The sequence below is a fragment of the Dendrobates tinctorius genome, unplaced genomic scaffold (assembly GCF_039654945.1).
Source record: "Dendrobates tinctorius isolate UK_male_01 unplaced genomic scaffold, ASM3965494v1 ptg000074l, whole genome shotgun sequence".
Classification (NCBI taxonomy): Eukaryota; Metazoa; Chordata; class Amphibia; order Anura; family Dendrobatidae; genus Dendrobates; species Dendrobates tinctorius.
Genome location: NW_027361742.1, coordinates 185,247 through 407,496, shown reverse-complemented (window position 1 = coordinate 407,496; position 222,250 = coordinate 185,247). Strand labels below are relative to the sequence as shown.

Below are 222,250 nucleotides of genomic sequence, written 5' to 3'. Positions count from 1 at the left end.
CTTAGCAGAAAAAACGCAGCATGTTCATTAATTTTGCGGAAATGCGTGCGTTTCCGCATACATACAATTGTATTGCAAAAACGCATAGGAAAACGCTTCACAAAAGCGTCAAACGCTTACAAAAGCGCTTCAAAAAACGCATGCATTTTCCCGGGAAAAGGGTGTGCATTTCCACTCAGGAATATTCTACTTCAAAAACGCAACGTGGGCACATAGCCTTAATGTTGGCAGACACTACTCATGATAACATTCACTCATCATGAACTGACTTTGTAGGAAATACAGGGATGGGACTGCAGAGGACTGGGGGGTAGGGGTTATTTTCTCTAATACTGGAAGCCAAAATTGTACATGGTATATTAACCCTTTCACTACCTTCGGATTTTTTGTTTTTTGCTCCCCTTCTTCCCAGAGTAATAACTTTTTATTTCTTAGTCAATATGACAGTGTGAGGGCTTGTTTTTTGTGGGAAGAGTTGTAGTTTTGAATGACACCATTGGTTTTACCATATATTTTACTGGTAAATGTAAAAAATAGAAATTAGCCTTACCAGTAACTATTTCCAGGAGTCCATCATGACAGGAGGTAGTCCTATTTATCCTCTAGGGACAGGAAGCACACAAGAGGTTAAAAGCCCCCCTCCTTCCACCTCACCCCCAGTGTCTCTTACCAATCACTACACCAGGATGTATGCAATTCTATTTTATTGAATCCTTACATACAAATGTTAATGTTACATCAGTTTCAGAATTCAGGGAGGGAATGTAATGGTGCTGTCATGATGGACTCCTGGAAATACAATTACTTGTAGGTCTAATTTCTATTTTCCCCAGGATGTCCCTCATGACAGCACGACAGGAGAAATACCAAATAAATGGCATTCTAGGGTTGGACCACTGCCTGAAGGACCTTTCGTCCGTAAGCCAATTGCTGATCTGATATCACATCTAGCTTGTAGTGTTTACAAAAGGCCATTAAATTAAACCAAGATGCAGCCCACAAATCAGGTCTATGGAAGCCCCTGCTTTCTTTATCGCTTCATTGAGGGACATAGGTTACCATGGGTGTATGCTGCTGTCGCTAGGAGGCTGACACTAGGCAGAAAAAGGAAATAGCTCCTCCCCAGCAGTGTACACCCACTGACAGGAATCAAGTACCTCAGTTTAAGCTAAGGGTACTGTCACACTTAGCAATGTACCAGCGATCCCGACCAGCGATATGACGCGGTCAGGATCGCTGGCACATCGCTAAGTGGTTGCTAGTGAGCTGCCACACAGGCAGATCTCACCAGCGACATCGCAGGGGTCGGGGGTCGCTACTTACCTGTCAGACGAGGCGATCCTGACGTCCTCCCGCCCGCGTCCACGCGGCGCTCGTCACAGCAGGAAGCTGACGACGAGAAACGGTCCAGGACGTTCTCGCGCGATCAGTGATAACCAGCGGGGGAGCGGTTGGAGGCTAGTATCAGACACAGCGATATCGCTATAACGTCACAAAAGCCAGTGACGTTATAGCGATATTGCTAGCGATATCACTTAGTGTGACAGGCCCTTTAGTGTCTGTAGGAGGCAGACCTGGATTTCACCCCAGATGCGCAGTTTTTTCCTTTTCAGGTCTTGTTGTGTTTTATTAATCTTTTTCCTTTTCAGATTCTTCGTCTTCAGGGTAACAGTGTGTAAGTTCTCACCCTGTTTTTCCACACTTATGCGGCTGAGAGAGCAGTGTGGTGTCACCCATATCGCCCACTCTCAGACCCGCAGGCAGGACCTTTTTCCCTGTCACTTTCTGGGTGTTTCAGGGTGATTTCCGGTGGCCGGTCCTTTGCCTACTCTCCACCTCACCCCTCTCCTCGGAGAGGGCTGAGAGGAAGATAGTGGTCACCATCATTTTTTTCTTTTTTTTTCCATAAGGGGTTGATGCCGTCTTCTGCACCGTCTGGAGACTGTACGGGAAGGAGGATTCCTGTTCCCAGCGACCCTCTCCCACCAGAGGGCTCCTGATGCGATCCTCATCAGTGAAGCTGAACGTGGACACACCGGCAGGTCAGTATATCCCCCCCCCAGAGGCGCGTGGCACCTTCCCTTAGCAAGGTCTGGCTTGTTCCGCGTAAAGCCCCAATCACGGGTTTCCCCGGCCGATAAGACTCACCGGTCTCTCCGCCGCACGTTTCAATTTCTAGCCTTTTTCCCCTGCTCTGCGGTGTATTCGGCGGCCATAGCATCCTATAGTTCTGTATAGCGGCGGCAATTTTTCTCTCCCCATGTATTCCCCGCCACGCCTCCCCCCGGCTTCCTCTGGCCGCTCATTGCTGCGATTTGAATCGTGGTCCTTTTCTTCAGCCAATAGAAAGGCTTCCCTTGCCTGCAGACCAATGGCCACACCCCCAGCTTCAGGACTCGTCTTCCCGACACGCTTTTGCTCCAATCATGGAGCTTCCTCTCCCGGCCGGTACACGCCCCAGCAATGCGGCCAATCAGGGGTACTTTTGCTTCTCTAACCGGCTGGCTTTTTTAGACACGCCCACCGCAGCGTCGCTCTTTCCTGGGCTCAGCACAGCCGATGCTCCGTTACAGCATGTGCTTCTGCGGACAAAATCGCCTTGGTGCTCCCTGCCAGTGCACGCCCCCGATACCTGCTGGCTTTTCAGGCATGCCCTCCGCAGTGCACCGTGCTTGCTGCGGCTCAGCACAGCCGATGCTCCACTTTTTAGCTTGTGCCCCGGCAGATAGTTTTTTTTTTTTTTTTTCCTCGGCACTACTCATCAGAACCTCTCCATGCCTGCCACAGAGGGACAGATGCAGCCGCACCGTCACCGCTGGCCATCTGTATATGGGTAGAATATATTGTCTTACTTCTGTTGCCCTTCCCAACAGACCTATGCCCATGCCCCTCTAAGCCGACAATGATCCAGTACGCCTGTGCCCTCTGCAAAAGAAAGTGGTCTTCAAGTCTGCTTTTCCCTTCCTGCGGAGTCCTGCACCACGTCTGCTCCACTGGAGCACTCTTAACGCCCGGGATGAGAGCACACCCCTCCCTCCGGAGTGGGCTGTTGCCATGTCACAGTCGGTCTCTGACCTGACAGAGTGTATCACAGTCCCTGGTCCTGGATCGTCTTTTACATCTGTCTACCGACACCAGTGCCCCGAACGCCTCTCACGGTGATTCGTATGCACCCAACCACTACCTTACGCCTGGGATGAGAGCACACCCCTCCTTCCGGAGTGGGATGTGGCCATGTCACAGTCGGTCCCTGACCTGACAAAATATATCACAGTCCCTGGTCCTGGAACGTCTTTCACATCTGTCTGCTGCAACCAGTGCTCCGAACGCCTCTTACAGTGATTCGTATGCACCTGACCACGGCCTTCACGGGGACAGATCTGGCACAAAGCACAGGAAGCGGGCTCTTTCCAGTTCCCCTTTAGGATGCCCTCCTCTCCCCAGGCCCCCTCCTCAGAGGCAGCCTTTGGGTCAGATGCGGAATCCCAGTCCGAGTCTAATTTGGACCAGATCTCAAAGACACGGTATGGTCAATAGCCTTATCTTGGCAGTTATCAGAACCCTGAATCTCAAGGAGAACGAGCCACCTGCTCAGGAGCACTCCTTTTCCCTCAAGCGGATAAAATGTCCCTCCCGAACTTTCTCCTATGACAGGGAATTTTAAACTATCGTGGCTAAACTCTGGTAACATCCTGAAAAGCGCTTCCCGGGAAAGAAGCAGCTAAACATTCTTTATTCCTTTAGCCCTGATCTTGTTGGTAAATGGGCAGAGTCCCCTAAGGTGGACCCGCCGGTTTCTTGCCTGTCTTTCAAGACAGTCTTGTCTCTGTCAGACGGTATGTCTCTTAGGAACACTATGGATAGGCAGATTGAGTCTTCGTCCCATCTTTGCCTCCGACTGGTGACAAAGTTCATGTCTGCCAGGGCAAGAATGTTTCGCCAGGGCATCCTAGCGGCAGCTTCTCTGGATGAGATGGCGGATTTAGCAGACCAGATTGCCCATGCCGGCAAATATCTTTTGACCGCCTCTTTGGATGCGGCCTGTTGCTCCACTGGGGAGAACAGCAACATTGCTGTGTGACGCATCCTCTGGTTGAAGGTGTGGATTACAGATTTATCCTCCAAAAAAAAAATAAAAATCAAGAATCAACTTTTTTCTTCCCTCCCAGAAAGACGTTTCTTTCGGTCTCATTCGCCAAGACATCCGTCGCAGGCGCCAGAGGTTTTTCAGGCCGTCTCTTCCCTGCTACACTCATGGGTAATCGTACCATTTTTCCGGAACAATCGCTTTTCAGGATTCTACTCTACTCTAATCTTTTTGTAGTCCTGGAGAAAGTCTGATCTCTCCGTCTGATTTTAGATTTCAAACGATCGAATCCTCAGGTTCGGAGCCGTCATTTCAAGATGGAGTCCCGCCAAGGCTGCGACCAGAGTCTTCAGTTCGCCTTAGACACTCCGGCCCGTCTCGGCTAGATCATCAACGGAGAGTAGTTCTCCCTCACCCCAGCCCAGCATCTGATGTTTCTGGGAATGCAGTTTGACACGGCACAAGCCTTGTCTTCTTTCCAAAGGTTAAGTTCTTATCCCTCTGCTGAGGGATCCGCACTCTAAGCGACCAGCCTCTCTCTCCCTACAATACAGTATGAGAGTTCTGGGGAAGATAATTACTGCCATGGAGACATCTCCCTTTGCAAAGTTTCAGACCCGTTCTCTTCAGTTGGCCCCCATGCCGGCTTGGGACAAGAGGACCGCTTCCCTGAACCGGCCCATTCTACCGCCTCTTAAAGGGAGGCAGTCCCTGACCTGGCGGACGTTATTAGCATCAGTCCTTCGAGGGAGGTCCTTCCACCCTCTCTGGTGGCAGGTTGTCTCTATTGACGCCAGTCTCCTCAGTTGGGGAGCAATTTTTTTCTTCATCATTCAGCACAGGGTCGCTGGAATTCCTAAGTAGCCGCTCTCCCCTTCAATCTCCTGGAGATCAGGGCAATTTTTTCTTCTTGCCCTTCGCTGCTGACAGTCCTTCCTAGCAGGCCAGCAGGTCCGTATAGAATCGGACAACGTCACTGCCGTGGCTTAAAACGTGAAGGGACTCTCAACAAACAGGTGTTGGCAGAGGTAACAAGGATTCTGCGATGGGCGGAGCGTCTCGTTCCCGTCATATCAGCTGTACACGCTCCTGAGGTGGAAACTTGGGCAGCCTATTTTCTGAGTATTCAGGGTCTCGCACCGGGCGAGTGGCCTTTCATTTCCACCATTTTCAATCAAATATGCCAGAGATGGGGCTCACCGGACGTCATCCTCCTGGTGTCTCGGATGAACCACAAGGTTCCTTCGTTCGTAGCCAGGTCCCGGGATCCACTTGTCATAGGATTTGATGCACTGGTGACCTCGTGATCACGTTTTCAGTTGACTTATCTTTTTCCGCCTCTCCCCTTTATTTCGAGAGTCGTGAAAAGGATATAGGCAGAAGGAATCCTGGTAGTTCCACACAGCCCAAGAAGGGCCTGGTATGCGGAGCTGGTGAACATGCTCATCGATGCCCTGTGGAGGCTTCCAGACCGTCCAGATTTTCTTTCACAGGGCCCCCTCTTCCTCCAGAGTTCTCAGTCTCTGATTTCAACAGCATGACCGTTGAGGCCACAGTCCTGAGGGTGACCGAACTTTCCCGTCAGGTTATTCAGACCATAATTAGGGCAAGAAAACCAGAATCCTCTCTTATATATCACAGATACTGGAAGGTCTTCTTTCAATGGAGTGTGGACAAAATTTGGTCATTACCCTTTAGGGTCAGGTTTCCACTATTCAATACTTTCTCAACGAGATTTGGCATCTCGTTCCCAGGTAAAGATCCTTCTTCCAGGAGTCGTCTACCTGGCACCTCCCTTATAATCTTGTCCTTAGGTGCACTCCAGCGCACTCCCTTTGAGCCCATTCAAGTTTTTCTGTCATCCTGTCATAAAAGCGGCCTTCTTAGTTGCCATTACGTCCATCAGGAGAGTTTCTGAGTTAGCGGCTTTGTCCTCCCGTTCCTGATTCTCCATCATGACATGGTAGGTCTCGGGCCTGTTCCTTCCTTCTTATTACATAGGGTGATCTCTTCACTTCACATTAATTAAGAAATTGTCCTTCCTTCTCTATGTCCCACTCTGGTTCATGCCCTGGAGAAGTCCCTCACACATGATAGATCTGGTCAGAGCTATCAGAGTATATCTCTCAAGGACTGCTCCTTTTCGCCTCTCTGATGCCCTATTTGACATCTCTGAAGGTTGTCGTAAGGGACTCCCAGCCTCCAAGTCCACTATTGCCTGTTTTGTTTCGTTCGGCAATATTGGAGGCATACATCGTTCAGGACTAACAACTTCCTCTGAGGGTAAAGACTCACTCCACCCGGGCAGTGGGAACTGCCTGGGAAGTTTGTCACCAACCTTCGGCTTAACAGATTGTTAGCTGCGATCTGGTCTTCACTGTACACTTTCGTGATGTTTTATAAGTTTCATACAAATGTCTTGTCTGATGCAGACCTGGGAAGGAAGGTGTTTCAGGTGGCGGTTATGCACCGGCTGAACTAGTTGTTTGTTTTTTTTTTCTTTGCATTGTTTTCTGTTTCCCACCCTTAGGGACTGCTTCGGGATGTCCCATGGTAACCTGTCTCCCCCAATGAAGCGATAAAGAAAGGATTTTTGGTACTCACTGTAAAATCTTTCTAGGAGCCTTCATTGGGAGACACAGCACCCTCCCAAACTGTTTGTACCGTTTTTTGGGCCTACGTGCCTTTTGTTGCTGAGTTGGTACATATGTTGAGTTATTGGTTGCTTCTACTGCTTTAACACTAACTGGGGTACTTGGTTCCTGTCAGTGGGTATATACTACTGGGGAGGAGCTATTTCCTTTTTTTTCCTAGTGTCAGCCTCCTAGCGACAGCTGCATACACCCATGGTAACCTGTGTGCCCCCAATGAAGGCTCCAAGAAAGAGATTTTACGGTGTGTACCAAAAATCCTTCTTTTTCGGCCCAGGATACAGAAATTGCTCTTGTGGAATGGGCTTTAATTTTAAGCGGGGAATCTTTTTCCGCCGACTCATATGCTAGTGCTATGGTTGACTTAATCCACCTAGACAATGTTAATTTTGAGCCCTTTTTACCCTTATTGTTTCCTGCATATTGTATGAATAGATTGGAGTCTTGCCTCCAAGTAGCTGTGACCTCTACATAGCGAAACACTGCCTTTCTCATGTCTAGTGTGTGAAACAGCCTCTCTTTCTCCTTTTTTGGGAGATGACAAAAAGATGGAAGAATGATCTCTTGGCTCAGATTTGTCTCTGACACTATCTTCGGCAAAAAGGACGGGTCATGCCTCAATATTAACTGATCCTCTAGGATCTGCAAATAGGGATCCCTAACTAACAGTGCCTGTAATTCACCCAAATGTTTCGCTGAGGTGACTGCCACCAGGAATGCAGTCTTCATAGAGACAAAGTTGATGCTGGATTCATCCTGGGGCTCAAAGGAAGCTCTGCCCAACGTACCTAACACAAGGTTTAGGTCCCATGGTGGAACGGTCTCTCTGACTGTGGGTCTTAACCTAGTAATGGCTCGAGAGAACCTTGCCACCCAAGAGTGGTCCGCTAAAGGGAAGTCCATAAAGGTGCAAAGGGCAGAGACCTGTACTTATAGTGTACTAGGCCTCATGCCCATCTCAAATCCTCTCTGGAGGAAGTCCAATATTCTAGGAATGTCTGGGCAGGCTGCGTTCGAAGTAGATTCCCCCACGTAAGAACAGAATCTTCCATATCTTGGAATAGATCGCAGCCGTCACTGGTTTCCTACTCGCCTGCATGGTAGTTATCACCTTGTCTGATAACCCTTTGGTGCTTAGGATTTTCTTCTCAGGATCCAGGCCATCAGGTGCAGAAAATCAGGGTCTTGGTGCCAGAAAGGACCCCAGGACAGCAGGTTGCGCCTGCCTGGAAGGGGAACCTGATCTTCCAAAGCCATGTGGTGTATCACTGGAAACCAACTCCTCTTGGGCCAGAAGAGGGCTACCAATATCACTGTGGCTTGTTCTTTGATTTTCCTCAGGACCCTCGTTATAAGGGGGAACAGGAGAAAATGCAAACAGAAGACCTTCCCACCTCTGAGATAGGGCATCTGTGCCTTCTGGGTTGCCTCTTGGATTCATGGAGAACAATCTTGCCACCTTTGCGTTCTTCTGGGTCGCAAACAGGTCTATATGCGGTGTTCCCCATCTCTGGGTCAACTGGTGGAATCTGACGCTCTCTCCTCCATCACTGCTTTTAACTGTATTGGCGTATATGATGCCGATAAGTTGAATGAGCGATGGGGGCGGCAGCGGGCCACATAGCGGCCGCGTGCAGTGCCACTTTTAGAATTAAGGGCCCGCGGCCAAAAAATGGGCAAAGTGGCTGCAGGCCGCACCAGATGACATCGCGGGCCATATACGGCCCGCAGGCCGGACCTTCCCCCGCACCTAATTTATTACATAATTGTACATTTTATCTACATTAAATCTCGATTGCCATTTCTACCCTCCAGCTTCCTCAGGTGTTCCTTAATCACATGGACTGTCCAATACGATAAGGTTGCTGTTCGAGGCAAGTAGCAGCTGAATAATACAGCCAGCAACAACCAACAACCCTATGAAGATGTGTAGGGGAAAGATTTATGAATGTACGTCGCAATGCAGGACATAGACTGAAGAACATAGTTTAAAGGGAACCGGTTATGTTCAATAACACCATTATCCTGCAGAAATGGGGTAAATCTGTAGGTTAATAGTGTTTATAAAGTTGCGGGGTCGCAGGCGTGGCATCTGGGAGAAATAAAATTAATTTTCTCCCGGGTGCCACACTTTAAGTACTCTGGCCGGGCAACTATATAACACTGTTAACCTGCAGATTTACCCCAATTCTGTAGGTTAATGGCCTTATTGGACACGACAGGTTCTCTTTAACCCCTTTACCCCCAAGAGTGGTTTGCACGTTAATGACTGGGCCAATTTTTATAATTCTGACCACTGTCCCTTTATGAGGTAATATCTCTGGAAGGCTTCCATGGATTCCGGTGATTCTGACATTGTTTTCTCATGACATATTGTACTTCATGATAACGGTAAAATTTCTTTGATATGACTTGCGTTTATTAGTGAAAAAAATGGAAATTTGGCAAAAATTTGGAAAATGTCGCAATTTTCCAACTTTGAATTTTCATGCCCTTAAATCACAGAGATATGTCATATAAAATACTTAATAAGTAACATTTCCCACATGTTTACTTTACATCAGCACAATTTTGGAACCAAAATTTTTTTTTTGTAAGGAAGTTATAAGGTTAAAAGTTAAACAGCGATTTCTAATTTTTACAAAGCCATTTTTTTTAGGGACCACATCACATTTGAAGTCACTTTGAGGGGTCTATATGATAGAAAATACCCAAAAGTGACACCATTCTAAAAACTGCACGTCAAAGATGCTCAAAACCACATTCAAGAAATTTATTAACCCTTCAGGTGCTTCACAGGAATTTAAAAAAAAAAAAAAATGAACAGTTAACTTTTTTTCACAAAAAATTTACTGCAGATCCAATTTTTTTTATTTTACCAAGGGTAACAGGGGAAATTGGACCCCCATTTCTCCTGAGTACGCTGATACCCCATATATGCAGGTAAACCACTGTTTGGGCACATGGCAGAGCTCGGAAGGAGCGCCGTTTGACTTTTCAATGCAAAATTGACTGGAATTAAGATCGGACGCCATGTCGCGTTTGGAAAGCCCCTGATGTGCCTAAACAGTGGAAACCCCCCCACAAGTGACAGCATTTTGGAAACTAGACCCCCTAAGGAAATTAACTAGATGTGTGGTGAGCACTTTGAACCCCAAAGTGCTTCACAGAAGTTTATAACGTAGAGCCGTAAAAATAAATCATTTTTTCCACAAAAATTATCTTTTCGCCCCTAATTTTTTATTTTCCCAAGGGTAGCAGAAGAAATTGGACCCCAAGCGATATTGTGCAATTTGTCCTGAGTACGCAGAGATCAGAAGGGAAGGAGCACCAGATTTTACTGTTACGGTTTGCAGGTGCCATGACCCACTGGGAGAGCCCATGAGGTGCCAAAACAGCAGAGCCCCCCCATAAGTGACCTCATTTTACAAACTAAACTCTCAATGAATTCATCTAGGGGTGCAGTGATCATATTGACACCATGGGTGTGTCACAGAATTTTATACCATTGGGTAGCCATGCGGAGAGACTCGGTAGGAACGGAGCGCTATTTGCCTATTCAAGTGAATGGGTCTGTGCACATGTCAGTGTGCTTGCATGGACCGTGTGTCCGTGGGCAAAACATGTCCGTTTTTTAATGTCAGCATGGGCCACAAAACATCTAGCACACGTGCATACGCATAACACACATGGATGTCATCCATGTGACACGCATCGGTGCTGGGGAAGAAGCATTACAGTAATCGCTGAACACGGCTCTCATCATTCTCCCCTGCTTGTGCTGATCGCCGGCAGAGCAGGGGAGAATGATGAGAGCCGTGTTCAGCACCAGGTGACAGGGAACAGCACTTACTGTAACGCTTCTTCCCTGGAGCCCGTCCATGTGGTACTGATGCGGCACACGCATGCCACACGTGTGCCACAAGTATTACAGATACACGAACACTGACATCTCTGGTGCCGGAAATATCAGAACGTGTGAAAGAGGCCTATTAGCTGGTTTTTCTGTTTGGCTGCTGTCACACACTAAAAGACGCATTTTATTGCAAAAAAAATAGTTTTTGCATCACCATATTTTGAGAGCTATACTTTTTCCATATTTTGGCCCACAGTCATGTGAGTTCTTGTTTTTGCGGGACGGTTGACGTTTTTATTGGTACCAATTTTAAGCACATGACATTTTTTGATCACTTTTTATTCCGATTTTTGTGAGGCAGAATGAACAAAAAACAGCAATTCATGAATGTATTTTGGAGGGGGGGGGTGCGTTTATACCATTCCATGTTTGGCAAAATTGATGAGGCAGTTTTATTCTTCGGGTCAGTACGATTACAGCGATACCTCATATCTTTTTTATGTTTTGGCGCTTTTATACAATAAAAACTATTTTATATAAAAACATTTTTATTTTTGCATCACTTTATTCTGAGAGCTATAACTTTTTTATTTTTCCGGTGTTGGAGCTGTCTGGCTGCTTTATTTTTGTGGGACAAGATGACATTTTCAGCGGTACCATGTTTATTTATATCCGTCTTTTTGATTGCGTGTTATTCCACTTTTTGTTCAGCGGTGTGATGATAAAGCATTGTTTTTTGCCTTATTTTTTTATGGTGTTAACTAAAGGGGTTAACTATTGGGACGGTTTTATAGATCGGGTCATTACGGACGCGACGATACCAAATATGTGTACTTTTATTGTTTAGATTTTTTTTCATTCAAATATTTATTTAGTAAAAGAATATACAGCTCTGGCAAAAATTAAGAGACCACTGCAAAATATTCAGTTTGTCTGATTTTTCTCTTTATAGGTATATTTTTGAGTAAAATGTAAATTGCTCTTTTATTCTATAAACTGACAACATGTCTTCAAATTTCCAAGCACTAAATTTTGTATTTATTTTCAGAAAATGAGAAATGGCCAAAATAACAAACAAATGCAGTGCTTGCAGACCTCAAATAATGCTTAGAAAACAAGTTCATAATCATTTAGAAACAACAATACTAATGTTTTACCTCAGGAAGAGTTCAGAAATCAATATTTTGTGGAATAACCTTGATTTTTAATCACAGCTTTCATGCGTCTTGGCATGGTTTCCACCAGTCTTTCACACTGCTTTTAGGAGACCTTATGCCACTCCTGGTACAAAAATTTAAGCAGTTCTTCGTTTGATGGCTTGTGACTATCCATCTTCCTCTTGATTACATTTCAGAGGTCTTCAATAGGGTTCAGATCTGGAGATTGTGCTGGCCATGACATGGATTTTATGTGGTGGTCCTTCATCCACACATTGATTGACCTAGCTGTGTGGCATGGCGCATTGTCCTACTGGAAAAACCAGTCCTCAGAGTTGGGGAACATTGCCTGAGCAGAAGGAATCAACTGTTTTTTCCAGGATAACCTTGTATGCGGCTTGATTCATACGTCCTTTGAAAAAATTAACCTGCCCAATTCCAGCCTTGCTGAAACATCCCCAGATCATCACCGATCCTCCACCAAATTTCACAGTGGGTGCAAGAAACTGTGGCTTGTACGCCTCTACAGGTCTCCGTCTAACCATTAGACGACCAGTTGTTGGGTAAAGCTGAAAATTAGACTCATCAGAGAAGATTACCTTACTCCAGTCCTCTATCGTCCAATCCTTATGGTCTTTGGCAAACTTCAGCCTGGCTCTCCTTTGCTTCTTATTGATGAAAAGTTTTTTTTCTACCTTTACATGACTTGAGCCCTTTACATGACTTGATGCCACTGCCATCCAGATAGAAACTTTATAGGCATTATAGACCGTAGGTTTAGGTATATTAGGCTGATTTTTTGGCTCCTTTTTTTTTGAGCGGTGTGTTATACCGCAAACAAAGGATGATATTGCCATTTAGATAGTAACCATATATGCCTTTGAACAGTAATTTAATGTGCTTCGTCAGAGTTCAGACAACTGGCGGTTTTAGCATGTCACAGTAATGACATCTTTGAGAGTTATTATCTTACCATCTCCTTTTTGGATAGTTATTATAATACATTTTATAAATTCATTTACATTCATGTGGGTGTCTTTATAGGACATGTTGTATTCGGCATCAATTACTATTTTTTGATAATGGTTAATTATTTTGGTGGTTGATGGGTGTGAGAAACCTATGGGTTTATGACATCCCTTTATTGATATGTACATCTCTCTTGTCATATACATTTTATATTTTTGATAAATAAAAATACATTGTTTTAATACCAATTGGTCTGTAGCCCTGGTCCTTCTTATTTTTCCTGGGTGGACATTGTGATTTATGACTTGAGCCCTGCCTCTAGGAGCCTGTTGCGAACTGTTCTTGCCGTGCACTTCACCCCAGCTGCCATTTGCCATTCCTTTTGTAGGTCAATTGATGTCATCCTGCGGTTGCTGAGTGACATTCGAATAAGATGACGGTCATCCCGGTCAGTGGAGAGTCGTTTTCACCCTCTGCCAGTCTGTAGCTTTGTTGTCCCCAATGTCTGTTGCTTGACCTCGTTGTAATGGACTGCAGTCTTAGCAATTTTAAGGATGGAGGCAACATGACGCTCACTGTATCCCTCTGCTAGTAAAGCCAGAATTGAGCCCTTCTTTTCCTCACTCAAGACTTTTCAACTCCTTTGGCATGGTTAAAAGTTATTTTTTCATTCCTATTTCTTTTGGGAAATTACTAGCACTTGTTTTGCCATCCAGCTTGTCCTATTGGAAGAGGATTGTGAACACCACAGCAGGGTTTTTTATATTTTCCTTCGTTAAATAAGATTTGGTTCAGGTGATCACCTAAACAGAAGCACATTAAGTAGAATGAGGTGTACTCTGGTTGGAATTCAACTGACTCTGGAATGGAATGGCTGACAGACATGTAGAGAAGCTGATTTTTATAAAACTGTGCAGTGGTCTCTTAATTTTTGCCAGAGTTTTATATTGATATTTTTTTTTTTTTCAATATTTTTACAATTATTTAATTTTTTTTTTAACTTTATCCTATCTTTTACACTTTGTCCCACTATGGGACAATCATTTTTGCAGGCAGTTCGCTTCTATAGCATGCAGATGAAGCATCTGCATGCTATAGAAGCTGTCAGCGCTGCACTTACTGCACTGACCGGAGAGACTTCCTGACATGTACTGCGCATGACCAGGAAGTTTCTCAGCTCTGTTAACCCGGATGTCGTCATGACAACATCAGGTTGACACATGGCAGCGATCGGGACCCTATGTCACGCCGCCGGGTTTCCGATCCAAAGGCAGAGGGACTGTCAGCCCTTTGCCTGCTTCCGGAATGCTGCGATCGTGTTCGATCGCAGTATTCCGGGGGTTAAAGTTGAGGGAGCGGTCTGTGACCGCTCCTGGCACCTAGTGCCGGGTGTCAACTGTGAGAATCAGCTGACACCTGGCCGCAATCGGCCGCACCCCACCCGTGGACTCGGCCGATCGCTGAGACGTACTATTCCGTCCATGGTCAAATTGGCCCAGGGTACATGGATGAAATAGTCCGTCTGATGTCAGAAAGGGGTTAAAGAATGAGGGTCACTGCTCCTCAAAATGTAGCTATTTATGTGAAACATATTAAACACACCATATAATGTATGAAACCTTAGACCACATGATAGGTCAAGATGCATAACTAATCTTTATTGAAGATCATAAAGTTTTTAACAAACATCATGAAAAACAGTGAAAATACAAAGTATTGGAATGGTTAATAAAAATATTATGCAAACATTGACTATACAACAAAACTAAAACTGATATTTTCACTTTACCTGGACTGTGATGAGTGAACGGAAAAAAAAGTTGCTAGTCAAACAGAGACCTAGGAACTGGTGATGAGAGAGTATTAAAATGCTCGGGTGCACAACTAGAGCAAGAAGTATAATTGAAGTCAATGGGAAACTCGACAGACCCTCCCAGGAAGTCTGGGGGGACAGTAAAATAGCTGAAATGGATGGCAAAAGGGCTCAAATGGAAAGGGAATAGTATGGGGAAGATGCCTGGAAGCATTTGACTCCCAGGTTGCTGCTGGGAACAATGGTGTCAGAGTATTACGCCAGAATATAACATTTCTCAACAAAAGACCACTAATATGAGGCAGACAGGTAGGACTAGTCTAACATTTTAGTACTTTATTAATATGTTATATACGTCTCGGGGGTGATAGATTCCCTTTAAAGGGAACCTGTCAGCAGGATTGTGCTCAGTAACCTACAGGAAATGTCAGGTCGGTGCCGTTATACTGATTAAAATGATACCTTGGGTGATGAAATCCATCTTGTGGTTGTTGTTTAATCTTTATTTTCAGTTTTGAGTTAATGATACTGTATGCTTGTGCCCCAGGGCAGCCTGTGATTATGCAGCTGTCTGCAGAAGGTTTTTTTTTTCCTTCAATATGTGCATATATTATGTAAACTAGGGGGTAGGTCATTGAGGGTTCGGTGACCAGTCAGCAGGCTGCATTATAAATACCTAAGCAGAGCCCCACATGAAGACCCACCCCCACAGATCGCCCCAGAGCATGAACATATCATTAACTCAAAAATGAAAATAAAGATTACATAATAACCACAAGATGGATTTCATGACCAGGTATCATTGTAATCAGTATAACGGCGCTGACCTGACACTGTAGGTTACTGTGCACAATCCTGCTGACAGGTTCACTTTAAATCAGTACATCCTTCCTTCTTTTGTGAATTTCTGTTTCCAGATGACCATAAACAATGACTGCATGGAAAGAAGCTATCATGTTGTGGACTGTGGAAGAGATGCATGTAACCAGAATGAACAACCATTTCCATCAGATGATAGTCATATGAGACGAGATACAGAATAATATGGCAAAAACCAAGAACCTGACTTGAATGAAACTAAAGCTGTTGAAGTGGCCAGTGAAGAATATGCGGCTAGTAAAGATCTTACCACCATTGCTGTATTAAAAATTGAAGAACCAACGATGGGATGCAGAAAGCTGCATTCACTGTAACTAGTGAAGAGCAGAGGGTCAGAGCAGTTAAGTTAAAGGGAACCTGTCACCCCCCAGGGCGTTTTTCAGTTAAAGAGCCACCTTCAGCAGCACTAAGGCTGCACTCTGTGAAGGTGGCTCTTCTGTTTCTGACCCCTAGTAACGCTGAAATACCGACTTTTATAAATACAGTAGGTCCTCATACCTGTAATGTGTCCCATAGGTATTGTGTGTCCCACTGTATCAGCCGCCTACCATCCGTCCATCATGCCTGTCCTGTGTCTGGGTACCGCCCACCATCCGTCAATCATGATGCCCCTGTGCGTCACTGCATCCTCCTGCTTTGAATGCCGGCGCCTGCGCTGTGACAAAAGTCCTTGGGCATGCGCAGTGCGTGCTGCCCGAGAGCCGACATCAGGCTATTGCGCCTGCGTTTTGTGGAGGCCCCAGCCCCACAGTGTGAATACATCATAGCACACTGCGGGGCGGGATCTGGGGCCTCCACAAAACGCAGGCGTAATAGCCTGATGTCAGTTCTCGGGCAGCGTGCACTGCGCATGCCCGAGAACTCTTGTCACAGCGCGGGCATTCAAAACAGGAGGATGCAGCAACGCACAGGGGCATCATGATGGACGGATGGTGGGCGGTAACCAGACACAGGACAGGCATGATGGACGGATGGTAGGCGGCTGATACAGTGGGACACACCATACCTATGGGACACATCAGAGGTATGAGGAGCTATTTATAAAAGTCGATATTTCAGCGTTACTAGGGGTCAGAAATAGAAGAGCCACCTTCACAGAATGCAGCCTTAGTGCTGCTGAAGGTGGCTCTTTAACTGAAAAACGCCCTGGGGGTTGACAGGCTCCCTTTAAAGAGAGTGGCAGCTTGTCAGCGGACCTACATGGTGCATGGTGAGACACTATCCATGTCCGTTTTCTGAGATGCATGTCCAGAGAGAATTTTCAAACCAGTAGAACCCCTACACTGCTAAAGCTTATGCACCTAATGCAAGACCTAGCAAAAATTTAAAGGAGAGTTGCAGTACACTTACAGGAAAGAGACTTAGAGGAGGGCCTCAGAGTTTTTTTTTTACCATTTGGAAGGAGTGAGTCTCCTAGACTGATAAAGTGTATGCACTATGTGCAAGGGCTTCCAAAAATTAGAAGGAGGCTCTGCGATACACCCTGGAAGAGACGTAAAGGAGGGAATTAGAAAACCTTTAATTGTATGGAAGGAATGGAACTCCTAAACCCGTAAAGCCGATGCACTAAGTACAAGGACTGAAAAACATTTACCCGTGGGGGGTATACATATATAAGAGAATTTTAGTGGTAGGCCTCTAAAAATTATATAGTAGTATATGATGCAAACACTTGAAAAATAAGGAGCGAGGGTCAGATAATGACCCTGTAGAAATGTTGGAGGAGGAGGACACTAAAAATTAGAAAACAAGAACTGCAAAGCACTGTTTGGGTGGGAAGGCGTATGGGGTACATGTGAATACACCAGAAAAAAAAGTAACATTTTATTTGACTCTATGTTCTGCTGCTGTTATCTGGTGGGGTTGAGTTGTGTGGGCCAATCCAGTCCTTGTTCATTTTGACAAAGCCATGGTCACAAGCTCAGTATTTGGTCAGTATTTTACATCAGTATTTATAAGACAAAATCAGGATTGGAACAATCAGTGGGAATGTATAACAGAAACACATGAACCACTTAGGTATTTTTACTGGAAAGCTTCAGAACTCCAATATAAAAAGTTCAAATTTATCGCAATAACTAGAAAAGTAGAACAGCAGCATAATAGTCACAGCCCGTACTGGGGAAGATGATAGGCAGACGCCTTTTAGACCTTCTTGTCTTTAACCATTGCTATCTATAGTGACCAATAGGTGGGTGTTATAAAGTGGTTCCCGTCAGGAACACCTGATATATCTATGCCAATCAGAGAAGAAATAACATATTCCAATAAAAACTCAACATGTGAATTAAAAAACTCAGGTGCGTATGAGTTCACCAAGGGGTATATTCTTTAACCCCTTCACCCCCAAGGGTGGCTTGCATGTTCATGACCGGGCCAATTTTTACAATTCTGACCACTGTCCCTTTATGAGGTAATAACTCTGAAACGTTTCCATGGATCCCGGTGATTCTGACATTGTTTTCTCGTGACATATTGTACTTCATGTTAGTGGTAAAATTTCATTCATATAACTTGTGTTTATTTGTGAAAAAAACGGAAATTTGGCGACAATTTTGAAAATTTCGCAATTTTCCGACTTTGAATTTTTATGCCCTAAAATCACAGAGATATGGCACACAAAAAACTTAATAAGTAACATTTCCCACATGTTTACTTTACATCAGCACAATTTTGGAACCAAAATTTTTTTTTCTTAGGAAGTTAAGGGTTAAAAGTTGACCTGCGATTTCTCATTTTTGCAACACCATTTTATTTTTACGGACCACATCACATTTGAAGCCACTTTGAGGGGTCTATATGATAGAAAATCCCCAAAAGTGACACCATTCTAAAAACTGCACACCTTAAGGTGCTCAAAACCACATTCAAGAAGTTTATTAACCCTTCAGGTGCGTCACAGGAATTTTTTGAATATTTAAAAAAAAAAAATGAACATTTAACTTTTTTTCACAAAAAAACACTTCAGGTTCAATTTTTTTTATTTTACCAAGCGTAACAGGAGAAATTGGACCGCAAAAGTTATTGTGCAATTTGTCCTGAGTACGCTGATACCTGATATGTGGGGGGAACCACTGTTTGGACGCCCGGCAGAGCTCAGAAGGGAAGGAGCGCCGTTTGACTTTTTCAATGCAAAATTGGCTGGAATTCAGATCGGACGCCATGACACGTTTGGAGAGTCCCTGATGTACCTAAACAGTGGAAACCCCCCACCAGTGACCCCATTTTGGAAACTAGACCCCACAAGGAACTTATCTAGTCATGTGTTGAGCACTTTGAACCCCCAAGGGCTTCACAGAAGTTTATAACGTACAGCCGTACAATTAAAAAATCATATTTTTTCCACAAAAATGATCTTTTCACCCTCAATTCTTATTTTTCCAAGGGTAACAGGACCCTAAAAGTTATTGTGCAATTTGTCCTGAGTACGCTGACATGTGGGGGTAAACCACTATTTGGACGCATGGCAGAGCTCGGAAGGGAGCAGCGCCATTTGACGTTTTTGGTTGGAATTGAGATCGGACACCATGTCGCGTTTGGAAAGCCCCTGATGTACCAAAACAGTGAAACCCCCCCCACATATGACACCATTTTGGAAAGTAGACCCCCCAAGGAACTTATCTAGGTGTGTGGTTAGTGCTTCACAGAAGTTTATAACACCCGGGCGTGAAAATAAAAAAATCGTATTTTTTCAACAAACATGATCTTTTAGTCCCCATTTTTTTTATTTTCCCAAGGGTAACAGGAGAAATTGGACCACAAAAGTTGTTGTCCAATTTGTCCTGAGTATGCTGATACCCCATATGTGAGAGAAAACTACTGTATCGGCACACGTCGGGGCTCGGAAGGGAAGTAGTGACGCTTTGGAATGCAGACTTTGGTGGAATGTTCTGCGGGTTTCATGTTGCCTTTGGAGAGCCCCTAATGTACCTAAACAGTGGAACCCCCCCACAAATGACACCATTTTGGAAACTAGACCCCCTAAGGAACTTATCTAGATGTGTGGTGAGCACTTTGAACCCCCAAGGGCTTCACAGAAGTTTATAATGCCTGGGCATGAAAATAAAAAAATCGTATTTTTTCCACAACCATGATCATTTAGTCCCCAATTTTTTTTATTTTCCCAAGGGTATCAGGAGAAAATGGACCCCAAAAGTTGTTGTCCAAATTGTCCTGCATACGCTGATACCTCATACGTGGGAGAAAACTACTGTATGGGCACACGTCGGGGCTCGGAAGGGAAGTAGTGACATTTTGGAATGCAGACTTTGATGGAATGTTCTGCGGGTGTCATGTGCATTTGGAGAGCCCCTGATGTACCTAAACAGTGGAAACCCCCCACAAGTGACCCAATTTTGGAAACTAGACCCCCCAAGGAACTTATCTAAATGTGTGGTGAGCACTTTGAACCCCCAAGTGCTTCACAGAAGTTTATAACGCCCGGGCGTAAAAATAAAAAAATCATATTTTTTTTCCACAAAAATGATATTTTTGCCCCCAATTTTTTATTTTCCTACGGGTAACAAGAGAAATTGGACCCCAAAAGTTGTTTTGCAAATTGTCCTGAGTAGGCTGATACCCCATATGTGGGGACACTGTTTTGGTGCATGGCAGAGCTTGGAAGGGAAGGAGCACCATTTGAGTTTTTCAACGCAGAATTGGCTGGAATTGAGATCAGATGCCATGTTGCATTTGGAGAGCACCTGATGTGCCCAAACAGTGGAAACCCCCCAATTATAACTCCAACCCTAACCCCAACACACCCCTAACCCTAATCTCAGCCCTAACTCTAGCCCTAACCCTAGCCCTAATGGGAAAATGGAAATAAATACATTTTCTTTTAATTGTATTATTTTTCCCTTACTAAGGGGGTGATAACGGGGGGTTTGATTTACTATTTATGGCGGGTTTTTATGTTTGGCAGCTGTCACATGCTAAAAGACGCTTTTTATTGTAAAAATAGTTTTTGCATCACCACATATTGAGAGCTATAATTTTTCCATATTTTGACCCACCGAGTCATGTGAGGTCTTATTTTTTGCAGGACGAGTTGACGTTTTTATTGGTATCATTTTCGGGCACGTGACATCTTTGATCGCTTTTTATTCCGATTTTTGGGACGCAGAATGAACAAAAACCAGCGTTTCATGAATTTCTTTTGGGGGGTGCGTTTACACCGTTCCGCGTGCGGTGAAATTGATAAGATGGTTTTATTCTTCGGGTCAGTACGGTTACAGCGATACCTCATTTAGGTCTTTTTTTATGTTTTGGCGCTTTTATGCAATGATAACAATTTTATATAAAAAATAATTTTTGCATCGCTTTATTCTGCGAGCTATAACTTTTTTAATTTTTTGCTGATGATGCTGTATGGCGGCTCGTTTTTTTGCGGGACGAGATGACGTTTTCAGCGGTACCATGTATATTTCTATGCGTCTTTTTGATCGCGCGTTATTGCACTTTTTGTTTGACGGTATGATAATAAATCATTTTTTGCTTCGTTTTTTATTTTTATTTTTTAAGGGGTTCACTAAAGGGGTTAACTAATGGGACAGTTTTATAGGGCGGGTCGTCACGGACAAATATGTGTACTTTTATTGTTTTTTTGTTTTTTTTTATTTCCAAAAAATGAATTTATTAGGGAATTTTTTTTTTTTTTAATTCATTTAGCGATTTTTTAAAAATTATTTTTACACTTTTTTTTAACTTTATTACATTGTCCCAGGGGGGGACATAACTGTCATGTGACAGATCGCTGATTTGTCACATCACAGATCACTGTGACAGATCAGCGATCTGTCACAGGCACTGCACTTGGCTTCCTCATGCCTGCGCTTTGCAGGCACGGAGGAAGCCAGCTCCTTGCAGGCCCCCGTCGCCATCTTGGATTCGGGGACCTGCAGGGATGGAGCCCCCCGCAGCAGCGCTGCACATTGCGCTGCTGTGGGGGGCTCAAGGAAGCAAGAAGGGAGCCGCTGATCGCGCTAGACGTACTATCCCGTCCATGGGCATAGGGGCCCGGGTTCCATGGACGGGATAGTACGTCTGATGTCAGAAAGAGGTTAATGTCTGGTGGCAGTGCTTTTTCTGTATGGAATGATGTGTACTTCACTAAGAGAAAAAATTTGAGAAATATCTATAAAAATCTATTTGAGTTTTTTATACCATATCAGGTGGTATGGTCGTTACATCGATGACCTCCTCCTGATATGGGAGGGAACTGAATAGGCAACTAAAAAACTAGTGCAACATTTTAATAACAATGACATGAATTTGCAAGTCACATCTAACATACAAAAAACTCAAATAGATTTTCTAGATATTGCTCTAATTTTTATCCTAGTGGAGAAATCATTTCAAACTAAAAAGAACTGCCACCAGCTAGACATTATACGCCACTTCCTGCCACCCTAACCAGACAATAAAGAATATACCCCTTGGTGAACTCATACGCACCAAGAGGAACCCACTTACTCCAATTCTAACAGGAAAGCAATTACATTTGTATCACAATACAGTCCTCAATTTTCAGAAATCAAAAGAATCATAAACAAGTACATTCATGTTACATCAACATAAATTTTCTCACACATGCTGTTTTATGTCCACAAGAGCTCCTACTCTTGGTAACTTAATATCACCAAGTTTATCACCAATCTAAATAATTATCACATACAAAAACATACTTGGTTACATACTATTGAGTTCTTTCAATGCGGGAAAGATGTGGGCTCGCCGCCGAAGCCCACATCAAAGGGAGGGAGTCCGACATGAGCGTACATTTACGCCTAATGTCAGAAAAGGGTTAACCTCTTTACTCCTGCAGGTGGTTTGCACATTAATGACCGGGCCAATTTTTACAAATCTGACCACTGTCCCTTTAGGGAATGTGCACACGTTGCAGATTGCTGTGCGGAATTTGCATATTTTGGCAGAATCCGCAGGTCAAAATCCGCAAGTTTTTTTATGCGGATTTCCTGCAGATTTGGCATGCGTTTTTACACCTGCGGATTCCTATAATGTAATGGGTGTAAAAACGCTGCTGAATCCGCACAAAGAACTGACATGCTGCGGGAAAAAAAACGCAGCGTTTCCGCAGCACGTGCACAGCGTTTTTTTCCCCATAGAATAACACTGTACTGTAAATCACTTGCGGATCTGCAGCGGATCCGCAGAGGCAAATCCGCAACGTGTGCACATTCCCTTATAACTCTGGAACGCTTCAACGGATCCCGGTGATTTTCAGACTGTTTTTTCATGACATATTGTACGTCACCACAGCGGTAAAATTTATTCTGTATAACTTGCATTTATTTGTGAAAACGAAACGGAAATTTGGCGAAAATTTGGAAAATCTTAAATCACAGAGATATGTCACAAAAAATAGCTAATAAATAACCTTTCCCACATGTCTACACTGTGTTCCAAATTATTATGCAAAAAATATTTCCTCATATTTTCCCTAAATAAGGCTAATTTCACACTTGCTTTTTTTTCCAGCGCGTTTTTAGCGCAAAAAAACGCATAGAAAAAACGCATACAAACGCTGCGTTTTTTTCAAGCATTTTTATGCGCATGCAGGAAAAAAACGCAGCGTTTTTGTGCGTTTGTATGCGTTTTTTGTGCGTTTGCGTTTTTTTACAGATTTTGGAAAAACCCCCCAAAAAAGAAAAACAAACCATTCAACAACACACAAGACCAATGGGACTTCATTGTGGGTGTGGTATGTTAATATATAGACCCTGTCTACAGTATTCTTCACATTTGCTTGATTCTTCTCGTGACCATGGATCTGCGCTGGAAGAGTTTTCACTTCAACTTGGATTTGGACATCGCGATGGCTCAGGCGTATGCAGTTGCTTGCCATGAACAAAGGGAGAGAGGCAGCGAAGACGGCAGCGGCGGCGTATGTGGATACATCCGATTGTTGAACTCCGGGAGAGCCGTGGGGCATACCACACCCTCTACAGCGAGCTCCAGGCAAACCCGGAGAAATTTACAGATTATATCCGGATGTCCCAAGAAAGTTTCAGGGATTTGCTTGCTCGTGTCCAACAATCCATCCGGAGACAGGACACACAGCTCCGTCGTGCGATTCCTCCTGAGGAACGGCTACTGGTGACATTACGGTACGTAATATTTAAAAACCAAGGGGTGCGGTCTGATTGCTTTTTTTTTTAAATTTAATATTCAAAACCTTGGGTAATTAGTTTTCGTGAATGTACTAATATTTTATTTTATAGTGTTTTAAAATAATATACATAAATATTAATTTAACTTCTTTCTCTGTTCACAGATTCCTGGCGACTGGAGAAACCCTATCTTCACTACACTTCCAGTTCCGTATTGGAATCTCTACCTTGTCTGGAATTGTTGCGGAGACCTGCCGGGCTCTCTGGAATGTTCTTTGTCCAGAATTTATGCCCCTGCCCACCGCTGAAAAGTGGATGGAAATTGCTGACAAATTCTGGACAGTATGTAATTTCCCCAACTGTTTGGGAGCTGTTGATGGTAAACACATACGGATCATCAAACCCAAAAGAATGGGATCTGAGTACTATAATTACAAAAAGTACTTTTCAATAGAACTCATGGCCATTGCGGATGCCGGATGTATGTTTGTAGCAGTGGACATTGGAGCATTTGGCCGTGGTAATGACTCACAGGCTTTTAAAAACTCAGACATGGGCCTGAGGTTGTATGGCAACCAATTTAATTTCCCTATGCCACGGCCTCTTCCTCACACCGAAGCTCCGCCACTGCCCTTTGTAATGGTTGGCGATGAGGCTTTTCAAATGTGCGGAAACTTACTGAAACCCTACTCCAGCCGGGACTTGGACCACACCAAAAAAATATTTAATTACAGGCTGACCAGGGCCAGAAGAACTGTCGAGTGTGCTTTTGGGATTCTTGTCTCCAGATGGCGAATTCTGGGCACGGCCATTAATCTTAAACTTGAAACAGTCGATGAGGTGGTGAAGGCCTGTGTGGTTCTACATAACTTTGTGATGGCTAAAGAGCACCCGACCTTTGAACTGGACGATGATGCTCCTAACCCATTGCCTGAATTCACTCAGCACCCTCTCAGGTCACCCGTTGAAGTTGACCAAATGAGGGACCAATTTGCGGCCTACTTTATTTCTGATGTAGGACGGGTGCACTGGCAAGATGAAATGGTGTAAGAATGTTTTTGTTTGTTTATGGTAATAAAAAACCTTATTTGATACCATTACTGAGTGCACTATATTTTTTAAACTCCAATTAAATAAAAAAACTTCCCATGTATAACTGAAGTTTATGATGTTCACACACCTGGGCAGGTAAATACACATATGAGTTAAAATGCAGCATTGCTAGTCTGCGTGAAATATATTGGAACGAGCAAAGCTGCAGGCCACGAATCAGGAAACCAATTTTTTTCAAGAGAAAATTGTCCAACTAGTTGAAAAAAAAGTATGTGATTTTTTCAAAACCCAACCCCAATGAAAGTCAATGGGGAATACAAGTCAGCATTGAGTGGATGAATGTAATCAGCTCAATTCCAACTTTTATTTAAAATTGTGGTAGTGTAGAAATAGACAAGTTTCAACAGTTTGTTTTTCATGAAACCAGATTCTAGTTGGTAAAACTAGAGTTATTACACTAGGCCTTGGTATGACTATACTAGTCCGTGTTATTTCACATATGACTATACTAGGCCTTGGGTTGGTTTTTAACATGTATTTACCCATCAGTGTGTGTGAGCGGCGCAAACAACATTAATGAAACTTTGTAATGGTGAACCACATATGTAAATTTATTTTTAATCACAAAAATAAACAAAAAAATTATTTTTTCCGGCGTTTGGGGGCAGATGGTTTCAATTTGGGGGTGTGCAGGGAATATGCAACACTTGCAGTTGAAGACGGTGTTTGAGGGGAAGGGGCAACAAAACTTGTGGGGGAAGGTAGTCCAGTTAAGGGAATTAAACTAGGAACACTTGGAGGAGAGGAAATCTGTTCAGGTACATTTGTTGTAATGGCATGTCGCCGTAGGCTTGTGTGCCTGGACCGACTTTGGCCCAATGCCCGCCTTGATTGATTTCGCCTTGAACTTGGGGCAAATATTGAGTGTAGGTCCCCCGTCTGCTGGGGTGGCTGCTGCTGCTGCTGAGGTGGCTGCTGCTGCTGAGGCGGCGGCTGCTGCTGCTGAGGTGGCGGCTGCTGAGGTGGCAGCTGCTGATGCTGAGGTGGCGGCTGCTGCTGCTGAGGTGGCTGCTGCTGCTGCTGAGGTGGCTGCTGCTGCTGAGGTGGCTGCTGCTGAGGTGGCTGCTGCTGAGGTGGCTGCTGCTGAGGTGGCTGCTGCTGCTGCTCTTGGTTGGCAGTGCTCGTCCTTGCAGGAGGACTGGTGGCGGCAGTGATGGTCCAGGTTTGCGGAGTGGTGGTGGCAGGGCTACTACATGTTGTTGTAGCGGCAGGGCTGTTCCATGTTTGCCTAGTGGTGGCTGAGCTCCACGCATGCATGGGAGTGGCGGTGGTGCTCCAGACAGGAGCAGCGCTTGCCATGGTGGTGTCGGTGAAGTGACCAGCTGCACTCAGACTTGTGGTGGTGTAACGGTGGGTGTCCTGGCTTTGAATAGAGGTGTCCGTGCAGTGGTATGCAGCACAAGTCGGTAGTGAGGTGAAGCGAGTCAATGGTGGCACAGGTGGAAATGACACCACTGACTGCTGACCGTACCGATTATGCTGCATAGCCTGCAAGAAAGCATTGTTGCAGGCCTGCAGCACATTCAGCTGTTGCTCAGGACTAAGGTGTTCCGCCATGCCCTTTTCAATCTTACTAAAAAAATGGTGTGCTGGTCTGTTGAGGTCAGCCTCCAGACGGTCAAGGCGCTGTTCTACAGAATTGAAGCGGTGTTCAAAGTGGTTAAAACCACGTTCCATGAGTGCAAAACCGCTTTCAACTCTGTCGGACAGCGACTTTAGGCTGGAATTAAAGGCCTCGCTCAAATGCATAAACTCGGGCAAGACATTCCTGTCCAAGGCCCTCTGCCGCTGGCGGGTAGTGCCCGCATAACCAGTGGCAGAGACCTGGGACAGGGGAACACCTGATGGCCCAGCTTCCTGGTCACCAGCTGTGTGTGTGGCTGACCTGCAAGGTGCTTCCTGGCTGTCGGATGGCTGGGACGGGTCAGAGGACGTCCGAGGAAGGACCGCTCCAGGGCCAGGTTGCAGGGTGCTGCTTCAGGTGCTGTGGAAGAAAGGAAAATCATTACTACCATGCCTTTACAAGAAGCATCAGCTGTGGATTAGAAAAACACAGATAAAAATAAAAACCCAAAATTTATAATACTTACGATCTCGTGGCAAGGACCGGTCCTAGGAACTGCAATGCGTGATAGTGACGGTATCTAGTTCTGGTCCTTGACGCAGATCCACTGCGAACCTGGCCCTCAGCACGAACATCACTGTTGAAGCGGTCCTTGATCGAACGCCAACGTGTTCGGACTTTGTCCACTGTTGGGAAAAAAAAACAGTGCCGTCAAGGACAACAGTCACTGCGAAACAATATAGCAATACAATACTCAAAGCAGTCACTGTAGAGCCCGATGACACTGTTGGGTTTCCTGCTAGAATATACCTAGCACGAAACCCAACAGTGCCGTCAAGGACAACAGTCACTGCGGCACAATATAGCAATACAATACTCAAAGCAGTCACTGTAGAGCCCGATGACACTGTTGGGTTTCCTGCTAGAATATACCTAGCACGAAACCCAACAGTGCCGTCAAGGACAACAGTCACTGCGGCACAATATAGCAATACAATACTCAAAGCAGTCACTGTAGAGCCCGATGACACTGTTGGGTTTCCTGCTAGAATATACCTAGCACGAAACCCAACAGTGCCGTCAAGGACAACAGTCACTGCGGCACAATACAGAGCAGCGAAATACTCACTAAACGCCTTTTTGGAGGATGCTGTGGCGCTGTCCCAGCCATCCATCAACGCTGCGGCCACCTCATTCCATAGCCGCCGGGTCACCACATTGTCCTTGTACAGCCGGTCACGGCTGTCCCACAACGGCGCACGCTCCTGGACCAGGCTGATGAGCTGCTCATTATCCAGGTAGACGTCTTCATCCCGTTGTGGAACCTAGACAAAACACATTCATTAGAATAATCAAATTTAAATTGAATAAAAAGTTACAAAAAAAAGAAAAATAAAAAAGAGTAAAAATAGAAGATAAAAAATAAAGAACATTACAAATCATTTGATACATACATTCCGTATCACCACCGGGACTTGGCTTCGCTGCTCCTGCTCTTCGCCCTCAGTAGTCCCGTCCGCAGAAGATGATGATGATGATGTCTTAAAAAAGTTGAAAAAACGTAAGAGATTTGGAGTAGCAGCAGATATACTTACCAGATGCACGAAAATAATCACCTCACGGTCTGCTTGCGCCAATTCCTGCCGCGATGGGGAATATTCGGATTCTGAAGACATACTGCATGTAAAAATAATAAAAATCATTAGTACATACATAATTTAAAAGGACAGGCATATAATGTAATATACTCACATTCTTGACAGGAAGATGGGTTCCTTGGTGACTGTCTGCTCTCCAATCTGTCAGTGTAGCAGTGGCAGAGTTTTGGCAGGCACCTCCTTTATATAGACTTTTTTTTTTTACTTTAGAAGTTTATAACTAGTACAACAAGTGGACACCACCAAAAGTGCCAAAAAAACGCAGCGCTAAAAAACCGCATACATAAGCATGCCAATGCGCACATATGCGCACCCATAGACTTATAATGGGTGTCTTGCTGTAAAAAAACGCATTGCGTGCGCATGCGTTTTTTTGAGGCAAGTCGGACGCTCAAAAAATGCAACAGGATGCATTTTGTGCGCCCGAGCGCATACCGCAAAAAAACGCATGCGCGGAAAAACGCATACAAACGCATGTGTATGCGCACATAAGCGCATCCCATGCAAAGTATAGGAAAAAAAATCGCATGCGTTTTTTAGCGCTAAAATCCCGCAAAAAAAAAACCGCAAGTGTGAAACCAGCCTTACCTATATGAATTGCAGTCATTGTTATTTTCCAGTCATCTACTATTCTAGTGTAATTGCAATGTTTTTCAACAAACTGCCTATGAAAACAGTATATTTTTTTTAAATAATAAACACTCAAAATGCATGTTCCAAATTATTATGCACAGCAGAGTTTTCAACCTTTTTATTTTGAACAAAAAAATGGTCAATTGTGAAATTATAAGCATTATCAGCTTATTACAAAATTAAATCAAACAGTTTTCAAGTCAAAACTTTATTCTAGGTGATGTTACATTTGCACATAGGACCCCTTGTTGGAAAGAAGCTTCTGAACTCTCTCGTCCATTGAATATGTCAGTTTTTGGATGGTTTGTGCTTCAATTGTTTTGCATGTGGACAGAATACCCTCCCAGAGCTGTTGCTTAGATGTGAACTGCCTCCCGCCATCATAGACACTCCTTTTGATGATGCTCCAGAGGTTCTCAATGGGGTTGAGGTCAGGGGAAGATGGTGGCCACACCATAAGTTTGTCCTCTTTTATGCCCATAGCAGCCAGAAATGCAGATGTGTTATTTGCAGCATGAGACGGTGCATTATCATGCATGAAAATGATCTTGCTGCGGAAAGCACGGTTCTTCATCTTGAACCATGGCAGGAAGTGCTGTTTTAGAAACTCCACATAGATTATGGAGTTCATCTTTACCCCTTCAGGGATCCTAAAGGGGCCGACAATCTCTCTCCCCATGATTCCAGCCCAAAACATTACTCCACCTCCTCCTTGTTGGCGCCTTAGCCGTTTTCATGGAGTGTCCATCAACCAGCCATCCTCCACTCCATCCATCTGGACCATCGAGCGTTGCACGGCACTCATCGGTGAACAAAACAGTTTGGAAGTCAGTCTTCATGTATCGTTTGGCCCACTGGAGCCGTTTCTGCTTGTGTGCAGTGGATAGAGGTGGTCGACAGGATGGCTTACGCACAGCTGCAAACCTCTGAAGGACCCTGCATCTTGTTGTTTGGGGGACATTGGAGGCACCAGCAGCTTCAAAAACTTGTCTGCTGCTATGACAAGGCATTTTTGTAGCTGCTCTTTTAACCTGACGCAATTGCCTGTTGGAAAGAGTCCTCAATTTTTCCTTTTCAGCACGCACACGTGTGTGCTGGGAATCAGCTACATACTTCTTGATTGTGCCATGATCACGATGAAGAGTCTTGGCAATGTTGATTGTAGTCATGCCTTGACCTAAATACTCCACAATTTGTTGCTTCTCAGCAGCCGACACATCCTTTTTCTTTCCCATTTTGGCAAAAAATGTAGGCTGCTTAATAATGTGGAACAGTTTTCTTAAGTAGTCTTGCCTTTATTTGGACACACCTGCCAAACTAATTTACACAGGTATCTGCAATTGCTTTCAGTGATATAAAGAGCCCTGACACACATCACCATCAATGAGTTTAAATGACAAACAAAAAAATTCTAACCTTATCACTCCTAAACTCTTTTTGCATAATAATTTGGAACACAGTTTACTTTACATCAGCACAATGTTGGAGCTGAATTTTCTTTTTGCTAGGAAGTAATAAGGGTTAAAAGTAGTGATGATCGAATAGTTTTGGATAAGTGCTTAACCAAATAGCTGCATCAGTAACCTGGATACCTGGAGCACTCACGATAATCAGCTGTTTGGCGCCGCAGCTGCATGTGTCGCGGCTCTTTCACAGTCACAACACATGCATGGATAGCGCAACAATCACTTATCAGAAGCTATTCAATCATTCCGTGTTAAAAATTGACCAGAGATTTTTCATTTACAAAACCTTTTTTTTTTTTTAGGGACCACCTCCACATTTTGAAGTGCCTTCAGGTGCTTCACAGGAATTTTTTGAAGAAAAAAAACAATATTTAACCCTTTTTTTCACAAAAAAAAACTTCAGATACACTTGTCAAAATAAAACAATTGGAACAGGAAAAAATGGACTCCAAAATTTGTTGTGTAATTTCTCCTGAGCATGCTGATACCCTATATGAGGGAGAAAACTACTGTTTGGGTGCACGGCAGGGCTCGGAAGGGAAGGAGCGTCATTTGACTTTTCGAACGTAAAATTTCCTGGAATCATGAGCGGAAATCATGTCCCATTGGAAGAGTCCCTGATGTGTTTAAACAGTGGAAATCCTTCACAAGTGACCCCATTTTGGAAATTAATTTAATGTATGGCAAGCACCTTGAGGTGCTTCACAGTTTAGAACGTTGAGCTGTAAAAATATTAAAATCACATTTTCTTCCCAAAAATGTTGTTTTAGCCCCATGTTTTTAATTTTTCTAAGGACTAATAGGAACTTTTTTTTTTTACAACATACTGAGGTCCATTTTTCCTGAGTGTGCCAATGGGAATTTATCTGCAGGTGTAGTGCTGATTTTGACTCCATGGATGTTTGCCAGAAACAAGCAGCAATGAACGTTGCCGAGTGAAACTGCCATTGTAGTGACCAGTACGTTGCAGTCAACAGTACGTTAAGCCCAGCCCGTGCTTCTGAGGCATGTACCCGTAAGTTAGGCGAGTTTTTATCGCTTCAGAAATGCCTAACATGTGGACGCTATATGTGGTTTAGATACACTGTGGAGCTCAGAAGGTAGGGGGTATTTGGATTTGGGAGCCCAGAATTTGCTGAATTTGTTTTGGAGGGTTGTGGAGCCATTTTGCTTTTCCAGAGCCTTTGTACTAACAGTAACGTGGAAGCCCCTCTATTTGCGTTAACAGGTGATGGACCTGAGTGAGGGATTGCTTTTTTTTTTTTTAGTGGATTGAGTTGAAGCTTTTATTGAGAACATTTTGGATAACGTTTGGGAACACATTTATCTGGCGTTCTACGCTGACCACTTACTATGGGGTTTACATCTAAATCTCTAAGTGGCGTGATTCAGATGACACCCACGAGGGATCGATTTACAATAATGAGGCAGCAGAATTAATCTGGACCCCGTCTGGCCTCTGTTCAATGGTGTCCTTCTTTTTAGAAGTACACAAAACTGTGGTCCGACAGCACTTTTATGCAATCCTAAAAAGACAGACACAGCCGGATCACAAGTCAGACTGCGTCCACAGTGCCTTTATCTGCCTCATTATAGGGAATCTTCCGCCATAAGTTACATCTGAATCACTTATTTCAGAGATTTACACGGAGACCCTGGTGTAAGCGCTCAACGTAGAGCGCAGGATAAATGTGCACTAACCCTTACTGAGAGCTTTGGGAGGCAGAATGACAAAAATGAACAGTAGGTGAAGAATTAGCTTTATTTATTTTCTACGACATTCCTAGTTCAGTATAAGTGATTAGGCGACTTTATACGTCGGGTCGGTGCGATTACAGCGATATCAAATTTTTATCAGGTATTTATGTTTGGCTGCTCTCACACACTAAAAGGCACTTTTTATTGCAAAAACAAGTTTGTGCATCACAATATTTTGAGAGCTAGAAATTTTCCATATTTTAGCCCACAGAGTCATGAGAGGGTTTGTTGTTTGCGGGACGAGTTGACGTTTTGAACTGGTACCATTTTAGGGCCCATAAAATTTTTTGTTCGCTTTCTATTGTGATTTTTGGGAGGCAAAATGAACAAAAAACAGCAATTCAGGACTTTTTTTTTGGGAGGGGGGGGTTAAGCCGTTCTGTGTGTGGTAAAATAGATAAGGCAGTTTTATTCTTCGGATCAGTAAGATTACAGCATACCTCATTCATATTATTTTTTGTATATTTTGGAGCTTTTGCATAATGAAAATTATTTTATAGAAAAAATAATTATCTTTGCATTGCTTTATTCTGAGAGCTGTAACTTTTATTTTTCCATTGATGAAGCTGTATTGGTGGCTTGTTTTTTTTTTTTTTTTTTTGCGAGACAAGATGATGTTTTTTTATGGTGCTCACTAAAGGGGTTAACTAGTGAGTTTTATAGAGTGGGCCATTGCAGACACGGTTATACCACATATGTGTACTTTTTTAGTTTTTTTTTTTTTCTACTTCTGTATTTTTCACCCACTCCTGCTTTTGGCTTACGAATACTGATGTAAAATACTGACCAAATACTGAATGAGTAAATGTGACCTTTCATCCCCCAGCGGCTCTAAAAACCCACTCTGACCAAATGCAAGTAGCAGGTCAGGCCATCACCTCCAGGACGTAGAGGAACAGTTCATACCACATGTCCAGATTGGACACCCAATAGTTGTACGACAAAGAGAAATCATAGAGGATGCTGGTATGGTAAGCTAGCCACTCCTTCACCATTTTCATAAACTTTTACCTCATTGTTAGAGTAAACTGAAAATCAGGGCCTGGCCACTGGGAGGGTCTAATGAAACTGTCAAAGACCTTTGATAGTGTTCTCTTTCCTCTGTTGGACCTGGTGTATCTCTCACTCTTCTGTTATCCAAAGGACTCTGACCTCTGCTGCCAGTGTTATCAGATTGGAATTTTTTTAACAATTCTTGAACTATGACCTTTTGGTATTGCAACATTCTAGTAGCCCTCTCTGCCACAGGAAGGAGAGATGGAAAGTTCTCCTTGTAGCGTTGATCTAGAAAGGTGAACAACCAGTAATCGTTGGTGGCCAAAATGTGTATAATGCGATGGTCATGTGAAAGGCAGCAGAACATGGAGTCTGACATGTGTAAAGCTCCTAACAGGCAATACTTCCCTGTTCCCACCAGGTGGAGGACTCTATCTCCTCCTACTGCTCTTCAGGCCATTTCAGAAACCGCTGAACCACTAAGTTGACCATGTGTGCCAGGCATGGTACGTGTGCATGCTTGTCAAGCTTCAGAGCCACCACCAGGATGCAGCCATTATCACACACCGGGGCGAGAGCCACAGATCTGTTTGGTCTATAAGGCCTTTCAACAACTCTGCGGCGGTGTGCTGTTTGTCACCTAAAGATATCAGTTTTAAGAGAGCCTCTTGCTGCTTCACCAAGGCAGTGCTTCCAGCTTGCAACAGATATGAACATTAATTCTGAGATGGAGGGTGAGAGGGTGCAGGAACTAGGGTTGTAAGAGGGGGAAACCCTGATAGAACTTTGGCCTGCAATTCTACGTAATGGTAGCACATGTGCCAACCCAGGGCCCAACTTGGTCCTGGCCTCCATCAAGTTTATCCAATGCACCATCAAGAAAATGTAGTGTCCGGCGTGTAAGGTGGGAACAGTACGCTGGGAAAAATAGTGGCGGATGATGCCAGAGTACTAAGGGACAGCTGCTCTGGGGAACAGATGACCGCATTTTCCCTCTGCCTCTCCCTGCCTGTTGCGGTGCTGTGGATCCCTCCCCCTCTACGCTGCTGTGCTTGCTCTGAATGCCATCTTGGGTCACTGACTTCATCATCCACCACCGCACCTTCCACTTTCTCACTCTGGTCCTCCTCCCGACTTGTTGACTTAACATGACTTGTTGGCAACTGTCTCTCATCATTCACCTCTTGACAGTAATTGCCGTTCTCCACCGTTGGCTTCTCCTGAACGTGGCTGCTCAAATATGTGGGCATCACTGCACATTATCTCCTTATGTCACTCTTGAAATGAAGAAACCATAAATGGAAATGTAAAGAGCTCCTCGTAGTGTCTAAGTGTGGGGTCACTTGGCTCCTGGGACTCGTCATGATGGGAGGAAGGATGATCAGGGTATTACAGTGCTGTGCGAATTAATTGGGACAAAGCATTTTTTTAAGTTAAATCGTAAGATGGTTACCAGTCAGTGAGTCAAACCAGTTTTAACTGCTTTGAACAGGTGTGAGTGCCTGTTCAAAGCAGTTAAAACTGGTTTGAATCACTGACTGGTAACCAACTTACAATTTAACTTACAAAAATGCTTTGCCCCAATTAATTTGCACAGCACTGTATGTGGTCCAGACTCTTGGCTAGTGAGACCGGAATGTGTGGAAGACCGGTGGTGCTGGCAAACAGACTGGAAGCATTATCTTCCATTCAACCCACAACCTGCTTGAACTGTTCTGGTTTCAACAGTGGTGTCCCACGCTCCCTGCAAAGTTGGCCAGGAAGCTAGGTCTCATGGATGAGTGTGTCTGTTGTGTTTCCCACATCATTCAGTTTTACCTAGACCACGGCCTCTGCGTGCACCATCAGCAGTACCTCCTCTTCCCATCCCTTACCGCACTCCTTGTGTATTTTAAATTATGTATTAATTTAAGTAATATTAGAGATTAGAATCTAGTTAAATTGGCCCTGAAAGGACTTTTGGTTGTATGTGGTGTTACGTGTTACAGAACCACTCAGCACCCAGAATATGTTGTGCAGTTAGATGGATGTATAATAGGTTCTATGAGAGATGCATGTCCCTAATGTATCAGCATTCCCCTTTTGTCCGCCCTCCCCCCCACCTTTGTAATTTCCACAGTAAACATGGCAGGCTCTGGCCACCTGCGGCTTTTGTAATGCATGTCTGGCCTGCCCTCTGTATCTGTGTGATATATTCTGTGTCCTGTGAGTAAAGTGTTGTCAGACTGGAAATACATGGAGAAGCAGTGATCTTTTATATGCGTCCATGTAACCCAGGGATTCCAGCCAGCGTCATTCATTCAGACTCCAGCCAACGCAGAGCGGACCTCCGAAAACACGGGGTGGTACTGAAAGAGGTACCCCAGCTTGGTAGACCCCGTTACACTGGTGGCAGACAGCGGGATTTGATACCCCTTCTACAGGAGGAAAGGAATGAATGGAAAATAACTACAAGAAGTTAAAGAGGACTACATTAAAAGATCTGGTGGAAGCCTGAGGGTTGATCGCTAGCAACAAAACAAAAACGGATTTGATAGCAGCCATCATGAAACACGCCAGTGCAGCGCCCCCCAATGTGAACGTGGAGGAAACCGAATTCCAGAGGGAGGTAAAGAATAGATTGGCGTTCTATGACCCAAACCCTGCGGTAGACATCATACAAGAGGTGATGGCTGATGTGCGTACTGATTTGAAGGAAAAGATGGCCGAGCGGACCAGGATAGAGCTGGCCAAGATGGAGATGGCAGAGCGGACCAAAGTGGAGCTGGCCAAGATGGAGATGGCAGAGCGGAGAGAGGAGAGCCAGCGAGCAGAGGGAGCTCTGGCCTTCGACCAGGTACCTTCAACAGTAAGCCACAAAAAGATCCAGTATAATGCCTTCCGACAGTTGGGGGAGGCAGAGGAAGACATTGATGGCTTTCTGCAGGACTTTGAGCGGCAGTGTGCCCTTCATAAAGTGAAGCCGGAGGAACGGGTTCAGATTCTGGCCAGCAAGCTGACAGGCCGAGCAGCGGACGCCTATCGCACCGTACCTGATGAGGACTGTATGGACTATGAGCGGATCAAAGAAGTGATCTTGGCCCGGTATGCGCTGACACCAGAGGCCTATCGCCAAAAGTTCCACGGACTTATAAAACGCGTAACAGATACCCACGCTGAATGGGCCTGTAAATTACGGCGGTCACTGCTACAGTGGGTACAAGGGAGCCAAGCAACCACTAGGAAGGACGTCCTCCAGCTCTTCCTGCTAGAACGATTCTTTAATGGACTAAACCCCGAGACACAGGAATGGCTTCGGGACAGGCGGCCAACGACTCTTGAGGAAGCCGCTCGTCTGGCCGATGAACATCATGATGCCAGGAGGCCGCAGTTCTCCGGATCAAAGGTGGTCACTAGGGGCCCGCCCATGGACCTGGAGGGCCCCAAACCACCGAAGATTGTAGGGGAATCAGCTAGAAACCTGGCCTACCACAGTCCCCCTGGGGCGCGATGCCACACCTGCCGTCAGCTGGGCCACCTGCAAAGACAATGCCCCAACTGGACTCAGCATACCTAGTGGTCAAAGGCGGGAACAGCTACCTTCAGCCGGGCTGCTGTACACTGCTACCAAGGCGAAGCTGACCCGGCATTGGGGGCTACGACTAACCAAGGGGTGGAAGAGATGGAGGAAGTGCTGCAGCCCGGGCAGATAATCGACAACAGCATCGACAGGTCGTGTGGGTTAATGGGAAACGTATGCAGGGACTAAGATATTCCGGAGCAACTTTGACCCTTGTGAAGCCTCATCTCGTCCGGGACCAAGAGAAGACGGACCGGACAGTGGCAGTCCGTGTAGCAAGGGGAGCTATACATCGACTACCCACTGCCAGGATTTACCTGAACTGGGGAGTCGGGGATGGTCTTGTTGAGGTCGGCTTGATGGAGGATTTGCCTGCAGACGTCTTGCTGGGAAATAATTTGGGGCCCATTTTGTCTGCATTCTCGGTGGCCCCTCAGGCTGAGACCTATCCTATGACCACCCGGAGACAAGCTCGAGCTGCGGAGGCGGAATCACACTCAGAGGAGGCCCAGGTAAGACATACCAGCCCTGTACGTATTCCCATAGCCAGACACATTTCTTGGGCCACCCCAGATGAATTTAAGAGGGAGTTACTTGAGGATCCTTCATTAGAGGGATATCGTGGGAAGGCACAGGAGGGGAGAGGAGTACTGGAAGGAGAACAGTTTGTATGGAAGCAGGGACTCCTCTACCGGATCACAGAGGAGCACCACACAGGGATGAGCCCCACTATAAAACAACAGCTGGTAGTTCCCAAGAAGTATAGGCAGGAGCTACTGCGAATCTCTCATGATATACCCTTGGCCGGGCACTTCGGCGTCAGTCGCACCAGGCATCGTCTGACACAAAACTTCTTTTGGCCGGGGGTAACCTATGATGTTCATCAGTACTGCCAGACCTGTGACTGTTGTCAGCGCATTGGCAAGAGGGGGGATCGATGCAAGGCCAAATTACGCCCCATCCCCATTGTGGAGGAACCATTTAGCCGAGTAGCGGTCGATCTGATAGGGCCGTTGGCCAAACCCAGTCCGTCCGGGAAAAAGTATATATTGACCGCAGTAGATTATGCCACACGGTATCCAGAGGCGGTTGCGTTACCTAACATACTGGCAGAGACAGTGGCGGCCGCCCTGCTCCAGGTTTTCTCACGGGTTGGATTTCCCCGGGAGATTATCTCGGACCAGGGTACCCAGTTTACAGCAGAGGTGACCAACCAACTGTGGAAGCTGTGCGGCGTAAAGTCCATTAGAAGCGCCCCGTACCACCCGCAAACCAATGGGTTGTGTGAACACTTTAATGGGACATTAAAACAGCTCATTTGGACTTTTACCAGGACCTACAGGGACTGGGAGAAATTCTTGCCACACCTCCTGTTTGCCTAACGGGAGGTGCCCCAAGAATCCACGGGGTTCTCCCCGTTCGAGCTGGTATACGGGAGACGGGTAAGGGGACCCCTAGACTTAGTGCTGGACCACTGGGAAGGGGAGGGCCTCATAGACAGGGTACCTATTGTACCCTATGTGCTGGAATTCCGAGACCACCTACAGGAGCTGACTCAGGCTGTACGTGAGAACATGCAGGCGACCCAGCGGCGCCAGCGCATATGGTACGATCGGAGGGCCAGAGAGCGCACTTTGGAAATAGGACAGAAGGTCCTGGTGTTAGAGCCCACTAAGCAGAATAAGTTTCAAGCTGCATGGCAGGGGCCCTACCAGGTAGTGGGGAAAATAGCTGACACAACCTATAATGTCGCCTATTGTGACGACCCCAGGGTTATCCGCATGTTCCACGTGAATATGCTGAAGTCCTACCGGGAGCGCCCTGAAGAGGTAGTGGCCATCTGTGCACCTGAAGCAGATGATTTAGCCGGACTTCCCTTGCCGGATGTCTTAGGGGAAAGGACTCAGCCTAAAACATGGGACCAGGTACACTTGGGTGAAGACCTAGGCCCCCGGGAGAGACAGCAGGCGGAGGCATTGTTTTTTTTTATCATAAAGGTTTTTATTGAGTTTTCAGAAAAAATACAAACTTCTCATACAAAAACATCAAGAACAGGAGCAATGAGTAGCAAGAGGTGGAATAACCTCGAGCCATTATTAGAATATCAAACTGGGACATTAAATACCCCTTCCAACAACAACTTGAACATAGAAGCGTGGAGAGGGGGGGAGGGGGAAGGGGAAGGGGAAGCAGCTCTACATGCATGGCATTCTTAGGCACAATCAATTTATTTATGGTGTAGGTGTCTGTATCTGGGGGAGGGCCGTTGCATAAAGGGAAGTGGCCCACGGATGCCATTGTTTAAGTCTCACCGTTCTCTTCTCTAGATTGGGGGTCAAGTTGGTTTCGTATAGCCAGTGTAGGTTGGTCCTCTCAATTAGTTCTGTTTTTGTAGGGGGGCTCACTGACCTCCACTTGTATGCCACACAGTACCTGCCGGCTATGAGAATGTGAGAAATGATATTTTTTAAAAGATCCGGGATCCCATCTAGGCCAATGTGTAGCACCGCTAAGGTTGGGTTTGGGGAAAGATGGAGACTAGTAACCTCATGGATTAGATTGAACACCTCCTGCCAGAAGTTAGATAACTTAGGGCAAAACCACCACATATGACACAAGGTGCCCCTGTGGTTGCATCCCCTCCAGCACAAAGGTGACATATGTGGGGAAAAAGAAGCCAGTTTAGTAGGGGAGTTGTACCACCGCAGATGAACCTTTTTTAATTGCTCTATGTGATTGAGACATGAAGAGGATTTGTGGATCCATTTTGAGGCCGCGAACCATTCTTGCGACGGAAGCTGAGAGGCTAGATCTTTTTCCCATTTGAGCATATACGGCAATTGTTTGTCCGGTTCCGGGGAGTTTAGCAGGTTATGGATGTATGAAAGGCCTTTGATTTTGCTATTTTGAAAGAATTTTTTAATTGCGGCGTGGTCGGCTGTTGTGGGAACCGGTAGGTGAGGAGCGGACTGAAGGAAGTGACGTATTTGAAAAAACTGGAATAAACTGTGTCGGGGGAGGTTAAATTTAACACACATTTCTGAGTACGGGAGTAGGACGCCTTCTCTATAGAGATCTGCTAGGGTAATTGGACCTCCACGTGTCCAGGCGGCAAGATTCAAATTCGGAATGAAGGCTTCCAGCGATCTAAGGGGAAGGCTGGGACCTAGAGCCTGTGACACTGGCTTGCTCCATAAGGACCAAGCTTTCTTTAGAGCTGCTGTGGTGGGTAGAAGATCGCCGGGGGGCGAAGGGGTTAGGAGCAGGGAGTCTATGAATTGTTTAGGGGAGTGGGCCTGTGCCCAGGTGTACTCAATCTGTAACCATCTCAAGTCTGAATCATTCTTCCACCAATCTCGAGCCGGTTCCAGGATAGCAGCTCTGTGATATGTTAGAATATTAGGAATACCCATTCCTCCACCACTGAACGGGGCATGCATACATCTCAGGGCTATTCTAGGTTTTTTCCCAGCCCATATAAATTTACTCATTAGCGAATGAATTTTGGTGAGATACCGTTGCGGAATTGTTAGGGGCAGGCACCGAAGTAAGTAGATAATTTTTGGGAGACAGATCATTTTAAAAGTCTGCATTCTCGCCACCCAAGAGAGCGGGAGAAGAGAAAGGCGAGTAAGTTCTTTATCCAATGAGGTGTGCAGGGTCAGCAGATTTTTCCAGATCACGGAGTGTAGCGGGGCCATTATAATACCCAGGTAGGGGATTCCCTCGTCTTCCCATTTGAAAGGGTAAAGATGAGAAAGAGTGGCTCTGGTAGAGGCTGGCAAGAAGAGCGCAAAAAAATTAAGGACTTGGTAATATTAAGCTTGTAATACGAGACTTGAGCGAAGGAGGACAGGATCTCCATTACGTGTTGTAGGGACACCTCTACATTAGTGCAAGATAAAATCACGTCATCTGCATATAGACTGACCACATGATTTATACTCCCCACTCGAATCCCCGAGATCCGAGGGCATTCACGGATAGTCTGCGCCAGAGGCTCTATAGCAAGGGCATAGATGATAGGGGAGAGCGGACACCCCTGGCGTGTCCCATTGGTTAATTCAAAACTCCGAGATATAAATCCGGATGCCAGAACTTTGGCGTTAGGGTTAGAGTACAGAGCCATTATGACATTAAGTATGGGGCCTTTGAAACCAAACTTGGCCAGAACAGATTTCAGATATCCCCAGTGCACCCTGTCGAACGCCTTCTCTGCGTCCAGGGACAGGAATACACTGGGGATTTTCCTCCCCTCAGCCACCGCAATCAGATCCAGCATACGTCTCGTCCCATCTTTCGCCTGCCTCCCCGCCACAAACCCCACTTGATCCGGGGAATTCAGTGATGGAAGAACTTTATGTATTCTAGCTGAGATTATTTTGGCGTACAATTTTAAGTCGCAGTTTAGGAGGGACATTGGCCTGAAGTTTCCTGGTGAAATAGGGGGTTTTCCTGGTTTTGGCAGGGTAGTTATAATGGCCTCTAGATTATTTGGTGAAATATCTGCTGTGGCTCGCCAAGAGGAGAAAAGTCTCAGGAGGAAAGGAGACAGGGTTTCAGTGAATTGCCTATAATAGGAGTTAGTGAGGCCGTCTGGGCCTGGAGCTGAATTTCTTTTGGCTGTGGTCACCGCCTGGCGAACCTCTTCCAGAGAAAAAGGGGAATTTAGTTGCTCCAGCTGTACTGCAGATAACCAAGGAAGATTAATATTGTTTAAGGAATTAATTGCCGTTTGGGTAGGCTTTGGGGCAGTGGGGTCATTTTTAAGGTTGTAGAGAGACTGGTAAAAGTCAGCGAATGCGTTGGCTATTTCCGTTGGGTTGCGTATTGTGGCATTAGAACCCGTCACGAGGTATTCAATTTTATTTTGCATTTCTCGTTTTTTAACCCTCCTGGCTAGTAAGGCACCCACCCTGTCACCCATCACATAGTACCGCTGTTTGAGGAATCTTAAGTTTTTCTCATAGTCTGCCATCAACACCTGGCGGAGCTGTGTTCTTAGTTTCCTGAGTTCATCAGATGTCGACAAGTTTGGGGCAGATTTATTGTGGGCTTCCAAAAGTACTATGTGGGACAGTAGAGCTTTGTAAGTTGCCTGACGCCTCCTCTTCTCCCTAGTGGCAATTTTGATGAATGACCCCCTAATATAGGCCTTGTGTGCAGACCAAAGCGTTTCCTCTGTCACCTCCTTGTTATCATTAAAGTTAAAAAACTCTGCGAGGTCGGCCTGCAACTCCTCAGAGATTTGTCTACAGGCTAGGAGGGAGTCATTCATGCGCCACCGGGCAAAAACAGGCGCGCGGTTTTGCTCCTGAACTGTCAGGTATATGGGGGCGTGGTCCGACCAAGCTATAAGTCCAATTTTTGAATCTGAGCAATCCATAATAAGTGAGCTATCAACCAAAAAGTAGTCCAATCTGCTGTAAGAGGTGAACCGAGGCGAGAAGAATGTGTAGTCCCTCTCATTTGCATGTTGGTATCTCCATATATCATGGAGATGCCTTTCTGAAATTATTGTGCTCATCTCCTTCCTCTTTACAGCAGTATTGGAGCAATCCAGAGTGCTGGACATTACCATGTTAAAATCCCCGCAGATTATTTGCTTACCCTCTTTAACGGATGAAAGCTTGGAAAGAAACCTCCGCAAAAAGCTGATCTGACCAGAGTTGGGGGCGTAAACGGTTGCAATAGTATACTTAGATCCATTTATGGAGCAATTAATAATGGCGTATCTACCGTCAGGGTCTAAATGTTGTGAATGTAGTGTGAACGCAACAGTATTTTTTACACAAATGAATACTCCAGCCTTTTTTTTTTTTCCACAAGCCAGCAGTATGAAAGGAAATTTAGCATTATTTAACCTGTGCGAGTCCCCTTGGAGGAGAGGAGACTCCTGACCACATATTACATCACATTTGGATTTAACCACTTCCCGCCAAAACATGGATCTCTTGGCTGGCGAGTTCAGACCCCTAACATTTATAGACATACAGTTCAGTACCATTGTACATGAAAAAAAAGTCTCTTGCCTAGAGCTGCAGGGGGAAAAGGAAGGTTAGGCAGGAAAGAGATAACACTAACAATATTGACATCACTAACATTACTGATGTAGGGAGCATCAGTCCACAAAGAAAAAAGCCCAAAAAAGGGGCCTGCGGTATGGTGGAAATTTACCGCCATGGGGGTTCAGGGTCCTGGTTGAACAGAACCAGCGGACCTTAAAAGTAGCAACTAAGTCTCAGCCGCGACAAACATATCACATAACTCACACGACGGACCAATCTTCATTCACTTTATCCTGTTGGGATGATCCTGTAGCTCTTGGAGATCTGGCCGGGAGATTTGCCAAGTTCCATGAGGATAGGAGCTTTGCCAACTGCTGTGGGGAATGGCAGGCGTGGGTATTTCCTGCTCGGAAAAGCAGGATCTTTACAGGGAAACCCCATCTATAGGATATAGCTTCATCCCTGAGAACTTTGGTATAAGGAGCAAATTCCCTCCTTTTTGCCAGGGTTCCTGCAGACAGATCTGGAAAAATGGACAGGTGCCGGAATTGCTCAGACAGAGGGGGTCTCTTTCTCAGGGCTTGCAGCAAGGCTTCTTTGGTCTTGTAAAAGTGCAGGCGAGCTAAAGTGTCCCAAGGGACATCAGCACTGAGGGATTAAGGATTAGGGACTCTGTGTATTCTGTCCACCAGGAAATCAGTTGCAGTCAGGTCTGGGAGCAGCTCCTGCAGCAAGGAGCCCAGAAAACTCTGCAGCCCCTTGTCTGGTATGGCCTCTGGAATTCCTCTGATTCTTATATTATTTCGGCGGGACCTGTCCTCTAAATCCAAGACCTTGGTATGGAGCTTTTGCACTTGTTCCTCCAGTGCTGCATTGGCATCAATGAGGCTATTGTGTGACTTTGTCAGCTCCCCCATTTTAGATTCAATATGTGCTGTACGGCTGCCTATGGCAGTGATATCTCCCCTCAGCTCAGCCACCATATCTTTCCAATCCTGCTGCAGTGATGAGCGGAGGGCACTGAGCAGTTTCTGCATTGTACCTTTGGTAAGCGGTATATCTGCAGCGTCTGTGTCCAAGTCTGGGCCTGCTGTGGATCCCCTCCTGGATGAGCGTGAGGAAGCTGTGGAGGATGCTGCCGCCATTTTCCCTCGCCCCGTGCTGGAGAAGAAGTCTGTAACTTTCGCCGGGGACGGCTTCTTCTGGGATTTTCCCCTTGGCATGCTACGATCCTGGATACCTCCGCAGCACTCCCCCCGTGTGCAGAGAGATTGGTGCCGCTGGCGAGCCGCAATGAGCCGATTAGGAGTCGAAGTGGCTGGAGCTCAGCAGCTAAGTGACCGGTGCCATTAGCAAGCAGGCCACGCCCCCAGGCGGAGGCATTGTTGAGGCTGCGACAGAGGATGTTTTCAAAGACCGGGGTACACTCGCCTGGCACAACACAAGGTTGAGACCCAGGATTAGACCCCCCTGCGACAAAACCCCTTCCGCGTCCCTGAGTCTGTACGAGAGGGGATGCGACAAGAGATACAAGAGATGTTGCGTTTAGGGGGTCATTGAAGAGTCAGATAGCCCTGGGCATCCATCGTAGTGTTAGTGCCCAAGAAGGATGGGACTACACGGTTTTGTGTAGACTATCGTAAGCTCAATGAGAAAACAGTGACGGATGCATATACCATGCCGCGTGTGGATGAGTTGTTAGACCGGCTGGCGGGGGCAAAGTATTTGATCACCATCGCTCTATGCAAAGGCTAATGGCAGATTCCCCTTAGTCCTGACGCTATTCCCAAGTCGGTATTTGTCACCCCGTTCGGCTTATTCCAGTTTCGAGTTATGCCATTCGGGATGAAGAATGCCTCGGCAACCTTCCAAAGGCTGGCTGACCGGCTTCTGGATGGTCTCCAGGACTATGCTTGTGCCTACCTGGACGACATCGCCATCTACAGTGCGACATGGGAAGAGCATCTAAATCACCTAGAGACAGTATTGGACAGGATCCACGAGGCCGGAATCACCCTGAACCCAAACAAGTGTCACGTGGGCAAAGCAGAGGTTCAGTATTTAGGGCACTGGGTGGGAAGTGGGAAACAGCGACCAGAACCAGCCAAGATTGAGGCCATAGCCAAATGGCCCATCCCACGCACTAAAACCCAGGTCATGGCGTTTCTAGGGACAGCGGGGTATAAGGCTAGTTTCACATTTGCGCTTTATAGCGCAGCGACGGCCTGCGCACGGCCACCGCTAAGCCCCGCCCCCTCCTGGCTCTCTGCCCGCCCCATCCGGTCATCGCCTCCTACTAGCGCACATGGCCGCTTGCGATCTGCGCACCCTATCTTTAGCATAGGGTGCGCAGATCGTGCGGTGGCCGTGCGCTAGCAGGATTTTGCCGTGCGCTGCTCCCTTTTGAAGGTGTGCCGTGCGGGTTGAAATGCAACATGCTGCATTCGGCGCACACGGGCGCACCTTCAAAAGTGCGCAGCACACACCAAAATCCTGCTAGCGCACGGCCAGCGCACGATCTGCGCACCCTATGCTAAAGATAGGGTGCGCAAATCGCAAGCGCCCATGTGCGCTAGTAGGAGGCGATGACCGGATGGGGCGGGCAGGGAGCCGGGAGGGGGCGGGGCTTATCGGCGGCCGTGCGCAGGCCGTCGCTGCGCTGTAAAGCGCAAATGTGAAACTAACCTTACAGGAAATTCATTCCCAATTACAGCAGCGTAGCCAAGCCCCTCACTGATTTGACCCGTAAGAACCAACCCTGCCAGGTAACCTGGACCTCAGAGTGTGAGGAAGCCTTCCGCCAACTAAAGGATGCCCTCACCAATACCCCTGTATTGGCCGCACCCGATCCAACTAAACGTTTCCTTGTTCATACGGACGCTTCTATGTTTGGATTGGGGGCAGTACTGAGCCAAGTCGGGCCGGATGGCCAAGAACACCCGGTAGCTTACCTGAGTCGGAAACTACTGCCCCGTGAAGTAAGCTATGCGGCCATCGAGAAGGAGTGCCTGGCGGTAGTATGGGCGCTCAAGAAGTTGCAACCATATGTGTATGGACGACAGTTTTCCCTTCTAACGGACCATAATCCCCTAGTCTGGCTTAATCGGGTCTCCGGAGACGTCAGATTGCTGCGGTGGAGTTTAGCCCTACAACCTCTGGACTTCACCATCCACTACAGACCCGGCAAACAAAACGGTAACGCCGATGGACTAAGTCGACAAACGGAACTTGTACCAACCCCATAAACTTCGGTCATCCCCAAACCGATCCGTTGAGGATCAGACAGTGTATGCCGATCGCGTCGCTGAAAAGGGGGAGCCGTGTTACGTGTTACAGAACCACTCAGCACCCAGAATATGTTGTGCAGTTATATGGATGTATAATAGGTTCTATGAGAGATGCATGTCCCTAATGTATCAGCATTCCCCTTTTGTCCGCCCCCCCCCACCTTTGTAATTTCCACAGTAAACATGGCAGGCTCCGGCCACCTGCGGCTTTTGTAATGCATGTCTGGCCTGCCCTCTGTATCTGTGTGATATATTCTGTGTCCTGTGAGTAAAGTGTTGTCAGACTGGAAATACATGGAGAAGCAGTGATCCTTTATATGCGTCCATGTAACCCAGGGATTCCAGCCAGTGTCATTCATTCAGACTCCAGCCAACGCAGAGCGGACCTCCGAAAACACGGGGTGGTACTGAAAGAGGTACCCCAGCTTGGTAGACCCCGCTACATGTGGAAGCACCAAGGACTGTAAGGCAATAATCCCTGGCTACTGTATATGCCTTTAATACGCTATCTCTACTCCAACAGCTAACCCTACATCCCTACATGAATTGCAGATAAGGGAGGTATTATTATAGACTAGAATCTATTTACATTAGCACTGAAAAGGACTGTTGGTTTAACATAGCAACACCAAGAACTGTAATGCAATGAACCCTACCTTATGGCTTCTAATACACTATCCCTACTCCAGCAGCTATCACTACACAAACTTCATCTAAGAGCAGTATTATTATAGAAAATGATCTATTTGAATAAGCCCTGAAAAGGACTGTTGGTTTAATGTTGCACCAGCAGATACTATAACGTTATAACACACTGTCCCTTCTCCAGAAGAAACTCTCCTTACACCATTTCCGGGTACAATGTGCTGAGCATGGAGTCACAAGGTCTTATATAGACCCGATGACGCTATGTGGCCAGTCAATCACAGTAAAGCCAGTAGCTAACACGGCTACAGCACTCCTGTGATTGGCAGGCAATACTTGTATGTTTAGTGGCTGAAAATTAGCCATGAAACTTGCGGGGCGGGGAATTAGAGCATGGCACCTAAGTAACCGGATACTCGATCAAGTACTGAGCGTCTCTGACACCAGGATGCTCGATCGAGTACAGAGCATGTTCGCCTATCAATACTAGGGTCAAGTGAGATCAGGCCATAAAAGGTAGAAGACACTGCTACGGATTGTAGAAACACATCTTCACCTCTTTGGTGTAGTGGTAGATGCCAAATGAGGTAGGGTCTGCTAATGTGGGGGTGGTGTTATATTTTTCCACAAGAGATTGTAATACTGCAGATTTTCAGATATCAAAGAAACAATTTTCGGATTTAAACGTGCGCTGCTAGACAAAACGACTCCTTTCCAGATTGTGTACTTGTATACTTTTATTTTCCCAACGCGTTTCGAAGTCTCAAACTTCTTCCTCAGGGGATGACATGTACAAACAGACAGAGTGGCTCCCAGTTTTATACATACAAATTTCAAATATTGGCGCCAAAGGTCACATGTTACAGGGAAAGAATGTCAAAGGTCATCAGTAACAAAAAAAAAAATGTACAAAAAATGTTTAAAACTGTATTGTTTCCACTGTAATAAATTCTCTTAAAATATTTATTTGCAGGTCATAAAAAGAAGAATGAGAAAATTTGAAATGAATATATAAAAGGATAGACCTGTGCTAGAACTATAAAAAAGGGGGGAAGGGAGCAGTAAATCACAGCTCAAACCATCATCCCAAATAGGCAGACGAAAGAGAAAAAGGAAAAGAAGAAAAGAAGAAAATAATGGATAATGAATTTACATATATATATATATTAAAACGATTCTTTTATTCAATATAATAAAAATGTTTTATGTAAAAATGTTGTCATAATAAAAATTATTCGAGATAAAAAAATTTTTTGAATAAAAAAAGTGAAGAATTGATAAAAAACAGTAATATGAGGTGCAAGTAAAAGAAATAGAACATGTTTAAAAGTACTAGATGATAGGGATTTATAAAGAAAGATTTGCCAAGACATCTGTGAAAACTCAATGGCTCACAGAAAAGGAGGACAGTTCACGAGGGAGGGAAGCACCCAGAGAAGACGGATCGCACCCAGGAGGGGGAGAGACCGGAGGAAAACCTGTCCAGACCGCAAGACGGTATAAATTCATCAGAGAAGAAAAGTTTCTTTTAGAACAATAGGGCTGAAAAAAACATTCAAATTATAACCTTCAGCAGGAAATCACACTGACAAAAAGATAGATTAGTCAAATAACATCGGCAGAGGATCGCGCTAACAGAAATAAATCAGTCAGATGGATTTAACAGAAAGTCGCACTGACAAAAACGCAAGCATGATACAAAGTGAATAGAAACAGACATAAATAAAATGTAGATAAACCCCAAATAATCATTCAGAATAAAAAATAACAGTTTGAAAAGTCTTTACAGAAAAACCTGTTATTTCGTTTAACCCATTTGGTCTTAAAGTGTTCAGCCTATAGATCCAAAAAATCTCCTTTCTATTCAGTAATCCTATCCTGTCGGGCACATTGTCCGGGATATGTTCGATAGGGCTAATTTTTAGCACATTAGGATTTTTATTATGTACAATCGTACAATGTTTAGAAAGACCATGTTTTAGAAAACCCCTCTTAATATTATGTCTGTGAGAGTTTATTCTTAGATGTAATGGTTGGACTGTTCTACCCACATACTGCTTGCCGCACTCACATTCAATTAAATATATTACAAAATCAGTGGCGCAATTAAGGAAATCTTTGATAGGAAAAACCTCATTAGTGCTGGTAGATTTAAAACATTTATCTCTATGTGTAATACAAGAACAACACAGACAGTTTTTCTTGCCGCATTTATAAATGCCTTTGAAGGGAGATTTGGATATACAAAGAGGTCCATTATTAATATTTTTAGAAACATTTTTTAACCGACTCGGGGCCACTATACTTTTAATAGTGGGTGCCCTTCTAAACGTGACACCAGGGTTATCTGGAAGAAATTTCTGTAAAATAGGGTCATTTAGTAAAATATGCCAGTTGCTCCTTAAAATCCTCCTAATTTCAATATGGTCAGAACAAAATTGAGTAATAAAATTAGTCATAAATTTATTGTTTTCAGGTTTAACTGTCTTGATTCCATTAATGAGGGTTTCTTGGGATAAATTAATACATTTATTAAAAGCATTTTTAAGTAAATTATCCGGATATTTTTTCTCAGAAAACCTACTATGTAATATTTCTGCTTGATCCTTGAATACTTTTATATCAGTACAATTTTTCCTTATTCTTCTGTATTGATTTTGGGGAATATTCCTTAACCAATTTTTAAAATGACCACTACTGAACGGGATGTAACTATTTGTATCAACATTTTTAAAAAACGTTTTGGTTAAAATACTATTATTCTCAATATAAATACTTATGTCTAAAAAATTAATAGAGTTCTCATCATAGACAGTGGAAAAAGTGAGACCCCAAATATTGTTATTAATATCACAAATAAAATCACCAATGTTATTCTCAGTGTTATCCCATATAAAAAACAAATCGTCTATAAATCTCTTATATAAAATGCAATTATTATGCCATTTGGATTTAAAAATATAAAAGTCTTCAAACACCCCCATAAAAATATTAGCGTAAGTTGGTGCTACTTTTGAGCCCATTGCAGTCCCAAGGCACTGGTGGTACAGAATTCCATTAAAGGTGAAGTAATTATTATTTAATATAAAATCCATGCCTTTTAACAGAAACTTCTTTTGTTCCTTACTTAATCTATTATCTTGCAGTAAAATCTTGTTAAAACAGGCCAGACCTAAATTGTGTGGGATATTTGAGTATAAAGCAGATACATCCATAGTTACAAATATATAGTGGGGTTTCCATTCAATTTGTTGTAGGTACTGGATTAATTGTGTGGAATCTTTAATAAAACTTTTTAATAAAGGGACATTTGAGACCATTATTCTGTCAATGAAGTGTGATAAATTACTGGTTAGTGAATTAATACCGGAAATAATAGGTCTTCCTGGGGGGTTGACTAGACTTTTATGTATCTTCGGTAAATGGTAGAAAAACGGAATTCGTGGGTTCATAATATTCAGAAATTTAAATTCATTTTTATCAAGAATATTGTTATCCTTGCCCTCCAAAATTAATTTATCATAGATTACTTTAGATTTTGTTAAGGTATCAAAAGAAACTCTTCTATAATATTTTTCATCAGACAATATATTACATGCTTCTTTGCAATAATCTTCTCTGTTCTGGATGACAATCCCACCCCCTTTGTCAGCTGAACGGATCACAATATCAGTATTCGTTTTGAGAGATTTTAAAGCAGTTTTTTCATCCTTAGTTAAATTGTTAGTTAAATTGTGTTTTTGACCGCAAGAGATTTTAGTAATCTCTTTGAATTTCTTTTGGACAACATCGCTAAAAACTTTTAGATACTGACCCCTATCTTCAACTGGATAAAATTTAGATTTAATTGGAACATCCAAATGAAATTCAGATTTATCACTGGTTCCTTCGTTTGTTTGTGTACAATAATTTATGTTTTTATTCATTTCTCTTATTAAAAAATGCCTTTTTAATGTAAGTTTCCTGATGAATAGCTGAAGATCTAAAAAGAGGTCAAAATCGTTTGTTTTATAGGTAGGGCAGAAATTTAATCCTTTTGAAAGGATTTTGGTTTCATCAGTAGTGAGAACATATGAAGATAAATTGAAAATATTACTCCCAGTAATAAAGGAATTATTTTTGTTTTTGTCCATTAATTTGGATGTCTTTTCCCTTTCTTTTTTTCTGCCCCCTCGGCATCCTCTATAAAGCCTTTTCTTTTTCCAGTTCTTGGTGGAAAATAATTTTCTATCTGTGAATTTTTCAATATTTGTGGTAAAAAAGGGACCGTAGCAGTGTTATTTGTGTTGGAATTATCAATTAAAACCGTGTTATCACTAAGTGTAATAGGAATACTATCCTCAGGGACCACATTCTCCTTGGATAAACTAGTGTCTTCACATATAGAAAGGTCAAGAAGTGAATTAGGAGTGCAATCAGGGAATTCAATAAGTGCAGGTGAAGAAACTTCCACCGGGGTGGGTGTGATGATTTTATCTTGATTGACAATCGGATTAATAGTGTCAATTAAATTTTTTTCATTAAAGTGTTTCATTTGTTTTTTAATACTTTCCAAGTGTTTTAGGGCTTCGATTAATGGTGCAGTAGTTTTAGTGCTTATAAGTACTGGAGGTTTTGAAAAAATATTATCTTTATTTTCAGTTATTTGGCCTTTAAAATTCGGCAAAGAGGGTTTTTTTAATAATAATTCAGGGGGTACAGAGATTTGTTCCAAATTATCATTAGTTCTCTCAGATATTTTCCCAGCAGCTGTCTTATTCAGATTTTCAGTAGTCGTGATGTTATTGTTATTTGTACTAGATATATTTTCAGTTTTTTTATTCTTATTTCTATAGTCCTCTCTATCTCTCTGTAACTTTTTTGATTTTTTTAAAATGGTTTCGTGTTCAACTTGCATGACATGCGTTATGACATTAGAATTAATCTTCTTATATTCAGGATGTTTCTGAAAAGGAACAAGGTCTTTTGAAAGGTTCATTACTTTAATTGCTGCTAGCTCTGCTAGTTTTGACCTTTTCTTGTATAGTAATAAAATCATTTTATGCATGCAATTGTTTAAATTCTTATCCCAGTCCTGTGTAAAATCCAGATCATTCATAAAGGGTGAGTCAAAAACTAACCTCAGTCCACGAGGACAAATGTTCTCTTCCAGATAAATAGATAAAAAACGAGCATCCAAGCTGTAATGGAGTTCCTCCTTGATAGCTTCTTTAAAACCATAAAAAGTTTTTCGGAATGTCTTTGTTTCATCCTCACTGAAAGGGTTACTGATTTCTTCATCACATGCAGGGAAACCAATGTTTCCGATGATTTGAAGTATAAGACGTTCCCTTGACGAGAGTCTGTTGAGAAAGTATTCCATCCTTGTACAGAGTAACGGACCCTCTGCTGCTCAAATATTCTCAAACACCGACGATGTTTTCCAGGCACCGTCAGAGGATTGTAAGTGGTTAAAACTAAAAGAGAAAGAGCGCAATAGGGTCTTACCCAGGTAAAAGAGATACAGTTCAAGCTATTATACTCACCAATAGCAGGAGAGTTAGAGGCATAAAGGAATAGAGGTCAAAGCTGCTGCACATCCAAATGGCCCCGCCGTGACCATAGATCATCAGATATCAAAGAAACAATTTTCGGATTTAAACGTGCGCTGCTAGACAAAACGACTCCTTTCCAGATTGTGTACTTGTATACTTTTATTTTCCCAACGCGTTTCGAAGTCTCAAACTTCTTCCTCAGGGGATGACATGTACAAACAGACAGAGTGGCTCCCAGTTTTATACATACAAATTTCAAATATTGGCGCCAAAGGTCACATGTTACAGGGAAAGAATGTCAAAGGTCATCAGTAACAAAAAAAAAAAATGTACAAAAAATGTTTAAAACTGTATTGTTTCCACTGTAATAAATTCTCTTAAAATATTTATTTGCAGGTCATAAAAAGAAGAATGAGAAAATTTGAAATGAATATATAAAAGGATAGACCTGTGCTAGAACTATAAAAAAGGGGGGAAGGGAGCAGTAAATCACAGCTCAAACCATCATCCCAAATAGGCAGACGAAAGAGAAAAAGGAAAAGAAGAAAAGAAGAAAATAATGGATAATGAATTTACATATATATATATATTAAAACGATTCTTTTATTCAATATAATAAAAATGTTTTATGTAAAAATGTTGTCATAATAAAAATTATTCGAGATAAAAAATTTTTTTGAATAAAAAAAGTGAAGAATTGATAAAAAACAGTAATATGAGGTGCAAGTAAAAGAAATAGAACATGTTTAAAAGTACTAGATGATAGGGATTTATAAAGAAAGATTTGCCAAGACATCTGTGAAAACTCAATGGCTCACAGAAAAGGAGGACAGTTCACGAGGGAGGGAAGCACCCAGAGAAGACGGATCGCACCCAGGAGGGGGAGAGACCGGAGGAAAACCTGTCCAGACCGCAAGACGGTATAAATTCATCAGAGAAGAAAAGTTTCTTTTAGAACAATAGGGCTGAAAAAAACATTCAAATTATAACCTTCAGCAGGAAATCACACTGACAAAAAGATAGATTAGTCAAATAACATCGGCAGAGGATCGCGCTAACAGAAATAAATCAGTCAGATGGATTTAACAGAAAGTCGCACTGACAAAAACGCAAGCATGATACAAAGTGAATAGAAACAGACATAAATAAAATGTAGATAAACCCCAAATAATCATTCAGAATAAAAAATAACAGTTTGAAAAGTCTTTACAGAAAAACCTCAGTTATTTCGTTTAACCCATTTGGTCTTAAAGTGTTCAGCCTATAGATCCAAAAAATCTTCTTTCTATTCAGTAATCCTATCCTGTCGGGCACATTGTCCGGGATATGTTCGATAGGGCTAATTTTTAGCACATTAGGATTTTTATTATGTACAATCGTACAATGTTTAGAAAGACCATGTTTTAGAAAACCCCTCTTAATATTATGTCTAACATATTTGACTAATCTATCTTTTTGTCAGTGTGATTTCCTGCTGAAGGTTATAATTTGAATGTTTTTTTCAGCCCTATTGTTCTAAAAGAAACTTTTCTTCTCTGATGAATTTATACCGTCTTGCGGTCTGGACAGGTTTTCCTCCGGTCTCTCCCCCTCCTGGGTGCGATCCGTCTTCTCTGGGTGCTTCCCTCCCTCGTGAACTGTCCTCCTTTTCTGTGAGCCATTGAGTTTTCACAGATGTCTTGGCAAATCTTTCTTTATAAATCCCTATCATCTAGTACTTTTAAACATGTTCTATTTCTTTTACTTGCACCTCATATTACTGTTTTTTATCAATTCTTCACTTTTTTTATTCAAAAAATTTTTTTATCTCGAATAATTTTTATTATGACAACATTTTTACATAAAACATTTTTATTATATTGAATAAAAGAATCGTTTTAATATATATATATATGTAAATTCATTATCCATTATTTTCTTCTTTTCTTCTTTTCCTTTTTCTCTTTCGTCTGCCTATTTGGGATGATGGTTTGAGCTGTGATTTACTGCTCCCTTCCCCCCTTTTTTATAGTTCTAGCACAGGTCTATCCTTTTATATATTCTTTTTATGACCTGCAAATAAATATTTTAAGAGAATTTATTACAGTGGAAACAATACAGTTTTAAACATTTTTTGTACATTTTTTTTTTTGTTACTGATGACCTTTGACATTCTTTCCCTGTAACATGTGACCTTTGGCGCCAATATTTGAAATTTGTATGTATAAAACTGGGAGCCACTCTGTCTGTTTGTACATGTCATCCCCTGAGGAAGAAGTTTGAGACTTCGAAACGCGTTGGGAAAATAAAAGTATACAAGTACACAATCTGGAAAGGAGTCGTTTTGTCTAGCAGCGCACGTTTAAATCCGAAAATTGTTTCTTTGATATCTGATGATCTATGGTCACGGCGGGGCCATTTGGATGTGCAGCAGCTTTGACCTCTATTCCTTTATGCCTCTAACTCTCCTGCTATTGGTGAGTATAATAGCTTGAACTGTATCTCTTTTACCTGGGTAAGACCCTATTGCGCTCTTTCTCTTTTAGTTTTAACCAAATACTGCAGATTTGACATTTTTCATGGTCGCCAGTTGGAACCAATAATTCCCATCTATAGCCGTGGTCTCTACTGACTCTGTAACCCCTCTAATGTGAAAATGTTTTTTCAAGTATCTTATCTGTGTGAAAGGAAGACTTGGCTTCTGTGCCCTTCATCCTGAGTGGCTATAGCATTTACTAGTCAACTTCATGATGTTGTGCGAGGCCTAGCACATGCCCTTACGGGCCAGAGGTGCCCAAGATACATATTTTTGGCTTCTTTCTTGCCTTTAGAAGTGAGTCCTGCAGCAGTAAAAGGAGATTTTTGTGTACTCAACCGTAAAATCTCTTTCTCTTAGCCTCTAATTGGGGGACACAGGACCATGGGTGTTATGCTGCTGTCCACTAGGAGGCGACACTATGCATGATCTGAAAAAGATTAACTATGGCTCCTCCTCTGCAGTATACACCGCTGGACGGCGTTAGCCTTCTCCAGTTTTGTGCAAAAGCATTAGGAGGAACATAACAGAAATAACATAACCATGCCTTTAAGAAGGCCACTATGTACGAGCTCAAAGAACAATGAGAACTCAACCGTAACAACGGCCCGTAAGGGCAACAGGGTGTGAGCTGTGTCCCCCAATCAGAGGCTAAGAGAAAGAGATTTTACGGTGAGTACACAAAAATCTCCTTTACTCTGTCGCCTCATTGGGGGACACAGAACCGTGGAACGTCCCAAAGCAGTCCCTGGGTGGGAAGCAATGGACGAATATTGTGCAGACAGGTCCCTAAACTTGGGGCACCGCCGCCTGCAGAACCCGTCTACCCAGGCTCGCGTCCGCTGAGGACAGGGTATGAACTCTGTAGTGTTTAGTAAATGTGTGTAGGCTAGTCCAAGTGGCCACCTTACACACTTGTTGTGCCGAAGCCTGGTGCCGAATGGCCCAGGAGGCCCCTACCGCCCGTGTAGAGTGTGCCGTAATACCGGCCGGAAGAGGAGAATTTTTAAGGCGGTAAGCCTCTTGTATGATGGATTTGATCCACCTGGCAAGGGTAGCTTTGGAAGCCGGCAGACCCTGGCGGACGCCTTCCGGAAGGAAAAGGGAATCAGACTTCCTGAAGGGCGCAGTCCTAGACACTTATATACGCAATGCCCTGACAAGGTCAAGCGTATGCAGAGCCTTCTCCACTCTATGAACCGGAACCGGGCAAAGGGATGGCAGTGAAATTTGCTCATTGAGGTGGAAGTTGGACACAACCTTCGGAAGGAAGGATGGGACCGTACGGAGAACTACCTTGTCCTGGTGAAAAGCCAGGAAGGGCCGTCTGCAGGTCAGTGCTGACAGTTCAGACACCCTGCGTAGTGAGGCGATTGCCAGTAGAAATACCACCTTCTGGGATAGAAGGCGGAGTGGGACTTCCCTAAGGGGTTCGAAAGGTGGTCCCTGCAATGCTGTCAGGACCAGGTTGAGGTCCCACGTTTCTAGTGGACGTCTGTAGGGGGGAACCACTCAGGAAACCCCCTGAAGAAAAGTCCTTACTTGTGGCTTGTTAGCAATGCGTCTCTGAAAAATCACTGAGAGCGCTGACACCTGGCTCTTAAGCGAGCCCAGGGACAGCCTGGCCTCTAGACCCGATTGGATAAAACCAAGTACTTTGGGGAGGGAATAAGGGAGTAGGATCTGGCCGCGAGATTCGCACCAGGTAAAGAAGGCTCGCCAGGTACGGTAATAAATCTTGGCGAAGGCTGGCTTCCGTTTCCTGATCATGGTTCCAATGACGTCCGGTGAGAGCCCTGCCTGGGTTAGAACCCAGGTCTCAAGGGCCACACCGTCAAATTGAGAGCCCCTGAGTTCTGGTGGTAGAACGGGCCTTGTGACAGAAGATCGGGACGGTCGGGCAGACGCCAGGGGGCATCTGCTGTAAGTTGTACGATGTCGGCGTACCATGTATGTCTGGGCCAGTCCGGCGCGATTAGGATGGTTGGAACTCCCTCTTGTTTGATCTCCCTCACCACTCTGGATATCAGGGGGAGAGGTGGAAAAATGTACAGAAGCTGGAACTGGGTCCAGTCCTCCTGAACCAGGGCATCTGCTCCGAGTGACCGCGGATCGTGTGTTCTGGCCATGAAGTTGGAGACCTTGGCATTGAAATGGAATGCCATTAGGTCCACGTCCGGGGTCCCCCCAGCGATGGCAGATCTGGCGAAAAATTTCGGGATGGAGAGACCACTCTCCCGAGTCCATTCTTTGTCTGCTGATGAAGTCGGCTTCCCAGTTGTCCACACCCGGGATGTGAACCGCAGAGAGTACCGACCCCGTGTCTTCCGCCCAGTGGAGGATGTGTCACTTCTCTCATCGCCTGGGTACTGCGTGTCCCGCCTTGGTGGTTCACATATGCCACAGCCGTGGCATTGTCCGACTGTACTCTGATATGAGAGGCTGCCAGTAAGTGACGAAAGGCTCTCAACGCCAGGATGGCACGAATTTCCAGGATGTTGATGGGCATGTTTGTTTCCACTGGTGACCACTTTCCCTGTGCCCTGTGATGTAGGTGCACCGCACCCCAACCCGTCAAGCTCGCTTCGCTGGTCAGGACCTTCCATTGACCTGTGAGAAAGGATTTTCCCATTGCGAGCGAGGTTGGCTTGAGCCACCAGTGCAGGGACCTCCTGGTTGACGATGTTAGCTGGAACTCCCTGTTGAGGGAAAAGGGATTCCTGTCCCAGGACTAAAGCACCTAAAACCCCATTTTTGTTTATAGTGCAACATAGATACAAGACCTATTGTAGTAGTCGGTTAGACTCCATTCGCATATAACCTCTAGAGCTCTTAAAACACCATTTTTATTTCTGGTGCAACATAGATATAAAACCCATTATAGTAATTGGTTAGACTCCATTCACATATAAGCGCTAAAGCATTTAAAACCCCATTTTTATTTGTGGTGCAACATAGATATAAGGCCTATTGTATTAGTCGGTTAGACTCCATTCACATATAACCTCTAAAGCACTTAAAACACCATTTTTGTTTCTGGTGCAACATAGATATAAGACCCATTATAGTAATTGGTTAGACTCCATTCACATATAAGCGCTGAAGCATTTAAAACCCCATTTTTATTTGTGGTGCAACATAGATATAAGGCCTATTGTATGAGTCGGTTAGAATCCATTCACATATAACCTCTAAAGTGCTTAAAACACCATTTCTGTTTTATATCTAAGTGGTACCATAAATATAAATAGTGTTTTAAGAACTTCAGCACTTATTTGTGCATAGAGTATCTATTAGACCATGTGATCTGTGTTCTGCCGCAGGCTGGGTTTGTTAAATCTTGATCTGATGCTATAGGCAATGATTATCTTGTGTATGCACTATAAGCTCTTAAACTTTGATTTTCATAACTTTATTGTTGTGTTTAACCATCATCACATTAGACCATCTACTTCCAGGATGTATACGCCGGCATCTGCGCTCTGGGCAGAATTCAGCCCGGGCAGGTGCTTTGCAAAGCAGTCACTAGCCGCACGTTATTCATGCTGCCTCTTTGGTAAGTGTTAGCACAGCTGTGCTGCATTATTGAACTAACTAAATATATAAAAGACACAATTAACTAACAGTCAGGACCCCTGACGAAGCCACAATCGGTGGCGACACACGTCGGGTCTCAGGACGCTCAGGCTCCACTGCACTTCTGATTGGAAACTAGTGCATAACTAAACTAAGGTCGAGCATTGCTTTCCCTTTATGCGGCTATTTTTTTAGCCAATATCATTTTATTTCAATGCGCTTGGTCAAACATGATAATCTGAGCGGTTGTTAGGGAAATATATGCACTTCTAAGGGATTTGATCAATAACATTGCATCAGCATGTTATATAGGCCAGATATTGTTTGTGGGCTTTTTGTGCAATTTCTCACAGGTAAATTAGATCATATATATTATAATTAGCTGATATATGGTTTATACCATCTCTTCCTGTGTATATAGCATATGTGGCTTTAATATTGTTTTATTTTTCTGCTATCAATTGTCAATATTTTTATTTTTGGTATGTGCATTTATTCATGAATGTGAGCCAGTTTACATGCAAAACCTTTTATACTGTGGTATGCTATCTACATACATATATGGTCTGTTATTGAGGTGTTTTTATGTGGAGGTGTAGTTATGAGGGTTTGGTTCTATTGTGAACCTAGATGTTTAAGTCACATGTATGACTAATTTTAAATGTTTTTAACAATTGGGTGTTTAGTTGTTTGTGTCCAAATAAAGATTGTTACAAATTTTTGCTAACTCTTATGTTGGGTGATCCCCATCGTGTGGCCTATTCCTTTCCTCTCTCTCTTTAATCAGCATCAATTTTGTATAGGTCTGGTTGGATCCCCATTAATGTCAGTGGTGCCCCCGTGTGTTTAATTTTAAATCGGAGAGATCGGGGGGAGGCTGCGGAGAAGGATGCGAACTCCTTGACGGAGAGCCAGTGCCTTGTCCTTGGGAAGGAGCACCAGACCCCTGGAGTTGTCGAATAGCATTCCCAGAAAGGTCAGAGACTGACTCGGGGTAGTCGATGACTTTTGTAGGTTGACTAACCAACCCAGGCGACTCAGAGTGTCGACTGTGATTGAGACGCTGAGTTCGCAGTCCTTGAAGGTGGAAGCTTTGATGAGGAGATCGTCCAGGTATGGAACGACTACTATGCCTCTGGAGTGTAGAATGTCCATGGTGGCTGCCATGATCTTGGTAAACGTTCTGGGAGCCGTGGCGAGTCCGAACGGGAGAGCCACGAACTGGTAGTGGTCTTGGTCGATTGCGAACCTGAGAAATCTCTGATGGGCGGGAGCAATCGGTATATGCAGGTATGCGTCTTTTATGTCTATGGAGGAGAGATATTCTCCCTTCTCCATGGACGCAATGATGGACCGAAGGGACTCCATGTGGAAGTGACGAACCCGTACATATTTGTTGAGTTGTTTCAGGTCCAGTATGGGCCGTACGCTGCCTCCTTTTTTGGGGACTACGAATAGATTGGAGTAGAACCCTCAGAAGCGCTCGGCCGCGGGAAGGAAACCGCTTGGTGGAAGGCACGAGCCTTGGCTGGCGGTTTTGGGGGGACAGAGAGGAAGAATCGGTTCGGTGGGTTGGAAGTGAACTCTATCTTGTATCCGGAAGACACTAGTTCCCTGACCCACCTGTCTTCTGTAATAGGCAGCCAGACTTGCTGAAAGAGCAAAAGTCGTCCGCCTAGGGGTTGGGTGTCTTCCGGAGTTCGTGAGCCATGATGAGGAGAAAGTCTGAGGTTTTCCTCCTTTGGGCTTTGACTGGCCTGCTTTTGATTGCCAGGTCTTGTCCGGCCTTTGCGTCGACCGTGAGTTGTCCCTGCGTGGGGAAAGGTTACGATTTTGTGCTGAACGCGAGACAGACCAGCCCGAAGAATTCCGAAAGGATCGGAATCGTGTTTGGTTACGCTTTTTGTAAGTGCGTTTAGGTTTCAGTTGAGGGAGAGAGGTACTCTTACCCCCGGTGGCGTTGGATATCATTGTGTCCAACTTTTCACTGAAAAGCCGCCCACTGAGGTACGGGAGGTGCGTGAGGGACTTGAGGCCGCGTCCGCTTTCCATTCCCGCAGCCAGAGGATTCGCCGAATCGTGATGGCGTTTGATTCTATCCCCGCTACACCCGTTGCTGAATCCAGAGCTGCATGAAGCATGTAATCTGCTACAACTGCTATTTGAACCGCTTGGTCCGACAGCTCAGGAGTTGGTGCTTGGAGGCCAGCTTGTAATTTTTTGGCCCAAGCCAGAATGGCCTTCGCAGCCCAAACTGAAGCGAACGCGGGAGCCAGGGAGGCCCCTGCAGTCTCGAAAATTGAACGAGCCATGCGTTCTACCTGCCGGTCTGCTGCGTCCCTGAGGGTTGAGCTATCTGGCAGTGAGAGAAGCGTCTGTGCTGCTAGTCTAGAGACTGGGGGCTCCACTTCGGGTGGATCTGTCCATTCTTTGGTGTCCTTCTGCGGGAAGGGGTACCTTGCTTCCAAATATTTGCGATTGGTGAATTTCTTCTCAGGCTGTGAGAACGGCTTGTTAAGGATCGCCTTAAATTTCAGAACACCTTCAAAGGAAATCTTGTGTTTTGGGGCCTCCGGGGGGCGGATCAGAAATATCCAGCACCCGATGGATGGAAGAGATTACGTTCTCAACTAGTGCTGTATTGCTAGGGGGAATTGGGATCAGGGACCCCTCCGTTTCGTTGTCTGAGTCGGAGTCACAGATGCCTTCAGAATCCTGTGTATCGCTGAGGCGTCCCCTGGTGGATGAACTGGGGCGGAGGTCTTCTGTGGTCGGGGATCGCTGTGGAGATCTGCGTTGTCTGTCCCTGGTAGGGGACAGTCTAGGTGACCTGGAACTACGGAGTCTCTCCCTAGAGGGGGATGACCGTGTGCTATGGGATGACGCAGATGAACGCGACCTGTGGGTCCGCTTACGTCTGGATGTGCCCGGAACGACATGTATCTGAGTCGAGCTCTCCCTTTGCTGGGTAATGTTCACAGCCGAGGCATGACCCTGCAGAGTCTGAAGCAATATGGAGGTTAGGTTATCTATAGACTGCGTCATAGATTGCGACATCTGAGTAGCCCATTCCGGCGTGGTATCAGACACCGCAGCATTGGTAGGGGCTTCTGGGGGTTCTGACCCAGTAGTCTGGATACAGTCCCGGGGGTGCGGGTACGTGCTGCCACTGGGGAGAGTGGTTCTGCAGGCTGTGCAGAATGCATAAAAGCAGTCCTGCCTGGTTCTCTTGGGCCTTGAGCCCGGCATAGTGCACGAGAGGGGTGGCTATGCAGAGGGGCCTTACAGGGATGGCTATGCAGAGGAACCTTTAGGGGGCCTTATAGGAATATGGAATCACAGCCGAGTAAGAACCCCAGCTGTGATCTTACCCCACCAGTGTGCCCCTAGGTCCAGCGCCGAAGATCCACAGTCCTGTGCCCCCCGGAGACTGGCTGGCCTGTAGAGTGTCATATTTGTCATCCGGGGGACGGAAACAAGGTGGCGGCCTCTGCTAGGCCTAAAGTAGATGTCTGATGCCCAAGAGGGCTCCAGGTCGGCGCGGAAGTCCGGGAGGGGATCGGATCTGAAACGGGCCCTCCCGGATTGAAGGCAGGATGGCGGTGGGGCTATAGGAGGTAGGGGGGGTGGGCTGAAGGATCCCCCCTGCTGCTGCCAGAGGAACAGGGCGCAGAGAGCCCTGTGTCTGAGATGTGCCATGCCTGCCTGCACTCCCCCCGGTCCCGACAGGAGTCCACAGCTGGGCTGGGGTCCCTGGATGCAGGCACAGTGTGCTGGCCCATGCTGCTGGGAGCTGAAGAGTGCTGCCTGTGCAGGCCCTACCTGAGGCGTCTCAACCTAATGCCCCCAGAGGGGGACTAGGGAGGGTGCTGCTGTCACCTTCAGGGGGCTTTATCCTCGCCTCGACCTCAACCCAGAAACCAAAGGGAATTGGGGAAGGAGGGGGGGTCTCGACTTCGAACCAGCACCCGAGGGACTGGGGAAGGAGCGACATGGGGAATAGCCATCTCGACTTCAACCAGGCACCCTATAAAAGGGGCCGAGGAAGGAGCCATGTCGGGAGTCTCGCAGGAGACCCACTTTTCTTCATCTGTAATCCTTAGGTGTGCCTCCTATGCGACACTAAGCAAAAACTGGAGAAGGCTAACGCCGTCCAGGGGTGTATACTGCAGAGGAGGAGCCATAGTTAATCTTTTTCAGATTATGCATAGTGTCGCCTCCGAGTGGACAGCAGCATAACACCCATGGCTCTGTGTCCCCCATGAGGTGACAGAGTAATTGGTATTATTTGAGCCCATGTAATAACAAACTGGCACACTTTACATTACTTACACGTTCAGCTTTTTAGCTACAGCTTCTTTGTGGTGTCAGGCTGTATAGTTTGGTAAGGTATTTATTTGGTTGGGGCTCAACTCCTATTAACTGTAAGATCACATCACAATTTGGTTGTGCCCCAAGAAGATGAAAATAGAAACACAGAAGTCCTACGGAGACCACAATGATCTGTCCTCTACTGAATACTTTGGTTATTGAAGTATTACAATTTTGAGCACCTACCCTGAATTCCAGATGGTAAACAGATTTCTACTTGTATAGATTGCTTTATACACAATGTGCCTTTAATAGAAATACTCTCCATTGTTACAAAAGAGAACAAAACCTTACTATTGGGACTCATTCACGCATCAATATTTTTTTACTTATGGAAAAATTGGTTCAAGTTTCATCAGTGTTTTTGACCAGTAGGTCAGCAGAGTTTGGTTGGTAAAACATCAGTGTTTGATCATTTTTTCTCGATTGGAAAAAAAAAATACAAAACAAATGTGCAATTAATGTGGTGACAGACCAACTATCTGACATGGAATGGTGGTGAGGGACAAGCATCCAAACTCTAAACATTCAGATGACACATGGAAAGAACAAGGCTCTAACATTTCACCTCTATGAAAGAGAAATTTTGCAGTAGTGCTGGACGAGAGTATTCAATGTTATTTGTCACGGAGGAGTTACGTGTGGACTGTCAGATGTCTCGCTCATCGACAGCGTTGTCATGGCCATTTTATCCTGAGGATACTCCAGGTTCACCAATATAAACTTATTCCTTTGAATCTAGAGGGGTTGGAAATAGAATAATAAAATGACCAAGTACAGAAGGCTGTCAGCAGTCCGATTCCCCTCAGCATCTTGTCCGTACAGGTCAGTATTTGGTGAGGCCTTTGCACAAAGTACCAAGGAATGAGGCAGCCTTATATACTCAGAGACAAGACTAGGACGGCTCTGTGAAGAGACGACTGGTTGGCGGTTCACAGCCCACAGCCACTTCCTGCAAGAATAAGAAAAGAGAAGGGTAAGAGTAGTTCCCATACCCACGATATGCATTGAGAACTGCCAGAAGAAACAACAGCATAGACAACATGTAGATAAAACTTTTTGAAATAATTTTATATGCAATAAAGGCATAGAGCAGAAGTCCCCAATCTGTGGTTCGCGGGCCCATGATCTATGGCTTGTGACTGTCTGCCAGCTAGACCGGGACTAGCAAACAGCTAAGAAGAGCAGCTCTCTAGACAGTGACATTTGTGAGTAGCCGTGCTCAGAAGAGCAGGTCAGGAGGTGCATATACTGGCCGTATGGGATGACAAAAGAGGATGGCACTATCAGTCAGAGAATTTCCATCTTGAACTGTCCTCCCACCTCTCTTCTTGCTCCCTCCTTGACCGAATACAATCTGGCTTCCGGGCCAAACCACTCCACTGAAACTGCCCTAAGGTCACCAATGACCTACTAGCCGCCAAGGCCAAGCGACACTACTCTGTCCTCCTCCTCCTGGACCTGTCCTCTGCCTTTAACACAGTGAACCATTCCCTATTACTACAGACCCTCTCATCTCTTGGTATCACAGACTTGGCCCTATCTTGGATTGTGTCATACCTAACAGACCGGACATTCAGCGTCTCCCACTCGCACACAACCTCCTCACCCCCCCCCCTATCCGTCGGAGTCCCGCAAGGTTCCGTCCTAGGGCCCCTGCTCTTCTCCATTTACACCTTCGGCCTCGGACAGCTCATAGAATCTCATGGCTTTCAGTATCACCTCTATGCTGATAACACACAGATCAACATCTCTGGACCAGATATCACCTCCCTACTAAACAGAATCCCTCAATGTCTGTCTGCTATTTCATCCTTCTTCTCCGCTAGATTTCTAAAACTTAATATGGATAAAACAGAATTAATCATCTTTCCCCTATCGCACGTGACTCCCCCCAACGGACCTATCCATTAAAGAAAACGGCTGCCCAGTTTCTCCAGTCCCACAAGCTCGCTGTCTCGGGGTTATCCTTGACACTGATGTCGCTTTCACACATACAAGCCCTTTCCACTTCCTGCCAACTTCAACTCAAAAATATTTCACGGATCCGTACATTCCTCAACCAAGAATCTGCAAAAACCCTAGTCCATGCCCTCATCATCTCCCGACTTGACTACTGCAACCTCCTGCTCTATGGCCTCCCCTCTAACACTCTCGCACCCCTCCAATCTATTCTAAACTCTGCTGCCCGACTAATCCACCTGTCCCCCTGCTATTCCCCGGCCTCTCCCCTCTGACAATCCCTGCAATGGCTCCCCATTTCCCAAAGACTCCAGTTCAAAACCCTAACCATGACATACAAAGCCATCCACAACCTGAGTCCTCCATACATCTGTGACCTCGTCTCCCGGTACTTACCTGCACGAAACTTCCGATCCTCACAAGATCTCCTTCTTTACTCCCCTCTTATCTCCTCTTCCCACAATCGCATACAAGACTTCTCCCGCGCATCCCCCCTACTCTGGAACTCTCTATCACAACATATCAGACTCTCGCCTACCATGGAAACCTTCAAAAAGAACCTGAAGACCTACCTCTTCCAACAAGCCTACAACCTGCAGTAACCATCGATCCACCAAACCGCTGCACGACCAGCTCTACCCTTGCCTACTGTATCCTACCCATCCCTTGTAGATTGTGAGCCCTAGCGGGCAGGGTCCTCTCATCCTGTACCAGTCGTGACTTGTATTGTTTAAGATTACTGTACTTGTATGTATTATGTATACCCCTCCTCACATGTAAAGCGCCATGGAATAAATGGCGCTATAATAATAAATAATAATGTGCTAGGAGTTGGATGCAGTAGTGCGGTGTGAGAACCTGATCCGTGAAAACAGACTGGTGGGATGGTGGGCAGTCCTGGATGTAAGTACACTGCCTCTGTTTCTGGGGTGGAACTTTGGCTGTCATTAGACAGGGAATAGGGGCTCTGGCCTTTGGGTGTTCCAATTGGTGGTTGGGAGCTGGATGTCATTACCCAAGGTGGGGGGGAGAGAGAAAGAGCTGGATGTTACTACTCGGAGAGCACTGGATGTGGTTCATGACCATCTATCATAGCGGAATGCAGCTCTTAAAAGAAAGAAATGGTGGGGACCACTGGTGTAAAGACATAGAGACACAATCATTTCAATTTACATCCATTGCAGGAAATAGTTTGCACTGTTGACAAATGAGTATTAGACTGATTGAATATTACTCACTTCTTCATCAGAGTTTTGTTCTGAAGCATCCCCTTTCAAGGTACCTTAAAAATGTCAAGAAGCAGATTAATCTTTTAGGGTCCTTAAGCAAGCCGCACTCCCTGACACTATGGTGGTCTCTCGGTCATAACCGAGATGAAGCTTTTACGTCCTTCTTAAATAAGAAGTACTGCATCAGCTAATGAATAAGGAATAAAGTAATGGAGCCATATAAATTAGATAGAGGTAGGTTTCTGGATGGATGGTCATGTTACAGTCATTAAGACTGGCCATATATGTCCTATGATATCAAAGAATCTTTATGGTAACATTCTTGCAGGAGTGATCGTTTCTAGACTATCTTTGTTTTCCAGACAATGAATGAGTCATCAGTCTGTTAGAATTATTGTTCATTGTTAAGCGGAGAGCGATCATTTTAGGTCCAATTGTTTGCTTTGATCAATTTTAGATGATTGTGTATGGTCACCTTAAAATTCTGGGAAAACTAATAAAAAGTGACAGTAAATGAAATTAAAATGACTTTTCTCAAATGCATAACGTGAGCAGCTGAGATGATTTCCCCCGGTATTACAGACAAGCAGGCTTTACATTCATTTAGCAGAATGAACTGAAAACCTGGTGACAATCGCCATCTCTGGGATGAACCAGTGTGAGAAGGGATCTGTTTCTACATGGTACCTGAGACTTGGGGTCCAATCTGGGCACGATTCAGTATGGACTCATTATTTCACTTGTTTTATTGCGGTTCCAAAAAATATAATGAGCAAATTAATTTACTAATTTTTCTCACAAATTAGCAAACAAGCAAATCTCAAATGTTGCGATGCATTTCAGGATTATTTCTCTAGGATAATATATACGGTAAACAAAATCATCTACTGTCAGGAGGCTGAACGTCACTACATACAGAATATTGTTAATTAGCAGACATGTAATGAATGCGTCCTTATGCAGTCCATAGGGGGTTAATCTTCTCAAAGAACTGCTTATAAAGGGATAATCTGAGTTTCTCAACACAACAGAGCCAGCAGCAGCCATTCTGCACTATATGTGCATATTCATTAGTTTAATGATCGGTACCATGTAACCGCTGAACACTGGAAGGAGCTGTGGCGCCAGAGACCATCAGAGAGGCAGGAACTGCAGAGACCACGGCAGGAGGGAGTATGACGGGGAAAGCAGTGCGATATTCACGTGTCTCACCGCCGTGCGCCTGAACAGTCACTTGCAGAGACCCAGAAGATAGAGCGGCATGCGGCGGTGGAACGGGGACAGGTGAATATCGCAGGTGCCGGGGCCCTGACCCATCGGCGACACCAGCACCTGGCCCTCATAGCGCGCCTGTCTCCCCGCCTGCTCAGGACATCGGCACCTGGCCCCCAGCGACGAGAGGTATGTCATTTTTTATTTTTTTTTTAATCACAGCAGCATATGGGGCATATATATTTATGGAGTATCTTATGGGGCCATAACCTTTATATGGGGCTTATTATTCTATGGAGCATCTTATGGGGCCATCAACCTTTATGGAGAAGCATATGGGGAATATTATTATATGGAGCATCTTATGGGGCCATTATTAACTTTTGTGCAGCATTATATATGGGGCATATTTTTTGTATGGAGCAACTTATGGGGCCATTGTTGTGAATTCTCTCTCTGGCTTCCCTCTGGTGATTACTGAAGATAGTGGAGCTGGTCAGGTTGAGAGTTCTCTTTCTGGGCTCCCTCTGGTGGTTACTGGAGGTGGTGGAGCTGATCTCACTGACAAAGGCTTGCCACCTGATAATGAGGAAGACGATTGGAGATCTGGGGTTTCTGATTGGGATTTAAGACAGCTGACTCCCTCTATCCCTGCCGGTGATTTTCTTCCTGTGCCCCCTGAGGTCTGATGTCTCCTGCTCATTCCCTGCATGTTCAGCTAAGTGGTTAATTTGCTATTCTGTTTGCATTTGATCTGGTTTTGTTTATCTGCTTTGTGCGGGTCAGCTAGCTCCGGCTGTGGCTGTGCTGAATCACCGCCCATATGTTACTGCATGTGCCAGTTTGTTTTGTCCCCTTTTATATTGGTCTCTTTTTGCTTTGCTTTCAGAATATACCAGAGTGCTGATATAGTGGGGGCGAAGTCGTGTGACTTCAGTGTTTTTGTGCATCAGACGTGTTGGACTTTTTGCAGGGTGTTTTGCGTGATTGCAGAGTGTCTTTCCTTTCCTGTCCTGTCTAGTCAGTGTGGGCCCCATCGTTTGCTCAGTCTATTTTTCTGTCTGCGTTTGTGTTTTCATCTTGTCTCACTGACAATATATGTTTGGGGGCTATCTATTCCTTTGGGGTCTGTTCCGGGCAGTTTAGATTTCAATAATGAAAAAAGTTTCCAGCTTCCAAATATGCAAAAATTTATTTAAGGCAGAACAAGGATAAACGGACATGCCCCATCATAGCGGAAAGAAACAGCAACGCGTATCGAACAATATGTTCTTTTTCAAGCTGCAGCTCATCCAATGTAAAGAACATGGTATCACAACAAACCTGTCAAGAGAGGGCCGTCCACCAAAACTCCCAGCCTGGGCAAGGAGGACATTAATCAGAGAGGCAGCACAGAGACCAAAGGTAACCATAAAGGAGCGGCACAGTTCCCAAGCAGAGACTGGAGTATCTGTCCATATGACCACAATAAGCCGTACACTCCATATGAGGTGGTTTTTATGGAACAGTGGGCAGAAAAAAAGCCTTTACTTACGCACAAAAATTGTAAGGCTTGTTTTAAGCTTGCCAAAAGACAAGTGGGAGACTCCCCAAATGTAAAGAGGAAGCTGCTGCGGTCAGCTGAGACAAAAAATTTGACTTTTTGGCCACCAAGGTAAACGCTAAGTCTTGGGTCAAACCAAAACAGTTCATCACCCAAAGAACACCATCCCCACAGTGAAACATGGTGGTGGCAGCATCATGCTGTTGAGAAGTTTTTCAGCAGCAAGGACAGGGAAAATGGCCTTAATCGAGGGGAAGATAGATGGTGGAAATATATTGATATGGATATTCTTGAGTAAAAACAGTTTCAGTCTGTCAGTGATTAGAGACTAGGTCGGAGGTTCACCTTCCAGCAAGACAATGACCCAAAGTATAATGCTAAAGCAACACTCGAGTGATTTAAGAGGAAACGTGGAAATGTTTTGGAGTGGCCTAGTCAAATCCAATTGAAAATCTGTGGTCAGACTTGAAGATTGCCATTTAACCAGAAGAAATCATCTAACTTGAAGGAGCTGGAGCAGTTTTGCCTTAAGGAATGGGCAAAAATCCCAGTGGCAAGATGTGTTAAACACAGACTTTTCCAAAGCAACTTGCAGCAGTATTTGCCACAAAAGGCGGCTTTACAGTGTACTGACTTTAGGGGTGGGGGTGAGATGAATAGTTATGCACACTGAAGTTTTCAGTTATTTGTTGTTTGCTCTACAATAAAAAGAAAACCAATTGTTCACAGTTGTAGGCATGTTCGTTACATGAACTAATGCAAACCCTGAAAACAAAACAGTAAAATTCCAGGTTGTGAGGCAGCAAAACATGGGAAAAAAATGCTAAGGGAGTGAATAGCTTCGCAAGCCACTGTATATCCTAATGTATGACAATTATCTTTTGGCTAATTCCATGCTATAATGTCTACATTACTGTCTCTGATGTATAATCTTACATACGTTAATGCAGTCGTGATTGATTTCTTTTTCTGTAATGTTTACTACTTCAATAAACAATTTTACAAAAAAAAACAGATGGAAAACAGGCAAAAATACAAAAAAATAGGCAAAAACAGGCACAAATTCAATGATTGAGGAGTTTAGCTTCCCCGCCACAGTGTTACCTCGCGGCCCAGGGGAAGGAAGTCTCAGAAATTTGTAGTGTGACTTTACTGCTGGCTGTGGAGAGACTTCAGCTTCCCCCAGCCTCCCTCTCTTATAGGGCTAAAGTATTTATCTCTTAGAGATAATAGTCTTTAAAAAAATAAGGAAAAAAATGACATAACTTAATGTTTATGTTAGTTATAGGAAGTGGCAAGTCTTAAATAAGTTTCGCTCCATACAGTTATATTGAGAAAGGCTGCGCCTCGTCTAGTGAAGCAGCCATCCAGTGGCCGCGGCCTCGCGCCATACAAGTGTATGGAGTGAGGTGACATCCACTGGCTGGGACCATGTATAATGCATACATACCCTCTGGTCCCGGGTCTGACCCTGGTGTATCCCCACCAGTGCGCGTCTGATGGTCACACAGAGTGACATACACCGTTTTGTGGTATACTGTTGTGCCACTGTGAAGGCTCCCGCTCATCCCGGACGTGAAGGGGAATAGGGAGCTGGTCAGTGATCAGAGGATCCCTACCCTGAGACCTGACACTGCGCACAGTCACTGGCCAGGCATGTCCGTCACTTATGAGGCCATGGACATCGATACACACTTTGAACACCAGGTGGCGCCATATTATGTACGTAAATTTCAGAAATCTTTACCATAATTTTTTTAAATTATCCTAACAGGTAAATGACGGCAATTTTTAATATTTACTGGATGGAGAACTCGTTTACGTTCGAAGAGAATTATTTTCTATTTTTGCCTCCTCACATTTCATCAGAGATAATTCTTATTTATAAATGGTCAGTTCAGGCAAAAATTAAAAATCTGGTCTTTAGTCAAAGTCTTGGAGTTATTCATGCTCCCAAAGTTTCACTCACTTCAATATTGCCATTACAGAGACCCCCATCTGTCCCCCCATCAGACCGCAGCTGAAGCCTGTGATAACAGGGCAGAGCCGTCATTAGATCATGTAGGATTATAACAATGGCCGTCCCCGGCAGGATCATAACAGCGACGATGAGGCTTGGATGAGACGTGGAATTACCTCAGTCCTAGGTCAGGCTCCATGACGTAGTGCTGCTAACGGCCAGTTTTACGCTTCCGCCACTGTGGAGTGGGGTCTGCAGTGTCCACCCACCACTGACATCTACATAGAGAGAGCCGAGTTACAGAGATGGCAGCCACTTCATGCTTCAGGGTGGAGGACATGTAGTAACAGGAATAAAAAGGGGCACAAAACACGAACAATGTGTGGGTAGGAAAGGCCGGTCACAACTGACCGGAGTGTCCCTTTAAGGTTATGTAAATGTCTTAGGCTTAATTATGGGGTCACTTTCTGCATTTTAGGCTTTATTTTGAGGTAAATATGTGGTAGCATTCGATTTATAGGGTTTGTTTTTAGAATGTATTAGTTAATTTGGTTGACATCATACGTTTTTATCAACTGTAGCCCCACTACTTCCTTTATATGACTATAATATTTTGTGGTGTTCATATTTTCTTATAATCCAAAACTGGGATTACAGTAACCAATATATTACAGCCTCCAGCCCAACAATAGCTGGTAATGAGGGACGCTAGGTATGTAGGATCCCGAACACTTTTACAGCAGTCGTAATGCGAGCGTGCAGCACACTAGGTTTTCATTTCAAATTTCAGCATCCGCTCCCCTTTGTTTAAAAGTAGAAAACATCAAACCTTTTTACCTTATTTTTCATATTTTCTATCATTAAAAACGTTTTTATACTGTAAAAAAATAAATAAAAACACTTTTACAACAGTTGAAAAACATTTTTTTAAGGCACATTCCATTTACAGCCCCTATTCTGTATACTGCAGCGACAGATGTACATCTACTGGAAGAGGATGGGCCACAAGCAACACTGGGGAGAGGAAAAGTGGAACTGTTAATGACAACCAATCCCATTTCAGCTCTTATTTTTCAAAGCAATGACCTGACTCCACTTTTCCTCTGCACCAGCTTAGCTACCTATCCCGTAATATGCTTTCTGAACAATCTTCACATCAGGCTGTTGGTGCAACAGCGAAACTTATGGTGGAGACAGCAGCCGCCGCTGTGTGAACTGTTGAAGTTTGCTAATGTGAAAAGTCATCTACACTGTACTGTGTGACCTATTTGGTTTGTGCCTCTTATTTCTCCTCTAATCCTCCTTGATGGTGACAATGCAAGATAATGGTTGCTAAATGAGAACAGTTAAAAGGGATTGTCCACTACTTGGATAACCCCTTCTGAATACTGTAATCTTCTGAGTAAAATAAATTAAACATTATGTTCACCTCCCATACCGGCGCTGTTCCAGCAATGTCAGTGCCTCTCTCAAACCGGCGCTGTTCCAGCAATGTCAGCGCCTCCCACACCGGACCTGTTCCAGCAATGTCAGCACCTCTCTCAAACCGGCGCTGTTCCAGCAATGTCAGTGCCTCTCTCAAACCGGCGCTGTTCCAGCAATGTCAGCGCCTCCCACATCGACGCTGTTCTGGCAATGTCAGCGCCTCCCACACCGGCGCTGTTCCAGCAATGTCAGCGCCTCCCACACTGGCGCTGTTCCAGCAATGTCAGCGCCTCCCACACTGGCGCTGTTCCAGCAATGTCAGCGCCTCCCACACCGGACCTGTTCCAGCAATGTCAGCACCTCTCTCAAACCGGCGCTGTTCCAGCAATGTCAGTGCCTCTCTCAAACCGGCGCTGTTCCAGCAATGTCAGCGCCTCCCACATCGACGCTGTTCTGGCAATGTCAGCGCCTCCCACACCGGCGCTGTTCCAGCAATGTCAGCGCCTCCCGCACCGGCGCTGTTCCAGCAATGTCAGCGCCTCCCACACCGGCGCTGTTCCGGCAATGTCAGCGCCTCCCACACCGGCGCTGTTCTGGCAATGTCAGAGCCAGGTCTGACAGCAGCCAGTTTTATCTAAGGGAATTGTGAATAAAGCAGTCCATCAGCAGCCAGTGACTGGCTGCAGAGCTCATGTGGCATAACGATGTCACACGAACTCCAGGTGACTTGGCACTGACATTGCTGAAACGGCGCCAGTGCAGAAAAGGAGTATAGGGTGCTTTTTATTTTACTTGAGGGGTTATATCATTTAAGGAGTTGTCAAGTAATGGACAATCCCTTCAATTCTCCCACAAAGAGTGCTGAATGATTCTGCTGAATACTGAAATCTGCAACACAGGTGAAGGAGAAAGGACATCTTAGGTAAGGCATCCGAGTCTCACTTGTTTGACGTCCACTGTCAATTCATAATTCATGGATCACCTTTAGGGTATGTGCACACGCTGCGGATTCTTTTTGCGGAATCCGCAGCGGGTTCCTATCTCCACCATTGTGGAGACGGTGAATCCGCAGGACCAAACCGCAGGTCTTTTGACCTGCGGTTTATCTGCGGTTTTTGCAAAATCCGTGCGGATTAATCCGCAGCGGATTCCGCAGCGTCTGCACACACCCTTATTGTACAACATGGAAACTGCTCTATGGGGTCATTCGTTGTTCTGTTAATGCAAATTTAGCCAGGAATCTTCCTGGAGGGTTTCATATGTGACGTTGTGCTGGGATTGCTATATCTGAGCACAGTTCTGACACCGTATTGCAGAAGAATAAAGCTAAATAATCACAAGTCCAAGTTTAAATTATCCTGACACCTTTTGGGACATTTTTCAATTAAATGCAATAAAGATTTTTAGGCCAAAATACATGAATTTCAGTTTTATTGAAAATGTTGTGCAATTTGGCTTTTAAAGGCTCTTTATTTCCCTGCAGAATGAGCTAAGAATCCGTTAGTGAGCTCCTTCTTAGGCTTGTTTCACATTTCCGTTTTTTGGCATCCGCCAAAGTGTGAAAAAACTGATCCGTTTCCGTTTTGCAACAAACGGACGCTACCGGATCCGTTTTTTTTTTTTACGGATCCGCTAAAATTCGCTGGGAAAAAAACAGATCCACCAAAAAAAATGACGGATCCGTTTTTTTTGCAAAACGGCGGATTTTGACGGACGTCAAAAAACGGAAGTGTGATCCACCTCTTACTGGTAGGTTGTAACTCGTATCAGTCCTTTTCTGACCACCTCTGTATGTCACGAACAGAGACCACATGAAAGTTAAATTCAATGTGGTCAGAAATTAGCTGAGAGGAGCTCAACACAGATAAACGTGTTAGGCTGGAGTCACACTAACCTGCGCAAAATACGGTCAGTATTTTACATGCGTAATACGGATGACAGACCCCTAAACAGTGCTCCGTATTTCATCCGTAATCAAGGTGTGGTCGCGTATTTTGCGCATGTCAGCATCCGTATGTAATCCGTATGGTGAGATTTTCTCGCAGGCTTGCAAAATGGACATATAATGGAGCCCTATGACAGTTTTAATAAAGAAATGAAAGAATAGATATAGACACACAGAATGTATATATATATATATATATATATATATATATATATATATTCTCTATGTGTCTATATCTATTCTTTCTATCTTTATTAAACCTGTCAGTGTGAGTTTACTGTATAGCGCACTGAATTGTCGGCTTTGCTCAAAGACACCGGTGCGTATTTCTCGCAAGTCACATGTGTGCTCCGTGTGTAATCCGTATTTTTTGCGCACCCATAGACTTGCATTGGCGTATTACGGGCGTAGTACGCTGACAATCGCAGCATGCTGCGAGTGGCACGGAGTGTAGAATACGGATGAGAAATATACGGCTGGTGCGAGGGACCCCATAGAGAATCATTGGTCCGTGTCTAATGCGCGCTTTTTGCGCCTCTCTCTCCCGTATTCCTCGCCAGTGTGACCCCAGCCTTACAAAGTGTTACGAATGGGGCGCGGCCTAGGGCAGTGATGGCGTGAGTCGCACTTGTCTGGTGCTCTGAGGTAATTTCCTCTAAAATCTACAAAAACTGGGCCAATAATCACAATTCCTCACAAAAAATGTCAAGGAACATCTGTTAAACGTCTTACCCACTTTTTGGAAGAAAATTTTCACATTTAAGATATTTTTCCTGTGAGGATATACCATCAGCTGTTACTGTGCTGTGACACTGAGGCCTAATGGCCTCGCAGTTGACAGACTTCTTATGACTGACTTTTTTAATTTATTCATCATAAAATTCATGATAAGTTTGCAATTTTGCTCTCTTTTATGTGATGGATTAATTCTTCATCAAAATTTTTGTAATTAATTGACATCAAATCACTTGGAGACTGTTTCTTCTGAGGTAAAATACAGACACCTCAGTGGTGACATCTATTCAACCTATAGAGGAATTGTCATTCAGTTTTTACATTAGCCTCCCTCGGATAGAGACAGAGGCTACAGAGGATTACAACAGGTTGTTATTCATTGGAATTTTCATCAATTTTACTAAGAAACCCGGTTCCCAGTGGTGGCTGATAACACCGAGCTGCTGTGGGCAATAGCGGTGGTCAGAATTACTTTTACAGTTCATACAGTGGAATTGTTGTTCAGTTTTTTACATTAGCCTCCCTCAGATAATAACAGAGGCTGGAGTGGATTACAATAGGTCGTTATTCATCGTCATTTTCCTCAGTGCAATCTGCTGATTGACAATTCTGACTCACTGCAGGTGAATGGACATTACTAATACAGCCAACTGAACAGGCAATTTAGTTTAAACAAGTGTGTTCTCGTTTGAGTTTCATACTATGAATAATTTTAACATTATTTTCTTTCTGTGATACCTCATCTAAGGTATTTACTGTTATTGTTACCACACATGAATGACTTTATGAGAATTCCTATTTATTAGCATATACCTACTATTTTGGCTATCTGGTGCAGTTTGCTGTTGGGGTTTTATTGTTCTTTATATATTATTCTCTTGGAGTATTAAGAATTGTTATTGCAGAGTTATAGGAAACTTAAAGCTTATATTTAACCCCTAAAGTACACAATTGAACAGATCAGTTCCGGACTAATACAGTAATTCTTATTAGCTGATCTATTATAACAGTCTATTTTATCTCACATTTATAAGAGTTACAAATACCAGGAAAATGTCTAACAATAAAAGCTCATCCTCATCAAAATCACAAAACAATAACAGAAGCAATCGACTTAGTCATATTGCGTTAAAAACATCCCCTTCTGTGGGAGCCCAAGAAAATCAAGATCTCCAATTAAAAAAGACAGACAACAACCTTTGATGGAGACTCATAGCTCTAAATTGGAGGTCCACAACAAATTTTCTGTGCTTCAGACCGCCGATCCTGAAGACATGGATTCAGCATCTTCATCAAAAAGGAAAGGCTTGAAAGAGTGGGGTAATGATCGTTCCTCTGCAACTAATTCATCAGACGAATTTTCTAATACCTACTCTCCAAATCCTAGCCCCAAAAAATCTCGCTTAAGTTTGATGGGATCAAGTGCGGTATTTCCTGAATCTTTTGACAGTCACTCTATGGAGGCATTTATGACCAGTCTTGCCAATAAAATTAGCGCTAGACTTAAATTAGATCTTGACAAACAAACCAAAATTTTCCAGGAAACCTTGGATGTATTCAGTAACATATTGGAAAACCAGGAAAAAAGACTATTGGATATGGAAAAAAAATATGAAATTACTTCAAAGGAGAAACAAGATACAGAGGTAGAGCTTCAGAAACTAAAGCTTAAATTGGCTGACATAGAAGATAGGTCAAGACGAAATAACATCAAAATTAGGGGTATTTCGGAGGATGTTACCCCTAATAGGCTTCCTGATTATATTAAATCTGTCTTCAAACATATGCTGCCAAATTTATCTGATTCTGATTTAATTGTGGACCATATCCATAGGCTGCCAAAACCATCTAATATCCCAAGAGAATTACCAAGAGACACTATAATGCGGATTCACTTTTACCATATCAAGGAAAGGATCCAGAACTATGTCAAAGTAAAAAAGGGCTTCCCAGAACCTTATGGTTGGTCATCTTAAGTTATTCTCTGACCTCTCCAAAGAGACCATTGATGGAAGAAAGCTTTTTAGACCCATTACATCAGTCTTAAGAGACAAAGAAATCCCGTATAAGTGGGGTTTCCCTCTGAAACTGTTGATCAATTTTAAAGGAAAGACATCTGTCGTATTCTCACCGAAAGATGGGTATGAATTCCTGAAGATGAATGGCTTTGTGCTTCATTCGGGCAAAAATGGTTCTCCAGGCTCCAGACATGTTACTTGAGATCTAAAATGTATATTCTGATCTAAAATTTTATGCTGCCTGAATTGGTTATTGTTTAATATTTCATGATGCTTTAAGTGTTTTACTTTTCAGTGGTGCGCTAACTTTAGATTGGGCCATTTTATTCTTACATTAGAGGCTGTTTCCTCGGATAGTGCACCACACGGACTTTTCCCCCCACACCAGAAGGAGAATCCGTGGTGTAGGATTCCTTCTAGAGATTTGTATTTTGTGTTTATTTGTTTCATAGTTTGTAGTTTATTTTTATACAAAAGCCCTTAGTTTTCTTTGTAATTAACCAACGGTCTATTGTTTAGTAATATGACTATTATAATGTAAGGGGACTTAATAGTCCTAATAAACGCTTTACCATCCAGAGAGAAATTTTCAAATCTTTAGCAGACATAGTTTGTTTACAAGAGTCAAAGTTTAAGCTAAATAATCACCCAGAATTTTCTGTACGAAATTACCCTATTAGTTTTGCGTCGTCAAGTTCCTCAAAGAAGGCGGGAGTCATCACTATGATAAGGAATTCTTTATCTTTTGAATTGTTAGAAGAGGTTTCTGATATTAATGGACGCTACCATATCTTGGTTTGTAATCTAAACTCTCAAATGTACACATAGTTACCGTATTTTCCGCTTTGTAAGACGCACTTTTTTTCCCCCAAATTTGGGGGGAAAACGGGGGTGCGTCTTACAAAGTGGACATGCCTTACCTAGGCTGTGATCGGGGGCGTCCGGCGGTTGCTGGCCAGTGCTGCGGGTGTCTCCGGTGCCGTGTTGTGTGCCCGTCGATGCCCGGGGCTCTGCCAATATTGTGCGACAGGCTAGAGCCCCGGCATTTTCTCGGTTCCCTGTGTGCCGGTAAAAAAATGGCCGCCGGCGCGTGCGCAGATGGGATCTCGGGTCCCAGTTCTCGATAGATGAGATTTGAAATCTCATCTCTTGAGAGCTGGGTCCCGAGATCCCATCTGCGCACGCGCCGGCGGCCATTTTCCCTGTGTGCGCGCGCGGTGGTGCCGGTAAAAAAATGGCTGCCGCGCGTGCGCAGATGGAATCTCGGGACCCAGCTCTCAAGAGATGAGATTTCAGATCTCATCTCTCGAGAACTGGGTCCCGAGATCCCATCTGCGCACGCGCCGGCGGCCATTTTTTTACCGGGACCACAGCGCGCGCATACAGGGAACAGAGGAAATGCTGGGGCTCTGGCCTGTCGAACAATGTCGGCAGAGCCCCGGGCATCGACGGGCACACAACGCCGCACCGCTGGGCACCGGAGACACCCGCAGCACCGGCCAGCAACCGCCGGACAAGCGGAGAAACCTGGCAGCAGCACAAGACCCTGCAGCAGCAACGGCACACATCAGAGCCCCCCCTCATCCCTGAATGCGGCCTGCAGCATCACTCCACGCCTGCCTCCTCCATCAGCGAGCCTGGGACCCCGCTACACCGCAGCCACCAACCCCGGTAAGCAATAAGATGCAAGGATTATAAGAGGCACCACTAATTTATTAAAAAATATTTTTTTCTTATTTTTCTCCTCAAAATTTAAAATTAAGAAATTAATTGAAAGCCACTATATTTTTTTTTTTTTTACGACTCAGCAGTCAAAAACTACAGGTCTTTAAACAAACCATCTAAATTTATGTTCAATACAATCAAAAAGCAAAGAATTCGAAACAGGATTGATAAGATTACTACCCCCAAAGGAATTATACTTCTACACCCACAAAAAATTGTTAATTTGTAGAGTTCTATAAAAAATTATATAATTCAAATGAGAATCCCTCCCATCCCATCCTAAGATTTTTTATCCTCAATAAATCTTGCTAAGATTACTATGGATGATTTGGAGTTTCTATCCTCTCCTCTTAATGACGAAGAAACATGTAATATTATAAAACAACTTCACTCCCATAAAGCGCCTTGTCCTGATGGATATAGTAATAACTATTATAAATCTTTCAGCAAGATTCTGGTACCCCATTTAACGCAGATTTTTAATGCTGCTGCATCTACAGGTGCATTCCCGAAAGACAATCTTGAAGCTAATATAATTCTTATTCCTAAACCAAACTTAAACCAGACCAAATCATAAATTATAGGCCGATTTCCCTCATTAATACGGATTTAAAAATTTAATCTACAATCATTGCTAATAGACTAAATTGTATTCTGCCCAGTTTAATTTCAAACGATCAAATTGGTTTTATAAAACACAGACAGTCTGTTGAAGGTACCGGACAATTAATAAACATAATTAAATTAATAAATTCCCAAAAACTTTGTTCTGCTGTGATTTCCTTAGATGCTGAAAAGGCATTTGGATCCCTTGAATTGGAATTATTTAAATCGTACTCTACAAAAATTTGGTTTTAATATCCCCTGTATTACAACAATTATGGCCCTTTATTCCAATCCACAAGCAAGAATTTATGCTAATAATCATCTTTGTACCCCTTTTAAAATTACTAATGGAACTAGACAGGGATGCCCACTTTCTCCTTTATTATTTGCTTTAGCAGTAGAGCCCCTTGCTCAATTAATTAGGGATGACCAAGATATTAAAGGAATTACTACTAACTCCAGAGACTATAAGATTAGTTTATACGCTGATATTTTATTAACCCTGACAGAACCATCTAAATCCATCAATAAAATTCAAAATTTACTCAATGAATTCTCTTTTATCTCATATTTTAAAATAAATGTCACCAAATCTAAAATTCTACATTTTAATTTAAACTCTTCTCAAATTCAAGAAGTTAAAAACACATCACCATGGAGCTGGGCAGAAAAAGACTTTGTATATCTAGGTTTAAAGTTTTCTAGGGATATTAACTCTTTGATCTCTACTAATCTCAGTGATCTTATTAATTATCTTATTAAGGATTTTAATTTTTACAATGATACAGGACTTTAATGGTGGGGGAAAAATTTAATTGTCAAATCCATTATTTTACCCAAAATATTATATGTTTTTCGATCTCTCCCGTTATCTGTTTCGACCTCATTTTTAACCAGCCTACAATCTCATATTAATTTTTTTGTGTGGGGTAATAAAGGGCTAGGATTGCTACTAATCAATTATTTAAAAGCAAACCACAAAATGGAATGGGTCTGCCCAACATTACAGCATATTATTATGCTAATCTCATAAAGCAGTCTATTTGGTGGTGGCCTAGCCTATATAAACCATCTTGGATTGACTTGGAATTATTTTTCAATAAAGATACCCCACTGAACAGAATTATTTTCAATCTGCTTATCAAAAAAGGGACTTTCCCTATTAATCATCCTATTTTCTTAGCGATTTCGGAAGCTTGGATGAAATTATTCAGACTTAGAAGGCAAATTCCTAAATCAGAAATTATTAATGTACTCCCTCTTTCTTTGGTTGAGGTTATTGCAGAGTTTAATCTAGATCCACTCTGGGCTACTTGTGGTGTTACCAAAATTCAAGACATTTACGATGGTAAATTTTTCTACCCATTTACACAAATCAAGGCCACATTTGGGATTCCCTCTTCTGACTTTTTACAATTCTTAATCTTGAAGAACCAAATGGAGCTTTTTCTGCAGACCAAACCATATCTCTCTGAACCTTCTGTCCTTATGTTAAAAAATGTAGGTCATAATATTTTTTGGAGCATTCAATATAACCTTATAAATGGTTTAACTTGGATCAAACCTTTTGTAAATCACCTTAGATGATTAAATGGGAAGAGGACCTCCACCTTTCAGTACAGATAGACGATTGGGAAAAGGCGATTATAACAACGTACTCTTCCACTATTTCAATGACTCTCCAAGAGTCATTTTATAAACTATTATCACGATGGTACTATACTCCCTCTAGATTAGCCAAGATCAACTCAGACAACTCCCCAAATTGTTGGAGAGTATATGGACAGATTGGTTCTCTATTTCACATATACTGGTCATGTCCAAAGATTAGACCATTATGGATGGAGGTTGAGTCCTTGGTTGGTCAAATTTTAAATATTAATGATTTTATTTTAACCCCTCAGTTGGCCTTACTCTCTATGGGCATTGATCAGTTCAATCCATCCTTAAGACAACTTATTCTTCACTTTTTTTTAGTTACCAAAAATAATATTGCTTTTTTTGGAAGTCCCCTAATAGTCCCTCATTACAAGATTTAATTACTAAAAGTCTTTACAGAAATCTTATGAAAATAAAATTGCTATTTCAAATAACTGCTTTAACAAATTTGCTTGTAAATGGAATCGTTGGATAGAACTATTTCCATAACGGCATTGTTTTTTATTTCTAGTTTATATTTGTGTAAAATATTTTGACTATGTTTTTGATCTGACAAATATCTATCTGTTCTATGTATTTTATGGATTGACTGCATGACAACGCATTATTTCCCTTTCCCCCTACCCTATTCCCGATTATTATAAATTTTAATAAAATTTATTGGAAAAACAAAGTGTTACAAATGACAGCATCTGCGCAAGATCTCAGCAAGGGAGCAGGTCACAAAGTAGAGTGAACGGTCAATTACTGACAGGAGGCTGGTGGTAGGAGGCCAAAGAGGGAGAGAGGACAGAGAGCTGGAAGTGCCATGCCAGCAAACCTGTACTTGCGAGCTCATTTGCATAAACATTTTCGGACCGATTTCTAGGAAATGGAAAACTGGACATATATAATACGGGTGTGCATACCTTACATAGAGTGGGTGAAATAAGTATTGAACACGTCACAAATTTTCTAAGCAAATCTATTTCTAAAGGTGCTATTGACATGAAATTCTCACCAGATGTTGGTAACCACCCATCCAAGTGACAAATATAAATAAATGCAACCATAGATTGCCATAAATTAAGTTATGTGTAATAATGCGAAAAAGTATCGAACATATGTAAAAAGAAAAGGTGTCTCATTATCAAGGTGCCTCTCAAGAAGCATTTTATGATGGGTAAAACTAGTGAGCCTTCTCAACACCTTTGCAACCTTATTGTTGCAACATATACTGATCGGATTGGTTACAGAAGAATTTCTAAACTACTGAAAGTGTCAATGAGCACTGTTGGGGCCATAATCAGGAAGTGGTAAGAACATTACTTCACCATAAACCAACCACTACTCAGTTTAGTTTAGGGTCTAAAAACCTGCTGACAGGTTCCCTTTATGTGGTAGTATATTCTAGCAGTAAGTCAACAATTACTGAGATGATAATACTCTTTAAAAAAAGGGCTTTCATTACTGGAATGCCTCAATTTGTTCATTTTTTTACCTTTCAGCTCCAAAGATTTGTCATGTGGAGGTACTTCCTTCCATGACGTTTCTCTATGAGAGCTCTCCTCCACGGAGTCCTCCCTCCTTTGTGGTTGATCAGAAGATGGATCGGGCTCGGTTTCTTCTCTCCTTTCATGTTCACCATAAGAATTGTGCTTTACAGTCTCCACTTCTGTGTGTTCCAGGACATCAGATCTTTCATGTGGAGCCTCAGTTTTACTCTGCGCTGTAGTTTTTTTGAGTTCAGGTTTCTTTTGATCAGTCACAGATTTCTGCTCCATCAGTTCTTCATTTCTTTGTAGCTGCCCAGTGAAACTTTCCAGTACTGGCTTCTTCTCCCTTAACCGTGGACTAGAAGATCTCTCCTTTGGCTTCTCTTCTTTTCGTTGACGCTCTCCTGGAGAGCTCTGTTCTTCTCCTGCAGTTTCTTCCCTGGTCAGCTCTGTGACCTCTCCCTTTCTCTGTTCTTGTCCACCGTACTGATCTCTTAATGGAAAGTCCACGTCTGTAAACTACAAAACAAAATAATGTTTTAAAAGCTACAGACACCTATAAAGCGTGTAAAGTATATGACCACGCCTCATCTTACACTGGTACACACACTGGCACAGGGCCTTTATGGCTCCCTTATTGTGGACAGTTTCTAGGGGACAACGCCAACATAGGTACAGATTAGGCTGGTTTCACATTAACGTTTTTTTGCGCAGTACATCGTGCGTGTCCATGCGCATGTGTCATGCACACCTATGTTTAACATGGGGGGCGCATGGTCTAGCATTTGCATGCGTTCATATGCGCTTTCGTGTGCATGCGTTTTTTTTTTTTTTAAGGTGTGCGCCCAGGCGCGCCAGACGCAACCTGTTGAATTTTTGGGTCAACGGCGCCAAAAAAACGCATGCACACAATTGCGCACTGAATGCGACAAAATAACGCATTAGTCTATGGGAACGCAGGCGTGCGCATGGAAACGCATGGAAAATGCATGATGCTTTTTTTGCATGCGTTTCTATTGCGCACGAAGCGCTGCACTAAAAAACGCTAATGTGAAAGTAGCCTTACAGACATTATTTTTCGGTTTTTAGAGCAGATTGCAGGGCTTATAGGAAGAGTTGATCAGGCTCCCCTATGTGGTTTAACCCCTTCGTGACCAGGCCAATTTTTTAAAGTCTGACCAATGTCACTTTATGTGGTCATAACTCTGGAATGCTTCAACAAATCCCAGTGATTTTGAGACTTTTTTTGTGGCACATTACAATTTATGATAGTGGTAAATTAAGATTGATATATTTTGTGTTTACTTATAAAAAATATCAGAAACTTGACAAAAATGTAAAAAAAAATTGCAATTTTCAAACTTTGAATGATTATCCCTTTAATCCAGGTAGTCATATCACAGAAAAACATTAATAAATAACATTTCCCACATGTCTGCTTTACATCAGAACCATTTTTAAAACGTTAATTTATTTTATTAGCCTTTTAGGAGGTTTAAAAATGGAGCAATAATTTTTCATTTTTTCAAGGAAATTTACAAAATTTATTTTTTTGAGGGACCTATCCAAGTTTGAAGTGACTTTAGAGGTGCTATATATTGGAAAACCCCAAACATGATACCATTTTAAAAACTGCACCCCCTGACATATTGAAAACTGCTGCCAAGTAGTTTATTAACCCTTCAGGTAATTTTCAGGAATTAATGCAAAATGGTATAGCCGGAATGAAAAAGTGTTTGTTTACCACCTAAATGTCACTAACTTCTGAACTGGCCGCTGTAGCCGGCAGACTCTAAGGGCCCCGTCACACATAGCGACTCACCAGCGATCCCGACGATATCAACTTGTCAGGATCGCTGGTGTGTCGCTACATGATCGCTGTTGAGCTGTCAAACAGGCAGCTTCACCAGCGATCAGCACCAGCGACGCCGAGGGGGCGCGTCGCTGTGTACGTTAGTTACCAGCGCGCTGATGCAGGGAGCTGGTAACTAAGGTACACATCGGGTTTCGAAGCACCACGCGCTGCTTAGAAACCCGACGTTTACCTTGGTTAACAGCGCGCTGATCGCTGGTCGTTGCTCTCCCGCCTGTCACACGAAGCGATGCGTGCTGGCCAGCGGGAGACCAATGACCCAAAAAAAGTCCTGACCTTTCAGGAACGATCAGCGATACCAGGCAGGGGGCCCAGTCGCTGATAGCTGTCACAGTAGCGATCTCGCTGGTGAGATCGCTGTTGCGTCACAAAACTTGTGACTCAGCAGCGATCTCGCTAGCGAGATCGCTATGTGTGACGGGGGCTTAAGGCCGCCTTTTGTCCATGAACTGCTATGGCAAACATCAGGACCACACAATCATGATCTCGGTGTGTCAATTAGATTAAAGTGCAAGCCCCCACAATCTATTAACCATTTATTTGATGTAGTCACTTTTGACAGCAGCAACTAAAGTGTTAAACAGATATGGATGGTGCCAACACCGATCATTTGTGATACAGCAAGTTGTCAGATATAGTGGACAGCCGACAGCTGCTGGATTGTCACCGGTATGGGGATGATATTCCCTTATATCTCAGGTCAGTAAAAATACGTATTGGCGGTCATGAAGGGGTTAATAGTTAAAGATGGCCACTCTATCAGTTTCACATGTTTCCATCGGGATCCAGTTTTTCAACTAAACAAATGAAGAAAGATGCATTTTTCTGTGCAGGCGAACAACTGGGACCTGACTATGTTTTTTAACATATGCATTTATACACAATGTATGCTGTAATATACGGACAGTCCTCTGTGGGGTTACCATAGGGCACAAGAGTAACATGTCTTCTCCATATTTACGATGTAAGTCAGGAAGCAGTAAGTCGCTGAGCAGCCACATTTCGGTGGAGTAATTACCTGCAGCGTTCACACCATTAACTCATTGGATGCTGATCCCCAGAGAACAGTGAGGACACAGTGCTGAGTATGAAGGAGCAGATTTATTGTATTTTAGCCAGATCCATGAAGACACACTGCAAGCATCTCCTTGTGAGCGCAATGTTTGGATCACAGACCCTTCTGCAGGCAGGAGCGAGTGGCGGGATACATCAGAAGATCATGGTGCTTTCAGTCAGTCGGCAACGGATGATTTCACTCAGATCAAGTAAGATTATAGCCAGAAAATAGGAGGAGATGTGCCCCCGGGACTTGTATTTATAAGAAATGTATTTATATAGTACCAACAAATTCTGCAGCACTTTTTTCATACATCCAAATTTTTTTACGTTCCTGGGTCCAATAACATACGTGTTGTCCAGTAGTGGACAATCCCATTAAGAGTATGGCATGCAACAGCGTAGTTATAAAAAAGGTCTACCATTAAAAAAAAAAAAAAAGAATTTAAATAAAAAATATGGTTTAGCCATGCTAATCATCTCATTAAAGGGATTGTCCCACAGTGAAGTATTACATTACATAAAACAATCTTGTAATTAAATGACTCTACTGTTTCTAGATAATGCTGAACGTCCACTTCATGATAACATCTGAGGTGGACATTCTGAGCGGGACTTCAAAGAATACCATAAAAAATATATAGCAGCAATCTCCTGACACTGAAGAATTTTTTTTATAAAGGATTCTAAACTTAAAATTGTTATGTTATGTGTTATGTATTTTTTCCATGTTCACTAAATGCTTAAACTGACCTGCCATTATGATTCTCCAAGTCATTACGAGTTTGCGGAAACCAAACATGTATAGGTTATTTTTTATTTAAAGAGAACCTGTCAGCAGTTTTGGCCGATATAAGATACGGCCACTGCCTTTCAGGGCTTATCTACAGCATTCTAGAATGCTGTAGATAAGCCCCCGGTCCGACCTGCAAGATAAGAAAAATAAGCTTTATTATACTCACCGGGGGGGGAAGGGGGGGTTTGGTGCCTCCCATCCTCTTGTGATGCCGCCCTCCTGCTTGCTTCATCGCTCACCGGCACTGCGCTCCTGTGCAGGCGCACTTCACTGCCCTGTTGAGAGCAGACCAAAGTACTGCAGTGTGCAGGCGCCGGGAAAGGTCAGAGAGGCCCAGCGCCGCGCACTGCAGTACTTTACTCTGCCCTCAACAGGGCAGATCAGTATGCCTGCGAGATGAAGCAACAGAAGGGCGGCATCACAAGAAGATGGGAAGTGCAGGACCCAGACCTGCGACACCCATCAGACCAGGCCCCCCCACAGGGTGAGTATAATAAAAGATATTTTTCTTCCCTTGGAGGTCGGATCGGGGGCTTATCTACAGCATTATAGAATGCTGTATAATCAGCCCTGAAAGGCAGTGGCCGTATCTTATGTCGGCCAAAACTGCTGACAGGTTCGCTTTAATTGGTGAATAAAAATCCAAAGTTTGTAAAAATAACTAAATAAAATAAAAAATAAAAAATGAAGCCATTTTCTAAGACCCATAGCGTCTCCATTTTTCGGGGTCTGGGGCTGGATGAAAATCAGATGCTTGGTGTGAAAAATCAGAAAGTACTAGCATGACACTCGCATTACACTCGTGTGACACTCGGACTGCTTTTTTATACGTTTAGTGTGACTCCGGCCTTACAAGAATCAGACCACTGCTGTGTGTGTGTGCTGTCTCCACCGCCCCAATGCATGTTTTGATGTAATCTTTGCCTCCTGACGAATATTACATTGAAGCGTGCATTAGGGCAGTGGAGACAGCACACACACAGCAGTGGTCTGATTCATGATAGTCTAATTCACTTATGCATGTACCATACATTTACTCTGTAAGAGGCATTAATGGAAGAATCAAAAGGCCATTAATTTAGAATTAAGTTCTCAAACCAACAATATCCTTATGAATTGTTACCAAAAAAGTGTATAAGTGTTTTATGTCTCTGCCTAGGACAGCAGCCTCTGCTTTAATGATTATTCATCCAAGTGACTTTTGATCAATGTTCTCTTTTAATATATAACTAAAATGTGTTTTATGCACTAAATATACTCTGAGTTTTTGCCTAATACGTTACTGCTACTGTTGAATGGGTTTTTCCATTTGAGTTATCATTGTCTTAGTGTAATGTGTATGGATGCTTTAATTGAGGCTAACCATATTAACTGGATTATAGGAAAAGTGATCAGATTAATGGCACAAATTTACATCTGGACAGAACAGAAAAGAAAGATTTTTTTGCGGTCAGTGTTCTAAAAATGTATTAGGCTGAGTGCAGACGGACTTTTTAGCCCTGCGGATTTTTCCGCGCAGAATGGAAGAAATCCACAGGTCAAATGACCTGCATTTTTCCTGCAGATTTCTTCCATTTTTCCTGCGGTTTTATTGCGGTTTTTGTGCGGTTTTCCACTGTGGTTTTCCCCCTGCGGATTTGGTGACAGGGGAGATGGAAAACTGCACAAAAGAAGTAACATGCTGTGGATTTTGTACCGCAGGAAAACCCCGCGGAAAAATCCGCAGCGTCTGCACAGCGGGTTTTTTTTCCATTGATTTTAAGGCTACTGTACATCACAATGTGGATATGCAACGTTTCTGCGCGGTAAAATCTGCTGCGGATCCGCTGTGCACATGCTGCGGATTTTTCCGCGCGGTTTTTGTTCGAAAAAAAAAAAAAGCAGCATGTCACTTCTTTTGTGCGGTTTTGCTGCAGTTTTCCACCTGCTCCATTCTACAAATCCGCAGGTGGAAAACCGCAGTTGAAAACTGCACAAAAACGGCAGTAAAACCGCAAAAAAAAAAAAAAGGAAGAAATCCGCAGGAAAAATGCAGGTCATTTGACCTGCGGATTTAGTAAAATCCGCGCTGAAAAATCTGCGGGAGGATCCGCACCGTGTGCACATAGCCTTAAGATGCATGGGTCTTTTAGATAATTTGGCATAAATATCACCAACCAGCCTCTCTTCCTTGACTGTCATAGCATACTCTAATAACATGCACACACTCTTTGTATGTGATAAAACACTATCTCACACAATAAAGGAGAGTCGGGGTTACTACTCTAAATAGCATAGTGCCAATAAAAACTGTAAAAACTTACATTCTGCCTGCCATGTGAAATATCCATTGCTTGCAGGTTCTCTGGCCTCTGATTTCGTGAATAAGCTACATTTTGTAGATAAACTGGTGGATATTGTGGTCCTATATAGGGGGGCGGCTGAGGCTGAAATTCAATATTATTTCCATAAGGATGTCTCCGTGGTTCTGCAGGTGGCAGTCTCTCCTGTTGTGCTTCTCGATTATTCCTGAGCATAAGGACCGGACCAATTGTTGTAGAGAATCCATAACATGCAGCCTGTAAAAAGACAAATGTCAGGAAAAATGAGTGCTCCTTTATTCTGTTTTCAACATTAGACCTAAACAGTAGGAAACATATCCAATCTGCACAAGCGGGGTCTGTAAAAGATGACACACCTGTTATGCCTTTGATGGTTTTAAATTATGAAGTGGAATAACATGTGTCATCTGCATAAGAGGCTTCCCTCACACGGATTTCCATACTTGGACCCGCTGAAGCGTCACTAAGACGCAAAAAGGCTGCTGTCCTGCAGGAATCCCGATCCCCCCGGCTTGATGTTTTAACGGTGTATTTTTTGAATAAAGAGAGTAAAAAGAATTCTCTGTGTGTAAGAGCCACTTTCACCGCCTCCACCACTACATTCAGAATAGCCTTCCTTCTGGTTGAGCACCTGTCTGCCACGGATTTGGCCACCGGCAAGCAAGATTAGTCTGACAACAGCAAAGGTATGCCATTTGTATAGTGCTGGCCTTTTTCCCTATGGTAGTGCTTATGAGAATTTTTAAAACCTCATCCACATTTAGTATATTGTTAATTCATATATATTTGGGGTGCAAGGATTCAACACAAGTCAACATGGCAGATCTGAGGCAGAAATTTCTACGACTGTCCTATTCATCTGTACAAAGTTTGCAGAAATCTCTTCACAATTTACAGAAACAACCGATTCAGACAATGAAAAACACAACACTGAGAGGGAAACAAAACACCACAATACGAGTATAATCCAAAAAATATCAAACTTTATGTAGACATGTGCTAAAATGTTAAAAGTCTGCTAGAATCCAGAAATACAGAGGCCAAGGTTACCGTGCAATGCAAAAATAACTTAAATCATGCGATTGACAAGCAATCAATCGATAATAGCCGTACCACAATACAAATGGGCAAATACAGTCCTCCTGAAGAACACTAACGAAACGTGCATTGGTGCGACAGGGACGCCAAGGCTACCTGCACATCACAGCAGTAAGTGCATTCTCCACTATGTATGGGATTTGTTGCGGTTAGGTACTTCATTGCATCACCGCTTTAGCCTACTCAGCATTTCAATATTATGTCAACCCTGAGTATACATATCTAACTAACTATGCCAGCCGTACAATGGGATACTTCCCTTAGTAATCACTGAGCTTTATACTTTAACTAAACTGTTCTGAGCTAATCAGGATATATCGTTAATATTTTTCATATTTAATCTGAATTGTTTTGCACTTGGCACTTTGTATTTATAATGTGATTAGTATTCAGTTATTGTCTGAGCAATTATTATGCCGCATTCATGTGGACTAACACTGTATTTGCCCATTTGTATTGTGGTACAGCTATTATAGATTGACTGCTTGTCAATCGCTTGATTTAAGTTATTTTTGCATTTCACGTAACCTTGGCCCCTGTATTTCTGGATTCTAGCAGACTTAACATTTTAGCATATGTCTAAAAAAAGTTTGATATTTTTTGGATTATACTCGTATTGTGGGGGTTTAATTGTTTCCCCCACAGTGTTGTGATATTCATGTATTGGAGTTCTCCTGTCCCGCACTGAATTCCAATCTGGGTGTTTCTTTGCTATATAAATACTATTTAGACAATGGCCAGAATTTTCAGTTGTATAAATTTTTGCCACAAATATGGTACATAAAGTATAAATTCACCATGAAGGACTGATTCTTTTCTTTTTTTTTTAACCTACTTAAAGGGAAGGTGCCGCAATTTTATATAATTTGCAAAAAAAAGAGGAAGTAACAAAACATGTTGTTTCAGCAAATGTTGTACTAAGTAGGATTTATGGTTTGTTTGTAATAATGTTTTAATGTAGCCACAGGACGCTGCCATCTTGATTTGCAGATCTGTGGAGGACTCATACAGTCTGCAAATATGGCCGTTGGACATAGGAGACTGCGGGCGGCTCCCGACCCCACCATGCAGCCTCATTAGCAGAGAACTGGGCACGCCCCTGTGGGCTGCACCATTCACTGCTGTAGGTGTGGCTGGGCGCCATTTTACTGTAGCCCAGTGCTGTCTGCTGAGCTCCACTTTCTGCACTCTGCTTCCTGCTCCAGCTCCACTGTCCTCCTGCTCTGTCTCCGCCTCCCCACTCACAGCCCCAGTGATCTCCGGTAATCTGACACCTTCCCTTTTATGACAGCTTTTATGGCTGTCTGAGGAGGACAGTGACATATACAGCCCATAGTCTAGTGTATAATTGGGGGGGGGGGCTGGAAGTTTCACCAGTGTGGGCATATCTGTAATACTGTCTCGTGTGATACTGACTGCTGAGCCGTGTATCTAATCCTCCCCTGTGTGATACTGTCTTGTGAGCTGTGTATCTAATCCTCTCCTGTGATACTGTCTGCTGAGCTGTGTATCTAATCCTATCCTGTGATACTGTCTACTGAGCTGTGTATCTAATCCTCCCCTGTGTGATACTGTCTGCTGAGCCGTGTATCTAATCCTCTCCTGTGTGATACTGTCTGCTGAGCCGTGTATCTAATCCTCTCCTGTGATACTGTCTGCTGAGCCGTGTATCTAATCCTCTCCTGTGATACTGTCTGCTGAGCCGTGTATCTAATCCTCTCCTGTGATACTGTCTGCTGAGCCATGTATTTAATCCTCTCCTGTGTGATTCTGACTGCTGAGCTGTGTATCTAATCCTCTCTTGTGTGATACTGTCTGCTGAGCCGTGTATCAAATCCTATCCTGTGTGATACAGTCTGCTGAGCCGTGTATCTAATCCTATCCCGTGTGATACTGTCTACTGAGCCGTGTATCTAATCCTATCCCGCGTGATACTGTCTGCTGAGCTGTGTATCTAATCCTCTCTTGTGTGATACTGTCTGCTGAGCCGTGTATCTAATCCTCTCTTGTGTGATACTGTCTGCTAAGCCGTGTATCTAATCCTATCCCGTGTGATACTGTCTGCTGAGCTGTGTATCTAATCCTTTCTTGTGTGATACTGACTGATGAGCTGTGTATCTAATCCTATCCCGTGTCATACTGTCTGCTGAGCCGTGTATCTAATCCTATCCCATGTGATACTGTCTGCAGAGCTGTGTATCTAATCCTCTCTTGTGTGATACTGTCTGCTGAGCCGTGTATCTAATCCTATCCCGTGTGATACTGCTCTCCTGAAATACTCTGTGCTGCTGTCACCCTGCTGGTTTTATGTGTGATCTACATGGTGGTATTGTGTATGATCTATATGGCGGCATTATGTGTGAAGTATATGGCGGTATTATGTGAGAACACTATGGCAGTATTATCTGCTAAAAGGAGACCCATTCTAGGGTGGTTCTGGCTGAGCACCTGCACACGGGTCAGGGGTAATAGGTGCAGTCAGGGGAGGGCTGGTGAGGCAGCTGAAGAGAGGGGTCTCATTTTTATCGTTACTGTATGGCTACATTTCCCCCAGCCTGCTTCCCAGCGTCACCCCGGACTGCGCCTGTCGCTTCGCTTTCACACATCGCCAGGACAGGATCTGAGGAGAGGAATGGATGCAAAGTCTGGATCAGAACAGGCCATCAATCAGCAGAAATGTTTCCTGGATTTCTGTGCTGCTGTCACCCTGCTCCTCCCCCATATATCTCCCTCTGTGCCCCCCACAGACCAGCGCACTGCTCTCCTGAAATACTCTGTGCTGCTGTCACACTGTTCCTCCCCCATATATCTCCCTCTGTGCCCCCCATAGACCAGCACACTGCTCTCCTGAAATACTTTGTGCTGCTGCCACCCTGCTCCTCCACCATATATCTCCCTTTGCCCCCATAGACCAGCACACTGCTCTCCTTAAATACTCTCCTGCTACTGTCACCCTGCTCCTCCCCCATATATCTCCCTCTGTGCCCCCCATAGACCAGCACACTGCTCTCCTGAAATACTCTGTGCTGCTGTCACCCTGCTCCCAGAATCCTTCCTGCCTGCCATCCTCAGTGACCGAAGATCCCATTCCTCTCCTCAGATCCTGTCCTGGCGATGTGTGAAAGCGAGGCGACAGGGGCCTGATATATGGTGGAAGGAGCAGAGTGATAGCAGCACAGAGTATTTCAGAAGAGCAGTGTGCTGGTCTATGGGGGGGCACCCTGTTCGGTGCCAGGGATTGTATATCGAGTGCTGTCTTTTATACACATGGATGGAGCGTCTGCTTGTCTGCTCCACAGAAATCCAGGAAACATTTCTGCTGATTGATGACCTGTTCTGATCCAGACTTTACATGCAAAGACAGTCAGTAACTTTGCAGGCCCCATCAAAATGGCTGCTCACTGTGTTCCTAAATGTCATCCTCTCTTTTCCCTTAGCAAACACCCAGAAGGGGAGGAGAGGAGTGACATCACACCCATGTCAGCAGATTCCGCCCATAATTACTGCAGGACAGGAACGTGAGCTAACTGTACACTAGGTTTTTGTGCCAAATTTCAGTAGCTGCTCCCCCTAGTGTTAACAAGTGGAAATGCCAAACTTTTTAAAATTATTTTTCATATTTTGCAAAATTAAAAACAAATGATAATATTTTTTAAGAAAATGTAAACATTAATTCTTTACATTTTTTCAATTGCTGAAAAAAAATTTTTTGGATGGCACCTTCCCTTTAATGCCATCAAAATTTAGGTCAATAAACGAGGGTTTGAGCATAGCTTCATGGACATTATGGTAAGTGGAGATTTCCTTTTAAAAATCAAAGACAAAAAACACTAAACACTCACCAAACAAATAGCTGCTATAAGAATAAGTACAAACAACTGATAGAAAACAGGAATCTCTGCCAGTAAGCCATTTAAAAACTCTCCAATCGCTTTCCCAATATGCTTTAAGGGTTCTGTGATGAAGTCTGTAAAAGTAAGAGCCAACGCCTGTGTAGGGAAGATAAAGCGGGAAACATGTCAAACATGCAGTGTGAAAAATAGCGGCAAAAAAATTCAAACTCGTTGCTCTCTTTAACCGCCTTTGCAATTTCTCAAGTTTTTTTCGTTTTATTTTAATTTTTTCTTTAAAGGGAATCTGTCACCACTTTTTCCGAATATGAGCTGTCGGCACCACCATCAGGGGCTTATCTACAGCATTCTGTAATGCTGTAGATAAGCCCCCGATGTAATCTGAAAGATAAGAGAAAAGAGTTAGATTATACTCACCGGGGGGGGCGGTCCGGTCCAATGGGTGTCGCAGTCCGGCACCGGACCTCTCCCGACGCCTGCGCACTGCAGGACTCTGCTCTGCCCTCTGCTCTGCGCAGACAGTGCGCCGAAGCCACGACAGGAAGGAAAGAAGAGGACGGCATCGTATGAAGGTGGGAGGTGCCGGACCGGACCACAACACCGATTGGACTGGACCGCCTTTCCCCCCGGTGAGTATAATCTAAAGTGTTTTTCTTATCTTTCAGGTTACATCGGGGGCTTATCTACAGTATTACAGAATGCTGTAGATAAGTCCCTGATGTCGGTGCCGCCAGCTCATATTAAAAAAAAAGGGGTGACAGATTCCCTTTAATACATGTTCTGGATGTTACATTTTATACTATACACATGCAGCTCTGTCTCGAGCACCATTCTCTTTGCTTGCATTTCCTTGCTGTGCGCAGCATGATGATGCACGGAGAGGTACTCGGTGGTCTCATTCATTAACAAGCATCAAACCTTCTGCTCATGAGTAGACACATAAAATTGACAGAGCTAAAATCAGCGAATCCACGTGACAATTGGATGCCAGAATTAGTTGCAAGCCTAACCTGTCGAAAAAACTCAAATCAATTTGTGACCACATAATGAAGACTAAGGCTACATTCACGTTTATATTTTGCTACTTTATTTCTGCAGCCAAAACCTGATCTCTTGACAACAAAAAACCTGCAGCCAAATCACAGGTTTTGCTGCTTTTTTGCTGTGTTTTTTCAGGAAATCAAAGTTCAGTTTTGCTTTCACCCTACAAGCATGAACAATACAAGGTATTAGGCCACCAATGCAAGACTTGTGTAACACCATAAAACATTTTTATGAAAAACAGCAAGGGGAGTTGAATAGGTAGAGCATAGTTTACTTACTGTGTTAGGGCACTGAGTTGGTCAGGCACTGCTAACATTCACACATTGGTCAGGCATTATCTATTTTCACACATATAACTAATGTAATTTACCTTTACTAATCCTAACTACCATGCTCAAGTGAGGACACCAAGACATTATGGTTTAAACTTGGGAAAAAATCACTAGGTTTCACATCCTGACCTGCATTTTGTTTTCCACCAAACAACTGCAAAAACCTGATCGCAGTATTTTTGCTGCTATTTTTCACTTACTCATTTCTTTTTATGGGTCAAAAAACGCTGCAGAAACGCTGAAAATTGACATGCTGCAGTTTTCAAAAAAGCAGTTTTCCAATTCAAATCAGGAAAAAAGCAAGTGATTGCATGAGATTTCTGAAAAAAGCTTTTCTTTATCGCCTTATTGGGGGACACAGATTACCATGGGTGTATGCTGCTGCTGCTAGGAGGCTGACACTATGCAAAAAACAAGAAAATTGACTCCTCCCCGGCAGTATACACCCACCGACAGATACCAAGTACCTCAGTTTGTGCTTAGTGTCTGTAGGAGGCGGACCGGGATCTCCCCAGATCCGCATCTAACCATTTTCTTTTAGGTTTTGTGTGTGTGTATTAATCTTTTCCCATTTATTTTCCAGATTCTACATCGGGAAACAGGGGGTAAATGTTCACCCTGCTTTCCCATATCATGCGGCTGAGCGAGCAGTGTGGTGTCGTCCACATCGCAACTCTCAGTACCGCAGGCAGGACTTTTTCCATATCACCATTCGGTGCTATGGGCGGACGACAGGTGGCCGGTCCTTGCCAAAACAACTCCTCATCCCTATCCCAGGACAGGGCTGAGAGGAAGACGGTAGTCGCCATTGCTCCCAACAAAAGGACGCCGTCTTCTACGTGACATGGGTAAGAGGACCTCTCCCAGCGGCCTGTCTGCTATGCATGCCCCTGCGGTCATCCTCTTCAGGGACGTCAGGTAAGATCCGAACGATCCCTTTAGCCCCGTATGTTTTCACAAGCAGTGGTTTCAAACTTTGAATTTCCCGCCTCTACTCCCCCACTGCAGCCGCGCGCCTCACATCGCAGCCACGCTCCGGTTATACTAGGATCAGGGAAAGAGGCACACAAGGTCTACTAGGACACAGGGGGGTCCTTGTAAGCAGCGGTTCAACGCAGGCTCACCTTTTATTATCGGCGCCGCGGGCATCAGTATAAGAGCTCGGCGGGAGGGAGACATGGTTTCACTTTCACTTTCAGCGCGCTCCCTCCTCCCTGTTCTGAGCGCGCTCCCTTTTCTCTGGGCGTGAATTTCCACTCTGGGCGCGCTTTTTTCTCGCGCCCATTTCACACCAATCACAGCGCTACTTTCTTTTTAAGGATGTCAATCTCCATTTTTACCGCGCCCCTCCTCTGCCATTGCCTAGTCGCCACGACGCCACGTACCGCCCACCGAGATCACAGCCAGCTTCCTTCTGCAATTTCACTGGCTTCCTGCGCTGCTTGGGGGACACGTCAGGGTCCAGCTCGTCAGAACTTCGGTAGGCTCGGCGCTTAATGGAAAAATTGTCTCTCCTCTGCAGCCCTACTATTTAGTGCAGCCATTGTGCTCAACATACCTATGTTTAACCCTTCAACGGCGCTATCTTTCAAGCCCACCGTTATCCACTACGCTTGTGCACGCTGTAAAAGGAAGTGGGCGTCAGGTCAGTCGTCTCCCCTCTGCCTGTCCTGCAGCCCTTCAGCTATGTCGGCCTCTCAGGAGCACACCGATTCCCGGGATGAGGGCACTTCCCCTCTCCCAGAGTGGGCCGTTGCAATGTCCCAGTCGGTCTTCGATCTGACTAAAGTCTCTCAGTCCCTGGTCCAGGTCCTAGAACGTTAGCCTCAGCTATCTACAGCCACCTGTGCACCGACCGCCTCTCAGGGTGAGTCATCCGCACCTGACCGCGACCTTCAGAGGGACAGGCCGAGTAGGATTTCTAGGAAGCATGTTCTGTCTGGCTCGTCTTCCAGTTCGCTAGGCCCGTCGGCTCCTCCCAGGTGTCCTTCTCCGTCTTCAGAGGACGGCCCCAGGTCTGACGACGATCCCCAATCGGGATCTAGTTCAGAAGCAGATAATATATCGAAAACACGGAATATGGTCGATAAGTCTTCTTTCTGCTATCTTCCAAACCTTGGAAATTAAGCAGGATGAACCTCCTCCTCAGGAATGTTCTGTTCCATTTAAACGAGCGAGGCCTCCATCCCGAACCCTTCCAAACCACAAGGAGTTCGATACTACTCTAACCAAACATTGGGAGCACCCTGAACAATGCTTTTCAGGCCGCAGGTACTTAGATGTCCTGTATCCCTTTGATGTAGATCTGCTCACAAAATGGACCAAAGCCCCCGATGTGGATCCTCCCGTCTCTCGTATAGCCTCTAAGACGGTTCTATCCCTTCCGGACGGGGCATCGCTTAAGGATCCAACAGGCAGGCAGATAAAATCTCTGGCTAAGTCTATTTTTGAGGCATCCGGCGCCTCTCTCTGTCCTATTTTCGCTTCCTCCTGGGTGGCAAAAGTCATTTCAGCTTGGGCAAAAACTCTTCGCAGAGGCATCTTAGCGGCAGCTCTCCAGGACGAGCTAGCAGATCTAGCAGATCAAATTAATCATGCGGGTAAATACCTCTTAGCCGCCTCTTTGGATGCGGCTGGGTGCGTAGCAAGGGCTAACAGCAACATAATAGCTGTACGCCTAGTCCTTTGGCTAAAGTCATGGAATGCAGATACCACCTCTAAAAAGTCGCGTACCAATCTGCCTTTCCTTGGTTCTCGGCTCTTTGGAGCCAAGCTAGATCAAATAATTTTGGATGCCACTGGTGGTAAGAGCACTTCTCTCCCTCAGTCTCGGCCAAAACGCTTTTTTAACAGAAAGGGTTTCCGGCCGTTTAGGCCCTTTCCTGCCTTCACGTCCACAGAAAAATCTACCCAGCAAGGTTCTCCTCCAAGTGACGGGTCACCCCCACCTGGAAGTTTTTTCCAGGGTGGGAGGCAGACTTTCCTTTTTCGCGGACGCTTGGCTGTCTGTTGTCGACGATGCTTGGGTCAGGGAAATCATTGCATCCGGATACAAGATCGAATTTGCTTCCCAGCCAAACAGACGTTTTTTCCTGTCTCGACCCCCAAGACAGCGGTCCAACGTTCCAGGTTTCTTTCAAGCCGTCTCCTCCCTTCTTTCCGCCGGAGTGATTGTCCCCGTTCCCTCAGACGAACGGTTTTCAGGGTTCTACTCAAATTTTTTCGTAGTCCTAAAAAAAGACGGGACCCTTCGACCAATCCTGGACCTCAAGTTGCTCAATCGCCATGTGAAGATTCTCCACTTCAAAATGGAGTCTCTTCGATCAGTGATAGCCTCAATGGAATCCGGAGAATTCCTCTGCTCTGTGGACATACGGGATGCTTATCTTCACATCCCTGTTTGTTTGCAACATCAGAAATATCTTCGGTTTGCGATTCAGGGAAATCACTATCAATTCACGGCTCTTCCCTTCGGCCTAGCCTCTGCTCCCCGTGTTTTCCCGAAGGTGATGGTGACGGTCATGGCCATCCTTCGATCCAGGGGGATTCTCATCATCCCTTAACTGGACGATCTCTGGTTCAAAGGCTCGTCCTGTCAAGACTGTCTCCTGAGTCTTCACATAACCCTGGATACCCTCGGCCGTCTCGGATGGTTAGTCGACAAAGAAAAGTCCATTCTCAGACCCACTCAGCGTCTGACCTTCCTAGGCATGGAATTCGACACGACTCTGGCCCGGGTGTTTCTTCCGGGGGAAAAATTTGCGTCTCTGTCCAAAGAGATTCGAGCTCTCAAACGGCCGAAACCCATTCCCCTTCGGCTCTGCATGAAAGTTCTGGGGAAGATGGTGGCTTCCATGGAGGCTGTGCCTTTTGCACAGTTTCATCTTCGCCCCCTTCAGCTGTCCCTCCTCTCAGCTTGGGACAAGACGACGTTGTCTTTAGACCGCCCCATTTTCCTCCCTCTCAGAGTGAGGCATTCCCTGACTTGGTGGGCAATGCCTACGTCAGTCCTCCAGGGGAGGTCCTTCCTCCCGCTCCAGTGGCAAGTCATTACCACCGATGCCAGCCTTCTAGGTTGGGGAGCGGTTTTCCATCAGGGAACGGCCCAAGGACGCTGGAATCCACAGGAAGCTCTGCTACCTATCAATCTTCTCGAAATCAGAGCAATCTTCCTGGCCCTTCTTCGCTGGCAACCTCTTCTCGTCGGCAAACCGGTCCGCATTCAGTCGGACAACGCCATGGCTGTGGAGTACATAAACCATCATGGCGGTACGCGCAGCAACCAAGTGATGTCAGAAGTGGCCAAGATACTGCGCTGGGCAGAACAGTACGTTCCAGCAATCTCCGCTGTTCTCATTCCAGGGGCGGAAAACTGGGCAGCTGACTTTCTGAGTCGCCAAAGCCTAGCGTCAGGCGAATGGTCTCTCCATTCCACAGTCTTCGATCAGATATGCCAGCGCTGGGGTTATCCGGATGTCGACCTCATGGCATCTCGGATGAAGCACAAGGTTCCGCGTTTCGTAGCCAGGTCCAGGGACCCTCTAACTGTCGCTTGCGACGCCCTAGTAATTCCGTGGTCCAAGTTCCAACTCCCTTATCTGTTTCCACCTCTTGCCTTGATCCCAAGAGAGGTCAAGAAGATAAAATCGGAAGGCGTGCCAGTGTTTCTTGTGGCTCCAGACTGGCCAAGAAGGCCTTGGTATGCGGAACTGGTGAACATGCTCGCGGACGTCCCCTGGAGGCTTCCAGACCGTCTGGATCTTCTCTCGCAAGGCCCCCTTTACCACGAGACTTCTCGGTCTCTGAATTTAACGGCATGGCCGTTGAGGCCGCAACCTTAAGAGAATCAGGTTTTTTCCAACCAGATGATTCAGACAATGGTCAAAGCCAGGAAACCTCTTCCCGCATCTACCATAGGCATTGGAAGGCCTTTTTCCGTTGGTGCGACGATAAAAGAGTCTTTCCAATGTCCTTTTCCATTCCGTCCATACTGGGTTTCTCCAGCCTAGCTTAGAGGTTTCCGCTTTGTTTATCCTTTTTCAAAGGAAGCTCGCTTCTTTACCGCAGGTTAAGACATTTCTCCAAGGAGTCGCTCATGTGGCCCCTCCTCATCATTCACCAATAGAACCGTGGGATCTCTATCTCGTTCTTAGCGATTTCCAAAAAAGCGCCGTTTGAGCCCATGCAGGACATCCCTTTGTCTTTTCTTTCATGGAAGGTAACCTTTCTGATTGCCATAACATCCATCAGAAGAGTTTCTGAATTAGCGGCCCTGTCATGTTGTTCTCCTTAGCTGGTACTCCATCAGGATAAAGTCGTCCTCAGGCCCGTTCCTTCTTTTCCCCCAAAGGTGGTATCCTCCTTCCACATCAACGAGGATATCGTTCTTCCATCATTTTGTCCTGCTCCTTCTCACCCTCTTGAGAAGTCACTCCGCAAACTGGACGTTGTTAGAGCCTTGCATGTTTATCTCACTAGGACTGCTTCACTTCGTCAATCCAATTCATTGCTGGTCATCTCTGGTCACCGGAAAGGGCTTCCGGCATCCAAATCCACGATCGCTCGCTGGATTCGTTCTACTATTCTGTAAGCATACCGTCTTCAGGAAAAACGGCCGCCTCCGGGAGTGAGAACTCACTCCACCCGGGCGGTGGCAGCTTCGTGGGTCGTTCGACACCAGGCTTCGGCTCTGCAAATTTGCAGGGCCGTGACCTGGTCGTTCTTGCATACGTTCGCGAGGTTCTACAGGGTTCATACCCAGGCTTCGTCTGATGCAGTCGTTGGTAGGAAGGTCCTGCAGGCGGCGGTGGCGCATCGGCCGACCTAAGCCCTTCCTGTTCTTTCGTTCCTTATTGCTGTTCCCGCCCTTGGGACTGCTTTGGAACGTCCCATGGTAATCTGTGTCCCCCAATAAGGCGATAAAGAAAGATGGATTTTTGGTTCTTACCGTAAAATCTCTTTCTTGGAGCCTTCATTGGGGGACACAGCACCCTCCCTGTTTAAGTTGTACCGTGTTGGGTCCTTGAGTCCCTTGTTGGGTTGGTACTTATGTTATAGTTCCGTGGCTTCTCCTACTGCTTTCTCACCAACTGAGGTACTTGGTATCTGTCGGTGGGTGTATACTGCCGGGGAGGAGTCAATTTTCTTGTTTTTTGCATAGTGTCAGCCTCCTAGCAGCAGCAGCATACACCCATGGTAAGCTGTGTCCCCCAATGAAGGCTCCAAGAAAGAGATTTTACGGTAAGAACCAAAAATCCATCTTTAATGTGCATAAAAAAGCAGCAAAAACGCAATGCATAAACATAGCCTAAGCACCAGATTCTTTAGCTTGAGGCATCAGACTCCAGGTAAGGAAATCAGACACCATGTTATCAATCAAGGCCTCATACCTTTGCTCATTCAGAACTCACCTTTGTAGGTGGCACCATGAGTGCTGGATTTATCATAAGATTTTTAAAATATTCTTCACAGGGATCATTTTGGAAAGTGGAAGCGCCCTTCAACCATCCTATCGCAAAAGAAATAAAATCATATATGTAGAAATATTTTCACTACAGTAGTACAAAATGCTTACAATTGTTACAAGTCTATACAATTTTCTTATGAAAATAAAATACTGAAAGCAGAGAAAAGAAAGAAAAAGAAAAAAAATAACGTACAAAAGAAATAACAGTAAAAAAACAAACAAATATATATATAGTTTTTACATAATTAAATTGCATTTTATTGCATGAAATAATTGTTTGATACCATGGAAAAACAGAACTTAATATTTGGTATAGAAACCTTTGTTTGCAATTACAGACGTCAGACGTTTCCTGTAGTTCTTGACCAAGTTTGCACACACTGCAGCAGGGATTTTAGCCCATTCCTCCATACAGATCTTCTCCAGATCTTTCAGGTTTCGGGGCTGTCGCTGGGCAACATTGAGTTTCATCTTCCTCCAAAGATTTTCTATTGGGTTCCTCCAAAGATTTTCTATTGGGTTCAAGTCTGGAGACTGGCTAGGCCACTCCAGGACCTCGAAATTCTTCTTACAGAGCCACTCCTTAGTTGCCCTGACTGTGTGTTTTGGGTTATTGTCATGTTGGAAGACCTAGCCACGACCCATATTCAATGCTATTACTGAGGGAAAGAGGTTGCTGGCCATAATCTCACGATATATGACCCCATCCATCATCCCATCAATAAAGTACAATTGTCCTGTCCCCTTTACAGAAATGCACCCCCAAAGCTTCACGATTGGGACAGTGTTCTTGAGGTTGTACTCATACTTCTTCCTCCAGACACGGTGATTCGTGAGCCACACACACAAGTGCCAATTTAGGTACGCATATCTGATAGGACAAGAGGGGTATTTAACACCCATTTCTCCCAACCACTCAGCAAACCCCTTCTGATGAAGCCAGATGTGAAACATGCGTCAAATGAGGAGGTCCCGTCTAATGTACATATCCCTGCAGTGGGCTTTGGGAAAAAGGCCACCGGAGGCGGCGTATGTGTAAATCAAGATCTTGAGGGATAAGATCTCACCTCCAGAGATCTCAGTCCACGCATGCGCAACTCCCGGTAGCCATTTTCCCAAAGTTCACCTCAGAGATATGTACGGGAGAGGGGACTGACGCTCATTGATGACTTCTTCTGAGAGTACGGGGCCCGCAGCATCACCACATTCCTGCTGACATCGCCGAAGGCCTCCTGAAGCTGTGACCCCACTCCACTGCTACCGCCCTTTCTCCCAGGTAATATACACTACCTTTTTTATTTTAATCAGATCTTTTTTATTAAACATTCAGGAATCAATACAGAAAGAATATGACATCTTATCTAGCTAGTAAAAATTACATTGAGAGCAGATATTATTTAAAGGGTAAAACTCTTCCTGTGTAAGAATAAATAAAAAGAAAAAATCTCAAAACAGATATTTGCATAAAATTGAGCCTATAAACAACATGGCTCCACAAATAAACAAAAATCAAAATTATACATCAGTGCCTCATTTCAGCGGGAAAACCATCCCCGCCAGCCGCGCCACTCCGCATCATATTTCGCCCCCCCCACCCCCCACGGATATCAGGTCCAATCCACCCCCAGCCCCCTCCCACCGCGCCACTCAAAATCTACAATATACACTACCTTTAGGTTATAAGACCAACCTCCATTTTACCTCTCAAATTTAGGGGGGAAAAAGTGTGTCTTATAATCCGAAAAATAAGGTGTATATCTCTATTTTTTAATTGATTTTTCTGTTGCTATTCAATAAAGATTACATTTGTTATGCAACTTGTATAGGGGGCCTTTTCTTATTCGCATTAGTTTATACATGATCACCTTTACTTATAAAGCCTTTTTGGTTCTATATTTAAGAATAACGGTTGAATGTTAATGTCTTTTGCTTTACCTGGAATTAATCCAGTTTAGTCAGGATGTATTAATAATGACAGCATCCAACTCAACTTTAAAGCAAGAATTTTAGCTAGAATTTTAATATATATGTTAAGTAATGAAATAGGGTGATAAGAATCTGGAGACATGGGGTCCCTCCCTGGCTTCAGTAAGACCACTATCAGTGCCTCCCTCAGAGTCAGGGAGCTCCCCTCGCTTAAAAATTGCCTCATAGAGCTCAAACAATCTTTGATCAAACCACAATTAGTATTGTACCAGTCCCCTACCAAACCATTGGTTCCAGAAGCTTTCCCAAAAAGTAGAAGATGCTATTAAAGCACTCTGTTCTTCACTATTAGGGGCATCTAGTGCCTCTGATTGCATATGGGACATGCACCAAAGGGGAAGAACGGATAAAAAAGGAGTCTACCACTTGAGAGACATGGTCACATTTAGAAGTGTACAAATCTTGATAAAATTCAGAAAAATCTCATTAATCACATTAATTGGGTCAGTATGCAATTCCCTAATTGGATTCCTGATACAAAGAATGGATACACGAGGCCACTCAGCATCAGCCAAGTAAGCCATTAACATCCCATTTTTATCTTCAAACTCAAAAATAGCAGCCTCCCTTTTGATTCTGCTCCTTGGCCAGAATACGCTTTTGGACCATTACTGCTTACATGAGGGCTGGAGATCAGCAATATATGCCTGCTCGGCGCTTTGGATCTGAGTAGTCAGACCCCTCTCCCTATCTTTAATAATCTCTGCTCTGCAACATCAGAAGAAATAAGCGCCCCTCTAACTGTTGACTTATAGGCATGTCATGTGACCACTGGGTTTGGGTGATCAGTAGTGTGAGCCCAGAAATCAACATATGCAGTATGCACTGCCTCAGAATCTAGCCAGGCAGGATGCATACACCAGATTTTAGAAGGGACCTTATCTTCACTTTAACGATCAACGTGGAAAGATCGGAACTTCCCCTCTGTGAGTAATTAATATCTTGAACTGAGGGCAAAAGATCGAGAGACACATAGGCAAGATCTGGAAAATGGCTTATGTATAGTTGAAAAATAAGAAAACACCTGTTTTTTGGCATACTTCCAACGTCACAGTTGTGATAAACGAAGAGAAGGTAGAGAAAGGTTAAAGCAATAAGGATTTGGTTAGATAAACCTAATCAGTACACCCACTGGAGCTCTTTATAATGTCCAAGAGTCCACACAGCCACAGGTATAGAACCAGAATAGTGGGGTCTTTTTTCTCCCTCAGTCATTCCCATGTGGAGTAAAGGGGCAGCTTCAATCCACATCAGCGCATTGGCAGGAGATGTTAAGAAATGTGTAGATTTCCCATCCACTACTCTTAGCTTTGCAGGGAATAACAGTAAGTATACCCCTTCTCTTGCCGCTTGGCGCATACTTCAGCAAATTGAGTACATTGTTTTCTGACAGCAACTGAGAAATTAAGGTAAAAGGAGACCCAATTGTTGTTCAACAGCACCTCACCCTTAAGGTGGATAGCCCCGAGTATGGCATCTCTATCACTATAATGCAATAGTCAGGCCAGTAATGGCGAAGGAGGGCTACCAAGTGGGCCTGGTCGTGTGGGAACTCTGTGTTCTCTCGATGGTAAAAATGTCCAGAAAACTTCTGAATCCAACAGATGTTTCAACCAGCTTACAATAAAGGATACGGCACACGACCCTTTGGTTTTCTTTGGCAGGTACACTATAGTTATATTATTCCTCATGAGACGTTTATCAAGATCATCTGCTCATTCACTATAAGCATGGATTTTTTTAGTTCTGCAGTTTGAGCCGACATAGGCCTCCGAGTATCCCCCACATCTGAAATTCTGGGCTTCGCCTCTTAAGTCGCTCTCTAATTTTCTCCACATTGTGTTTCAAAAACCGCAAAGACCTGCCAAAGTTCATCCACTTTAGTTACCAACATGGCTTGACAGTTATTGGTAGCTGACAGAATCTTGGCAAATTTTTGGTATTTCTTTAGGATCTTTGAGGAGAATGCAGTTGGGAAGAATCATAGAATCATAGAATCATAGAATCGTAGAGTTGGAAGGGACCTCCTGGGCCATCTGGTCCAACCCCCTGCTCAAAGCAGGATTCGCTAAATCATCACAGTCAGATGTCTGTCCAGCCTCTGTTTGAAGACTTCCATTGAAGGAGAACTCACCACTTCTCGTGGCAGCCTGTTCCACTCATTGATCACTCTGTCAAAAAGTTTTTTCTAATATCTAATCTGTGTCTCCTCCCATTCAGTTTCATCCCATTGCTTCTAGTCTTTCCTTGTGCAAATGAGAATAAAGTTGATCCTTCTACAATGTGACAGCCCTTGAGATATTTGTAGACAGCTATTAAGTCTCCTCTCAGTCTTCTCTTTTGCAAACTAAACATTCCCAAATCCTGCAACCTTTCCTCATAAGACAGGGTTTGCAGACCGGTCACCATTCTGGTCGCTCTTTTCTGAACTTGCTCCAGTTTGTTGATGTCTTTTTTAAAATGTGGTGCCCAAAACTGGACACAATATTCCAGATGAGGTCTGACCAAAGAGGAGTAGAGGGAAATAATGACTTCACGTGATCTAGACTGTATGCTTCTGTTAATACATCCTAGAATTGCATTTGCCTTTTTTGCTGCTGCATCACATTGTTGACTCATATTCAGTCTGTGATCTATTAGTATACCCAAGTCTTTTTCACATGTGCTGTCACTTAGCCCTATTCCTCCCATTCTATATATGCTTTTTCCATTTTTATTGCCCAGATGTAGTACTTTGCATTTCTCCCTGTTAAAAACCATTCTGTTAGTTGCTGCCCACTTCTCCAGTTTATTTAAATCTTTTTGAATCCTCTCTCTCTCTTCTCTAGTATTAGCTATCCCTCCTAGCTTTGTGTCATCAGCAAATTTAATCAGTTTACCCTCAATTCCTTCATATAAATCGTTGATAAAGATGTTGAACAATAAAGGGCCCAGGACAGAGCCCTGTGGTACCCCACTTGAGACATTCTTCCAACTGGATGTGCAGCCATTTACGACCACTCTTTGGGTCCGATCACTAAGCCAGTTATGAATCCACCTAACAGTTGCCTTGTCCATTCCATACTTAATCATTTTTTCAATAAGGATTGTATGAGAGACTTTGTCAAATGCTTTGCTGAAGTCAAGATATACTATATCTACAGCATTTCCTTGATCCACCCAATCAGTGATACCGTCATAGAAGGAAATTAAGTTAGTCTGACATGACTTATTAGTTACAAACCCATGCTGACTCTGTTTAATCACTTCATTCTTATCCAGGTATTGACATACATGTTGTTTAATAATTTGTTCAAAGATCTTTCCTGGTATAGAAGTCAGACTCACCGGCCTATAGTTGCCTGGGTCCACCTTCTTCCCCTTTTTGAAGATAGGAACAACATTTGCTCTTCTCCAGTCTTCTGGCACTTCTCCTGTTCTCCAAGAATTTTCAAAGATTATAGAGAGGGGTTCAAAAATTTCTTCTGCTATCTCCTTCAGTACTCTGGGGTGTAATTCATCTGGACCTGGAGACTTGAATTCATTTAGGCTAGCTAAGTGTTTCCTCACTATCTTTCTGTTTATAGATATCCTGGATTCTTCTATTCCCTTAATAGGACAGTGAATAACAGTTGATGTTACATTTCCTTTCTGAGAGAAAACAGATGCAAAATAGGAATTTAAAAGTTCAGCCTTCTCAACATCCTGTCTTACCATTTCATCATTTTCATCCTGTAAAAATCCTATAGCATCTTTGACTTTTCTTTTACTTTTGACATATCCCCAAAATCCTTTATTATTGCTTTTGACATCTCTTGCAAGCCTCAATTCATTTTCAGATAATCTGATTTGTGCCCTGCAGGTTCTGCAGACAGCATTATATTCTTCTTTAGATATGCCTCCCTCTTTCCATTTTATAAACATTTTTTTCTTCCTTTTTAGCATGTGCTTAAGTTCTGTGTTCATCCATCCTGGTTTCCTTAACTGCTTCCTATTCTTCCCTCTTTTCGGAATTGTTAACAACTGTGCTTTGAGAATTTCATTTTTCAAGATTTCCCATCCTTCCTGGACATTTTTGTCTTTAAGGATATCCAGCCATTGGATCCCTCCAATTCTCTTTCTGAATCCCTTAAAATCTGCCTTTCTGAAATCTAACCTTGACGTCTGAGTCTTCACAGGTCTTCCGCCTCTAGTTATCCAAAATTCTAAAATAGCATGGTCGCTACCTCCTAGGGTCCCAGCCACTTTTACCTCCTCAACCATTTCCTCCCTGTTTATAAGGATTAGATCCAAGGTAGCAGTTCCCCTTGTTTTCTCCCTGACCTTTTGGAAGATAAAGTTGTCAGCAAGAGAGGATAAGAATTTCCTTGACCTGTTAGTTTTGCCTGAGAGAGATTCCCAACAAATGTCTGGATAGTTGAAATCTCCCATGACAACTATGTCATATTTTTTGGAGAACTTGGCCATTTGATGCATAAAGAGTTCATCCATAGCTTCAGCTTGCACAGGCGGCCTGTAGTAAATGCCTACAATGGTGTCCTTTCCATTGTTCTGTCCTTGTATTCTTACCCAAACAGTTTCCACAGAACTCCCAGTCTCTGAAGCTTCAATCTCTGTGCAGATATACGCGTTTCTAACATACAATGCGACACCCCCTCCTCGTTTATCAAGTCTGTTTCTTGCAAATAAGTTGTATCCTTCTAGTCTTGTATTCCAATCATGTGTATTGTCCCACCAAGTTTCAGTGATTCCAATGACATCATATTTCTTTTCCTGTGTTAGTAGTTCCAATTCTCCTTGTTTGTTGCCCATGCTTTGTGCATTAGTATAGAAACATTTTAGTTTGTGATTGGTTTCTCTTTCTCCAATATTTTTATTAATTAGATTCTTTCGTCTTTGTTCTTCCTTTCCACTTCTAATAGCAGAGTTCTCAATAGCATTTGTCAGGTGTATGGCTTTTTCTGGTCTTTTGCTTCCCTTCCCATGTTGTTCTAGTTTAAAGCTCTCCTTACAAGTGTAGCAAGGCGACTTCCAAATACATGCTTTCCAGTCTTCGTAAGGTGCACCCCATCTCTAGCAAGTAGTCCATCGTATAAGTAGTTCACTCCGTGATCCAGAAATCCAAATCGTTGCTGACGGCACCATCGACGTAGCCAGTTGTTCACCTGCAGAATCTTATTCCACCTCCTTGTTCCATGGCCATCCACTGGGAGGATGGAAGAGAAGACCACCTGCGCTCCCAGTTCTTTCACTTTCTTGCCTAAGTTGAGTTCATCTGTGCAGGCACAGAGATATCTGGTGTGGAGCCTTGCAATGCATCCAGAATCCTGGAGTATTTCTCTAATTTTTTAGCTGCAAAAGCTCTAATATGCAATAGTGCACTAGTTGAAGTGGAGGACTGCAGCAATTCACTTGTTCAGGGGGAGCCCCAGCATTAGGGTGGCTTTACACTTAACACATTTTTTGCGGTCCGTTACTGTCACATTTTTTGTGGTGTACCGCAATAACGGGCCGCAAAAAAATGTTTGGGAGCGCCGTTTTTTTTTTCCAATAGTATGAAAATAGTAGTGGAGAAAAAAAACTTTGTTCCGCAAAACCGGAAGTAGCGGCACGCCGCAAAAACAAACTTCCGGTTTGTTTTTGCTGCCCCATTGATTTAAATGGGCGCCGTGTCCATATGCTGTGAAAAATATCGAGCAAGCTCGATGTCTTTTCACATCCGTATATACGGCCCTCACAGCCGTACGGCACACCATTGATTTTTTGCGGGCCCATTTTGGGGCCCCATAGAAAGCTATTGGGGCTGCTATATCGGCCCGCAAAAATAAGGTAATTGAATCAATTTCTGATGAACAAGGCTGGTCAGATTGGAAGGACTTCCCCTTTGTTTTTTAATTTGTACTAGCCATAGTAATGTTAGCGGTCTCCCAGATTCAACAGAGATCAAGCTGGCCATTTTCGGATAGAAATGCTAAAATGTGGTGAACTGGTTGGTACTGGCATGGAAGATGCTCACTCGCTTCATTTCTTTCTGCAGCAAACAAGATCCAGGCCCCCCCATTTCATATGATATTGGTGTATAAAAAAATAATGGAAGTCAAATGCTTTCAGTAACAACACAGACAGTTCAAGCAGGGAAGATGATCACTTGATTAAATCAGATGACCACCACCGTAAGGACATCATGGCAAAAGGGGACCACAATAAAACTGACCTGATATATAAGTGAACAGCATCCACTGACGGGTGAAAATACAGCAGCTGTCAGCTGTACACTATAGCTGCCACTCTGCTGCATCAGTCACGATCACTGTTGGCACCAACCATGGCCGTTTAACCCTTTAGATTCTACTGTCAATAGTGACTATGGCATCTAGATGGTTAACAGAATGTGGGGGCCCCATAAACACCCTGAGATCATGATTGGGGGGTCCTGATGGTTGCCATGGTAATTCACAAAAAAATAACATCCTTACAGCCTGCCGGCTATAGTGATGTGTTCAGAATTTAGCAACATTTAGGTGATAAAGTTTTCTTTCCTGTCATGCCACTTTGTATTAATTCCTGAAAAGCACAGCAACAGTTAATAAACTGTTGAATATGTTGAGGGGTGCTGTGTTTAAGATGTTATCACTTTTGGGGGTTTTCCAATATATAGGACCCCCCAAAGTCACTTCAAACCTGGATAGGTCCCTAAAAAAATAAGTTTTATAAATGTCGTTAAAAAAGATGAAAAACCACCATGGTTACTTACCAGTAGCCGGTTTTTCCGGAACCCATGACAGCACACCTGAGAGAGGGATCCGCCCCGCCAAGACAGGAACCTACTGAAATATAAGGGGCAGCACCTCTCCCCCACCTCAGTTGGTTACAGAGCATGAGAGGACTTCCCGGTTAGTTACATGTTTATCCAACACCACATCACACAATTACACCCTATTAACGTGCACACCCATACGGTGAAAAGGGGGGGGGGGGAATATACGGGTGCTCTCATGGGTTCCGGAAAAACCGGCTACCGGTAAGTAACCATGTTGGTTTTCCTTTCACCCATGACAGCACACCTGAGAGATTTTTGGAGACTTTGAACACCTTAGGGAGGGACCACCGCTTGCAGCACCCTTCTACCAAAGGTTAAGTCAGCAGAGGAGGATATATTTAATCTATAGTGCTTAAAGAAGGTTGACGGTGAGGCCCAGGTAGCGTCCTTACAGATTTGCTCTATCGATACCTCTGCCTTTTCAGCCCAGGAGGTCGCCACGGCTCTGGTGGAATGAGCCTTGATGCCGTCAGGAATTGGAACACCACTAGCTGAGTAGGCTATACTAATGGCCTCCCTAATCCATCTGGCAATAGTCCCTTTTGATACTCCATAGCCCTTTCTGGCACCCTGGAAGGCTACAAATAGGGACTGGGACCTCCTCCACTGGCTAGTTACCGATACATATTCTAGCAGGGCCCTTTTAACATCCAATTTGTGGAATTTCTCCTCCCCTGGGTTTTTTGGATTCTCACAGAAGGAGGGGAGGACAATCTCCTGGCTACGGTGGAAATCTGATACCACTTTAGGTAGATAAGCGGGGTCTGTTTTTAGGATGACCCTGTCCTGGTACACCTGGGTATAAGGTGGATTCACTGAGAGGGCCTGCAAGTCACTTACTCTACGGGCCGATGTAAGGACCACTAAAATAATGGTCCTAATTTACGGTAAGATATTTTACCGGCAGTTGTTGAATTGGTTCAAATGGCTTTTTCGTAAGGGCTTCTAACACCAGGTTTAAATCCCATGGGGCTATTCTTGGTAATGGGATCGGTCTGGACCTATGGCAGGATTTAAGGAATCTAGCTACCCATCTGTTTGCCGCTATATTGCAGTTATATAGTGCGCCCAGTGCGGACACCTGAACTTTAAGGGTATTTACCGCTAGTCCTAGCTGTAATCCTGCCTGTAAGAATTCCAAGATGGCCTTAATCGGGGGCTTTTGGTCTAACGGCTTCCCCAGGAACTGTAGAAACTTATTCCATGTTCTACCATATATGTTAGTTGTTACTGGCTTCCCACTTTTCAACAGCGTAGCCACCAACCCCGGAGAAAAACCTCTATCCCTTAAAAGTGACCTTTCAAATTCCACGCCGTCAGATGGAATCCCTTGACTTGCGTGTGGAATATTGGACCCTGAGCTAGCAGGTCTGGGATCTCTAGTAGTACCCATGAATCCGAGGGACGTCATTTGCAGCAGCGAGAACCAGGGCCTTTTCGGTCAGAACGGGGCTATGAAGATCACTCTGGCTTGATCTTCCCTTATGTTCCTCACAGCTGTTGGGATTAGAGCTACCGCAGGAAACGCGTAACCTAGTTTGAAATTCCACGTAATTTGCAATGCGTCCACCGCCCATGGTTTTCTTTTGGGTTTAACGAACAAAACCTCTCTACCTGTCTGTTGCTTTTGTTGGCAAAGAAGTCTACTACCGGTTCTCCCCAAAGTTATACTATCTTCTGAAACACTAACTGATTTAGGGTCCATTCTCCTTGCCTTAGTATATTGCGGCTCAGGAAGTCGGATTCTACGTTTTCTACCCCTCTTATATGTAGTGTCGTCAGGGAGAGTAGATGTCGCTCTGCTCTGTGAAAAATCTTGGTCGCGTTCATTAAGGAGTGTGACCTTGTACCTCCTGGTGATTGATATACGCCACTGTCACTTTGTTGTCCGACATGATCCGGACATTGCGGCCTTTTAGACTGGGAATAAAGATTTTTAAGGCTTTGTTTACTGCCCATAGTTCTCTTAAGTTGGAGGATGTGTTTTGCTCTTGAGGCCCCCAGGGTCCCTGGGCCGTCTGTCCCCTTAGGTGAGCCCCCAACCCCGAGGAAGTTGCGTCTGTCAGAATTATGCCGGACACTTCCTTCCAAACGCCCTCTTAGCGATCTCTGTGCTGATAGAATTTCTGCCTGAAGTTGACGGGTATGAAATTGTGCCCACCTGACTGCTGGGATACATGCTGTCAGGGTGCCTAGTAAGGACATCGCGCCTCTCAGGGTCATGTGAGGTTGGTCTAGGGCCGCCAAAGTCATATTCCTCACCTTTTCCATCTTCGCCTCTGGTAACAGAAAAGTTTGTTGTTCTGAGTCCAAAAATCTGTCTCTTTAGGGGTTGTAGTTTTGATTTTTTGGTGTTTACCATCCACCCGTGTTTCTGTAGGGTATTTGTTATTCTTCCTACCTGCTCTACGCAGTGGTGTTCTGAGTTGCCCACTATTAGAAAATCGTCCAAATAGAGTATTATAATTGTGTTGTGGATTCGGAGGAAGGCTGTCATCTCGCCACGACTTTCGTAAACGCTCTCGAGGCTATGGATATTCCGAATGGAAGGGCTCTGAATTGAAAATGCCTGAGATTGCCCTGGATGTAGAGAGCTACTTTTAAGTATCTTTGATAACCTGGGTCGATCGGGATGAGATAGTAGGCATCCTTTAGATCGACTACGGCCATAAAACAATTGTGGTGTAGTAGTTTTATGGCCGAAGTTACCAATTCCATTTTGAAGGTTTGATTTTCTATCCATTGATTGAGGCCTCTGAGGTTTATAATTGTTCTGAATGACTGGTCCGGTTTTTTTTATCAGGAAGAGGAGTGAGTCGAAACCCGTTCTCTCCTGTCCGCATGGGAATTTGGTCAGAACGCGTTTGTCTTGTAGACTTAAGATTTCTGACTCCATGGCCAATTGTTCCTCTATCCTCTTCCTGACGGGAGTCACCACAAATGATGGTCTCGGCCGCTGAAAAAACGGGATTTTGTTGCCTATTCTTATGAGGTCTAAGATTCAGACATTGGAAGAAATACCTTCCCATGCCTGGGAAAAAAGCATCAGTCTCCCCCATACCGGGATGTCGGCGTCATTGTGGGGATTTTTTTTGAGGATGAGGTGGCTCCTCTGAACACGAATCCAGACTCCTTCTTTCTTTGTCCTCCCATCTTTTTCTATCCCCCGGAGGACGGCCCCTGTCGAATTTTCCTCTCTGAAAGGACGGCCTTCTTTGATCTCCTGGAAACCTGGAGAAGCCTTTCTTTCTATCACTTGCTTTTTCCAACATGTCATCTACATTTTTTCCAAATAAAAATTGACCATCACACAGAAGAGAGCACAACTTAGCTTTACACTGTAGGCCTCCTGGACAACTTTAAGCCATAATGCGGGCCTTGCTGCGTTTGATAACCCTGCTGCTCTCGCCGTCAGTCTCATGGAATCGGCGGAAGTGTCGGCCAAAAAAGCTGCTACTCCGTGTAGAAGATACATATCTGCCAGAATTTTTTCCCTCGAGACCTTTGTAGCGAGTTTCTCTTCCAGCTGTTGTAGCCAAATCATTAAGGAACGTGCTGTGCAGGTGCCGGCTATTGCCGGTTTTAGTCCTCCTGCCGCTGCTTCCCACATATGTCTTAAGTAGGAATCCGCTTTTTTATCTAGCGGGTCTCTAAGCACACCTGAGTCTTCCAGGGGCAGGGCCGATTTTTTAGATGACCTAGACACTGCTGCGTCAATCTTTGGGACTTTGTCCCATATCTCCGTGTCTTTATGTTCAAAGGGGTATCTCCTTTTAGAGGAGGAGAGAAGTGCTCCTGATCTATCAGGCTTCTTCCATTCTCTTTCAATGAGTGCCTGGACTTTCTCATTGACTGGAAAGGTGCGTTTCTTTCTTTCCTGTAGACCCCCGAACATGACGTCTTCCAGAGACTTAGCTGTTTTTTCCTCCTGTAGGCCCATGGTTACCCTAATGGCTTTGAGGAGAGCATCCGTATCCTCTACCAGAAAACACGGCTTGCCACCAGTGTCACTATCCGAGGAGGAGGAGGACAGGTGTTCGGCCTGAGATACAGCCGAGGAGGAGTCTGAGGAAGAACTAGGGGGTCTTTCCTACTCTTTTTCTTTCTCTTTAACAACACTTTAAGTGAGCCTTCCACCTCGGACCTGATGACCGATCTGAGGTTAGTTGTAAAGCTCGGCGCCTCCTCCGCCACGGTTCGCTGGATACAGCTGGCGCAAAGGTCCTTCTGCCAATCTCTCGCTAGGGGGCTCCTACATATGGCACAATCCCTATTGTTTCTCTTGCTCCCTGCTTTTTTGGCCTTTTCCTTAGGAAATTAACACACAAGAAGGACCCTATTAACAACATACTAACATTCACGGAGATCACTCACCACCCATAAAGTCGGGTACTGGACTCGGAGGCTGTGGTGGAGCACGTGACCTGTGCTCTCTGGACATCGAGGAGTCTCCCAACCTGTGGCTCGGGTGACTGCTGCTTTTGCCGCTTGAACGGCTGCCATGCTTGCGAGCAGAGGTTTGTGATGGGGGCAGAGATGGTGGAGACGGTGATCGTTCCTGCTCCGACCCCATGGTTTTACCTGGCCGCACTGACGTCCTTCCTCCTTTAAATAGGTCCGGCCCGGTGAGCGTTTTCTTTCTCCCCTCCCCCCTGCGACCGCCGGCCAAGCGCTATTCTTCTTATTGTGGCCGGTGTCGCACCAGGTGCCATCTTGCCGTCGCCTCTGTGACATCAGCCGGCACGCTCCCAGGATGCCCCGCGCCACTGACAGTGGCCGGAAACCGCCCCCAGCTCTCCCTGTCATGTCGTGAGGGAGAAGATTCGGGACACGCGCGAGGGGAGGGAGGCACGGAGGAGCGCCCCGGATCACAGAGGCCGCCTAGCGGCACCTGCGCGAACCCGGTGCCTGCAGGAGGACCCCGGGGACTGCGCTTCCAGGAGACCGACAGCCGGCGCTGCAGGTAAGCCGACCTGCTCTTCCCGCACCGGTATGGCCCTGGGCTCTTCATCCATGACAGGCACCGCCGCTGTCAGACTGGGATTCCCTTCCTAGGACAGGAACCCAACTGAAGCGGGGGAGAGGTGCCGCCCCTTATATTTCAGTAGGTTCCTGTCCTGGAGGGGCGGATCCCTCTCTCAGGTGTGCTGTCATGGGTGAAGGGAAAATGACTGCTACAATTATAAAGCTTCTAACATTCTGACATTGGTGCTGATGTAAAGCAGACATGGGATAAATGGTATTTATTAGCTATTTTGTGTGGTGTGACTATCTGGACTAAAGGGATAATCACAGTTTGAAAAGTGCTAATTTTTAGAATTTGTCAAATTTTTAGTATTTTTATAAATAAATGCAAATATGTATACCTAAATTTACCATTAACATAAAATACTGTATAATTCTTCATGGAAAAAACACAGTCTCAGAATCACTGGGATATGTTGAAAAATATTATAATTTAAGAGTCCTCATTGGTTGATACCTTTTAATGGATAACTAAAAAGATGGTAATAAAAAGACTACACTTCATCATGCATAGCTTAACATAACCTGAAGAGTCACATATTTACAGTGGAAGCGGAAAGCATTCAGACCCCTTTAAAATTTTTCACTCTTTGTTTCATTGCAGCCATTTGGTAAATTCAAAAAAGTTCATTTTTTTTTCATTAATGTACACTCTGCACCCCATCTTGACTAAAAAAAACAGAAATGTGGACATTTTTGCAAATTTATTAAAAGAGAAAAACTGAAATATCACATGGTCATAAGTATTCAGACCCTTTGCTCAGACACTCATATTTAAAATCACATGCTGTCCATTTCCTTGTGATCCTCCTTGAGATGGTTCTACTCCTTCATTGGAGTCCAGCTGTGTTTAATTAAACTGATAGGACTTAGTGGGTTGCATAACCGTTTAAACGCCATGGATTGGTTATTGATGATACCATTATAGATTATTGGATATCGTGTAATTAAATCCTTTGTGCCTTTCCCTACCCCTGTCTATGTCCTGTCTTCCCTCTTCCCGTATATTATTTGAAGTTTATTGAATGTATGTTAAATTGTTAGTTTACACTTCTTTGCATGGTAGTTCATAACTTGGACTTGGTTTAATACGTTTCTAAATAAAAATTTATTGAAACTAAACTGATAGGACTTGATTTGTAAAGGCACACACCTGTCTATATAAGACCTCACAGCTCACAGTGCATGTCAGACCAAATGAGAATCATGAGGTCAAAGGAACTGGCCAAGGAGCTCAGAGACAGCATTGTGGCAAAGCACAGATCTGGCCAAGGTTACAAAAGAATTTCTGCAGTACTCAAGGTTCCTAAGAGCACAGTGGTCTCCATAATCCTTAAATGGAAAGTCTGGGACCACCAGAAGTCTTTCTAGACTTGGCCATCCAGCCAAACTGAGCAATAGTGGGAGAAAAGAGCCTTGGTGAGAGAGGTAAAGAAGAACCCCAAGATCACTATGGCCGAGCTCCACAGATGCCGTAGGGAGATGGGAGAAAGTTCCACAAAGGAAACTATCAATGCAGCCCTCCATCAGTTGGGCCTTTATGGCAGAGTGGCCCTACGGAAGGCTCTCCTCAGTGCCAGACACATGAAAGCCCGCATAGAGTTTGCTAAAAACACATGAAGGACTCCTAGACTATGAGAAATAAGATTCTCTGGTCTGATGAGATGAAGATAGAACTTTTTGGTGATAATTCTAAGCGGTATGTGTGGAGAAACCAGGCACTGCTCATCACTTTTTTCAATCTACTAAATGGCTGCAATGAAACAAAGAGTGAAAAATGTAAAGGCATCTGAATACTTTCCATAGTCACTGTATACTCAACAGGACATAGAATAGTGCAGTAAATAAGACAAGTTACTTGAATCAGAACTATTAATATGGGAAGGGGAGAAACAGTTGTGGCAGTAAATACTGGAGCACTTCATAGATAAGAAGTTTCAAAGTCTTAGGATATGCGCACACGATCAGGAATTGGCCAGCTATTGAACGCAGGTGAATCCGCATGTGTTCACTGAACCGTGCGGATTTACAGAGTCCAATAAACTGTATGGGTGCATCTCAGCAAGATAAATTATCATGCTGCGGTCTGGAAAGACGCACTGCATGTCCTTCTCCGCAGGTAAATCCCATCCACTGTGCCGTAACATCTAGATGCTGCAGGTTAGACACTGCACAAGTATGCAGCGTCCAATCCGCAGCATTTACACCCTTACTGTCCCCAGACTGAGGTCTGGTCCAGGGTTATGTTGCTCCCAAATAGTCTGAGGAGCACATTCCTTAATTTATGAAGACATAAATCTATGCAATACATAAATTCCTACTCTGAATGTGTCAAATGTCATCATGAGTTTATACTCCCAGACTCTTCTGTCTCTCTAAGATTTGAAGTTGCCTTTCTCCCCTTCCCACATTGATAGTTCACTTGTATTATCTATTGCATTATTCCTGTGTCCTGCTAAGTATAAACATTTGATTTTCCAGATTTTCTGTTATTCTATGCCTGACGACTTGAGTAGTCTCAAAAGTTTGCTATTTATTACTAAAACCGTTAGAGCATACAGAATGTCAATGTGTTTTTTTGTGCAGAATTTTCCCTATCAAGAGACCCGGATTTGCTGCAGAAAATGCTTAACATGTGCAGGTACCCTGCTTGAAAATTTTTAGAAAATGGCCAACCCTTTTAAAATACTTCCACTCTACAAGGCACAAATAAACATCTTAAAGGGGTCACGTCAGCCATTTATGCCTTTGCATAGGAGGCATGCATTGATGAAGGATGGCAACCCGCCCGCTGCAGCTCTTACTGTATCGTCTAAACTTGTGACTTAAAGGGGTACTCCCATCTCAAATATCCTATTCCAATATGTAGTAGGTGTAAAAATATTATTAGCAAATACCTCCAATTAGGAATGTAGTATAGTTCTTCTGATTTGCTATGTTGCTTACCCATGTGCAGGCATTGCATTAGCTTAGGTATTCATGGTTATGACCACTAACAACTAACTGTCACTATATGAGTAGTCGTAACCATGGATACCCAAGTTTTTACATCAGTATTTGTCAGCTGAAATCAGGAGTGGAGCAATCAAAGTAAAAGTATAATAGAAACACGTCAACAATTCCTGGTATTGGCTTACAAATAATGATCTAATATATACTTACCTTGTAATGTCTTCACATCCTGTTCCGTCCAGATGTGTCCGGATCACAGAATTCCAAGCGGCAGAAGTTCACCGACTGCCATATTGGGACACCCAAGTGATGGGTGTCTCAATATGGAAACTGCTGGTGGTACCAACCTATTGAACGGTACCACCAGCGGAACACCGTCGCACCACACACACAATGTATACGCCGTACGCACCACACACACAAACACACAATGTATATGCCGTACGCACCACACACACACAGTGCATACGCCGTACGCACCACACACACACACACACGCTTGTATATGCCGTACGCACCACAGACACACACACAGGCGCGCAGTGAATCATTCGGCTGATCCCGGCAGATGCGCGACGTGTCCACAGGCAGACAAAGACGGTCACATTAAAGGGGTTTTCCCACGAATAAAAGTTCATTTTAAAAATTGTCTATGTCTGACCGTGTACGGAGCATACCACATCTCCTGGGCAGGGCAGGAAGCAAAAGACAATACTGACATTACAGCAGGGGATCACAGACAATTCATTTTGTGAGGTAAAATATTTCACTGACTGTTTTTAAACAATATTTTACCTCACAAAATGTATCCTCTGTGATCTTCTGCTGTAATGTCAGTGTAGTCTTTTGCTTCCTCCCCTGCCCAGGAACTGTGGTATGTTCTGCTTTCATTTTAACACAGGGGGAGGGGTGAGTGCACTAGTGATGGGCAGTCCGGCTCTTTTTTGGTGATCTGGCTCACTCGGCTCCGCTCACCAAAAAGAGCCGGCTCTTTTTGGCTCAAAAAGCGGCTCTTCTTGCAAAAAGTGCTACTTTCCCCACTTTTATCACTCCAGTCCCTTCACTATAAAGCCTGAGCCTCATTATACTGCTGTACAGGGGTCTAGTGAAGGCTTTTTAGCCATTTTCTCAAAGTGTAAGCTCCTGGGATCAGGCCCTCACTCCTGTCCATATTGCTGATATGTGCTATGCTCTAATATCTGCTATTTGTCCATGTGGTTTCTACATTAGTCAGTGCTGTGACATCTGCCGGCACTGATTATTCTAAGGGTATGTGCACACGCTGCAGATCCACAAGTGATTTACAGTACAATGCTATTCCATGGGGAAAAAACCCGCTGTGTACATGCTGCGGACAAATCCAAGCGGAAACGCAGCAGTTTATTTTCCGCAGCATGTCAATACTTTGTGCAGATTCCGCAGCGGTTTTACACCCATTCCATTATAGGAATACGCAGATGTAAAAACGCAGACAAAATCCGCACAAAACCCACAATAAATCCGCATAAACACAGCACGGATTTAGACCTGCGGATTATGACAAGAGATGCAGATTCCGCACAGAAAATTCCACACAGCAACCTGCAACATGTGCACATACCCTTATAAGTAAATCCTTGGAGACATGTTCCAGGTTCTTACAGAGTAACTCTGATATCTGCACCATACATTGCACCCCTTACTTACCAATTCTGGTATGCATGGTACCCCTCACCCCCCAATCCTGGTATGCATGGTCCCCTCGCCCCCCAATCCTGGTATGCATGGTCACCTCACCCCCCCAATCATGGTATGCATGGTCACCTCACCCCCCCAATCCTGGTATGCATGGTCCTCTCACCCCCCAGTCCTGGTATGCATGGTCCCCCCTCATCCCTATCGTAGGATGTATGGTCCCCTCATCCCTGTATGCATGGTTCCCTCACCCCCCAACCCTGGTATGCATGGTCACCTCACCCCCAATCCTGGTATGCATGGTCACCTCACCCCCCCAATCAAGGTATGCATGGTCCTCTCACCCCCCCAATCCTGGTATTCATGGTCCCCCCTCATCCCTATCATAGGATGTATGGTCCCCTCATCCCCAATCCTTGTATACACGGCACCCCTTACCTACCAATTCTGGTATGCATGGTACCCCTCACCCCCCTATCCTGGTATGCATGGTACCCCTCATCTCCCAATCCTGGTATGCATGGCACCCCTTACCTACCAATTCTGGTATGCATGGTACCCCTCACCCCCCTATCCTGGTATGCATGGTACCCCTCATCTCCCAATCCTGGTATGCAAGGCCCTTCATCCCTATAATGGTTTGCATGGCCCTCTCATCCCTATTCTGGTATATAGGGTCCCCTCACCCCCCCCCCAATCCTGGTATGCATGGCATCAAATTCCTCATCCTGGAATGCATGGCCCTCCCTCCCCCCCAATCCTGGTATGCATGGTCCTCTCACCCCTAATCCAAGTATGCATGGTCTCCTCACCCCCTATCCTGGTATGCATGGTCCTCTCACCCCCCCTATTGTGGTATGCATGGTCCCCTCACCTCCCTTTCCTGGTATGCATGGTCCCCTCACCCCCAATCCTGGAATGCATGGTCCCCTCACCCCCCTTTCCAGGTATGTATGGTCCCCTCACCCCCCAATCCTGGAATGCATGGCCCCCTCAACCCCCTATCCTGGTATGCATGGTCCTCTCATTCCCCTATCCTGGAATGCATGGTCCTCTCACCACCCTTTCCTGGTATGCATGGTCCTCTCACCCCTAATCCTGGTATGCATGGTCCTCTCACCCCCCCTATCCTAGTATGCATGCTACCCCTCACCCCCCAATCCTGGTATGCATGGTCCTCTAACCCCCCTATCCAGGTATGCATGGCGCCACAACCCGCCCTCTCCTGACTTCACAGCGAATACCCGATCGGTAATCTTTTGTGCCGTGATGTGAGGAGAGGGCGGGTGGTTGGGCAGGAATTGGCGCCTGCGCATTCCTTTCTTTCTAGCGCCACTTTCTTGAAGACACACTGCAGTGTGTCTTCCACAAAATGGCGCCGGAAAGCACGGACTGCGCATGCGCCGATTCCGGACCAACAACCCGCCCTCTCCTGTCATCACTGCCAGATGCGAGACCCCGCGGCAACACCGAATCGGTAAGGTGTTGTGCCAGAGATCGCGATATGCGTTCAGTGCTTACGCATACCGCGATCTCCTGGGGGAGAGCGTCTACCGTGATCTCGTGGGGGGTGCGTCACTCTGTCTGGAGCCAGACTGCGCAGGTGCGTCGCACTTGCGCAGTCTATAAAGGCTTCAGAGTGATGCTTAGAGCGTTATATTATACATATTTATATTATTACTTTCCCACTGTAGAGCAGCAGGAACTACAGAAAATAATGAGAGGGATAAGATGGCTGTCAGTGCCTGACCTCAGTGCCTTTCTCATCCTGCAGCTGCCTGAAATCCACTGTTATGTCAGTGACACTGACAGTCTCTGTGACTGCACATTGTGATCTATCACAGATCATGTGTGTGCACTCACTATACTGAGCAGCCAATCACAGTACAGCTATGTGTTCATGTGGGAGGAGCCCAGTCACAAGTCAAAGCCTTGCCAGTCATTCCCCACTTGTACACACTGCTGTAAATCTCCTCCTCAGCTCCTCCCAGCCCCCAGCCAGGCAGGAAGAAGCTACGCAAACAACAGGGGAAAAAAAAAAATTTGACTCAGCTCCCAGTGTTGAGCCGACTCCCGTCAGTCACGTGAAAGAGCTGGCTTTTTGTCTCGGTTCGTTCACGAACGACACATCACTAGAGTGCACAAAGAAAAGAGGACACACAGGGGGGAGACAGCTCAAACGAGAGAACACATGAGGGAAGAAGACCGCACAGTGATGGAGAGAGAGAGAGAGCAGACAAGGAGAGCACATGGGGTACACAGGTCAAAGAAGAGATGACATGAGAGGAGAAGACAGCAGATGGGGAAGAAAGAAAGCGCAAAGGGGTGAGAGAGACAGAGCACAGGGGGAGACAGCTCAAACGGGACAGCACATGAGGGGAGAACACAGCACAGGAAGAGAGACAGCACACAAGAGGGATAGCACATGGGATAGACAGGTCAAAGAACAGAGCACAGACGGGAGAAGTCAGCACATGGGGAAAGAGTGGATAGGTGAGTGAGCACATGGGGGGGAGATTCTCAACGCTGCAAAGCCTGCCCCCATTGTGACATTACCGTCCTCCCGATGCGATAGCATCGGGCCTCCATCTAGTGTGAAATATTGACCAAGTACTGAATGTGTGATCATGGCATAATCGTGAGACTTGGCAAGACCAGTGTATCACTGAAGGTACAGTATGCTGAAGAGCGTCCTCGCTGACCAGGTCCGAATGCTCAGGTTATGGTAGGAATCTGGGAGGAGGGTCTGCTCTACCTAGCACATTCACAACCTGAAAACTATTAAGAAGCACGTATATTACTGAAAAGCCATGCTACATGATAGCCAGTGCTCAGTAACACATATCATTGCCTCACCAAAAAGACTTTCTGACCAGCTTATCTTCGCCCCACAGCGGCCATCAAACTTCGGCTGCTTTGCCAGTTCAGCCTGTTGTTCTGCAAATGCTACCTAAAAACAAAGATGAAACCTTACAATCAATAGGATCCCTTGTTACACCTTGCTCCAGCCTGAACATGCCACATGGCGGTACATGCATGTATACAAAATTGAAAACGTAAGAGTCAGAAACTTTAGGCTATGTGCACACGTTGCGGAATTCCCACGGAAGTTACCGCGGGAAAACCGCATTTTAAATTCCTGCGATTTTCCCGCGGAAAAACTAGTGATTTGCAAGCGTAATTAGCTTGCAGAATGCTAGCGTTTTCCAAGCGATCTGTAGCATAGTTTGGAAAACTGATTGACAGGTTGGTCATACTCATCAAACACAGTGTTTGACGAGTGTGACCAACTTTTTACTATTGAGGCTGCCTATGCAGCATCAGTAGTAAAAAGATCTAATGTTAAAAATAATTAAAAAAAATAAAAAATCGTGTTTTTCTTACCTTCCGACATCCCACGCAGCGTCCCCGATCATCGCGATGCTGCCGGCAGGTCCCGTTCCCAGTGATGCCTTGCGACAATGACCTTTAATGACGCCGCAGTCTCGACGTAGGTAAGAAGTAGCAATCCTAGAAGCCAATGTCGACCCTTTAACGAGCCTTGTCACATGACTAAGGCTTTTAGCCTGAGCCATGTAACAAGGCTTGTTAAAGGGTCGACATTGACCTTTAGGATTGCTGTTTTCAATAGATGGCAGCAGAGTTCTAGTCCTCTTCCTCTTTGAAGAGACAACTTGCATATTTCAGTAAAATGCAAAAAAACTATGGTGAAAACCCAAAAGAACTCCAGTGGATTTGGTGCAGTTAACTTCATTGTTCTTTTCGTATGACAGAGCAGAGCAATAGCAATAAGGAACCTAGGTGTAAGTCTAGACCAGACCTGGGCAAAGTGCAGCCCGTGGGCTACATCCGGCCCTCTGGCTGCCTCAGTCTGGCCGGCGGACCGAGACAGCCGTGGGCTGGAAACTTGAGGGCCGCACCGTGCCCACCCGCTCGCTGTCTCCTGCAGTCAGCACTGGTGGAGGAGGGGCCTCCGGCCACTTCCTCCACCAATCAGCGTGTGAAACAGCTGACGCAATTACATCATTTAATCGCGTCAGCTGTGTAGAACAGGACTCCTGGGAACTGGACCGAGGTGAGTATGTGGTGTTTTTTTTTCCCATGTGTATGAATATGGGGGTGAACATGGGGATTCTATGGGGGTGGACATGGGGATTCTATGGGGGTGGACATGGGGATTTTATGGAAGTGAACATGGGGATTCTATGGAAGTGAACATGGGGATTCTATGGAAGTGAACATAGGGATTCTTTGGGGGTGAGCATGGGGATTCTATGGGGGTGAACATGGGGATTCTATGGGGGTGAAAATGGGGATTCTATGGAAGTGAACATGGGGATTCTGTGGGGGTGAACATGGGGATTCTATGGAAGTGAACATGGGGATTCTATGGAAGTGAACATAGGGATTCTATGGAAGTGAACATGGGGATTCTATGGAAGTGAACATAGGGATTCTATGGAAGTGAACATGGGGATTCTATGGGGGTGAACATGGGGATTCTATGGAAGTGAACATGGGGATTCTATGGGGGTGAACTTGGCAATTCTATGGAAGTGAACATGGGGATTCTATGGGGTTGAACATGGGGATTCTATGGAAGTGAACATGGGAATTCTATGGGGGGTGGACATGGGGATTCTATGAAAGTGAACATGGGGATTCTATGGGGGTGAACATGGGGATTCTAAGGAAGTCAACATGGGGATTCTATGGGGGTGAACCTGGCGATTCTAAGGAAGTCAACATGGGGATTCTATGGGGGTGAAAATGGGGATTCTATGGGGGTGATGTACAGCACATGTAGATTCTATGGGGGTGAAGTGCAGCACATGGGGATTCTATGGGGGTGACATGCAGCACATGGAGATTCTATGGGAGTGACATGCTGCACATGGGGAGGCTATGGGAAGGCTGTATACTGTAATGCAGTATATGGGAAGGCTGTGTGGGGCTCATGCTGCATATGTAGTAGGCTGTGTGAGGCTCATGCTGTATATAAGGGGCTGTGGGGGGGTTTAAAGATATAGAGGGGGGTGTCAGCATACTGAATTCTGCTCAATATTAAGTGATACAATTAATATTAATAAATTAACCCCTTTACCCCCAAGGGTAGTTTGCACATTCATGACCGGGCCAATATTTACAATTCTGACCACTGTCCCTTTATGAGGTAATAACTCAAACGCTTCCATGGATCCCGGTGATTCTGACATTGTTTTCTTGTGACATATTGTACTTCATGTTAGTGGTAAAATTTCATTCAAATAACTTGTATTTGTGAAAAAAACGGAAATTTGGCAAAAATTTTGAAAATTTCGCAATTTTCCAACTTTGAATTTTTATGCCCTTAAATTACAGAGATATGGCACACAAAAAACTTAATAAGTAACATTTCATATATGTTTGCTTTACATTAGCACAATTTTGGAACCAAAATTTTTTTTGTTAGGAAGTTATAAGGGTTAAAAGTTGACCAGCGATTTCTCATTTTTACAACACCATTTTATTTTTACGGCCACATCACATTTGAAGTCACTTTGAGGGGTCTATATGATAGAAAATACCCAAAAGTGACACCATTCTAAAAACTGCACCCCTTAAGGTGCTCAAAACCACATTCAAGAAGTTTATTAACCCTTCAGGTGCGTCACAGGAATTTTTTGAATAATTAAAAAAAAAAAATGAACATTTAACTTTTTTTCACAAAAAAAATACTTCAGGTTCAATTTTTTTTATTTTACCAAGGGTAACAGGAGAAGTTGGACTGCAAACGTTATTGTGCAATTTCTCCTGAGTACGCTGATACCTGATATGTGGGGGGGGGGGAACCACTGTTTGGGCGCATGGCAGAGCTCGGAAGGGAAGGAGCGCTGTTTGACTTTTTCAATGCAAAATTGGCTGGAATTCAGATCGGACGCCATGTTACGTTTGGACAGCCCCTGATGTGCCTAAACAGTGGAAACCCCCCACAAGTGACCCCATTTTGGAAACTAGACCCCCCAAGGAACTTATCTAGATAGTGGTGAGAACTTTGAACCCACAAAGGCTTCACAGAAGTTTATAACGTACAGCCGTACAATTAAAAAAATCATATTTTTTCCACAAAAATGATCTTTTCACACCCAATTTTTATTTTCCCAAGGGTAACAGGACCCTAAAAGTTATTATGCAATTTGTCCTGAGTACGCTGATACCCCATATGTGGGTGTAAACGACTATTTGGGCGCAAGGCAGAGCTCGGAAGAGAAGCAGCACCATTTGACTTTTTTGGCTGGAATTGAGATTGGACACCATGTTGCGTTTGGAAAGCCCCTGATGTGCCAAAACAGTGGAAACCCCTCACAAATGACACCATTTTGGAAACTAGACCCCCCAAGGAACTTATCTAGATGTGTGGTGAGAACTTTGAACCTCCCAGGGCTTCACAGAAGTTTATAATGTACAGTCGTAAAACTAAAAAAAAAAATCACATTTTTTCCATAAAAACATGTATTTTTGTGATAACGCACCGTAAAATCCTTTTCTCCGAGACGCTCATTGGGGGACACAGGTACTGTGGGTGTATGCTACTGCAGCCTGGAGGCTGATACTAAGTGAAAAAAAGAGGTTAGCTCCTCCTCCGCCATATACACCCTCACCCCGATTGTGGGCGGAAACCAGTTTGGTGCCAAAGCAGTAGGAGAACAAACAAAAATCAGACAACATCAACCTTAATACAGGTAACAACATGTCTAGAAAATAGCCACCCTAGTTTCATACCGAAAGCATATTAATCAAACAAACAGAAGCCACTTGGCTAACAGGGTGGGTGCTGTGTCCCCCAATGAGTGTCTCAGATAAAAGGATTTTACGGTGAGTTACCACAAAAATCCATGTTTCTCCTTCGTCTCATTGGGGGACATAGGTACTGTGGGACGTCCTAAAGCAGTCCCTGGGTGGGAAGTTGAGTCACCGATCCAAGCTACATGCACCTCTTGTCTAAAGGTGCCCCACTGCTGCTTGGAGAATCCTTCTACCCAGGCTCGCATCCGCCGAAGCCTGAGTATGGACATTGTAATGTTTAGTAAACGTGTGCAGGCTGGACCAGGTTGCTGCCTTGCAAACCTGTTCCGCTGAAGCTTGGTGTCGAAGCGTCCAAGAGGCGCCCACTGCCCGAGTGTGCTCTGATCCCTGCTGGAATCAGCGCGCCCCTGACACGGTAGGATTCCTGAATAACCGAACGAATCCATCTGGCTATGGTCGATTTTGAGGCAGCGAGTCCCTTCCTGCGACCCTCAGGGAGCACAAACAGCGCGTCTGACTGACGAAAAGGTGCCGTCCGTGACACGTACCTCCTGAGAGCTCTCAAAAGGTCCAACATATGAAGAGCCTTTTTCACACGGTGCACCGGTGCTGGACAGAAAGAGGGCAAGACAATATCCTCATTAATATGAAACGAGGAAACGACCTTTGGTAGAAAAGGAGGAGCTGGTCTAAGAACCACCTTGTCTTTGTAAAAGGTCAGGAACGGGGCTCGGCAAGATAACGCAGACAGCTCTGAGACCCTCCTGATCGAGGTTATGGCTACCAGAAACACCACATTTCAGGAAAGGTATGACAAAGAAACATCCTGCAGCGGCTCAAATGGAGCTTCCTGCAGAACATTTAGGACCAGGTTAAGGTCCCAGGCGTCCATAGGTGCTTTATAGGGAGGTACCAAGTGGGAGACCCCCTGGATGAAAGTCTTAACCTGCAGGTTGGTAGCAATCCTGCGCTGAAAGAGGACGGATAAAGCCGATATCTGTCTTCTGAGAGAACTGGGAGCCAAGCCTGAGTCTAAACCAGACTGGAGAAAAGCCAAGATATTAGGGATGGAGAATCTCAGTGGCAAACAACCGTTGCCCCGGCACCATGCAAAGAAAACCTTCCAGGTGTGGTGGTAAACTCGTGCCGAGGTAGGCTTTCGGGCGCTAACCATCGTAGCAACCACCTTCCGCCCGAACCCTGCCTGCGTCAGAATCCAGGATTCAACGGCCAAGCCGTCAAACACAAGGTCCCTGAGTTCTGTTGGCAGATCGGCCCTTGAGACAGTAGATCTGGCCGCTCTGGCAGGCACCATGGCACGTCGACGAGCAGCTGCACTAGATCTGCGTACCACGCCCGACGAGGCCAGTCTGGGGCCAGCAGAATCACTGGCACCCCCTCTGCCTTGATTTTCTTGATGACCCTCGGAAGCAGAGGCAGCGAGGGAAACAGGTATGGGAGGCGAAATTGATTCCATGGCAGAACCAGCGCATCCACGGCGATTGCCTGCGGGTCCCGGGACCGCGCGATGAACATGGACACCTTGGCGTTCACCCTGGACGCCATGAGATCCACATCCGGAGTTCCCCACCGTTGGCAAATCTGCTGAAAAACCTCTGGGTGAAGTGACCATTCTCTGAACGCAAGCCCCTGCCGGCTGAGAAAGTCGGCGCCCAGTTCTCTACCTCCGGGATGTGGACCGCCGATATCAGCGAGCGGTTCCTCTCGGCCCAGCGAAGCACGTGCCCAACTTCGCGCATGGTTTCCCTGCTGCGGGTGCCCCCCTGGTGATTTATGTAAGCCAACGCCGTGGCGTTGTCTGAATGAATCCGGACGGGGCGGCCTGCTAGAAGGTGATGGAATCGATGCAGAGTCAGCCGGATCGCCCGTATCTCCAACAAGTTGATCGGGAGCACTGCCTCCTGCGGTGACCACCATCCCTGGGTCGTGTGGTGGCGGAAAACTGCTCCCCAGCCGAAAAGGCTGGCGTCGGTTGTGACCACCAGCCACTGATCTGGGGGGAAGGGTTTCCCCTGAAGCAGGGAGGAACTGATTGTCCACCACTCTAGTGTGACCTGAGAGGACAACCGGCACCGATGATTGAGCGTGAATGGGTTCTTGTCCCAGGCTGACAAGAGGGCGTGCTGCAGGGGACGAAGATGAAACTGGGCGAACGGGATCGCTTCCATCGCTGCCACCATTTTCCCCAGAATCCTCATGCTGAAACGGATGGTGTGAGGGACTGGTTGGCGCAGTACTCGCACCCCCTGCCGGAGGGCTAGGGCCTTGTCTCGAGGGAGACTTACCAACCCTCGGCAAGTGTCGAAGGTCATCCCTAAAAAGGAAATTCTCTGAGCTGGGACAAGGGATGACTTCCTTACATTGACCAACCACCCTAAGCGGGCAAGAGTATCTAGCGTAATGTTGACACTTTCCTCGCATGCCAGCCTTGAAGGGGCTTTGACCAAGAGGTCGTCTAAGTAGGGGAATACTACTATGCCCCGGGAGTGCAGGATGGCCATGGGGACTGCCATGACCTTTGTGAACACTCTGGGGGCCGTGGCTAGCCCGAAGGGCAGCGCTGCAAACTGAAAATGTAGACCGTTGATGACAAAGCGTAGAAAACTTTGAAGCGGAGGAAAAATGGGAATATGTAGATAGGCGTCCTGGATATCGATAGAGGCCAAATACTCTCCCTGCCTCATTGCCGCTATGATTGAACGGAGGGATTCCATCCGGAAATGTCTGATCCTGATAAATCTGTTCAGGAACTTTAGATCCAAAACGGGCCTGACCGTCCCGTCCTTTTTGGGAACAGCAAACAGTTTGGAATAGAAGCCCTGCGCCCTTTCGTTTTCCGTTACTGGGATGATAACTCCATTGTGAGAGAGCGAATCGATGGCTTCTAGTAGAGCCCTTGCCCGGGTATCCACCTTGGGAAGCCGGGAAAGAAAAAAAACGTCTTGGGGGGTACCTGACAAATTCTATCTTGTACCCTGTGGACACCAGCTCTCTTACCCATGCGTCGTCCTTGAAATTGAGCCAGGCGTGGTGAAACCGGAGTAGGCAGCCGCCTACCCCGCTGGTGCCGCCTGACAATTGCCCCGAGTCATTTGGCTGAGGAACTTTGGGACCAGGATCCCCTCGACCTGGACTGGTTAGCACGCATCCTCCCCAATGGGTTGGCTCTATATGAGACCTGTCGGTCCCTATTGTGATTGGGATGCCCTGATGCGGCGGCGTTGGCCGCTGTCGTCCACCCGGGGTTGCGAAAGGTCCGAAATCGCACCTGCAACTGGTGACGAAACGGCGGCTTGACCTTTTGCTGAGGCAGAAAGCCGCTCTTGCCTCCTGTGGAGTCGGAGATGAGCTGATCTAGCCTCTCTCCGAACAGGCGGCCACACTGGTAAGGTAGCGCTGTCCAGGACTTTTTTGAGGCTGAATCAGCCCGCCATGTCCTTAACCATAGCACTCTCCTAATGGAGACTGCATTTGCGGCTGCAAGTGCAGAGCAGTTGGCCGCATCTAAAGATGCATTAATCAAGTAGTCCGCCGCCATGGCTATCTGATTCAGGATTTCTGATACTTCCGCTGGTAGGCCTAGGTCCTGCAAGGCTCTATTCAAAGTTTCTGACCAAGAAATCATGGCCTTGGCTACCCACGTTGCTGCGAACGAGGGAAAAAGCGCTGATCCTGATGCCTCAAACATTGAGCGAGCCAAGTTCTCTATGAGACGATCAGTGGGATCCTTAATAGAAGAACCACTACTGTAGGCACAGATAGTAAAGTTCTTGTAGCCAAGCGCGACACCGGTGGGTCCACCGTTGAGGATTCCATCCACTTCTTATGGAGATCCGGGGGGAAAAGGGTACTTCGCCTCGAGTGCCCTCTGACCGGAGAACCACCTGTCCGGCCGTTCTCTGTGTTTTTGTACTATGTCCTCAAATTCAGGGTGAGTGCAAACTACCCTATGGGGACACTTGACACGTTTAAATGACACCTTATGGCCCGCCGCCAGAGTGGAATCATCCTCAATCCCCAGAGTCTGGTTGACGGCTTCTATGAGACAAGTCCACATCATATGAAGGATTCCGGCATCAGACCCCCCACATCTTGGACAGTCAGAGTTGTCCCTCAGCCCCATTTTAAACATCAGAAGGGGGGTACAGTACACACGATGGATCACATAAAAATGGGACAACCTAGCTGGTTCACTCATAGTGAGTTTGGGGACATATTCTAGGACGCTGTCCCATACCTTGTCAGTCATCACCCCAATCTCTCCCTCCCATTTGGATCTTGCTTTAAGTGGGAACCCCATTAAATGTGTATGCAATATATCTTTGTAGGTGTTAGAAATTACCCCTTTTGTAAGTCCATCACCACCACATATATAGTCCAACACTATGTACCCGTTGTTGGTTTGGGGAGATCGGACCCCTTCGATAGGGTCCGTCGCACGTATCTCACCTCCATAGTCTGAAAATATCTCATGGTGTGGGAGAGAATACGTGGAGGGACACTCACACGTGCTCGCCTGTTGTTGGTTTGGGGAGATCGGACTCTTTCAACAGGGTCCGTCGCCCCTATCTCGTCTTCATTGCGAAAAAATGGAACATCCGGAAAAAAAATCCCCGTTGCGGGAGAGGATACGTGGAAGGACACTCACACGTGCTCACCCGTTGTTGGTTTGGGGAGATCGCACCCTTTCAATAGGGTCCGTCGCCCCTGTCTTATCTTCACGGGGAAAAAGTAAAAAAAAAAAAAAAAAATCAGTCTTGAGACAGACCAACGTGTGCCTCCAACAGACACTAAGCAAAAACTGGTTTCCGTCCGCAATCGGGGCGAGGGTGTATACGGCGGCGGAGGAGCTAACCTCTTTTTTTCACTTAGTGTCAGCCTCCAGGCGGCAGTAGCATACACCCACAGTACCTGTGTCCCCCAATGAGACGAAGGAGAAATGATCTTTTCACCCCCAATTTTTATTTTCCCAAGGGTAACAGGACCCTAAAAGTTATTGTGCAATTTGTCCTGAGTACGCTGATACCGCACATGTGGGGGTAAACCACTATTTGGGCGCATGGCAGAGAACTCGGAAGGGAAGCAGCGCCATTTGACTTTTTTGGCTGGAATTGGGATTGGACGCCATGCTGCGTTTGGAAAGCCCCTGATGTGCCTAAACAGTGGAAACCGCCCACAAATTACACCATTTTGGAAACTAGACCTCCCAAAGAACTTATCTAGATGCTAGATGTGTGGTGAGCACTTTGAATCCCCAAGGGCTTCACAGAAGTTTATAACGCCCGGGCGTGAAAATAAAAAAAAATCATATTTTTTCCACAAACATGATCATTTAGTCCCCAAATTTTTTATTTTCCCAAGGGTAACAGGAGAAATTGGATCCCAAAAGTTGTTGTCCAATTTGTCCTGAGTACGCTGATACCCCATATGTGGGAGAAAACTACCGTATGGGCACGTCGGGGCTCGGAAGGGAAGTAGTGACGTTTTGGAATGCAGACATTGATGGAATGGTCTGCGGGTGTCATGTTGCCTTTGGAGAGCCCCTGATGTACCTAAACAGTGGAAACCCCACCACAAGTGACCCCATTTTGGAAACTAGACCCCCTAAAGAGCTTATCTAGATGTGTGGTGAGCTATTTGAACCCCCCAGTGCTCCACAGAAGTTTATAACGCCCGGGCGTGAAAATAAAAAAAACATTTTTTTTTCCACAAAAATGATGTTTTTGCCCCCGATTTTTTATTTTCCTAAGGGTAACAGGAGAAATTGGACCCCAAAAGTTGTTTTGCAATTTGTCCTGAGTAGGCCGATACCCCATATGTGGGGGTAAAACACTGTTTGGGCGCATAGCAGAGCTTGGAAGGGAAGGAGCACAGTTTGACTTTTTCAACGCAGAATTGGCTGGAAATGAGATCAGACGCCATGTTGCGTTTGGAGAGCACCTGATGTGCCCAAACAGTGGAGACCCCCCAATTCTAACTCCAACCCTAACCCCAACACACCCCTAACCCTAATCTCAGCCCTAACCCTAGCCCTAATGGGAAAATGGAAATAAATACATGTTTTAAATTTTATTATTTTTCCCTAACTAAGGGGGTGATAAAGGGGGGTTTGATTTACTATATATGGCGGGTTTTTATGTTTGGCAGCTGTCATATGCTAAAAGACGCTTTTTATTGTAAAAATAGTTTTTGCATCACCACATTTTGAGAGCTATAATTTTTTCATATTTTGACCCACCGAGTCATGTGAGGTCTTATTTTTTGCGGGATGAGTTGACGTTTTTATTGGTACCATTTTCGGGCATGTGACATTTTTTGATCGCTTTTTATTCCAATTTTTGGGACGCAGAATGAACAAAAACCAGCATTTCAAGAATTTCTTTTGGGAGGGGCATTTACACCGTTCCGCGTGCAGTAAAATTGATAAGGCGGTTTTATTCTTCAGGTCAGTACGTTTACAGCGATACCTCATTTATGTCTTTTTTTATGTTTTGGCGCTTTTATGCAATAAAAACAATTTTACATAAAAAATAATTATTTTTGCATCGTTTTATTCTGCGAGATATAACTTTTTTATTTTTTCACTGATGACGCTGTGTGGCGGCTCGTTTTTTGTGGGACAAGATGACGTTTTTATCGGTACCATGGTTATTTATATCCGTCTTTTTGATCGCGCGTTATTGCACTTTTTGTTCGGCGGTATGATAATAAAGCATTATCTTTTGCTTATTTTTTAAGGGGTTCACTAAAGGGGTTAACTAATGGGACAGTTTTATAGGGCGGGACGTTATGGACGCGGCGATACTAAATGTGTACTTTTATTGTTTTGCTTTTTTTTAATTTCCAAAAAATGTATTTATTAGGGAATATATATATTTTTTTTTTTATTTAGCTATTTTTTATAAATTATTTTTACACTTTTTTTTTTTTTTAAACTTTATTATACTGTCCCGGGGGGACATAACTGTCATGTGACAGATCGCTGATCTGTCACATCACAGATCGCTGTGACAGATCAGCGATCTGTCACAGGCACTGCTGGAGGCTTCCTCATGCCGGCGCTTTGCAGGCATGAGGAAGCCGCCTCCCTGCAGGCCCCCGAAGGTCTCCGCCGTCATTTTGGATCCGGGGACCTGCAGGGAAGGAGACCCTCGCAGCAGCGCTGCACATCGCGCTGCTGCGGGGGTCGCAGGGAAGCACAGAGGGAGGCCCCTCCCTGCCAATGCTTCCCTAAACCCCCGGTATACTGCGATTGTGTTTGATCGCAGTGTGCCAGGGGTTAACGTGTCGGGGCGGTCCGTGACCGACCCTGACACATAGTGCCGGGTGTCAGCTGATCACTATGACGTACTATCCCGTCCATGGGCATAGGGACCCGGGTCCCATGGACGGGATAGTACGTCAGATGTCAGAAAGGGGTTAATATTGAGTAGAATTAATTCCAAGCTATTGGTTCGGCCCTCCTCAACAGTCATGGTCTCTCATGTGGCCCCTCGGGAAAATTAATTACCCACCCCTGCTCTAGACCAAAGGATGCATGCCATAGTTTGTGAGCCTTGCAATAGAGAATATATAGCTTTGCACATTGCATCACTGTAATATGAACAGCATTTTTCTCACCAAGGGAAAAGGCTGTACTTTATTAAGGCAGAAGGTGATCTATACATCAATTAGAAAGCGCAAGAATTAAAGGGGTACTCTGTGGAGTTAAAAAATGATTCAACTGTCCCTGCCCTCATACACTATAAAGATGAGATGTCCAGTGAAGTTTTATAATCTCCATAACCCTTGTAATTCAGTGTGACAGCAGCTGCTCCTCACTGCTCCCCCTCCTGTCTGGGACAATACATCATACAGAAACGTGCAGCTCCCCCTGTGCGGTCCTGTTTGTATACTCTTTTGAGTCCTTTATTTATCCCAGGAGTCGCCGGCCTTCAGTCATACAGGCATGCCACCATGGCTTCAGTCATCATTCACTATACTGGCGACATGTCCTGGCACTTTGACTGACAGCTCGCTTTGAAGTGCATCAGTGCAGAGGTGTTCTGTTCACTGTATACTGAGCAGTGATTGAAGTCACACCAGCTGCGCCTCTATGACTGAAAACCAGTGCCTCCCAGGAGGGATAGTTTCCTCCAGAAAGCTGGGTTTTAAATGCGGCAGCCACACAGCCTGAGAACTTATTAATCTGCAGACTGAGCCCATATCTGCTGGTCATTAGCGTTTGGAGAAGTGAGAGGTTCTCTTTAAGCTATAATTATGATTGAAAAATGTTCCCTTTTCAGGGTTTGCCAGGACTAATGATTGGTTACCCATATTAGGGGTTCACCAGGTCCTGTAGCCATCAGAAAAAACCCTTTGTGCGGAGCAGGAACAACATACATGGTATAGGTCACTATGTCGTCTGTACATTATTATTATAGAATTTGGATAGATACTGGTTTGACAATGTGATCCACCAATAGTTTCATATGTTGTTGGTCTGCATCCTTTTATGATTGTCTTGTGTGCTTTACATATGCTTATTTTGCTTGTATCTAGCCATTTTAACCCCTTCGTGACCAGGCTTGAATGGGCTTTAAAGGGGTTTTCCTACAAAGTGAAGAGGTTATTTTTTGTTGAACATGAACTGTAAAAAAAAATGAAAAAGTCTATCCATTATTCAGTAATGTATAATTATTTCAAAACTACACAAATATTACATTTTTTTCTGCTTAAAACAAAACTTCATACAGCCACATCAATGAAAATATATATAAAAAATTATGGCTGTGAAAAAGAAAAAAACGATCATTTAAAGGGGTTATTCTTTGAATAACAGTTCTACAATTGGATGTCTTTTAAAAAAAATGCTCCTGCTATGTGCTGTGTGATCGTGCAGGAACATGGTCTGATCATACCACAGCTCCTAGGCAGGGAAGGGAGCAAAAGAGTATACAGACAGGACACCATGGGATCACAGCTGATTCTTTGAGGTAAAACATTGTTTAAAGGGAATCTGTCAGCAGGATTGTGCTCAGTAACCTACAAACAGTGTCAGGTCGGCGCCGTTATACTGAATAAAATGATACCTTGGTTGATGAAATCTGTCTTATTTTTTTAAAATTCGCTTATTAAACAACAAACAGAACAAAATGTACATGTTTGAATATAACCAATACAGCATATACACACTTGTCACAGTAGTTATAAAAGGGCAGCAAATTTTCACTTTAAGTCATTTGTGCAGTTTCAATTCCATGAGTCCTTATTCCACTGCAAAGTTTATAGACCAGTTATTAAGTAAACAAAGGACATTATCTAAGTTTATATAGACTGCTCAAAAAATAAAGGGAACACTTAACCCCTTAATGTCCAATGACGGACACAGTCCGTCATCAGACATTTCCCCTGCTTTGATGAGGGCTCCGGCACTGAGCCCGCATCAAAGCCGGGACATGTCAGCTGTTATGAACAGCTGACATGTGCCCGCAATAGGCACGAGCGGAATCGCCGTCCGCCCGCGCCTATTAACTAGTTAAATGCCGCTGTGAAAGCTGACAGCGTGCATTTAAATAGCATTTCCGGCCGCCGGGCCGGAAATGACGTCACCGCCGACCCCCGTCACGTGATCGGGGGTCGGCGTCATGTTGCCTGGACAAACAGAGGTCTCTATGAGACCTCTATGGTTGTTACAGGCATATGGCTTTCAGCGCCACCCGGTGGTCGGCGCTGAAAGCACAGCAGTAAATCTGCCACATATGGGCGATCTGCTCATCGCCCATATGTAGCAGAGCCGATCGGGTTGCGCAAGCTTCTAGCCTCCTATGGAGGCTATTGAAGCATGCCAAAAGTAAAAAAAAAAAAATGTTTAAAAATAAAAAAAAATTAAAAAAACCTAAAAGTTCAAATCACCCCCCTTTCGCCCCAATCAAAATAAAACAGTAAAAAAAAAATCCCACATACACATATTAGGTATCGCCGCGTTCAGAATCGCCCGATCTATCAATAAAAAAAAAGCATTAACCCAATCGCTAAACGGCGTAGCAAGAAAAAAATTAAAAACGCCAGAATTACATTTTTTTGGTCACCAAGACATTGCATTAAAATGCAATAACGGGCGATGAAAAGAACGTATCTGCACAAAAGTGGTATCATTAAAAATGTCAGTCCGGCACGGAAAAAATAAGCCCTCACCCGACCCCAGATCATGAAAAATGGAGACGCTACGGGTCTCGGAAAATTGCGCAATTTTTTTTTTTTTTATTTTTTTTTAGCAAACTTTGCAAAAAAATTTTTCACCACTTAGATAAAAGAGGACATAGACATGCTTGGTGTCTATGAACTCGTAATGACCTGGAGAATCATAATGGCAGGTGAGATTTAGCATCTAGTGAACCTAACAAAAAAGCCAAGCAAAAAACAAGTGTGGGATTGCACTTTTTTTGCAATTTCACCGCACTTGGAATTTTTTTCCCGTTTTCGAGTACATGACATGGTAAAACCAATGATGTCATTTAAAAGTACAACTCGTCCCGCAAAAAATAAGCCCTCACATGGCCATATAAACGGAAAAATAAAAAAGTTATGGCTCTGGAAAGAAGGGGAGGGAAAAATGAAAATGTAAAACCAAAAATACCCCTGGTCATTAAGGGGTAACAGAATAGAACTCCATGTAAATCAAACTTCTGTGAAATTAAACTGTACACTTAGGAAGCAACACTGATTGACAATCAATTTCACATGCTGTTGTGCAAATGGAATAGACAACAGATGGAAATTATTGGCAATTATCAAGACACACTCAATAAAGGAGTGGTTCTGCAGGTGGGAACCACAGACCACATCTCAGTACCAATGCTTTCTGGCTGATGTTTTGGTCACTTTTGAATGTTGGTTGTGCTTTCACACTCGTGGTAGCATGAGACGGACTCTACAACCCACACAAGTGGCTCAGGTAGTGCAGCTCATCAAGGATGGCACATCAATGCAAGCTGTGGCAAGAAGGTTTGTTGTGTCTATCAGCGTAGTGTCCAGAGGCTGGAGGCACTACCAGGAGACAGGCCAGTACACCAGGAGACGTGGAGGTGGCCGTAAGAGGGCAACAACCTCAGCCTTTGTGCAAGGAGGAACAGGAGGAGCACTGCCAGAGCCCTGCAAAAACAGGATTTTTAGTTGCTTACCGTAAAATCTGTTTCTCTGAGCCTTCATTGGGGGACAAAGAAAACCATGGGTGTATGCTATGCTGCCACTAGGAGGCTGACACTATGAAGAAAAAAAGTTAGCTCCTCCTCCGCAGTGTACACCCCACCGACAGGAAGTAGGATACTCAGTTAGTGAGAAAGCAGTAGGAGAAGCAATGTAAACGAGACAGAAACCACAGAAAAAAACACAAACTCAAACTGTAACAATATAATACAGTAAACAGCGCTGTTCAACTTGGGAGGGTGCCGTGTCCCCCAATGAAGGCTCAGAGAAATAGATTTTACGGTAAGCAACTAAAAATCCTGTTTTCTCTATCGCTTCATTGGGGGACACAGAAAACCATGGGACGTCCCAAAGCAGTCCCCAAGGGGAGGGAACAGCAGACAACTCCAATCAGGACGAGGAAATCACCATCGTCACCTGCAAGGTCTTTTTACCCCAACCGGCACTCGCTGAAGCTAGGCATGGGCTGTGAAGATAGGCACGGGTCCTTGTGAACCTGTGGAGGACATATCATGACACTGCAGAGGTACCGGGCGAAGTCCCAAAGAGAACCTCCAGGAGGACACACACTGCCCGAGCAGAGTGCGTCATACTCGAAAGAAAGCAGTCCTTCCTGACCCGGAACCGTTCTAATGCCGACCGGATTCAGCGGGCAGCCGCTGACCTGGAAAAGTCTGAGGCGGACGAAAGACAGGAAATTAAGAATGATGGACACTGAACCTTTAATGCACAGCACTAACCGCTGCTACAGACCCTGTGATACCCCAGGAGAGGATGAGAGTCTGAAAGGGAAGGCTACCAAATGAAAAGGAAAATGAAAATGAACCCGTCTGTTGCAAAAAGCAGACATTTCCGAAGCCCTGAAGAAATCAGGGCCTGGATAAAAGCTTCCTGGAACAAGGGAAAAATCATGCGAGTCACAGAAGACAAATGCTGAACGAAGAAAATATCTTCCTGAAAAACAAGGATGGACTCAATCCTATATCTCCAACAAGATATGCTGAGGAAAATGGACTGAAGAACGACAAGGTTTAACCAGAGGAAGGAGAGAGCCTGCCCTTCCAGTGACCTCCTAATAATTTGGCCTATTGGAGTCAAACGGAAGGAACGGCAAGTTGGAGAGGGACATCTTTCGGGATAAGTTCGCTCATGAAACCGTAAGCCAAATGGACCCTTAGATGGGAACGATTTTGCTGGACTCGGGAAGGTGGAAACCATGTCCCCATTGCAAGAAAAATTTTGGGGAAGCGAGGACAGTCATAGAATCATAGAATCATAGAATCATAGAATCGTAGAGTTGGAAGGGACCTCCTGGGCCATCTGGTCCAACCCCCTGCTCAAAGCAGGATTCGCTAAATCATCCCAGTCAGATGTCTGTCCAGCCTCTGTTTGAAGACTTCCATTGAAGGAGAACTCACCACTTCTCGTGGCAGCCTGTTCCACTCATTGATCACTCTAACTGTCAAAAAGTTTTTTCTAATATCTAATCTGTGTCTCCTCCCATTCAGTTTCATCCCATTGCTTCTAGTCTTTCCTTGTGCAAATGAGAATAAAGTTGATCCTTCTACAATGTGACAGCCCTTTAGATATTTGTAGACAGCAATTAAGTCTCCTCTCAGTCTTCTCTTTTGCAAACTAAACATTCCCAAATCCTGCAACCTTTCCTCATAAGACAGGGTTTGCAGACTGGTCACCATTCTGGTCGCTCTTTTCTGAACTTGCTCCAGTTTGTTGATGTCTTTTTTAAAATGTGGTGCCCAAAACTGGACACAATATTCCAGATGAGGTCTGACCAAAGAGGAGTAGAGGGAAATAATGACTTCACGTGATCTAGACTGTATGCTTCTGTTAATACATCCTAGAACTGCATTTGCCTTTTTTGCTGCTGCATCACACTGTTGACTCATATTCAGTCTGTGATCTATTAGTATACCCAAGTCTTTTTCACATGTGCTGTCACTTAGCCCTATTCCTCCCATTCTATATATGCTTTTTTCATTTTTATTGCCCAGATGTAGTACTTTGCATTTCTCCCTGTTAAAAACCATTCTGTTAGTTACTGCCCACTTCTCCAGTTTATTTAAATCTTTTTGAATCCTCTCTCTCTCTTCTCTAGTATTAGCTATCCCTCCTAGCTTTGTGTCATCAGCAAATTTAATCAGTTTACCCTCAATTCCTTCATCTAAATCGTTGATAAAGATGTTGAACAATACAGGGCCCAGGACAGAGCCCTGTGGTACCCCACTTGAGACATTCTTCCAACTGGATGTGCAGCCATTTACGACCACTCTTTGGGTCCGATCACTAAGCCAGCTATGAATCCACCTAACAGTTGCCTTGTCCATTCCATACTTAGTCATTTTTTCAATAAGGATTGTATGAGAGACTTTGTCAAATGCTTTGCTGAAGTCAAGATATACTATATCTACAGCAAATTCTTCCGACCAGCCTCCAGGAAGAATGCTGTGATGAGCAAGTTAGGCCACGCGTCTATAGAACTTTGCAACCCGGGTGGAGGCGAAGGCAGGACACGATATAGCGGCGGACGCTTGTAAGGCTGACCTTCCCAACTACTGTGTGAATTCGCTGTTGGTATCCCTGAGGGATGCACGACTGGGAGAGGAAGGACCGTAGTGATTGAAAACTTGGAACCGGAGGGTTCGTAGTCGCAAAAGTAGTCCAATATGCGAAGCGCTCAGGAGAAAAAGAGATATACCGAGGCGCCCCCTTGTCTGGAAATGGCTGAAGTCAGTTCGGTGAGAAAATGACAAGGCCTGAGAGCAGGCCACTGTTAACCTGCTAAAGAGCCAAACGCTGAATACGTACTGAATGGGACCTGGGGATAACCTTGCTCTCATCGCAGCGATGTAGGCTCAGGTTGGCTATGAAGGGACAACTGACTGCCCGACTAAGCAGGTAGAACGAAGACTACTGTATGACCTTGCAGACTGAGATCAAAAGGAAGATAAACCCAGCATACAGGGATGAGGATGGGTATGGAAAAAATAGTCCAGATACACTTTGAAAGTAAGCAGTCGAGCAAGGGAAGTCCATGGAAAAACATGGAGTCTGTCAATTGCAAGGAAAGCTGGCTCTAGAAAGATCACATAGACACCAGAAGAACTCTAGGCTGACTAAAGAAAGGTCAATCTGTATGATGATGTAAACAACCGAATCCATCCCGGACCCTCTGGAACAGGGAGGAGATTGCAGTGTGTAGACCCCCTTGGCTAAGTCTAGGACAACAAGCGCCCGAGGATAACAGTGAAAAAATACGATTCTAGCTGAAGGAAGAAATGTGTTATCACCAGACTCATCATTAGATCCAGGACTGGAGCAGCTTTCTATCCTGGTCGATGCTTGCACAGGGTCAGATCCCACTCCTGTCTGAGGTGGGATACTTGTTCCAGTCACGGTCGGAAGTCGCATCTCTGAGCTGCTGGAGGCTTTATCCGGTGTCTGTAAGAAAGAATAGATAAGTACTACTGGCCAAACATTAATGATAGGTGTAACACAACGGGCGGTAAAGTTATAGGTAAGCTCAAAAACTTCAGAAGGTGTGGCAAACTCCCGTGGAGCCACTCATACTTAGGGTCCAGAGCGTGCTGCAGTAAAACTGCGACCATCCGTATTTGACATGAGAGTGACTGACGTACCTGAAGGTGGAGTATCCACTTATGCTGCTACCGAGATCCACTCCGGTTGGACGTGGTAGATCTTACGTTTAACTGTTAACAAACCACAGATGTTATTGACTTTGAAATATGCAGCTGAAGGTCTCTTTGACTCACCTGAATGCGGCCTGTAACCGCAGCTGCAGCCTGCCAGAAGTAATAAATGCCGGCACCTCACCCTGAATAGTGATTAGACGGGAGCTTAGGCAGAAGATGCAAATGACCCTGAGGAGTGTGAGAGAGGGCGCTTCTGACTCACCTGACAATGGGACAGAAGAGCCGAACCGGTGTAGTCGATGGACCTCGGGTACGTTTGAGTTACCGGAAAGACGGCATGTATAGACTAAATGTGTCTGGTAGAGGACTATTGAAGTGCTCGATAAGGAATAGAATACTTCTGCAATAGAAGGCGAGAAACCTAAAGGCGAGAGCGTCTGACTCACCTGAATACAGTACAAAACACCAGTACCACTGAAGCAGTCATCCCCAGACATGTCTCCATTGAAATACAGCCGTTTCAACCACTGTACCTGGTAGGTGGTACGTCTGAAGCCTGGATAGCGGATATGGCCCTGACCAAATCAGAGTGGAGAGAAACCGGAGAAGTGTATAGGAGACAGTCAATTCTGTGTTGCGGTCTAGGTCTGGATACCTGACGACATTAGGTAGAGTAACGGATTCACGTGTAGTAAGCCATACCACGCAATCTGTATTAAAGTATATTCTGACCAGTCAATTCGTTTGACAGTAGAACAGTAGGCCTGGAATCAGAGGGAGACTAAACTCTACTCTCTGTTGTGCGACAGGGTTCCAACTACTGGATCTGCGAGTTGTGGTCAGCTTCTTTATCCACTGAGCCACAGCAGAAAATTGCCGGGTCACACAGACTTGACTTCTATCCAGCTGGAAGTCCGGCCCAAACACTGCAGACGTGAAGGGACAGAAGCAGCTCATTATTCTGCTTAGAGCAGTGTGATGCCAGCGCCCGGAGGGGGGCTGCAGGAAAATGAAGGGCGAGTGCCTGTGAGCAGGAGATATGGAAGCATTTGCTATGCCGAGGTTCCCGCATCATTATGTGTGAAGCAATGGTCAAGTCCTGCACCGCCAAGAATCAAGGTACAGATCTGCGATAGCAGAAACCACAACAGTCGTGTGACAAAATCAAATCTCCGAGGCAAAACGTGCGAGTGAATACTTCTACCAGGCAAACGCCATATGGCAAGTTTTATCATGTCCAATGTACCTGGGCGAACGTAGAGTGGATCGTGTCACAGAAGACAGCAGCAAGTGGTAACTAATACACCATCGACTGCATGGCTCTTGTGTGCTATGACACCGGACGTACTATTCCACTAGAGACTGAGCGGCAGAAGATTACTATTACGCCAGTGAATGGACAGCTGTAGGTTACATTGCACTAGGGCTGCACGGCTCTAGAGTACTACCGGCTGTAGGTCACTATTACACCAGTGACTGCACGACTCTAGAGTACTATTACGTTAGTGACTGTACGGCTCTAGAGTACTGATACGTCGGTGACTGCACGTCTCCAGAGTACTATTATGATAGTGACTGCCCGGCTCTAGAGTACTACCGGCTGTAGGTCTCTGTTACACCGGTGACTCCACAACGCCAAGGTACTATTACGTTAGAGACTGTACGGCTCTGGAGCACTGTTACGTCGGTGAAAGCACGTTTCCAGAGCACCATTACGCCAGTGACTGCCAAGGTCTAGATTATATTACCACTATTGATTGTACGGCTCAGGAGTACTTATTACACCAATGACTGCACTGCTTACATGAGAGACTGCACCGCTATAGCGCAATTCCCATCAGTCTCCATAGGAAAGATGGATTCAATGCCCCATCACTGGACCTGTGGATAGTGTGGCCCTGCTTAATTTTACTATAAGTGGAATATACTCCGCACCGAACCTGTTTAGGCCGAGCGGAGATGGGCAGGAAAAGGCTGGTCCTGCCAGGTGAAGGCACTAACCGGGTCCCACGCTGGGAGAAAACGACCGCCCACTTAAGCGGTGCCGGAAGGTTGGGGGACTGAGAAAATGGAGGCAGCCTGAGAGGAGCAGGGCAGAAAAGCGCGCGCTTTCACTGAGAGGCCGAGGGAGGACGAATTGGCGGAATTAACCGCACTGTTAGGTGGCCCAAGATGGCGCTGTCCGAAGACAATAGGCAGGCTAGAAGGAGTTTGCGAGGTCGTGCGCCGCCTCAGGGGAGCAGAACATAGAGGGAGAGAGCGGTGGGTGGGCCCAAAACGGGCGGGAGAGAAGCCCGCCCGAGGATTAAGGCGGGGGGGGCGTGGCAAGGCCCAAATTGAAGCCAAGGCCTGGAGTAAATGCGGCGGCCGCCGGGGACCGCGGCGCGGAGACATCGCTGCACCGCCGCGGCGACCGCTCCCGACATGGATCCCTGCTGTAGAGATGAATAAGATAAGTGCAGCCGGGGGGAAGAAGCCCTTAACAAAGAAAGGCGCAGGGAGAGGAGGGGGGAAGCCAGCATGGAGGCATTACACCTAAGGGGAGGCTGCCACAGGGAGCTGAATACTGAAGGATCCGTGATTCCTCGCCCTTTATTTGTTCTGAGGAGGAAACCTGGGGAAAGAGAGGTACCTCATCGTCCAGGTGATGTAAAGACATCCGTGAATTTTCGTAGGACGTCCGCGCCTCCTCCAAACCGACAGGCTCTGGTGGGCGAGTGGGTGGGAGACGGGGGACCAGGACCAGTCTGGATCGCCTCACACACATCCGTGTTAGGGGGCTCTTGGTCCTGCTGTGGAGACCTATGAGGATATGGGGTGGCAACACATGCCGTACTCATAGTCTCTTTGTGGGACTACAGATGTGACTATTCACTCTGTATCCCTCCGGAAAACCTGAAAAGAAATGACGCACACTGAGGTAGATATGGGTCTAATGAAAGACCCGTGTCCACCTCCTACTGACACTAAGCAAAACCGAGTATCCTACATCCTGTCGGTGGGGTGTACACTGCGGAGGAGGAGCTAACTTTTTTTCTACATAGTGTCAGCCTCCTAGTGGCAGCATAGCATACACCCATGGTTTTCTGTGTCCCCCAATGAAGCGATAGAGAAATGACTACCAGCAGGCCACAAATGTGCACGTGTCTGCACAAACAGTTAGAAATCGACTCAATGAGGATGGTCTGAGTGCCCGACGTCCACAGACGTAGGACACTCTTGTTTCAACTTCTGTAATGTGCCCCCTCATGGCCTGAATGTCCTGTCGGAGATGCCCCACCTCAGAGTGTATGTCTTCTATTTTCCCAGTCAAGGAAGTCCTAGTTAAAGATATAGCTTGTATTAACTGTTCAGATGCCTGCCTTAGAGTTAAATCCTCTTGATCACGACGGTCTTCACTATCAGAAGCGTGGTTTTTTTATGCTGATCTGCAGCTTTAGCATTTGATGGATTATTTCTAAGAGATCGTGTACTATCAGAGGGATCGGTCTTTGCAAACTTTTAGCTTTTCGGACACCCCTGAGCCTTTTGAACGATTCATGGTTAACGTTTATGAAGTGCAACAAGCTGATTAAATGAATATATAAGTCTCTTCTAAAGGCCCCTTTACATTTAGCGATGCACCAGCGATCCGACCAGCGATACGACCCGGTCAGGATCGCTGGTGCATCGCTAAATGATCGCTAGTGAGCTGCCACACAGGCAGACCTCACAGCGATGCAGCAGCGAAGCAGCGCACGATACTCACCTTTCACACAGCGATCCTGACGTCCTCCCGCCCGCCTCCACGCGCCGCTCGTCGTCACAGCAGGAAGCTGACGTCGAGAAATGGAGCCGGACATTCTCGCGCGATCAGCGATGGACAGCGGGGGAGCGGTTGGAGGTAAGTATCACACATAGCGATATCGCTATAACGTCACAAAATGGGTGACGTTATAGCGATATCGCTATGTGTAAAACCCCCTTTACTTTGCCTCCAATCGTGGCAGCATGAAACCCGTCTTATGGTTGTTCTTTAATCTTTATTTTCAGTTTGTAGTTAATGAGATTCTTGTGCTTTAAGGCATATGTGATGCTCAGAATAGATATTCACAATGCAGCCTTCTGACAGGTCACTGATCCCTCACTGAGCTGCCCCCCAGTTTACATAATGAATATCTGTACATGTTTAAAAAAAAAAAAAAATCCTTCTGCAGGCAGGTGCCGGCAGGATAATCACGTGTTTTATGTGCCAATAATACATTTTATTCACGTTATTTAGTTAAGGAAAAAAAAAACAATTTGAAAATGGCACCTGCGCAGTAGCAGCTATCGGTGTCTATAGCTGTGATATGATAGCTGTCACTGTGCAAGAAAAAAAAAAAAGAGAAGAAAAAAAAAATTCTCCTCCAAGATGGCGCCCCGCCCATGCCTGCTCAGCTCTCAGCTATCTCCAAGCTGCTACTGTGCAGGCGGCACCATCTTGGAGGAGGAATTTTTTTTCTTCTCCAGTAACATGGCACCGCCGGTGCAGTAGCAGCGATCAGATCAGCTATATACACCGATAGCAGCTACTGCGCAGGTCCGGCGGGCGCCATTTTCAAATTGATTTCTTTTTTCTTTCTAGCTGAATATTGTGAATATAGAACGTATTATTGGCACATAAGACGTGATTATGCTGCAGAGCAGGTGCCACGGCCGGCAATTGCCTACAGAAGGTTTTTTTTTTTTTTCTGTTTTTTTTTTTTTTTTTTTTAATATGTACAGATATTCATTATTCAGTCTAGGGGGCAGGTCAGTGAGGGATCAGTGACCTGTAAGCATTCTGCATTATGAATATCTAATCAGCGCACCACATACACCAACCCCGCCTTAGGACATGAGAATCTCACTAGCACAAAACTGAAAATAAAGAACAACCACAAAACGGATTTCATCAACCAAGGTATCATTTTAATCAGTATAATGGCGCCGGCCTCACACTATGTTTAGGTTACTGTGCACAATCCTGCTGACAGGTTCCTTTTTAAAACAGGCAATGTAATGTTTTGCCTCATAGAATCAGCTGTGATCCCGTGCTGTTCTGTCTGTATACTCTCTTTTCATTCCTCTCCTGCTCAGGAGCTGTTCCTGCACAGTCAGACACAGCCATTACACAGTATGGGCACATTTATAAGATTATCTCAGCACAGGAGCATTTGTTTTAAACAGATCCATTTGTGGAAATTATTACTATTCCAAGATTTATTGATTAAAATCAACCATTGCTCATGGGAAAACTCTTTAAATGTGTGCATATAGTGTAGCGTTGAGTGTATAAAGATACTCCCCTACTGCCACTTTCTCCAGGATCCAGAGCAGTCTGACTCTGTTTCTTAGTGATGTCACCGCTCTGCAGACTCTCCGAGTCACACTGCGCTCTACGTGAGATGGAAGTGCCTCTTACAATGTAAGCCTACGCAGTGTCAGAACAAGGCCCCATAGGCGTACATTGTGAAAGAGGCTTTCAGCTCATACATAGAGCACAGTGACCGAGAGAGTGTGAAGAGCGGTGATGTCACTGAGAAGAGGAGCAGAACAGCACTGGATACCAGAGAAGGTGACGATAGGTGAGTAGATTAACACAGTACACTACACATCCACACATTTAATGAAAAAAAATATTTGTGGGAACGTTTCTTTGATCAAAAATATTCTGAAATATAGCAGTAATAGCTTGTGCTTAGCTGCTAGAGGTGTATACAGATTACACACAATACAGATATTCTTCTAAGTGGCACATTTTCCTGCATCGCCATCACTGGTAAAACTAAGCATCAGAGCACAAATTAAAACCAAGAGACTGTATGTGTAACTGCTTGGACAGTGTGCTACTGTAACCGCTCTTCCTTCTTTCCCAGATACAAGGATTCTGCACAAAGAACTCTTTAATGGTCCATATGAAAATGAATATTGTACCAAGGTCCCAGCCATAAAGTTCTAGACGTTACACAATGAAAGGGCTAAATCCCTTTCATTGCTGCACATATGCACTTACCTTATACAAGTACATCCAGTTCCAAGCCACGCTGACAAAAAAGCTTAGAATACAGAGTCTCCGAAACTGTGTAAACCATCCGATGCGTGACCACAACTCCGTCGCTATGATCGATACAAGGCACGTAATACACAGGAGAATCTGCAGAAAAGGGATATCACAATAGAGTCCAAGCACTTGGTGCTAAACGTCCTGTAGATTTTACTTAACGATGTGCAGTAAAATAAGTAATACAAATGGTTAACACTTCCATCATTGCAGAATAATGACTAGGCCGGTTTGCCATGTTCCTTCCCTGTACATTAGATGAAAGGGAGAATAGGTTAATACATGGCCGATACTACCAGAGATCAGCTTCAGATGAAGGTTTCTATCTGTCATGGAATAAAGTATTAGAGGAGCTGTCAGCTGCCTGCTCTGTCCTAACCACGGACAGCACGAATAAGATCCTGGCTGCGTTACTGCAGAAGTCTAGGTTTTACTCTAAAATCATGATGCATTAATAGAATAGCCGGACGCGGACTATGCATCTTGGATGACTAGTCAGAGACCGATCCTCGGCAGCTCCTCCATGCCACGATCCTTGTGGCTGACAATCTCTTCCTATGCACACATAGAGAGACCCTGTAAGTCTAGGGAAGAATTCGCTTAAGACCAGCATTTTTGGACTAATCATCAGTGGCACACACATAAGGAGAGACGTGTCAGTCTAGGGAAGAAGTCGCTTGCAACCAGCATTCTTGGACTAGTCATCAGTGGCCAACACATAAGGAGAGACCTGTCAGTCTAGGGGACAAGTTGCTTGCCACCAGCATTCTTGGACTAATCATCAGTGGCACACACACACATAAAGAGAGACGTGTCAGTCTAGGGGAGAAGTCGCTTGCAACCAGCATTCTTGGACTAGTCATCAGTGGCACACACATAAGGAGAGACCTGTCAGTCTAGGGGAGAAGTCGCTTGCGACCAGCATTCAGGGACTAGTCATCAGTGGCCAACACATAAGGAGAGACCTGTCAGTCTAGGGGAGAAGTCGCTTGCAACCAGCATTCTAGGACTAGTCATCAGTGCAACACACATAAGGAGAGACCTGTCAGTCTAGGGGAGAAGTCGCTTGCGACCAGCATTCTTGGACTAGTCATCAGTGGCACACACATAAGGAGAGACCTGTCAGTCTAGGGGAGAAGTCGCTTGCGACCAGCATTCAGGGACTAGTCATCAGTGGCCAACACATAAGGAGAGACCTGTCAGTCTAGGGGAGAAGTCGCTTGCAACCAGCATTCTAGGACTAGTCATCAGTGGAACACACATAAGGAGAGACCTGTCAGTCTAGGGGAGAAGTCGCTTGCAACCAGCATTCTGGGACTAGTCATCAGTGGCCAACACATAAGGAGAGACCTGTCAGTGTAGGGGAGAAGTCGCTTGCAACCAGCATACTAGGACTAGTCATCAGTGGAACACACATAAGGAGAGACCTATCAGTCTAGGGGAGAAGTCGCTTGCAACCAGCATTCTGGGACTAGTCATCAGTGGAAAACACATAAGGAGAGACCTGTCAGTCTAGAGGAGAAGTCGCTTGCAACCAGGATTCTTGGACTAGTCATCGGTGGCACACAGTCTCTGGCCGGGATTTCTAAGTACGTTCACTCTAAAACACTTGAGGATTTCAGTGTAAAACAAACATGGCTGCAGTAATGCACTCAGTGTCTGATTAAGGCTGCCTGTGGCTCTGTGGCATGAATCAGATGACAGATTCCCATTAGGTCTTTCCTCGGTTAGATCTATTTTTGGACAAGCCGAATAATGAGCCTATTATTACAGCTATTATTAATGGGAGTGTGTAGGCCAAAATTGTCAATATAAATCAGGAAAAAAGTCTCGGAGGTATATAGCCCCTATAAAAATTGCACCTTTATAACCCCTTAGTGTCCCAACAAGTTTTCACATTTATGACCGAAATAGAAGTTTAACCCCTTAGTGACAGAGCCAAATTTTACAGTTCTGACCACTGTCACTTTTTGAGATTATAACTCTGGAACGCTTCAACGGATCCCACTGATTCAAATATTTTTTTTTGTGACATATTATACTTCTTTTTAGTGGTAAAATTTATTCGATATGACTTTCGTTTATTTATGGAAAAAAATGGAAATTTGGTAAAAACTGTAAAAATTTTGCAATTTTCAAACTTTCAATTTTTATGCCCTTAAATCAAAGCCATATCGCACAAAATAATTAATAAATAACATTTTGCACATGTCTACTTTACATCAGCACAATTTTGTCACGAAGGCACTTAGGGTGGCGACACGCTTCGGGTCTCTTTTCTGCCTGGCTCTATTCCACATGGGGTCCGCACACAGCTAATGCAAATCAGCAGTGTTTTGTTTTTTTTTGCAGGTGGCTATTCTAGCCCTTATTATTTATCCTTATGTACCCATTACCATTCGGTCACATTGTGGGCTTTTAGTGTTTCATGTCCGCTGTTGGACTTGGTCTATTATATTCTGGTGGCTGGCCATTTAAGCCGGTCATTCCTTACACTTATGTAATGCATATGGATAAGCTGCTCTTAGATAACACAGATTCATTTGACATTTTCTTTGTACTATCTAGATTGTGTGTGTGCCCTGCTCATGTTGACCCCTAGTTACCAATTTCAGCTACTTGCTATTAGGCTTTGAACTATTTCTTGCAGGTATATTTGTGAGTGGGTCATTTTTATATTCTCTACACAGGTTATGCATTGACTATTTAAATGGTTCACAACTATAACATCTTGATATGCTGTTTATATGGTTCTAGGGCTATCACACATATTGGTACTTTGTGGAGTATTTTTGCTGCAGGTGGTAGGCTCTATTATGAGTCTAGTGTGATTTGTTTGTATTGTCACATGTGTGACCATTTTTAATGTTTTTAAATGTTTTTTGCTTGTTTTTTTCTATGTCAAATAAAGTTTGTATAATTTTATGCTAATTCCTGCCTTGGGTAATCCCCTGTCTATGGCCTATTTCTTTTTTTTTCTTTTATATTGATACATTGCTATATAGGCCAGGGTTGGATCCCTTTAGATATTTCGGTGGTGCCCCCGTTCTCTGATTTTGGGGCCATGGATATTGCCCCCACCAACCCAGAAAAGGCACATCTATTAGATGCATCAATTCTGGTGCTTTGCCCGGCTCTTCCCACTTGCCCTGTTGCGGTGGCAAGTGGCGTGATAGTTGGGGGCCTTGATGTCACCTTTGTATTGTCAGGTGACATCAAGCCCTGAGGTTAGTAATGGAGAGGTGTCAATAAGACACCCCCATTACTAACCCCATATTCACATTGTAAGAAAACACAGACACCCAGAATAAAGTCCTTTAATTGAAAGAAAGACACAGACTCCTTTAATAATCTTAATTAAACCATACTTATGACCTCGCCTAATTCCACCGAAGCCCTCGATCTCCTGTAATAAAACTAAAATAAAAAAAACAACAATATACCATACCTGTCCATCGTTCTGTCCCACGCCATAATCCTTGTCTGGGGGATAAACAGTTTTCAACCTGGACGGTGCCAAAATGCGACAGTCCAGGCTGAGAACTACTGGTGACTGAGTGGCAGCGAGCGCGGCCTTAGTGACCGGTGGTGGATGTTCAGGCCCCCCATTCAAGTGAATGTGGTCTGGGTACTGTTCTGGTACTCGAACCCAAACTTTTTGTAACTGTTTGGCCGAACCTGAACATCCAGGTGTCTTCTCATCTCTACTCACTAATGATTGATATTGCTAGCTTTCTAGGGGAGAACATTCAGGCAAGTCTGCACAGTCAATCACCAGAGAGGTAAGCTGGGCACACTAAACCAGTGGTGGAACAGTGCACTGCGCCTCTTAGCCATGCCAAGGGTGCACTGTGCACTTTAATTAGCATGTTTGATTCATCTTCAGTTTCTCTAAAATAGAGGCAGTGATTAGAACATCGAAGGTAGGATTTTTAAAACTAGATAATCAAAGAGGCAATGAACTCCATAACAACATTAATTTCTATTACAACCTATAAATTTGCCACATTAGGTGTATGATGCTCATGATATATTTTGTATTACACAATGCTATGTATTTTAGCACACTACTGTTACCTTAAAAGTGGTGCCAAGATCAATTCCAATATAGTCCTCAAATATCACCGTCCACCATTCTTTCACATTGTGGAACCTAAACTGCACTAATGTCTTGATCAAAGCTTCTTCAAAAGCACCAAGGTTCCAGTCGTCATCATCAATGAACTTCTGAATCTCAATAAGCATCTGTTTTGAAAGGACCATCTCCGCGTTATAATAGACTTCAGAACTGGAGTCTTCTGGCTGAGGAATAATAGTCATTCAGTACAAGAACTGCCCAATGTTTACATCCAGTTTATTACATATTAGTTTTGCAATTAAATTAATCTTCAAAACATATTTCTAGAGGAAATTAAAGAGCAGAGAACATTGTAAGAAATTCTGAGCAGGATAATATGTTCACAAAAATAACAAAAATCTCATAAAGTTGCAACACAATTTAAATAGGGCCCAACTACAAGGATCATATGCTGATCCAGGACTGAAATTTACGAGGAAGTGTTATAAACTGCTTTTTTCGTTCATGCCTCTCATCATTCTTTTAAACTATTAATTCCACAATTGCGTAAATGCATACTTACTAATATACAGAGTAAGGCAATAAAATATTTAACATTTCATATATCTTTGTCCTTTTTTATACTTCTATCTGCCCCTCGATGCATCCAGATTCATATAGCTAAATGGGTGGTCCTATTCTTCCACTGCTTAAAGGGTTTGTCCGGTCCAAATTGATAAATCTGCAGTCACTCTGTGTGACTCTGTGTATCTTTTGTTGTGGGTAAAAAGGATCAAACGATTTGTAGCTTAGGATCCCGGTGTAGGCTAAGGCTGTGTGCCCACGTTGCTCTTTTTTAGGTGTTTCCACAGCGGCAATGCCGCTGCGGAAACGCTTAAAAAACGCTAGTTAAAATACATCCCATGCAATCCTATGGGATTCCACAGTTGCTGTGCCATTACTGCGGATTTTTCCGCTGCGGAATCGCATTGCGGAAAAATCCGCAGCATGTCCATTAATTTTGCGGATTTGCGGCGATTCCGCAGCCATAGGATTGCATTGAAATGCTCAGTCACACTTGACTTCACATAATATTGGAACATTTCATTAAGGATTTCTAATTGTGTGTGTTACTAAATTGTAAAAGTAAAAAAAGTGTAGTCAGCTTACCTGTCTGCAAAGCAATCCCCAAGCCTGCCAACGCCCAGCACGGACTGTGGTGAGCATCCACATGAATTAGGAGCAAGAGGAAGAAAAAAAAAATTGATCCAGCTGGAGACGGAGGGGGCTGCAATTAACAAAGCTTTATTGGACAACTTAAAAATATGTTGGTTCTAAAAAATTTCTTATAGCAAACACCAAGCACACCAATGAGGAGGATCAATGCGTTTCAACTAAAAAATAGTCTTAGTCATGATCTACCTGCTAATACATTGAGAAACTATATATAGAGTGCACATGACATTGACTGGACAGACAATTAAAAATGCAAAAAAGCATATACAAATTGAGAAAAAAAAACCCCAAATATTACTTGGTCAAGAATCATCATGGATAACAGTGAATTAGGATAAAACATTTCCTTATAAGATACTGCATGAACAGTGTTCAGTATAATTTTATTAAATCTTGTCTGGCATTGAGACCACGGGGAATACGGGTGTCAAGCATAAACATCCAGTATGTTTCACGGTTGAAACAGTGAAACTTACTGGATGTTTATGCTTGACACCCATATTCCCCGTGGTCTCAATGCCAGACAAGATTTAATAAAATTATACTGAACACTGTTCATGCAGTATCTTATAAGGAAATGTTTTATCCTAATTCACTGTTATCCATGATGATTCTTGACCAAGTAATATTTGGGTTTTTTTTTTTTTTTTTTCTCAATTTGTATATGCTTTTTTGCATTTTTAATTGTCTGTCCAGTCAATGTCATGTGCACTCTATATATAGTTTCTCAATGTATTAGCAGGTAGATCATGACTAAGACTATTTTTTAGTTGAAACGCATTGATCCTCCTCATTGGTGTGCTTGGTGTTTGCTATAAGAAATTTTTTAGAACCAACATATTTTTAAGTTGTCCAATAAAGCTTTGTCAATTGCAGCCGCCTCCGTCTCTAGCTGGATCAATTTTTTTTTTCTTCCTCTTACTAAATTGTACACTACAATAGATAAAGTCCTTCTTGATGGCCGACCTGCCTCGATCTTCTTATGAGCCTGTACTTTAGTGGGTCACCTTATCATGGATCTCTTGTTTTGTCATGCTGTTTGCTTTATTTTATTGATTGTGTGTTGCCTTTAATGATGTAAGGAATTTGTATGTATTTCTAATATTGATGTGAGGGCACATCTTACAATGTGTTTGTCACGGGTTTACAGTGACAAAGAGGAACCAGAAGACCACGTCGTGTGATTTCCCTTATTATTGAACTGACTAGAAGCACTTCTTCATATGAAACGGTGCAGGTTTCTTCTAGCATTGCAGGGGTTAATCTGCTCAGTTGTGAGCCCCTGGAGACTTTCCTGCATTAAGGCTCTCAGCTGTTCACTGTTTGCCACACGCCTCTCCTAAATAAACCATACTCTGGCAAGCACGCATTGCCAGAGCTAGCTTCATTGCTGCATGGTTGTTCAGGAGTTAGTAAAGAGTTGTTGTTTAAGGAGGAGTTTGGTGTACTTATCTAAGACTATTGCATGATTTTGGTTCTGTGCTAATCCTCTTCTTCTCCTACTCTGTTTTTCCCCATCCTCCACTCCTGGTGTTTTCCTCTGTTGTTTGTGTGTGCATATTTGATTGGTATATTCCTTTATTCCTGTTCGTATTCCCCTGTTAGTAAGGTTGGTGTATTGCCATACACCGCTTCTCCCATCTTCCATGGGTTGGCGGAGGGTACAGACTGAAGGCAGATTGAGGAGTTCAGCAAGTTGTACGTGGCCCCGGCGTATTCACCATTAGAAGTAATATGGGGAACAGGGATAGCTCGGTCGCCCCTAGCATTAGTGACAGGGAATGATCCCCTGGTGACGAGATACCCAACGATAGAGTCGTGACAGTGTGGCTTTGTTGTAAACTTACATTTTACAAGAGTGGGCTTGTATTTTTAACAGGTTCCATAGGCAATACAAAATATATATCGTGAGGAGCTGCCCACTTACTAAAGACGATTGGACCAATGCACGTAGAGCGGGGTCCACTGCTCTAAAGGATGCAGACTTTTTACAGCACGAAGCACCAGTTATGCCGAAATTATTGTGTTTTATTAGAGATTTACTTGCTGTGTTTTATTAAAGATTTGCTTGCTGTGGGGCGTGGCCTTGCAGCATGTGAGGAGGACGTGTGCATGCAGAGCTCCCGCATGTCCTAGTTAATTACTGCTGCTAAATCCCCAAAGCACAGCCGGTAATTACCTGTAGAGAGGCCCTGGGGACTGGTGGAGGTCGTAGGGCCATCGTGGGAGCATTCCTGGCGTGCAACATGTTGAAAAAGGTCAAAAGAGGATTGCAGGAGAGATGGCCTCTGGTTCCCAAGATGGCGCCGCTGCTTCAGCACGTGCTTTGGCAGATGCAGAAGCTGATAGTGCTGATAGAGTCTCTGAAGGCATATTTGCGTGGTATGTTCATACGTGAGATTTCAAAGATTAAGTCTAGTTCTAGAATGAAATCCAAACTTTTGCTCCAGGAATTGGAAGATGCAGAGCGGGCTTTTTCAATTCAGGTCACTCCCAGTGCACAACAGAGAATTAAGGATGCTCAGTTGCGAGTGACCAAAATGTCTCTGGAAGTGGCAGCGTAGAAACGTATGTTCCAATCGACACAAATCTTTGAAAATGCAGAAAGTGTGGGGCACCTACTCTCAGTTATAACGTCAGCACAAAAGGGGTCCTCGTTCATACCTGGGCTCAATGGTGAAAATGGGACACTTGATACTGATGCGCCGGGAATCCTGGGAGTTTTGGGGGTCTTCTTTACTAACTTGTATTCCTCTCATTCTGGGGCTTCCGCGGAAGATCTTGAGGAATTTTTAGGATTAGCTAAGCTCTCACGACTCTCTGACGCAGACAGAAATTTTCTGGACGAACCCCTGGGTTTGGATGAGCTTGAGGAGGCCTTGAGCACTCTGTCTAATGGCAAGGCACCGGGGGTGGATGCCTGCAAGTGGAAGTCTATAAAAAATATAAGTCGGTATTACTCCCACTGCTGCTGACTACACTTAATGATAGTCTTGGACTTGGGATCCTCCCGCCATCCATGCGGGAACCTATTATTACTGTCTTACCGAAAAAAGATAAGGATCCTACCCTCCCTGCCTCATACAGGCCAATTTCCCTTCTGACAGTAGACATCAAATTATTAGCAAAGGTACTGGCCCACTCGTCTTTCGAAGGTAGTGGAATCTTTAGTACACCCGGATCAGACGGGATTTATGCCTCGTAAGTCAACGGCCCTAAATATTAGAAGATTGTATCTTAACATGCAGGTGGGGGCGGATAATGTGGGGAGGAGGGCGGTCCTGTCTCTTGATGCTGCTAAGGCATTTGACAGCGTGGTGTGGAAATACCTTTTTGCCACGCTTCAATGCATGGGTTTCGGTCCAGGCTTCATTGGTTGGATTAAGCTTCTGTACTCTGCACCATTGGCAAGAGTGCGGGCGAAAGGATTGCTGTCTGGGCCCTTCCCTCTTCACAGGGATATCTCCGCTGCTCTTTTCCCTGGCGGTGGAGCCCTTGGTTTTGAGGATAAGACTAAACCCGGAAATTGAAGGATTTAGGTATGGGGCATTGGAGGAGAAAGTGGCTCTTTATGCAGATGATATTCTTTTGTTCTTAGCGGACCCTGACAGATCACTGAATAGTGCAATGTCACTTCTTGTCTCATTTGGAGCTGTCTCGGGACTAGTTATAAACTGGGAAAAGTCTGCTATTCTCCCATTAGACCCAATCTGTGGTCAGAGTTCCACAAGTGCCGGTAGTGTCGTGCCTTAAATACCTGGGTATTAATGTATCTAATAACATACCAGACTATGAGTGTTTAAATCTCTCACTGCTTGTAGCTAAGCTTAAACAAAAGATTAAGGCATGGGCTAAGTTACATCTGTCAATGGTGGGGAGAGTGAATCTGTTGAAAATGGTGATTATGGCACAACTTTTGTATGTTCTTCATAACTCCCCGATTTGGCTTCCTCAAAACAGGTTCTTTAAAATTAATGCACTATTCAGGGAACTTATTTGGCTAAAAAAGGATGCGAGGATCAAGTTAGAACATTTACAAAGGGGTAAGGAGGAGGGAGTGCTGGCATTGCCTAACCCTTGGTTATATTTTTTATCTTCTCAGTGTTAGCATCTAGCAGGGGGATCGGAAGATGCATCTGTGGAGATGGGGGGAGGTCGAGGGATTCTCCAGTTTCTTGGGGGTCGGGGACCTCTATTGTCTAAGTTGAAGGCAAATAAATTCAGACCTTGGATAGCTAAACTTCCGACGGTAATGCTTATGGTTAAGGTGTGGGGTAAAATCAAAAGTTTAAGAGGAATTGCTGGGTTCACTAGGTATGCTCCCATATGGGATAATCAGCATTTGCCGCAATTGAGAACATTGAAAGGGTTCGCGCAGTGGCGACGTGTGGGTATCTGGTGGCTTTCACAGCTGATAGATGGAGGAGATTTCCCACTTCAACACTCTACATTCTACCAGTATTTGCAGACCCGCATGCACCCTATCATTATACATCATGATGCTGTAATTAATAGGCTCGGTCTGCTGACATCCACGAGAGGATTGATTTCTTTTGTGTATGGGGAACTCCTTTCAAAGGCGCTATTAGGTCACCCGATAACGGCGCTAATGAAATGGGAACAACAAGTAGGTGGGATTTCGGCAGACCAATGGGAATCAATAATGCAAATGATCCCTAAGTTGTTCCTTAGTGAGCCCAATCGTCTGTCCCAACTATACATCCTCTACAGGGTTTATAGAACTCCAAAGTGGTTGTTTGATTTGGGTTTGAGACCGGATTCAAAATGTCCCAAATGTGCGCTTGACAATGCGGATATTCTACATATGCTCTGGACGTGTCCGTGCATACAGATATTTTGGATTATGGTTCTTAACTTAATATATGTAGCCACTGAGCAGGACATTCCCAGAGATCCCACTATCTGTGTACTGGGATGTGTGGAGGAGGTGAGGGGTGACGATCATCTACAAATATCAGTTGCTAGAATGCTCTTTATTGCTAGGAAACTAATAGCGTATCACTGGATCTCGGATAAAGTCCCCATGCGGAAAGAATATGTAAATAAGCTTAACCTTACATTGTGCAGAGAGAAGGCCATTTATCTTAAACGAGGAAGGCTGGCGATCTTTGAAAAAATCTGGGCAGGATGGTTGAAAATTCCAGGTTTATCGTCTGTAAATTTGTTATCGTAACAACATGTTCATGATACTCTGAATATGATTTATGTGTACATTATCAAACTATGCGCCTTAGGATGTGTGCCTTATCTATGTATGCTTTGTATCTATTTTGGTATAACTTAGCATTGGACCAGGGAAGGGGATGGGGAGGAGTGGTAGGGTTATGTGGTAAGGAATGTGGGGTACTTTGAAATAAGTGATGTTATGTTTTAAACATTTCAATAAAAAATATCTGATAAAAAAAAAAAAAAAAAAAAGATTTGCTTGCTCATCAGCTCAGCTTCAGGAACCAATGCTTCATTCAGGGACAGCAAGCAGAGGAAGACGTGCTGGTTGGCTCTTATGTATACATAAGGCCAGACAGGAGATTGCTAAACATAAAGCAATCATTCTATTAATCTCATCGGTATCTCATAGTTCGAAGCCATTTTGCTCCCAGCAACTAGGCCTGTTGTGTGGATGGGGATAGTAGACCCAAGGGAGCCGTCACCACAGGGGGTCTCACATGCAATCCCAGGTGAGGGGATGAAGTAATAGTCTTAATTCTTTCAGCTAAAAGCAAAGGTTTATGGGGGAGAGTGTGTACACTTCTGCCCATTCAGGGAGCTGATCTCAGGTGGTGGTGGGGGGGGAAGCCACATGTTTAATCAGGGAGCTAGGATAGTGACGTTGAAGGGAGAGGATCGAAGATGAGGTCTTGGAGCACAAGGCCTATGGAGATTAGACATTGGTTGCCGGCTGGGCTGGACACACGTGCTACTGTTCAGGGATCTGTAGTCTGGATTTCAGGAACTATTTTAACTGCAACTATTGCCACTGGATACATGGGCTTTGGTTGTATTACTTGTCATTTGGTGGAGCATCGACTGTGACAACAGACTATACTGACGGGAGATATGTAATCTGTTGCCCAAAAGTTGGGAGACAGCGAGTATCGCCTGGCACAGGGGCAGTGGGACTACAGGCACAGGCAGTGGATTTTGTGGATTGGGGACATTGTATTTTGGACATATACCCGGGAGTTATTGTAAAACCATGGATGTAAGGAATAAAACATAGCTTCATCATTAACCTGCCTAGGTGATTATTACAACCCACAACCTCAGATCTTCACACACGTCAGTAATTTTCTGACCACATTGGCAGCAAAAGAAAAAAGAAGGGAAAGAGAAAAAAGAAGGGAAAGAGAAAACAAATTGTCAGCAGTCCTGCAACCAGTTCCATTGTGCTACCTTACGAGTAGAAAGAAAGAAGACAGCTTGGAGCAAGGACCAGAATGTGCAAGTGGTGCCTCATGCTGCAAATACAGTTTGTACAGAAAGTATTCAGACCCCTTTAAATTTTTCACTCTTTGTTTCATTGCAGTCATTTGGTAAATTCAAAAAGTTCATATTTTCTCATTAATGTACACTCTGCACCCCATCTTGACTGAAAAATACAGAAATGTAGAAATGTTTGCAAATTTAAAAAAAAAAAAACCTGAAATATCACATGGTCACAAGTATTCAGTCCCTTTGCTCAGTATTGAGTAGAAGCACCCTTTTGAGCTAGTACAGCCATGAGTCTTTTTGGGAATGATGCAACAAGTTTTTCACACCTGGATTTAGGGATCCTCTGCCATTCTTCCTTGCAGATCCTCTCCAGTTCCATCAGGTTGGATGATGAACGTTGGTGGACTGCCATTTTCAGGTTTCTCTAGAGATGCTCAATTGGGTTTAGGTCAGGGCTCTGGCTGGGCCAGTAAAGAATGGTTATAGAGTTGTTCTGAAGCAACTCCTTTGTTATTTTAGCTGTGTGCTTTGAGTCATTGTCTTGTTTGAAGGTGAACCTTTGACCAAGTCTGATGTCTAGAGCACACTGGAAAAGGTTTTCATACAGGATATCTCTGTACTTGGCCGCATTCATGTTTACTTCAAATGGCAAACAGTGGTCCTGTCCCTGCAGCTGAAAAACACCCCCATAGCATGATGCTGCCACCACGTTTGACTGTTGGGATTGTATTGGGCAGGTGATGAGCAGTGCCTGGTTTTCTCCACACATACTGCTTAGAATTATCACCAAAAACTTCTATCTTCATCTCATCAGACCACAGAATCTTATTTCTCATAGTCTGGGAGTCCTTCATGTATTTATAGTAAACTCTATGTGGGCTTTCATATGTCTGGCACTGAGGAGAGGCTTTTGTAGGGCCACTCTGCCATAAAGGCCCGACTGGTGGAGGGCTACAGTGATAGTTGACTTTGTGGAATTTTCTCCAATCTCCCTACTGCATCTGTGCAGCTCAGCCACAGTGATCTTGGGGTTCTTCTTTACCTCTCTCACCAAAGCTCTTCTCCCACGATTGCTTAGTTTGGCTGGACAGCCAGGTCTAGGAAGACTTCTGGTGGTCCCAAACTTCTTCCATTTAAGGATTATGGAGGCCACTGTGCTCTTAGGAAGCTTGAGTACTGTAGAAATTCTTTTGTACCCTTGGCTACCTGGCCAAGGTTACAATTGTGTGCCTTGCCAAAAATCTGTCTCTGAGCGCTTTGGCCAGTGCCTTTGACCTCATGATTCTCATTTGGTCTGACATGCACTGTGAGCTGTGAGGTCTTTTATAGACAGGTGTGTGCCTTTACAAATCAAGTCCTATCAGTTTAATTAAACACAGCTGGACTCCAATGAAGGATTAGAACCATCTCAAGGAGGATCACAAGGAAATGGACAGCATGTGACAAATATGAGCAAAGAGTCTGAATACTTATGACTATGTGATATTTCGGGCTTTCTTTTTTAATACATTTAATACATTTGCAAATATGTCTACATTTCTGTAATTGTTTTTCAGTCAAGAAGGGATGCAGAGTGTACATGAATGAGAAAAAAATGAACTTTTTTGAATTTACCAATGGCAATGAAACAAAGAGTGAAAAATTTAAAGGGGTCTGAATACTTTCCATACCCACTGTATGTGAGCCGCGGGGCAACCTACTGTCACCGAGCAGTGTTAGTAAGAAAGTTTCAGGTTGTTGTAAATATCAGAAATAAGAAAAAATGTAGGAAGTATTAAACCTAATTTTTACTTTTATAAAAAAAAAAATAGGCTACACACATAAACCTATATCCAAAATGACCCTATATGGGTGGGGTTCCCAGAGCAAAGCCCTGATACTTATTACTACTATGTAAGGGTCAATCAGATAAGTGTCTGAGAATGATTCTTGGAACACCATTCATGTAGGGTCATTTTAGATATAGGTCTGTATGCACATGGCCTTTTCTTTTTTTTAAGAAATAATAGTAAAAAAAAAATTAAGTTTCACACTTCCTACAGTATTTATTTTTTCTGAGTCTCAACTGATGCGTCATAAACTTCTGATGCCTCCTATATGGGACACTGGTTAATTCCAATGCTTATATAATTGATGTAAATATCAAAACACACAAGAAGAACAATTATTTTACTACTTACAAGCCCAAAACGTTTGGCCTCACTTAGCACCTTGCGCAGGTAGCGTCTGAAGACCGGGTTACTGTTGGTCTCTGGTAATTTTACAACTTCTTTGTCTTTGTGTTCCTCAGTCTGAAAGAAAACAAATGAGCTGAGAACAGCCTCCTAATGGAGTGTCAGTCTGCTGGATGTTGAGCAGAGTGTGTGAGTGACCAGCCAAAATGTGAGCTGTAGCTGAGACCACATCAACTGGGAAATCTCGCAAAAAAATGCAAACCGATAGCAACTGAAGTGTGACAATCTGTAAAAAAAATAAGAGCAAAGAAGGTTTGAAAGCTTGCTTGTAACTGTATTTTATTTTTGCTAGCCATTAAAAACAGGATTTTTAAGTTGCTTACCGTAAAATCTGTTTCTCGGAGCCTTCATTGGGGGACACAGAGACCATGGGTGTATGCTGCTGCCACTAGGAGGCTGACACTATGCACAAAAAAGGTTAGCTCCTCCTCCGCAGTGTACACCCCACCGACCGGCAGGGAATTCCTCAGTTAGTGAGAAAGCAGTAGGAGAAGTAACAGAATAGATTGAAAAACAGAACAGACAACTCAACTGTAAATAACCAACAAACAAAAGGACAGGAGTTGTAGAACTTGGGAGGGTGCTGTGTCCCACAATGAAGGCTCCGAGAAACAGATTTTACGGTAAGCAACTTAAAAATCCTGTTTTCTCGTTCGCCTTATTGGGGGACACAGAGACCATGGGACGTCCCAAAGCAGTCCCTGGGGTGGGAAACAAACTTCCATCAGGCCAGCGGACTCACCACCGCCGCCTGCAGAATCCTTCTACCTAGGCTGGCGTCCGCCGAAGCGTAGGTGTGGACTCTGCAGCATTTCACAAACGTGTGAACCGATGAGCAGGATGCAGCTTTGCAAAGCTGCAGCACAGAAGCTCTGTGGCGTACCGCCCAGGAGGCACCCACTGCCCGAGTAGAGTGGGCCCTGATCCCGGAGGGGCTCCTCGACGCTTAACTCGGTAGGCTTCCAAAATTGCCAATTTGATCCAGCGAGCAACAGTGGCCTTTGACGCCGGGAGACCTTTCCGCTCCCCGTCTGGAATAATGAAAAGCGACTGTCTTTCGGAAGGGAGTCGTCCTAGACAGATAGACCCTTATCGCCCTAACCAGATCCAGCTTGTTGAAGGACCGCTCTCGGGAATGAGCGGGACTCGGACAGAAGGACGGCAGAACGATCTCCTTCTTGAGGTGAAACGAAGACACCACCTTCGGATGGAAAGAGGGCGGAGGCTGTAGAACCACCTTATCATGGTGAAGTACCAGGAAGGGAGATTGGCAAGAAAGAGCTGCCAATTCCGACACGCGCCGGACGGAAGTGATGGCCACCAGAAAGGCTACCTTCCAAGAAAGGAGAGAAAGGGAAATATCTCTGATAGGTTCAAAGGGAGGACCTTGCAGAACCCCTAGAACCAGATTAAGGTCCCATGGATCCACGGGCGCCCGGTACGGCGGAACCGTGTGAGCCACGCCCTGAAGAAAGGTCTTGACCTGAGGACAGGAAGCCAATGTCTTTTGAAACAAAATGGACAGTGCCGAAACCTGACCTTTCAAGGAACTGAGGGCAAGCCCCGCATCCAGTCCTGCCTGAAGAAACGCTAGGATTGAAGGGAGCGAAAAAGACATGGGCGCGAAACCATAGGACTCACACCAAGTGAAATAGGCCTTCCAAGTACGGTAGTAGATCTTGGAAGAAGATGGCTTTCTGGCTCGGATCATGGCCTGAATTACTTGGTTGGAAAATCCTGCTTGTTTCAAAACCTCGGTCTCAACAGCAACGCCGTTAAAATGAGCGGCCGAGAATTGGGGTGGCAAATCGGACCTTGAGACAGCAGATCTGTTCTGACTGGAAGCTTCCAGGGGGCGTCCGCGAGAAGGTTGACAATGTCCGCGAACCAAGACCTTCTGGGCCAATTCGGGGCAAGGAGAATGACTGGAATTCCTTCTGCCTTGATCTTCTTCAACAGCTTGGGCAGAAGAGGCAGGGGAGGGAACAGGTAGGGGAGTTCGAACTGCGACCAAGGAACGGCCAGAGTGTCGGCGCCCACTGCCAAAGTGTCTCGAGACCTGGAAACAAACTGTGGGACTTTCCTGTTGAGGCGCGACGCCAGGAGGTCTACGTCCGGGGTGCCCCACCGACGGAAGAGCAGAAGAAACACCTCCGGATGTAGGGACCACTCCCCCGCCGCGAGGCCCTCCCGGCTGAGAAAATCGGCGGCCCAGTTGTCTACGCCGGGAATGTGTACTGCGGAGATTGTCGGAACGGAGATATCCGCCCAAAGAAGAATCTTGGACACCTCCGCCAGAGCTGAGACACTCTGTGTCCCCCCTTGGCGGTTGACATACGCCACCGCTGTGGCATTGTCTGTCTGAATCCGGACAGGCAGTCCCTTGAGGAGTTTCTCCCAGTGAACGAGAGCCAGATGGATCGCTCGAATCTCTAGGACGTTGATCGGCAGAGCTGAATCCCGATCCGACCATCGGCCCTGAACCGTGTGGTTGCGGAACACTGCCCCCCAGCCGAGGAGACTGACATCTGCTGTTACTATCTGCCAGTGAATGGGAAGAAAGGAACGACCCGATAGAATGAGAGGCGACGTCAACCACCAGTTGAGGGACCGCTTGATCCGGTATGAAAGATGAACAGGGCAATCCAGGGACAGAGGCGATCTGTTTCACCTCGACAGAATGGCCTGCAGGAGAGGTCTGGCGTGAAATTGGACAAAGGGAACTGCGTCTATCGCCGCCACCATCTTTCCCAGGACCCTCATGGCTTTACGGAGGGACGGGAGTCGTGTGATCTGCAGCGATCGTACTTCCTGCTGCAGGGAGAGAATCTTCTCTTGTGGGAGAAAGACCCTTGACCGACGAGTGTCGAACCGTAGGCCGCCTAGAAAGACCAGAGGTTGGGTAGGAATCAGAGAGGACTTTTTCCTGTTGATGATCCACCCGAAATTGGAAAGAGTGTCCAGGACGATTGACAAACTTTGGTGAGCCTGTTGAAATGAGGGAGCTTTGATCAGAATATCGTCGAGGTACGGGAAAAGAACGAGACCTCTGACCTTCAATGAAGCCAACAACGCAGCCATGATCTTAGTGAAGACTCTGGGAGCGGTGGCAAGACCGAAGGGCAGTGCGACGAACTGGTAGTGGTGCTGCCGAATCGCGAGACGCAGTAACTTCTGATGTCCGGAGAAAATTGGAACATGTAAATAGGCATCTTGGATGTCTATTGAGCACATGAATTCCTCCTGCTCCTCCATGGAAGCGATGACCGAGCGAAGCGACTCCATGCGGAAGTGGCGAAGGCGGACCCTCTTGTTGAGCGGCTTGAGAACCAAGATGGGTCGAGCTGCGCCTTTTTTTTTTTTTTTTTCGGCACTACAAACAGGTTCGAATAGAACCTTGTGAAGCGCTCCGATTCGGGAAAGGGCACAATCACCCCGGAACTGAGGAGAGAGGCGATAGCCGTAGAGAACCCCGAGATCAAGGCTGGATCTTTTGGAGGCTGGGATTCGAAGAAACGATCCCGTGGAAGAGAGACGAACTCTATCTTGTATCCTGAGGATACGACCTCCCTGACCCAAGCTTCCTCTACGGAGGCCAGCCAAACGTCCCTGAAGGAAGCCGATCTCCCAATTGGAAGGACCCCTCGAGTGCCCGATGATAGTCATGCTGAAGTAGACCGTCCAGATCTAGATCTGGACGGTCTGCCCTGGGAAGAGTGGGATCACCAGGAAGGAGTGGGTCTGAAGGAAACTTTCTATCCTGGCGAGCCTGCGGTCTCTGTTGGCTGGAGTTGTCTGCCGTATTGAAACGGCGGAAAGCCCGAAAGGGTCGAAACTGACGCCTTAGTGGAGGACTGCGAGGCTTGGACTGAGGGAGGAGTGAACTCGTGCTTCCAGAGGCGTCCTTAATAATCTGGTCCGATTGGGACCCAAAGAGGCGCACCCCCTGAAAAGGCAGGTTAGTGAGGGACTTTTTAGAAGACAAGTCCGCTTGCCAGGCCTTTAGCCAAATTGTACGTCGAATTGCAACTACGTTGCTTGACGCCTGAACTGCGCAGGATGCGGCATCCAAGGAAGCGGAAAGAAGATAGACCCCCGCGTGGAAGATCTGATTGGCGAGATCAGCCAAACGCTCCGGTTGCGCTTTATCCAAGATGCCCTGACGAAGGTAGTCTGCCCACGTGGCTATGGCCTTTGCTGCCCAGGAAGAAGCCAAGCTTGGACATACCGCCGCTGAAGCCGCTTCGAAGGCAGACTTCGCCAGGGATTCTATAATCCTGTCATTAGAATCCTTTAGGGACGCCACACCTAAAAGCGGGAGAACCGTATTATTGGAAAGCCTGGACACGGGCGGATCCACCGAGGGAGAAGCAGACCAGTTGTCCGTGAGCTCCTTAGCGAATGGATAGAGTACGCCGAGACGCTTTCCTCTTTGAAAGCGTCTGGTCGGATCCTCTCTTTCCCTGGTAAAAATCTTTCCAAACTCGGAATGGAAAGGAAATACCCTGGAGGGAGTTTCTGCCCGTCTGAACGAAACCTCCTGATCTGAGGATTTCGCAGGGGAGTCAGCAATATCGAAGGTATGATGGATCGCTGCAATGTGAACTTCATGTTTGCATCCTGGTCTGAATCCAGCTATAAAATCCCCTCAGATGACCTGTCCGAAAGCGCTTCACCTGACTCGGGAGAGGAGGCCCGAGTGGGAGGCTGCTGAGAAGGGCTATGCGGTGAGATGGGGCGAGGAGAGGATTCCGGCTGGGTCTTTTGCGACTAACGCTGGCTGACTCAGATGGAATAACTTGGGACCTGCTTGGCCCTGCCGAAGAGTCCAGGGGCAACGTATCCAGAACGGTCACCAGGGACTGAGACACCTTGGTGAGGTCTGCCACTGATTGAGATAGAGAGGAGGCCCAGCCAGGCGTGGGGGGGTTCACCCTCACCTGGGGCAGTAGATGGCCCCTGGACGGCGTCAGGCTGAAGTTAGACATAGTGAAAAGCTGAGGTAGTGCCGGAAGGTTGGGGGACAGAGGGCGGAGAAGGGTCAGTCTGCAGTGCAGAGCTACTCACGGTCCGGTGTCCCCAGAAGCGATGCTCTGCGACCTGTCAGTGGATGCGGGTCAGAGCGAAATCCGGCCGACAGACCACCTGAGCGAAAAACCAGCTGGCAGATGGTGATATCCGGTGACGAGCTGGTGTCCGGCTGACAGGCTGGTAAAATGGCGCCTGCCTGAGAAAGAGCGCCCATCCAGGAGAGGAGGGAGGGCGGAGCGCACCACAGGGTTAAAACTGTCTGCCCTCTGGCCAATAGCAGGCTGGGCAGGTGAAGGACAGGCGGTGGGAGGGCCTGGGAAGAGCGGGAGAGAAGCCCGCTTAGAAGAAAGGGGCGGGGGGGCGTGGCCGCGACGCTGCGGTAGGCCCGAACTAAAGCCGGGGCCTAAATTAGTTGCGGCGGCCGCCTGTCAGCAGGGGGTCGGCGCGGAAGTCGGAAAAAGGACGCCGCCGCCGCCGGAAGCCGCGTCCAAGGGAAGAAGGAAGAGGCCCTGTACTCCCTGTCCCCAGAAAGGGGGGAGGGAAGGGGGGAAGGCGGGGGCCAGCAGTATGGAGCATGGTGTGCCTATGGGCGTAGGGCGACTGCGAGCGACCGCAGCGCCCGCTCCCTGTGCCATTGAAGAGGCGCACCCCCTGTCCGTCGGGAATGGGCAGCCAGGTAAATAAAAATAAAAAATCCATACTCACCCATCCCCGATCCGTTACCTGGGACTGAAGAACTCCTGCGTCTCATCCAACCGACAGGCTCTGGTAGGCGAGTGGGAGGGAGACTGGCGACAAGGACCCCTGGAGTCGCTGGCACGTCTTGGTGTCGGCGTCCGTCTGGCTGGTCCTGCCGCGGAGAACTGCAAGGATACGGGGTGGCAGTACACGCCGTACTCGCAGACTCCATGTGGGAGTACAGATGTGACTTTTCACTCTGTATCCCTCCGTAGAACCTGTAAAGGAACGACGCACGACGAGGTAGATATGGGTCTAATGAAAGACCCGTGTCCACCTCCTACTGACACTAAGCTAAACTGAGGAATTCCCTGCCGGTCGGTGGGGTGTACACTGCGGAGGAGGAGCTAACCTTTTTTGTGCATAGTGTCAGCCTCCTAGTGGCAGCAGCATACACCCATGGTCTCTGTGTCCCCCAATAAGGCGAACGAGAAAAGGTATCAAAACTACAAGATTATCTTGCTTTTCCCACCGAGAGCATTAATTTGAATTGTTTGCTTTACAACGAATCTACTTAAATCTACCGCATGATGGATGGGAAAACTGATGAGGCAACTATCCAGCGTTCAGCGACCATCATGCTTGTCTTGTTGAGACGTTCTACATTCCGGGCAGGAGAGTTGACAAAGCAGCTGCCAACATCGGTCAGGTATGGTGCACACATCCTACTGTAATTTATAGGACACGTGCACAATAACTGCCAGGAGTCGGACGGCTGCACGGGCAAAAATAAAAAGGTGCTGCTCAACACCTTTTAACCCCTTTCTGCCATTGGACGTACTATCCTGTCCATGTGCCCTGGGACTTAGTGCCCATGGATGGGATAGTACGTCATGGGTGACAGCTTATATGGCATGCAGATGTTGCTTCATCTGCATGCCATAAAAGCAATCAGCCTTCACAAAAAATTATTACAAAAAAATAAAAGATTATTGATTTTTTTTATTATTATCACTAGAAAAATATTTGAATGAAAAAAGGAGATTTTTGTGTACTCACCGTAAAATCTCTTTCTCTTAGCCTTTAATTGGGGGACACAGAACCTTGGGTGTTATGCTGCTGTCCACTAGGAGGCGACACTATGCATAATCTGAAAAAGATTAACTTTGGCTCCTCCTCTGCAGTATACACCCCTGGACGGCGTCAGCCTTCTCCAGTTTTGTGCCAAAGCATAAGGAGGAACGTAACCAAATAACATAACCATGCCTGTAAGAAGGCTACTATGTACGAGCTCAAGAACAATATGAGAACTCAACAGGAAACAACGGCCCGTAAGGGCAACAGGGTGGGAGCTGTGTCCCCCAATTAAAGGCTAAGAGAAAGAGATTTTACGGTGAGTACACAAAAATCTCCTTTACTCTGTCGCCTAATTGGGGGACACAGAACCTTGGGACGTCCCAAAGCAGTCCCTGGGTGGGAAGCAGTGGACAAATATTGTGCTGACAGTCCCCTAGACTTGGGGTACTGCCGCCTGCAGAACCAGTCTACCCAGGCTCGCATCCGCTGAGGACTGGGTATGAACACTGTAGTGTTTCGTAAACGTGTGTAGGCTAGTCCAAGTGGCCGCCTTGCACACTTGTTGTGCCGAAGCCTGATGCCGAATGGCCCAGGAGGCCCCTACTGCCCGTGTAGAGTGTGCAGTGATACCGGCCGGAAGAGGGGAACTGTTAAGTCGGTAGGCCTCATGTATGGTGGACTTGATCCACCTGGCAAGGGTAGCCTTGGAAGCCGGCAACCCCTTGCGACTACCTTCCGGAAGAATGAAGAGGGAATCGGATTTCCGGAAAGGTGCAGTCCTGGACACGTAAATCCGCAATGCTCTGACTAGGTCAAGCGTATGCAGAGCCTTCTCCACTCTATGGACCGGAACCGGGCAAAGGGAAGGCAGTGAAATCTCTTCGTTAAGGTGAAAGTTGGACACAACCTTCGGAAGGAAGGATGGTACCGTGCGGAGAACCACCTTGTCCTGGTGAAAGGCTAGGAAAGGTCGTCTGCAGGAAAGTGCTGACAATTCCGACACTCTGCGTAACGAGGTGATAGCCACTAGAAAAACCACTTTCTGAGACAGAATGGAGAGTGGAACTCCTCTAAGAGGTTCGAAGGGTGGAGCTTGCAATGCTGTCAGGACCAGATTGAGGTCCCACGTATCCATCGGACGTTTGTAGGGAGGAACCAATCGGGAAACTCCCTGGATGAAAGTCCTTACTTGCGGTTTAATAGCAATGCGCTTTTGAAAAAGGACTGAAAGCGCCGACACCTGACTCTTAAGCGAACTTAAGGATAGCTTGGCATCTAGGCCCGACTGAAGAAAACCTAGTACCTTCGGGAGGGAATAAGGGAGTGGGACTTGTCCATGAGATTCGCACCAAGAAAAGAAGGCTCTCCAGGTACGATAATAGAGCTTGGCGGAGGCAGGCTTCCTTGCCCTGATCATAGTTGCAATGACTGCCGGTGAAAAACCTGCCTGGGTTAGAATCCAGGTTTCAAGGGCCATGCCGTCAAATTGAGGGCCCCTGAATTCTGGTGGAAGAACGGACCTTGAGACAGAAGGTCGTGGCGGTCGGGTAGACGCCAGGGGGCGTCTGCCGTAAGTTGGATGATGTCGGCGTACCAAGTACGTCTGGGCCAGTCTGGCGCGATGAGGATGGTCGGAACTCCCTCTTGCTTGATCTTCCTCATGACCCTGGCGATTAGGGGGAGGGGTGGAAAAATGTACAGGAGTCGGAACTGGGACCAGTCCTGGACCAGGGCATCCGCTCAGAGCGACCGCGGGTCGTGTGTCCTGGCCATGAAATTGGGAACCTTGGTATTGAGATGGGATGCCATTAGGTCCACATCCGGGGTTCCCCAGCGTTGACAGATCTGGTAAAAAATCTCGGGATGGAGAGACCACTCCCCCGAGTCCATTCCTTGCCTGCTGAGGAAGTCGGCTTCCCAGTTTTCTACACCCGGAATGTGTACCGCAGAAAGTACCGACCTTGTATCTTCCGCCCAGCGGAGGATATGAGCCACTTCTCTCATCGCCTGGGCGCTGCGGGTCCCGCCTTGGTGATTCACGTATGCCACAGCCGTGGTATTGTCCGACTGTATCCGTATGTGCGAGGCTGCAAGCAAGTGATGAAAGGCTCTCAGTGCCAAGAGAATGGCCCTGATTTCCGGAACATTGATGGGCAATGTCACTTCCCTCGGTGACCAGTTGCCCTGTGCCCTGTGATGTAGGTGCACCGCCCCCCAGCCTGTCAGGCTTGCATCGGTAGTCAGGATCTTCCATTGTCCTGAGAGGAATGGCTTCCCTCGTGTAAGCGAGGTTGGTTTGAGCCACCAATGCAGGGACCTCCTGGTTGATGACGTCAACCTGAACTCCCTGTCGAGGGACAAGGGGTTCCTGTCCCAAGATCTGAGTATGGCTAGTTGAAGGACCCTGAGGTGAAACTGGGCAAATGGCACTGCCTCTATTGCTGCTGCCATCCTGCCGAGGATTCTCATGGCAAACCGGAGAGATCGAGGAGGACTGCGAAGGAGTGTGCGAACTGCCAGACGGATGGCCAGTGTCTTGTCCTTGGGAAGGAGCACCAGGCCCCTGGTGGTGTCGAATACCATTCCCAGGAATGTTAGAGTCCGAGTTGGGATGGTCGACGATTTCTGTAGCTTGACTAGCCATCCCAGGCGACTCAGTGTCTAGAGTGATTGAGACACTGACCTCGCAGTCTTTGAAAGTGGGAGACTTGACGAGGAGGTCGTCCAGGTACGGGACGACTAGAATGCCTCTTGAGTGCAGGACGTCCATGGTGGCCGCCATGACTTTGGTGAACGTTCTTGGAGCCGTGGCGAGTCCGAACGGAAGGGCGACAAACTGGTAGTGGTTTTGGTTGACCGCGAACCTGAGAAACCTTTGGTGGGCGGGAGCAATTGGTATGTGGAGATACGCATCCTGTATGTCTATGGAGGCGAGGTATTCTCCCTGCTCCATGGATGCAATGATGGACCGGAGGGACTCCATGCGGAAATGACGGACCCGTACGTAATTGTTGAGCTGTTTTAGGTCCAGTATGGGTCGGACGCCACCTCCTTTCTTGGGGACTACGAACAAATTTGAGTAGAATCCTCGGAATCTCTCGTTCGCGGGAACCGGCACCACAACTCCTGATTGAAGGAGAGAGGAAACCGCTTGGTGGAAAACACGAGCCTTTTCTGGTGGTGTTGGAGGAACAGAAAGGAAGAACCGGTTCGGTGGAACGGAAGTGAACTCTATCTTGTATCCGGAAGACACTATTTCCCTGACCCACCTGTCTTCTGTAATAGGCAGCCAGACTTGCTGAAAGAGTAAAAGTCGGCCGCCTACTGGTGGGGTGTCTTCCAGAGGTCTCGAGTCATGATGAAGTGAAGTTCTGAGGTTTTCCTCCCTTGGGTTTCGCTTGGCCTGCTTTCGACTGCCAAGCCCTGTCCGGTCGCTGCTGCGTCCGTGGGTTGTCTGCGTGGAGAACGGTTGCGGTTTTGCACTGGGCGCGAAACGGACCAGCCCGAGGAATTCCGAAAGGATCGGAATCGCGTCTGGTTTCTTCGTTTAAACGTGCGTTTCGGTTTTAGTTGAGGGAGAGAGGTAGTCTTACCCCCGTTGGCATTAGATATCATGGTGTCCAACTTTTCGCCGAAAAGTCTACCAGTAGAATACGGAAGTCGCGTGAGGGACTTCTTTGAGGCCGCATCCGCTTTCCATTCTCGCAGCCAGAGGATGCGTCGGATCGTGATGGCGTTTGATGCTATTCCCGCTACACCTCTGGCGGAATCCAGGGCTGCATGAATCATGTAGTCTGCTACCACTGCCATCTGGACCGCTTGGTCCGAGAGTTCAGGATTTGAAGCCTGAAGACCCTCCTATAGTCTTTTGGCCCAAGCTAGGATGGCCTTGGCTGCCCAAACTGAAGCAAACGCAGGGCCCAGAGAGGCGCCTGCCGCTTCGAAAATAGAACGAGCCATGCGTTCTACTTGCCGGTCTGCTGCGTCCCTGAGGGTTGAGCTATCCGGCAGAGAGAGTAAAGTCTGCGCTGGTAGCCTAGAAACCGGAGGGTCCACTTCAGGTGGATCTGCCCATTGTTTGGTGTCTTCCTGTGGGAAGGGGTACTTCGCTTCCAGATATTTGCGATTAGCGAATTTTTTGTCAGGCTGCGCAAACTGTTTGGTAAGTATTTTCTCAAACTCATCGTGATTAGGGAAGACCTTAGGTGGTTTTTGAACACTTTCGAAGCAAATCCTATGTTTTGGGACTTCCGGGGGCGACTCTGGAATTTTTAGCACCCGATGAATAGAAGAAATTATGTCCTCAACTAGCGCTGTATTGCTAGGGGGAGAAGGTACCACGGACCTGACCGTTTCATCATCTGAGTCGGAGTCACAGATGCCCTCCGAATCCTGTGCCTCACTAAGGTGATCCCTGGAGGGCGACCTGGGGCGGGGGTCTTCTGTGGTGGGGGATCCCTGTGGTAAATTGCACTGTCTGTCTGTGGCAGGGGACTGCCCAGGAGACCTGGAATGACGCTGTCTCTCCCTAGAGGGGGACGACCTTGTGCTATAGTGCGACTCAGGTGATCGAGACCTGTGAGTCCGCTTACGTCTGTGAGAGTCGGAAGCAGTATGTTCCTGAGACAAGCTGTCCGTTTGCTGTGTACCGTCCATAGCCGGGGCCCGACTCTGCAGGGCTTGCAGCAATGTAGCAGTTAGGTTGTCTATGGACTGTGACATAGACTGAGACATCTGAGTTGCCCATTCCGGCGTGGCCTGTGACACTGAAGCGTCAGTTGTAAAAACGCCCCCTTTTCCGCCCTTTCTATGACACTCCAGTGTGTCATTTTGGTCATCCGGGGAGCGGGCCGGGGGGCGGGGAAAAGGCGGCGGCTTCAGCTAGGCCGAAGCCGCGGTCTAAATTTGAAGTCTGATGCCCAGGAGGGCTCCAGAGCGGCGCGGTAGTCCGGGGGGGGGCGGATTTGTACCAGACCCCCCCACAACGGTCAACTGGATAGCGGTGGGGGTAGCAGGGGTAGCGGTTTTTGTATGGGGGGCCCCTGAAGGGCTATGGAGCCGCTGCTGCTGCAGAGACAGGGACGCAGCAAAAGCCCTGTTTCTGCTGTGCCATCCAGTCCGCACCCTCCCCCGGCCCCCACAGGATCCCTCAGCCGGCCTGGGGTCCCTGGAAGCTGCGGAATGCTGCCTGATCTCCGACCCTACCTGAGGCGTCTCAACCTAATACCCCCTGCGGGGGATTAGGGAGGGTGCGTCTGTCACCGTCAGGGGGTCTTCATCCTCGCCTCAACCTCAACCCAGACCCCTTAAAGGGGTTGGGGAAGGAGGGGGGTCTCGACCTCGAACCAGGACCCGAGGGACTGGGGAGGGAGCGACATAGGGAAAAAAACCACCTCGACCTCAACCGGGTACCCCTAATAGGGGACCGAGGAGGGAGCCATGCCGGGAGTCTCGCTGGAGACCCACTTTTCTTCATCTGTATTTCCGTGAAAAAAAGGAAAAAAACGGAAGAAAAAAGGTGTGCCTCCTTGCGACACTAAGCAAAAACTGGAGAAGGCTGACGCCGTCGTCCAGGGGTGTATACTGCAGAGGAGGAGCCAAAGTTAATCTTTTTCAGATTATGCATAGTGTCGCCTCCTAGTGGACAGCAGCATAACACCCAAGGTTCTGTGTCCCCCAATTAGGCGACAGAGTAAAATCTAAACAATAAACGTACACATATTTGGTATCTCCACGTCCGTAACGACCCAACCTATAAAACTGTCCCACTAGTTAACCGCTTTAGTGAACACCATAAAAAAAAACAACACAAGGCACAATACAATGCTTTATCATCATACCGCCGAACAAAAAGTGGAATATCACACAATCAAAAAGACGGATATAAATAAACATGGTACCGCTGAAAACGTCATCTTGTCCCACAAAAAACGAGCCACCATACAGCGTCATCAGCAAAAAAATAAAAAAAAAGTTATTAGCGGTGAGAATAAAGTGATGCAAAAACAATTATTTTTTCTCTAAAATAGTTTTTATTACATAAAAGCGCCAAACATAAAAAAAGATGTAAATTAGGTATCGCTGTCATCTTACTGACACAAAGAATAAATCTGCGTATCTTCGTCTCATCAGACTAGAGAATCTTATTTCTCATAGTCTGGGAGTCTTTCATGTGTTTTTTAGCAAACTCTATGCAGGTTTTCATATGTCTGGCACTGAGGAGAGGCTTCCGTAGGGCCACTGTGCTATAAAGGCCCGACAGGAGGGCTGCAGTGATAGTTGACTTCATGGAACTTTCTACAATCCCCCTACTGCATCTGTGGAGCTCAGCCACAGTGATCTTGGGGTTCTTCTTTATCTCTCTCACCATGGCTCTTCTCCCACGATTGCTCAATTTGGCTGGACAGCCAGGTTTAGGAAAACTTATGGTGGTCCCAAATTTCTTTCATTTAAAGATTATGGAGGCCACTGTGCTCTTAGGAACCTTGAGTACTGCAGAAATTCTTTTGTAACCTTGGCCAGATCTGTGACTTGCCGCAATTCTGTCTCGGAGCACCTTGGCCAGTTCCTTTGACCTCATGATTCTCATTTGGTCTGACATGCATTGTGAGCTGTGAGGTCTTATATAGACAGGTATGTGCCTTTCCAAATCAAGTACTATCAGTTTAAATTAAACACAGCTAGACTCCAATGAAAGAGTAGAACCATCTCAAGGAGGATCACAAGGGAATGGAAAGCATGTGACTTAAATATGAGTGTCTGAGGAAAGGGTCTGAATACTTATGACCATGTGATATTTCAGTTTTTCTTTTTTTAATAAATTTGCAAAAATTTCTACATTTCTGCTTTTTTTCAGTCATGATGGGGTGCAGAGTGTACATTAATGAGAAAAATAGGGATTTTTGTGTATTCACCATAAAATCCTTTTCTCCGCGCCAATCATTGGGGGACACAGGACCATGGGTGTTATGCTGCTGCCACTAGGAGGACACTAAGTGAATCACAGAGAAAACTAACTCCTCCTCTACAGCATACACCCTCTCGCTGGCTGAGACTTACCCAGCTCGGTGAAAAAGCAGTAGGAGTATTAAACAAGGCACAATAAACTATAAACGAGGCAGAATAAACTCTGTCAAAACCTATGAACAAGACAAGCCAATTGGCTAACAAATAGGCTAACAGGGTGGTTGTTGTGCCCCTCAATGATTGGCTCGGAGAAAAGGATTTTACGGTGAGTACACAAAAATCCTTATTTCTCCTACGCCTCATTGGGGGACACAGGACCATGGGACATCCTAAAGCAGTCCCTGGGTGGGGAGCAACACAACTGCTAATACCCCATGTACCACTGGCTTACAGCTGTGGTACTGCCGATTGCAGAATGCGCCTGCCAAGAGCTGCATCTGCAGAGGCCTGAGAATGAATGTGGTAGTGTTTTGTAAAAGTGTGCAAGCTGGACCAAGTCGCAGCCTTGCAGACCTGTTCTGCTGACAACTGGTGTCGAATGGCCCAAGAGGCGCCCACCGACCGAGTAGAATGCGCCTTAATCCCTGCTGGGACAGGTGTGCCCCTGACACAGTAGGACTCCTGAATAGCCGAGCGAATCCACTTGGCTAGTGTGGCCTTCGCAGCGGCTAGACCCTTCCTATGCCCTTCTGGAAGCACGAACAGGGCATCTGACTTGCGGAAGGGAGCCGTCAGTGAGATGTACCGTCTAAGAGCCCTAACCATATCCAGGGTGTGGAGGGCCTTCTCGATACGATGGACGGGTACCGGACAGAATGAAGGCAAAATAATCTCCTCATTGAGATGAAAGGAAGACACAACTTTGGGCAGAAAAGACAGGGACATCCTCAAGACTGCCTTGTCCTGATGAAAATTCGGGAACGGAGGTCGGCAAGACAGGGCTGCCAACTCCGAAACTCGTCTGATTGACGTAAACGCCACTAGGAAAACCACCTTCCAAGAAAGAAAGGTTAGGGATATGTCCTGCAGTGTTTCAAAAGGGGCTTCTTGTAAGACTCCGAGGACCAAGTTAAGATCCCATGATTCCAACGGTCTTTTATAGGGAGGCGTCACGTAGGAAATTCCCTGCATGAACGTCTTCACCTGTAATCTGGTGGCTATCTTGCGTTGGAATAGAACTGACAAGGCTGAAATTTGTCCTTTGAGCGAGCTAAACACGAGACCCGACTCTAACCCAGATTGCAGGAATTCCAATATGGAAGGAATGGAAAACACCAGAGGAGATAGTCCATGGTCCTTGCACCACGAGAAGAAGGTTCTCGAGGTGCGATGATAAATGCGCATGGACGCGGGTTTCCTGGCACTAATCATGGTGGAGATCACTTCGTGAGAGAATCCAGCTTGTGCTAAAATCCAGGATTCAACGGCCACGCCGTCAAAGACAGGGCCCCGGACTTCTGGTGTAAATCGGGCCCTGCGAAAGTAGATCCATGCGATCTGGTAGTCGCCAGGGAACGTCGGCGACAAGTTAAACTAGTTCAGCATACCATGCACGGCGCGGCCAGTCCAGCGCGACTAGATCACTGGTACTCCCTCTGCTCTGATTTTCTTGATGACCTTTGGGAGTAAGGGAAGAGGGGGAAAAATGTACGGGAGTCGAAACCGATGCTGCTGCAGAACTAGGGCGTCTGCTCCGATGGCGCATGGATCGCATGATCGAGCAATGAACTGGGGAACCTTGTTGTTTAGTCTTTCGGATGAAGAGACCATTCCCCCGAGGCGATGGCGACTGAGAAAATCCGCCGCCCAATTCTCTACGCCAGGGATGTGGATCGCCAAGATGGTCGAATGGTTGGTCTAGGTCCAACGGAAGATGGGACTTAGTGCATGGCTGTCTTGCTGCGGGTACCCCCCTGACGGTTGATATACGCCACAGCCGTGGCGTTGTCGGATTGGATCCTGATGGGGCGAACTGCGGGGAGATGTTGAAAGCTCAGTAGGGCTAACCTGATCGCTCGTATCTCCAAGATGTTGATGAGGAGATGTGACTCTCGAGTGGACCAACGACCCTGTGCCGTTTGGTGGCGGAAAACCGCACCCCAGCCAAGAAGACTGGCGTCGGTGGTCACCACCAACCAACTACTGGGAGAAAGGACCTTCCTTGGTTCAGGGAGAACTTCAGCGTCCACCACCTGAGGGTCTGTCTGACCTGCAGGGACAGACGGAACCGACGGTCCAGGGAGAACGGGTTCTTGTCCCAAGCCAATAGCAGCGCATTTTGCAAAGGGCGGAGATGGAACTGTGCGATCGGGATGACTTCTATCACTGCTACCATGTTTCCGAGAATCCCCATGCAGAAACATATGGAGTGAGGAACCGGGCGGGAAAGATTCCGCGCTCCCTGTTGTAAGGCTAAGGCCTTTTCTGGGGGGAAAATGACCAACCCGCTGGAGGTGTCCAGGATCATTCCCAAGAAGAAAATCTGCTGAGCTTTTACTGGAGAGGACTTTTCGAAGTTTCCAGCCCAGGCGAGAAAGTGTATCCACTGTGATACCTACAGATTCCTCGCAGGCTGGAAGGGACGGTCGTTTGATCAGTAGGTCGTCCAGATACGGAAGTACCTCCACTCCCCGAGCGTGAAGACTGGCCATGACCGCTGCCATGACCTTGGTAAAGACTCTGGGGGCGGTGACAAGGCTGAAAGGCAAGGCAACGAACTGGAAGTGTTCCTCGCGAATTGCGAAGCGCAGGAACTGTTGATGGGACGGAAAGATTGGGTTGTGAAGGTAAGCATCCTTGATGTCGATGGATGCTAGGAACTCTCCTTTTTCCATGGAGGTGACGACTGAACGGAGAGATTCCATTCTGAATCGCCGTACCCTGACAAACTTGTTTAACAGCTGGAGGTCCAGTATTGGCCGCATCGTTCCGTCCTTTTTCGTAACCACAAATAGGTGCGAGTAAAACCCCTTGAACCTTTTGTCTTGAGGGACCGGAATAATGACTCCATCCCTTTGCAGGGCAAGTACGGCCTGAAGGAAAGCTGTTGTCCTTGTTTGGGGAGGGGAGGACCGGAAAAAACGTGTCGGGGGAGGAGAAAGCTCTCTGACCCACTCGTCATGGACGACCGCGAGCCAGGCCTGACTGAACAAAAGCAGACGACCGCCTACGTTGCCGGTGTCCGCCGGATACCGCAACGAGTCATTGTGTAGAAGATCTATGGGATCTGGCTTCCTTAGTTCCAGATGCCCTAGGCCTGGGTTTCCAGGTGCGGTTAGGTCTGTATGAGATCTGGGAACCTCTGTCTCCACACGAGGACCGACCTGATCCAGAAGAGAAGGTTGTGGAGGACCAACTGGAATTGTTGCGAAAGGGCTGAAAACGAGTCGGTTGATGACTCCGAAACGGCCAGACGGGCCTTTGTTGGGGAAGGAACTTACTCTTCCCTCCAGTAGCGTCAGAAATGAGCTGGTCCAGTTTCTCTCCAAATAGGCGGCCAGTTTGTCGCGGAGCTATAGGGCCCTTCTAATGGAGACTGCATTTGCACCTGCCTGTGCAGCGCAATTGGCCGCATCTAAAGAAGCGTTAACTACAAAGTCTTCTGCATGAGCTATCTGACTGGCGAGGCTGGCTGCCTCCGGGGCAAGATTGCTATCCTGAATGGCTGTGACTAACACCTCTGCCCAAGCGGCCATAGCCTTAGCCTTAGCCACCCAAGTCGCTGCGAAAGACGGAAAGAGCGCCGCTCCGGAAGCATCAAAGACTGAGCGAGCAAGGTAGTCAATTTGACGGTCAGAGGGGTTTTTGACTGAGGAGCCGTCGGATACGGATAGGAGCGTTTTGGAAGCAAGATGCGATATAGGAGGATCCACTGAGGGGGACTGTAACCAATCCTTCATTAGATATGGAGCAATAGGGTATTTAGACTCAATAGGCTTTTGAGCTGAGAACCATTTATCGGGCCGGTCCCTATGTTATTGGACAATGTCCTTAAACTCAGGATGATTGGAAAATACCTTGTGAACACGTTTAGTCTTCTTAAAGGACACTACGCGTTCCGGAGCGGATATATTTTTCTCATCCAACCTCAGAATCTTGTTGACCGGTTCTATAAGAGAATCAAGCGTCTCTTGATAATTCGGGGGGTCTTGAGCTAATGATGTATCAGACTTGTATTCAGAGTCACGTTCGCTGCAAACGTCAGGAGAGGGAGAACGAGAGATGGAACTCGCAGATGCCGAAGCATGAGCATGATCGTGGGACGCGTCATGGGTCCGTTTTCTAGAAGCCTGATTGTCCCCTGACCGAATACGACCCCTGCTGGAGGACGGTTCCCGACCGTCGCCAGAGCCCTCCGCAGTAGGCAAAGAGACGTTATGACTTAGAGAGGAGCTCCGGAGGGAGTCTATTGCCTTGGTCAGGGACTCCACAGACCCTGACAGAGACGCAGCCCACTCAGGGGGACTAAACTCAGCGGGGCCGGCGGCGCCTGGGCACATTACAGTTGACAATCCGTGCATAATGGATTAGTGTGAGCATGGGGAAAGGCTTCATTGCACGTGGCACATGAGGTAAAAAACAGTGTGTTTCTCATTAGCCTTTTCCTTAGATTGAGACATAGTGTAGCCGTAGAAGCTATAGGGGCCGCAGGCAGAGAGGAGTGTTGCACGTGCAGAGAAGGGTTAACGTCACTGCTCACGTGCAGAGAAGGGGTTAATATCACTGCTCATATGCAGAGAAGGGGTTAATGTCACTGCTGTGGCGCAGTGCAGCTTACCCAGGTCCTGGTCTCGATGTCCCCAGGGGAGAATTGCGCTCTCTGCAGTCCTTTGAGGCTCCTTCCAGCGTTACCCACGCCGCAACTAAGAGCCCCCCTCAACCGTCAGGAAGCAGGCTGAGTGAAAAAAGGTATGGCCACCGAGATTAGGAAGGCACTTCTCGTTCTGAACGAGAAGCGCACCCACTCGCCGTGGGCAGATCTAAGGGACTGCGGCCTAGACCGGCTAGAAGCAGGGAGCTCAATTTATGATGGCCGCCGGCGATGCGCGCCGGCTGAACAGAGGCGGCGGCCAGACACAGCGCAAATGTCGCTGGACGCCGAATCAGCGCTCCTTCTGCCCCCCCCCCCAGGGACCAGGACCCCCTGCCTGTTGCGCAGTTATGACGGCTGTATAGTGACAAGCAGACTCAGATCAGGCCCTGTCATACTCACGGAGGCGGCAAAGCAAAGCTGGAGCAGCGCTGTTCTTAAAGGTATACTTCCCAATCGATCCACCTTTACACAGGAGGATGGAGAGGTTGCCACTTGGATCAGTGAGTTGCAGGATGGGTCCGGGGGAGGAAATATGAAGGTGAACCTCCATTTGCCTCTGTTGCCGTTGGTAGACCGGGACCAGCAGGAACCGTCGCCCTAAATGAGCCTAGGCATGACCCCTTGGTCGCAGGAGAGGGTATGGGGAGGTATACTCCTTGTTCTCGCCTGTTGATGTTTCGGGAGAGATCGGACCCCATAAAAAAGACCCGTCGCCCCCTTCACTCCGTTAATTAAAAAATACAAATTTACAGGAAAAAGAAAAAATTAAAATGAAAATAAAAACGGTGGGTTCTGAAGACAGACCCAAGAGCCTCCTACAGACACTAAGCAAGAACTGGGTAAATCTCAGCCAGCGAGAGGGTGTATACTGCAGAGGAGGAGTTCATTTTCTCTGTGATTCACTTAGTGTTCTCCTAGTGGCAGCAGCAAAACACCCATGGTCCTGTGTCCCCCAATGAGGCGTAGGAGAAAAATGAACTTTTTTGAATTTACCAAATGGCTGCAATGAAACAAAGAGTGAAAAATTTAAGGGGGTCGAAGCATATGTGCACATGTTGCGGATTCTGGTGTGGATCCGCAGCGGATTTGGCCCTGTGGATCCGCAGCAGATTCTCCTGCGGTGTACAGTACCATTTTACCCAATGAAAATTGAAAAACGATGTGTACATGCTGCGGAAAATTCCGCGCAGAAATGCAGCGGTTTATTTTCCGCAGCATGTCAATTCTTTGTGTGGATTCCGCAGCGTTTTTACACCTATTCCATTATAGGAATCCGCAGGTGTAAAAACGCAGGCGAAATCCACACAAAAAATGCAGTAAATCCGCAATGAATCCGCAGGTAAAAGGCAGGTAATTTTACCTGCAGATTCAGCGCGGAAAAATCCGCAACGTGTGCACATATCCTAAACTTTCCGTACCCACTGTATATGGATATGGTAGAACAAGCAGAATTACTCGTGATCATGCACATTGCATACCTGAAACAGGTACATACCTTGTTTTTTTTTTTGTTTAAATACTGGGATAATTCTTACCGCTGGTTTTGCGCTGTGTGTGTCCACCACCTCTGCATTATTGCTACCCAGGCAGGAGTCCTCTCCTTTATCACAAACTGCTTCTGTTTTTACTTCCGTGCTGGGCTAAGAAAAGGAATAAATAAAGTTTTAGCTGCGTTACTAATATATAATCCAATTATCAGGACGTTACATTTAAGAGGTTAAGCAGCTGAAATGAGAGTTATCACCTATCGCAGTAATTAGAGTTGTGTCAATGGAACAAAATCATGGCAGCCATAAGTGGAAGTAGGCAGAACATACGCCCTGATAATATGGCGATTAACAGGCCTGACCAGCTCACAACGGTGTAAAAAGCGATATCCAGGATTTGAAGAACATGGATGCTTGTTTTTCAGACACAAAACCACAAATGTGCACAGACTGACTTGAATAGAGCAGATTGTAAATGCAGGCACAATCCATGGACAAATATGGCAGCTTTTATGAGAAAGCAGACATGTTTCTGATCTGCTGCAGGAGAAAATATGTGTAAAACTTCATCCAGCAATAGCGAATCGCCCAGGTTTCAGTAGCTAGGCCAATGATAATCAGCGGTGAGCACAGCCCTGCCTTAAAGAGTTAACAGATTTAAAGAAAACTTTTGAAAATGATTCAGTGATAACACTTTTCATTATCGACATTACATAATACTTTTTGTTTGATTGATTTTTGTTTTATATAATATGGTCACACCTTATAAAACACAAAAAAACTATACGCACTTCACATATAGACGCCGTTCCAGCGATGTTGGCACTGGGTCATTCTTATGCCATGTAAGCCCTGCTTCCAATCACTAACTACTGCACCCCTTCTGAGGAAGAGATTCTCGAAACGCGCGTCAAGGGGTACATTGCAGCGGTTTGGACCCTGGGTAATTATGTGTATTCTCTAGCTTATAAATATGTTGCTATTTTTCCTTATTACTATGTAGCTTCTACTATGTTTTTGTCTTTTGATCAGCTATGATGTGCATAGAAATCTGTTCACTTTTTAGGCTCCCAATTACTCTTGCCTCCATTACATCATGTTCTACACTTTGTTGTATAAACTCTATGGAGTCTTGTTATTAACACAAAAAGAACCCAGCTCAGTCCTGTAGGATGTATTGGAGTCTTTAATTACGGTACTTGGAATTTGAATTTTTCCCTGGTCAAATTAAGCACTTTGCTTTTATTTAGGGAAGTATTGCAAGTCCTTATGCACTAGCTATTATTGCTGGACATAATTCATCCTTCTGCTCAATGTTTGCTAGTTTTTTCATTTCTTCCTGTGTGTGGTCATCCCTTTTAATATATTTTTAGACCTGGTTCAATAAAATTTATTTTTTTTTATTTATTTGTTGGAGGATTTTCTTTTGTGTAGGTTTTCACTAACTACTTCAGTGTGTCCGAGGTTCAGACAAAAGGAAGTCAGCGCCCAGCAGCCTTATAGTAGACAATGACTGGCTGCAGGGCTCACATAGCATAAGAATGTCTCGGGAAACCCAGTGCCGACATTGCTGGAACGGCGCCAGTACGGAAGGTCAGAATCTGTTCCGTGTATTTTACAAGGAGGGCTACTTTATTTAAAATGAGATTGCCCTGGTAGCGGACAAGCCCTTTAACTACGCAATTGACTGACAGACAGTAGCCATGAGATTTCTCAGAGAAGACCATTTACAATAAAAACGTGGGGACAATGACCTGAGGTCGAGCAAAACTCCTTCCACTTCATTCTGTCTCCTACATTTCACAAACACATAGTGTATGACTTGGGTACCTTGGGGTTAATCATTTTGCCAGTGGCTGCATCATAATTAAACATGTCTGTGGGATCGGTCCAGTCTTCATTGTCATAGTGCCCACTGCAAAGTGCTACACACAGGGGTACAAGCAAGAATCGATACATGTTTACAGACCTGCAAATAAAAAAATATAAATTAAATGAAAGAGTAGAATAAACGCGAATGAAATCGGTTCCCATTGTAGAAAGACAACATACTGCTGCTCCCCATAAAGAGACTGAGGCATGGCTGGTCTGAAGGGGGCGCTCTCCCATAACCTCAGCACAGGCAGGGGAGGGGGAACCGCAGCACTAGCTGTCTGGATCCAACCAACTTCAGAGCGGTGCTTGCTAGTGTGTATTTTCTTTCTAGATAACCAGCAACTCTGCGGTGGCCGATAACCTAGGCAACAGTTAACGTTAAAATTAAAAATCCCTCAATTCTTGAAAACCAAGAGGATTTTTAATTAAAAAAGAAATAAATAAAACTACAAAGTTGCCTGCTTTTACAGACTATTGGCAATTTTCAACATTAACCCCTTCCTGACCTTCAACATATCCCATACGTCATGAAAAGGAAGGACTTCCCGACCTTGGATGTACTGGGTACGTCCTCACGATTTTGTGCACACAGCAGTAGTGCGTGTGCGATGGGTGTTCAGCTAACATTAAAGCTGACACCCAGGACAGGTGCCCGCACCACTCCCGGCAGTTTAATCCCCTAAATGCTGCGATCTATATTGTGAAATACGTGATTCAGACGGAACCCACAGCGGAAGCTTCCCTATAATGAGGAAGATGGAGGCACTGTGGACGCTGTCTGACCTGTGACCCGGCAGGGTCTGTCTTTTGTTTTAGACATAATAATAATAATTTTAATAATACTAATTTTATTTCTATAGTGCCAACATATTCCGCAGCACTTTACATTATAGAGGGGACTTGTACAGACAATAGACATTACAGCATAGCATAGCAATAAACACATAGATCAAAACAGTTACAAAGAGGAATGAAGGCCCTGCTCGCAAGCTTACAATCTATAAGGGAAAAGGGGAGACACGAAAGGTGGGTGGTAACAGTTGCTTTTATTGTTTTTATGGTTTGGACCTTCCCTAGTGTAAGATTCGGGTGTTCCTGTTGCTGCATGAACCAGTTAACAGTCTAAATATGTAACAGTACAGACACATAGGGCTATTAAATGTATAAAGCATGTGAGAACATGATGTGAGGAACCTGGTTAAGGTAAAAAATTTAGAAATGAGCCACACAGGGATATTTACATTAATGCGTTGAGGTGATAGGCCAGTCTGAACAAATTAGTTTTTAAGGCACGCTTAAAATTGTGGGGTTTGGGGATTAATCGTACTAGCCTGGGTAGTGCATTCCAAAGAACTGGCATGGCTCGTGAAAAGTCTTGGAGACGGGAGTGGGAGGTTCTGATTAATGAGGATGTTAACCTCAGATCATTAGCAGAAAGGAGGACACTGGTAGGGTGGTAGGCTGAGACGAGGGAGATGTAGGGTGGTGCTGAGCCATGGAGGGCTTTGTGGGTGAGGGTAATAAGTTTATTCTGAATTCTGGAGTGAATGGGTAGCAAGTGTAAGGACTGGCACAAGGTAGAGGCATCGGTATAACGATTGGTGAGGAATATGATCCTGGCTGCTGCATTCAGGACGGATTGGAGAGGGGAGAGTTTGGTAAGAGGGAGACCGATTAGTAGAGAGTTACAATAGTCCAGACGAGAATGAATAAGAGAAACAGTAAGAGTTTTTGCAGAGTCAAAAGTAAGAAAAGGTCGAATTCTAGAAATGTTTTTGAGGTGCAGATTAACAACAGCGAGTCAATGATCGGATGTGGGGGGTGAATGAAAGCTCTGAATCAAGTATGACCCCAAGACAGCGGGCATGTTGCTGGGGAGTAATGGTGGAACCACACACGGAAATGGCAATGTCGGGCATAGGTAGGTTAATAGAGGGAGGAAACACAAGGAGTTCAGTTTTTGACAGGTTCAGTTTAAGATAGAGGGAGGACATGATGTTAGAGACAGCAGTAAGACAATCACTGGTGTTTTCCAAAAAGGCAGGCGTGATATCAGAAGTGTATAATTGGGTGTCATCGGCATAGAGATGGTACTGGAACCCAAATCTACGGATTGCTTGACCAATAGGGGCAGTATACAAAGAGAAGAGGAGGGGGCCTAGAACCGATCCTTGAGGAACCAGCAAAAGATACAGGAAAGGAGCGGTCAGAGAGATAGGAGGAGAACCAAGAGAGAACGGTGTCCTTGAGGCCAATGGAACGGAGCATAGTGAGGAGATGCTGATGATCCACAGTGTCGAATACTGCAGAGAGATCCAAGAGAATTAGCATGGAGTAGTGACCATTAGCTTTAGCTGTTAGAAGATCAATAGAGACTTTAGTGAGGGCAGTTTCAGTAGAGTGTAAAGAGCGGAAACCGTGCATAAAAGGGCCATCGGCCAGTTTTGTACACTTCTGAATAAAAAGACAGTAATGAACAGAGGACAGACATAGTCCGGAGTAACTCTGCTGCCTCATTACAGGGAAACGGATCGTTCGGTTATTTCATCTGAATCATGTCTCTTGGAAATTTAGATGTAAACCCCGATGTAATTGCTCAGCGTAGAGTGCCGGATAACTGTGATCCCAAATGTTTTGTAAAATGTTCTCAACAAAAGATTCAAATATAGGGACCAGAAATATAGGGGGCTTCCACGATACTGGTAGTACAAAGGTTCTGGAAAAGCGAAATGGCTCCTCGTCCCATGAAAGATATTCAACAAATTCTGCGATTCCAAATCTCCCCATCCCTTCTGATCCCCAGTGTGCCTAAACCACATATAGTGCCCACATGTCTGACATTTCTGTAGCGATAAGAGTTCACCTAATTTACAGGTGCATATCTCCAGAAGCATGAGCTGGGCATAACGTACTGGTGACTGCAACGTACGGGTCACTATAGCGTACTGGTAACTACAATGGCATATTTGCAATTTTCACTCAGCAACATCTACTGCTGCTTTTTTCTGAATAATACCCATGGAGTCAAAATAGTCACTACACCTGTAGATAAATTCCCAAAGGGATATCATTTTCAAAATGTGCCAGAGAATATGGGAAGCAAGGTGTACCACAGTCCGCGCTGCTGAGTCCACAAAATCACCTGGGATGGAAGATGTTGTAACAAAGTACTTCTTTATTCCTTCCTACGCGTTTCGGCGCCCTTCCTGGCACCTTCCTCAGGGAAGGTATCCCTGAGGAAGGTGCCAGGAAGGGCGCCGAAACCCGTAGGAAGGAATAAAGAAGTATTTTGTTACAACATCTTGCATCCCAGGTGATTTTGTGGACTCAGCAGCGCGGACTGTGGTACACCTTGCTTCCCATATTCTCTGGTAGTTTTTCCACATTGGAGTGGTCGGTGGAGGTCCTGCAGCAGCTGATACTGTGTTATGTCTTCAAGCCAGTTGTGGGTCACACAACTGGAATAGGTGAGTGGAACTGCATTACACCACTCACATCGTAGTGTCACTAGTGATAGGGCACTATTGCGCTTCTTGTTCCCCCACCCTTTTTGTATTTTCAAAATGTGGTCACTTGATGCGGGATTCTGCTTTTCTAGCACTTAGGGGCTCTGTATATGGAGTCTGCAAACATGTCTAGGAAAATCTGCTCTCCAAGAGGCAAATAGCGCTCTGTCCCTTCTGAGTCTCTCCGTATGGCTACGTAGCACTGTATAGCCACATATGAGGTATTTTCACGTTCAACAGAAATTGTGGGACAAATTTTGGAGCAATTTTTTACCCATTTCCCAGTGTGGAAATTAAAAATCTGGGGCTAGAACAACAAAAATGTAAGCAGCTCTTCTTTGTTTGATGGCTTGTGACTATCCATCATCCTCTTCATTACATTCCAGAGGTTCTCAATGGGGTTCAGGTCTGGAAAATGGGCTGCCCATGACAGGGTTCTGATGTGGTGGTCTCTTAATTTTAGCCAGAGCTGTATGTGTCATTTTGCCCGTATTAGAAAAACAGATGATACAATATAAAAAGTGACAGACGGGCCAAAATGGATCCAGCATATTGGAAAAAGAGAAGAGAGTCCATTATTTAAGTATGAGAAAAATAAAAAGGTGTGTGAATGAGGCTTTGGACTGTCAAAACAAAGTAAAACTGAAAGCATGAGTTGATTCACTTCACTAGACAACACCTATGGAGGAATTCATGGTTTCAGCATATAAGGCTTAAGCTAGTTTCACATTAGCGTTTACGGCCGCCGCTAAGCCCCGCCCCCCTGCCGCACCTCCGCCGGTAGCTCCGCCTATGGATGCATTACACTGCATGCGTCCTACGTCCCCATCTTTAGCACTGGGGACGCAGGCCGTGCGCAGTATGCGTTTGGCGGCGCATGCGTCCTTTTGACGCTGCGCAGAGCGCACCAAATTGCAACCTGTTGCCTTTGGCGCTGGTCGGTGCAGCGTCAAAAGGACGCATGCACCGCCAAACGCATACTGCGCACGGCCTGCGTCCCCAGTGCTAAAGATAGGGGACGCATGCAGCGTCATGTGTCCGTAGGCGGAGCTTAGCGGCAGCCGTAAACGCTAATGTGAAACTAGCGCTTCCTAGGAATACTGTGCACGTGCAGCACCATCGGGGCACTATATGACGGCACATGGAGCCACTCCTCCAGCATGTGCATCTAGCGTATGTGAGGGCAAGGACTGGTAGATTAGAAGAGTGGGAGCAGCAATGCCAGAAACTAATGACCCATCACATGGTTGGAGATATAATGCAGCACCATGAACAACAGGTGACCACCGCTAACTAATGAGGGGCTGCAAATCTCAACAGGCAGCAAATGCAAAAGTGATAGAGAGGCAGGCTGTGCCCATCTGCGGAGCTGGGAACGGCCCGTAAGATGTGTGCCTGACGGGTACAATGCGCCGGTGCAGACCGGGCTGCATAGTGCGCATGCTCCGCGCGGTGTGATCCGACATCGCTCCTGCCAATAGCTGTAAGGTGCTGGAGAAAAACCGGATATAATCAACACTGCGGGACCCCGCATCACCTGCTGCTCCGCTCCGCACTCCTGGTCCGTCTGTACTCCGCTCACTGTACAGCCCAATGCCCATCCGGGATCACGTGTCATTACCACGTGTCCCAGCGGCCCGCCCACCAGAGGGGCAGGAGAGGAGCCGGAAATGATGAGAGACTAGTTCATCATGCACATGCATCGCAGGCACAGACACTGTGTGCCCACAGCCGTCGCATTGCATATCACGGTCCGCTCCCTCGCCATAGCCCCTGAGATTACAGCGCCCTCTCCGTAGCCCCTGAGATTACAGCGCCCTCGCCGTAGCCCCTGAGATTACAGCTCTCACCATAGCCCCTGAGATTACAGCGCCCTCTCCGTAGCCCCTGAGATTACAGCGCCCTCTCCGTAGCCCCTGAGATTACAGCGCCCTCTCCGTAGCCCCTGAGATTACAGCGCCCTCGCCGTAGCCCCTGAGATTACAGCTCTCACCATAGCCCCTGAGATTACAGCGCCCTCTCCGTAGCCCCTGAGATTACAGCGCCCTCTCCGTAGCCCCTGAGATTACAGCGCCCTCTCCGTAGCCCCTGAGATTACAGCGCCCTCCATTGCCCCTGAGATTACAGCGCCCTCTCCGTAGCCCCTGAGATTACAGCGCCCTCTCCGTAGCCCCTGAGATTACAGCGCCCTCTCCGTAGCCCCTGAGATTACGGTCAGCGCCGTCTCCGTAGACCCCCGAGATTACTGTCCACTCCCTCTCCGTAGCCCCCGAGATTACAGCTCTCTCTCTATAGCCCCTGAGATTACTGTCCGCTTCCTCTCCGTAGCCTCTGAGAGTATGGTCGGCGCCCTTGTGAGGAAGGTGACCGGACAAACGGACTTGTCAGAAGGAACGGTTTGTGCACTTTGGACAGATGTTAGTAATGACAGAAGGGAAACAGCTGGGAAAAAGTGTAGAATGGGTGCAGTACCCTGGTTTGACCACAAGATGGCAGGGGGGAGTGTGAGTACAGGCCTTGACAGCAGCTTATGGCTCTAGGCGGGGTTACAGGGAATCGGGACGGGAAGGTTATAAATAGGACAGGAGGGTTCCACAAAGTTCCAGTCCCGGGAAGAGCTCAGTAGGAGAGGAGTCAGTGAAGGAGTACGGACAGTGTGAGGAGCTCAACTAGGGGACTGAGGAGAAAAGAAGTCAGGGGGGTGGCCCCGACACGAAGAACCGCAGAACAGACGAGGCCCCGGGGGTACCAAATTGATGACGACCTCTGACCAGTGAAGTGCTGGCGTTAGATAGGCCTAGGGCGGCCCCAGTGACAGAGCCGTGAGAAATGTCACTACAACAGAAGAAAAGTATGTGTACCCGGGTCTGAATATGAAGAGCCATGGAAGTGCTACGGTGTATTGCTGAGGTCGTCAGGAGGACAGCCAATAAACTTGGACCTGTTGTACCCGAAATCTGCCTCCGTCTCGTGTCTGTGATGTCTGTTCGCGGTAAACAAGGGACCACCCCCCCAAGCTGGGCCACCTTACTACACCCTCTCTGTAGCCCCCAAGATTACTGTCCGCTCCCTCTCCATAGCCCCTGAAATTACTTTCAGCACCCTCTCCGTAGCCCCTGAAATTTCTGTCCGCTTCCTCTCCACAGCCCTTGAAATTACTGTCCGCTTCCTCTCCATAGCCCCTGAGATTACTGTCCGCTCCCTCTCCATAGCCCCTGAGATTACTGTCCGCTCCCTCTCCATAGCCCCTGAAATTACTGTCCGCTTCCTCTCCATAGCCCCTGAGATTACTGTCCGCTCCCTCTCCATAGCCCCGGAGATTACTGTCCGCTCCCTCTCCATAGCTCCTGAGATTACTGTCCGCTCCCTCTCCATAGCCCCTGAGATTACTGTCCGCTCCCTCTCCATAGCCCCTGAAATTACTGTCCGCTTCCTCTCCATAGCCCCTGAGATTACTGTCCGCTCCCTCTCCATAGCCCCTGAGATTACTGTCAGCACCCTCTCCGTAGCCCCTGAAATTACTGTCCGCTTCCTCTCCATAGCCCCTGAGATTACTGTCCGCTCCCTCTCCATAGCCCCTGAGATTACTGTCCGCTCCCTCTCCGTAGCCCCTGAAATTACTGTCCACTTCCACTCCATAGCCTCTGAGATTACTGTCCGCTCCCTCTCCGTAGCCCCTGAGATTACTGTCCACTTCCACTCCATAGCCTCTGAGATTACTGTCCGCTCCCTCTCCGTAGCCCCTGAGATTACTGTCCGCTCGCTCTCCGTAGCCCCTGAGATTACTGTCCGCTCCCTCTCCATAGCCCCTGAGATTACTGTCCGCTCCCTCTCCATAGCCCCTGAGATTACTGTCCGCTCCCTCTCCATAGCCCCTGAGATTACTGTCCGCTCCCTCTCCATAGCCCCTGAGATTACTGTCCGCTCCCTCTCCATAGCCCCTGAGATTACTGTCAGCACCCTCTCCGTAGCCCCCGAGATTACACCATATATTTAAATTTCACATAACACGTGGACCTGCCGTACTGACCTGATGCTTCACAAGAGCCATCAGGAATCGTCTCAGTGAAGCGGAGTGTCAGTCATTTCATCCTTTAAAAACAAAAAAAATGTGAAAATTGGCTATTTGCCCACTCTGCTGCCCTCATCCCATTTAGGCCACAGTGCAGTGCCCTATACACTATAGTGTACGGGAGAGTACAGAACAGCGTGGGTTACTGTCCGCAGGTACATTGCGTTTTGCCCCCCTGCTTCTTCGTATGGTAACATGGGCTGAGATGCAGATAAGCGGGATTATGTGTTATGTGCTGAGATTACAACCAAGTGTCTCACTTCCCAGTTCTCCTGCTGCAGCCTTAGGGCACACTGGTCGGAGGTGAAAAATTGGTGAATGAGCATTAATAAAAGTGCTGGTTTCTGATTATTGAACCATGTTCAAATGTTAAGTAAAGAAAGTGTAGTCAGCTTACCCGTCTGCAATGCAATCCCCAAGCCTGCCAACGCCCAGCACGGACTGTGGTGAGCATCCACATCAATTAGGAGCAAAAGGAAAAAAAAATTGATCCAGCTTGAGACGGAGGCGGCTGCAATTTTACAAAGCTTTATTGGACAACTTAAAAATATGTTGGTTCTTTAAAAATCTCTTATAGCAAACACCAAGCACACCAGTGAGGAGGATCAACGCGTTTCAACTAAAGAAAAGTCTTAGTCATGATCTTTTTTTTAGTTGAAACGCGTTGATCCTCCTCACTGGTGTGCTTGGTGTTTGCTATAAGAGATTTTTAAAGAACCAACATATTTTTAAGTTGTCCAGTAAAGCTTTGTAAAAATGCAGCCGCCTCCGTCTCAAGCTGGATCAAAATTTTTTTCCTCATGTTCAAATGTTGGTGATCCCTGTGACTGCTAGGATCAGTTTTCTCACAGATCCGTAGTCTAACCTTTAATATGATGCTGTTAAGACCTTCAGGGCATATGACGTGTATGTTCGTGGTATGTCACGTCGCTGACTTTGATGCGGACTCTGACGCTGAGTCCACACTTCTCCACACACACATGATAACTGATTTAATCAGTAATCACGCGCCTTCGTCTTTTGAGAAATCCATATGCGCATGCGCTGCCTAAGTGGGCGATTTTCCAGGTGACCCTGCCTCCTGTAACCCAGCTCCACCACCGCCAACCAGCCTCCTGTCCCAGTAAGCTGCCGTTAAAACGGACTATAAGAAAACCACCCTTTGATTTAAAAAAAATATTTTCCAAAATTTTGTGGCTCTCAAAACATGTTGCAAACATTTTTTTTTTTTTTTTGTGAAAAAGAGATTTATTATTTTTGCTTATAGAATAACTTAACCTCTCAGGCCATGTGCATACGTTGCGGATTCTGCTGTGGATCTGCAGTGTTTCAGGCTCTGCGGGTCTGCAGCAGATTTAGCTGCGTTGTACAGTACCATTGTTTTCAATGGTATAATGAAAAAGGCTGTGCACATGCTGCAGATTTTTCCGCGCGGATTTCCTGCGGGTTCAAATCCGCAGCATGTCAATTCATTGTGCAGAATCTGCTGCGGTTTCACACCTTCTCCATTGTAGAGGTGTGAAACCGCAGGGCTAATCCGCAGGTAAACCACAGGTCTTTTGACCTGAGAATTTACCTGCAGATTCTTCCAAATCCGCACGGAAAAATCCGCAGGACCTAAAACTATGTGTGCACATAGCCTTAAGGACCAAGCCTCTTTGTTGCTTAGGCCTCTTTCACACATCAGGTTTTCGCCGTCAGGCGCGATCCGGCGCTTTTGACAGAAACCGGATCCGGCGAAATGCAATGCCGGATCCGGTTTCCCCCCCATTGACTTGCATTTGCGCCGGATCGCGCCGTATGGCCATGCGTTTCATCCGGTTTTCGCCGGATCCGGCAATGTGTCGCGATCCGGCGTCTGGAAAAAACGGCTACTGTAACGTTTTTTGTCTCCGGCGAAAAAGCCGGACACGCCGGATCCGGCAAGTCCGGCTTTTTCACACAATGAAAGCCTATGAGCGCCGCAATGCGCCTAATCCGGCGAAAGCCGGATCCGTTTTTTTTGGTCTGAGCATGCTCAGTAGCTCTGCCCACAAGACATATATAAAAGCAAGACAGTGGGACCCACAGCCACACCCAACATGCCACCCAAGAAAGCAACCAAGCGAAGCAGGAGAAGGCAGGAGACCACTGCAGCACCATCAGCACCACCACCACCCCAAATGGAGCAGCAAATGGAACATGCTGAGGAGGGGAGGCCAGCAGCAGATGAGAGACGGTAATTATCAAATCCCCCATTCCTCCAAACTAGGGCTATTGAATATCAAGATATTCATTGGCCCTTTGTTTCTCTTTATTCAACAGCCGCCCAATAGATGCAGCAGCAGCAATGGCAGCAGCTGGAACACCACCCACAGGCATGGAGTGTGGCCACCAGGAAGACAGCACATCATCTTCTGGGAGCCCTCCCTCGCATCGTCAGCATTTGACGGTAAGTTTTTATTTCCAAAATCCATCTTCTCTGTAATATATGTCTATTCATTGCCTTTTATTTCAAAACAGGATTCACAAGATGAAGAGGAGCTCCCAGAAGAAGAAGGAAGGGGTGGACAGACACCTGGAGTGGGCTCACAATTGGTAAGTTTTTTGCATCAAACGCAGAAACACAACATCACACTACACACAACACATAGAAAACAATGTTCTGCAGACCACACACAGCAAACAAATGCCTACATCCAAAGACATAACATTTTTTGTTTTCTTCTCTAGTCTTCCCAATCTGGTGCTCGGCCAAGAGGTCCTCGCAGTGCCTCCCAGGGTCGTCGGCGACAGCAACGCGGCGGTCACCAGCGTGTAAGTATAAATATTTTTGCTTTTTTTTTTGCTCTTTTTATTTCATTTCTTTTGTGGAGGCTAATTATGTTATTTTTGTCTTTTTCTTTAACAGCCTTCACAGCGTGCTCCCGACTCTGACGGTGAGGATGGAGGACTCGATGTGGACCACCTCATCGATCTCGTCAGAGAAAGGGAGCCGCTCTGGAATATGGCTGACCGCCGCCACGCTGACCTTATCGTTACCCGACGACTCTGGGAGGAAATCTGTTCGCTCCTTGTGGGCCGCTGGGAGGACCTCGATGTTCGGGCCCAGATTAAAGAGCGTAAGTATATACAGTACCGGTTGCTTGATGTAAACCAGTGTTTCCCGAACTCCAGTCCTCGTGGTCCCCACGGATCATGTGTTCAGGATTTCTATTTACTATGGAAATCCTGAAAACATGACCCCTGGGGACCATGAGGACTGGAGTTTGGGAAACACTGATGTTGTATACTAACCACTTTGTCCTTTCTCGTTTCAGGGAACAGAATTGTGAATCGGTGGCGGTCTGTGAGGGATCGTTTCAAGAAGGAGTTCAATAAAGAGATGCGGGCCCCGAGTGGATCTGGAGGACGCAGGAGCAAGTACAAGTACGCAGAAGCCCTGTCGTTCCTCCGGGAAACAATGGTCACTAGAAGGTAAATATTACACACCACATGTGAAAAAAAATGTTAGATGTAAATTTTTTTTTTCAGCCAGGGCCATACCATGTCAGTATTTTAATTGTTTTTTTTTCTCTTTATTCCACAGCACGGTGAGCAGCACTCGGGAGCCTGCACGATTGGACCCTTCTGAGGCGATCCCTGAGGAGACCGGCACCGAGGGACACTTCGACCGCCCCGGTACATCTGCACCTTCCCAGCCTTCCCACACATTCGACCCATCTGTCCCATCCACCAGCACAGGAGCATCGTGGCCGCCTACATTACATGAAGCTGCTGGTGAGGAGATCGCTTTCCCTTTACCCCACCCTTCTGCCCCTGCCACCTCTAGTACACCTGCGGGTACTGGGCGGCAGCGGCAGAGGGGTCAGGAAAAGACTTATGCGCCAGAGTTCTTGCATCTGAATGCATCTTTCCAGAACTGTCTAAAAGTCTTGTCAGAGCAAATCTCCGCAGGCTATCAGCAGATCAACTCCAGCATTCTGGAGGTGAAGACACTTCTGCAAACCATGCATTCAGAAGCAAGATCTTCGCCAAACCACACCTTTTTCAGGTCTGTTGTGGAGCGCATGGAAACGCTCTCTCCTGCCCAGCAGATGCATGTAATGCATTCATGCCACGCTGCTCTCCAGCAAGTTACCTCCCAACCTCCTCCTCCCACCACAGTATTTCCTCCACCTGCACCCCCTCCAGCCACTTTCCATCCTCCCCCTCCTATTACATCTACACCCCCTCCAGCCACTTTCCATCCTCCCCCTCCTATTACATCTACACCCCCTCCAGCCACTTTCCATCCTCCCCCTCCTATTACATACCATCCACCTCCCCAGCACCATCCACCTCCCCAGCACCAGCAACCTCCCCAGCACCAGCAACCTCCCCAGCACCAGCAACCTCCCCAGTACCAGCAAACTCCCCAGTACCAGCAACCTCCCCAGTACCAGCAACCTCCCCAGTACCAGCAACCTCCCCAGTACCTGCAAACTCCCCAGTACCAGCAACCTCCCCAGTACCAGACATCTCCCCACTTCCAGCAACCTGCCCCGTACCAGACATCTCCCCACTTCCAGCAACCTGCCCCGTACCAGACATCTCCCCACTTCCAGCAACCTGCCCCGTACCAGACATCTCCCCACTTCCAGCAACCTGCCCCGTACCAAACTCCTTCCCCATACAACTTGCCATCAACATCATCTGCTCCTACAGTCCCTGCCCAACCCTCCAACCCACCACCCACCACCTCTTATGCTTCCCACATGTCCACCCATTCTGTAGTTTTTTCCACACCTTCACCTCTAACTGTTCCTTCCCCACCACGATCCCAGTCCTCTCTCCACACTCCCAGTGTCGAAGTGTCCCGCAGCCCCTACAGCAGTATTTCCACCACACACTACACAGATTTATAATGTGTGTATTTAAATAAAAATGACCAGTTTTATGGTTTCAGTTTTATAGTTTCAAAGCTTTATTAAACAAGTTTATTAAAATTTTAAAAAAGTTTACTAAAAAAAACATTTTTCAATAAAAGTTAAATTATTTTACACTGGTTGTCTGTCATTTCTTTCTGCGGCGAAAAAGGTTAAATACAGGGTATTTAAAAGGTGAAATGGTATTCAAAACTAGGTATATAACTGTGGGTAAATTTTAGCTTTTTGCCACAGTTGTGTTCCTGGTTGTGTTTGAAGCAAAGTATTTCACCTAAAAAGTTGTGTTTATTGTTGGTGATTTCCTAACAATGTACACAACTTTTGTTAAAAGGTGAAATACTTTGCATAAAACACAACCAGGTACACACCTGTGGCCTAAAGCTAAAAATAGAGACCATGACAAGATAGCCAACTTTGGTTGGCAAAGGTATATACTGTTGGTACAGAAGGTACACAAGTTTGGTTAGGGCACAAATCTTTCACACTCTGTCATCCTGCCAGTGTACTCTGCCTTGAGGTGACATAAAGTATAGTGCAAAATTGTCCCTCATTACTGAAACCGTCACAGAACTTCTAGTGGTAATGTCATGGTAATCTTGCAAGGTGGTTTCTTCAGAGGTGTCCTCAATGGAAATGGGTTCCTTGCAGATAACAAAATTGTGGAGTACCACGCATGCTTTGATCACCTCGTCCACAGTTTCTGTCTTGAGGTTGATCGCAGTCAATAGGACCCGCCATTTGGCTGTCAGAATACCAAAGGTACATTCAACCATTCTTCTTGCTCTTGTGAGGCGGTAATTAAAAATGCGTTTTGGTCTTGTCGATCCTCTGCTAGAGTACGGTTTCAAAAGGTGTTCTGACAGCTGGAAGGCTTCATCCCCTACACAGACAAATGGCATAGGTGGACCAGATGTTTGCGGCAGCGGTCTAGGTGGTGGGAACTGGAAGGTGTTTCCATACAGTTTACGCCCCATGGCAGACAGTTTGAAAACTTGAGAGTCATTGGAGCGGCCATAGGCCCCAATATCAACCGCAATAAATTTGTATTCCGCGTCAGCGATGGCCATGAGGACAATTGAAAAATATTTCTTGTAATTGAAATATTCCGATCCCGATCCAGCTGGCTTTACAATGCGGATATGTTTCCCGTCCACAGCGCCCAAGCAGTTTGGAAACTGACATATCTGTTGAAACTTGTCAGCAATTTCAATCCACCTCTCTGTTGTGGGCTCTGGTACAAACTCTTCAGCTAAGGAGTCCCACAGTGCACGGCATGTGTACTTCACAATTCCTGATATGGTGGAAATCCCGAGTCTGTACTGGAAATGCAGTGACGAAAGGGATTCTCCAGTTGCAAGAAATCTGTGGGGAATTAAAAAACAATAAATTAGTTTTAAATCACAGCATTACATACCAAAACTGACCTATAACACTTGGAGATACAAACTACCACCAACAAGATTGCAGTGAAAGTGTGCTCTGATGCGAGCATATCCAATAAATGTGGCTTACCTTAAAGTCACCATCAGACGCTCTGCGGGTGAAACAGAGAAGCGGCAATAGGTGTCCGCTTTTCTTATGAGGTGTGCAATGCGCTCCACCAAGTAATCAAAATTCTCCATTTTCATCCTAACATATCCAAAAAATTTATCCGGGTTTCGTCGAAGGTCCATGCAGAGTGTAGAATAGACCCCACGCGTCATTCTCTTGGCTGTGATGGGGTGGATCCACAAACGTCGTCTACGATGCCTGATGCGCTGCTGTCTCGCTCTCTCCTTCTCCAGAACAATCACCCTCAAACGATTTGCCTCCGCTATAAAATCCGCCAAATTCTTCAAAATATTTCCAATGACAACATCCATCTTCGCCAGTAACTTGCTCTTCTCTCCAACCTGCACTTTCTCCTCTACAACCTGTCAAAGAAGGGCTGTAGGAACATGCTATATATAGTTTTCCAGTAGCCAATCCCGTTCGGAAGGCCACAAGGGTCAATTTTAAAAACCGGATCCGGCGTAATCCGTCGAAAAACGGATAGAAAAATGGATGAACCGGATGAGACGGATCCGGTTTTGTCTGTCAAGAAAAAGACGGATCCGGCAGAAAACCGGATCCGTCACATCCGGTTTTACGAAACATTTGCCGGATCCAGCGTTCCGGCACGGCGCCGGATCGCGCCTGACGCCGAAAACCTGATGTGTGAAAGTAGCCTTAATGATCTGGCTACTTTTTTAAATCCGACCAGTGTCACTGTATGTGTTAACAACTCTGAAACGCTTCAACAGATCCCACTGATTCTGAGACTGTTTTTTCTTGACATGTTGAACTTCATGACAATGGTAAAATTTGTTTGATATGATTGGCAGGTGTTTGTGAAAATCAGAGAGAAATTTCACACTTAATAGTTAATAAACAACATTTCCCCCATTTTTTTAGGGACTACCTCACATTTGAAGTGACTTTGAGGGGCCTGTATGACAGAAAATATCCCAAAGTGACACCATTCTAAAAACTGCACCCCTCAAAGTACTCAAAACCGCATTGAAAAAATGTATTAACCATTTAGGTGCTGCACAGGAGTTAATGAAATATTGCAGGGAAAAAACGAACACTATTTCACAAAAATTTTACCTTAGCTCCAAATTTTTAATTTTCACAAAGGTAACAGGAGAAAACGGACTACAAATTTTGTTTTCCAATTCCTCCTGGGTACGCCGATTCCCCATATGTGGGGGAAAACTACCGTTTGGGTGCATATCATGGCTCGAACGGTAAGGTGCACCATTTGACTTTTTGAACGCAAAAATGGCTGATGATTTGGAGATCCCCTGATGTCCCTGAACAGTGGAAATTTATCACTATCGGCCAGTCAGTCTGACTTCTATACCAGGAAAGATCTTTGTACAAATTATTAAACAACATGTATGTAAGTACCTGGATAAGAAGGGTTTGGAACTAATAAGTCATGTCAGACTAACTTAATTTCCTTCTATGACGGAATAATTGACTGGGTGGATCAGGGAAATACTGTAGCTATAGTATATCTTGACTTCAGCAAAGCCTTTGACAAAGTATCTCACACCATCCTTATTGAAAAAAATGATTAACTATGGAATAGACAAGGCAACTGTTAGGTGGATTAATAACTGGATTAGTGATCAGACCCAAAGAATGGTCGTGAATGGCTGCACATCCAGTTGGAACAATGTCTCAAGTGGGGTACCAGAGGGCTCTGTCCTGGGCCCTGTATTGTTCAATATAACTGAGGGTAAACTGATTAAATTTGCTGATGACACAAAGCTAGGAGAGATAGCTAATACTAGAGAAGAGAGAGGATTCAAAAAGATAAATAAACTGGAGCAGTGGGCAGCAACTAACAGAATGGTTTTTAACAGGGAAAAATGCAAGTACTACATCTGGGCAATAAAAATGAAAAAATCATATACAGAATGGGAGGAATAGAGCTAAGCAACAGCATATGTAAAAAAGACTTGGGTATACTAATACTGTAGTATTGTAGATCATTAACTGAACATGAGTCAACAGTGTGATTCAGCAGCAAAATAGGCAAATGCAATTCTGGGATACATTAACAGAAGCATACAGTCTAGATCACATGAAGTCATTATTATCCTCTACTCCTCTTTGGTCAGACCTCATCTGGAATACTGTGTCCAGTTTTGAGCACCACATTTTAAAAAAGACATCAACAAACTGGAGCAAGTTCAGAAAAGAGCGACCAGAATGGTGACCGATCTGCAAACCATGTCCTATGAGGAACGGTTGCAGGATTTGGGAATGTTTAGCTTGCAAAAAAGAAGACTGAGAGGAGACTTAATAGCTGTCTACAAATATCTCAAGGGCTGTCATATTGTAGAAGGATCATCTCATTTGCGCAAGGAAAGACTAGAAGCAATGGGATGAAACTGAATGGGAGGAGACACAATTACTGTAGATATTAGAAAAAACTTTGACAGGGTTATCAATGAGTGGAACAGGCTGCCACAAGAGGTGGCGAGTTCTCCTTCTATGAAAGTCTTCAAACAGAGGCTGGACAGACATCTATCTGGGATGATTTAGTGAATAAAGCTTTGAGCAGGGGGTTGGACCAGATGACTCAGGAGGTCCCTTCCAACTCTACGATTCTATGATTCTAACTTATCCCATTTTGGAAACTAGACCCCTTGAATGTATCTAGATTTGTGGTGAGCACCTTGAACCCACAGGTGCTTCGCAGAAGTTTATAACGTACAGCCGTGAAAATAAAAAAAACATTTTTCCTACAAAAATGTTCTTTTAGCCCCAATTTTGTTTTATTTTCACAAGGGTAACAGGAGAAAATGCTAATAAAATTTCATGTGAAATTTCTCCTGAGTACACCATTACCCCTTCTCCTGAGTACACCATTACCCCATGTGTGGTTGAAAATTACTTTGCACAGTGCAAACCTCAGAAGGGAAGATGTGCCATAATGGAGTTCAGATTTTACTAGAATGGTTTGAGGGTGCCATGTTACATTGGCATGGTCCCTGAGGTGCCAGAACAGCAGAACCCCCCAAGAGACCCCATTTTACAAGCTACACCTCTCAATGAATTCATCTGGGGGTGCATTGATCATATTGACACCACAGGTGGGTCACATAATTTTATACAATTGGGCAATGAAGTGTAGGAAGGAGAGTTCCCACTGTGTAACCGGACCGGAACCAAGGAGATTGTCACCAAGGTTCCTAGGGAAACTGTTTCCGGGGGACATAATTAGAGGACGTGACAGAGACAGTTCCAGAAGGAGTGGGGGCAGAGCAGGTATAAAAGGAACTGGGAAAGCCAGCAGGGGGCACTCGACAGAGCGGGAGGAAAGGAGCAGGAAGCCTAGGCAGCGCCAGAGAGCGGGAGTGAGAAGGAGTGAGCGGCATCCAGAGACATTGGAGGGGGCCTCACCAAACAGCCCGGCCGAGAGACGCCGACCGGACAACTGTGCCTCCGCTCCCGTCACTCCAGCCCGCCGTCGCGGACTGCCTGCTGCCGCCACTGCCCAGCTCCAACCCACCGTCGCGGCCGCCACTGACCAGCTCCAGCCCGCGGTCGCCACTGCCCGACCAGCCCACGGTCACAACCTGCCTGTTGCCACCCGCAGCCGCCACTGCCCAACTCCAGCCCGCGGTCGCGGCCTGCCCGCTGCCGCCTGCGGTCGCCACTGCCTGACGCCAGCCCGTGGCTGCGGCCTACACGGCCAGGGCCCCGGCCTCCGCCGGGAGGCGCAACGCAGAAGAACTCCTCAGGGGCCTGTTGTGCCCTCGCACCACCCGGGCGTAGGAATGCCAGGAGTGAATGTCAACTCCTCGTCGGCTGGACCCAGCGGCTGAGACGCCGAATCGACTCTGCCGGATGTCAGAGGAGGATGTGACACCTTGTAGTTGATAAATCCTAGTACTTGGACCCGTCGTCGGCCATACCGCGGCTTCATAGTTACCGGTTCCGACCGGGTAGTTATTTTCGTGTTACCTGTGTATTATTGTTTTGATCCCTGCGAGGAGAACTGTTGTTAGCTTGCTAGTTACTCGAGGAGTTTACTCCGGCTCCGGTCTCGTCACTGCATCCAGTGTACCTGCGATTACTACAGAAGAAAAAAAATAATTACATTTTTACCACATTTTGTTTTAGCCCCAGATTGTACATCTTGGGTAAAAATGGCACCACAATTTGTCCCACAATTTCTGATAAATGTAGAAATGCCCCATATTTAGCTGTACAGTACTGCTTAACCACATGGCGAGATGTAGGAGGGACGGAGCGCTATTGGCAAATAGCGCTCCATCCCTCCAGAGTCTCGTCGAATGGCTAAGCAGTACTCTTATGCAGGAGGCAACCTGGAGTGCAGAATTTTTTATAATAGTTTTTTCTCCATATGCAGAGCCCCTAATTGCTAGAAGAGCAGAATCTCCTCCATCAAGTGACCTCATTTTGGAAATTATACCCCTTTGGGAATTTATCTACAGGTGTCCTGACAATTTTGACTCCATGTTTCATGAACCAACACGGTTAAGTCCAGCGGGCAGCACAACTTACATCTGTAAGGAGGTGGCGGGGACCCTCACGAACTTCCTCGCTCCTGAACATTATGCACGTGTGTTCCATGGGCACTCTGGTGTTTATTGCTGTTTTAATATTGTAATGTCTTATATACGCTTTGTCAATGTACAAAGTTAGTTTAGGGATAGTAGGAGTTTAAAAGGGGGCAGGTCCAACAAGCTGACGGAAGGAATTTCCTGTTCCTGCAGCAGAGCATTGGCAGGCTTGCCCAGGGCAGGACGCTCTGCACTGCCAGGAGCAGAGGGTATCCCGGTCAAGGGGGGACACTAGCTGCCAAGGACAGTTGGTCAGTGTGGACGGGTCCTGGTCTTGAGGACCGACCCAGAAGCACTTTTATGTTTCCCGGCCTGGATGTCACTAACTCACGCTGCCTCATCCAGTGTTTGTCTGGAGGAGCCCAGGGTGTGCACTCTCTCGAGGAGGCCCGGTGGATCTGGGGAGTCATAGAAAAATGTCAAAAGCGCCGCATTGTGAAAGAATTGCAGCGGCCCAGCGGTGGAGCTTTGACTGGACGCGTGACCAGCAGCATCCGGCACTTTGACTCCACAAGGGGCTTTGGATTTATCTTGGAGACCAGCAATGGAGATAAAATTTATGTGAATACTGGATCCATTGCTGCTAGACTTCCCCTTCAACTATGGGAGCGCGTCACCTTTGTGGAGCAAGGTCCCCGATGGCCATATGTGTTGGCTGTGAAAATGGCCTCCAGTCTGGAGCAAGGACGACGGCGGGAGGCTCAAAGTTGTGAGCGGCTGACTGCAACGGTGGCAGCTCCTGCAGCTAGACAGGAGGAAATGGCACCTGATTAGAGTGTGGTGGCCACAGGTACATCTCCAGAGCTGGATGCTCTGGGAACCATGGGGGCACCGCTGGAGGGGGCACGGAGTAGGAGAAGCAGTGGAGACTCCTCCAGTGGATCCTTGGCCCATACATACATTGTTGTGCAGTATCCAAATGCGGCCCTCTATGTTATTCAGCAGCCGTGTATCGACTGATGCGGCCCCTTTAAGAAAGTTGTGCCGGTTGCACTGGAGTTAAAGCATGTAATTGAAGAAACTGTTCCGCATCTCTTAAGGGCAGGGAGCCTTGTACGGCACCAGGATTGGATGTCAGTGGTGACCATCAAGGTCACCGGTAAAAGACTTTGTTTTTTTTTCCCCCTCCAAGTTTTTTTGCACGCAGTTGCGCATCCCCTGCTGGATTACGGGGCTCAAACCCTATGAGGGTTGGTTGCTATGGACTATATGTGCGGATACTGTAAGAACTGAACTATTTTAACCTTCAACTTTGCTCCCTAATTTTAACCTTGAACTGTTCCCCCTTTTAAGAGCAACACATCAATGTGTTAATGGGCCCGTAATCTAGAAAAAGGAAGGAGAGGGAGCTGTGTAGGCGGACCCGAGGAGCAAGCCGGGTCAGGACTATATGGACCATGGATAAGTTGGCCACCGGGCCAGTGTGTTTGTCTCAGATGGGTCCCTGAAGCCACGGGGCCGGGGTTTGCTGAACCCCTTTAAGAGAAACTTGTACTCATTGATTCCGGGGCTCCAACCCAGTGGAGCCGAGGTTGCGTCTGACCTATCGGCCATATAAATTAAAGACAGTAATGATTTTATGAATGTTTCATGTATAATGTCTGAGGTTCACAGGTGACGTTATGGTCAGGGACAACCATATTTTAGGAGCGTGGAGTGTAAGGAGGTGGCAGGGACCCTCACGAACCTCCTCCCTCCTGAACATTATGCATGTGTGTTCCATGGGCACGCTCGTGTTAATTGCTGCTTTATTGTAATGTGTTATATACGCTTTGTCAATGTACAAAGTTAGTTTATGGATAGTAGGAGTTAAAAAGGGGGCTGGTCCAACAGGCTGACAGGGAAGGAATTTTCTGTTCCTGCAGCTGAGCTCGGGCACGTTTGCCCAGGGCAGGATGTTCTTCACTGCAAGAAGTAGAGGGTATCCAGGTTAAGGGTGACACTAGCTGCCAAGGACTGTTGGGCAGTGTAGATGGATCCTGGTGTTGAGGACTGACCCCAGAAGGACTTTTATGGTTACCGGCCTGGATGGGAGCTGTGGAGACCATGCCACTAAGTTGCAGGGACAGAGCAGGAAGCATGGTATTGTTCTAGTAAAGATTTCCCATTAGAAAAGAACTGAGGACTGTGGTGTTTTCCTGTGAGCTCATCCCCAGCGACTGGAGTACACGTATGATGGAGGTAACTGACCGTACCACAGGACTGGGGCTTCACTTATTTGTGTGCAAGGGGCGGGGGTGCTAACTGACTGTATCCTAGTGAACTCACCAGCGACTACTCCCCTGTGCCACCTTGTTACACACCCAAAACGGGATGGAATGGGGAGAGGAAGGCCCTCACAGTAGGGAACAATGGATGGGGCACCTCCTGAGCTCCAACCTGTGCCTGTCCCTAAACTCCCCTAATGCCCTAAGCGGGTCCTTCCCCCCCCGCCGCCGTCACGTGCCTGTACCCTAGCTGTCACCTCACTATTCCTTGGCTAGTGCCCTGGCCAGCAAGGAAGCTAGCATCATCACTGCACATGGTGAACACAGGGAGAGGGACAACAACAAAGACAGAAAAAGGGAAAACAACTTAACACTGTCCCTGCTGAAAAGCACCACACAGCTGAAGATACGGCCCTAGGACCACGAACACAGCAGAAACACAACTGCAAACAGAGAGCTCTTTACTCCAGGCTGGTCATCATAGATTACTCTATCACCGACAGTCAGCTGATGGGTCATGTGACTTTTTAAAGGATGGTGGAAGTGGTCACCACCCACATCAGCCGACTAGCAACAAAACAGCTGCCAGCTGCTGAGAGTAAAAAAACTACATTTAAATTATAGCGGAACCAGAGCTGCCACGACTCTAAAAATGAATCGTGACAGTACCTCCCTTTCAACGACGGGCCTCTGAACGTTTATTTCCATGCATGTGTTTGCCAAAAGATGGTGAACTCTTTGAAGAACAGGCAATAGAGGCATCCCCCGTGTCACTAAACTCATACCCCCGCTATACACAGACGGAACTACCACCCTCCCCTGATACTTCCTCCTATAAGGACTTCGGGACTCAGGGTTTACTTGTGGTGAGGGTTGAGTCTTGCCCTACTCCCTGGTAGCACCTTAGCTGCCCCCCACGGAAGAAGGGGTAGATTTGAAAAGGACGGCAGAGATGGTAGCTCCCAGGCATCAGTTCTTACAAGATTGGTCCCAACTGACTACTTCCCTGAACTGCCAGTTTATGACTGGATTGTGACTTTTCAGCCAGGGAAGACCTAAGACGATGGGAGTTGGCATATCCTTCAAGATGTAGCACGACAAAGAGGCTTCATGGAGTCCTTATATGCAGGTTAATATTATCTACGACTTGAGTCACACTTCCCTGGCTGAGTTGAACAGAGTCAATTGCCTGAATGGTAATGGGTCTCGCCAGCGTCCAACTGATCAGACCATGGGTCTGAACAAAGCAAGAATCCACCAAATTGACTAAAGCTCCACTGTCCACAAGAACCAGTATAGTCTCAGTTTCCCCACCAACCACCACCTCAGCCGTAATGGTAAACTGAGATGTAAAAGTGGAGGAAATATACACACCCTGGTCATCTCCACACAACCAGAGGTATGCTGCTTTTGAGATGAAGTACATACTTTGGTGCAAGCTGGGAAGACATTGATGTAATGATCAGTCAGACCACAGAAGAAAAAACATGCCCCAGTCCCACAGCGAACCGCAGGCAACCTAGTTTGAGAGAAGGCTCCTCCCACCTGCATGGGTTCGTCCGCCTGCACTAGTTTGTCTACCTCCCTAGAAAGAACAGGTGGTAGATTTGGTGTATTTCTCTCTGAGGAGTTGATTCACCCGGATAGCAAGGGCCATCGCGACCTCCAACGACCCAGGAGTAGCATACTGCACCAGAGTATCCTGAAGTCTAGCAGACCCTGACAAATGGCTCCTAAGAGCAGGGTCATTCCAATGCATTTCAGTGGCCCCTCTCCGAAACGCCGAGCAGTACTCCTCAGCCAGCTGGCCTGCTGCTTGATTTTATGGAATCTAGTCTCAGCCAGGGAGACGCCATCAGGATCCCCATACATAAGCGCCAGAGCCACAAAAAACTCGTCCACCGACTGAAAAGATGATGAATCAGTCGGCAGGGAGAAGGCCCAGGATTGGGAATCACCCTTGAGAAGAGAGACTATAATCCCCAAATGTTCCTCATTCTTTGAAGTACGAGGGCGAAGCCTGAAATAAATTTACGGTCTTCAAAGAAGCCTGTAAATTGTGTCTCTCCCTCCAGAAAATCTGTCAGGGAGAGATATTTTGGGTTCCGGTTGAGCCAGGACTTGAGTCGAGACCAAGAACCCAGTTACTTGGGGAAGCTGCAGCACCACCTGAGTCCGTAACTCAGTAACCTCATCCAGAGGATCTGGATCAGGCACGCAAAGCCCTCAGCCTGAACCATGGGTTCACCGGAAAAAAATAAAAACGACAGCAAACAACACAACTTACACCAACAGGATGGAATGGGAAGAGGAAGGCCCTCACAGTAGGGAACAAGGGATGGGGCACTTCCTTAGCTCCAACCTGTGCCTGTCCCTAAACTCCCCTAATGCACCAAGCGGGTTCTTTCCCCCGCTGCCGTCACATGCCTGAACCCTAGCTGTCACCTCACTATTCCCTGGCTAGTGCACTGGCCGACAATTGCGCTAGAATCACCACTGCAGATGGTGAACAACACGGAGAGGGACAACAACTGCAGCTGAGCTCGGGCACGTTTGCCCAGGGCAGGATGTTCTTCACTGCAAGAAGTAGAGGGTATCCAGGTTAAGGGTGACACTAGCTGCCAAGGACTGTTGGGCAGTGTAGATGGATCCTGGTGTTGAGGGCTGACCCCAGAAGGTCTTTTATGGTTACCGGCCTGGATGGGAGCTGTGGAGACCATGCCACTAAGTTGCAGGGACAGAGCAGGAAGCATGGTATTGTTCTAGTAAAGATTTCCCATTAGAAAAGAACTGAGGACTGTGGTGTTTTCCTGTGAGCTCATCCCCAGCGACTGGAGTACACGTATGATGGAGGTAACTGACCGTACCACAGGACTGGGGCTTCACTTATTTGTGTGCAAGGGGCGGGGGTGCTAACTGACTGTATCCTAGTGAACTCACCAGCGACTACTCCCCTGTGCCACCTTGTTACACACCCAAAACGGGATGGAATGGGGAGAGGAAGGCCCTCACAGTAGGGAACAATGGATGGGGCACCTCCTGAGCTCCAACCTGTGCCTGTCCCTAAACTCCCCTAATGCCCTAAGCGGGTCCTTCCCCCCCCGCCGCCGTCACGTGCCTGTACCCTAGCTGTCACCTCACTATTCCTTGGCTAGTGCCCTGGCCAGCAAGGAAGCTAGCATCATCACTGCACATGGTGAACACAGGGAGAGGGACAACAACAAAGACAGAAAAAGGGAAAACAACTTAACACTGTCCCTGCTGAAAAGCACCACACAGCTGAAGATACGGCCCTAGGACCACGAACACAGCAGAAACACAACTGCAAACAGAGAGCTCTTTACTCCAGGCTGGTCATCATAGATTACTCTATCACCGACAGTCAGCTGATGGGTCATGTGACTTTTTAAAGGATGGTGGAAGTGGTCACCACCCACATCAGCCGACTAGCAACAAAACAGCTGCCAGCTGCTGAGAGTAAAAAAACTACATTTAAATTATAGCGGAACCAGAGCTGCCACGACTCTAAAAATGAATCGTGACAGTACCTCCCTTTCAACGACAGGCCTCTGAACGTTTATTTCCATGCATGTGTTTGCCAAAAGATGGTGAACTCTTTGAAGAACAGGCAATAGAGGCATCCCCCGTGTCACTAAACTCATACCCCCGCTATACACAGACGGAACTACCACCCTCCCCTGATACTTCCTCCTATAAGGACTTCGGGACTCAGGGTTTACTTGTGGTGAGGGTTGAGTCTTGCCCTACTCCCTGGTAGCACCTTAGCTGCCCCCCACGGAAGAAGGGGTAGATTTGAAAAGGACGGCAGAGATGGTAGCTCCCAGGCATCAGTTCTTACAAGATTGGTCCCAACTGACTACTTCCCTGAACTGCCAGTTTATGACTGGATTGTGACTTTTCAGCCAGGGAAGACCTAAGACGATGGGAGTTGGCATATCCTTCAAGATGTAGCACGACAAAGAGGCTTCATGGAGTCCTTATATGCAGGTTAATATTATCTACGACTTGAGTCACACTTCCCTGGCTGAGTTGAACAGAGTCAATTGCCTGAATGGTAATGGGTCTCGCCAGCGTCCAACTGATCAGACCATGGGTCTGAACAAAGCAAGAATCCACCAAATTGACTAAAGCTCCACTGTCCACAAGAACCAGTATAGTCTCAGTTTCCCCACCAACCACCACCTCAGCCGTAATGGTAAACTGAGATGTAAAAGTGGAGGAAATATACACACCCTGGTCATCTCCACACAACCAGAGGTATGCTGCTTTTGAGATGAAGTACATACTTTGGTGCAAGCTGGGAAGACATTGATGTAATGATCAGTCAGACCACAGAAGAAAAAACATGCCCCAGTCCCACAGCGAACCGCAGGCAACCTAGTTTGAGAGAAGGCTCCTCCCACCTGCATGGGTTCGTCCGCCTGCACTAGTTTGTCTACCTCCCTAGAAAGAACAGGTGGTAGATTTGGTGTATTTCTCTCTGAGGAGTTGATTCACCCGGATAGCAAGGGCCATCGCGACCTCCAACGACCCAGGAGTAGCATACTGCACCAGAGTATCCTGAAGTCTAGCAGACCCTGACAAATGGCTCCTAAGAGCAGGGTCATTCCAATGCATTTCAGTGGCCCCTCTCCGAAACGCCGAGCAGTACTCCTCAGCCAGCTGGCCTGCTGCTTGATTTTATGGAATCTAGTCTCAGCCAGGGAGACGCCATCAGGATCCCCATACATAAGCGCCAGAGCCACAAAAAACTCGTCCACCGACTGAAAAGATGATGAATCAGTCGGCAGGGAGAAGGCCCAGGATTGGGAATCACCCTTGAGAAGAGAGACTATAATCCCCAAATGTTCCTCATTCTTTGAAGTACGAGGGCGAAGCCTGAAATAAATTTACGGTCTTCAAAGAAGCCTGTAAATTGTGTCTCTCCCTCCAGAAAATCTGTCAGGGAGAGATATTTTGGGTTCCGGTTGAGCCAGGACTTGAGTCGAGACCAAGAACCCAGTTACTTGGGGAAGCTGCAGCACCACCTGAGTCCGTAACTCAGTAACCTCATCCAGAGGATCTGGATCAGGCACGCAAAGCCCTCAGCCTGAACCATGGGTTCACCGGAAAAAAATAAAAACGACAGCAAACAACACAACTTACACCAACAGGATGGAATGGGAAGAGGAAGGCCCTCACAGTAGGGAACAAGGGATGGGGCACTTCCTTAGCTCCAACCTGTGCCTGTCCCTAAACTCCCCTAATGCACCAAGCGGGTTCTTTCCCCCGCTGCCGTCACATGCCTGAACCCTAGCTGTCACCTCACTATTCCCTGGCTAGTGCACTGGCCGACAATTGCGCTAGAATCACCACTGCAGATGGTGAACAACACGGAGAGGGACAACAACAACACAGAAAAAGGAAAAATAGAACTTAACTCCGTCCCCGCTGAAAAGCACCACACAGCTGAGGATACGGCACCAGGACCACAAATTTCACAAACACAGCAGAAGCACCACTGCAAACAGAGAGCTCTTTACTCCAGGCTGGTCTCATAGATTACTCTATCACCGACAGTCAGCTTATGGGTCCGTGTGATGCAATTCAGATGAAACCCCCAAGGGATCAATTCACAATAATGAGGCAGCAGAGTTACTCTGCACTCCGTATGGTCTATGTTTGGCGGTGTCCTTTTTTCCCCGAGGTGCACAAAACTGTGGCAAATGACACTTATGCAGGCCTAATAAAAAAAAAAAACCCAACAGCATCGGATCACAGGTGAGACAGCATCCACAGTACCTCCAATTGCCTAATTATAAGGAATCTTCCGCCAGGGGTTCCGTCTAAGGCTACTTTTACTTTTGCCGTGTTTTTTTGCGGCCCATTTTTGCGGGTCTTTTTTGTGGGCCGTATTGCCGTAATTTTCACGGTATTCCGCAAAAATGGGCAGCAAAAATCTTCTCGGATCGCCATTTTTCTGGTTTGGGAAAGTAGGGAAAAAATAAAAAAAAGGGAGTTGTCAATAAAATTTAAAAAGAAACAAAACAGGAAATTGTCAAGGAACAGTAAAGAAAAATAAAAAACCTCCAGTGCCATTTTATTCTGGTCTTCACAGTGTGCAGAGCTCTGTGTCCTGTTTGTCGCAAACTTTGGCTTTCAGTTTTCTGACCATGTCGAGGCATTTTGAAGATGATGTGATTCTGTGTTGGTTGCCTAACCAGCATTTAGAGCATGAGCGGAGAGCAGCAGCAGCAGCTGCACTTGCACCAGGGAAGCTGAGGGTGCACCCAATTCTGGCGCAGCATTCATGGAAGCGTCATTTCCACACGCTGTACAGTGACCTGCGACAGCACCCGGAGAAATTCTTCACATACTGCCGTATGTCCGTGGATACTTTTGATTTGCTGTTGTCAGAGGTACGGTGTCATGTCGGACGCTATTCACACCACAGCGTCCGGCAGGCAGCGGTATTTCCATCTCCGTCCACTATAGCCTCAGTGGCGCCGGCTTGATTTTACTCAGGTTATCTGGGGTTAATCTAGCTGGAAATCAGGTGGGATGTTTGGTCACGCCCACGGTCTTTAAATAGTCGTGCTGGCCTGTGGGCGTCGCCGATTATAGCTTGTGTTTTATGCCAAGTGGTTCCGGTCTGGAGAGGAGGTGTTGGAGAGAGAAATTCATATCTGGTGGCGTATGATCCGTTGTTACCTTTTCGCCTTCCTATATTTGTGCTTTGTTTTGCCCTGTTCACATCACAGTATTGTCCTGTGTGTTTGCGGCGCGGTGTGGTTTAAGTTCTCCCTGTCTGTCATTACTGTGTGGGCTTTGGTGGTTTGACAACTCACTGGGTGGAGGGTGGAGGGTTCAGCTTAGGGCTGAGCAGGAGATAAGGAAAGGTTGGAGGCTCAGGCATTTGCACCATTAGCAAAATCCCTGGGTTGAGGGTCAGACAGGGTTTTCCCTAGTTTGAGGGACTCCGCAGGGGCCCCGGGTATTTCAGCCTCCTTTGACCTAAGCCCCGCATAACATTATAATCGGCCCAACATTTTTCCATGGATTCCATGACTTCCATAAACTGCCAGTTGGCGGCGCTGTCCTTACAGGTCATCGAGTTGAAGGGGGCAGTTCAGCAGCAGGGCCTGGTTGGAGCTAATGTGCAAGCGGCTTCTGCTGGTGCAGGTGCAGAGCCTAAGATTCCGCTGCCTGAACGATTTTCTGGGGAACGCAGCAAATTTGTCATCTTTCGGGAGGCCTGCAAGTTATACTTTCGCATGCGCCCGGTCTCCTCAGGTAATGAGGCTCAGCGGGTGGGTCTGGTGTTATCATTACTGAGTGCAGACCCTCAAGCATGGGCGTTTTCCTTACCAGCTGACTCTGCTACGTTTCATTCGGTTGAGAATGTTTTTTCAGCACTCGGGCTCATTTATGATGAACCCGACAGATTGGCTTTGGCAGAATCTAAAATCCGCGCCCTCCGTCAGGGGGAACGTATGGCGAAAGACTATTGTTCAGAATTTTGCCGTTGGGCAGTAGACACACAGTGGAACGACCCAGCGCTGCGGAGTCAGTTTATTCATGGGGTTTCAGAAAGAGTTAAACAGGCCCTCCTGATGTATGAGACTCCTGCATCATTAGAGTCTGCCATGAGTTTGGTTATTCGTATTGATCGCCGTTTGCGTCAAGGGGCGCAGGAGACGCTGCCCCTGGGGGAAAGCAGGGGTGCAAGTGTGGTTGCTGCAGGTGAGCCTACGGAACCTATGCAAATCGCTGGGGTATCACATGTGCAGCGTCGCGTTCCTGGGTTCAGGAAGCATGGAGCATGTTTTTACTGTGGTAAAAGAGATCATTATGTAAATGCTTGTCCTGTGCTACCAAAGAAAGTCGCACCGGCGGAAAACTGGTAAGCTCAGAGGGTATGGAGGAGGCCCAACTGAGTGTATGCATATCCTCCATGATGGTATCTCAATGTATGCTCCCTGCCAGGGTTATTATTGCGGGCAGAGAGTTACCCATATCAGTGTTTGTGGATAGCGGTTCCACCACCAATCTCATGGATGAGGAGTTTGCACGCATGGCAGGTTTTAAGATCGAAAAACTCCCTCATCCTATTCGCGTGGTTACCATTAATGCCGCTCCCCTCCCACAGGGGGAGATTACGGAGTTTGTAGCTGAGGTTAAACTCCACATTGGGGTCCTACATTCTGAGTGGGTTACATGTAGGGTACTCAATAATCTCCCAGCACAAATGGTCCTGGGTTTCCCATGGTTGTCCAAGCACAACCCGGTGATTGACTGGAGAACCCAGGACATAGTCCAGTGGAGCGGTTTCTGCCAGGAAAATTGCTTGGCCACATGTGTGTCCGCCGTGAAGTCCAGCCTTCCGGAGGCATTGCTGGATTTTGCGGACGTATTATCTGAGAGGGGTTGCTCAGAACAACCTCCACATCGAGCCTATGACTGTGAGATTAGGTTAAAACCCGGGGCTAAATTGCCAAAGGCGAGGATGTTTAGTATTTCTGGTCCGGAGAGACAAGCTCTTAAAGACTACATCGCGGAGAGTCTAAGTAAAGGGCACATCCGGCCTTCATCCTCGCCTGTAGCAGTGAGGTTTTTCTTCATTAAGAAAAAAGATGGGGGGTTACGCCCGTGTCTGGATTTCCGGGAGTTAAACCAGATTACGGTCCGTGATCCCTACCCGATGCCTCTGATCCCTGATTTGTTCAACCAGGTGGCTGGTGCGAAGTGGTTTTCCAAACTTGACCTCAGGGGGGCATATAACCTCATAAGGGTCCGTCAGGGGGATGAGTGGAAGACGGCATTTAATACCCCTGAGGGTCATTTTGAAAGCCTAGTTATGCCATTTGGGTTGACAACCGCTCCTGCTGTTTTCCAACATTTCATAAATGATGTATTCGCTCATGTGCTGGGGAAATTTGTGATTGTGTACCTGGATGATATCCTCATTTATTCGAGCGACCAGGACACTCATTTAGAGCATGTCAGGCAGGTGTTACAGCTGCTCCGTGAGAATAAGCTCTATGCTAAGCTTGAAAAATGCGTATTTTTTGTTCAGGAGTTGCCTTTTTTGGGATATATTGTATCCGCCGCAGGGTTTAAAATGGACGCCGCGAAGGTGCAAGCGGTGCTGCGATGGGAACGGCCTGATAATCTAAAAGCGCTCCAGCGGTTCCTTGGGTTTGCCAACTATTATAGCAAGTTTATTAAGAATTTCTCTACTATAGCCAAACCGCTCATGGACATGACGAAAAAAGGTACCAATCTCGCTATCTGGTCTGAGGATGCGGTGCGTGCATTTGAGCTTCTGAAGAACCGTTTTGCTTCAGCCCCCATTCTGGTGCAACCGGACGTATCTAAACCTTTTACGGTGGAGGTCGATGCGTCTGAGGTGGGAGTGGGGGCAGTACTGTCACAGGGCTCGTCCTTGAGCAATATGCGTCCATGCGCCTACTTCTCCAAGAAGCTGTCGCCTGCCGAACAGAATTACGACATCGGCAACAGGGAGTTGTTGGCCATCAAATTGGCTTTTGAGGAATGGCGACACTTCCTGGAGGGGGCGGCCCACCAGGTCACAGTCATCACCGACCATAAAAACCTGCTCTATCTGGAGTCGGCCAAGCGTCTGTCTCCCAGGCAGGCTCGCTGGGCATTGTTTTTTACACGTTTTAACTTTCTGGTGACTTACTGTCCTGGGGCTAAAAACACCAAGGCGGATGCCTTGTCCCGGTGTTTTCCGGGGGGGAGAACCTCGGCAGGATCTGGTACCCATCCTCCAGGAAGGTGTAGTGGTTTCGGCTCTCACGACTGAGGTAGAGGCGGAGATTGCCGAGGCCCAGGAGGAGGTACCGCCAGGACTTCCCGCTAATAAGTCGTTCGTACCCCTTCATCTTCGTCTTAAAGTGTTGGGGGAACACCACGACTCTGTCCTGGCCGGTCATCCAGGGGTTAGGGGCACCTTGGAACTGGTATCGCGCCGCTTCTGGTGGCCAAAAATGCGGCAGGACGTGGTCTCGTACATGACAGCTTGCATCACGTGCGCCAGGGCCAAGTCGCCCAGAACCCGTCCTGCTGGCACTCTACAGCCTCTGGGGATACCTAGTAGGCCATGGACAGAAATCTCCATGGACTTTATCACGGACTTGCCTGCCTCGGCGGGGAACACGGTCATCCTGGTGGTGGTTGATCGATTTTCGAAGATGGCGCATTTTGTGTCGTTGCCTTCCTTGCCCAACACGAAGACGTTGGCTCAGGTCTTTGTGCAGGAGGTGGTCAGACTGCACGGAGTTCCGTCGGACATAGTGTCTGATAGGGGTACCCAGTTTGTGGCGAAGTTTTGGAAAGCTTTTTGCTCACGATTGGGGATCAAGTTGTCTCATTCGTCAGCGTTTCATCCGCAGTCAAATGGTCAAACTGAGCGCATGAACCAAAATCTGGAGCAGTATTTGCGATGTTTTGTGTCTGACAACCAAGAGGAGTGGTCGACGTTCCTTCCCTTGGTCGAGTTCGCATTAAATAATCACCGCCAAGAATCATCGGGAGAGTCTCCGTTCTTTTGTGTTTATGGGCACCATCCTCAATTTTGTACCTTGCGTCAGGGGGGCTCTGGGGGCGTCCCAGAGGAGGACCGGTTAGGAGTTCAACTATCATCGGTCTGGAGGAGTGTGAAACAGCGATTGCTGAGCATGAGTGCAAGGTACAAACGTGTGGCTGACACTAGACGCGTGCCAGGTCCGGACCTGTGTGTGGGTGATTGGGTGTGGTTTAGGTTAGCTACTAAAAACATAAAACTCAAAATTCCATCATTGAAATTGGGTCCAAGGTTTATTGGCCCTTTTAAGATTGCTGCCATCATTAACCCGGTTGCTTATCGGTTGGAACTTCCTGCGGTATACAGGATACACAACGTGTTTCACAGGGCTTTATTGAAAAAGGTGGTAGGCTCTGTAGACACGACGCCGATGCCACCTCCAGTCATGGTGGATGGCGATTTAGAGTTTGAAGTCTCCAAGGTGGTGGACTCTCGAGTACTGCGCCGTTCTCTTCAGTATTTGGTACACTGGCGGGGGTATGGTCCGGAGGAGAGGTCTTGGGTACCAGCCTCGGATGTACATGCGGATCGGCTGGTCAGTTCCTTTCACCGCCGTCATCCGGACAAGCCGGGTCCTATGAGTCTTGAGGGCCCTGGGGTCCCTCGTAGAAGACGGGGTACTGTCATGTCGGACGCTATTCACACCACAGGGTCCGGCAGGCAGCGGTAGTTCCATCTCCGTCCACTATAGCCTCAGTGGCGCCGGCTTGATTTTACTCAGGTTATCTGGGGTTAATCTAGCTGGAAATCAGGTGGGATGTTTGGTCACGCCCACGGTCTTTAAATAGTCGTGTTGGCCTGTGGGCGTCGCCGATTATAGCTTGTGTTTTATGCCAAGTGGTTCCGGTCTGGAGAGGAGGTGTTGGAGAGAGAAATTCATATCTGGTGGCATATGATCCGTTGTTACCTTTTCGCCTTCCTATATTTGTGCTTTGTTTTGCCCTGTTCACATGACAGTATTGTCCTGTGTGTTTGCGGCGCGGTGTGGTTTAAGTTCTCCCTGTCTGTCATTACTGTGTGGGCTTTGGTGGTTTGACAACTCACTGGGTGGAGGGTGGAGGGTTCAGCTTAGGGCTGAGCAGGAGATAAGGAAAGGTTGGAGGCTCAGGCATTTGCACGATTAGCAAAACCCTGGGTTGAGGGTCATACAGGGTTTTCCCTAGTTTGAGGGACTCCGCAGGGTAACCAGGTATTTCAGCCTCCTTTGACCTAAGCCCCGCATAACATGCGGCTTTTCAAGGATGCCAGAATGCGTCGGATATCTCCGGAACAGCGGCTTATTGTGACATTGAGGTAATGACAACCTTATTTTAAATAACTTATTTAGTATTTTAATGTTTCGTAATAGATTACTGATGTGTACCTCCCCATTTTTATCCGGGTCAAAAAACCGACCTTCTCCGGCTCAAAATTTTTCTATTATAAACATTATTTTTCTATTGTACTAATGGCTATTGCTGACAGGAATTATAATTTTGTAATGGTCAGCATTGGGGCTTATGGGAGCACATCTGATGCAAGGATCTGGAGTAGCTCTCGAATTGAGTACCATTTGAGGAACAACCAATTAAATGTCCCCGAACCTGCTGCATTACCGGACTACTCCGACCACCAATTTCCATATGTCCTGGTTGCTGACAAGGGTTTTGGACTCTCCCCAAATTAACTGAGGCCATTTCCCCAATGATCTTTAGATTACTGAAAGAGGATCATTAATTATAGACTTACTAGAGCACGAAGGTACATTGAGTGTGCCTTTGGGATTCTTTTGGGAAAGTGGCATGTACTCATGAGCTGCTTGGAAGTAGGACCAGACAGTGCAACAAATATTGTAAAGGTGTGTGTGGTGTTACACAGTTTTGTTAGACGGCATGAAGTTAATAACCAAGAACCCTTGCTTTCTGTGGAAACTCCGTCGGACAGCACAATCAACCCCTCGGATCATCAAGTTAATTTTGGTCGCCCTGCTGCAGCTGCAATTGCAATTAGGTTTTTGCAGATTATTTTGTGTCTTCCTAGGGAGCCGTCTCCGGGCAGCAGGCGGCCATTTCACGAAATGAATATTCAGACCCAAACTGTGGATTGTGGCGGCTATTTTCCCTGGACTTACTGATTGCAAACAAAAAACATTCTTACAAACTTTAATTTTGCTAAAATTTTATTTAACAAAATTTTTGTTATTGGTAAAAATATTTTGTACAGAAATATTTCTTTAAATACAAAAATTTTTTTTCCACAATTGCCCTTAAAAAAAGGGTTTTTTTTATTACATAAGGTCAGGTTGCAATTTCAATCACATATTTAGGAAATTTGGGATGTCATGGTCAAGCATCCCAGTCTGGGAATGCTCTGAGGAGTGTTAAAAAAGCTAGATGAGCCTCAGCCCTGAAATTGCAATGTGCCCCTCAGAAGACTGTGGCAGAGTTGCAGTAGCCTGACGCTGCATGAAAGAATCGCGTACTCTACGCCGCCTTGTTGACTGTTTGAACCCATCAATAGCCTCCTCCAAATCAATTGGATCGGGTTCGTGAGAACATATGTAGATTATACTGTTGATCATGCTAATGCAGTTCTGCTAGTTTTCCGGGAGCACATTGCGAAAATATGGGCGGAAGCGCCTTAATAACTCCTCCTCTGGGCCTTCTGGTTTTTTTTGTAAAAATTCAAGTATATCTTGTTATGTCTCAGATGGAAGCATCATTTCTAGGGCCGTAGCAGCTCTCCTCTTCCCACGGCTCCCTCCACTGGTGCTTGGCTGAGATGGAATGTCCACACTGACCACACTTTCTGCAGAACATTCGGAACTGACTTCTGCAATCATGCTAGTTTCGCTTGACTCAAAAGATGTTGTTGCACCACTGCTACTAGACTGCTGCTGGGATTGTGTAGACCCTGCCCGTAGACTTTCTTCAGTTCTGAAAATGAGAACAGACAATTTAAGTAGCTACACAACAAACATCAACATGAAGGATACATATATATGTATATATACTTACTTGCGCATGCCAAGGACAGGAAGCAGAAACTGAAGTTGTTTAGTAAATCTGTACGGCTTTTTTTCTTTACCACCAGCCTCTCCCTCTCAGCTTTGGCCTTTAATTCTCGTTTTAATTGGTCCCTTGCAGATCCCCACTTGGTCTTAATGGATTTCACTGTAGTGGAAGAAAAAAACACAACTCAATTTTGCACTGTTTAAATTGTAAACAACAGGTATATCATGTCATGTGCTGAGTACTTACATATCAAGTCTTGCTCCTTGACATCTGCGTGCTGCCAGTGGTTAGGGATGAGGGATTGGGCCACATTCTCCCAGGTCCGCTCTTTCATGTCCCAGTCGTGATAGCTCTCACGCCTTGAATCCCAAATGCAGGGATGATCCTGAAGCAGAAAATTGGGGGTGATCAGCAATAGCATATATTTTGGGAAAGAAAACACTGTATGTAACCCCGCTTTTGCACACTGCCAACCCTTCATTTGTACTCTGTGCAACCCTGCTTTTGCACACTCTGCCAAACCACTCTATCTTTTACCACCCCCCTCCCGTCTCTGTATTGCCCCCATCACAGCAAAAAAACAACAGTATCAACGGTCCCCCATAAATGCAGCCTCCCCTACACTACTCTCCAATGAAGAGGGGCTTTTGAGCACCCCTACCTACCTGAACAAGAATGGTGATTCACTCCAGATTCAGGTTATATCTTGTCTCTCTGCAAGCATGTAGTGGTAATAAATGTCGGTGACAAACAGGAAGTACATGGGAGTGTCTTATTAAAATATGGCGTTCCGCAAAAACGGTGTTCACGGTGTACCGCAAAATCAATACACTGGGCAAGCTTCCGTTGTTTTTATGGCCTCATTCATTTTCAATGGGGGCCGTGTCCATAAGCCGTGAAAAATATCGCGCAAGCTCGTTATTTTTTCACAGCCGTAAATACGGCCATCACGGCGATACAGCGTACGGAGCTCCTACAATTTTTAACGGCCCGTTTTTGCAGCCCCATAGAAATCTATTGGGGATGCAAAAATGGGCCGCAAAAACACGGCAAGTGTAAAAGCAGCCTAAATCACATATTTCAGAGATTTACACAGAAGCCCCGGTGTAAGCAGCTGAGTACAGGATAAATGTGCACTGAGCCTAACTGCAATCTTTGGGAGGCAGAATAAAAAAAAAAATCAACAAGTGAATAATTGATTTTATTTCTTATTTACGCCGTTCCTCGTGAGGTATAAGTGATTGCGCAACTTTATTCTTCGGGTCGGTGTGATTACATCGATAACAGATTTATATTGGGTTTTTATGTATGGCTGATGTCATACAGTAAAAGACTAGTTTTTGCATCGCCATATTTTGAGAGCTATAATTTTTCCATATTTTGGCTGACAGTCATGTTAGGGCTTGTTTTTGTGGAATGAGTTGAAGTTTTTATTGGTACCATTTTCGGGCACATGACAAGTTTTGATCGCTTTCTCTTTAGATTTTTGGGAGGCATAGCAAACAAGAACCAACAATTCAGGAGTTTTTTCTTTTTATGCCGTTCCACATATGGTATAATTAATGAGGCAGTTTTATTCTTCGGGTCAGTATGACTACAGCGTTACCCCATTTATATCTTTTGCACTTTTAAACAAAAACTATTTTATAGAAAAAACAATTTTGCATCGCTTTATTCTGAAAGCTATAAATTTTTTATTTCACGCCTGATGGAGCTGTATGGCGCCTTGTTTTTTAGGGGACAACATGATGTTTTCAGCTATACCCTTTTTATTTACATTCATTTTTTATCGCGTTTTATTCCACTTTTTGTTCGGCAGTATGATGATAAAGTATCGTTTTTTTGCCTCTTATTTTACTTTTTTTTTAAGATGTTCACTAAAGGGGTTAACTAGTGTGACAGTTTTATAGGTCGGATCCTTCCAAATGTGTTTGTTGATTTTTTTTTTCTTTCATATTTATGAGTACTATATAATTAGTATTTTGTGATTTTTTTTTGTTTTTTTTTAAATATTTTTACTTTTTTCACTTTTATTTTTTACTTAGTTCCACTATGGTATGTTCACTTTTTGCAGCCTCATCGCAGTTATAAGGTATTGCAATGCAGGAGCAGCTATACCTTATAACTAGAGTTGATCGACTTTGGTCGGATCGGGTTTCATGAAACAAAATTTGAGTCCGATGAAACTGGTCCGAATAGGGAAAAAAAAAGTCGGCGTTTCGTCCGAAACCCGACCCCAATGCAAGTCAATGGGAAATAAAAGTCGGCATTGAGTGGATGAATCCACACGTTGCGGATTCTGCTGCGGATCCGCAGCGTTTCAGGCTCTGTGGGTCCGCAGCAGTTTCTGCTGCATTGTACAGTACCATTGTTTTCAATGGTAAACTGAAAAATGCTGTGCACATGCTGCTGATTTTTCCGTGCAGATTTGCTGCAGTTTCAAATCCGCAGCATGTCAATTCTTTGTGCGGAATCCGCAGCGGTTTCACACCTTCTCTATTGTAGAGATGTGAAACCGCAGGGCTAAACCGCAGGCTAATCCACAGGTAAACCGCAGGTCTTTTGACCTGCGGATTTTCATAAATCCGCAGCACCTAAAACTACGTGTGCACATAGCCTTATGGGCACCTATCCAAGAGCAGAGGGACTTTATTCACTCTGCCTGCTTGCTAAATGCTGCGATTGCAGCATTTAGAGGGTTTAGGCTATGTGCACACGGTGCAGATTCTGCTGCGGATTTTTCCACGCAGATTTTACTAAATCCGTAGGTCAAATGACCTGCATTTTTCCTGTGGATTTAGTGCATTTTTTGTGCGGATTACTGCATGTTTTGTGCGATTTTCCCCTGCGGTTTTCCACCTGCGGATTTTCTAGAATGGAGCAGGTGGAAAACTGCAGCAAAACCGCACAAAAGAAGTGACATGCTGCAGTTTTCAATCCGCAGCAAATCTGCGTGGAAAAACCCGCATGTGCACAGCGGATTTTGTTTTACATAGCCAATAATGGTACTGTACATCACCTGCAGTTCTGCTGTGGATCCGCAGGGCCAAATCTGCTGCGGATTCCCAGCAGAATCCGCACCATGTGCACAGACCCTAAAGTGCCGGGAGCTCTGCGGGCACAGCTTCTGGCACTGAGAGCCGGGTGTCTGCATCAGCTGATACCAAGAGGCGATTGTATACGCACAACCTCTGTGCGCGCAAAATCGCCTAGACGTATCCATACGTTCAAGGTCATTAATTACCAGGCGACTTGGACGGATTTTTAATGTCTAAGGTCGTAAAAGTTTTTTTTTATATATATGAAAATCAGTGTTGGTAAAAACTGACACTGACAAATCACTGATGAAACTTGAATAAAAAACAATGACTCAGACTGAATGGGATCCACTGCTGAAAAGAGAGATCCCCTAATACAACTTAATGGAAAAATAAAAAGTTTTGACTTAGAATGTGGCATATTCACAAAATGTGATTCAAAAAATGGTAAAAATAGTTAAACAGAGTGGAAAAATGATGTATTTGCAAGTTTTACCACCTACAAAGAATGGCGAGGTCTGTAATTTTTCATCAACTGTGAGAGACAATCTTAAAAAAAAATAAAAAATCCAGAAAATCACATTGTATGAATTTTGCATATTTCTTGCAATAAAATGCAAATTAATCATTTGACACAATAGAAAAAACTAACTTAATATTTTGTATAGAAACCTTTGTTTGCAATTACAGAGGTCAGACGTTTCCTGTAGTTCTTGACCAAGTGTGCGCACACTGCAGCAGGGATTTTGGCCCACTTCACCACACAGATCTTTCAGGACCCTGAAATGCTTCTTAGGGCTCATACTCACTTGCGAGATTCGCACCATTCTCGTGCTAGTCTCTCGCATGAAAACCTGGCACTGCTGCCGGCACTCAGACCGGAGCGTGCGGCTACATGTATTTCTATGCCGCCGAACGCTCAGGTCCGAGTGCCGGCGGCAGTGCCAATTTTTCATGCGAGAGACTAGCACGAGAATCGTGAGTCTCTCGCAAGTGAGTATGAGCCCTTATGGAGCCACTCCTTAGTTGCCCTGGCTGTGTGTTTCAGGTCATTGTTAGGCTAGTTTCATACTAGCATTTCCTGGAGCTGTGGTGGGCTGCGCATGGCCGCTGCTAAGCTCCAACCCCTGCCGCGCCTCCTCCAGTCAGCTCCGCCTATGGGCACATGACGCTGCATGCGACCTGTGAACCCTGTCTTTAGCATTGGGTACGCAAGCCGTGCGCAGGTATGCGTTTGCCGGCGCATCGGTGCGCCGATTGCACCAAAATGCTACAGGGTGCGTTTGGCGCACCATCAAAAGGACGCATGCGCGGGCAAACGCATACCTGCGCACGGCCTGCGTACCCAATGCTAAAGACAGGGTACGCAGGTCTCATGCAGCGTCATGCTCCCATAGGCAGAGCTGACCGGAGGAGGTGCGGTAGGGGGCGGAGCTTAGCAGCGGCCATGCGCAGCCCACCGCAGCTCCAGGAAATGCTAGTGTGAAACTAGCCTAACAATGACCCGAAACACACAGCCAGGGCAACTAAGGAGTGGCTCCATAAGGGCTCATACTCACTTGCGAGAGACTCACACGACGCAGCTCCAGGAAATGCTAGTGTGAAACTAGCCTAAGTGAAAGGAAAGGCACCCGTGAGAAATCTAAATGTCACATGGCCTGGAAGACACAGCCACAACTCATCCTCAATGCTCTTACTGAGGAAATGAGGTTGTTGGACAAAATCTCATGATACATGACCCCATCCATCCTCCCTTCAATACGGTGCAGTTGTCCTGTCCCCTTTGCAGAATAGCACCCCCAAAGTATGATGTTTTCTCCACCAAGCATCACGGTTAAGACGGTGTTCTTGGAGTTGTACTTATCATTCTTCCAAACATGGCACGTGGAGTTGATACCAAGAAGTTCAATTTTGGACTCATCTGACCACATGACCTTCTCCCATGCCTCCTCTGGATGATCCAGATGGTCATTGGGGAACTTCATACGGGCCTGGACATGTGCTGCAGTGAGCAGGGGGACCTTGTGTGCCCTGCAGGATTTTAATCCATGATGGCGTAGTATGTTACTAACAGTAATATTTGAGATTGTGGTCCCAGGTCTCTTTAGGTTATTGACCATGTCCGTCCATGTAGTTCTGGGTTGATGCCTGACCTTTTTCAGG

General features: G+C 45.8%; 1 protein-coding gene and 1 long non-coding RNA gene across 5 annotated transcripts; both read right to left on the bottom strand.

Moving 5' to 3' along the window:
* Nucleotides 1-27,282: 27,282 nt before the first annotated feature.
* On the bottom strand, nt 27,283-27,972 carry LOC141096368 (uncharacterized). The gene is made up of 3 exons (XR_012233673.1): nt 27,838-27,972; nt 27,676-27,762; nt 27,283-27,546 (listed from the first exon to the last, which is right to left on the bottom strand). It is a non-coding gene; the product is annotated as an uncharacterized lncRNA (long non-coding RNA).
* A 34,481-nt stretch (nt 27,973-62,453) lies between these two features.
* On the bottom strand, nt 62,454-187,804 carry CLCC1 (chloride channel CLIC like 1). Of its 4 annotated transcripts, XR_012233663.1 has the most exons (14): nt 187,674-187,804; nt 182,586-182,724; nt 180,804-180,908; nt 160,650-160,760; nt 150,801-151,025; nt 146,676-146,816; nt 121,851-121,944; nt 100,503-100,600; nt 92,708-92,854; nt 87,750-88,004; nt 81,727-82,240; nt 70,310-70,411; nt 65,428-65,471; nt 62,454-63,179 (listed from the first exon to the last, which is right to left on the bottom strand). XR_012233663.1 is itself a non-coding variant. In XM_073582853.1 (13 exons), the coding sequence occupies exons 2-12, from the start codon at nt 182,712-182,714 to the stop codon at nt 70,317-70,319; spliced, it is 1,914 nt and encodes a 637-aa protein (XP_073438954.1). In that variant the 5' UTR covers nt 182,715-182,724; nt 187,674-187,804; the 3' UTR covers nt 62,454-63,179; nt 70,310-70,316. The 4 variants fall into 4 exon arrangements, 3 of the variants coding, with proteins under 3 accessions (XP_073438954.1, XP_073438953.1, XP_073438955.1); XM_073582853.1 differs by lacking the exon at nt 65,428-65,471; XM_073582852.1 differs by lacking the exon at nt 70,310-70,411.
* Between the last annotated feature and the right edge of the window lie 34,446 nt (nt 187,805-222,250).

Excerpts from the sequence above, each read along its gene's own strand:
- CLCC1 (XM_073582852.1), bottom strand. The coding sequence starts at position 182,714 with ATGTATCGATTCTTGCTTGTACCCCTGTGTGTAGCACTTTGCAGTGGG. Across the intron at positions 121,945-146,675 it reads ACTGGATGTACTTGTATAAG|GTAGCATTTGCAGAACAACA; the intron begins GTAAGTGCATAT and ends CTTTGTTTTTAG. Across the intron at positions 65,472-81,726 it reads CAAATCTTTGGAGCTGAAAG|GTACCTTGAAAGGGGATGCT; the intron begins GTAAAAAAATGA and ends GACATTTTTAAG.